This window comes from Cervus elaphus, chromosome 29 (assembly GCF_910594005.1).
Source record: "Cervus elaphus chromosome 29, mCerEla1.1, whole genome shotgun sequence".
Taxonomy (NCBI): Eukaryota; Metazoa; Chordata; class Mammalia; order Artiodactyla; family Cervidae; genus Cervus; species Cervus elaphus.
Window position 1 is genome coordinate 7,621,805 of NC_057843.1, and position 288,358 is coordinate 7,910,162.

The window sequence follows — 288,358 nt, forward strand, 5'->3', positions numbered from 1 at the left end:
ATCCAAGAGCAATAACTGTGTTGAAAATCTTAATCTATTCCATTTGTTTTTTTTCCTGATGTTTTAATTCTTTTGTTCTAAGCATATCTTTTCTTAGTTGATTTTTGTATCTGTTTTCATGGAAGCTTTTATTTTCTCACTGGATATTCTCACACTTAGACTCTTTCATCATTTATTTGTTCTGCTTTTTCTGATTTTGGATATTATATCCAAACAGATATATGGAACAAATCTCTCACAGGGAAAAAAAAACCTTTGCAGTCACTGTAATAGCATGACAAGAAAGTCCAAGGTGATCAAAAATAAACCAAAAGATTGAATCCTAAAAACTTAAGGTATAAAGTAAAGTAACCAGGAACTAAGTAATAAGAAGCCTTAATTAATGGCAAATAATTGGATTTACTATTCTGGACTTAATGGTCAAGAGGAAAAATAAACTAAGTATTTATGTTTATGACTATATACTTCTAGATCTCTAAAAACAAACAAAAAAAACACCCATATTTAGAATAATTACCTTTTAGCATTTAAATTCTCATATTTTCAAACAAGATAATTTTGCTTTCTTACTATATTATACTTGTTGTTGTGTACTAAGTCATGTCCTACTCTTTGAGACCCCATGGACTACAGCCCACAGGTTCATCTGTCCCTGGGATTTCCCAGGCAGGAATACTGGAGTGGGTTGCCATCTCCTTCTCCAGGTTATCTTCCCGACCCCCAAGGATCAAACCTCCATCTCCTCCTGCATTGCAGGCAGATTCTTTACCATTGAGCCACCAGGGAAGACCTTTCTTACATTAATGCTCAATTTTAAAAAGTTAAATAACAAGAAAACTCATCCTCCGAGCATAAAGATTGACTGCAACTTAACTATGTCATGTATATAGAGTACGTGCTTAGTAATTTATGAAATAATTTTAATACATGACAAACCTATGTCACTGCCTTAGAATGGTCATACCAAGCAGCAGTGGATATATTTACACCATGGTCAAAGTATAGTACATCCTCAAGATTCAATAAATATGTTTTTAAAAAACTGAATGTAAAAAAAAAAAAAACTGAATGTATTACAGTCTTGTAATTTGACTAATAATGCAGATATGACTCAATCCCAAAGAATATGACTGCACTATGTCCAGATCACCACTGGTAAGACATGTGAGATCCACAATAGTTTAGATTGTACTCATCAACTAGAAGCCTCTGTTCAATAAGGAAAGCAAAAACAAAACATAATTTTCAAAAATATGAGAAGGTTAAGAGTCACTGTTATCAGAGATCTTACCTTTTGAACACAGTATACCCATATTGAATGCATTTCTGAGATGTGTGTTCAGTTGAGTCAAATTTTGAGTTGCTATTTTTAAAGTCTTGTTAACAGAATTGACTGACCTTTTTAACCCAAACAGTTGAGCCGTGTTTGCTTGTAGATGGCATTTTTACCAGCTATTCTTGGACTGAAAAGCGCTCTGCACTCTGTGGTCTCAGCAATTCTGTTTATTGTATTTCTAAATACTATAATAAAAAATAAACAAGTACTGTTCTATTTATACAATGAACTATTATTTTGCCATAAAAAGAAGTAAAATATTGATTCATTCCACAACATGGATGAATCTTGAAAGCAGTGCTTAGTAAAAAACTCGGACACCAAAGGTCAGGTATTGTTAAGATTTAGTTTACACAAAATGTTCAGAATATGCAAATCCACAGAGCTAGATCACTGGTTGCCAGTTGGTAAGGGAATGGTAGGAGGAAATGGGGGAATCACTGATAGCAGGTATGGTTTGTTTTTTAAGGCAATGAAATGTTCCGGAATTAGATAATGATGGTAGTTACATAACTATGAATATACTAAAAACCACTGAGTTGTACAATTTAATCTGTGGTATGGGAAAGATACTTCAATTAAATTTTTTAAAAACTAGCTAGAGCTTTAAGCCTTTACCTTTTGACTATTAAGCACTGATTCACTCAAAGTGTATTTTTAACCTGTTTTGCAATTTGTCCTTAAAATATGTTTTTCTTAAAGGTAAACATGTGAGGTGGTGGCTCTATTAACTCGATTGTGAACCTCCTTTTACAATGCATATGTGTATCAGATCATCTTGTCGTAGGCTTTTTATACTTCAGTAAAGCTGGTGGGGAGGAGAATCTGTTGAGACAAAAGAAAGACTTAGAAAACTGCAGCTGGAGCAGAGAGGGCTTGGAAAATATAAGTAAATGAACAGTAAGTAGCCTGGTGAAAAGTAATATGAAGGAAATAGAAAGATTATTTAGGGATTTCTTCTATGCTTCTAAAATGCCATCTTAATTATGAGAGTGTAGACCACTTTTATGTTCTCATATTAAAACTTCTCTACTCAGGGACTTCCCTGGTGGTCCAGTGCTTAAGAAACCGTCTTGCAATGCAGGGGACATGGGATTGATTTCTAATTGGGCAACTAAGATCCCACTGCTACGACTAAGGCTGAGCTGCCACAAAGATCCCACTGCTACGACTAAGGCCTGATGCAGCCAAACAAATAAATATTTAAAAAAAAAAAACTTCCCTGCTCAAATCAGAAACATCCAGGGCACACTAATAAAGCAACAATAACAACAACAAAAAGAATGTAGTTTTCTTGTGTTGATCATAGAACTAAAGTGGTATGAATTGGAAACCCTGTGGTCAGGCTGTAACTGATGTAATCTGAGGAAAAGTTCAAACTAAGGGGCACCCCAAGAATGATAGTGGTGGTAGTTTTGAGTGATCAGGACCTGTTTCAATAAGTGCTATGAAAGATGTAATGTATGGTGAAGAAAATAGAAGGATTCTATTGAAGTGACCATGGTGGGAGTTTTAGTGGACAAATGTGTGCCGGAGTTAGACTTGGTTTGTGTACCACATCTATGGAAACACAGCTCCAAATTCTACAGTTAACTCTGTTTGAAGGATCTTCATATGTATGAGACTGGATTGGCAAAGGTACATGCAATCCCTGACATCTGATGTTACTTCCACAAGTTTTTACCTAGTTCCATTTTATTTTCGTGACACAACTCGTGAATAACAGGATAAGTCCTCCTAAATGAATGTTTTACTTCTCTTAAAACTGGTGATGGAATGATTTATAAACTTTTCCTTTACCCTTTCAGTTGTTGCCTCTCACCAGTGACACTGTTCATCATTTAAAATACTTTTGGGTTCCACCCCCTTTCCTAAAAGAAACCTTAATGTTTTCTTGTCTTACTTTCTATGACTTCCCTGGTAGCTCTGCTGGTAAAGGCAGGAGACCCTGGTTCAATTCCTGGGTTGGCAAGACCCACTGGAATAGGTATAGGCTACCCACTCCAGTATTCTCGGGCTTCCCTGGTGGCTCAGCTGGTAAAGAATCTGCCCGCAATGTGGGAGATCTGATTTCAATCCCTGGGTTGGGAAGATTTCCTGGAGAAGGGAATGGCTACCCACCCCAGTGTTCTGGCCTGGAGAATTCCATGGACTGTATAGTTAGTCTATGGGGTCACAAAGACTTGGACATTACTGAGTGACTTTCACTTTCACTTACTTTTATATTGGTGTATAGTTGCTTTACAGTGCTTTACACTATGGAAAATGGTATGGAGGTTCCTTAAAAAGCTAAAAATAGAACTACTTTATTTATTTATTTATTTTTTAAATAGAACTACTTTATAACCCAGCAATGCCACTACTAGACATATACCCAGAGAGAGACACATGCTTCACGTGTTCATTGCAGCACTTTTTACAATAGCTGGGACATGGAAGCAACTTAAATGTCCGCGGACTTTATTTAGTAATTTATGAATTTGTCTTGGATAGGACAAGTGAACATTTTGCTATATAGTGGGTTCCTTTCTGGAGAACTCCAAATGACTGTTATTCTTACAGTCTCCTTAAACTTTTCTTACACACAGATTGTATTTTCTAACATTCCTATCACTATACTAGATGACTCTCTTATATTGACCACAGCTAATGGAACAAGAAGTGGTTACCTAAGCCAACCTAGGCCAATGTAATAAAGTGGATAACAGATTAAGACCTAACAGAGATGCAAAGTTCTGCCCACTAGAAGCAGACTATATTGAAATGTGATGATCCAAACCAGTTAAATTCTTGCTTTTGTGGAGTTTAACTAGGGGACCTAGTCAAAACTAAGAGGAAAAAAATCTAGTATAGTCAAAGTCATAGTTTTTCCAGTAGTCATGTATGAATGTTAGGGAAGAGCTGATACTTTCAAACTGTGGTGCTAGAGAAGACTCTTGAGAGTTCCTTGGACAGCAAGGAGATCAAACCAGTCAATCCTAAAGGAAATCAACCCTGAATATTCATTGGAAGGACTGATGCTGAAGTTGAAGCTCCAATACTTTGGCCACCTGATGCAAAGGACTGACTCACTGGAAAAGACTCTGATACTTGGAAAGATTGAAGGCAGGAGGAGAGGGGTGCAGCAAAGGAGGAGCCAGTTGGATGGCAACACCAAATCAATGGACATGAGTTTGAGTAAACTTTGGGAGATAGTGAAGGACAAGAAAGCCTGGCTTACTGTAGTCCATGGGTCAAAAGGAGTTGGACATGACTGAGTGACTGAAGAGCAGCAATGACTGAGGGGCTTAGTAATCGGTAATGCCAACTAGGAGACCAGATGAGAGGTGAGTAGTTGATAATGGGAACAGAAACTAACAGTGTAGAGACATGACAAGTCTGAAGCAGCTACTATACATGGAGAAAAAGCTAGGGGAGAATAACTCAGCCATTATTCATGAAAGCAGTTGAAATAAATTAGGAGTATGTTTGAAAGCCAGAGCCTTGGAATAGTGAGCCACTGAGAGCAGGAAGCAATGAGGAAGTTGTGAGGGTGTGACCAGGTGGTGACATTTGCCAGTGTTCCAGTGTGTGTTTTGGATGGCTTCTCAAGGTCTGGGAATACTGATTTAGCAGTGCCTTATTCATTTTTCATTCCACAGATACTTATCAATTGCTTCTGTGCCAAGTGTATATTCATGAACAGGCGAGTTCTTATCCCCGTGGATTTGTATTCCAGCAGCATTGGATTATTTTTATAATTTTCTCCATATCTTTATAATAAAACTGTGTCACCTGAATTAATACAAATGTGCCTTTTCTCCTTTCAGTCTGAAGGAATCTAAAAACATGTTATCACAGAGGGAACTCTGCTCAATATTATGTGGCTGCCTGGATGGGAGGGGAATTTGGGAAAGAATGGATATGTGCATACATTTGGCTGAGTTCCTGTGCTATTCACTTGAAAATATCACAACATTGTTAGTTGGCTATACTCCAATATAAAAAAAAAGTTAAAAAAACAAAGCATTATAGTTGTCAATGTACTTCGATTATACAGGTTAGCCCTATTCCTGCAGATAACTGACAGTTTAAAATCACAAATTACTTGCAAAATATAAAAACAATGTGAAAGTAAACTCTAAAATTATAGCAGATAGGAAGGAAAATAAAAATAAATTTTAAAATGTTGTTTGTGTTTCATTTTCATAAGCATTATTTTAAGGGGTTTTTCACAAATAATAATGCGTTAAGTTTTCATGATAATTCTATTAAATATCTAAGTTTTACAGAAGAGGAAATAAATGGGAAAGCAAGGTTTAAAATTTTCATCTAAGATAGATGGTGCTGGTAGTTCCACGGACAACGACTAAATGGTGCAGCTAAGTTTTTAATCAGATAGTTAGGCTCCAGTATTCATGTCTTAGCCACTTTTTCTGCTACCTTTTGAAACATCTGTGGTAGAATATCCTTTGTGTCTAAGTAACTACAGCTATATGAATATGATCCTTCTCAAAGAATACTCACCTTGTATCTCATTAATTTTCTTTTTCTGGAGCACAGGGTTTCTATTCAGTCTTTAATGTACGTATCTTCACAAGTATCTCTACCTAAGGGATTATAAATACTATGGGAGGATGAAGTGATAGTACTGTTAGTAATGTTGGTCACCAATTATATCAGAAGGTAATAATTTTTCTTCCTTGAAATCTTCCCAGAACCATCAATCACTATAGAAGCACACATTATCACACATAGTAACATCATGGTGAATCACAGTAATTCTCAGAGGGATGTGTGTATTAATTTCCTTTATTCATCAGAAGCGCTGAGTCACAGGGATGAATGGACATATCACAGCTAGCCTCCAGATACTACGGTAATTCCTAGGAAAGATGACTTTTTTGTTATATAACACATTGAGAAAGTTTTTCATGTGATTCTCACCTTTGCTGCATAGTAAATCGCTACTGGCTCAGATACAATTATGTTTTTGCATCTCCTTTAGATTCTTTTGTTCTGTGAAACTTTGCAAAATGGTTGAAAATATGCAAATGATTGAAATCCAACTCAATACCAGTTGACCGCATGCTGTCTCTTCAACTTACAACAGTGCTGACACAGAACACAGAGGATTATGTTCACAGTAAATTACTTACATACATGTTTTGAATATCATCAGTCTTCTCATTTTTCTTTCAATTTATTGAATTTTGATGGAATTCACCAAGATCCCCAAAGTTACCACAGATGTTTTTGATATAGACTGAGGAGTCCCTTAGAGTAACGTTTGTTGAAACTTAAAGGTGAACACATCCCATTGAAATTCACTAATGAAAAATGATTAAAATGTTTAAAATGCTGCAGGTGGCTTTCAGATTTATTCCCTGAGGTATGAACTTGTTTCCAAGGAAACCTCTTGCAAATGGTAGTAAATGTCTCACTGAGTTGCTTTTTCACCTGTTCCCCTGGTTTGTGTATGTCCCAAGCCCATTCTGCAGAGTGCTGCTGACAGTTTCTATCCTGTTATATTTATGAGTAAATTATAGCCCCCCAAAGAACTAAGCACAACTGTCTGGGAGAAAATTCTCCTGGTTTTATTTTCTGTGAGAAAACAGCAAATAGAGGATCACACTGATTAGAAATAGTTTCAATGATTGAAAAAATCTGGATAGAGTCAGAAGGAATTTAGAATAAACCAAACAGAGACACAAATTCAGCAACTGTAGTGGTAACAATATACAAATTAAATCATACTGAATAATCTGGATAGTGGCAAATGATTGTTGATAATTTGGGAACAGTGTGATTAACAGACTAGGTATGAATTAAAGTTCACCTTATAATAATATTATTTGGGGAGGGCAAATAGAAAACTTAAATTTTAAGTGTTTTTATATTACATTGTTTCCTATAAAAAATGCATTATTACATTTAGTGGGTCAGATTCTCTTCTACTCTCAACTTTCCAAGCTCAAGGTATGTATGGGACCATAAATTCTGAATGTGAGAGACTTCTAGAGCACTAAAATGCCTTCTTTTATGAACTACGGAAACATAATTTAACTCCAACTAATAAGAGGGACATAAGCATAAAGCATAAATGCTTTTCCACTAGTCATTTATAGACATGAGAGTTGGACCATAAAGAAGGCTGAATGCCAAAGAATTGATGCTTTCAAACTGTGGTGCTGGAGAAGACTCATGAGAGTCCCTTGGACTGTAAGGAGATCAAACTAGTTAATCTTAAAGGAAACCAACCCTGAATATTCACTGGAAGGACTGATGTGAAGCTGAAGCTCCAGTACTTTGGCCACCTGATGTGATGAGCTGACCCATTGGAAAAGACCCCGATGCTGGAAAAGGTTGAAGGCAAAAGGGGAAAGGGGAGCGGTAGAGGATGAGATGGTTAGATAGCATCACCAACTGAATGGTCATAAATCTGAGCAAACTTTGGGAGATAGTGGAGAACAGAGAACCTGGGATGCTGCAGTCCATGGGGTCACAAAGAGTCAGACATGACTCAGCGACTGAACAACAGCAACAACAAGCATAAAGCAAGTTCACATGCCATAGACTGGATTGGTGCTCATGTCTATTCTGAATATTTATATTTAATTTTTAAAGGGAATTATTAGGGAAGCCAGGTTAGGGGCATGCTGACAGCTCATTATATGCCTCAATTTCTACAGTAGCCAACATTTGGTACTTTGCTATAGTTCATTAATTTATTTATAAAGCAACTATATATTGGTTGATTACTTACTAGATAAGTACTTGATGTTAAGGTTACAAAAACAGAGTGAAGTAAGTTAGAAAGAGAAAAACAAATAACATATGTTAACACATATAAGTGGACTTTAGAAAAATAGTCCAGATGAACCTAGTTCTAGGGCAGGAATAGAGACGCAGACATACAAAATAAACATGTGGACCTGGGAGTGGAAAAAGGATGATGGGATGAATTGGGAGACTAGGATTGACATAAATATAATGCAATGTAGAGAGCTAGTGGGAACCTGCTGTAAAGCACATTTGGCTCAGTGCTCTGTGATGACCTGGAGAGGTGGGATGGGGGGATGGGACAGAGGATTAAGGGGGGATATATGTTTGCATATAACTGATTCACTTTATTGTACAACAGAAACTAACACAACTTATAAAGTAATCATACTCCAATAAAAAACAGACTCTACTCTTAAGAATGCAGTTCTAATGGGGATATTAGAAGATCTATAGTCATGTGGTATTAGAGATATGAATTAGGGAGAATGTGTGTTTGTTCTGTTGATCCTGATCTTCATTTCTAGACTTTTAACTCCATCAATAGATTGTAAAAAATATTAGTCTTGTGTATAAGGAAAAGCTTGCTCATGGTTTCATGTGTGGAGTGACACTAAGGTTAAAGAAAGGTGCAGAGAGACACATCTAATACTAGGTAGTAGGCTGTGATTTTTAGCATCTATAACAAAGGCCAATCCACAGAGTTTTAACCTCAAGTACTCTTTTTTCACACCTCTTTTGTTGTTGTTGTTTTTTGTTCTTTTCATTAGCAGTGACTAGAGAAAATTAATCTGGCTCAGAGGCAACTGAACTGCTTCTTGACCACTCCCAAGGTTTAGGTAACTTTTACATGGGTTGATGATCTCATTTAGTGTGGTATGTATAAAGCAGGAAGCCTGAACCTCATTAATCTCCCCTAGATTCATTCTAAAACCTGGTGAAGACATAGGCAGGTATAAATTTTGAAGAAGCAGATAACATATTTATCTTGAAATGTTTCAGTGAAACTCAATCTGGCTTTATTGTGATGGCTTCTAACTTGCCAGAAGAAGTCATGTGAAAAATATTATATTCATCGAAATTTCTTGTGATTTATTTCAACCATGACTATGGCTTGATTTATGTGCTTGTTTTTCAGGTTTTGAAAATGGTAGCTAAGCAATAATATCTTAAGGAAATTTTCTTAGCAAATGTACAGAAAGTAAGAGTAAACTCACAGTTTCAGCTTTTATGCTGACCATCAAACAAGCAATAAAAATGTCATAGATTTATTGAAGAATAATGCATACTTAAAGAAAGACATAAGGGTGAGTAATAAAAAGCACAGAAGTTCCTAGTTTAACTTTCAAACATTCAGTTCAGCTCAGTCAGTCAGTCGTGTCCAACTCTGTGACCCCATGAATCACAGCACACCAGGCCTCCCTGTCCATCACCAACTCCTGGAGTCTACCCCAACCCACGTCCATCGAGTCAGTGATGCCATCCAGCCACCTCATCCTCTGTCGTCCCCTTCTCCTCCTGCCCCCAATCCCTCCCAGCATCAGGGTCTTTTCCAAAAAGAGTCAACTCTTTGCATGAGGTGGGCAAAGTATTGGAGTTTCAGCTTCAGCATCAGTCCTTCCAATGAATACCCAGGACTGACCTCCTTTAGGATGGACTGGTTGGATCTCCTGCAGTCCAAGGGACTCTCAAGAGTCTTCTCCAACACCACAGTTCAAAAGCATCAATTCTTCAGCACTCAGCTTTCTTCACCGTCCAACTCTCACATTCTCTCATAACTCTCACAACTCTCACTCTGTCATACATGACTACTGGAAAAACCATAGCCTTGACTAGACGGACCTTGGTTGGCAAAGTAATGCCTCTGCTTTTAAATATGCTATCTAGGTTGGTCATAACTTTCCTTCCAAGGAGTAAGTGTCTTTTAATTTCATGGCTGCAATCACCATCTGCAGTGATTTTTGGAGCCCCCCAAAATAAAGTCTGACACAGTTTCCACTGTTTCCCCATCTATTTCCCATGAAGTGATGGGACCAGATGCCATGATCTTAGTTTTCTGAACGTTGAGCTTTAAGCCAACTTTTTCACTCTCCTCCTTCACTTTCATCAAGGGGCTTTTTAGTTCCTCTTCACTTTCTGCCATAAGGGTGGTGTCGTCTGCATATCTGAGATTATTGATATTTCTCCCAGCAATCTTGATTCCAGCTTGTGCTTCTTCCAGCCCAGCGTTTCCCATGATGTACCCTGTATATAAGTTAAATAAGCAGGGTGACAATATACAGCCTTGATGTACTCCTTTTCCTATTTGGAACCAGTCTGTTGTTCCATGTCCAGTTTGAACTGTTTCTTCCTGACCTGCATACAGACTTCTCAAGAGACAGGTCAGATGGTCTGGTAGTCCCATCTCTTTCAGAATTTTCCAGTTTATTGTGATCCACACAGTCAAAGGCTTTGGCATAGTCAGTAAAGCAGAAATAGGTGTTTTTCTGGAACTCTCTTGCTTTTTCGATGATCCAGCGGATGTTGGCAATTTGATCTCTGGTTCCTCTGCCTTTTCTAAAACCAGCTTGAACATCTAGAAGTTCATGGTTCACATATTGCTGAAGCCTGGCTTGGAGAATTTTGAGCATTGCTTTACTAGCGTGTGAGATGAGTGCAATTGTGCGGTAGTTTGAGCATTCTTTGGGATTGCCTTTCTTTGGGATTGGAATGAAAACTGACCTTTTCCAGTCCTGTGGCCACTGCTGAGTTTTCCAAATTTGCTGGCATATTGAGTGCAGCACTTTCACAGCATCATCTTTCAGGATTTGAAATAGCTTAACTGGAATTCCATCACCTCCACTAGCTTTGTTCATAGTGATGCTTTCTAAGGCCCACTTGACTTCACATTCCAGGACAATCCAAATAATTTCATGTTTGTTTTCTTCTTCTGATGCATGTTTCTACTTATTGCAGTTTCAGCAGGTTTAGCATGGTGTTTCAAGGCTGCTGTCAATTCCTATGTTTTTAAATTATTTTGAAATTGGAGTAAGTCATCTATAATTTTTTTCTTAAATTAAAAATTTACCATGTACAAAAATTGACTTGCAATGTATTTATTTTTACTTGGGATGTCATAGAGCAGAGATGAATAAAGAGATCTTATCTAAATGCTTTTCAAACCCAGGGATTTTTGCATGAGATGAACATTTTTAATGTCTAATTAAAATAGTCTCCTTTTTATAATTAAATTGAAACTGAAATTACAAATGAAATGTATCCATATATTAAAAGCTAGAGAGAAAAAGTAAAAGGAAACATGTAAATTAACAAGTTTTTGTAGCTTAAGGAATATGATTAGGACACCGTTGCTATTTTGAAAGTATAGATTTTAAATCCTGCATTGAAACAGACAAATAATATGACTCATGATTGAACTAAAACTAGGTCATCTTGAAAATGTATTTTAATTTTCCATAGATCACCTCTCTTAAATATTTGATATGTGGGCCTATGACTTCTACAGTATGAGTGGCCAGGTCACTCAGTCAAAGAAATTAAACCAATCTTGTCAATATTTTAAGATGGAGTTGCTTCCTATGCTGGGATAGTATAGAGACAGAGTAACGGCTTTTGTCTTCTTTCCTTTTTTTTGTCTCTACATGTACCATCTCCTGGTGTTGCATGAGGCTTCCATGATGGCTCAGTGGTAAAGAATTGCCTGCCAGTGCAGGAGACCCAGGAGCATGGGTTCAATCCTTGGGTTGGGAAGATCCTCTGGAGGAGAGCATTGAAACCCACTCCAGTATTCTTGCCTGGGAAATTCCATGGACAGAGGAGCCTGGGGTTGCAGAGTCGGACATGTCTGAGCAGCCGAGCACACATTTCCAGCTGTCTGGCCTCCAGTGTGGAAGAGTGAGTGGACATGAAACAAAGCACACAGAAGTGAAACCTGAAAGTTGCAATGTAGATGATGGTGAGACCCCTGCATATGTTTTCTTGTCTTTAGATCTAATATATATCCTCAGTGGTGCTGACTCTGTATTTATACTTCTTATATTAGCTCAGGAGCAACTAAGCATGTTGCTCAGGAGCAACAACTTGCTCCCAGCAAGAATCCCTGATAAAACTGGAATGGAGTTGAAAAATAAAATGGGTACCATGGCAGTTTTCTCTCTGTGACACTGGAATTTCTCTTTAGTATCTGATACTCACTTTAACTTTATATTTCTTTCATGATATAGGTGTCTCAGACTCTGTAGTGAAATTGTCACTCCAGAAAGATATTAATATTTATCTTAGAACTTCTGACCACAGCAAACCAGGGCCTTCTTATCTCCACGTGAAGATCAAGAACAAGGACTAACTGAGAGGATAGCTCTGGTTTCTGTAGTTACTGGGATCCGAAGCATGGAGCAAAATCGCCTCTATTTTTAGGCTCCATTTCATAACTTGTAACATAATTAAATTATATTGAATTGAATAGGTTATCCCTCAAAACTCTGCTTAATAAAGCTGTTAAAGAGCAGGATTATACTGATTTGTATAATTTATTTTCAGTCTATATAAATACACTATATAAATGCAAGAATATTGCCCTAAATACTCAATGAAATGGCATTTAAAATTCCCAAACCAATGGGAGGGAGCCATCTTGTGGTTTAGACCCAGAGCAGCTTACATTTGTAAGAGGAAAGCATGTATATTCTTTGAAAATATAATAAATAACAAATATATATGTATAATATCATTATACATAATAAAATAATAAATACATTATGAACATAATCTAAAGTCTTCATTTACAGGAAATTTCAAGAAAATTCTGGGTATGAGTAATTATTCTTTAAACGATTCTGGGAACTTATTTGAAACCAAGGGTACATAGGGCCTAGCACAAGATGGTTGTGATTTATTTTCTTATTTAGCAAAGACATTTCTGTATGTACTGAGTTAGTAGTTGTATTTTCTTATTTAGCAAAGACATTTCTGTATGTACTGAGTTAGTAGTTGTAATGCTTACTGAAGATGCCAAAGGTGTTTTGGCCATCTCACTTAGGAAATAATGCAGAATAATGATATTAAAACAGACAATTGTATGTTACCTTTATATTCTGTAATTACTTTTCTGAGTCATAAAAATCAAGCACATTGATCAGTTAGAGAGTTAGTTATGCTGATAAGGCATGTGAACTTGTCATATTTTGTTGCTTAAGAATACAATGTATAATACATATTAAAAGGCATGCATGTTTATCATAAATAATACCAATGTAATGTAAAAGTTAATAAAAAGATGTTAATAATATTAAATACTATCACATTAATATTACTTCTTAAATTTCCCTTTTAGAAACTAAATTATAATGCCTGTCAGGTGAATAAATCATATGAATATATTTCCCCTAGATGTGTTTCTTTAAATAAATAAAATAACATTTTCTATATATCCCAATATTTTCACTAGTCAACTTTTCAGACAGTATGAAAAAGACGTTTTTAACATAACCAATTTAGCATCAGCAAATAGGTTCTGATTTTTCAGACTCAACGTATATTACAAAGACTATGTTATTTCCAGTTATTTCTCATGCTTCCTCTTTTTCATTCAACATGGAAAAAATGGAGTCAATAATATGAATTGGGAAAGTATTTTATTAAATGCAACACATTAAATTCCTTAATTTTAGAAAAGGTCTTGTATAGAGATTAATTATTGCTCATAAACAGTACTAACATGAATTGTGCATGAAATAAGCTTCTGATCCATGACGCATGGTTCCTGCAAATGTTTTCTTTCTTGCTTTGCTCCTGAATGTGGAAGCAGCTTTCCTGTTCACCGCCGCTTGGGGTTTCTACTGCCTAAATCAGGAGGGACTCAGGAAGGTTTGTTGATGATGATAGGAACAAAGAAGGATAGTATTACTCAGAGATAATATTACCAACAAGTAGACTTCTGGTATTTATTAAATATGAAGTAGCAGATTAAAACATTATTTCTTTCAAGGGATGCAATAATCCATTGTCAACCTCCTAGCAGCAAACTTCCTAGTAACTAAAAAAAAAAACAAAACTATACTGTTGGATTTTCTACTCTGTTTCAAATAATTTGGAAATTGAATAAATTCCCATGGGGTCTTATTTACATTTTATTCCATATTTTTTGACTAGTCACTTAGTAAATGCAAGGTTGCACTCACAAGAATAATCTTTCATAGAATAAGTATTTCAAGCTAGGTCATTCTGTACAAAATTAGTTTTTTGGAGAAAAGTAACTATTTCAAAAAAGACCCTATAAATCTATAAATACGATTGCTTCTGTAACTATTTAAAAGATTCTAATTTGTTTATTTACTCTGAAGAAAATGAACCTGACATTATTATCTCAGAAGACTGAGTGATTGTTTTTTGGATGGCTTAAACAGAGACCCATTTGGAAGACCAGGAGCCATGAGGCTAGACAGGCAGATGTGTCATTAGATTTCTAATTAGTATACCTTGTTTGGAGAATAAGTCTTTAGGCCGCTAATGCCTCTTGTCACATCTGGGACCATGAGTGAGAACAACCCCAAGTTCCCAGTGTCCTGAGTGGGCTTTTCAGAGCAGCACATCACTGGGGTAAAGACTACTTCCTGAGAAAACTTGATAAGACAACACACAGGGTCAAATATAAGGAAACAATATAAGATAGCTACATATTTTCAGTGTACCATGGTTCAGTTAATAATAGTCTCATTCCAATTTAATTTTTCCATGAACAGGTAATTAGCGATGGAAACTGTACAAAGTTAGAAACAAGAAATACATATATAAAGGGAAAATAAGTTTATCAGGAAAGAAATTGTCAGCAAGAGTAAACTGGAATAAAATACCAAGAAAAAACAAACAATTCAGTGGTACTGAAAATAGAAAATATGAGAATAATGAAAATATTTTAAACCATGAAAATACACATTTCTTTTTTTAAGTTATAGTTTATCAATAAGTTGTGCATGTGATGCTTATTCATATACATTTTGGTTAAACATCTTTTACCATGGATATCTCTAGCACTTAATACTTTGAGATGACCTTGCTTGAGTCTATGACAGCATTTCAGCCAAGAGTTTCCACTGACACTGTGGTATGAACCGTTCAACTGCAACTCAAGAAGTTAGTAAAGGCCAGGTCATTAAGGAAAACACAATGCCAACCTAGCCAGCAATTTCCAGCCCATCAATTTTCCTGAATCTTGGGCATTCCATAAATACAAAACTACATTTAAATTATAAGTACTTTGAAAATGAGAGACCAATTATCACAGATCATATTGCAATAATTTCTTAATTTCTGACACATTAATTTTTCTTATTTCTTTGCCAACTATTGTATTATCAGTAAACTCTAGCCTCACTGTATAGAGGAAAACACCACATGGAAATTCTAAAAATAGAAAAGACCAACATTCTATTCTGAAATGGTCTCTATGGGCAAATTAAATAGAAGTGGTTTATTCAACAAAGAGATTTGAAGGAAAAGACTTTCAAACAAACAAAACTTATTAAAAAATAATGTGAAATAATTTTTCTAAATAGTCATATGTCTTCTCTCATTCTAAGTTGAAAAGTTCCATTCACCAGCCTCTTTCCTGTACTTTTTCTGTAATGATATACATATATTAAGTCTTCTCTGAATGGTGTATTACCAAGTTTGTAATCTCTGTATAATAACTTCCATCAGAAATGCAGAAAACATGACCCTTTCATAAAACTTAAAAAAATGCGACAGAAGAGTTATTCATATTCTTGAAAAGAGTTAATTTTTATTGTTTCTGATCAAATTATCTAGTTACATGATAAATATTATATACTGTACATGAGTTAATGACTCTGATTTGAGAATTTGTAACTTTCAGAACTGAACTAAAGATCATACAAAGAGGAACAAGTTGATAAAACAATGCATACAATTTTAAATATATTTTCAGCATAGTTTCCTGAAAAATATGATATCATCTGGACAGGAAAGTAGACAGACATCAGACTCAGGAAGATGTGTTTTAAATCTACAGAAAAAAAATAACACCATAGAATAGCCGTACTTTTTCTGGTAGTCTTTTAAACATCTTGGCTCATGAATAATAAATCACTGTATATAATATTATAATAGTACATTGAAAATATATGGCACATTTTCTTTTCATTTTGTTTTCCACAGCAGCTTATATAATATTCATAGACAGGCAGTCTAGTTCTATTTTTCCCAAGTATCATAATCTTATCATACATTAAAATACAAATTTAAGGAAAAGCCATTGCATAATTCATAGAGATGAAAGTGAAGGAGTGCAAAATTATTCAAGCATGTTCAATACAGTCTCACTCTGAACCTTTCCTGAACTTTGACACACAGGTTCTTACTCTTCATTTACATTACAAGCCAGACTGAATAATGAATATGTAGTGGGTTTGCCTGAAGACACCTTGGTTAAAACCATCCCAGAAAAAAAAAAAGCAACAATTAAAACAACTTCATTCATTACATTTTTATTATATTAATAGCTTTGCTCTGAAAATTTTATGTTTGACTGATAAAGTGAAAGTGTTAGTCACTGAATCATGTCTGACTCTTTGAGACCCCGTGAACTGCAGCCCACCAGGCTCCTCTGTCCATGGGATTCTCCAGGGAAGAATACAGGAGTATGGGACTTCCTTGGTGGTCTGGTAGTTAAGACTCCCAATGCAGGGAACCCAGGTTTGATTCCTGGTCAGGGAACTAGATCCTACATGCCACAACTAAGACCTGGTGCAACCAAATTTTAAAAAAGAAAAGAGTACTGGACTGGGCAGCCATTCCCTTCTCCAAGGGATCTTTCTGATCCCAGGGATCAAATCCCAGTCTCCTACATTATAGTCAGATTCTTTACATCTGAGCCACTAGGGAAGCCCCATTAGGGTGTTTTGTTTTTTTTTAACAGCTTCATATCATGAAATACATTGTTAAACACTTAATTGAAAATTATTGCCACATTATAGGAAGACATTTAAAGATACTACAAATGATTTACATAGAATTTTATCAATTTCTACTCATTGACAAAGACAATTTTATATTTCATTGTTTTATGCACCTGAAACATCTCATTGTTGAACACAAAGTGTATCAATAATTTACTGAAATTAGAATAAAGCTAGTGATAGGAGATTAAAAAGGAATATTGATGAAGCCCCCACACAGGAAGTAGATATGAAAAAACACATGATGCACTGTCCTTAAGGGGATGGGGGAGACTTACTTAGTTGGAATATATTAAGTAAAAGTCATCTCTTGATAAACTTTTTTTTTTTTAAATCACTTAAAGCTGTGTCACAGCGGAAGAGGCTGCATTCAGAATAATGAACTCTCGGTTGCTCTAAGAGTTTCAGGAGAATGTGGGTAATTCAGGAGCATTCTGGTACATTTTGTACCCGGATTGTACCACAGATGGTGATGATTCTGACACTGGAAGCAAAGCTGAACTGAAACAACTCAAAGGTTTATCTTTAATTTTTAAATATAAAGACGTAAATGAGAAATAATTACAATGAATACGAAGAAAGAAAAATTATAAAACATTCAGTGATAAATTGAGTATTATTAGAAGAATAAGTTTGTGTATGTTCATGTCAATTGTTTTCACTTGTGGAACTCTTGTCAATAACCCAGAGTTCCATACTTACTTGGAACATACCAAATTCAGCCCTCAGAACTATGTCAGGTATCTAGAAGGTGCTACAGGAATGTTTGTTAAACCAATGATTGAATTATATAATCTCATGTTGAACACCAGTGTGTATACGTGTTCAAAAATGTGTGTAAGGGATATTAACGTACAGCCAGGAATCAAAATCATTATTTTTTAAAATAATACTCTACCACTATCAAAACCCTTTTAATGTGTTTTATATGTAGTACTAGTTATTACTGATTGTCTTTCGGAAGAATTGTTTGACAAATATTTAGTCATTCTTCAAACACAGTCCAAGCAGTGTTTTATAATTCTATCACTAATAGTTGGAGAAAAATTTGACTCACATAGCTTTGTTCTTATGTTTTTGAGCCAAAATATTCTGGTTTCATAAATAAGAGATGGCCAAGTCAAAAGACTGCACTGCTTGTATTTCCCACCAGAAATCACTGATATTGCAAAACACATCACAGAATTAAGAACATCTTCCTAGAAAAGCTGACTTTTTTTTGCATTTCCAGTTTGAAGACATTTATCCCACGAACAACAGCAATGATAAGTGTGTGTGCACACATGCACATGTGTGTTTGGGGGAAGGGAAGCAAAGAGATGAAGGCAACATAAAAATGGTAGAAGAAAGAATGAGTAAGAGTATCCTAGCAACTGGCTCAGGATTCTGTTCTTTAGGCTGATTTCTGGTAGAAGCTTCTCCAGATATTTCCCTGCCTGAGTTATTTTCAAATCCTCAGGGGCTATATTTTACACATGGACTCTAGGCATCCTTGTTATCAAAGAATACGTGCTTCACTTTTTAAGTATTTAGAACAACAACTGTTTCCTTATGGAAGTTGAGTATATTTTTAAAGAGGAATGGTGGCTGGGATAAAAGTTTAATTTTAAAGTTATTAAATTAACACAGTTCCTTCCTACTGTGTCCTACTTGCTTATTCACAGAGAGTTTATATAGCAATAAGAATAAAACAAACAAAAAAATAAAGAATAAAACGAGATTGCTATATTTTATCACTCTTTGTTGGGCCTTCCCTTGTAGCTCAGATGGTAAAGACTCTGCCTTCAATGCAGGAGACCCAGGTTCAATCCCTGGGTTAGGAAGATCCCCTGAAGAACGGAATGGCTACCCACTCCAGTATTTCTGTCTGGAGGATCCCGTGGACAGAGGAGCCTGGCAGGCTACAGTCCATGGGGTCTCAAAGAGTCAGACACAACTTAGTAACTAACACTTTCACTTCACTTTTCATCACTGTTTGTAATACTTGAACCAGAAAATAAAAACCAATGCATCTGCTGAGGAAGACAGATCAGTTATTATGGGTGTTTTATTTGTATTCAATCAAGGGGGAACCTGTGTGTTCATATGCACTGTAGTTTCTAAAATATTTAATTGAAAAGCAGCCCACTGTCTTCTAGACACAAACTTAAATTCTTATCATTTTTTAGCATCCCTCATTAAGAGATGAGTTGGTGAACTTGAAGGTCTAAAATAAGTCATGGAAACTGAGATGGTGACTGTTTGCTTAGTTAAAGGTTGTTATTCACTGATCACTGGGATGGAGAAGATTGTTTCTGCACTGCTATGAATGGTCCCAAGAAGAGGATACAATAAGGAATTATGTAGGCATTGTGGAGAAGAAGATTTGGTTGCCATTATACTCAAAATTGCAGTCTTTTTTGGAATTCTAATCCTCATGGTCTTACCTTTCGACTGCTCGTTGTTCAGACAGGCTCAGCTAAGGAAAGTGGTCTTGTCAAAAATTTTGGAAAAACTGCACCAGAAAATCCTTTAGTTTTGCTTGAGCAAATTAGTTCAGGATACAGTCTTAAGAAATATTGAAATTTGTCACTTTAAAAAGTTGTGCAGTTTTTGCAACCCAATTCTTCTCTGAAATGCACATGACAGTGGCAATTCTGTATAGTCTGCCAGAGCTGGTGATGGTGCTAAAAGTTCCAATATGTCTATAATTGCGTGTAACTCAGTCCAAAAGCCAAGGATAGGCAATATAATGATCTAGTTTAAAAATTGAATACCCAAATGAACAAGCAAAATATCATTATCATAATTGTTCTTGATAAGTAAATATAACTCAAAAGACAAATTTGCAATTATAAAGGTGCAGAAACTATTCTTTGAGTCACTGAAACAATTTCCAACTAATCCCCTAAATGAACTAACATAAATATTAATGCATAGGCCCTAGTTTCATTGACGATATTTGCCTTGGATAGACTGTTAAAATTAAAATGCCTTGAGGTGGAACCCATACTTATTCTTTTCATGTGTTTCAGTCAAGTTCTTTACCTTGCAGTCTTTGCCTTGTCAGCATTAATGAGTATGGACAGACAGACTATATAAGTCAGTGCTGTGTCCTTAGGGTGTTTCGCTTTTCTTTACTAGGTCAGCATCAACTAGATGAGAAATACAGATGGTATATGCTCATAAATTTTGAGAACTTCTCTTGTTATCTATGTTTCAAGGTCTGTGAAATCTATTTAGAGTTGGAGACAGGACCTCAAAGATTACTAATGATTCATTGGTCTAAGAACTGTGGCTTATATGCCTTCTGAGTTTCATTCTGAGAGAGCTCTAACTGGTTGTTAGAGGACACCTGTGAATGTCAGTGTTGCCCACTTCCTATTTATTTAATATTGAAACATTTTCTATGTTTAGTATTGGCAAGTCCCATCTTTCCTTGAGTACTTATCATGGAATGTGTGCTTTATAGATGAAAGAACAATTTAGCTGCCAATATAACTCAGTCTTCCAAAGTGAAGCAGGTTGAGGTATATCATGTTAAGAATAGAAAACTGTATTTTTAAAAACAGGGTGAAAGACATTCAGAAAAGGGAATGTATAGTACGGAGGATACACTTATTTTTCTCTTAAAATCATAATTATATAAGTTGCACGGAGTGCTAAAACAGTTAACAACTTTCTCTCTTCCATCAAACATGCAGCCTTATTTTCTCACTGTTTTGCCCTAAAATTTCCATTATCTTCCATAAGATCCTGGGAATTTATAAGCACAATGAATGTACCCATATTTTAGGGATATACAGATTGAAAGCATCTGTAATTTAAAATTAAAGTAAAAGTTGTTAGAATGAATATACCTATAGAATAGGAATTGACTATAGGATCAGTAGTCAGTACAGCCCCTTAAATTCAGCTAATGAGGGAGGCATAGGCTCTCCAGGTGAGTAAGTGTTCTGGAGAAACATCCAGAAAGTATGGAGACATTTTAGAAACCCTTGGCTTTCTGCTTCTACAGCAACTTTCTGGAATCTGTTTTAAATAGTAAAGAAAGTTCTAGGTCCTCACTATACTTAAACTCCAATTCTAATAGCTGGGAAAGAAAAAGATGTTACATGGTATATGCTAAGGTATCAATACAGGGTTTCCTAAAATTCACATGCAACCACAGATTTCAGTGGTTGAGATACAAAATTAGAAAAAAAGTGAAGCAAATTGCATGTAGAAAAATAACAAACTTTCTAATGTGACCATTTCAAAATGCTTCAGAATATCCATATTGGAATTTCAACCTATGTGTGAGTACTCAGGGCATATGCACACATTTTAATTTACACATCATTAATAGATTTGCAATTGGTTTAATTTGAAATATCAGGGTTTGACACAGGGTCATTTAGGCAAATACTGCCTTAGGATACTAATTACAATAAAGTTTCACCATTTTAAAGGGTATCTAGGAGTTCATTTTAAAAGGTATCTTCGGGAGTTGGTGATGGACAGGGAAGCCTGGTGTGCTGCTGCAGTCCATGGGGTCACAAAGAGTCGGACACAACTGAGCGACTGAACTGATCTGAATTGAGGAGTTCATTAAAGGGGACAGGTTCCTTTAAACTTTTTGGATTCAGATATATTTGTGATGTCACTATTGCCATATGAGTGAAACATCAGAGTATTTTATTTTATTTTTTTGGCTGTACCATGCGGCATGTGGGATCTTAGTTACCCTATCAGGGATTAAACCTGTGCCCCCTCCATTGGAAGCACAGAGTCTTAATCACTAGACTGCCAGGGAACTCCATTTTAAATTTAAAAAATAATTTTTTCAGAGTATTTTCTTTGCATATATATAAGTATATATATACCTAAGTAAAATTTAATACTTTTGAGATAGAGAGATTTCTACCATATCAACGCCCTTGCTGAAAAAGTTGTTTCATGGCTAGTATTTTTGTATACTAGTGGCTAGTATATGTATTGGAAACATTCCAAGTTTCAAGCTTAAAAAAAGAGACACTTTTAATATTCTCAAATGTAAAAACAAGTGATGTTCATAAATTTCTTTAGGGACGTAGGTTCATTGCCTATGTCTATGTATGTCTAAGCAAACATTGTATGTTTGCTTTGGCAGAATTCATTTAATTTAAGCAATGATGAAGAACTTTAAAAATAAGATGTATGAAGTATAGAAAAATGTATTCAAGTATTTCAGAGATATGTTGAGACAACACATAGCTTATCATCGATTTAAACCCACTAGCTTATCCTCAGAGAACACAAACAACATATCAAGCTTTAATCTACCTTTAGTACAAGAATATATTTCCATGATTTTGGTTCATAAACACTCAATGAAGAAGGACATGTTTAACTTCGAGATGCAGAGTCCTCAAAATAAAGTACCTAGTAGTATCTTCTGCTGTGGCATTTTCATTTAATGGCAACCCTTTTCCCCCCCTAATTATATTTTAAATTACCTACAAAGTAAGAAAATTTGGTGTTTTAGTAGCAAAAATTGCCAAATATACATTATTTTTAAATTTGCTTTTTTAAAAGTACAATTAGGTAGACCAAAGTTCAATAACATTGAAACATTTTAGCTTTAAATGGAAGCTCTTGCTTTTAGTTTAATAACAGTTAAAGATCAGAAAATAGTACCATCTTGTTCAGAAGTGCCTTATTTATCCCTCTTAAATCTGATTTAGTTGTTTTCTTCATGATTAAACCTTTCTCTGTCAGTAATTTGGCTTGAGTTTCCATCTAGAGAATCTGACCAGTAATTAAACATTTTTAAAAAGGATTATAGAGCTTTTTAAAAATACAACACTGATGCAAAAAATAGCAAAAAATAGCAAAACTGTAATCAGAGTCTGGTTCAACTTAACCCCAAAACTCTATCATGTATTTGCACCTAATTACACTGCACGAAATGAGTTAATGCCCCATTGTAGTTGAAATAATTCCATGGGGTTGCTGATAAGTTTTAAGTAAAATTTTTATTTAGAATTATTCACAACTAGTGGATGTCTTATATATTGAAATTATTAATTCATAAATACAAAACAATCAATTCTCATGTATAGAAGTGACTTATTTATATAATTTAGAATTAAAATCTTCCTTCCTTATGTTTAGGGCTATGAGTTGGAACCCATATAACTTTGATGGAAAGTCTGTTCTTATTTTAAAAAATCTTCCTAAATCTATTTTGGTTTTCATTAAATTCATTTTTACCAAAATGTAAATACTATAATCCTACTGAATTTTAAAGCCTCATTCTAAACTAAAATATAAAAGTCTTACTGAACTTTGTTCAACTACATCAAAACAATAAACATAATTACTTACAGATGATTAACCAACTATTAAAAATCTAACAAAACAAAGATGCTGGCTTGAATTTTTTCAGTGCTTGGCAACAAAGAAAAATACATAGCTATAACACTTTTTAAAAACAATAATGTTTTTAGTATATCTACATTCATTCACAGATATATAAAGTTAAGAAAAGTAGATTTTATGTATAATATGATTGCTTAGGCCATTAAAAACATTTCCAAAGAGGGAAATTTGATATTTTAAACAATTAAATTTAGTATATAAACAATAAAAGTTTTTTACTTTAATCTTTTGATTTTAATTTTCTATTACTTAAGTTGGTTCTATAACATTTGTATGTACAATTTTCTGTTGTTATTGAGTGAATTTGTCACTTAACTATCTGATTATTTTTGTTTTGTAACTATAAGAAAATATTTTAAAGCCTCAAGCTACATTTTTAAAATCTTCAACATTTCCTGTTTTTCCTTTTTAAAAGTTTTCTGTGCAAATTTAACTTTTGTGATATTTAATACTGAATTGAAAAATCAAAGAATTTTAAAGCAGTTTTCACATGTACTATTATGTGACATCATATTATATAGAAACACATTTACAATAATATGTCCACTTGTAAAATTTACTATGAAAGAACAGATAATCTTAATGAAATAGAATCCCAATAATACACATATTTTGTATTCATTAAAAGAATCATAACTGCCTCATGACTTTGCATAGCAAGTCATAATCATACCTTTCCATACGTCACTTGAGCACAATGGTCATCATTTGTAAACCACACACACACACACACACACACATACACACACAGAAACACCCTTAGGCAAAAAGCCTTCCCTCTGAGTTACCACACTTGATTGAGTTTGCACACTTGCACACTCCCCGAGACTTAATCTTGCTGCTGATGAATATCCTCATGCCTAAGAATTTTATAGATAACCCAGTAGAAAATATTAAAAATCAAAAAGGCTAATGGGAAGCCGGCTCGGGAGATGGTGTCAATCTTCTTGGCCCGGTCGATAAAGACCTTCCTCATCTCATCTGGGCTCTTCGGCATTACTTGGACAGGATGGTTGGGGCCCTTTGGGGTCACACCTTCTTTGCTTTGCAGACACGGCCCCATTCCATAAGCTGTGAAGCTGAACCGGCTTTCCCTTATCTCATCATCCTGTCATAAGAAAAACAGAAGCACTGAAGTCATAGAATAAGGCAAGGCATGTATAACAAGTGCTTCAGAACCATAACTGAGGCTTTATCATGATGAATGATAACATTATTATAATGAAAAGATAAAGCATATCAAGGTGAGTTGACTTTTGTTCCCAGTCAAGTTTTAATGATTTATCCTGCTGTATCATATACATGAGTCCATTCAATAAAACTCTCAAGTGTTATGTTTTAATGGAAAAACTAAATATTCTGGTATTCTCTACATATTGCCAGACCATCTAAATAAACTGGGCAAGAAAAAATTCTATTTGGCTAATAAGTTATCCAACATCTGTTGGGTCATCAAAAAAGCAAGAGAGTTTCAGAAAAACATCTACTTCTGCATTATTGACTATGCCAAAGCCTTTGACTGTGTGAATCACAATAAACTGTGGAAAATTCTTCAAGATACGGGAATACCAGACCACCTGACCTGCCTCTTCAGAAATCTGTATGCAGGTCAAGAAGCAACAGTTAGGACTGGACATGGAACAACAGACTGGTTCCAAATTGGGAAAGGGGTATGTCAAGGCTGGATATTGTCACCCTGCTTATTTAACTTACATGCAGAGTACATCATGAAAAATGCTGGGCTGGATGAAGCACAAGCTGGAATCAAGATTACTGGGAGAAATATCAATAACCTCAGATATGCAAATGACAACTCTCTTATGGCAGAAAGTGAAGAAGAACTAAAGAGCCTCTTGATGAAAGTGAAAGAGGAGAGTGAAAAAGCTGGCTTAATACTCAACATTCAGAAAACTAAGATCATGGCATACAGTCCCATCACTTCATGGCAAATAGATTGGGAAACAGTGGAAACAGTGGCTGACTTTATTTTTTGGGGCTCCAAAATCACTGCAGATGGTGACTGCAGCCAGGAAATTAAAAGATGCTTGCTGCTTGGAAGAAAAGTTATGACCAACCTAGACAGCAAATTGAAAAGCAGAGACATTACTTTGCCATCAAAGGTCCATCTGGTCAAAGCTATGGCTTTTCCAGTAGTCAAGTATGGATGTGAGAGTTGGACTATAAAGAAAGCTGAGCACTGAAGAATTGATACTTTTGAACTGTGGTGTTGGAGAAGACTTGAGAGTCCCTTGGACTGCAAGGAGATCCAACCAGTCCATCCTAAAGGAAATCGGTCCTGAATATTCATTGGAAGGACTGATGCTGAAGCTGAAACTCCAATGCTTTGGCCACCTGATGCGAAGAACTGACTCATTTGAAAAGACCCTGATGCTGGGAAAGATTGAAGGTGGGAGAAGGGGATGACAGAGGATGAGATGGCTGGATGGCATCACCGACTCAATGGACATGAGTTTGAATATGCTCTGGGAGTTGTTGATGGACAGAAAAGCCTAGCGTGCTACAGTCCATGGGATCGCAAAGAGTCGGACACGACTGAGCAACTGAACTGAATGGAAGATGTATAAGTAACTGACTTTTGAGTAAATAAGTCTGAAATGAAAGCTGATGACCCAAAGTACACGTAACTGTTGTAATCTTACAAAAAAAACTGGAAATTGATTTCTTAGCAATCTTTAAAAAGGATGTTCATTTATACTGCCAATAGTTTTCACTTCTGTGGGATTGTTAAGGCTAAATAACTGTTTTCTTTGATTTTTCTCTATCTTTATGGAGAAATAATTGACACAGAACTGTATGAACTTAAGGTGTACTGCATGATGGTTTCCTTGAAAACAATGGCCTTAAGGTAACAGGAATGAGGAGTTTGTGCCCTGTGCGGTGGCTCCTGCCCTGGGGGAGCTATGTGGTGGCCTGAAGAGCCGGGGGCCAAGAAGGCGCTTGAGTGGCTGCCTCCCCACCCCCAAGATGCAGATGCTGCGTCTGGTGTATTATCTGCCTTGTCTGCTCCTAGAGGACTGAATAAACACAATATCAGGTTGAAGTCTGTTGCGTCTGGAGGGTCTGACTGACAGTTTGAACCCAAAACCTCAGCAGTGGTGATGGAAGGTGACTTGGCTTTCAGACCCTTTCAGTGTCAATGTGGCCCAAGTTTCTGGGAGGGAGTTCTGGTGAGAACTTGACCCTGATCCTCCCTGAGTTTGAGATAGCAAACCCTGCAGGGAAAATACTGGGGATAAATTGTACTATTGGGAGACGGATGACACAGCTGTATGCCCTGTTGAATTAGCAGGAGGGTGATCATCGAGATAAAACCAGTGGGAAACTAGGTTGTAAAACAGGGGAAAGTGGTTCAAGATATAACTGAGAATTGATAATCCCTGTGCAACGGGCTTCCCAGGGGGCTCCAGTGGTAAACAACCTGACTGCAATGCAGGAGACATAAGAGATGTGGGTTCCATCCCTGGGTCTGGAAAATTCCCTGGAGGAGGGCATGGCAATCCACTCTAGTATTCTTGCCTGGGAAATCCCACGGACAGAGGAGCCTGGCAGGCTACAATCCATGGGAGTCTCAAAGAGTCAGACATCACTTAGTGACTAAACAAAAATTAATAATAATAATAGAAGGAAAATAAATTAGATTCCTCAAGCCTTATCCTCTTACCTACACTCTGGTAGACACGGTGATTCAGGGAGCGCCCTAGGCCTGGCTTCCCAGGAGGCTGTCCTTTGGGCAAGGAAGAAGGGGATGTATGATTTGTGGAGGAGTTTACCCCAGCAGCTGACATACTGGGTTTCACTGATGGGAAAAAAAAAAAAAAAAATCTGGGCCATTCAGAAGAAAGAGCTTGGCTAGAGAAGAATCTATCTGTCAGCTCTCTTGAGGTGACTTTTAAAACTCAGACTGAAAAGAGCAAAAATGGACAGGATTCCTATGAAAGGTTTCCTGGCAGGTTGTCGCCAGTCGGGAGGAAGGAAATGGTTTCAAGTTACTGCAGCTGCTTCCCTTAAGGAACCCTGTTCAATCTGCTGTTTTCATCTCAGAAATTAATCCAGTGATGCCAATGGGAATGCAAACCAAAGGGGCTGACAGGGTGGCTGAATTGACTCCATCTGCAAAGACAGAAAGAAGTCTGAAGGCCAAGTTCTCCTTGCCCAGTTCTGAGTGGGGTCCCAGACTGTGCCATGGTTAACACTGAATAGCCATGGGTGGTAAAAACAGCTCTTTGGGACTGTGGAAGCCAGTGTACCATGTGCAATCAGACTGTTGGAAAATGAGAAGATGATATTAAGAATAATATTAAGAAGCTGATGGGGCACAGTGATGCTGGGTTCATAGGCATCACGGTCATAGTAGAATGACCATGATGACATGCAGATAGGAAAATAAGGGACTAAGATATATCTAGTGGGCTTCCCTTGTAGCTCATGGACAGAGGAGCCTGGCAGCCTACAGTCCATGGGGTTGCAGGAGTCGGACACGACTTAACAACTAAACCACCACCAAGATATATCCCTGATGGCTCAGTTGGTAAAGAATCCATCTGCAATGCAGGAGATCCTGGTTTGGTTCCTGGGTTGGGAAGCTCCTCTGGAGAAAGGGAAAGGCTATCCACTCCAGTATTCTGGCCTAGAGAATTCCAAGGACTGTATAGTCCATGGGGTTGCAAATAGTCGGACACGAGTGAGCAACTTTCACTTTCACTTTCAAGATACATCCAGTAGGTGGCATCAGCCAACGACTAAATGTATTAATATAATTGGAAAGGATGTGACCATGAATGAAGGGCCTGGCCATTTTCTGTCTTGAGCCTAATCTTGGGCTATGGTTCCTTATGCCTGCTGCATGCAGTCATGTCCAGCTCTTTGACGGCTGAACACTTGAGTTCACTAAGGAAATCCCCCCAACAGCCTCTACCAGATGGACATGGCAAAAACTGTTTAGGAGTTTCATTATAGGAACTCCCGGGTAGAAACTAGATAGAGTCCCCATCTAGTTGCTGGCTCAGAAGGAAACTATGTGCCAAGGCAGATGTCTTAGACTGGCTTTTGACATAGTCATGGTGGTGTCTGAACCATGCGGCAATGGATATAACATGTCCCTCTGTTGCCCACTGAAGCCATTGATGTGGTCAGAGCTTGTCCAGAATATTAACAAGATTAAAAAAAAAATTGCTCGAAAATTGCCTTTGGATTCACTCTCCCGAGGACAAGCGCTAACACAAAGCTGACAGATGGAATGCCACTAGGGTCTTTGCCCAGAGCTCTTAGAGAAGTCAACTGACTATAGAAGAAATAGGGCTTCCCTGGTGGCTCAGACAGTAAAGAATCTGCCTGCAATGTGGGAGATCTGGGTTCGATTGCTGGATTGGGAAGATCCCCTGGAGAAGGGAATAGCTACCCACTCCAGTATTCTTGCCAGAAGAACTCCATGGACAGAGGAGTCTCACAGGCTACAGTCCATGGAGTCACAAAGAGTTGGACAAAACTGAGTGACTTTGAGAGAGAGAGTCCATATTGGGCTTTGTTTACACTATAACAAAAGCCACAGCTGAAAATACTATTTATGGCTTGAAACAGGCACTTTTATATCAGTCTGGGCCCCTGGAATAGATCTCTTTGGATAAAGGAACACATTTACAAATGATCAGTGTATAAAATGGCCCAAGAGCACAACATAGTAAGGGTATATCAAATTCCATCAGCTCACAGAGCAGTGTTTTAAACAGAAATTAAAACATTATTACTATAAGACTCAGATCATAAACAATAGAAGCTATATTGAAACAACTTCAATAAAGACTTTAAAAATAACCCACACAAAAAATAAAAATCTGAAAAAAAAAAAAAAAGAAAGAAAGAAACACCATTATCACTAAAGACAGGATGGTCAGGACATGACCAGTTGGCTGGTTGGTTCACTGGACTAGTACGCAGACCACGCGGTTACGGTAAGAAGCAAGTGTCTTTAGAAAGGTTTCTGGTTTCTGGTAGTGGACGTGTGTGTTTGGCAGCGGGGCATGGGGGGGATAGGAAGGCTATTACTTAACTCAGTCCCACCTCACAGGTTTCCCTTTTCTATCCTTTTGTATCACCTGATGTCGTGGTTTTGGGTCTACAGCTGTATTTCCCAGTTGAAGGGCTCATTTCTACGCATCATACTATATGTATTTATTTAGACTAGAAAGCCATTCATGCTCCCTGTGGAAGCGGGATCTAAAAGTCCTGTGTGCTTGAGTAGCTGGAAGGCCTCCCACTTAGATGAAGACACTTTATCTGCTGTCTCTCTTGCTTCTTATCCTACTGAATAGCTGAGCAAATGACATATGAGATCAAAGCTTATTTCTGTCTTGAAAGTACAAATGCCTCCTCAAACCTGTAATCACAGCTATGGAGCTACACTGACAAAGCCACTTTACTTTGAATATTGATTTTAATAGAAAGTGACACTTTTGAAAAATTGAAACTTTAACATCATCATGCAGCATTGGCCTAGCATGAAACCTGGCCACAACTTGTAAAATGACCATATTCTATGTGCATGCAATAATGACAGTCCAGGCCAGGACAAGATTTCTCACACTGAGGTCCATGCAACAGCTGTCTCAGAATCATTTGGAGGCATGGCTGAGATCCAGTTTTCTGGATCTCAATTGCACAGATTTTCACTCATTAACATTTAGGTTGTCCCTGTAATCTGCATTTCCAAGCTCTCCGGGTGATCATAATGCTCAAATGTGTAGAAACAAAAATTCCCAAAAGACACAATGCAGCTATCCTAGTTAGCTGGAATTCATGGTGATGTAACATTTTTTGAATTCCTCTAACACTTTCTAATTTAAATTTTAAGTGGTAGTTTATGAAAACATACTCTGTAATGACATTTGGGCTAGTACTGAGGTATTATTTTATTTTTTAACAATTCCTGTTTTTAAGTAAGGCTGTGTCTAGGAGAGGCTGTATGTGAGCCTATTTATGTGAACTGTATCTTTATTCATTTTTAAATTTATGATGGACCAAAGAATATTTTAGGAATAGAATTTTGACAATTACATTTTATAATGTGATTTGGTGCTATATCGTTTTCAAAAGCATCTGGGATATGATTTCACTAACAAATATATCATCAGTGGCTTTTCTGTTAATTTTGGAGGTGAAGAAATAGAAATCTTCCATTTCAGTAAAAATATTTCCCTTGTTAAAACCTGTCATTCAAAACCTGCCACCTGGGGGGCTTCCCAGGTGGCACAGTGGTAAAGAACCTGCCTGCCAATGCAAGAGACGCAGGTTTGATCCCTGGAGCAAGAAGATCCCCTGGAGTAGAAATGGCAAACCCATTCCAGTGTTCCTGCTTGGAAAAGTCCATGGACAGAGGAGCCTGGTGGACTACAGTTGATGAGGCCGCAGAAACTCAGACATGACTGAGTGACTAAGCACATAACTAAAAAGTATATCAAGTTATTTTATGACAACTAATTTTTTTGCTTTGTAAAACTCAGGCAAAAGATTATCCTGTGCTTATGTATGTTTACAAGTGCAGTGATATTCTTTATTCCAATTAGCACTCAAATATTTTTTTGAGATAATTCAATTTTCTGGAGCTACCTTCAGCTTGGCTTTCTAATAGAGTGAAGGCCACAAAAGCAAGGTTTAGACAAACATCTAAAACTTTTGACTCACTATAGGTTAGCCAATGTTTAAAGTTCATGATATTAAGCCCCTTTACAACTCAAAATATAGACAATAATAAAGATTAAATAGAATGAATTCAAAATGAACTAAAGAACATGGCTGATTCAAGAAGTAAAATTGAAGAAACAGCTTAGTTTACCCACAAGTCAATCGTCTCAATATGCTTCAAGCAAGTTAGAAGGATAGGCAATAAAAAATATAAAAAGTCATTTTGTTGGTGCATAATTCTTTCTGCAGGAGGACCTGTTTTCACTAAATATGGAAATGAGAAAAATGTTTCAATAATTAAGCAACAATACCATTCTGTGAAACATTCTCAGTGCTTTTCCACTTTATTTAGAGAATTATGCCAAAGATTGACTCATGTAACATGCATATTATAACTAGAATTATTACAGAAAGAAAATTCATGGGCAGATATAGTTATTCAATTGAATTTCTTCATCTTTATCATCAAACATAATATACTATCATGTATATGAGAAAAGAATTAATTTCCTATCCTCTTCTTAGTTCTAAAATAGCAACAAAAGAATCTTATCTGTTTGCTGGCATGGTGAAAGCATGAAGATTGCTAGTGAGTAGTTACAAATTATTAATCATATAACCCAGACTGAATGATGATTAATTATAACAATTGCTGTGAGATACAACAGCATTAAATATGTTACTTTCATCCTGATGTTTTCCCCCTAGTGAATACCTTTGAGATGTTGTTTATACAATGAAGAGGTTAAGTAAATTATCCTAAAGGTTGTTTTGTTTAAATAACTTTCTGTAACTTTTAATTGTCAAATAGGAAAATGACAGAAGGAGGAAAAGTAAATGGATATTAATTCCCATTTATATGATTTCAAAGTATGTAGATTTTTTTTAACGTTTTTAAATTTTTTTGAAAATTGCTAATTAACAAAACAATGGCTTGTTTTTGTTGAGAGAAATAAGCATCACTTAGAAAATTCTAAGGCTAGGTGAGGTATGTGAATGAATTAAAAGTTGTTCTCTAAAATATGTATCAGCCTAAAACAAAAATCCTGTTTATTAAACATCACCCACCCAAATATGGAAGGCTTAAAAGAATACAACTATGTATGATGTTAAAAATACTTTAGACTTACAAGTCAATTGTCAATATAAAATTCTTTGAAATTTAGCTCCCAGGAGAACCTTGCATTTATTATAGATGACATATGAATTAGCTGGGCTTCCCAGGTGGCTCAGACAGTAAAGAATTAGCCTGCAATGCAGGAGACCCAGGTTCAGTCCCTGACTTGGGAAGATACCCTGGAGAAGGGGATGGCTACCCACTCCATTATTCTTGCATGAAGAATCCCATGGATAGAGGAACCTGGTGGGCTACAGTCCATGGGATCACAAAGAGTCAGATACGACTGAGCGACTAACACTTCCACTTTCATGAAGTAGTTATAAATTAGCCAAATTTATGTTTGGTGTATTGAATTTAGATTCAGAAATGGTTTGGAGATTATTGAATTGTAAAATGTAAGCTTAAAAGGATGAATATTTTAGGTGAAACTTTATGAAAATATATATACATACATAGGGGAATTGAAAATTGAAATAATATTTTTTAAAAATCTGCATATCTGTTTCTAACTTAATGTTCTAGATTCTTTCAGTGCCAACTTATCACCATAGTGTGACATAAGATAATATTTTACAGTAGATAGCATATATAAAAAGCAGTGTGCCTATTTTATTTAACTGTGTGATGGAAGTCACTATACAGCATGTAAACTTAAGTAGAGACTATATTACTATATTGAATATTATTTTCCTAAACAGATATTTCAGAGAGGATAGAGATTAAGAAATAGTTGTATTTAACATACACTTGGAATACATGTTGCAGGAAATAATCAAATTTTTATAATTTTTCTTTTACATAAGAAGAAATTTCTAACCCCTGTACATCAGTCATTCAAGTAGAATTTAGTTTGAAGTTGTTGAGAAACTACTTTTTTTCAAGTATATATCAAATACTTACCTATTGAAAGAATATCTTCTATTTTAGAATATAGCATAAACTGACCTCCAATGGAAACTTTATAAAATAATTCCATGTATACAGGTACTACATTGCTTCCAACCATGAAGCCTCATCCATTCAACCAAAAGAGTATATATATATATTTATAATTGGGCTTCCCTGGTGGCTCACTGGTTAAGAATCTTCCTGCAATGCAAGAGACCCAGGTTCAATCCCTGAGTCAGGAAGATTCCCTGCAGAAGGGAATGGCAATCCACTCTGGTATGCTTGACTGGAAAATTCCATGGACAGAGGAGCTTGGTGGGCTACAGTCCATGGGGTCATAAAGAATCGGACACAACAGAGCGACTAACGCTTTCTTCACATTTTTCATATTTATATCTGTCCTAAATTTATATTTATTTTCACATTTATATTCTAGACCTCACAAAGGGTATTAACACAAGGCAGAAAAATCAATTATTTGTTATTCTTAATAGTTACCTTGAGTTACTTTTTAAAGTAATACAGGACATAAATACATACATAAATAAGTTTTTGTACAGATAATCAAAATACAGTCAATTATTTTAAAAAGGAAACAAGCAAAAATATACACTTGGCAATTAGTTTTTCAATCTAGAATTTGTGGTCCATTCTTATTTCATTTGCATACACAAGTAACAATATACAAGAATAAGCAGGAAGATATACTAGAACACCACGTGAATGTATTTTTGCTCAGCAAACTTGCATTATTACATTGCAAAGCAAAAGCTGTATGAAATGCATTAAAGCAATCCCATAACATCCATATTTCTCAACAAATTACATATGTTCAGAAATATTTCTGCATCTGTTTAAACCGTCCAGGACTAAAGTAATGATATCATACATGGGAAGAGCAGCTTCTAACCAAAACACTTCTGTATCATGCATACACCCACACACACAGCACTGGGGATAAGCATTTATGGCAGGGTGCGGTGGTGTGTGATTGGCACACAGCAGGCTAAAACAGTGTGGGGTGGGGAAATTTGGATACAAGTGGGAACGTGTATTCTTTCACAGTATACAAAAAGGATCCCTTGTACCTTTACAGGGGAAAAGGTAAGGTGTAAAAGATCGCATGCAGTGCCTAGGCCAAATGCTAAACCAAGTTAAAACTTTCCCCAGAATAATATGTTTATCAGTGTAAGGCCCTTTGTTATGTGAAGTTTTCTATAATGGGGCAATTTTATTTACTGCTTCTTCTGCCGAATTAAAATACTATGAAAAACATGCAAATCAGTACTCATAAAAGGAAAGGGTATTCAGTTAATTTTTAGACTTATCTTGATTATATTAATTTAATAATTTAGATTGCTCAGACTGTCACTAAGCAAAGTAGATACTTTTGGTTTTTTTTTTAATGATGAATTCATTTGGCCCAGAGGGCTATAGGTTGAGAAAAATTGTTTTCAAAAAGTGAAAATGATCAACCTTAATTATCATCAACCTGAATGATAATTAGAATGTTATAAAAATAAATGTGATGCATATATTTCTAATCAAATGTATTTTCATTTATTGTATTTGTAAAATGTATTTGCATTTTCTTAAATAATATAGTTAGTAAACCATATTGTTTCTTTTTTAAAAAATAAGTATTTATTGAATGCTAGCAAAGGAAATCTGTATTTTCATCAGAGTTATTTTCGTACTGTTTTGTCATGCAATATCTAATTGAATATATATTTCATACTAACACTCCTTATATACTGTTTAGTTACTGAAAATTTAAATGTATACCTCTCCCAAAGAGGCAACTATGCATCATTATGAAAATTCAAAGCAATGAATTTTTTTAAAAAATTAGTTAGGATAATTGCATAAAACTAATTGGATCATGTGAATTTTCCCCCCAGGGATGAAAATTGAAGTAGGTAGTTACAGTGGGAACAACTATGAAATTTTAGTAGAAAATAAAAATAATAGAGGGAGTATTATAATATAGGAATATAATTAATAACGACTTTAAAATAATCTTTGATCTAGATACTTGTTATGAAATTAAGACCACTTCACTATTCATCCAACAGTATGTCTGTTGTGTATTCACCTAGTTATGTCTATTCTTAACTGAGATTTGTGGTAAAAATCATCAGGAGAGGTATTTTTTAATATACTTTATTCCAGAAATTTTAATTTAGTAGACTGGACTGTTTGAATATGATTTCCCAAGCTAAATTCTTGGCTTTGAGTATATTTAAAATGTAATCAGAGTCATATATTATGGATCTCCAAGTCAAATTACTAATATGCTCTACTGTAGATTACATTTCTAAACACTTAGCCATTCTAATTGGAGGTGTGTCCTTGTGATCTATTTTTAATCAAACATTTTTAAGGATGCTGAAGTCAAAACCAAAATCACTCATTTACTCTAAAGAATCTCAACATATCTTAACATTAAAAATAGTTTCTAAAGATACATAAGCTGGAGAAAGCATTTTATTTTTAGGTCTATTTTCTGGCAAGAGGAGCTGTTTTTAGAACTTATTTGTACAAATAAACGTCCCATCTATTTTGCAACTATTTTTGTCAAAGTGTATGATTATTTTCTCTACAGACAATATTATAAGATACATGTGATATTTCTGTTTAATATATATTTAAAAATTATTTTGACCAAACAAACAGCTCAGTTCATAGAATGAAAGATAACATTTCAAATTATTTTTACTGAGTGAAGAGAGACAAAGGGAATTGTTAGAAGAAGAGAATACCCTTAGCTGAAGGGGATTGGTGGTAGATCAGCTTTAAGTGTGCAGGGGTCTGTGTTTCCCCACCCAACACTGCCTGAGTGCAGAGGATGCTGTCTGCTTTTTTTTTAAACTGATGACCGCATTCTTCTACTTAGAGTTAAGAAAACGAATTTACCGTGTCTGAGAAACGGTAAAACTTCTCCAATGCAAAAGCTTCTGTCTGTGGGAAGGTAAAGTGGACCAACAGGGATTGAGAAACCAGAGAATCAAGTCATAGATGGTTAAAATATAATTGCACAATTGGCTTTCATTGCACAGATCATCTAAACAAACATATGTATCAATTAATAGTTTCTCACATACACAAGCTATCCAGCCCCAGAGTATGAACTAAAAAAAAAAAAAAAAATTTTTCTTTACTGCACTATTTCTTAATTACAGTATATGTTCGCTGAGTATTTTAAATGGTGATTAGAAATATAATCAGATGTTACTATTTTTGCACTTCGACCCTTTTCTAGAGTGCCAGTCACTAGAAAAATTAATCTTGCTGTCTTTCTGTGAGCTAAATAATAAAGGGTGTCAAATATCTTTATCCCAATACACTTATAGGTGGTAAAACTGAATAAAGAGTTGCTGTGGTATGGATTTTTTTTAAGGAAGATCCAGAAATGAGTGTCTAAATTTGTAGAGCATTATGTTATCCATTGGCTGCTCTGACTGCCGGATATGTGGTGGGTGCAGAAAAGGTCTGAGCTCTCATCTCCCCTTGGAACACCACCTGTGTACACCCCTCATTTCTGGTGTTGGCAGCACGTGGCTGATACATCCTACATTGAAGGAAGGAGAAGAAAGGTAGAAAAATGTAGAATGTGAAAAAGTGAATCAAAATGAGAGGGGGAGATAAGTGATGCTTTATTGATTCATGATGTTGGAAGGAAAAATTGTCTTGATCAGTCATTCAGGAGGGAAAAAAATGACCACACCTTCACTCCTGGGATACAGAATGCTCTGTCTTATCACCATGTTTCAGCCTGTGCCAGGTATCATGAGAGAGAAGAGCAAATGAGAAGTAAGGGAGGTTAGAAAGAAGGGGAGGGGAGAGACGCGGAGGCAGGTGAGAAAAGTGTAAGGACACCAGCAGACCAGGAGAGGTTGGGGCAGGAGATAAAGTTAATCTCTCCACGAAAATATATGTTAATATATAAATGATGTGCTTTAATGTTTATAAAAAATTGGTCAAATACAAGCTCTGGCATTGTTTTTCTGTCAGTCGTCTTACCCAGAGTATTGTAATGCTGAAATTTCTCCCATGCTACAGTGAATTGGGATGTTTACCAGAGCAGGTGATGATTCTGAGGAGTCAATTAGATACTACTGAATAAATTATTGCTTCTGATGTTTAAATTGAGTAGACTCAGCACTGAGAGATCATGGCTTAGGGTTTTTTAAAACATTTTATAAATATATAAATTACAGTCAGTCCTTCAGGAACCATAAAAAATTCTTTAAAAATTAAATTCTTAAAAATGAATGCAATATATAAACCAGACTATTCATTTTAAGATTTGAGAACGTTTCGACTTAAATATCTCAGTATATTGGATTCTGGTCACAGTTTCCCCTGTAATATATGACTTTGACATTTCTCTGTAGCTTGAGTCTATTTGCTTTTTTAAAATGTCAGCTGGCACATTCACATTAAACATAAACTCAAAGATAGGTTGGCTGATAGAAACTCTTTCAGAAAAGGAAAAGGGTTGATTGAAATTATGTGCATATAAAGAGAGATGACCTTATAAGTCTTATTAGAGGGGAACAACCTCATCCTGTACATCCAAATCCAATTAGAAGATTACTTCTACAGATTCCTGTGGTCTCCCAAGGATGTTCCTGATTTATCAGGTGACAGCAAGGCAAAAATACACCTTACTGTGTTTCCAATGGGGATCCAGAAGAAATGTCTCAAAAACCAAAAATATGTATAAAAAAGAGACCACATAGCTTTATGTGAACATCAGAGTATTATAAAATAAATCGATAATGTTTGATTAAAACATTCAAGGAATTAGTTCAAGAAAAGAAAAAATTAATAGCAATAGTTGATGACTTGTGTCAAGTAAAGTCATCAGAAACATTACAGCGTTACAAATAAGAAATGATAGATTTTATTAGTTGAAGCAAAAAATGATATTATTCCAGGACAGATATTAGAAAGAAGTTGATAAAGCTCTCGTGTCACCAGATCTGCTCTGTAAAGTATTGTAAAGCAGCTAGATGTTACTATTTTCTCCCTGAAGCAATTTTTGACAACATAAGTTTCAGTTGGACAAAATCAAAGGACAGTCCTCTCTTTGAGTTCCTGTCTCCATTTTCTTTCTGTACATTCCCATTAAACATAACAAATTCACTTTCCAGGGAGAATTGTATGCCAAGGAACTTCATGCATTTAATCACTTACCTTACTCCTTCTCTTTCGTCGAAATCTCAGAAGTTCTTTGTGTTGTCTTGATACAAAATTTACCGCTGCATATTCCAGAAGTGCTGAAAACACAAAAAGGAGGCACACTGCCATCCAGATATCAATAGCTTTGACATATGAGACCTAACCAGGAAAGAGAGAGTGAGAAAATTGACTTGTTACTTCCACGGAGAACAAAAATGGATGTCTGTTCCTAAATTATATCATTTATACATTAGAAATCTTTTACTTAAAATTTTTGCAAGTTTTATGTATTAGTCATACATTAAAATGTGTATTCCTTGCTAACAAATTTTTTTTCAAATGAAGCACTAGACCAAATGTATGATGAAAGAAAATAAGATGAAATATAATTTTATCTTCAGGGTAAGATAGTATCATACTTGAAAAGTGTGCAGTAACATTGAAAGATACTTGCAGAGTAGCAGAATACTTGAAAAGGTCTGAAGTAATATTGAGATATAGAAAATACTGTTGAACTTGTAGCTCCATGCGGGGAGCCGGCCTGACCGCTCAGGCCCCTTCTCGGCCCTGAGAGAGATCAAAAGGTCCCTCTCTGTCCCGCCACCCCTGATTTGTTAAAGTGCAAATTGGCCTTTCTCACCTCCCTCAAGGAAATCGCTGCAGCCACCATTTGCCTATTTTCCTGACTCTGATAAGATTATCGGGCTCCTGTGAATGGCTTATGTCTAGGTAGTCTTTACCTGATTATAAGACACTGGTGCCATGCCCTGCTGGAGTTAAGATAAAACTCCTAAAACTAGTATCTGCAGTTCTGCACGTATACAAGTCTTTGATCTAAAATTTGGTGAATCCTGTTAGTATATATATGTATGTTACGCCTCAATAAAGTCGTCGGAATCAGTCACAAGCTGACTCCATCCCTCTCAACCCCATCTTTCTTAGTCTTTTATTTCTCAGGTGCACTGGTGATTGCGTCCTTGACCTGTTCATTTAGCCGGCAGGCCCGGCAGCTCCATATTTTCTTAATTAAAATTTATTTTTTACTTTGAAATAATTTTAACCTTACAGACATGTTGGTGGAACAGTAAAAAGAACTCCCAAGTTCAACAGTTGTTAATGTTTACTTACATTTCTCTCCCTCCCCTTAATCTCGATCTCATGTTTTTCTCCCTGAATTATTTGACTATTATATGCAGACGTGATGCCCTGATACTTAGGTATTTTTCTAAAAGAAAAGGACACTCTCCTATACACACTCAGTTGACTGACCCTTCAGGGCTCAGGATAAATTTTGCCAAAATCTGATTCTGAATCCTATGACATCTGTGCTTACCCGAACACACTGCACTGTAATTGCTTATTTCTTGTTTTCTTTTTGTTTAGAGTGTGAACTCTTTGAGGACAGATGGCATTCATTTTGTTCACCATCACAGCAGTGTGTGTGTTTATTTGCTGACTGAATGAGCAGATAAATGAAGGTGCAAAATGTTAAAACACTAGGGAGGAGGGAGCCATAGATGATGATTCATGTGGAAATTCACTATCTCGAGTGATGCTCTGTTAATATCTTGAACTGAATTGATTTTCTTTTAAAAAGAAGTGTCAACTTACACCACTTCCAGTGGTGTCAACTTACATGTGAGACGTGCCGACATGGGGGCCCTCTGCATCTCCTCCTGTATCTTAAGTGTGATTTCTGCTGATCAGAAAGAACTCTACCAAGCAGAGAGATGTATGCCCTCAATTTATTCCATGGTTGTGCTAAGTGCCCATATGTTTGTAAAGCATAGATTTAAATCTCATGAGTTCTGCAATTGTGTCAGAAATTTCTGGCTGCCTTCAAATACATACGGTCCCAGAAGATGTAATACAGTTTTCACAGGCACCATCTCAAGCTACACCATTCCTTGGAAAAAGTGTGTGTGCATTTTTTTTCAACAACCTGGATCTATAATGACATGAACCAAGAGATCAAATAAGAAATATGGTTTTCAAATGAACCTGACAACTGTTTTCCTTTGACAATAGAACTATGCAAACATCATCTATGCAGCCCACATTCTGCTTCTTGTGATCAATACTTGATTGTTGAGACTGAAAAGTCAACTCTCCTCATCCTCTCCTCTGACTCCCACCAACTTCAATTCTCTCTCTTCTCCATCCTCACTGACCCTCCAAGGACAGCAAGCACAAGCCCTGAAAGGTTTGGGACTCTAGCACTAGTAACTTTAAAATAACACAGCAGTGGGACTTCACTGGTGGTTAAGTGGTTAAGATTCTGTGTTTCCAATGCAGGGGGCATGGGTTTGATCCTTGGTCAGGGAACTGAGATCCTATATGCCATAAACTGTGGCCAAGAAACAAAAAATAAATAAATAAATAATTTAAATAATTCTACCTGTTTAAAAAATAAATAAAACAGCAGTTTCCTCACCAACACATTGACAACATATTCATGACACACGACACTCATCCCCTGTGATTCTGGTACCACCTTGTTTCCACCCACTCCTGCCCCTGTCCTTTGTAGCAGCCTCATTCTAATCCAGCCAATCCCCCGGACCACCTTTCCATGGTCCCATCGTTCACCATGCTATTGGAAACGTGATCTTATTTTAGGTAACAGTCTCTCCTTGGTGTTATTCCTTGGGTACAGGGGCATGAGAAAATGAAGCCTAAATGTCTGCTGACTAGACACACTGGCCGGGAAGACCGTTGTCTTGGAAACCAATCCAAAGCCACGTGTGGAAGACCGCTTCCTTCCTGAAGCGCGCTCTTCCCTGGCTCCTTGACCTGCATTCTTCGGGTTTCCTCCCTCCACCCAATCCCACTCGGCTCTGTAGGCCTCTCCTCTTCTTCCTGAGATCCTCAGTGACACGGCCTGGGCCCCTTATGTTCTCACACTGAAACTTGTCACTTTCAGCCCTTAACTATTACTTTGGATCCAATTCCTCCTTTGCACTCAAAGCCCCCAGCCTCCCGTTTCCTGACGAAACCTCCCCCTAGCCTGTTTCTTACATGACAGTAGCTTTTGGATGTCTCACGCTCCTCAGTCTTCATTTGACTGAGAAAGAAGCTAGGAATCTCTACTGGACTCAACCAGCAAACACACATAACTGCCTCTTCCTCCTCATTAAAGGCTAGATTCTATTCATCTCCAAATCTCACATAAAAAAAACCAAGTCTGGGAATCCTACCTTTTTGCTCTTTCTGAAATTTATCATTTTCTGTCCTTTCTTACTGACATTGTATTGTGTATTGATCTCAACCACCATAATCTGTTTCTCAGTTTCTCTTAGGGCTGAAGTTACAAAGATAGTAAGACAGACAAGGTCTATCTTTTTTAAAATTGGGGTATAATTGCTTTACAATTAGTTATTTTCTGCTGTATATAACAAAGTGAATCAGCTACATGTATACATACATGTATTCTCTCCATCTGGGACCTCCCTCTTACCCCTCATCCCCCTCTAAGTCATCACAGAGCACTGAACTGAGTTCCCTGTGCTATTGGAACCAGCATTCAAGAGGGGGGAAATAGACAGCAAAAATAATCACATAAATAAAGATAATTTAAGAGAACTTCAATAATGAAACCCCTGTAGGGTCATGGGAAAGGGACAGTGTGCAGGGGGCTGTTAGGTGGGTACAGTCCCTGAAGGCCTCTCTGAGGGTGTGATACAACGACCATCTCAGGCCACTTTCTTACTTGCCCATCATTCTTCGTGTTTCTTCTAGTTCTTGGCAAAGAGATCAATGGACAAGCTCCATCCTGCCTCAGCAGCTTTGAACTCCCTGTTACTTCTGTCTGAAACACTCCTTCCTTTATGGAACCCCTGTTAAATCCTTCAGACTTTAGCTTAAAAGCCATGATTTCAGGGAAACCTTCTCCAAATGCTCAGATCAGTACAGCCCTTCTCACCTTCTTACCTCCACTTTCCTCCTAGAACCCATCTCTCAGATGACTCATTGCAGTTGTAATGATATTTATCGGTGGGTAGTTCTTACAAGGTGACTTCCGGAGAGCATCATTTAAATGCCCCCCACCCTGCAGCTAATTACTCTGTTCCACAACCCCTAAGGGCCATTTTCCTAAAACTTTGGGTGGAAGAATGCAAAAATGAGTATGTCCCTGAGGATTTCAAGGTGAAATATCTATACTGATATTTTAGCAAACTATGTGTTGACAGCAAACACTAAATAATTAATCTTATTATTGACCTTGCCCCACTGTATCATCATTATCCATTTACATATCTTTCTCCTTTTAGGCTAATGTGAGTTGAGGCAAGGGCCAGGTCTTATCCACCTTTTTGTTTCAAGGACCTAACACACTGCCAGTTATATGATGGGCTCTCAGATAATATTCAATTGATTGAACCATGTGGAGTGACTTGCAACCACTGGCCATTTATTATAAGAGAAATAATTATAATAACTAGCAAGCCAGGAATGTTCTTAGGAGTGTCTGTAGAACTACTGAGTGTTCTTAGTAACTGTCCGAAAGTAACACTTTTAATTCGCACAACTATTCCTCTTTTAAAGGTGAGGAGACTGAGACACGTGAAATAACTTGTCATTATATACACTCAGTTCAGTTCAGTTAAGTAGCTCAGTCCTGTCTGACTCTTTGTGACCCCATGGACTGCAGCATGACAGGCTTCCCTGTCCATCATCAGCTCCCAGAGCTTGCTCAAACTCATGTCCATCGAGTCAGTGATGCCATCCAACCATCTAATCCTCTGTCATCCCTTTACACTACCCTGTGTAAAATAGATAGCTAGTGGGAAGCTGTTGTGTAACACAGGAGCTCAGCTCAGTGTCCTGTGATGATCTGGAGGGGTGGGGTGGGTGGAAGGTTCCAGAGGGAGGGAGTATATATGTAAGTATAGCTGATTGACGCTGTTGTACAGCAGAAATTAACACAATATTGTAAAGCAATTACAGTCCAATAAAAAAAAAAATAACATCACATAGCTATTGCTATACACTGAATATGGCCCTTCAAAAATCCTGATGTTGACATATACCTCTAAGGTGATGGTAATAGGAGGTGGAATCTTTGGGGAGTGGTCAGGTCATGAGGGTAGAGCCCTCATGAATGGGATTAGTCCTCCTATAAAAAGGACCCCAGAGAGTGTTATGCCTTTTCCGTCATTAAAGAACACAGCCTGTAGATTGCCATCTATGAACTAGGAAGTGGGCTCTCACCAGACACTGAATCTGCCAGCACCTTGATCTTGAACTTCCCAGGCTCTAGTTTCTATTGTCTATAAACCACCTCATCTATGATATTCTTATAGAAACCTGGACAAACTTAGGATGCTACCAAGTTGCAAAGCTAGGATTTGAATACTGGTCATCTGGCTAAAAAAATCTGTAACTCAACTACTCTTCTACATCACCTGGTTATTAGGCTCCGTCTTTTTAAGCTACCACCATAACTTAACAACTGTGAGCACACTAAGTAGAAATAATTATCTGTATCTTAATATTCCAGGCTCTTCAAATTTTACATGATAGTTAAGGGTGAAGTCATTACATAGCATGAACATTGGAGGGTTCTGTATGTTTGCTGATCCTAAAATCTGACAATCAACTTCTTAGTAGACAATGTAGAAAAGGAGTTGTGAGAATGTAATTACCACATTAGAAACCAGATATTTGCTCTGCAGAAGCAAAACTCTATCAGGGAAACATTTTATCCTTTGAAATACAATCAGAGTCCCCTCAACAATATTCTCACATTAATTATAGTGAAGTGTTTTTATGAGACAGTTGCCTACTTGCCATGTGATAATCTGGGAAGAGATAAGCTTGATAAATTATCATTTGAATGTGCAGAGCTGGGTTTGCACATTTGAATGTGCAAAGCCTTATCTTTTTCACTTTAAAAAATAAGTTTTATAATGTGAGGAAGGAATATAAGCATCATTGATTCTACAGACTTCTTAGATCATGTGATTTTTTTTTTCCAGATAAATTTTCTGTTTATTTTAACCTGAATGAACTTATTGGCCAACCCAATACTTTGCAATGTTATCATTAGAAAACAGAGAAAATCTGCTTCTGGAGTCCTGAAAAGATGCATATCGGATTTTATCATTATTACTTATCCTGGTTATAAAGATTGGAATCCAGTCCCCTTGACTCTGGGAAGCATTCGTGTTCAGGAAACTTGCCTAAGCATGAATTTCTTTATATCTACTTCTAACGATACAAGGAAGTGGGCATAGGAGGATTCTAGCTATGATTTGATAAGAATAACAAACAACCCCAAATCTCACTGGCTTGAAACAACAAAGGTCAATCCATGTCCATGCAGAGCTGAATGGTGACTCTGAACAAGTGTCGTCACACCGTGACCTCAGCTCCTAGTGTGGTCACTCTCTGGAACACTGGTGGTGACCACAGCAGAGGAAAACTAGGGCACAGGTGGTCTCACATTTGGTAATAAATACTCCAGGCTAGAAGAGGCACAGATCACTGTGCTCAAAACTCATTGTTTATTTGTTTGTGCCTGTATGCTCAGTCATGTCAGGTTCTTTGTGACCCTATCAGCTGCAGGCTACCAAGCTCCTCTGTCTATGGGATTCTCAAGGCAAGAATACTAGAGTGGGTTACCATTTCCTCCTCCAGGGGATCTTCCAGACCCAGGGATGGAACTGAGTCTCCTGCCTTAGCATTAGCCAGAACTATTTACAGTCAACACGACAAGAACAGATCTGTGAGGTGCAACCTCATCCTGTGTCTCGAAGGGAGACAAAGCTCACAGGTGGCAGAGTGAGTGGAGGTGGGGAAGGGTCTACTCTGTGCGTATGAAAAAAAAAGAAAAAACAAGAATGCTGACAAGCCCAGGATTGAAGACAAGTGTGGACTGTGATCTGATCACTGTGATATCTTGAAGGGAGAACTAGAGCAGCTTTCAGTTCTGTTCAGTTCAGTCTCTCAGTCATGTCCAACTCTGCAACCTCATGGACTGCAGCACGCCAGGCCTCCCTATCCATCACAAACTCCTGGAGTTTACTCAAACTCAAGCCCATTGAGTCGGTGATGCCACCCAACCATCTCATCCTCTGTCTGTCCCCTTCTCCTCCCACCTTCAGTCTTTCCCAGCATCAGGGTCTTTTCAAATGGGTCAGCTCTTCACATCAGGTGGCCAAAGTATTAGAGTTTCAGCTTCAACACCAGTCCTTCCAATGAATATTCAGGACTGATTTCCTTTAGGATGGACTCGTTGGATGTCCTTGCAGTCCAAGGGACTCTCAAGAGTCTTCTCCAATACCACAGTTCAAAAGCATCAATTCTTTGGTGCTCAGCTTTCTTTATAGTCCAACTCTCACACTCATACATGACTACTGGAAAAACCATAGCCTTGACTAGACAGACCTTTGTTGGTAAGGTAATGTCTCTGCTTTTTAATATGCTGTCTAGGCTGGTCACCACTGCAGTGATTTTGGAGCCCCCAAAAATAAAGTCTGCCACTGTTTCCACTGTTTCTCCATCTATTTGCCATGTAGCAATGGAACTGGATGCCATGATCTTAGTTTTCTGAACGTTGATTTTAAGTCAAATTTTTCACTCTCCTCTTTCACTTTCATCAAGAGGCTCTTTAGTTCTTCACTTTCTACCATAAGGGTGGTGTCATCTGCATATCTGAGGTTATTGATATTTCTCCCAGCAATCTTGATTACAGCTTGTGCTTCATCCAGTCCAGCATTTCTCATGATGTACTCTGCATATACGTTAAATAAGCAGGGTGACAATATACAGCCTTGATGTATTCCTTTTCCTATTTGGAACCAGTCTGTTGTTCCATGTTCAGTTCTAACTGTTGCTTCCTGACCTGCATACAGATTTCTCAAGAAGCTGGTCAGGTGGTCTGGTATTCCCATCTCTTTCAGCATTTTCCACAGTTTATTGTGATACACACAGTCAAAGGCTTTGGCATAGTCAATATAGCAGAAATAGATGCTTTTCTGGAACTCTCATGCTTTTTCAATGATCCAGCAGATATTGGCAAGTTGATCTCTGGTTCCTCTGCCTTTTCTAAATCCAGCTTGAACATCTGTAAGTTCATGGTTCACGTATTGTTGAAGCCTAGCTTGGAGAATTTTGAGCATTACTTTACTAGCGTGTGAGATGAGTGCAATTGTGCGGTAGTTTGAGCATTCTTTGGGATTGCCTTTCTTTGGGATTCGACTGAAAACTGACCTTTTCCAGTCCTGTGGCCACTGTTGAGTTTTCCAAATTTACTGGCATATTGAGTGCAGCACTTTCACAGCATCATCTTTTAGGATTTGAGATAGCTCAACTGGAATTCCATCACCTCCACTAGCTTTCTTTGTAGTGGTGTTTCCTAAGGCCCATTTGACTTCACAATCTAGGATGTCTGACTCCTGGTGATCACTGGTGAATGATCACACCATTGTGATTATCTGGGTCCTTAAGATCTTTCTTGTACAGTTCTTCTGTGTATTCGTGCCACCTCTTCTTAATATCTTCTGCTTCTGTTAGGTCTATACCATTTCTGTCCTTTATTGTGCCCATCTTTGCATGAAATGTTCCCTTGGTATCTCTTTTTCTTGAAGAGATCTCTAGTCTTCCCATTCTATTGTCTTCCTCTATTTCTTTGCATTGATCGCTGAGGAAGGCTTTCTTACCTCTCCTTGCTATTCTTTGGAACTCTGCATTAAAATGGGTATATCTTTCCTTTTCTCCTTTGCTTTTTGCTTCTCTTCTTTTCACAGCTATTTGTAAGGCCTCCTCAGACAGCCTTTTTTTTTTTTTTTTTTTTTTTTGCATTTCTTTTTCTTGGGGATGGTCTTGCTCCCTGTCTCCTGTACAATGTCATGAACCTCCGTCCATGGTTATCAGGCACTCTATCAGATCTAGTCCCTTAAATCTATTTCTCACTTCTACTGTATAGTCATTAGGGATTTGATTTAGGTCATACCTGAATGATCTAGTGGTTTTCTCTACTTTCTTCACTTTAAGTCTGAATTTGCCAATAAGGAGTTCATGATCTGAGCCACAGTCAGCTCACAGAGCAGCTTTGTTAAAGGGCAAAACTCACTGCTTTAGAGAGAGCAGCTGTTGAGTAATGAGAGGATGACAGAGGGGGAAAAAAAAACAAACAGTACTGATCTTTAACTCCACATTTGTTCAAACCATGTCAGGACAGAGTTCAGTAAAATTAGTCATAAGCGGGTTACAAAAGAGTCCAGGTAGTCCTCTGAAGCGTTGATTTACTCTAGCAGAGGTAATAGATTACTTAGATTATAAAGACAGGCAGGCTGCCAGGCAAATTCAGGCATAGGAATGGTGTGCTTGTACCACACAGAGTCTCAAAAAAAAAGAAAAAGACTGTGCCTCCAAGTATGGACCACACCTCACCAGTTAATACTCATCCTTGTCCCTTACTTGTTCCACCAGACCCAACTGTTCATTTATGTGTGCATACACCCTCCAAAGTCATCTGGTTGTGTTCCTCTTTGATTCAGAGGAAGAGATGGCTTGCAAGTATATCATGCAATTTTTCATAAATCAATTTAATGTAAGGCAAGTTTTTGGTGAGATAATTAAGTAGCAACAATTTATATTATATTCCTTTACAAGATCATTGACTGAGCTAAACTATACGAATGGCACCGTCTGGTGTAGTTGAGAGGCTTCTTGTCAAGATCCATAACTTTATCTTACCATGCATAGAAATGATCAAATGGATTGCCTTAGGACAAATGCTGTCCTGAACTACAGCTGGTAGATGATAATGCATGAATAGGTAAATATTGATTAGACTATAAGCCAGACTACCTAATTATAGCAAATTATACTTACTAATTTATGTTATAACCCAGACTATTATTATCAAGAATTTCTAGAAATAGAAATTTATAGTGCACTTATAAGAAGCACAGCTTTGAAGGATAAGAAATTGATTAAACCAGAAAGTGGTTTGAATCTCCAAATCCAATGCAAACCAACACTCAGGCACTCTACAAGGTTAATATCCCAGGACAGTGAACATTTTCTCAAGTCTTCTCTCAGTCCAAATTTGCTTTTTATTTAAGAAAGAGGTATAACAAAACATCACAGTATATTGCTTTTGATTAGTTAAAACAGTTCTTTCAATAGGGTGATTTATTCTCCATTGGATGATGATCAATCCTGGTAAATTCTCCCAGTTCCTCTAACTTGTCAAACTGATGAGTAATTCTGGCTGTGGAATGGGCAAGTGGCTCAAAGGTTTTTTTCTGAGTTATGCTGAAAAATTTCCTGCTTGTGTCATGGCTTTTTTCCTAGGGGGGTTTGTTTCGGATCACATTGGTATTTATTTATCTTTGGATCTGTAAAAACCAAACTGTAGTACACTTAGTCCCTCATTTCTCCCAGTGTAAAAGCTGTATAAGAATTTTAAATATTGTAACGTTTATAGGAAAAAATATATTAGTTTCAAAATTATTTTGAGTTTCATTTAAGACTAAAAGCCAGAGAGATGAAAAAAATAACCTTTTTTTTTAAGTGTTAAAGTAAAATGAAGCAAACTGAAAAAGAAAATGAACTGTCTGCAGAACTGTATTCTTGGAATTCTAGGTGGTGAATCACACAGATTTTGTGAACTCTGATGTTTGTCATCCTGGAGGGCAATTCACAACTGCAGAATCCTACACATTACGTTCATACTAATTACGATCCTCATAAACTTAGTAAATGAATGATGCTTTGCATAGAGTCTTTATTTGCCATGTAAAGGCTTTTACTTTAAGAAATGAAATGTATCAGAGAATCATAATGGCAGAACTGCATTATATCCTAAGTCATGAACTTGACAAATCTTTCCAATCACCAGATGAGAAAAACACAATTAAAAAGGGTAAGGTATTTTGAAAGGTCACTCCGCTGCCCCTGACTTTTGCTTCAATTATGGGAGCTTTACTGCCATCTTTTCTATAGGACAGGATTCTTAAGACTAGCAAAAAATCTAAATGTTGCTAGAAATGCTACTTAGGTGCACGTTGTTACTGACATTTGTTAACATTTTTTTGTGTGTGACCTGCTTAAGGAAAGTTGAATTATATTTGAAACTTCTCTCCCCTGTGCATTCTTGCACTGGAAGTTTTGTATTTCTAGAACATCATCTTTATTATACCTATATACCTTTCCAATCCCTTTTCCCAGCACCTCAAGATCTGACATTTTCATATTTAACTTCAACCAGAAATCAGGAAGACAGATAAAACTTGTAAGCTATGTCCAACACTGATTTGGGGACCAAATTCTTTATTCCCTTGGCAAAGGGGGAGTTTTACATCAGATTTTATCTGTCGGCGGGGAGAGGGGGTCATGGTATGACTGTAGGATTTATGTGAATACAGTAAAGGGAGCTTAAGACATTAAATAGATTAAAATTGGCTCCAAGTTGCATAAACAGCTTTTGTTTGTAAATTTAGTTTGATGTTAAAGCTCCTGTATTATGTCATTTCAAAAATTTTTAAACTTTGTGATTTGATCATATATTTTCTCCAAATTGTGCCATCAGATTTAAGATCTTATGTCATGGCTCTGTCTCTATGGCATCCACAGAGGACCTGCTTGATAATTGTTAAATTCAGCTTAATGAGACCCAGTAAGCCTATTAACTGTAGGCACTAAGATCAAATATAGAACCAGAGACAACTATCAATTTCTATTCTTACTATGGGATCTACATATGTTTAGGAATTACTTATTTACTGAAGACAGAAAAAACAGTAATAAAATTGAATAATATTCATATGTAGTATACCTTTTGCTTTTAAAAGAAAGGGCAGGAGTAAATAATTTTTTAAATTTTTGCACCTTTTTTCTTTCTCTTTTTCCTACAGGAATAAGACAGGGAAAAAACTATTAACATACTCAATGAAAACACTTTTAAATTAAATATATTACTCACATCAAATACTGTATTATAAAGTTAAATATACTTAATAACTATTGTGTCATGTTTAATGAATTAAAAATGAGCCCACTTGTATCATGTTTGTATTGAATTTGATTGAAGTAAATTTTGTTAACTATACTTTGAATAGATACTAGAATCTTTATTCAAAAGTTTTTTTTCTTTAATGTGGACCATTTTTAAAGTTTTTATTGAACGTGTCACAATACTGCTTCTTTTATATTTTGGTTGTTTGGCCCCAAAGCATGTGGGATCTTAACTCTCCCACCAGGGACAGAGTTCACACCCCCTTCATTAGAAGGTAAAATCTTAACCACTGGACCTTCAGGGAAGACCCAATATTAGAATCTTATATTCAAATAGTGAGGAACAAAACATTATTGACAGTAATAGTTATCAATAGGAAAACTTGATTACTATACAATCCCTCTCCCCATTTAATTACTGCTGATATTTACAATGTACTCTCCTTTAAAACTGCAGGGCAGTTTTTATTATTTTTTTTAGAAGAATGAGAACTAATTAGAAATGGCAATAGTGAATACGAATACTTCATTTTCCTTCCCATCCCCTGTCTTTTCAGTGTAATGCCAATAGGCCTCCACGTGCCCACATAATCATGGTATCCAATTATAAATATCTCAGTTAGATTTATATTATCTAGTCATTGTAATCAATTCTATAGTTGATGATTTCAAGAAGAATAAAAGTTACTATGAAAGCTATTGTGATGTTTTCTAAGAACCATTGTTTTTATTATACTGCAAGGTAGATACATGCAATATTTAATACCTTTTTCATTAATTTGGTGATTCTCAGGGGCGCATATGATTCTTCATAAATAAAAAGTAATTCAACTGAGTTTTACATTCTTTTTAGAGGGACAAAAAATGGCATATTCTTGCTTTTTAAGTTAACCACTAAGCAAAGTTTAAAAATTCACATTGTCTTTAAATATCTGCATGATATTTACTCTATAGACCTGTATCACATTCTGAGGATAAAATATGTAAAGGATAGACCATCCTCTCAAAAAGCTACTCCTGGTGGGTTTCACAGACAGACCGAATAAAGGAAGATACTGCTGTATACACAGACTTTCCTGGAGTTTCCTAAAGCAGTTCTTTCTAGAATCATAGTTTATAAATTAAAATTATATTTTGTCCCTCTTATTATTTTCTTTATTCCTACCCATCTCAATACTGAATAAAAAATATATTGAATAATTCCCTCAGTGTCAAGATCTTAACAACATATTAGTATAAATCAAATATATACTCAAAATAGTTTAATGACTAACACTACTCTCTCTTTCACCTGGGTTAAAATCTAATTCTCCCAAGGAGTATTGCTTTTCCACATCTAAAGAAAAAAATTCACAAAATGCTGGGAATCTCAAAGAGTTTATGAGAAGGGTTTTGAGGTAAGTGGGTCTAGGCTGTAACTAGGCTGTATAACCTTTTCTTGTGCGTGGGGGAGACAGAGTCCTAGAGGAAGAAAGGAGGGAAGACACTTTGAATATACAGTATATACACTAAAATATACTTTGAATATACTTCCTCTTCTTTCTGGACTTTCATTTGCTCTTAAAAGAATCATCTCTGGTCTGCTTCCCTATCAATCTGTAGTTCACTCCTTGAAGCCTTAGGCCTGGATGTCCCTGGTCAGAACTTTGGAAGTTCTGACTTTTTGACAATTCAATGTGGCTATCATACGCATCTCAAAGTTAACATGCTTAGCCATAGAACTAATACCTCTCTGACCTTCCTCATGAGTAAATATTACCACTACATGCCATTACCCAGCTGAAGGCCACTTTTGACTCCTGATTTTCCCTTAATCCTCAAAATTCATTTCAGAAGCAAATCCTGTCTCTTTCATCTGCAAATATATTTTCTCTAAAAAAAAAAAAGAAAAAAATCTACATCTTCCTAACTCCACCTGTGATGCTTCATCTCTGCAGCTACCAACCTAGACAGATCATCCTCGGCTCTGAAGTATCATTTTCATGGTAGCACCTTTGCTTCCATTTTTACCTCTTCTATCTGATCTTCACATAGAAATGGGAGTGATCACTCCTCTCAATAAAATCCCTCCAAAATCCATCCAAAATAAGCTTTATGCTTACCAAGTTTTATAAAACCCTCCATGACCTGACTCTGTGATCACCACCATTTTTCCTCACTCATTCTACTCCAAATAAACAATGTTAGGAAGTATTCCTAAAGTTTTCTAACTTTGAAAAATTTGCTGGCAGTAGGATGCATTGGCACCCTCTTCTCACCTAGTGCAGGCACTGCGGAAATGCCAGATTGCTCCAAGCTCCAAGAAATGAATCACAGGCGTATTCTTGCTTTGGGCTATTATACTCCTGACTTACGACACTGTTGAGGCCAGTGCAACAGGAAATTTCAGAGAGGAGTCTCAGGTCTATAGTTCACGAGGTGCTGGCTCAAGTACATTCTCAGAGATTTTCTACTTTGAGTTTTATTTGACGTATTTCCAAGTTCTTTCTTATCTACAGGAGATGTACTGGCACAGAGCCTGACAAAACACTTAGCGATGATCATAAATTAGTGATTTATCATTTCTTCCTCCCATGTCTGATAATCCCCTATTGTTTTCCTGAATTCAAATTTGTTTTCCTCCTTCCTAGATTTCATTAGTAGGAGAATGGTGGATGTTCCCATGGCAAGATTTTCAGGCATCTGAGGGTTCTTTTGTGAGGGTGAGCATAGCAGATCTTAAGGTGCATGGTTTCAGACTTCTATTCCTAAATCCAGTGTGAGCCCTTGCCCTTTGCCTCTCCAAATCACAATATCAGGAGTGCATTTTCTTTCAAGAGACATTCTACCCTTTTGAATGATCTCATTCAATAGGAAAATTTTTGTTTATTCTCAGACTTCAGCATATACCATCCTGAATTCTAATGTACATAACTGCTGCACATAACCTGTACCCTAAATATCACAAAGGCTAAGATAATTATTAACTCAAGATTTCTGTTTGCTAATCAGTTCTTTTTTATGGGTCAAAAATAAATCTGCTATCATACTTCCAGTGTCTCTATGATCTGAGAGATAGACTTTGTATACATCTTTGTATGTAATGTCATGGGGTCGCAAAAAGTCGGACATGACTGAGCAACTGAACTGAACTGAACTCAACTGATGTATGTAATGTAATTGACTTCATACTTGAAAATTTATTCCTTCCCTGAGATCCTGATGAAATTAATGCCTTTTAAAAAATTTCTTGAGAAAAAGAATGAAGTCATCTCAGACCTTTCTTCCTTAAAAAAAAAAAAACAAAACTCTTGTCTCCATTCTGTTTCTTTTAAATTTATTGCTTTCTTTATTTCTGCTTCATCCACCCACCCCTTCATGCTCTCCTAATTCTACCTTAATCTCTTTATCCAGATGTGTTTGTGCTATGCCTCATAGAATCTGTAGTTTCCTTAAACAGATCATTAAGTACCCCCACTTTCTGGATGACAACTTATGGAATGAATGAGCTTTCATTTCTGTTGAGCTCAGTGAGGAAAATCAATGAGTAAACTGGTAACTTCATTTACAAATCGACTATGGAACTTCAACTATTACTCAGAGCCCTTGAGACATTTATATGTGTATAAATAAGCACCTAATCTTATAAGAAAGCGGAACGCCGAAAAATTGATGCTTTTGAACTGTGGTGTTGGAGAAGACTCTTGAGAGTCCCTTGGACTGCAAGGAGATCCAACCAGTCCATCCTAAAGGAGATCAGTCCTGGGTGTTCATTGGAAGGACTCATGCTGAAGCTGAAACTCCAATACTTTGGCCACCTCCTGCGAAGAACTGACTCATTGGAAAACACCCTGATGCTGGGAGGGATTGGGGGCAAGAGAAGGGGACAACAGAGAATGAGATGGCTGGATGGCATCACCGACTCGATGGACATGAGTTTGTGTGAACTCCGGGTGTTGGTGATGGACAGGGAGGCCTGGCGTGCTGCGATTCATGGGGTCGCAAAGAGTCGGAAATGACTGAGCAACTGAACTGAACTGAATCTTATAAACAGATTTATAGTTTTCATTTAGAGAATATTTTATAAAACACTAGTTGATATGGATCGTTTTGAAAATACAATTATATGTTAATAAAAGTAAACCTTATTTTGAAAGACAATTATATGCTAATAAAAGTAGACCTTATTTTGAAAGACAACCATTCAATCTTAGCAAGGCAGAGTGAGCTTTGCTATTGATTAATTCTTTCAATAGTAAGTAAAATTTTTAATAAAATATTATGCCATCAACTTTTATTTATTTATATATTTAACTGAATAAATTAGTCAGAGGTGCAATCCATAGTAAGGGATGAAGGAAGCCATGACAACAGACTTATCATTTACTCAGCATGGTGGGAAGACAGCGTCAAATACACAAGAAGAGTTACTATGATTTTATTACATTCATTTACATCACTGTCATGAAAATAAAGTGGGGCTTGCTGGAGGCCAGACAGGATTACTTAATTTAGATAGTAGAAATTTCTTTCTTAGGAACCATTTAGGAAAAGAAAATAATTTTCTGTTGCTATGCTGCTAAATGGATAAAAAGGACTTCTATGTTTTATTTCACCACATCTTTAAAAAAAACAGTACTGGGTCTTTTACAAACCTCATACAGGAATAGTTTTAATTCTGGCAGCTCAGCACAGACTGAAATATTATGTAAGTATTAGAAAAGTTTTTCTTTTTATTGACCTATGGCTGCTGAAAAGCCAAAGCAAACACACGTACAAAAAAGTAAACACTAAAAAAAAAAAAAGTAAACACTGTATTTGGCCCAGGGTGTAAGGTACTGGCATTTTCATACAGTACTTGTGAGAGTATAATTGCTATAAATTTTTCTCGAGGGAAATTTGGCAATACAGATCAATGCATACAGCTATCAATGCAACAATTCCAGTTCTAAGAATTAATACTAAAAAAATAATACAAAATGCATGTAGAGTTATATATCCGTGTATATATATGTATGTACATACTTGCACATATATATTCATGTATATAACAATCATTATACAAATGTTCATTATTGTATTAGTCCTAATAGTGCATAGATTATCATGACACATCTATATAATGGAGTCATATACTGCCCTTTAATTACTCTACAGATTTAACTTACATGCAAGTTTGATAAACTTCTACATATTTAAAAATCTATAGACAATAAATTCTATAGAGCATAAGAGTATTATTGATGCTTAAATAATTGGTGGTCATAACAAACTATGGATAAGAGATATCATTGGTAGAATTTTTTCCTTCACCTATGTCTCTGTTTTATGTTTTTTCTGCCTCGATTATATATTACTTTAAAAACTGGCGATGAATACAGATCTTCCTCAGTTTATGATGGGGTTACATCCAGATAAACCCACTGTAGGTTGAAAATAACCTTAAGTTGAAAAACCATTCAATACACCTAACCTATGAATATCATAGCCTAAGCCAGCCTACCTGAAACATGATCAGAACACTTAGTGGGCAAAATGATCTAACCCAAAGCCTGTGTGTTCAGATGCTCAGTCGTGTCTGCCTCTTTGCGGCCCCATGGACTGCAACCCACCAGGCTCCTCTGTCCTTGGGATTCTCCAGGCAAGAATACTGAAATGAGTTGCCATTTCCTCCTACATGGGATCTTCCCAACATTTTATAATAAAGTATTGACTATTTCATGTAATTTATTGAATACTGTATGTCAGGAAAAAATAGAATGGCTGTCTGGGTACAGAAGGGTTGTGAGTGTATCCACTGTTTACCTTCCCTGATCACATGACTGATGGATGCTGTAGAAGCCACTACCCAGCATCCTGAGAGCAGATACCATGCATCACTGGCCCAGGAAAAGATCAAAATTCAAAGCTGGAGGTATGGTTTCTGCTGAATGCTTGTCACTGTCACACCGTACAAAAGTCCAAAAACTTTAAGTCGAACTGTCATAAATCAGAGACCAATTGTAAATACCCTGAAAAGGATCTGGCAAAAATAATGATACATATACAAATGAGTGCACGTATGTGTGTCTGCCGTTTCAGGGCACTCACCTTTGGTAAGGAAGCCCGTGATCCTGAACTCTGTGTGGTCATGGTCAGCACAGTGGTTATTCCCAAGGCTACCCGGGCTGGGGCAGCATCCATGTTGATCCAGAAGGAAACCCAGGAGAGAATGACAATCAGGAGGCTTGGAATGTACATCTGGATCAGGTAGTAGCCCATTTGTCGTTCAAGATGGAATCGCACTTCTATACATGTAAACTTTCCTAATTGGTTGCAAAATAAATGCAGCAATTGGTAAAAAAACATGGCTTCACTATTGCATCAAAGGTCACAATGCTGCTTTCATAACAATTTTGCCCTAAACATTATAATGTTATAATGAAATGGGATCCTAAGCCATATATGCAAATTGGTTTCTAAAAAATATTTTTTTTATTTGTATGTTGGCATCTAGAAGCAATGTAATAGAAAAGTGTGCTATTTCAGGAAATAATATATAAAATTATTATTTCACATTTTATTAGCACTTCATAGTTGTCCAGGTACTAAAAGGTCTATTATTTCATGTGATTCAAGTCTGCTTTTGTACGTTCTTTTAAACACTGTACCTTGAGGTTCTAGCCAGGATAATTAGGCAAAAAAATAAAAGGCATTTAGATTGAAAAGTAAGTAGCAAAACTATCTCTGTAAGCAGAAGCCATTAACTTTGTATTTAGAAAATCCTAAAAAACTCATTAAAAATCTATTTGAGCTGAAAAGTCCAGCAAGGTTACAAGATACACTACCAGTATAGAAAAAGCAATTATGTTTCTGTATGCTAGCAATGAACAATCCAAAAATTAAATTGAGAAAATAATTCCATCTGTATAAGAACCAAATAAAATATTTAGAAATAAAGTTAACAAAAAGTACAAAACATACAATAAAAAAAATAACAAAAGTTGAATAAAATTAAAGAAGATCATAAAAAAAGGTCACTGTGTAGCCATTAATCAGAAAAGTTTTATGGTTAAAATTGTGATATTTCCCATCTTGATTTACAAATTTATTGCAATTTCTATTAAAATCCCACCTGGTTTTATGTAGAAATTGACAGGTTGATCTTAAAATTAGTATGAAAATCGATTCATATCAATGTATGACAAAACCCACTGAAATGTTGTGAAGTAATTAGCCTCCAACTAATAAAAAAATTAAAAAAAAAAAAAAAAAAGAAAATGCAAGAGACCTACGATAGCCAAAATAGCCTTGAGGGGAAAAAACAAATTTGGTGAACTCACACTTTGTAATTTCAAGACATGCTGCAAATTTACAATAATCACAAAGTGTGGTACTGTTATAAGTAAAGATATACAGATCAATGGAATAGAACTGAAAGTCAAGAACTGATCATTTATGGTCAATTGATTTTTTAAAAAGGACTAAGACTATTCAGTAGGGAAAGAATGATCTCTTTAATAAATGGTACAGGGCTTCACTGGTGGCTCAATGGATAAAAATCCACCTGCCAATGAAGGAGACAGGGGTTCAATCCCCAATCCTATGTTTATGACATAGGGAAAGTTAAAAAGTACATTTTACTGCTCACATAGAAATTAAAGGAACTTTTTTGAAAAGAGCATTATTATTTTAACTATAGGTGTTTAAAAAAGAGAAATTATTTAAATATAACTGAATTCCAAGCATTTCTTTTGTTTCATACAAACCAATTATATAGCAACACGCAATGAGTCAAAACTTCTGTAAATTTTAAAGATGTCCATTCTCTGCTCAATGACTATAAAAAACATTCAGCTATAAATTGCTGAAATAATTAGCCTAGCATCTGGATAGCCTATAACTACAAGTCATAAGTGTAATAAAGAACACTCAACCCCTACCTGTGTTGTAATGTTTAGTGCAGTATCGTAAATCTTTCTCTTCTTTCAACAGAAACTGGGGTAAAGTGAGTCCTTCTGCCACTTGTACAGGTGCCTCATCTTGCCATTCAAATATGAGATCATTCATTGTGTACCCAACTAGGCAAAAGATAATAAAAATATTTAGAATGTAACAAGGCATTCAAAGGTGAGAAATTTTAACAAATCACTTGTAGATTTCCCATAGAATGAGAAGACCAAATAGTGTCATTTTAACTCTATTGATTGAGCTACGCATTGCACAATTTCAGGCTACTGGAGTCTACTCATATGAAATGTTTATCAAATAACATAAGGAAATGTAGTAAGCTAACTGGGACCTTCCCTGGTGGCTCAGAGGTTAAAGCGTCTGCCTAATGCGGGAGACCCCAGTTCGATCCCTGGGTTGGGAAGAACCCCTGGAGAAGGAAATGGTAACCCACTCCAGAATTCTTGCCTGGAGAATCCCATGGACAGAGGAGCCTGGTAGGCTACAGTCCATGGGGTCGCAAAGAGTCAGACACGACTGAGCAAATAAAGCAAAAAAGCAATAAGTATAGCATATACATCCTTTCCCTAGGATAGGCAGATACTGCATTGACTCAATGATTCATTTTGGCTCCAATCCATTAGGCCTCCCTCACCTTTTCTCAAAGTATTCAGGACCTTTTCAAACAAAGCTGAAATTGTCACTGGTTACGAAATAACATGAACTATAACATCCAGGGAGGGAATCCAGTGCTGATCCCTTTCTTGGTTTAATCATTAACTGCTTTCGCTTATCGCATCTGCTTCTATGTCCCGAGTCCCAAAGTGGACAAAGGGGTATTTTAGATAGAAATGTTTGATATCCAGTGTAAAAAAAAATCCACAAGTTTGTGGAGGGACAAACTCCACAAACTTTTGTGCATACAATGAGTCAATTAAGAACAGAATTAAATAATGTATTTTGCAGTAAGCCAGCATGGTTTAGTAAATTAAAATGATGTCCTCTGTCTATAGAAAGAAAAGAAAATGAAAGTGAAGTCACTCAGTTGTGTCCAACTTGTTGGGATCCCATAGGCTGTAGCCCACCAGGCTCCTCTGTCCATGGAATTTTCCAGGCAAGAGTACTGGAGTGGGTTGCCATTTCCTTCTCCAAGGGATCTTCCCAAACCAGGGATCAAAGGGATCAAACCCAGGTCTCCTGCAGTACAGGCAGATTCTTTGGCAACTGAGCCATCAGGGAAGCCCTCTGTCTATGGTAGTGGTATCCAAGAAAAGCAGAATTTTATCTTTTTCTTCCCTGTGAGTGAGCTGTGGAAATGTACACTTGAAGACTGTTGCAGAGAAGGAGTCAACGTGAAATGTAACCTGTGGGGGAAGATGATTGCCAACATTCACAACAGCCCTGGAGGTAGGGCCAAAGAAGAAGCACAGTTTGGCCTCTGAACTAAGTCAGTTAGTTCAGTTCAGTTGCTCAGTCATGTCCAACTCTGCAACCCCATGAACTGGAGCATGCCAGGCTTCCTTTTCCATCACCAACTCCCGAAGCTTGCTCAAACTCATGTCCATTGGTCAGTGATGCCATCCAACCATCTCATCCTCTGTCATCCCCTCATCCTCCTGCCTTCAGTCTTTCTCGGCATCAGGGTCTTTTCCAGTGAATAAGTTCTTCCCATTATCTGGCCAAAGTATTGGAGCTTCAGCATCAGTCCTTCCAAAGAATATTCATGGCTGATTTCCTTTAGGATTGACTGGTTTGATCTTGCAGTGCAAGGGACTCTCATGAGTCCTCTCCAACACCACAGTTCAAAAGCATCAGTGCTTCAGTGCTTCAGTGTTCAGCTTTCTTTATAGTCCAATTCTCACATCCATACCTGACTACTGAAAATATCATAGCCTTGACTAGACGGACCTTTGTTGGCAAAGTAATGTCTCTGCTTTTTAATACGCTGTCTAGGTTGGTCATAGCTTTTCTTCCAGGGAGTAAGTGTCTTTTAATTTCATGGCTGCAATCACCATCTGCAGTGATTTTGGAGCCCAAAAAATTCCCCAAGCCAGGCTTCAAAAGTACGTGAAATGTGAACTTTCAGATGTTCAAGTTGATTTAGAAAAGGCAGAGGAACTATGACTTGACTTTTCTTGACTATGAGGGCTACTCCATTTCTTCTAAGGGATTCTTGCCATAGTAGTAGATATTATGGTCATCTGAGTTAAATTTGCCCATTCCAGTCCATTTTAGTTCTCTGATTCCTAAAATGTTGATATTCACTCTTGCCATCTCCTGTTTGGCCACTTCCAATTTACCTTGATTCATGGAGCTAACATTCCAGGTTCCTATGCAGTATTGCTCTTTACAGCATCAGACTTTACTTCCATCACCAGTCATGTCAACAACCGGGTGTTGTTTTTGCTTTGGCTCTGTCTCTTCATTCTTTCTGGAGTTATTTCTCCACGCCTCCAGTAGCATATTGGGCACCTACCGACCTGGGAGTTCATCTTTCAGTGTCATATCTTTTTGCATTTTCATACTCTTCATGGGGTTTTCAAGGCAAGAATATTGCAGTGGTTTGCCATTTCTTTCTCGAACTAAGTCAAGGGGTCAGAAAAAGGAAACAAAAGCTCTAGGTGAATGAAAACAGCAAATACGAGAAACTCCCAAACAAATTCTGTGCCAGATAATGTTGTAGACAGGAGGCTGTGTGTGTGATAATAGTAGAAATACCTGGTGATGCACAGATTAGACTGAACAGAGTGATGTGTCTGGAAGGGAACTGATCACCCCCCCTCCTCCCACAACACCTGGAATGGGACATCCCTGAAACAGCTGAATTGCATCCAGCCATGGTGGTGGCAACTGAAGCCTGACACCTACCCCACCCACCTGACCCGTGTGCACACCTCACATCATCCACTCCACTGGATATGGGGAAGGTGGTACCAAGGGCATCCATGGTGAGAGAGTCTGCATAGACTGTCTGGGATCCTACTATCAAAGTTTTAGCAGCCGCAGCTGCCATGTGATAGCTTATTATAGAGCAAGCGTGATTTGGTAGAGGTTGTCAAGTCCTCCAGATTGAGGGGGACATGCATGAATTCTGGTTCCCGAACACATATGAGAACCTGCAGGACTGTCTTCCAGATGATTGGACTTAGCACAGCAAAGACTCGCTTACACTGGGATATATTTCATTGAACCCTGCAATGAATGATTTGATGGATAATAATAGAAGGCTTTCAGTTTTATTTGTAAGTCTTTTGATATAGCCATTGTAAATATCATTTCACCTAGGGAGAAAATAGATGCACATTTCTCAAGGACCAAGAGTTAGCAAAACATGCCTTGATTCTTACCTATTTCTAGGTAAACAGGTACCTTATTCTTTCACACATGCAATCCCTAAAGACAAAATATGTGAGACATTTCCCAACTTAGATGAATGGAGAAATGAACTGAAACTCGGTTTTGTTTTTTACATTCTAAATTTTTCTTAGAGTCTTCTGTGAAAAGAAGGTAGCTCTCTGAAATTCCTTCAAAGACAAGCTTTAGTTAGTCTCTGATGCAGTTTATAGGCAGCATACATAACTTGCTCTTATAATAATCATCCACACTAGGTAACTTAAGGCTTGGGTATATCCTAACCATGGCACTTTCCAGGTGGCACAGTGGTAAGGAATCCACCTGTCAATAAAGGAGACACAAGAGACTTGGATTCGATCCTTGGGTCGGGAAGATACCCTGGAGAAGGAAATGGCAACCTGCTCCAGTATTCTTGCCTGGGAAATTCCATGGACAGAGAAGCCTGATGGGCTCTAGTCCATGGGGTCGCAGAGTCAGACAGGACTGAGCATGCACACACTCTCCACATATCCTAATCAGAGTATGCTATTTCCTTAAACTATTTAAGTTTGAAGTCAGAAGAAAAATAGTGAGATGGCAAGTTTGGGGGGGTAATACTTTTATTAAGTAATTTACTGGGTGTTCAAGGAAAATAAATGAATGGTAATTTTGCCTCAATAAGCCTTCAAACATAACTTTAAAAAGATCAATACTTCTCCACACAGTGCACAGTGTCTTAGCATCCTTATGTTTTTGACTGGCAGAACTTTATACAATTCTGGGAATTGCCAAGGTGAACAGACTAGCTAATGAGTTCAAGGCTGTGAGTTGAATTGCCTTGTATCATAATGAGTTTCACAAGAAGGAATATTTTATTGAGGGAACAAAGACATTAACCCTACATTCAGCCAACAATCTCATAGGGGATTTGCAAGGAAGCATGTAAACAAATGACTCAGTGAAACCAAACACTTGTTTCTTCAAGTATTTATTGGGCACTGACAATATGTAAAAGCATCCTACTGGGGATGTCGAGCATTATTACCAGGTACAAAGTAAGTGTCATGGTAAATGTGCTATGTGCATTCAGAAGAGGGATCTATAATAGCCACTTAAACCTCATTTGAGTTGGACCTTGAAGAAAGGCAAGCCCTGTATATAAAGAATATGAGAGAAAGTGAGACACTCATGCAAAGGAAATAGTATGATTGGTTGAAAGAAATCACAAACTTTCAAGGTTTATAATAGGAATAGCAATAGAGCCAGTTTGCATGAAGAAGCATATGGAATGAAAAGATGAATTAATGTAAGATCATATAAAATTTCATCTCAAGGTTGAAAAGTTTGATTTTTTAAAAAATTCCCTGTGGGTAATGGCAACCAATTGGAATCTTTTTGAGCAGGGCAGTGACGTGACAAAAACTGTGCTTTAGAAATATTACTCTAGTAGAATCTTTTCATGGGATATACAAGATCCAAACTGCTTTCATACTCGTAAGACATTATCTGCCTTTTTCATTGTGTTGATATTTGCCCAGGTGATTAAAAAAAAAAAAAAAAAAACCAATAAGCAAAACTTCTAGTGTTTGGGCTTCCCTTGTGGCTCAGAGGTTAAAGCATCGGCCTCCAATGCGGGAGACCTGGGTTCGATCCCTGGGTCGGGAAGATCCCCTGGAGAAGGAAATGGTAACCCACTCCAGTATTCTTGCCTGAAGAATCCCATGGATGGAGGAGCCTGGTAGGCTACAATCCATGGGGTCGCAAAGAGTCAGACACGACTGACTTCACTTTCACTTTTCTAGTGTTTAGCATAGTTAAAAACAGTGGCACCAAACTGTGCTAGTGGTTATTGTATTCTTTACAGCCACATCTTGCATTATAAACATTACCACTTTTATTTAAGAATGCCCTAAATCCTAGATAAAAACAGTAACAATCAGAATCTCATTAAATTTTGACCCCTATGTCCATGTCCTTTTAATATTCTGTGTATCAAAATGGAAAGTATGGATAAAACACTTCAGCTGCACACGGTAAACACAATGGTTGTTTCAAGGAAAAGCACTGGTGTGACTGATTTGCAAGCAAGTCGACTGGTTTTGCTTGAAATCCTATTTTTACTTGAAAAAACAAATGACTGGCAAACTGTGGTTATTAACCTAGAGGATGGGGGGTGGGGAGGGAGGCGGGAAGGAGGCTCAACAGGGAGGGGACGTAGGTGTACCTACTGCTGATTCATGTTGATGTTTGGCAGAAACCAACACAATATTGTAAAGCAATTATCCTTCAGTTAAAAATCAATAAATTTAATTACTAAAAGCTGTGGTTATTACACTTAGGAATATGACCAAACATTTTCTTGAAAGTAAAGGAAGTGAGTGAAACTCTCATGTTGAGGGAAACAGACAGTATTTGTTGTCAATGGTAGATTTTGAGCTTTTTATTCAACATTAGACTTTTGGTAAAATTTTTTTTCCATCCCCTAAAAATTTTTTTTTGATGAGCTCAATGGTGATATTAACAAATGTGACTTTTCAATATTGTATAATGTCATGTGTTAATGTTTGGAATATCTGAATAACTCATTAAGCCATTGTTTTCCAAATGATCAAGGCATAATTTTAAAAATCATGCATATGGTAATGTTACTCTTTCCATACGTCTGTAAAATAGACAGCCAACGGGAATTTGCTGTATGCCTCAGGAAACTCAAACAGGGACTCTGTATCAACCTAGAGGCGTGGGGTGGGGAGGGAGATGGGAGGCAGGTTAAAAAGGGAGGCACATGTATACCTATGGCTGATTCATGATGAGCTTTGACAGAAAACAACAAAATTCTGTAAAGCAATTATCCTTCAATAAAAAATAAAAGATAAATAAAATCATGCATAGATAAGAGATCCATTTAATATCAAAGACAGACAAACAGATTTTAATTTACAAGAGTCTGAACAGTTCATTGCAAGTGTATAGCAAAATGATTCATACCACTTTGAAAAATATATATGTATTTTTTCAGATAAACTGCTGAATTTTACTGTACACTTGAAACTAATGTAATGTTGTAAATCAACTACACTTCAACAAAAAGAATTCATTGCAGTGGTTTCCAATTTCACATTGCAACCAATCTTTAAGAAACCACCACCTCTAGAGACTAAAAGACTTTCCCCCATATTACAGAATTTCCTTCTTTTTAGAGGTTGAGCAGTCCCCACTGTTATGTACGTACTACCTTTTCTTTATCCATTCGTCTGTCAACGGATAAGAAAGTTGTCTCCACATCTTGACTACTGTCAACTGTGCTGCAATGAACACAACAGTGCTAGTATTTTTTCAAGATCCTGATTTTAACGTTTACAGTAGATGTCCAGAAGTGAGATTACTGGATCATATGATAGTCATTTTTCATTGTTGCAACCCATGGATGAAGCTTGAAGATATTGTGTCAAGTGAAATAAGCGAGTCAAAGAAAGGCAGATAGGGCATGATTTCACATATATGCAGTATCTTAAATTATCATATTCATAGAATCAAAGAATGGAATGGTGATTACCAGGGGACGAGGAATGGAGAAATGAGAAAAATCAACAAGCATAAAGTTTTAGTCAAACAAGATGAATAAGCTCTAGACAACTGCTATACGGCATTGTACTTACAGTCAACAATAATGTATTGTACATTTAAAGAATCTGTTAAGAAGGGAGATCTCATGCAAAGTGTTCTAAACACAATATAATACATTTTAAAAGGTATATTTGCATTCTTGAGAAGGTAAAGAAAAAACTCTCATTCTTCCTCAATGTTTCTTCAGGAAGTCAGAGGTGATACTTTAGTAGGCCATTTTGTCAAAATGGGGGGAAAATATAGAGATAAGGGAAAATAAGAAGTTATAGAACTTTTCACAGTTTCAAGTCTAAGTCACTGACACACAGTTATGCCTCAGTTCTTCACTGACATAGAATGTGAGTAGAGTAAGCTTCTCTGACCATCTTATAAAATACTTTTCTTCAGTAAGTCTTTCCTGCTTATTTTTTCTGTGAACTTCTCTCTACCTGACATCGTGTCTGACCCTTTGCGACCCCATGGACTCCATGGAATTCTCTAGGCTAGAATACTGGCTAGAATTCTCTAGGCTAGAATTCCCTTCTCCAGGGTATCCTCCCAACCCTGGGATCCAACCCAGGTCTCCCGCATTGCAGGTGGACTCTTTACCAACTGAGCTATCAGGGAAGCTCTGAAATGGTAGATAGTCACCAACTTTTTATTTTGTTTGTTTTCTATCTAGCTTCCTAGAATTTAAACTTTATAGAAGCAGAGATTATTCTGTTTTAATCACTGGCATGTTTTTCCAGTACCTAAAATAGTATGTAGCATGTACCAGGAACTTGAATATAGCACTGATATATATACACTACCATGTGTAGAAAGCAGAGGAGTTCAGCGAGGTTCTTGGTGATGACCTAGCGGGGGTGGGATGGGGAGGTAGGGGGGAGAAAGGCTCAAGAGGGAGGGGATATACATAAATATATTTATGTATATACATATGGCTGACTCACATTGTTGTAAAGCAGAAATCAACACAACACTGTAAAGCAATTATTCTCCAACTAAAAATTTAAAATAATAGAAAATGGTTAATTACTGTTACAGAAGGGCTTCCCTGGTGGTTCAATAGTAAAGAATCTGTCTGCCAATGCAGGAGATGCCAGGTCGATCCCTGGGTCAGGAAGAGCTCCTGGAGAAGGAAACGGCAACCCACTCCAGTGTTCTTGCCTGGGAAATCCTCTAGACAGAGGAGCCTGGTGGGCTGCAGTCCATGGGGTAGCAAAGGGTCAGATACAACTTGGCGACTAAGCAACAACAACTGTTATAGAAACAGAAAGACTGATCAAAGGAAACAAAGATAAAGTTTAGAAAGATATCTAAGCATGTATAAACATTGAAAATTTCTGCCAATTGCATGCAGCACTGTAAGAGGTAGGCTATGTTGCATCAAGAGCAACATAGCCATGTGAATGTCTATGGGTTAGGGTAAGACATAGGTGTAATCTTGAGAGATTCAGAAAAAGCTTCTGGAGCCTGAACGTCTTGAGTGGTACCTCTGGGGCTAGTCAAGAGTGGGCAATGCCAGAAAAATGCCCAATGTTCAGCGTTTGGTGGTGGTATTGATACCCATAAGGAGAAACAGCAGCATGGCAGTAATAGTCTGATAGATTTTGGTTCCAAGACTCCCATAGACCCAAGTCATGAAAGCTATCAAATCATGAAAAGATATGGAGGAAACTTAAATGCTTGTTACTAAGTGGAAGAAGTCAATCAATCTGAAAAGTTTACATGCTATATAATCCCAACTCCATGACATTCTAGAAAGGGTAAAACTATGGAGGCAGTGAAAAGCTCAGTGGTAACCAGGGGCCTGGGGCAAGGAAGGAGTGAATAGGCTGAACAAAGAGGATATTTAGGGCAATGAAACTATTCTGTGTGTGTGTGTGCACCCTCAGTCAGTCACGTCCGATTCTTTGCAACCCCATGGACTATAACATGCCAGGCTCCTCTGTCCTTGGAATTTTCCAGGCAAGAATATTGGAGTGGGTTGCCATTTCCTATTCTATACAATACTATAATGGAATATAAGTCATTATATACTTGTCAAAACTCAGAGAATACACACCATCAAGAGTGTACCCTGGTGTAGGTCCATGGATTGTAATCAGTGTATCTCTCCGGTGTGGGGTGTTGATACTGGCAGAAGATGTATTTATGTGTGCGGTCAGAGATGTATACAAGAAATTGTTAATTTTTGTTCAATTTTGTCATGAAACTAAAACTGCTTTTAAAAAGTTTGTTTTTAAAAGAAGTTGTAGTTGTTAAATTGTACATTTTTATATGAACACCAAGTGACTGAACTATAATTCTGTGTGTGTGACAAAGCTGATGTTGAACCAAAACAAGGCATTTTATTTCAAGGCATAACATGTTGTTCTATTTACTGTTTGTCATCAGCTCAATTTTTTTTAAAATTTGAACATTTGAAGAATTACTTTATAAATCAGCTTATATATTCTGCAATGGTATTAAACTTTCAGTAAATAGGTTCTCCAAATTTTTGTTGCTTTTATTCAAAATCAAAAATGTTTAGTCAAATTATTTTACAAATGCGGCACTAAAATTTTAGATTCTGAAGCTTTTTAGCAAACGGGAGTTATAAATATGATGTTTATAAACAGTAACACATTGAGATTAATCCCTACAACAGAGAGAAACACTGAGGTCTCAAATGTTGTGCAATATTTATTTTTTATTTATGTAATAAATCTATTTTGGAACATCTTATGTGAAGATTATATTGATGGACTGTTTGTTTTTAAGTGGATAATTTATATTGAAATTCAGAAGGCATATTTTCCAGAAAGTAAATTAGGTGGAAAATTTGTAGATTCCTAAATAAAAGTGACTAATTTGACTGAGCTTTGTCCTATAAAAATTTTTTTGATAAAAGTTACTTATTGAAGAGAAAGGCAATATCTGTAAAAATATATGGGTTGAACTAGTTGGCTATTAATATTTCAATACAAAGAAATTAAGTTCTGAAATTATCAAATACTTTAGCCATCTCAACTATATAGAGATTATTTTCTCAATAAGACTGTATAGTCTATACAGTAGGGTCCACCAATGGCATCAACAGTTACAAATTTAGTACAAAAATTGCAGCTTTAAAGATGGCTCCAAATTACTTTGATTTGCTTTTATATACTTTATATCTTTAGGAAGGATTATATTTTATACATTATAACTATAGTCATCCACTAATATAAAAAAACATCAGTTAATAGATATTACAAAGATACAGTAATTTAAATACTTGTATTGCCCTTCATTTATCCTCATAAGCATCCCCATTTTGATGATAAATTATAGGGTCACCCTGATGATAAGGAGAAAGAGAGAGACGGAGCTGGATTTAATCCAGCTTGAAATCTCCTGTTCTTAACGAACAGCTGGAATTTTAAAAACTAAAGGAAGAAAATGCTCACATTTGGCAGATGCTGTCAGTCTTTGTCCAGAAGAGATGTTACTTCAGTAAACTTTATTGACCTGATATATTTGACTGCCATGTCAAAATGTATTTAACTAAAACGTTGTAATTCATAATGTGTGCATTTCATTTGAATAATTTTACCATAAAGCAGACTGTTATATGTGGTTTTAAGTTCTTAGGCTTGTTAAATTATTTTCACTAAAATTCCCTGGTATAAATAACCTATAATGATTATCCTGGGCTTCCCAGGTGGCATTAGTGGTATAGAATCCACTTGCCATTGCAGGAGTCTTAAGAGATGCATGTTTGATCCCTGAGTTGGGAAGATCCCCTGGAGGAGGGCATGGCAACCCACTCCAGTTATTCTTGCCTGGAGAAGCCCATGGACAAAGGAGCCTGGCAGGTTATAGTCTATAAAGTCACAAAGAATCAGACACTACTGAAGCGACTTAACATGCACAAATATTATTCTACTAGTATTTTGGTTACATTTGTCTTTGAAGACCTAAAATACTTTATCATAGATCATCCGTGTAAGCTTTCTCTCTTTCTCTCTTAGGATAATGTTGGAAATGAAATTCCTGACTCCAAGTCGGTCTTCTCAAATGACAATCACTCTGATAACTTTGTTCACATTTTTCGAAACTTCACAAAATTATCACACATTGAATGTACCATGTTTTAAAGTTCTTATGAGAAATCTCAACTAAAGTCAGAAAAGGACCTAATTTTGATCCCATTTTAATGAGGAAAAGGTATATAATTGGTTCTGCCCTGGGAGAGGTATGGGAGGGCTCTGCCTGTCTACCTCTTTGGAAAAACACTTTGTGTCTGCCTATCAGAGTGTTGGAGATTCAGATCTGCTCAAATTTATAAATTGATTCGTTTATTTCATAGACCCAAACAATTCAAACAGACTCTGTGAGCCAACATCAGTTTTGCAACACCTTAAGTCTATGTAAATGGAGAAGGAAATGGTAACCCACTTCAGCATTCTTGCCTGGAGAATCCCAGGGGCAGAGGAGCCTGGTGGGCTGCCATCTATGGGGTCACACAGAGTTGGACACAACTGAGCAACTTGGCAGCAGCAAAGGTTGTATAAGGTTTGAGTAAAGAACAGGAAGGCGCTATAAACCTTTGATTGGACCAAAGTTTTCCTGATGCCTGATATGTCAGTATAACTAATCATTCACAAGAACCAAAAGCTAGGTTAACCTTAGAGAAGGAAGTCTTACATGATATTAGCAAGAGAACCCATTTCAGAATCTTAGTTCCAGAAGCATTTGAAGAGTATCATTACAAAATAACAGAAATTTTAACACGGCTGGAATAAAATTTAAAAATTTTAGTTCAACTTCTCTTCAAGATGAAATATTATAAAATGTCTCTCACTACAATACCTTCATTGACGTACACAAGACAATATAATTAGCATTATGGTAATAAATGGATGTCAAATGTTGAAATTCACGTTTAATACATAGAACAACAAAAATGAAATATAGAATTATTATTTTACAATTTTCCATATAAACAAACTACATTTTTCCTCTCAGGTCTCTTGGAATTTATATATTTTTTTCTATTCTTAATCTTTTTAATTATTTTTAGAACTTTAAGCATTGCCAAATGCGGCAAAAGATAGCTGATGTTTTATATACAATAAATGCCTATATGTGAAAAAAATTTCTATCTAAAATGAAATGAATCTGGAGGATATAAAATGGAGAATCTCAGGCATGTACCCTCAGAAAGGAACTTAAGAACTGAGAGACTGATTTTCTGCAAAAGTCTGATTTACAGAGATGGAGACTTACCTCCTGACCAATAAACATCCACCAAGAATGTCTCCCCACCCTCAAGACAATGAACTTCCTGCTTGGACTCTGACTGGACTTGTCCCTCTTTGCACTCCTTGCCCATAAATGGCATTCCAAGAACAAAACCCTCTATGGACGTCTTGGAACTTGCTACAGCATGGATTTCTCGAATTGCATTTCCTCTGCTATTCCCAGTAAACTCAATTTCTGGTCATTTGAGCTTGCTTTTGTTTATTTCTTTAGTTAGGTCAACATCTATAACATCAAATATACCTAAGATGAAAGTGACATCTGTGCAGAGAAGTATCTGAATAACAGGAAGTGAATGACTTTATTCTTTTTATCCTCAAATAAATTATGCCGCAAAATCAGCACTGACTCATAAAAGGTAGATTTATAGGAACCATAAATACAGTTGTGAGAACTTGCAATAATAAAATTTCAACTAAACTAGTATGTTTACAAATGGGATGGACTTTTGATGGACTCATCATACCAAAAGGTGTTGAGGGCTTTACTACTTAAAGTTGCATGTGTCTTAAATCGCTCATCACAAATGAACCAGAAGTTTAAAGCTTTACTCAGTTGGCAATATCTTTATATTATTTGAGATAATTAATATTTGTTATTTAACAAAATTTTTTGTTAAATTATTCAATTTTATTGTAATTCATGCTACCAGAGTATTTTTGTGCTCTAAGTCACTAGCTGCTAGCTGAATGCTAGGTAAACATGAAAAACTAATTTTAAGAATTGAGGATTTTTGCATCCAGAGGATTATATCGTGGCTATTTGCTAGTGGAGATGAGAGAAACAGTGATCATTACAGGCTGAGAAGGAAGGTTTAATCACCAATGAGAATGTCAGCTACTTCCAGAGCAATTTTTAGCAGACTGATGCAGCCTGTGAGTGTCCCGAAGTCTCCGGTGGAGGTGTGGATTGACAGTGGACTGCTGCAGGGTGGGGAGCGCTGAATACAACAATGCATGCACAAGTCCTTATGAATGAGGTCGCCATCATCTTTATTACCCCTAACACAGTTTGATCTCAGGTCAAACAACAGGGAGGGAACACAACCCTGCCCATCAACAGAAAATTGGATTACAGTTTTACTGAGCATGGCCCTGCCCATCAAAACAAGACCCAGTTTCCCCCACAGTCAGTCTCTCCCATTAAGAAGCTTCCATAAGCCTCTTATCCTTATCCATAAGAGGGCAGTCAGAATGAAAACCACAATCACAGAATAATAATTAAACTAATCACAAGGAATACAGCATTGTCTAATTCAATGAAGCTATGAGTCACGCTGTGTAGGGCCACCCAAGATGGACGGGTCGTGGTGGAGAGTTCTGACAAAAAGTGGTCCACTGGAGAAGGGAATGGTAAACCACTTCAGTATTCTTGCCTTGAGAACCCCATAAAGAGTATAAAAAGGCAAAAAGGTATGACACTGAAAGATGAACTCCCTAAAGTCGGTAGGTGCCCGATATGCTACTGGAGAAGAGTGGAGAAATAACTTCCAAAAGAATGAAGAGGCTGAGCCAAAGCAAAAACAGCGCCCAAATGTGGAAGTGACTGGTGATGGAAGGGAAGTAAAGTCCAATGCTGTAAAGAAAAATATTGAACAGGAACCTGGAAAGTTAGGTTCATGAATCAAGGTAAACTGGAAGTGGTCAAATAGGAGATGCCAAGAGTGAACATAGACATTTTAGGAATCAGTGAGCTAAAATGAACTGGAATGGGCGAATTTAATTCAGATGACTATTATATACACTACAGTGAGCAAGAATCCTTTCAAAGAAATGGATTAGCACTCATAGTCAACAAAAAAGTCCAAAATGCAGTACTTGGGTGAAATCTAAAAAATAACAGAATAATCTCTGTTCGTTTCCAAGGAAAACCATTCAGTATCACAGTAAACCAAGTCCATGTCACAACCACTAATGCCAAAGAAGCTGAAGTATGAAGACCTACAAGACCTCCCAGAACTAACACCAAAAAAAAAAAAAAAAGATATCCTTTTCATCATAGGGGACTAGAATGCAAAAGTAGGAAGTCAAGAGATAACAGGCAAGTTTGAGCTTGGAGTACAAAATGAAGACAAAAGCTAACAGAATTTTGTCCGGAGAATGCACTGGTCACAGCAAACATCTTCTTCCAACAACACAAGAGACGACTCTACACATGAACATCACCAGATGGTCATAATAGAAATCAGATTGATTGTATTCTTTGAGCCAAAGATGGAGAAGCTCTATAGAGTCAGCAAAAACAAGGCTGGGAGCTGACTGTGGCTCAGATCATGAACTCTTTTTTTTTTTTTTTTTTGAACTCTTTATTGCAAAAATCAGACTTAAATTAAAGAAAGTAGGGGAAACCACTAGCCCATTCAGGTATGACCTAAATCAAACCCCTTTTGATCATACAGTGGAAGTGACAAATAGATTCAAGGGATTAGATCTGATAGACAGAGTGCCTGAAGAACTATGGATAGAGGTTTGTGACATTGTAGAGGAGGCAGTGATCAAGAATATCTCTAAGAAAAAGAAATGCAAAAAGGCAAAATGGTTGTCTGAGGAGACCTTACAAACAGCTGAGGAAAGAAGAGAAGCTAAAGGCAAAGGATAAAAGGAAAGGTATACCCATCTGAATACAGAGTTCCAAAGAATACCAGGGAGAAATAAGAAAGCCTTCCTCAGTGATCAGTGCAAAGAAATAGAGGAAAACAACAGAATGGGAAAGACTAGAGATCTCTTCAAGAAAATTAGAGATACCAAGAGAACAGTTCATGCAAAGACGGGCACAATAAAGGACAGAAATGGTATGGACCTAACAGAAGCAGAGATGCTTAAGAAGAGGTGACAAGAATACACAGAAGATCCGTACAAAAAAGATCTTCATGACCCAGATAACCACAATGGTGTGATCACTCACCTAGAGCCAGACATCCCAGAATGCAAAGTCCAGTGGGCCTTAGGAAGCATCACTATGAACAAAGCTAGTGAAGGTGATGGAATTCCAGTTGAGCTATTTCAAATCCTCAAAGATGATGCTGTGAAAGTATTGCATCAAAATGCCAGCAAATTTGGAAAACTTAGCAGTGGCCACAGGACTGGAAATGGTCAGTTTTTATTCCAATCCCAAAGAAAGGCAATGGCAAAGAATGTTCAAGCTACTGCACAACTGCACTTATCTCAAATGCTAGCCAAGTAATGCTCAAAATTCTCCACGACAGGCTTCAAGAGCACATTAACCAAGAACTTCCAAATGCTCAAGCTGGATTTAGAAAAGGCAGAGGAATCAGAGCTCAAATGGCCAACATTCATTGGATCATAGAAAAAGCAAGAGAGTTCCAGAAAAACATCTACTTCTGCCTTATTGCCCTGGGTCGGGAAGATTCCCTGGAGAAGGAAATGGCAACCCACTCCAGTATTCTTGCCTGGAGAATCCCATGGACAGAGGAGCCTGGTAGGCTACAGTCCATGGGGTCGCAAAGAGTCGGACACGACTGAGCGACTTCACTTTCACTTTCTGCCTTATTGATTATGCCAAAGCCTTTAACTGTGTGGATCACTATAAACTGTGGAAAATTCTTAAAGAGATAGGAATACCAGGCCACCTGACCTGCCTCCTGAGAAATCTGTATGCAGGTCAAGAAGCAACAGTTAGAACTGGACATGAAATTATGGACTGGGTCCAAAGTGGTAAGGTTTAGGTTTAGTCACTAAGTCGTGTCCTACTCTTGTGACCCCGTGTAGCCTGCCAGGCTCCTCTGTCTATGGGATTCTCCAGGCAAGAATACTGGAGTGGGTTGCCATTTCCTTCTCCAGGGTATCTTCCCAACCCAGGAATTGAACCTAGGTCTCCTGCATTGCAGGCAGATTTTCCAAATTGGTAAAGGAGTACGTTAAGACTGTGTATTGTCACCCTGCTTATTTAAATTATATGCAGAGTACATCATGTGAAATGCCAGGCAAGATTAAGCACAATTGAAATCAAGTTTGCAGGGAGAAATATCAATAACCTCAGATACACAGATGACACCACCCTTATGGCAGAAAGCAAAGAAGAACTAAAGAGCCTCTTGATGAAAGTGAAAGAAGAGAGTAGAAAAAGCTGGCTTAAAACTCAACTTTCAAAAAACTAAGATCATAGCATCTTGTCCCATCATTTTATGGCAAATAGATGGGGAAACAATGGAAACACTGACAGACTTTATTTTCTTGGGCTGCAAAATCACTGCAGATGGTGACTGCAGCCATGAAATGAAAAGATTCTTGCTCCTTGGAAGAAAAGCCATGACCAACCTAGACAGCATATTAAAAAGCAGAGACATTACTTTGCCAACAAAGGTCCATCTATGCAAAGCTATGGTATTTTCAGTAGTCAGGTATGGATGTGAGATTTGGAGCATAAAGAAAGATTTGATGCTTTTGAACTCGGTGTTGGAAAAGACTCATGAGAGTCCCTTGCACTGCATGGAGATCAAAACATTGATAAAGGAAATCAGTCCTGAACATTCATTGGAAGGACTGATGCTGAAGCTGAAGCTCTAATACTTTGGCCACCTGATGCAAAGAACCGATTCACTGGAAAAGACCCCGATGCTGGGAAAGATTGAAGACAGGAGGAGAAGTGGATGACAAAGGATGAGATAGTTGGATGGCATCACCAACTCGATGGACATGAGTCTGAGCAAGCTCCAGGAGGTGGTGATGGACAGGGAAGCCTGGGGTGCTACAGCCCATGGGCTGACAGCACAGAGTCAGACACAACTGAGTGATTGAACTTGTGTCCAGACTACTCACATCAGTTCCAAAAGAGTAATTTTGGAAAACTTTATGAAACTGCTGTTAACTTAGGGGAAAAAACTCACTATTCCTAGACAAAGCTCTGACTTCTACTGATGGCATGTGTGGCTTCAGTCGTGTCTGACTCTGTGTGACCCCATGGACTGCAGCCCACCAGGCTCCTCCTTCCATGGGATTCTCCAGGCAAGAATACTGGAGTAAGTTGTCATGCCCTCTTCCAGGGGATCTTCCTGGCCCAGGGATCAAACCTGCACCTCTTATCTCTCCTGCACTGGCAGGCTGGTTCATTACCAGGTGTTGTATTAGCACCACCTAGGAAGCCCCTATTGATGGCATATTTGTATCATATTAATATATAAAGAGCATACTGCAGAAATTGCTCACATTTATGAACTCATTATAATGATTGTATTTATTATTTTAAGTCAAAAGTTCTCCAGCAGACCTAAGGACTGGCAATGATATGAGTCCTTACTCCTAACAAGTGCTAACAATTTGATAGTGGGTTTGGCTTTTTATTTTTTTCATTTTGTTCTGTTTTATAAATTTGCATATGGACTCTCTTTCCACTCTTATGCAGAAAGCAAAGAAATCAACAAATTTCTAGGGACTGGCTACCACAGGTAGGATATTTTGTGAAAAAGACATAAGCTTACTTGGGACTTAAGAGATTCCAGAAATTTGATTAAGCATTCTATAAATGCCTTAGAGACTTTAAAATCTTCTGGAAAGTGAACAGGATATGTACAACATGACACAAGCAATCTATGGCCATAGCTGCCCCAGAGGGAAAAGTGAATTTATCAGCCACGGGCATTGTCATCACCAATGGTCCTGAGTTTTGACCTCAGTATTGCATTATAAATGCTTCTAAAGACCGTCTCATCAGTGTATTCATGTAAACTCTTTAATCACATTCTTGTGTTCCATTAAAAAAAAAATATTTTCTCCAAACTTTCATTACATATTTTTATCTTTCTTTCATATTTTCATTTTTTTGTGTTTTAGTTTGGCTTGTTTTCCTCTTGATTTTCATTATAGATAATTCAAGTTATAATTTTTTTTCATTGTTCATTTTTTTTTCTCAATTCCTTTTTGTAGATACACCATGATTTTTAGATGTGATGTTTTTAGTGTTACATGTCAGATTTATGGTCTTGCATATTTGAAAAATGTATGGGATCCTAGAGTTGAGGGAACCTTTGTTGTCATCTAATGCAGTTCATTTATCTTACAAAAGAGAAAACTGAATATCAGGAAAAATAATAGATCTACATAGTTTACATAATTTCTTAATGAAAGACGAAGGTACAATGAATTTTCCTGAATTTGTTCTCTTATATAGGTAGTGGCAATGCATCGCACAGTTTAAGGAGTTATTGAGATTGAACATAGGACAACCTCTGGAGAAGGGATTACTCAAGTTTTAAAAAAGCATACTCTGGAAAGATCATTTGGAGTAGGTGGCAAATAGGAGGGCTGGAGGAACTGGGGTTACTTGGGGAATTAATTGAGCAAGAAAGAAAACTGTGACAACTCTGAGCTATAAATAGAAAATGGTAGGATCCCAGAAAAATGACATAACACTTTAAATTGAAGGTGATTTTGAGTACTCTTTTTCTTTTTAATTGATGGATAATTGCTTTGCAATATTGTGTTGGTTTCTGCCATACATCACCATGCACCAGCCATAAGTATACATATGTCCCTTCCCTCTTGAACCTCCCTCCCATCCCATTCCATCCCTCTAGGTTGACCTTGAGTATTCTAAAAGGATTACTGAAACTCCTACCCATTGGGATGGCTACTAAAAAAATGCAGATAGTGTCGGCAGGGATAGGAGTAATTAGAACACTTGTGCACTGCTGGTGAAAACAGAAAATGGTGCAGCTATCATGGGAAATGGGATGACAGTTCCTCAAAAAATTAAAAATAGTGTTAGCTTATGATTCAGAAATTCCACTTCTGGATATATAGCCAAAAGAATTAAAAGCAGGGTCTTGAAGAGAGATCTGTACTCCCATTTCATAGCAGCACTATTCACAGTGGCTAAAAGGTGGAAGCAATCCAAGTATCCATCAACAAATGAATGAATTTCAAGTATATCACGTGCAAAATGTGGCACACGATGGAATATTACTCACGCTTGAAAATGAAGGAAACTCTCATACATTCCACAACATGGATGGACCATGAGGGTATTATGTTAACTCACAACAAGACAAATAATGTACAATTCACATATATGAAGTATCTAGAGTAATCAAACCCATGGAAACATGCCGGGAGCCAGCACACGAGATCCCACCCATGACAAGGTCGTGAGGAGGAGACCTGACAAGCAAGGCAGATCAGGACTTCAGGGATTTCGAAAAGCTGCCCCAGCGCTCACCTTAAAGATGATCTCTGTCTTTCTGATGCTTGCTATATTAGACTACTCCCTAATTTCTGTGACACAGGTAGAAGGCCTTCCCCGATCTCTTTCCAAACAGAATCAACTTAGAACTTTAATTAATATGTCCGCCGGACGGTGGTATCCTATAAGATTATCCAGGATGAAAGGAGTGTTTCAACTTAGACCCCTTTGCTGGCATTCTAGCCTGCTTGGCAAAAGCGTACTAGTGCACATGACTGCTCACAACACCTTAATCATAAACAGCATAAAGAACCTGATCACATAAAGGCCCTAATAGGCACAGAGCCCTTCGGGGGTGAGGAAGCCCTACTAAAGAACATAAAATATTACTCTAAAAGCGGTTATAGTTAAAGATTTAGAAAAATAAGAGTTTAGAATTGTTAATTTTAACCAGGAATGCTAAACAGGGGCTGCCTCAGGGGAGCTGCAGAGTCTTTGTGTGGTAAACCTTTTAGATAAATTTAACAGATAACTTCTGCAAAAGGACTGACCTTTGTGTTCATTAAAGAATAGATTACGGAAAACAGCTTTGCATTCACCTAGGTCATAAAATGTCAATAGGCCCCAAGGCCAGAAGATAATGTACAAGACCCTCATAAACAAAGAAGCATGCAGAAAACACCCTGGTTTCGTGAAGAACAAGCTGATGTAATGTTTAACTATCTTCCCCTTAGAAATGTACTAATTTAGGGTATAAAAGCCACGGTAAAAAATAAAGCATTGCCAGACTCTGCCAGACCCTGCTGCACCCCCTGTCTGGTCTCTCTCTCTCTCTCTCTCTCCCTCGCAGACTTGGCCCTATCAAGGCTGGTCTCACGTCTCTCTCTCACCAACGCCGTTCATCCTGAGGGTATCCCCTGGATCCTGCCGAGGCTGGATCCTGGCAGAAACAGAAAATATAACGGTGATTTCCAGGGGCTGCAAGGAGGAGGAAATATTGAGTTGTTTCAGGGGTACAAAGTTTGTCTCACAAGATGAGAAAATTCTGGAGACTGGTTGTACAGCAATGCGATATTGCTATACAATACTGAGCTTTACATTTGAAAATGGTTAAGATGGTGAATTTTAAGTATGTATGTGTACATGCCTGCCTAGGCACTCAGTCATGTCTGACTCTTTGCAACCCACTGAACTATAGCCCGCCAGATTTCTCTGTCCATGGGATTTCCTAGGCAAGAATACTGGAATGGGCTGCCATTTATTCCTCCAGGGGATCTTATCCACGCAGGGATTGAACCCACATCTCCCATGTCTCCTGCATTGGCAGGCAGGTTCTTTACCACTGAGCCATCTTGGAAGCCCTTACGTATGTGTATTTTACCAAATTAAAAGTTAAAAAGAAAAACTCCTGAAAGTCTGAGGCAGAAGAAGAATGAGAACAGCATAGCTTACAGAAGACCTTAGTGGTATCATGGCATGAGTTAAAAGTAGAGCATGGGTAAAATGATGAGTTAGCCTCAAGGCATTCACTGTGTGTAGAGGGGGCACTTATTCCACAGAGCTAATTGATAATCTCTTTAAAGAGTTCACAGCAAGGAGGGGAGGGTGGGATAAATTGGGAGAAAAAGATTGACATATATACACTACCAGAGTACATCAAGGCTGTATATTGTCACCCTGCTTATGTAACTTATATGCAGAGTACATCATACGATACCGGGCTGGAATCAAGATTGCCAGGAGAAATATCAACAACCTCAGATATGCAGATGATACTACCCTCAAGGCAGAAAGCAAAGCAGAACTAAAGAGCCTCTTGATAAAAGTGAAAGAGGAGAGTGAAAAGCCTGGCTTAAAACTCTCAAAAAGCTAAGATCATGGCATCCAGTCCCATCACTTCAGGCAAATAGATGGGGAAAAAGTGAAAACAGTGACAGACGGGGAGGAGCTAAGATGGCAGAGGAATAGGAAGGGGAGACCACTTTCTCCCCTACAAATTCATTGAAAGAACAGTTGAACTCTAGGCAAACTCCACAAAACAACTTCTGATCACTAGCAGAGGACATCAGACGCCCAGAAAAGCAGCCCATTGTCTTTGAAAGGAGGTAGGACAAAATATAAAAGAAAGCAGTGACAGATTTTATCTTGGGAGGCTCCAAACTCACTGCGGACGGTGACTGCAGCCAGGAAATTAAAAGATGCTTGCTACTTGGAAGGAAAGCTATGACAAACCTAGACAGAGTATTAAAAAAGGAGAAACTTAACTTTGCCAACAAAGACCCATCTAGTCAAAGCTATGGTTTTTCCAGTAGTCATATATGGATGTGAGAGTTGGACTATAAAGAAGACTGAGCGCCGAAGAATTGATGCTTTCAACTTGTGGTGTTGGAGAAGACTCTTGACAGTCCCTTGGACAGCAAAAAGATCAAGCCAGTCAATCCCAAAGGAAATCAGCCCTGAATATTCATTGGAAGGACTGATGCTGAAGCTGAAGCTCCAATACTTTGGCCACCTGATGCGAAGAACTAATTCATTTGAAAAGACTCTGAAGCTGGAAAGATTGAGGGCAGAGGGAGAAGGGGACGACAGAGGATGAGATGGTTGGATGGCATCACCGACTCAATGGACATGAGTTTGAGCAAGCTCTGGGAGATGATGATGGACAGGGAGGCCTGGTGTGCTGCAGTCCACGGGGTCGCAAAGAGTCAGACACGACTGAAGGACTGAACAACAACAATGCATAACATAGATTGCTGGTGGGAAGCTGCCGTAAAGCAGAGAGAGCTCAGCTTAGTTCTCTGTGATGACCTAGATGGGTGGGACAGGGACGGGTAGGGGGAGGTTCAAGAGGGAGGGAATATATGTACACATATGGTTGATTCACTTCATTGTACAGCAGAAACTAACACAGTATTGTAAAGCAATTATATTCCAATAAAATAAAGAATCCATGGTTTAAATATAATCACAGTGGGCCACCTTAACTGCTCTAGGTAAGACATGCACACATGATTATCTGTGGTTAGGAGAAAGAAAAAAGAACATTATCTTAATTTTCATCATAATTTCTGGGAATAAAAGAGACAATTTTTAGGAGCTTGGATGTAGTGGCAGGGTTGGAACTCATAGATATTATTAAGGAAATATAATAGGTATTATCAAGGAAATATAGTAATAGTTATTATTAAGGAAATATAAAAATATAATTGGATAGAGGGTGACTTGTGAGAAAAGGTGGTCAGAAGTGGCCTGAAGAACTGCTAAGCTATTATGAGATTAAAGCTGAGAATATATTCAAGTTTATTAACAGGTAGCCTGTGCATTAAAGATAAAGGATCTTAATACCAAACTCACAAAATTCTGGAGAGGTTAAAATTTAGCCTGTAAGCAGGTAAGTTAGGAAGCCATCCATGGTCAGTAGATGCCAATAGCGTCATAAAGGAAAAGCCATGCTTATTATCATCATATCATGATCTTATGACCAAGTGTGCTGGAATTCTAAGGTAAATGTAGATATTGAATGAATTCTTAGGTTACCCTTATGAACAAGGATTTCAAAATACTGTTAAGGATAATATGCATAAGTGATTTATAACTGATTTAAAGAACAATTGTTAATTTTTTTCTTTTGAGTAGTACTCCATCTAGAAGAATACCTCTAGGGCATTGTTGAAGAATTTTCTCAGACGGGCCCTTTTCGGATTGTATAATGGTATGTTGCTCAATTCTCTAGACTATTAACCAGAAAAGATACAGATCATCAGGTAAGGATTATGGGCTGAATCTAACATAATGATGCTTAACTGGGGCAAAGGCAAACTTGTTATTAGTCAAAAAAAGTCACCCAATTGGGTAGACATGAAACAAGATAACGTAGAACTTACTTGTGGTATCTACAGTAGCTGATGTAGATGTGGTCTGGGTCAAGAGTGTTTTGCAGCTCCCTGTGATCTTAAATCTTAGACTGCATGTCACAAAATGATTGGCATTGTCAGCCAAGGTGGAACAGGGGTGGGGGGATGTGCATTGGTGGGTGGGGAGGAGTACATCTTGGTTTGCATGCATGCTAAGAGGCTTCAGTCATGTCCAACTCTTTACAACCCTGTGGACTGTAACCTTCCAGGCTCCTCTGTCCTCAGGATCCTCCAGGGCCATCTTCCTAACCCCAGGATCGAACCAACATCTCTTACATCTTTTGCATTGGCAAGTGTGTTCTTTACCACTAGAACCACTTGAGAAACCCACAACTTGGTTTAGGCCAATTATAATACAAGGGAAGACATTCAGGGGAGGAGAAATAGGCAGAAGAAGGAACTATAAGCCTTTTCATCTGAGAAAGTAAGTAAAATTACTGGGTATATTTAACTGTAGAGCTAAATTATGTATACCATAATCACACATTATAAATATTTTGAAATTGTCAGATAGAGTTCAAAGTGACTGAATGAATGCTGCTTGATATAAGTTTGTGGGCTATTAATTCACAGGAATTTGCTTTGTCTACTTCTTAATTGTGTGACTTTGGGAAAGTCTCTTAAGCTTTGTAAGCAAAGATTATCACTCAGATTACCTGATAATTAGCAAAAATTCAAATTACAAATATATGGACAAATTAGGAGAGTTAAATAGAATATGTTAAATAAATGTGTTAAATAGAATGGAATATTTAATGTTTAAGTGGGAACTGATTTTCCAAGTAGCTAGTTAGTTCATTAGTGAATACTTTTGTCTTGAGATAACTTGCTTTCTAACCACCATTGTAACTACAGAGGCTTAAGTAATAACTACTCAGAAAATAAGAACAATTTGTATCTCTAACTAGCCAGGCAAAAAGCATAATATTATTTTGAATAATATTCACACCTTTTTTAAATTATGAAAAAGCTTGAATAACAATAGAAGTTATTAGGGAATAATTGTAACCTTTTTCAAAATTAGTCTTAACATAAATTCCAGATTAACCAATCTGAATCTTATCAGACATGGTTTAGAAATGAATCTGAAAAATTAAATAGCAAAGACCTCCCATCTATTTTAGATATATCTATTTGAAAACCTCATTAAAGCATATTTCAAAAGCTTCTTAAAATTTCAGTCAGTAATTTTTATTCATTTTAACTCTTATAAGTAACTTTTACTGTAATTTTAGGGATTTAGACTGTTCTTTGCAGAAAGAATTCTTTCATCAATGAATTATTTCCTCATATTTTCTTTTCCAACTTGAATAATTAAAATTTCTTTAACTTTCTCTGGTGATGTTTTCCTCTTTTGTTACCTACATTCCTCTTTAGATGTGAAACACATAATTATACTGTTTATTGAATATAGTGATAGTTTATGTATCCTATGTCATACTGTCGCCAACTACAAATTGGCACTCGCCATAGGCACTTGCTATTTACCTCTGAAAGAAAGTATTAGTCACGCAGTCGTGTCTGACTCTTTGTGACTCCATGGACTGTAGCCTGCTAGGCTCTTCTGCCCATGGAATTCTCCAGGCAAGAAGACTGGAGTGGGTTGCCATTCCCTTCTCCAGCGGATCTTTCAAACCCAGGGATTGAACCCATATCTCCTGCACCTCCGCATTGGCAGGTGGATTCTCTGCCACTGAGCCACCTGGGAAGCCCTCTACAAAGATTAAATCACGTGCTGCTGCAGCTGCTGATTTTCAACACCCACTGAAAGGAGTTCAGGGTGGAGAATAGAAATGAGGCATTCTGTGCTCAGGGAAAAACTGGCAGAACAGGGCTTCAGACAGATACTTTCAGGAGCCAATTTTATGAGCCCAGTTCTCTTATTTCCTCATAACTAGAAAAGCACTACAATCCTTCATGGAGATGACTGCTTCTTGTGACTAACAGAAACCTATAAAAATTATGTGTTTGATTGCATGTATTCCCTCTTCACCAAAATCACATATGTACCCATTCTTCCCCTGCCCCTTTGGCTCTTTGGAACAGCTTCTCAGAGCTATCTGGTATGATGTATCCTGGGCTAAGTCCTCATTTTGTCCCAAATAAGATTTAACTCACAACTCTCATGTTGTACATTTTTTAAAGTCAACACTGTCTTTTAATGATCAAGAAAGCTTTATTATGACTCAAAGAAAGTACTATCCAATATTCTTTCAAGATTAAACATATCCTCTATTTCTTTTTTTAACTAGGGAAAAAAACTGCCCATTTAGAAAGTTTCTTTATGGCATAAATGAAAGCTGAAAATTAATTTTTTTTTTCCTTACCCCTATTTCTGCACATTGATTTGCACTGTAAATTCCTTAAGGGTGTAGTATAAATTATAAAATAGCTATGTTTCCTTCCCTCATAGATTAGCTATTTATGAAGGAAACAAGTAAGATGCTTTTATAAGTAAAACAGTAATATCAATAAAAATTTATTTTTTTTAAAGATAGCCCTATGTTTTACTTCATATCTGTGTCATCATAGCTCAGTCGTGTCCGACTCTTCGTGACCCCATGGACTGTAGCTTACAAGGCTCCTCCGCCCATGGGATTTTCCAGGCAAGAGTACTGGAGTGGGTTGCCATTTCCTTCTCCAGGGGATCTTCCTGACCGCTGGATTGAACCCGGGTTTCCTGCATTGCAGGCAGACGTTTTACCCTCTAAGCCACCAGGGAAGCCCCTTACTTCATACAGTCAACTGTATGTTTTGTTTTGTTTTTTTTTAGTTGACTTACTTCATACAGTCAACTAAAAAAAATGAATCATGTATTGAATCCTGAACTTCAGTAAACTAAATTAGTACATCTAATTCTCAGAAGCAAAGTTAGCGATCACTTTAATATTTATTTCATCTTCACTAGAAATGCCACTCAGTTTTATATATTGCCAGCAAAAATTGGGGTGCAAGTTATAGATTGTTTTAAAAATTAAATAAAACACTTAACAAAAAGCTTCATTGTAGAATGCTCTCTGTAGTGTATATTATTTAATATTTTATTAGGTTTCTACTGATGTAAATTTTGGAAAATGCAAATTGTCAAGGTAATTGGCCTGTATTTTCTGGCTGGACTTGGAGAGTGAAAAAATGACTACTACCAAGAAAGAAAAATAAGCTAACACAATTTCTTTTCACCCCAAAGCAAGCATTCACTGTATTTTTTTTCAGAATTCTCTTCTGAGGTTGAATGAAGGATATTCAAGACCAGAAGAAATGGTATATTAAAATTTGGGATAAATAAAAGTAGTTGGCTAAACCTCTGTTGAGATTTGAGGAATAAGTAGACTACGGCAGTGGTCTCCAACCTTTTTGGCACCAGGGACCATTTCTGTGGAGGACAATATTTCCACAGACCAGGGGAAGGAGGAGATGGTTTGGGAATGATTCGAGTTTGTTACATTCGTTGTGTACTTCATTTCTATTATTATTACATCAGTTTTGCCTCAGATCATCAGGCATTAGATCCTGGAGGATGGGGACCCCTGGACTATGCGACAGGCCTTTAGATTTCATAAAGGAAAGATCTGAACTTGGGCCATATAAATGGACAACATTCTTCCTTTATTTCAGTGGAATTCTCAGTGATAGGATTTAGCATTTCAGGTTAATCTAAGGGTAAAGTTTCCATTTTTCCTTTTGATACTCTCCATGGGGTTCCCGCAGCAAGAATGCTGGAGTGGTTTCCCATTCCCTCCTCTTCACCGTACAGTTGCGCTCATTGCACATGCTAACAAAGTTATACTCAAAATCTTTCAAACTAGGCTTCAGCAGTACATGAACCTAGAGCTTCCAGATGTATAAGCTGAGCTGAGAAAAGGCAGAGGAGCCACAGATCAAATTTCCAACATTCATTGGATCATAGAAAAAAGGAAAGAATACAAGAAAAACATCTTCTTCTGCTTTATTGACTATGCTAAAGCCTTCGACTGTATGGATTAAAAAAAAAAAAAAAAAACTGGAAAATTCTTAAAGAGATGGGAATACCAGACCACTTTACCTATTTCCTGAGAAACCTGTATGCATATCAAGGAGCAACATTTAGAACCTTAAATGGAACAACTGACTGGTTCAAAATTGTGAAAAGAGGACAACAAGGATGTATACTGTCGTTTTGTTTATTTAACTTATATGCAGAGTATATCATGCGAAATGCCGGGCTGGATGAATCACAAGTTAGAATCAAGATTGCGAGGAGTAACATCAACAACCTCAGATATGCAGATGATACCACTCTAATGGCAGAAAGCAAAGAGGAACTAAAGAGCCTCTAGATGAGAATGAAAGAGGAGAGTGGAAAAGCTGGCTTAAATCTCAACATTTTAAAAACTAAGATCATGGCATCTGCTCCCATCACTTCATGCCAAATAGAAGGAGAAAAAAGTAGAAGCAATGACAGATTTTATTTTCTTGGGCTCCAATGTCACTGTGGATGATGACTGCAACTATGAACTTAGAAGACACTTGCTCCTTGGAAGGAAAGCAATGACCAACCTAGAGAGTGTACTAAAAAGCAGAGACATCACTTTTCGAACAAAGGTCCATATAGTCAAGCTATGGTTTTTTCAGTGGTTGTGTATAGATGTGAGAGCTGAAAGAAGAATTCATGCTTTCAAATTGTGGTGCTGGAGAAGACTCTTGAGAATCCCTTAGATTGCAAGGTTATCAAACCAGTAAACCCTGAATATTCATTGGAAGGACACTGAAGCTCCAATACTTTGGCCACCTGATGCAAAGAGCCAACTCACTGAAAAAGACCCTGATGCTGGGAAAGACTGAGGGCAGGAGGAGAAGGGGGTGGAAGAGGATGAGATGGTTAGATAGCATCACTGACTCAATGGACATGAACTTGAGCAAACCCTGGGAGATTGTAAAAGACAGGGAAGCCTGGCATGCTTCAGTCCATGGGGTAGCAAAGAGTTGGACACGACTGAGCAACTGCACAACAACCACCTCTAAATGTAGATCTTTCTTAAGAGCTGATTCTTCTTTGTGGGTGTGCTTGCGTCTCTATACTCTCTCCTTTAGAAATTTCATCTTGTTGAACTACTCTGTAGATGGCTCATAACAGTACATCTTCATAACACAGTGAGCTCAGCTCCGTGTTTGTGATGAACTGGAGGGGTAGGATGGGGCATGGGAGGGAGGCTCCAGAGGGGGGGGATGTGTGTGTACTTACAGCTGATTCACCTTGTTTCACAGCAGAGATCAACACAACATTGTAATGTAATTTTCCTTCACTTAAAAATAAATTACAAAAAACAGTACCTCTTCATTTCTAACTCCTTCCTTTGGCTTTTTATGTACATTTCCCAAATCACAAATATATTAAAACTGGATTTATCAATATTCCTTTTAACATTTACTTCTCATTCTGTTTTTTTCTCTGTCAGTATTTCCAAAATGATTCTACTTATCTAAGCTCTTTGTCTCTGACTAAGTGGGCACTCAGAGACTTTGCATCCACTTTGTATTGAAGTGAATGAAGAGCAGTGGAATATGCACCCCCAAAATATGCCACTTCGGCAGAAGAATTATTTTAAAGGCACCTGAAAAACAGCAGGTGTGAGAAGAGCATTCTAATCTCTCATTTTCTTTCCGAAAACAGTAGAGTAAAATCTTCCATGTGAAAGATGTATTCCTTGTACTAGGAGAAAAAGAAACACTCTTCAACAGGGGAACAAAGCCAAGAGAATTCTGTACAGACCTTGTTAAAATAATTCTCACCTTCCTTTCGCTTCCTCACATAGCATTACTTTTCCACAGCTGCTTCTCGCTTTTCTTTGTTCAACCTGATATAAAAGCATTTAGGCTTTGCCACTTCCTTGACTATTCATTTCCCTCTGTAAAACTTATATTAAATAAATTTGTATCCTTTTCTTCTGTTCATGTTTTATTTCTATTTAATTTTCAGGCCAAGGCTGAGGAGTCTAAGAAGGTAAAGATAACATTTTGCCTCCTCTATAGCATCAATCTCTATTGTATCTACCTTCCACACTGCTCCTCTCTGCTCCTACTTTTATTCTTTTTATTGGAGTATTATAGAACCTTCTTAAATAACTTGATTCATCTGTATGAGAGAATTTTCAAGAGCATAATATTAACCAACTCCTGTTCTTGCTCCTAAATCTTCCACAGCTCCTCACTATTGGATAATATTTAGTATTCTTGAATTAATAATTTGGGAACCAGTCTGTCTTAGACTATTTTTCAAATAATTTTTTTTCCTCCACACTCTCCCATGTACCTAATTTTGCAACAAAGATACCTGTCCTCAGAATGCCTTCAAGGTTGAGTTAGAAATCAACAATGCTAGGAATTGCAATGCTAGGAAAAGCAATCCTGTATTGCTTCCCACTCCCAACTCCAACCTCCCATTTTTATTGCTAAATAGATCTCCCAATTAAAACTAAATTTTTATTTTCCTTTCATTTAATTTAGTAATTTATCCATGGATGTGACTAATATTTAAGTTAATAAAATGTAAATATTAATTGAGTAAATTAATATAATCACATTAATTAACTTATATTAATTAAATTAATCCACTTACTTATATAATGTATTTAAATTTAACAAGAAGATATTATATTATCTTCTAAATTTTATTATCAGAGAAATAGATATTTGCACTTCCTTACTTTAAGAGAAAACCAGGGTGCAGGGTTGGCAGCAAGTCCCCCTACGAAGTAGGTATGCCCTCTAGTGGCAGATTCACCACATTACAGGCCAGGACTCATGCCACCCAATTCTGAAGTTCCGGCTGCAATTTTCTTCTAAAAGAATATGTCAAACAGGCATTTTTTTCTGAGTATGACGGAGTATTTAAAAAAATTACATAATGTCATCTTTGTGTATGGCATTAAAAACTGAAAACCAACCAACTTTGGGGTAATAAACAGATAAGTTTAAAGAAATAAAAGGACCTAAAGTTTTCATGTGTTAATATTTTGGACAGAAAGAAGGACCTTTCTGAGGGAAATCTGACAGAAAGAAGGAGATTTTTGACAGAAAGGAGGTCTTTTCTGGGAAAGAAACTTGACAGAAAGAAGGCGTAGTTGGTACTTATCACCTCGATAAATTGGGGTAAAAATACTCAAAGTAACGATTTACACAGGTGGAAACATGACAATAAAAACAGTTCTGCTGTGTGTATGAGAAATAACACATAACAAGATTTGTATTTCAGCACGCGCTCAATTTTTAAAAAAGTACCATATTTTTCAAAGTTAGCATCCATTTTACCATTGATGCATATAAAGAGAATAGATATTTTTTAATCTTCAAAAATGGTAGTTCTAGTTTCAAATTTACTTTAAATACCAGTATAGAGTGTATAGAGTGTATGTAAGACAGATACCAATCCATAACAGGTGCAAAATAACATGTCTTTTCAGTAAATGTCAGAAAAAAACTAAAAAACAAATAATACATACCATCCGTTTTTATAAATCTACTAATTTTTTACATGCTTTTTCTAGAATTTTTTGGGGGGAAAAGGAGAATTCAGATAGAAAGGAGATTTCTGACAGAAAGTCCTTTCTGGGAAAGAAACCCGACAGAAAGAAGGCGATTTCTGACAGAAAGAACGTCTTTTTCTAGGAGAGAAACCTTACAGAAAGAGGGGGATTTCTGACAGATGACAGAAAGAAGGACGTGTCTGAGGGAAACCTGATGGAAAGAAGATTCCAGAGAGAAACAAGGTTTTTTCTGGGAGATAAACCTGACAGAAAGAAGACAATTTCTGACAAAAAGGACATTTCTGAGGGAAATATGATGGAAAGAAGGAGAATTCTGACAGAAAGAATGTGTTTTGGGGGAAGCTAATACTTACAGAAAGATGGAGATTTCTGACAGAAAGAAGGCCCTTTTTTGGGGGAAAGAAATCTGACAGAAAGAAGGACGTTTCTGAGGGAAATGTGATGGAAAGAAGGAGATTTCTGACAGAAAGTTCTTTCCTGGGAGAGAAACCTGACAGAAAGAAGGCAATTCCTGACAGAAAGAAGGGTGTTTCTAAGGAAACCTGATGGAAAGATGATTTCTGACAGAAAGGGTGTTTCTGAGGGAAACCTAACAGAAAGGAGGTATCTGACAGAAAGAAGGTCTTTTCTCGGAGAGAAACTTGACAGAAAGAAGACAATTTCTGACCAAAAAAAAAAAAGAATTCTGAGGGAATCCTGACACAAAGAAGGGGATTTCTAACAGAAAGAAGGTCTTTACTCAGAGAGAAACCTGACAGAAAGAACGCACTTTCTGACAAAAGAGAAGGACGATTCTGAGGGAATCCTGACACAGAGAAGGGTATTTCTGACAGAAAGAAGGTCTTTTCTGGGAGAGAAACCTGACAGAAAGAAGGCAATATCTGACAGAAAAAAAAAAAAAAAAAAAAGGATGTTTCTGAGGGAAAGCTGATGGAAATATGGAGATTTCTGACAGAAAGAAGGTTTTTTTCTGGGAGAGAAACCTGACAGAAAGAAGGTAATTTCTGACATAATAGAAAAAAAGGGAAGTTTCTGAGGGAATCTGACACAAAGGAGGGTATTTCTAACAGAAAGAAGGTCTTTTCTGGGATATAAACCTAGCAGAAAGAAGGCACTTTCTGACAGAAGGATGTTTCTGAGGGAAACCTGATGGAAAGATGGAGATTTCTGACAGAAAGAAGGGTGTTTCTGAGGAAAACCTAAGAGAAAGAAGGAGATATCGGGCAGAAAGAAGGTCTATTCTGGGAGAGAAATGTGACAGAAAGAAGGCAAATTCTGACAGGAAAAAAAAGGACGATTCTGAGGGAAACCTGACACAAAGAAGGGGATTTCTGACAGAAAGAAGGTCTTGTCTGGGAAAGAAACCTGACAGAAAGGAGATTTCCGACAGTAAGAAGGATGTTTCTGAGGGAAACCTAACAGAAAGAAGGTGATATCAGACAGAAAGAAGGTCTATTCTGGGAGAGAAATGTGACAGAAAGAAGGCAATTTCTGACAGAAAAAAAAAGGATGATTCTGAGGGGGAAACCTGACAGAAAGAAGGGGACTTCTGACAGAAAGAAGAACGTTTCTGAGGGAAGCCTGATGAAAAGGAGTTTTGTGACAGAAAGGTCTTTTCTGGGAGAGAATCCTGACAGAAATAAGGCAATTTCTGACAGAAAGAAAGACGTTTTTGAGCGAAACCAAACACAAAGAAGATTTCTGACAGAATATGTTTTGGGGAGAGAAACCCGACAGAAAGAAGGATGTTTCTGAGGTAAACCTGATGGAAAGAAGGAGTTTTCTGACAGAAAGGTCTTTCCTGGGAGAGAAACCTGACAGAAAGAAGGAAATTTCAGACAAAAAGAAGGATATTTCTGAGGGAAACCTAATGGAAAGATGGAGATTTCTGACAGAAATAAGGGTGTTTCTGAGGGAAACCTAACAGAAAGAAGGAGATATCAAAAAGAAAGAAGGTCTTTTCTGGGAGACAAATAGGGACAGAAAGAAGGCAATTTCTGACAGGAAAAAAAAGGATGATTCTGAGGGAAACCTGACACAAATAAGGGGATTTCTGACAGAAAGACGGTCTTTTCTGGGAGAGAAACTTGACAGAAAGAATTTCTGACAGAAAGAAGGATGTTTCTGAGGGAAAACTGACAGAAAGAAGGAGATTTCTGATAGAAAGAATGTGTTTTTTGAGGGGAGAAACCTGACAGAAAGAAGTGGACTTCTGACAGAAAGAAGAATGTTTCTGAGGGAAACATAATGAAAAGAAGTTTTCTGACAGAAAGGTCTTTGGGAGAGAATCCTGACAGAAGGAAGGCGATTCTGACAGAAAGAATAGTTCTGAGGGATACTGACAGAAAGAAGTTTTCTTCCAGAAAGAAGATTTTTCCTGTGAGAGAAACCTGACAGAAAGAAGCTGATTTCTGACTGAGAGAGGGACTTCTCTGAGGAAAGCTGACTGAAAGAAGGAGATTTCTGACAAAAGGAGGGACTTTTCTGATTGAAGTGAAAGTTGCTCAGTCGTGTCCAACTCTTTGCAACCCCATGGACTATATATACAGTCCGTGGAATTCTCCAGGCCAGAATACTAGAGTGGGTAGCCTTTCCCTTCTCCAGGGGATCTTCCCAACCCAGGTCTCCCACATTGCAGGCAGATTCTTTACCAGCTGAGTCACAAGGGAAGCCTAAGAATACTGGAGTGGGTAGCCTATCCTTTCTCTGGCAGATCTTCCTGACCCAGGAATCGATCCGGGGTCTCCTGCATTGCAGGAGGATTTTTACCAACTGAATATCAGGGAAACCCTTTCTGATAGAACCCTGATAGAAAGAAGATATCTATAAAAGTTATTTTATAGAAACCTGACAGAAAGAAGGTCTCTTCTAGGGGAACCTGAGAGAGAGAAGATTTCTGACAGAAAGAAGGACTTTTCTTCGAGGGAAATCTGACAGAATGAAAGATTTCTGAGAGAAAGTAGGACTTTTCTAAGTAAATGCTGAGTGAGGTTTGTAGGAGGCAATTCTGAGTGAAGGAATTTTATACTTATTTCAGAGAGAGGTTTGGTGAAAGGAATCCTGCTTATAGGTGAGTATAGAGGAATTTTTACACCTTTAAATTGAATTTTGAGAAAATAAGATTTGAGATATTATTGTGAAGAATGAGATTTCATGTAATTATGAGAGAAAGACTGACAGTCAGGGAAATCTGAGAGATAGAAGGAGATTCCAAGGGAATTCTGAGAGTAAGTAGAGTCTGAGGGAATTCTAAGAGAAAGAAGAGAGTCTGCGGAATTCTGAGAGAAGAGTCAGAGGTAATTTTTAGAAGAATGATAACAGGAATTACTTTGAGAAGTTTGGTTAAAGGGTATCTGAGTGAGGGAGGGTTTGATTTCATTATCCATGAGAAAGAGTATAAGGGAATTCTGAGAGAAGGAGGGTGAGATGGTATTCTGAGAATGATATTCAGAGAGTAATCTGAGAGTATCTATATCTATTATATTTTTTTAAATATTCAGGAAAACATATGTTATTCTTACTTACAACTTTCCAGTTGCATTATACATGTTTGTACATCCATCGGAAAATTCTTGAGATCCATTGGACAGGAGAGTGTTAATGTCAACCTGAAAGAATTCGAAGTAATCATTTTACAAAGAAATTTATAATGTCATATTAATAGTCTATTGTTCAGGATACAATGGAAAACAATGCTGTTTTGGTTGTGGCTAACATCTACTCAAGAAAATTTGCTCCAGCTTGTATATATTATTTAGTGTGAAATAACTGTATCCTTTAAATAAATCTGGTTTTGGAGGGAAGAAAAGCTGTATATATAAACATCTAATCACAGTTATTTTTTTGTATATTTATGCTTTCCTTTAGATAGTGATGGAGATATCTAAGAGCAGTCTCTATTTCCAGAAAAGACCCTTTTAAAAAAGATACTTGAGAGTAAGCTTTACAAAATTAATACCAAAGGCCAAAAGACACAGTTCCCCCAAATCATAGAGACAATATGGTTGAGGCAAGTATTGGTTGACCAAAAAGTTCATTTGGGTTTTTCCACAAGATGTTACAGAAAAGCTCAGATGAACTTTTTGGCCAACCCAATAGATCCAAGGTCTGGAATCTGGATGTGAAAAGTCTGGGTGCCAGAAAGTAATTTCATGTGACATCTTTTACTGTCTTTTTAACTACACTGAAGATCTTCTCAGTGAACATCCAGCGGAAAAAACTCTGGATCTAGAGGACTCCAAAATTCTCAGTACTAGGGCTTCCCTGTTGTGGAATTACAGCATTTCACCATATTGTATTAGGTCCACAAAATAGCCCTCTCAAACATGTGTGACATATTCTGTGTTCACCAAACAAACTTTTGATGTAACTTCACACAAAGTGAGACGACATGATGGTGAACCCTACTTTTCCTCATTTCAGAATGTATTATAATGTTGACTTTCCAGGTAATTCACTACTTGAATGTTTTGTTTTTTTTCCTTTAAAGAGTACATGACTTCAGGGATTACCTATCTTCATGGATTTCCAAGAATTTGTAGTTTCTGGATATGAGAAAAAGAAACCCAGATCCAAATAAATCCAAATTTATTCAAATGAAGTTCTTTTCTAAGAACTCTCTAGCCAGCCCCTTTTATTGAAAGCTTTCCCACTGAAATGCAGTGTATTAGTAGATATCCTAGACTGAGTCATTCATCTAAACTCTGTGACCAAAGACTTAATGGTCTCCAATTATGTCATTTCACTCTATTTCAGTTTTCATATCTCCAAAAGGAAGGTAATAATAATACCTATTCTGGAGACAGGTTGTGAGCAATTAGTTAATCTGTGAAATGCTCAGTCAAGTGCTTGACACCTAGTAAACAATCAATGTTAGTTATTAAGGATTATTAGCACATTCTCACTACCCCAGACTTCCCCATTTCCTCCTCCCCCAAATTATACAGTATGAACACAAAGATGACAGAATTAAATCACTTATTTAAAAAAATTAAGTTTTAGCAAAAACTAGCCATCAGCTCTACTAAATGCAACCACATTCCCTGAAGTAGCATTTTTATGTAGGCCATAGACATAAAGCTATAATGATGTACATCTGACAGTGAATACTCTTGGTGGGGTCCCAGTGATGTCATTTGAGAGGCATAAGCTGACAGAGGTGAAGCTGCTGAATTTTTAAAAGTCCCAGGGGGTCATCTGACAATTCATTCAAGTTAGAGTCCATAGCACACTAAAAGAATCCACGGAATTGATTCTTCAAAAGCAAGTTTTCTCCTAACTCAGCTAGGTTAAGTGATCCTGCAAGTGTCTTATTGTCCATCTGCAAAATTCTCTCTTCAAAAGGTAATTGTAAAATCTGCTGGGCACAATGCTCTCTGTCTTGTGAAAAGGGTTATTAGAAGTATATGTACAAGTACAATTTGAATGTACACTCATTAATTTCCCAAACATCCAAGACTCTCTAGCCAGTCAGTTTCAAATATTGGCTTAGAGAATTAATTCTGTGACCTTTTGTATGGAAGTAAATAGCATTCTTAGAATCTTTTCCAGGCTCTCACCATGCATGTGATGTCAAATTCATATCTTCGCTATTTTTCTGGTGTAAAAAAAAAAAAATAGACATTGCATAATTCTTAAAAAAAAAAAAAGATACTTGGAAGGAATTATTTGGCAAGGAAAAACACTGTTTGTAGAATTTCTGTCATAAATCATACCCTGAATAAAAATCTATTTGTTGACTTTCTTTTTGTTTAAGGTATAATACAATAACTTCTTTAACAGCACAGGGATGAAAAAATGTGTCACCTTGGTGAGTGTGATCCTGCATTTCTTTATTAAAACATATAAATTAAAGATTTGTCCTGACCACATCAAAAGAAAACTAAATCAAGATGTAACTAATCACATTCTCTACTGTTTAGGAAATATTGTGTAAGAGAGGACATGGAGTTCTCTTTTATGAAACAAGACACACAAACAGGATGTGTGTTTCTTTCATTTTCCCTTAAAACATCTTGGCTTAGTTAAGCAGCAATGTCCAAAAAAAAAAAAAAAAAAAAGATGATGACTATAATCTATTCTAAACAATTCACCTCATTAAAATCAAGGTATTACCAATTTTTAAACAAGCATTGCTTGTTTGCCCAGAATATGTGGTCCCAACCATTAACTGAAGTATTTCGTAAAAAGGCTTTTTGACTCCACTTTAGGCTTTATTTGCAAATGATAAGTATTTTATTAGCTTTTAATATTTCTAAACATACTGTTATAAGGACAATTGCCTCAACTATCAGCATTGAAATATTATCTGTAATATCATACTAGGTAATACTTTTTGCTTACTATGTGACAGGCACTATTTTAAATACTTCATATATGCCTTAATTTGTTTATTTCTTAATATGAATTTATAACACAGCTAAGTGATGTTACCTTTACTTAGAGATGAGGAGATTAAGACTTAACTCACCTGATATGTAAAGCAGAAATTGATAGAGCTGAATCAATAGCTCTGAGAGTCTAGCTGTAGATTCTATGCCCTTAACCTTTAAGTCTACTGCCTTTCAAGGGCATTAGAATGCTTTTCATGAAAATGAGTTCTTTAATTAATATGACTTTGAAAATGTGCATTTCTGTAACATAAAAAATGATGATTTTCATACACTATGAGTTTTTAAAGTAAATGACATATGTGGTTTGTTCAAAAAGAAACTTAGTCATTAAACTTTAGAAAATAGAAGAAATCTGCCCATGGATTTTACATATTTACTTGGGTTCATCATGAATAATTCTATAAAGAGTAACTAAGTAAATAACTCTCAGGAGATCATATTGTTGGAGCACCAGAAGGAAGATTGGAACTAGTGTTCTAGTTGGAGTCTTGTTGCCCTCTGATTATAGAGATGATCATAGCTTATTAACTCATCACCTGTGCAATCTCAGTCTTGTTAATGGTCCCTTTAAGAAGCTAATATAAGCTATGGGCCTCTTCAAAAGACTGTACATAACCAAACACATGCAAAATATTCTTACAACATATATTTTATGGCATTGTAAACCAATTTCCCTTGAATAAACAGCATCTTAAAAAGCATCAACAAAGAATGAAATTAGAACACTTCCTAACACCATACACAAAGATAAATTAAAGTAAACAAGTGGGACCTAATTACATTTAAAAACTTTTGCACAGCAAAGAAAACTATAAACAAGGTGAAAAGATAATCCTCAGAATGGGAGAAAATAATAGCAAATGAAACAACTGACAGAGGATTAATTTCCAAAATATACAAGCAGTTTATACAACTCAATACCAGAACAACAAACAACCCAATAAAAAGTGGGGAAAAGACCTACACAGACATTTCTCCAAAGAAGACATACAGATGGCTAACAAACACATGAAAAGATGCTCAACATTGCTCATTGTTAGAGAAATGCAGATCAAAACTACAATGAGGTATGCATCACCTCATACCAGTCAGAATGGCCCTCATCAAAAAGTCTACAAACAATAAATCCTGGAGAGGGTGTGGAGAAAAGGGAATACTCTTGCACTGTTGGTGGAAATGTAAACTGATACAGCCACTATGGAAGACGGTGTGGAGATCCCCTAAAAATCTAGGAATAAAACCACCATATGACCCAGCAATCCCACTCCTAGGCATATACCCTGTGGAAATCAAAATTGAAAAAGACACATGTACCCTAGTGTTCACCCCAGCATTATTTACAATAGCTAGGACATGGGAACAACCTAAATGTCTATTGACAGATGAATGTATAAAGAAGTTGTGGTATATATACACAAAGGAATATTACTCAGCCATTAAAAGGAATGCATTTGAGTCAGTTCTAATGAAGTAGATAAACCTAGAGCCTATTATACAAAGTGAAGTAAGTCAGAAAGAGAAAGATAAATATCATATATTAATGCATATATATGGAATCTAGAAAGATGGTACCGATGAATTTATTTGCAAGGCAGCAATGGAGAAACAGACACAGAGAACAGACTTACAGACATGGGGAGAGGGGAGAAGAGGGTGAGATGTATGGAGAGAGTAACATGGAAACTTAAATTATCATATGTGAAATAGATAGCCAATGGGAATTTTCTGTATGTCTCAGGGATCTCAAACAGGGGCTCTGTATCAACCTAGAAGGGTGGGATGGGGAGGGAGGTGGGAGGGAGGATCAAGAGGGAGGGGATGTATGTATATCTATGGTTGATTCATGTTGATGTTTGACAGAAAACAACAAAATTCTGTAAAGCAATTATCTTTCAATTAAACATAAATTTTTAGAAAATTTTTAAAAAGCATCAATTGAAATATTTGCTTTTTTATTTAAAAATTAATGACTAATTTCAAAAAAGTATATATTGTATAAGTAATCTTTAATTATTTTCACAACCAAATTTCAAAGAAAGAGTGATAATAATAAGTATTGTTGCTCAGTCACTAAGTCCTGTTATGGACTGCAGCACGCCAGGCTTCCCTGTACTTCACTGTCTCTTGGAGTTTGCTCAAACTCATGTCCATCGAGTTGCTGATGCCATCTAACTATCTCATCTTCTGCCACACCCTTCTCCTCTTGCACTCAATCTTTCCCAGCATCAGGGTCTTTTCCAGTGAGTCAGCTCTTCACATCAGGTGGCCAAAGTATTGGAGCTTCAGCTTCAGCATCAGAACTTCCAATGAATATTCAGGGTTGATTTCCTTTAGGACGGGCTGGTTTGATCTCTTGCTGTCCCAGGGACTCTCAAGAGTCTTCTCCAGCATCACAATTTGAAAGTATCAATTCTTCAGCCCTCAGCCTTCTTTGGCCCTCACTCTCACACCCATACATGACTCCTGGAAAAACCATAGCTTTGAGTATATGGAACTGTGATCACAGTCAGCTTAAGTAAAAGTTGAAATTATGTTACTATCTTTGACAAGTTGCTGTGCATGGTATTTTTGAGGTAAAGTTTCTTCCTGGAATTTGATGGTTAATACAATCATGCTTCTGCAGTATAAACAGTACAGTTGAATGTCTTAGTGTGCATTTGCAGGGCTTCCCTGGTGGCTCAGAGGTAAAAGTGTCTTCCCGCAATGCGGGAGACCTGGGTTCGATCCCTGGGTCGGGAAGATGGAGAAGGAAATAGCAACCCACTCCAGTATTCTTGCCTGGAGAATCCCATGGATGGAGGAGCCTGGTGGGCCACAGTCCACGGGGTTGCAAAGAGTCAGACACGACTGAGCGAGTTCACTCACTTTCACTTAAAGGAAGCAGTAGATAGTACTGAACTGCCAATAATGTGCTTTCATTAATTTGTGATGAGGATTTGCCATTCTCATTTCACAAGTGATAAAACCAAGGCTTAGACTGACAATTTGCAAAAGTCCACAAATTTGCTCATTTATGGATTCTGGAAAAGACCAGAATTTAAACTTCTGGGGGTTTTGTTTTCTCTTCAGAAAGATAAAAATAAAAGCTTTAGTGCTAATTGTATGCCTGGCACTATCTAGGTCATTTATGTAGTTGATTGCAAGCTCAAGGTATTCAGTATTTTCACCATTATGCATGTAAGAAAAATGAGCCTTTCACAGGTAAAGAGACCTGTCCCAAACCACAGCCAGTAAGTAAATTTACCTCCTGTTGTGTCTGTTGAGAATGGAAGACCCTGACGATACTTTTCTCCTGAACCATTTTATTTCTCAGGGTTGTTCGTGTAGCTGCTAATTCTGAGAGATGAGATCACATTCCCGTGGACAAAGAGAAGGCTTGCTTGCAGCTTGCTATGAAAGCAGTGGATCCCCAGTCTCAGGGTTCCACAATTGTGTGGCAGATCCCTGGATGTGTTGTGTCCATCTGTGTCTGCTGTATTGTTCCCACAAGACCTGAGGACAATGAGGAAGTTGGGCAAATGTGCCGAGGCGCCTGCTGCTTGGCAGTGAGTAATTCATTCCTCTGTCTCTGATCCCAGAGACCTGTGTCTGCAGTCAGCACCCATGAAGTACATAATAAGCTAACCTTGTAAGTAGAATAAAGTCAAATCCCAAACTTGACAATCCAAAATCATGTGTCTTGTCCGAACACCTTCGCTTGAAAAGCATTCCACTCCAAGAGGGAGGGAATATGTGTTTACATACAGCTGATTCACTTTGTTGTGCAGCAGAAACTAACACAATGTCATAAAGCAATTATATTCCATTTTTTTTTTAAATTTGACATAAATGCAGAATTCTTCTCTTGCAAGTAAATGAATAAAAATCATGTTAAAAAAGAACAGAAAAATTATCAACATAATTAAAAATTATAATAAAAGTTGTTAATATAGTTTACTTAAAATTTATCAATGTAATTCACGGATGTCATTTAGAAGCTTGACAATTACATAAAACATGTGGAAAAGAGCTTTGCCCCACCCATCCCTACCCCCAATTCAGTTCTAGCTCCTCAGAGGCAGCCTTCTTTGGAAATCTGTTTGGGATTTACATTCTGTATCTAAATTGCTAGCACATTATGCTGGATTTGTAAAATGTGTGAAGTTTCTTATTAATTTGCTACAAAGGAAAATAAGAATTTACTTCCCTTATACTACACTCTATGTACTTAACATTTCAGCAGAATTCAAAATTTAATTATGTAAAAATTAATGGTGAAATTAATATTCAGTGTTTACATGTTGTGAATATGCAATTAATGTTCATAGTTAAGTTTAGTTGTTTGCCATAATTACAGCTCTTAGATGGTGCTTGTTTACGCCAGTGTTAATAACTGTCTTACTTTAATGATCACTTCAGTTTCTATTCCCTACTATTACTTCAAACTCAACAAACTCCTTATCAGAACCAAGGCCTTCTCAATGATTAAACAGAGCAGACAGTGGATCTCTTCCTTATTTTTCATGGAGGTCTCTATTTCTTTTCAAGTCAGATATTGAACCTTCGTATTGATACTCTGCATTTCATATCCTTTCTTTCCTATTTCCTATTTCTCAGTATCTTGATTCAGCTTTTTGGCAGATTTCTCCATTTCATCTTTCAAATATTCCACTAATGTTTTTCCTACTTTGGTTTACTATCTGTACTTTCCTATGCTCTGAATGACTTCATTTCTCCTTTCCTGAAAGTCTCCTATTTAATTTCTGCCCAGAGATTTCTTTTCATGGTCTCTTCTGCTTCTTGCATTTTCTCTTGAGTAATTTTTTTTCTCTTTATTTCTTTAATTTTCTTCTTTTTGCTCTTTATTTCTTCTGCATGTTTATTCTGACCTCTGCTTCTTTTTTTATTACTGTTATTATTATAGGATGTCCTCCAATGTCTGTTTATATTTAAGAATGAGGTAATAAAAACTAGTTGGAATTCAATGAGCAGAAGATGATTCATTGAGTAATGGCACGACTCATTCATCATGGGATGGCTGCTCAGACTTTTCACTGGTGATTCCCCAGTTGTCTGTAGATCTTTCCTCTTAGACATTCTGCAGAGGACAGGTGTGCAAACCTCCCAGTACTCATTTCCTTGCTGTGATGCTTCGTGACAGACCAGTTGTGCCTGTAGTCCCTACTCCAGAAGTTCGTGGAACACCCTTGTTGGAGTTTTCTGTCCTTCTGCTTTCTGCCCAGATCAGAAGGCATAAAAGCAGATCCTAGTCTGGGAAACATGGGCAAGAAAGTGAGGATAAAGGGCTCACTGTTGTTCCTGTAAAGTTTACATCAAATTTTTTTTTTAATTTTTAAAGATTTTTTGATGTGGACCATTTTTAAAGTCTTTTATTGAGTTTGTTACAATATTGCTTCTATCATTTATGCTCTGGTTTTTTGGCTGAGAGGCATGTGGGATCTTAGCTCCCCAACCAGGGATTGAACCCACACCCCCTGCACCGGAAGGTGAATGTTTAACCACTAGACCGCCAGGGAAGTCACTCAACTCTTTGTTTTTTTAATCTCCTTTCTAGCCCCCTCTTTCTGATGTCTTAGCTGTCTTAAATTTCTAAAAATTTGAGGATATTATTTTCTTCCTTTTAGGTTCCCCCATTTTGTCTTAGGTTTTGGCTATCTCTGTGAAGTCAGTTTTCACAAGTGCATTCATTTTCAAGCTTCCTAAAATATCTCGTCATCACTCATCTGTCACTCTTATTTCCCATTCTTTTCATCTTCCTGTGTGTTAATGTCATTTCATTCCTTACTCAGTTTATTTCTTTGTTTTAGTGGCTTTAAGGAGGAAGTACAGACAAACAGTAAGTTCAATAGGTCAGGTTTGCCAGGACATTCTTCTTTCTTTGAGCAAGCAAGAAAGCAGATTGCTCACGAAACATCACAGGTGCTCCATTTGTAAATCGAATAAGATTTTTTTTCCCAAGCACAACTTTTGTTAACAAAGAAACTGCTTGCCATTTGAAATTTCAAAGTCCTGTGAAATTTCCAAAAACAACTGAAAAAAACATGAATTTAGTCTTTGATCATGTGAGCCAGGATAGAGCAAACAAAAACTAGATGCCAAGAGACATCGTTTGTTTCATCTGAACTCATACTGAAAGAAGAAAGATGCAATTCTGAATTATTCTATAACTTTTCTCAAAATATTAGAAGAAATGTGGGCAATTTATAATGGATGGCACCATTTTCCAAGTCCATTAAGACTTGATATAAACAACTAAATAGCCATAATCATCAGGATACAATAAAACACACACACTGTTATTTCAACAAATCTAGATATTATAATTTTGCAAAATGATTTTCCAAGCTACTTGGTGATATATTCTTGCAATTTGTGACACCCAAAATCTCTGAAATGAAACAGCACCTTAAAATTAAAAACAAATTATATCTTCCACAAAGTTTGTTTTCAGAAAAAGAAGTAAATTTGATTTGTGTATGCCTGTTATGGATCCCCTGATAGCCATCACAAAGTCACATCACAGAGGAATCAAGACCATGACTTCAGGTTAAAAGCCTCTGTCACTTAAAATATAGGTATTTAATTCATAAGTAAAATATAACTCTTACTAAAAAGTTCAAATAATATAAACTTACATATAGGGAAATTTATAGCTCACCTTTAATTCTACTTAAATTCTCTGGTTCTTTTCCATAATTGATTATTTTTAACAAATTGTGAGCATCCTTCTGAACTTCTTGTATGGAATTAGATATATGTGAATTTTTTCATATTTTATTTTATTTTTTCAGTTAAGAGAACAATGTCTATTTGTTTTTTATAACTGGAGTATAATTGCTCTACAGTGTTGTGTTGGTTCCTGCTGCACAACGTGAATCAGCCATATGTATACATATCTCCCTTCCCTCTTGAGCCTCCACCCCATACCCCCACCCCCCCTTCTCGGTCACCACAGTGCATGGAGCTGAGCTCCCTGTGCTATACGGCAGCTTCCCACTAGCTACTTACTTTATACATGTATATAGTAAGTGTACATATGTCAACACTGCTCTCCCAGTTTGTCCAGCTCCCCCCAGATATAGGTATGTTTTTACATACACTGTTATGCTTAAATATATAGAATGTTTTAAACAAAACTAAGCATGAAACATTTCTAACCTTAAGGATATTTTGAAGGCATTTTCTTATGAATACATTTAGGTCTAGATCCTGAAGAGTATTTCATGATTTGGGGCTGTAGTTTTGTTCTGCCTTGTTCTCATTAGTGAATATACAGGGTCTTTTGTTGCTATATCAGTGGTGTAGTGTGTATCTTTGTAAATGTGTCTTGTTGTACACATGAACACATAAATAAAATAAATTCCTAGAAGCAGAATTGTTGGGTTGAAGGATAAATGTATTTTACATTTTTATATAACCCAACAAATCATTTTCTGAAAGTTAATATCAAGTCACCTGCCTACAAAAGGGTATTAGCACTAAATATTACATCTTATTAATTTCTGCCAATGTAATTATAAAAAGTTCTCTTATTTCTTATTTGGCATTTTTTCTTACACCAATGTTATAATTCCTGATTTAACTGTCAAGCATAATTTAGAAAATTAAAGAAGAGAAGAAAAGTCTATTATATTTGCTCATATTTCTGATGACAGTTTCCTTTCTTCTTTCTTGATGCTTCAGTGTTTCTTCTCTTGTTGGTTCCTTTCTGTTTAGAAAACTTCCTTTAGCTGTACTTTGAGGGGAAGTCTGCCCACCTATCTGGTGCTAAGTCGCTTCAGTCATGTCGTGTCCCACTCTCTTTGCAACGCTATGGACTGTGGCACATCAGGCTCCTCTGTCCATGGGTTTCTCCAGGCCAGAATTCTGGAGTGGGTTGAAGTGCCTGCCTCCCAGGGATCTTCCCAACCCAGAGATCAAACTACCCTCTCTTACTTCTCTGGCATTGGCAGACAGGTTCTTGACCACTAGTGCCATGAGGGGGAGAAGGCAATGGCAATCCACTCAGCCTGGTGGGCTGAGGTCTATGGGGTCACACAGAGTTGGACACGACTGACATGACTTAGCAGCAGCAGCAGCGCCATGAGGTCTATTTGTGACAAATTCTCTTAATTTTCCTTTATCCAAGAATGTCTCAATTTCCCCTTCATTCCTAAAGGATATTTTCACCAGGTGAAAGTGAAAGCGTTAGTCACTCAGTCATGTCCGACTCTGTGACACCAGGCTCCTCTGTCCATGGAATTCTCCAGGCAAGAATATTGGAGTGGGCTGCCATTTCCTTCTCCAGGGGATCTTCCCGACGCCAGGATAGAACCCAGCTCTCCCACACTGCAGACAGACTCTTTACTGGCTGAGTCGCCAGGGAAGCCCTTCACCAGGTACAAAGGTCCATATAATCAAATTTATGAATTTTCCAGTAGCTATGTATGGGTGTGAGACTTGGAGCATGGCGAAGACTGAGCACTGAAAAGCTGATGCCTTTGAACTGTGGTGCTGAAGAAGACTCTTAGAGTCCCTTGGACAGCAAGGAGATCCAACCAATCAATCCTAAAGGGACTCAACCCTGAATATTCACTGGAAGGACCGATGATGAAGCTGAAGTTCCAATACTTTGACAACCTGATTCGAGGAGCTGGCTCACTGGAAAAGACCCTGGTGAAAGGAAAGACTGAGGGCAGGAGAAGAGGGTGGCAGAGGATGAGATGGTCGGATGGCATCATCAACTCAATGGGCAGGAGTTTGAGCAAACTCCAGGAGAAAAGGAAGCCTAGTGTGCTGCTACAGTCCATGGGGTCGTCAAGAGTCAGACACAACTAAGCGACTGAACAAGATTCCAGGGATACCAGTTCCTTTCTTTCAGCACTTGAAAAATGCATGTCTTCTTTTTGGTTTCTATGATTTCTGATCAGAAATTAGTTATCATTTCAATTGTTTTTCCCCTGCATGTAAGGTTTTGTTGCTCTCAATATTATCTGTATTTTTATTTAGTTTTCAGAAGTTTGTGTGTGATGTGATTTGGGATTTAGGCAGTATCTTGAATTTGTAGATCTATGCCTTTTGCAAAATATATACATTTCAGCCATTAATTCCTTTAATATTTTTTGTAGCTCTATACCTTTTTCTCTGTCTCCATCTGAGACTCCAATGACACAAATGTTAGATCATTTGTTATACTGCCACAGGTGCCTGAGGTGTCCTCCACTGGCCCCCAATCTATCATTTCTCTGTTGTTTAGAATGTGTGATTTTATTATTCTTAGAGTTCACTGGTTCTTTCCTCTTTTCACATGGAATAAAAAAATATGAAAATCATATATATTGGGATAAGGAATTAGCATGATTTACAAAACAACTTTGTATAAAAATGTTTTCAAAATCACTAAGGTAGTAAGATTAAATTTTCATTCCTGTTATTTCTATTTTTATATTATTTCATGGAAAAAATAACAACTATACCTGATATTGGGCAGATGAACTCAAAAGCAAATATACCTATTCCTGGTGAAAAGAAAAGTTAAAAACTAGAAAATAGAGAGGTAAAAATCTAAGGATTTAACTTTCAAGCTATAGATACAATGCCTAGTTTACCTTGATACTTTTAAAATATGTTACTGGTGATACACATATTTTTGAAGCAATTACCTATTGCTATAGAGTATATTGTCTCTTCGAAGAAATATGATATGAATTCTGATCCTAACCTTCTCTTCTTTTTCAAAAAAATTAAGTGACTAAAAATAATTATGGAAAATCAAGATAAATTAAGAGAAAATTAAGATAAATTAAGAAAATTGAGATAAATTAAGATAAAATTAAAATAAATAAGACAGTCATTTTAGTTTAGACTTTTTTCAGATGGAGCACAATTCTTCAAGTAGATTAGTGTAAGTACCTATTTACTGAATTTATACCTATTTGATATTAGGTATAAATAGCAAAGCTGAATTTGAATGAGTTCCGAAGTTCAACTGTCAAGAAATGTTACTATTAGTGTTTATATTTTGATATTATTGCTATGTTTTGGTATTAGCTTTGAAAGGCTACATGGTCTTCTGAGAAATGTATAGTAAATAACTAAAATGTAAATTAGATCTTTTTCTAAAGATTGACCACAGAAGTTCAAGGACATCTTTAAAAACTACATACACCTGATAAATAATTTATGGGAAATGGATCCCAGAGAAGCAAACCTAAATATTACCTCATGTATAAATATTTAAAGGAAGTATGCATACAGAAAAATGTAATCACAACATATGATTCAAACTACATTCAATTTACCTTTAAACCACCCACCAATTTGCCTGATGTAAGAACCTAGGCCATTTATTTTAAAAAGTGGATTTCCAAGAATTACTCATATAGTTCCTGGATCTGGAACTTGGTGTCTTAATGTTAATTAAATATATTTGGGAAATGGTATATCATAGGAACTTAAGTGGGACAATGAAAGCACTTACTCAAACATTCAAAACACTCCCTAAAAGCTAAAAAACAAACAAACCACTACTGTGTTTCACTTAAATGCTCACCTTATTGAATAAAGAACATTCCCATTCTTGAAAATTCTTAACAACTTGTTGTCTGTAGTCACTTCATGAAAGTTGGCTCCCTTTTCATTGGCAAAGAACAAATCAGGTTTCCAAATGGAATCCAACATGGAAGGATCTAGGTCCAAGGAGTCATCAGGGTATTCACTATATGCAAGACGCGGGTCATTCCATTTCTGACGAAGAAAAATATTCACTCTGTAATCCTGTGACAGAAGAAAGAAAGAGGGGCAAAGGCTTGTTTTTAAAAGCTTAGAATTGTATGTGTTAGTCTTTTGGCTTCTCTGAATTATAGCACAAACTGCTGACATCCATGTGAGATTTCCATACCCCTCAATCCTCAGTCGTTACCACCAAGAGCCTCTACTTCTGAGGCTTTGCCAATGTTTCTACATGCCTCCAAAGAAAAGGTCACAGAAGACCACACTTTTATCATGCTTATATTTTGCTGTGCCATTCAAATTTTACTCTCTTGAATAAAATACTGAATTGCTATTGGACACTCAGAATAAAATATTTTAGAATCACTTCTTTTTGTAGGTATCCATTAGCATCCAGAATGCATTTAGTAAAATTTTATTGAAAGCTGCTTATTTTGTGAAAATAAACATATGCACTTTTTACAATAAAGCCCCATTTTCTCATATTTAATATATCACAAAGGTTCTATGAAACTGGTGAAGTGGTAAAAATAAAAGGTGGTTTTGGAATAATAAAGGAAAGCTATTGCCAGTAATCCTTTAAGATTTGGCTTATGAGATTTCCCAATTAGATCTTTCATAGTTATTAATGAAAGAAAAGTCAAAGATTCCAATCAAATTCTTGCTTACAGTTTCCAGACTAAGGTTCAGTTCAGTTCAGTCACTCACTCGTGTCTAACTCTTTGCGACCCCATGAACCGCAGCACCCCAGGCCTCCCTGTCTATCACCAACTCCCAGAGTTTACTCAAACTCATGTCCATCGAGTCAGTGATGCCATCCAACCATCTTATCCTCTGTCATCCCCTTCTCCTGCCCTCAATCTTTCCCAGCATCAAGGTCTTTTCAAATGAGCCAGTTCTTCACATCAGGTAGCCAAAGTATTGGAGTTTCAGCTTCAACATCAGTCCTTCCAATGAACACCCAGGACTGATCTCCTTTAGGATGGACTGGTTGGATCTCCTTGCAGTCCAAGGGACTCTCAAGAGTCTCCTCCAATACCACAGTTCAAAAGCTTCAATTCTTCAGCACTCAGCTTTCTTTATAGTCCAACTCTCACACCCATACATGACCACTGGGAAAACCATAGCCTTGACTAAGGTATAGAGTGACAAAGATCGACAACCATGTGTTTGTGTTATATTCGTACACAGTATGTAAGTACTATCTGTGACTAAAAAATTTTGAAATGAGCAAATAAACACGCAGACTTAGTACAAGCATAAGTAAAATGAGCATTTTTAAGAAAGCTTAATTTCCATGGAAAATAGCTAAGGCTGGAGATATTCAGAGAAACTGAATATCTGTTTTCATCTATTTTATCATTCTTTAAACACCAAATTACCAGTCAACAGAATTGAGTAACCAAATAATCAGAAAAAATGCTTCCATAATATTAGACCCAAAGATTGGTTATCTTGCAATGAGGTCAAATTCAGAGTTTGAAGTGAATGTTACAAATATATATGTTCCCTTGATCATTATTTTTGCACTGGGACTCTTATATTCTAACTGGAACTGAGGTTACACACCAGATAGTACTTTTCTGCTTTCCAGTTGCCCCATGTATCTTCTAAAGTGACAACAGAGCAGAGATCACTTCAACTTTCTACCACAAAACTCATATTGATGTGGAAATCTCACAAGCCACAAGGATAGGTCATCCTACCCTAACATAGGGCTCAGAAGTATAGTTTCATGGCTGGTGGTCAGTTCCCATATCCCTCACTGTCCTGTAATCTGTGCCTCCACCCTAACTGCCACCAAATGCATCAGTGATGGGACTAGAGTCAGTTTGCCTCTGCCTGACCTCTAGGGAAAGACTAAAACAAGACAAGTTATGATGATATCTGCCAGGAAAAATAACTGATTATTCCTTTAAGACTGATTCTTAAGACTTTTTTTAAAAAGCTGCCGTATTTTTGTATTGTAACTAATTTATTGATGGAGTACTCTGCAATGCTGAGAACTTTCAAGCTGCAGCGTATGTGATAAGGTGGCCCTAGTGGTAAAGAACCCACCTGCCAATGCAGGAGACTTAAGAAACACAGGTTTAGTCCCTGGGTTGAGAAGATTCCCCTAGAGAAGGGCATGGCAACCCACTTTAGTATTCTTGCCTGGAGAATCCCATGGACAGAGGAGCCTGGAGGACTCCACGGGGTCGCAAAGAATCAGACATGACTGAAGCAACTTAGCCTGCCCATATGTGATAAAATTTGGTTGACTCTCCTCATCTTTAAGTGATTGATTTAGTGATAAATTTGATACATACAATAGCAGATTCTTCCAGAAACACTTTTTGCTCCAAGAATGAGCTGGGAAAAAAGACATCAAGTAGCCTTCAGTTTATTTGTAACTCACACAAGGAAAACATCAGCTGTCATCTGTCACCACAGCCAAATGTTTTCCTATATCCAGTGTGCTCCTTCTGTGAATAACCAGAACTATCTTTGTTTACTAACATGTCTAGGCCTATGGTTTAGAGCCAGAGTCCAAAGCATAACTGAAAAATGACTATTTCCTGAAAACCCAGAAACTTAGGTTTTAACAGTCCACACAGTTTAGGTTTTGACCTGCCTGCAAATGAACGTTGTGATGGGAAGCTTCCCTATCAAACAATCAACTTCAGCTTTTTGAAAATAAACTTTTAAGCCCAACTCCTCAAGCCAATGTATCCCATCTATGCTCAGCAACCTATTATATTAATTATTTTTGAATTCTGAAAGGAAGTGAAAGTGTAGTCTCTCAGTCATGTCTAACTCTTTGCAACCCCGTGAACTGTAGCCTGCCAGCTCCTCTTGTCCATGGAATTCTCCAGGCAGGAATACTGGAGTGGATTGTGATTCCCTTCTCCAGAGGATCTTCCCAACCCAGGGGCTGAACCCAAGTCTCCCACATTGCAGGTAGATTCTTTATTGTCTGAGCCACCAGAGGATCCCTTTTGAATCCTGATCATATGTGAAAATGTGCAAAGAAAAGGGTATAAAACAACATATTCAAATAATACCACTCTAAAAGAAGAGTAACTCAACTTGTTATCCATGTAACTCAACTTGAAATAAATTGTTTGTAACAAAAGATCATAGATCAAGGAAGGAAACAGCTTTGCAAAACAGAGACCAATAAATGTGTATGCAGCCTATAGAGGAAAAAAAAAATGTTAAATGGACTTACTAAAGTCAGTTGAAAAATTCAGTCATTTCTTGGATATACTTAAAGACTAAGTGTCTTTGTTTGTTTTGGGTGGTTTTCTGTTTTATTTATTTATTTTTATTAACAATTTTGTGTTAGTTTCAGGTGTGTTTTATTAATAGGATTTTCCCTGTTCTCCTGGCTCTGCTTCTATAAGGGAGAAAATGTAGAAAGGTCATATGTGAGTTTTAAAAAAATGAGACAATACATCATAGCAAAATCAATATTTTTATCTCACATTTCTAAAATCTACCCATTTATTAAATTTATTCCTAAGTCTTATAAGGCAGCTGAATTGACATTTACATGCCTGGAATCATATTTTAGGACAGAGACATTAATGATTCTTTTCCCCTAGAAATGTCTTTTGTAGTAATATATATATACTTGCAAACCCTTCAGAAGTTAATTTTATTTTTTCATCATTTTGCATGTTATATAATTAATAAGTTGTTTCTAAATGTTATACCAGTGTATTAATCTTACACAACAGTGATAGAAGCATAATCATTATTTCATAAATATATAAAGACTAATTTTGACATTTTGGAGTTCAAGTTTATTATTATTATTAGAATAGAGTGTATCATGTTATTCTAACTACTTTAAATTAATTGTGCACGAAAACATTCTGTTGATCAAGTAAAATTATATACCACATTTGGATTTGAAAGTAAGCATTCATTAAAATGTACTTTAAATTCCCTATGTATGTCACATAGTAAATAATTACAGAACCACACTACACTTTCTCTCCTAGTATTTGAAATTTTACATTACGAGATACAAGTAAATAGTAATTCTATTAGGTTAATATTATAATGATTAATACACTAGGCTCAGAAGTAAATCTTCTTGGTATCAAATGTCAGCTCTCCCAGCAAATAGCTTTCTTTTTCTAAATTAATTTTTATTGGAGTATGATTGCTTTACAGTGTTGTTAGTTTCTACTGCACAGCAAAGAGAATCAGCTATAAATACACATGTATCCCCTCTTTTTTCTATTTCCTTCCCATATCAGTCACAACAAAGCACTGAGTTCCCTGAGCTACACTGTAGGTTCTCATTAATTACCTATTTTATACATAGCAGTGTATATATGTCAATCCCAGTCTCCCAATTCATGCCACCCACCTCTTCCCCCCTTGGTGTCCATATGTTTATTCTCTACATCTGTGTCTCTATTTCTGTTTTGCAAATAAGATCATCTATACCATTTTTCTATATTCCACATATATGTGATATTTGTTTCATATAAAATATTTGTTTTTACTTTCTGACTTACTTCACTCTCTGTAACAGTCTCAAGGTCCAGCCATGTCTCTACAAATGATAATGTAGTACATATATACAATGGAATATTACTCAGCCATACAAAGGAATGAAATGTAGTGAATAGCTTTCTATTCTCTCTGGACCTTGTTCGATCAGCGGTGAGACAGGGATGATTATAACACCACTTCCCCTGATAGGGCTCTTGTGAGCACTGGATTGATCTACGTCACGTACTTGGAACCACACTCACTAAATGTTCGACTCTCAAAATTAACAGCCATAGTAAATAGAAATTTTCTTGTATTTTCTGTCTAAATTAGTTTTGAAGTACTAGTGGCACTTTTATTTGAATTTGGGGTAACTGAATTTGCCATGGAAGAGAACATGGGATGGATAACTGTAATGCTGAAATCTGGTGAATAAAAATATCTTTGAAAATTTGCAAGACTATTATGATAAATATCATTAACTTTTGTATTTCAACATTTCTGTATTTTTATATTTTCTGTGTTTATTCTATTGACCTTCCTCCCCCATTTATATATAAACATACATACATATACATATATTAAATTTGTGTTGAGTATATAAGGCTCTTTTCCGTCACAGTAAGTACAGTTCACATTTCACTTTGTGCTAATGTTACACTAGGTGCTCCATGGATTACTTCTACTATCATCAGAGAAAATCTATAAAGTAAGTGTTATTAGGTGTACTTAACTTCACAGGTCTGGAGAACAGAACAAAGACACATTAAGTAACTTCAGCAGAATTACAGACCTATCAATAGCAGAGTGGTAATTCAGGCCCAGAAGTTGTGTTTCCAGAGTTTTAACAATGTACTTACTGACTGTGTGATCCACAGCCATTCATGATTCCCCTGTATGCAAACCAAACATTTTATAAACAAATACAGATTCTGGTCTATGGGGTTAATGGTGGGGATTTTTTGGTAAGGAATTTGGGGATTTACTGATCAACATGCTCTCTGATGGTAAATTACAAGCACTAAATCTAAGTGTGCCCAGACTAAATAATAGTTGCCACGTTGTCATTTCTCTATAAAAGGTACCCTGGTGGGAGAACAAATTCAGTAGAAAACATAACACTATGTATTAGATCAGCTAAAATGACATATAGAATATTATTTTCATCTTTTGTCTTATAGGGATGTATATGATTGCTAGCAACTAACTGAAATGACCAATTAGGAAAAAAAAAAATAGTAGAGAGAAATAATAGCCTAATGTTAACAAAGCAAGTTAAGTGCTTCTCTTTCCCGTGATCCATAATTCAGTTCATTTTTAAATTCCCTGGTGCTTCAGGAAATTTCTAACCCAGCAACTAAGCCTGCCCCCCACCCTTCCCTGCCTTCCTTCTCTATTCCTGTCTCTGTGTCTCTGTCTCCTCCTTCATCTTTCTCCTCCTGTCCCTCACTCATACATGCACATGGCACACCCAACCTTACTACCTCTTTAGGACCTGCTGCTGTTTCTGTTTAATTGTTGTGTGCAGGTGTTTTTACATTGTATTGTTACAGATCAAAAAAAAAAAAAAAAGATGTCAACAATGCTAGCACTGTTGATAACTTGATACCTTTGCCTTCTTTCTTTTCTTTTTCCCACACACTGTCACACAGTTGAAATTCTATCCTAGCTGCACTTTTGCATCTTTCCTTTCACTTAATGTATTTTAGCATTTCCTGGTATTCTTCTTATTCATCATTCCAGTGGCTATATGATGCACTTTTTAACACAAATACTTTTTCATATGATTGAATAGGATCTAGTGCATATGGAATTATGCAATCTGTGAAAAAACTTAAGTGCTCATTTATTTTCAATAGCCAAAGAAATTTTTTCTTTATGTCTCAATAAATCTGAGCAAGAATTAGTATTATAAAATACTTAACAAAGAATCTGTGGAGCATATTATCAGAAGATAATATTTCTGAGAGGAAAGCATTTAAGTGAGAAATTAATATCAAAATTAGAAATTAATGTCAAAGACACTTAAAAACTCCATGTATTTGGAAATTAAATGTTCACTTTTAAATGATGGGTTTATCTAAGAGGCCATAACAAGGAAAATTAGAAAATATTTGTAACAATAAAAATGAAAAAATAATTTATCAGAATTTGTTGCATGAAGCTGAAACTGCCCAATGCAACTAAATATAGCATGGAATCTTGAATAAGGTGTGAAAACAAATAATGGACACTAGCATAAAATTTTGTGAAATTTGAATAAAATCTGTACTTTAGTTAATAACACTGTATCACATATTAATTTACTGGGCTTTTTAAAAACAACATAGTATTTATATTCAGAATTGGATTGGAAGCTTCAAGTCTTATTCAAAAATTTTTTAAATAAAAAAATTACTTTTTGGAAACAAAAAGGTTTTTAAAAAGCTAAAATAATAAGCTTTCTACACTTTTAGCAGTAATATTAAATGCCAGAGTAAATGGAACTATATCAAAGTTTTCAGTGAATATAAATTGGAAATCTAGCATTCTGTTCATACTTGTGGTTGTAGTTTTGGTTTAGTTGCTAAGTTGTATCTGACGCTTGCAGCTCCACAGACTGTAGCCCACCAGGCTCCTCTGTCCATGGGATTCTCCAGCAAGAATACTGGAGTGGACTGCCATTTCCTTCTCCACTGTTCATACTTAGTCTAACTTTATTGAAGCTTTCAATAGCTAAGTCAAAGATCTCTCTTGGTAAATGTCATTTTGCACTTAAAAATATATGGGTTATTCTCAAATATCTTTTGATATTGATTTTTAACATAATTCCACAGAAATAAGAGAACAGACTCTGTATGATTGTAATACCTTTAGACCATGAAATTTTTGCACCTTGTTTTATGTCCCTGGATATGTTCCAGTGTCTCCTGGTATATAATCAATGGGAACTTGAATAGAATTTGTATCCTGCTGTTGTGTGAAAACTGTATAAATCTTAATCATGTTGAAAAAAAGAAGATATTTCTAAAACAAGACTTTGAAAATGGTATTGTAAAAATAATCATTACAAAATAGAACAAGAAACACCAAAGAGGCTATTTTTTTCTGGATCACTTGAATATTTCCCAATTGACTGTAAAACTTAGCTCTAAAATTGGGTTTATAGTGGCAATTATCACTGCCCTTCTTCTTTATAATTTGATTTAATGAGATTGGCTTGACAAATTATACATTCACATACTAAATTTTGAAAAGGATGTTTTTTCCCAGGTTAAAGAGCTCAGTTGATATCCCTATTTTTAAAGTTATTGATGATGTTATCAAAGATGTTGTTAAGAAGTGGTACTTAGCTTGATTAAACTATTGGAAATATATTTTATATTCATGTAATTTTTAACTTGGTAAAAATTTTGCCCCAGCATATAATTATTCAGTTACTTTCTGCAAAAAGTAAGATGTGAATATTTAACAGTACATACATGTATTTGAGCATGTGTATGTTGAAAGCTGAGATGGAATATATTTATTTTCTGTATGTTGAAAAGTTGAGATAGAATATAAAAAGATCTTAATGACCCAGATAACCACAATGGTGTGATCACTCACCTACAGCCAGACATCAAAGACTCTGAAGTCAAGTGGGCCTTAGGAAGCATCACTACAAACAAAGCTAGTGAAGGTGATGGAATTCCAGTTGAGCTATTTCAAATCCCCAAAGATAATGCTGTGAAAGTGTTGTACTCAATATGCCAGCAAATTTGGAAAACTCAGCAGTGGTCACAGGACTGGAAAAGCTCAGTTTTCATTCCAATCCCAAAGAAAGGCAATGCTAAAGAATGCTCAAGCATTGCACAATTGCACTCAGCTCACACACTAGCAAAGTAATGCTCAAAATTCTCCAAGCCAGGCTTCAACAGTAAGTGGACTGAGAAGTTCCAGATGTTCAAGCTGGATTTAGAAAAGGCAGAAGAACCAGAGCCTAAATGGCCAACATCCACTGGATCACAGAAAGAGCAAGACAGTTCTAGAAAAACATCTATTTCTGCTTTATTAACTACAACAAAGCCTTTGATTGTGTGCATCACAACAAACTGTGCAAAATTCTTAAAGAGATGGGAATACCAGAACACCTTTTCTGCCTCCTGAGAAATCTGTATGCAGGTCAAGAAGCAGCAGTCAGAACTGGACATGGAACAACGAACTGGTTCCAAATTGGTAAAGAATTACATCAAGGCTGAACATTGTCACCCTGCTTATTTAACTTATATTCAGAGTACATCATGAGAAATGCCAGGCTGGATGAAGCAAAAGCTGGAATCAAGATTGCTGGGAGAAATATAAATAACCTTAGATACACAGATGACACCATCCTTATGGCAGAAAGTGAAGAAGAACTAAAGAGCCTATTGAAGTGAAAGAGAAGAATGAAAAAGCTGACTTAAAACTCAACATTCAAAAAACTAAGATCAAGGCATCTGGTCCCATCATTTTATGGCAAATAGATGGGGAAACAATGGAAACAGTGACAGACTTTAATTTCTTGGGCTCCAAAATCACTGCAGATGGTGACGGCAGCCATGAAATTAAAAGACACTTGCTCCTTAGAAGAAAAGCTATGATGAACCTAGACAGCATATTAAAAAGCAGAGACATTACTTTGCTGACAAAGTTTCATCTAGTCAAAGCTGTGGTTTTTCCAGTATCCATGTATGGATGTGAGAGTTAGACCATAAAGAAAGCTGAGTTCCGAAGAACTGATGCTTTTGAACTGTGGTGTTGTAGAACACTTTTGAGAGTCCCTTCGACTGCAAGGAGATACAACCAGTCCATCCTAAAGGAAATCAGTGCTGATTATTTGTTGGAAGCACTGAGGGTGAAGCTGAAGCTCCAATTCTTTGGCCACCTGTTGGGTACAGATGACTCATTGGAAAAGACCCTGATGCTGGGAAAGATTGAGGCAGGAGGAGAAGGGGATGACAGAGGATGAGATGGTTGGATGGCATCACTGACTCACTGAATATGAGTTTGAGCAAGCTCCAGGAGTTGGGTGATGGACAGGGAAGCCTGGCATACTGCAGTCCATGGGGTCACAAAGAGTGGGACACGATGGAGCGACTACTGAACTGATGTTGAAAAGTTGACGTAGAATATATTATCTTAGCCAAAAACTCAACAGAATTTATTCAAGTTAAAAGTATTAAAAGATCAAAGTTATTTAGTGTTTTCCAATAAACATTTATTTATCCCACATTAAAAGACAGTAAATAGTTTCTTAGTTGAGGGGAACCAGGGAGTGACATGAATTTTAGGGAAAAATAAATATCCAAAAATCTCTGTGATGATGTTTGCACAACTGTGTGAATACTGAAAATCACTTAAGTCTATAGAATTTCAGCTAGATTAATTGTCTGGCATGTGTACAGTAAGCACTTATCACCTACACTGGAAAATACTTAGACTGGCAGCAGACTTCTCAACATTAATAATGAAACTCACAATACAATGGGTCAAATTACTCAAAGTACTAAGAGGAAATTATAGTTGACTTTGAATAGTGTACTCAGTAATATAATCTCAAAATTGAAGGTGAGTCAGTACAGAAAAATACACAGTTTAATCTTGAACATTTACAAAATGAACTTCTAATTGATTTACTTTAAAAAGACAGTACAAAACCCACAGAATTCTGTTCTGAAATGCAAAAAGAAATGATGAATGCGAACTGATCCAAGTGGATATAAATTTGACTAGTCTTTGAATTTATGGGGTTCAAATGAACTGAAAAATTGAAAAGATATTATCATATACTAAGACTAAAATCATATGTAGAGATACCTCTAAAATATGTTAAACTCTTTCATGCAGAACATTTCATAATTTCTTTACAATGTAAATATTTAAATGGAGAGAGATGCCATGATTAAACAAAAAAGATTAAATATTATGAAGTGAGCAATTCTTTCTAAATTAGTTGTTGGATCCAGTGCAACTTTTATCAAAGTCCACCAAGTTTTTTGAGGAAATTGACAAGAAAATCTTATAAATTGTATGATTATAGATTATAAGACCCAGGAATAGCTAAGACATGCTTATAAATAAAGAACAAATGTAGAGAGATTTCATGTAATAGATGCTTAAAATGACTAAAATGCTGTAAGAGATTATGATACTGGTGCAAAGATAAACTGACTAATAGGACTAAAGGAAGAGCCTGAAAACAGTCCTTATTTGACAAAAAAAAAAAAAGTTTTTAGGTGAGAGCTGGGTGCTTAATAAATGATTCTGCCTATGGCAAAATGGTCACATTCTATGTCTACATGATACCACCCAAGAAATCAAGTTTGGGTAGATTAAAAGTTCAAGCAGAATAGTAAAACTGAAAAAATAGAAGAAAATATAGCAGAATATTCTATGGCCTTGACGTGAGGTAGATTTTTTAATAAATTCTATGATGTCAAAATTAAGAAATTCTATTCACCAACAGGCTATTTAAGGATAATGAAAAAACAGACCACAATGGAAAAAGATATTTGCCACAGTGGTAGAACTTACGATTGGCCATTGCCAAAATATAAAAAGTCTCACACCAATGTATGAGAAAAAGACAAACAACTGAGCAGACTACAGTAAAAAAAAAGAAATGCTTCACTGGACAGAGATCACAAATGTCCAATAAATATGTGAAAAAACGTTCAAACTCATTTGTAAATAAAGACGTGCTAATTAAGATATTGAGATACCATTTTTTTCCCATTTATTTTTATTAGTTGGAGGTTAGTTACTTTACAATATTGTAGTGGTTTTTGCCATACATTGACATGAATCGCCATGGATTTACATGTGTTCCCCATCCCGATCCCCCCTCCCCCCTCCCTCTCCATCCCATCCTTCTGGGTCTTCCCAGTGCACCAGCCCTGAGCACTTGTCTCATGCATCCAACCTGGGCTGGTGATCTGTTTCACCCTTGATAGTATACTTGTTTCAATGCTATTCTCTCAGAACATCCCACCCTCACCTTCTCCCACAGAGTCCAAAAGTCTGTTCTGTGCATCTGCGTCTCTTTTTCTGCTTTGCATATAGGGTTATTGTTACCATCTTTCTAAATTCCATATTTATGTGCTAGTATACTATATTGGTCTTTATCTTTCTGGCTTACTTCACTCTGTATAATGGGCTCCAGTTTCATCCATCTCATTAGAACTGACTCAAATGAATTCTTTTTAATGGCTGAGTAATATTCCATAGTGTATATGTACCACAGCTTCTTTATCCATTCATCTGTTGATGGGCATCTAGGTTGCTTCCATGTCCTGGTTATTATAAACAGTGCTGCCATGAACATTGGGGTACACATGTCTCTTTCAGATCTGGTTTCCTTGGTGTGTATGCCTATTCCTATACACTAACAATGAGAAAACAGAAAGAGAAATTAAGGAAACAATACCATTCACCGCTGCAACAAAAAGAATAAAATACTTAAGAGTATATCTACCTAAAGAAACAAAAGACCTATACATAGAAAACTATAAAACACTGATGAAAGATATCAAAGAGGACACAAATAGATGGAGAAATATACCGTGTTCATGGATTGGAAAAATCAATATTGTGAAAATGAGTATACTACCCAAAGCAATCTATAGATTCAATGCAATCCCTATCAAGCTACCAATGGTATTCTTCACAGAACTAGAACAAATAATTTCACAATTTGTATGGAAATACAAAAAACCTTGAATAGCCAAAGCAAACTTGAGAAAGAAGAATGGAACTGGAGGAATCAACTTGCCTGAATTCAGGCTCTATTACAAAGCCACAGACATCAAGACTGTATGGTACTGGCACAAAGACAGAAATATAGATCAATGGAACAGAATAGAAAGCCCAGAGATAAATCCACATGCCTACGGACACCTTATCTTTGACAAAGGAGGCAAGGATATACAATGGAAAAAAGACAACCTCTTTAACAAGTGGTGCTGGGAAAACTGGTCAACCACTTGTAAAAGAATGAAACTAGAACACTTTCTAACACCATATACAAAAATAAACTCAAAATGGATTAAAGATCTAAATGTAACACCAGAAACTATAAAACTCCTAGAGGAGAACATAGGCAAAACACTCTCCGACATAAATCACAGCAGGATCCTCTATAACCCCCCTCCCAGAATATTGGAAATAAAAGCAAAAATAAACAAATGGGACTTAATTAAACTTAAAAGCTTTTGCACAACAAAGGAAACTATAAGCAAGGTGAAAAGACAGCCTTCAGAGTGGGAGAAAATAATAGCAAATGAAGAAACAGACAAAGGATTAATCTCAAAAATATACAAGCAACTCCTGCAGCTCAATTCCAGAAAAATAAATGACGCAATCAAAAACTGGGCCAAAGATCTAAACAGACATTTCTCCAAAGAAGACATACAGATGGCTAACACACACATGAAAAGATGCTCAACATCACTCATTATCAGAGAAATGCAAATCAAAACCTCAATGAGGTACCATTACACGCCAGTCAGGATGGCTGCTATCCAAAAGTCTACAAGCAATAAATGCTGGAGAGGGTGTGGAGAAAAGGGAACCCTCTTACACTGTTGGTGGGAATGCAAACTAGTACAGCCACTATGAAGAACAGTGTGGAGATTCCTTAAAAAACTGGAAATTGAGATACCATTTTAACCTACTCGATTGTTAAAAATAAGAGGTTTGATGACACAGATTTTGGCAAAAACATAGAGCCAAATGATAGCTTATATACTGCAGCTGAAAGTAGAAAAAGTGGGGAAAATTGACACAGCAATTTTTTAATTGCAAAAACTGTATTGTAAATTTGATCTGTGAAATTCAAGATACCAAAATTTTAGTTCTAAGTATAAATCTTAAGAAATCCTTCCACTTGCACACTAGGTGATATTAACAAAATATTTATAGCAGCACTGTTAGTGATAGTGAAAAACAAAACAAAAACTGGAACCAATCCAAGTATTCATTGGCAGAAAAATGTATAATATATCATAAATGTCAAAAAAATCAGATACAATATAACAGTGAATATGAATTAATACTACTATTTGCAATGAGGCTAAATTTTAGAAATGTCAAATTTAGTAAAAATAAATAAATAAAAAATATGTTATAGCACCACTTTTGTAAAATTAAAAACCAAGCAATGTGTCTCTCTCTCATCTACCAACCTACATACCTACCAATCTATCTATCTATCTGTATCTCTTTCCATCTCTCTAATAAAATTTTGAGGGCAAAACAATTATAAACACAAAATGGTTGACAATGGTAACCTAGGGAGACCTTAGGAGAATGGGATTAGGGAAGGGTTATATAGGTATGTTTCATATTGGTAATGTTTCAGTTTTGAAATTTGGTGGTGATAGAACAGTGTGTTATTAAATTATACACTGTCACATACATGATTTATGTAACTACTTACCAAAATATTAATATATGAATATGAAATTAATCACCGTAAATGCCCATTGGAACTACCATGTTAATTCAGGGTAATACCCTACACATTGTAGTGTGTTTCCATTTACATATTTTCAGTTCCGTTCAATTGCTCAGTCATGTCCAATTCTTTGCTACCCCATGGACTGCAGCATGCCAGGCTTGCCTTTCCATCAGCAACTCCTGGAGCTTGCTCAAACTCATGTCCATCAGGTTGGTGATGTCATCCAACCATCTCATCCTCTGTCATCCACTTCTCCTCCTGCCTTCAAATTTCCCAGCATTAGGGTCTTTTCTAATGAGTTAGTTCACATGAGGTGGCCAAAGTATTAGAGTTTAAGCTTCAGCATCAGTCCTTCCAATGAATATTCAAGACTGATATCCGTTAGGATTGACTGGTTTGATCTCCTTGCAGTCCAAGGGATTTTAAAGAGTGATCTCCAACACCACATTTCAAAAGCATCAATTCTTTGGCACTCAGCATTCTTTATAGTCCAACTCTCACATTCACACATGACTACTGGGAAAACCATAACTTTGACTAAATGGACTTTTGTCGGCAAAGTAATGTCTCTGCTTTTAATATGTTGTCTAGGTTCATCCATAGCTTTTCTTCCAAGGAGCAAGCATTTTTTAATTTCATGACTGCAGTCACCATCTGCAGTGATTTTGGAGCCCAAGAAAACAAAGTCTGTCACTTTTTTCATTGTTTCCCCATCTATTTGCCATGAAGTGATGGAACTGGATGCCATATTTTCATTTTTTGAATCTTGAATTTTAAGCCATCATTTTCACTCTCCCCTTTCACACTCATTAAGAGGCTCTTTGGTTCTTCTTCACTTTCTGCCATAAGGGTGGTGTCATCTGTGTATCTCAGGTTATTGATATTTCTCCCAGCAATCTTGATTCCAATCTGTGCTTCATCCAGCCCAGCATTTTGCATGATGTACTCTGCATAGAAGTTAAATAAGTAGGGTGATAATATTCAGCCTTGACATAATTCTTTAGCAATTTGGAACCAATCTGTTGTTCCATGTCCAGTTCCAACTGCTGCTTCTTGACCTACTACAGGTTTCTCAAGAGACAGGTAAGGTGATCTGGTATTCCCATCTCTTTAAGAATTTTGACCAGTTTGTTGTGATGCACACAAACAAAGGCTTTGCCATAGTCAATAAAGAAGAAGTAGATGTTTTTCTAGAACTCTCATGCTTTTTCTATGGTCCAGTGGATGTTGGCCATTTGATCTCTGGTTCCTCTGCCTTTTCTAAATCCAGTTTGAACATCTGGAATTTCTCAGTTCACATACTGTTGAAGCCTGGCTTGGAGAATTTTGAGCATTACTTTGCTAGTGTGTGAGCTGAGTGCAATTGTGCAGTAGTTTGGACATTCTTTGGCATCTTCTTTCTTTGGGATTGGAATGAAAACCGAGCTTTTCCAATCCTGTGACCACTGCTGTTTTCCAATTTTGCTGGCATATTGAGTGCAGCACTTTCACAGCATCATCTTTCAGGATTTGAAATAGCTCAACTGGAATTCCATCACCTTCACTAGTTTTGTTCATAGTGATGCTTCCTAAAGCCCACTTGACTTCACAGTCTATGATGTCTGGCTGTAGGTGAGTGATCACACCATCATGGTTGTCTGGGTCATGAAGATCATTATTGTATAGTTTTTGTGTGTATTCTTGCCATCTCTTCTTAATATCTTCTTCTTCTCTTAGGCCCATACCATTTCTGTCCTTTATTGTGCCCATCTTTGCATGAAATGTTCCCTTGGTATCTCTAAGTTTCTTGAAGAGATCTCTAGTCTTTCCCCTTCTATTGTTTACCTCTATTTCTTTGTGTTGATCACTGAGGAAGGCTTTCTTATCTCTCCTTGCTACTCTTTAGAACTCTGCATTCAGATGGATATAGCTTACCCTTTCTCCTTTGCCTTTAGCTTCTCTTCTTTTCTCAACTATTTGTAAAACATCCTCAGACAACCATTTTGCCTTTTTGCATTTCTTTTTCTTGGGGATGTTCTTGATCACTGCCTCCTGTACAATGTCACGAACCTCTGTCCATAGTTATTCAGGCACTCTGTCTATCAGATCAAATTCCTTGAAACTATTTGTCACTTCCACTATCATCATAAGGGGTTTGACTTGGGTCATACCTGAATGGTCTAGTGGTTTCCCCTGCTTTCTTTAAGTCTGAATTTTGCAATGAGGAGTTCATGATCTGAGCCACAGTCAGCTTCCAGTCTTGTTTTTGCTGACTGTATAGAGCTTCAACATCTTTGACTGCAAAGAATATAATCAATTGACCATCTGGTGATGTCCATGTGTACAGTCTTCTCTTGTGTTGTTGGAAGGTGTTTACTACTCAGGGATCGAACCCAGATCTTCCTCATTGCAGGTTGATTCTTTACCAGCTGAGCCACAAGGGAAACCCTTTATATACTTAATGTGATATATTTTATGATTTATAACATTTTTTATTAACATCTTTCTATGCACATCTTATATTATTTTGTAGGTAGAGTGGTGGCCCAAAGACATTTGAATTTCAATCCTCAGGACCTGTGAAGGTGTTAACTTTATTTGGCAAAAGAGATTTTGCACATGTGACTAAGAACCTAGAGAGTTATCCAAGGTGGGCTCAATGTAATCACAAGAATCCATAGAAGTGAAAAAGAGGCAGAGTCAGTGTCAGAGTGACCTAGTGTGGGAATGGGTTGGTTTACGATGAGGGAATGGGACCATGAGCCAAAGAATGTAGGCAGCCTCCAGAAGTTATAGAAGGCAAGGGGGTGAATTCACTCCTAGAGCCTCCAAATCAAAGCCCTTCAGAAGCCTTGATTTCAGCCCAGTAAAATCCATTTTGGACTTCTGACCTCCAGAATCATAAGAAAATACATCTTTGTTGTTTTAAGCCACTAAGTATGTGGCAGTTTATTACAGCAGCATTAAGAGACAGATATGTGTGTGTGTGTGTGTGTGTGTGTGTGTGTGTGTGTGTCCCTTAAAATCCCATACATTCTCATCCTCACTTTTTGAAGACAGTTCTAGAACAAGTTTTTTTGTTTTTTCGGGGTTTTTTGTTAGTCATTCAAGAAAGTAGGACATGTAAGGCAAAAAAAAAATCACTGGATTTATAGACAAGTGAAAGAAATAATTTAGAATGCTTTCTGTTTATAAAAGCCCTAATCAGAGGCCCTAATTTCAAATAATCAGAAAATAGCTTTTCTTTCTAAAAGAAACAAGGATAAAGTGCAAACTCCCTAACAAATGTTTCTCTGGTTTAGTGTTATAAGATTTTCTAATTCAGTACAGCCAACATAGGTTACCATGCTTCACAAAGTTGAAACTCAATAGGCAATAGTGGAATAATTGCTCCTAACATAAGCCCTTGTTGCTTGTACCATCTGCTCTAGGAACCTCACCACAAGGGGGATGGTCATTTGGGGCCACTGATTCTGAAATAATGGCCCATTGGGAAAATGTTTTTCCATTCTCACTTGCTACACCAACAGGGAAGAAAGCAGTTTCATAAGAATTCATTTGAGGCTCAGAAAGGTTATTTCTAATCTCCCCTTGACTTCTTCATTATCCATATGTTTAGTTATACTCTAAAAAAGGGAAGAATTACTTAAAATTATAATTTTTAAGAAAATCTAACTATATACAAACCTGGAAACATAAAGTTAAGGGATTGATATTCTTTGCAAAGCAGAAATAGAGACACAGATATGCAGAACAAATATGTGGATACCAAAGGAGAAAAGGGGGAATGAGAAGAATTGTGAGATTGGGATGGACAAATATATACTGTTGATACTATAATAAAATAGATAACTAATGAGAACTTACTTTATAGCACAGGGCACTCTACTCAGTGCTCTGTGGTATCCCGAATGGGAAGGAAATCCAAAAGTTCAGTGCACTTCAGTCGCTCAGTTGTGTCTGACTCTTTGCAATCCCATGAATTGCAGCATGCCAGGCCTCCCTGTCCATCACCAACTCCCAGAGTTCACCCAAACTCATGTCCATCGAGTCGGTGATGCCATCCAGCCATCTCATCCTCTGTCATCCCCTTCTCCTCCTGCCCCCAATCCTTCCCAGCATCAGGGTCTTTTCCAATGAGTCAACTCTTCACATGAGGGGGCCAAAGTATTGGAACTTCAGCTACAGCATCAGTCCTTCCAATTAACACCCAGGACTGATCTCCTTTAGGATGGACTGGTTGGATCTTCCTGCAGTCCAAGGGACTCTCAAGAGTCTTCTCCAACACCATAGTTCAAAAGCATCAATTTTTCAGCGCTCAACTTTTTTCACAGTCCAACTTTCACATCCATACATGACCACTGGAAAAACCATAGCCTTGACCAGATGGACCTTTGTTGGCAAAGTAATGTCTCTGCTTTTTAATATGCTATCTAGATTGGTCATACCTTTCCTTCCAAGGAGTAAGCGTCTTTTAATTTCATGGCTGCAGTCACCATCTGCAGTGATTTTGGAGCCCAAAAAAATAAAGTCTGACACTGTTTCCACTGTTTCCCCATCTATTTCCCATGAAGTGATGGGACCAGATGCCATGATCTTATGGGAGGGGAATATATGTATACATGTAGCTGATTCACTTTGCTGTACAGCAGAAAACAACACAACATTGTAAAGCAACTTATACTCCAAAATAATTAATTTTTTTAAAAAAAGACTGCACACAGTTAGTACTTCCAATAGTTGCTTCCTTTCAATGAAAACTAGTAATTAATGTTGTTCTTTGGTTGTAACGTCACAAAGGAATCTTTGCCTTTATAGCTCCACAAGGCTCCGTTTATCCAGCAATGCACTTCTGTCCCCAGGGTTCTCTTGCCTCCTTATTCTACCCACTGGTATCTGTAAACTGCATGCCCAACGCTCAGCCTTCCCACAAACTGTGCCAGACAGTCAAGCAGAATGCTTTCTCTCCTTCACACCAAGTCATACCAACAAATCTACAGATGGCAGAAAATGGCATCATCTCCTGCCTTATATTTCTGCCAAAATCAGCCCCTAAAATGTTTGTTCACTCCACTTTATACTATACCAAGTAGGAAGAGGAAGTTTATATGTTTCTGCTGGTTGAAGTCACACAGACATAGAAATGTTGTCACTACCATTTCCATTCATGACCCAAAATTTCTATCAAAATTTATACCAACATAGAATGTGCTCATTTGTTTTTTGTATTTCTACTTAATGTTAATCACAAAATTGCCATGTTAAAATTAACCCAACCCTTTACATATATCGCTTCTTAATTTTCAGTTTGTATATTGAATGACATGTTGGCAGTGACTTATTATAATTTATCTTCAGGTCTTCCATTAAGTAATTGTTTCACTACTGGAAATATGACTTGGATTACAAAAAAATCAGAGTTGGGTCTTCCCTGGTGGTCCAATGGTTAGGACTTCATGCTTCCACTGCAGGGGGCCTGGGTTCCATCCCTGGTTGGGGAACAAAGTTCGTGCAAGACTCATGATGCAGTCAAAAAACAAACAAACAAAAAGATCAAATTCTCCTGGAAAATGAACTATCATTTGGTCTTCAGAACATCCTATTGTCACTTTAGAGCTCCTCAAATCAAACAAGAAATTCTAAGGACCCTCTAACAGGAAGAATACTTTTCCAAGGATAGCTGAGGGACACTTAGTCTAAAAGATGGGTAACAGAACCACAGAATAATAATTTTTGGAAGATCTTCCATGTTTCCTTGAACATCTAATGTAAGCTGTATTATATTTTATGTGTCTTTTTCTTGAAAAAGACATCAATGACATGTAGTACATTCACAATATAGTGTAACCATCACTCTATCTAGTTCCAGAAAACTTAGTGTCCACTAAGGGGTCACTTGTCATCTTCCCTCCCTCCAAGTGACCACTAACCTGTTTTCTGTGTCTACAGCTCTGCCTACTCTGAAGACTTCATACTAATGGAATTACACAATATATGGTCTTTTGCGTCTGGTTTCTTTCACTTGGCATAATATTCCCATGGTTTATTATATGGGTGTTTTAAAGTGTGTTTAAAAATACATAGAGATCATCTGTTTAATTTACAGAAAACTGAAGAATCTCATTGAGATATTTGCAAGGTGATATAATTTTAAAGATATAAATGTTTTTGGAAATGAATGCCATATATATAGATAGATATATATCTATATGTATATAGATATATACATATATGTGTGTATATATATATCTCCACAATCAACATAAAAGATGAAAACAGTAACTATGTAAACTGAATGATTACTAACTTTCAGGCTTGAAACCAGATGCCTTAAATAAAATTTATAATTGAAAATAAATACTTATTATAATCTGCCTTGCATACAAGTCTTCAGGAATATATTTAATCTTGGAAATGACTAACAGCCTCACCTTGCATTTCAAGTATTTTTCCTGATAGCAGAGTCTGATGTTGTCAGAGCATTACCTAGTCACTTCCCAACAATCAGGTCTTATTTTACCACTACCTGAAATTGGGGACTAATATTATAAAACAGACTAACAAAGGAAGGAAGATTTATACTGAACCTATATAGCATTAAACACTACCAAAGTAAATAAATTATGCAAATCCTTTCTTTACATTAAGGTATTCCTACTTTAAGTACCAGAAATGGTATGGACCTAACAGAAGCAGAAGACATTAAGAAGAGGTGGCAAGAATACACAGAAGAACTGTACAAAAAAGATCTTTACGACCCAGATAATCACAATGGTGTGATCACTCACCTAGAATCAAACATCCTGGAATGTGAAGTCAAGTGGGCCTTAGAAAGCATCACTATGAACAAAGCTAGTGGATGTGATGGAATTCCAGTTGAGCTATTTCAAATCCTCAAAGATGATGCTGTGAAAATGCTGCACTCAATATGCCAGCAAATTTGGAAAACTCAGCAGTGGCCACAGGACTGGAAAAGCTCAGTTTTCATTTCAATCCCAAAGAAAGGCAATGCCAAGAATGTCCAAACTACCACACAATTGCACTCATCTCACATGCTAGTAAAGTAATGCTCAAAATTCTCCAAGCCAGGCTTCAGCAATACATGAACCGAAAACTTCCAGATGTTCAAGCTGGTTTTAGAAAAGGCAGAGGAACCAGAGATCAAATTGCCAACAGCCACTGGATCATCGAAAAAGCAAGAGAGTTCCAGAAAAACATCTATTTCTGCTTTATTGACTCCCAATAGTACTCAATAGGCTACTTTGAAGACCAAAGCCTTCGACTGTGTGGATCACAATAAACAGTGGAAAATTCTGAAGGAGATGGGAATACCAGACCACCTGACCTGCCTCTTGAGAAACCTGTATGCAGGTCAGGAAGCAACAGTTAGAACTGGACATAGGACAACAGACTGGTTCCAAATAGGAAAAGGAGTATGTCAAGGCTGTGTATTGTCACCCTGCTTCTTTAACTTATATGCAGAGTACATCATGAGAAACGCTGGGCTGGAAGAAGCACAAGCTGGAATCAAGATTGCTGGGAGAAATATCAATAACCTCAGATATGCAGATTACACCACCCTTATTGCAGAAAGCAAAGAAGAACTGAAGAGTCTCTTGATGAAAGTGAAAGAGGAGAGTGAAAAAGTTGGCCTAAAGCTTAACATTCAGAAAACTAAGATCATGGCATACAGTCCCATCACTTCATGGGACAATGATGGGGAAACAGTAGGAACTGTGTCAGACTTTATTTTTTGGGGCTCCAAAATCACTGCAGATGGTGACTGCAGCCATGAAATTAAAAGACGCTTACTCCTTGGAAGGAAAGTTATGACCAATCTAGATAGCATATTAAAAAGCAGAGACACTAATTTGCCAACAAAGGTCCATCTGGTCAAGGCTATGGTTTTTCCAGTGGTCATGTATGGATGTGAAAGTTGGACTGTGAAGAAAGCTGAGCACCGAAAAATTGATGCTTTTGAACTATGGTGTTGAAGAAGACTCTTGAGAGTCCATTGGGCTGCAAGGAGATCCAACCAGTCCATCCTGAAGGAGAATAGTTCTGGGTATTCATTGGAAGGACTGATGCTGTAGCTGAAACTCCAATACTTTGGCCCCCTCATGCGAAGAGTTGACTCATTGGAAAAGACCCTGACACTGGGAGGGATTGGAGGCAGGAGGAGAAGAGGAAGACAGAGGATGAGATGGCTGGATGGCATCACCGACTCGATGGGCATGAGTTTGAGTAAACTCCGGGAGTTTGTGATGGACGGGGAGGCCTGGCATGCTGCAATTCATGGGGTTGCAAAGAGTCAGACATGACTGAGCAACTGAACTGAACTGAACTTTAAGTATATTTAGATTTTTAGTTATACACCAGCACAATTTTTACATTTATTATTTTGCAGTAATGTTCACATTTCCCTTCATAATTTTAATGAAATTTGAACACAGCTTGGATTGGGAAAAAACATGCTTTGATACATAAAAATAAATATATCTTATTGACAAAGGAATTTTGTGTTTTTACACTTGTCCTCAGTAGAAAAAATTGGTCATGCAAACAAATTATTCCAATAAATAGTTTAAGTAATTTTAAATTGTTCTTAACACTTTATATTTTAATGAATATATAAATTTTCAGTGGTTTTTCTGAAAAACCTCCTATGACTTTGGAGAATCTTTAATTCATGAGGGCTTATATTGTATATTATTTACTTTGAAATGGTAGATGTTGATTATTAAAAGAAAAAATTTCACTTTGGAGAAGTTTTAGTGAGACATATATTAAATGTTCAAGACAAAATTAAATTGTATTTAGAACAATGTTTTCCTTCTGAGCAATCCAGATAATTCTCCACTAGCTGTTTGATGATTTGGAGATTGGCCAAGAAGCTGTGTGGAGGCTATTAATTGCACTTTAAAGCTGTAGAGGAATTAGCTTCTTTTAGAAATGATTACAATTACAGCCTTATTTAGGACAGTTCTTAAGAGTAACAGATGAAGTGTTTGCTTCTTCTGTATCAAATGAAACATTTCCTTAAAAAAAATCCACAAGTTACTATTAAGGCAATATTACCTAAATATTATAACACATATGCAACCCACAAAAATCAGAAAGAAAATGTAGTCAATCAGTAGGTATTTTGCTTCTTGGGCAAAAAACATTAAATATTTCAATATTTCTATATTTACTGATATTTAGGATGATGCTTATATCTTTAAAAGTATTCAGGTGTAGAGTAACATCACAGGCAAAATATAAATTGCCAAGTTTCCATGTGTTTTCACTTTGACAAAATATTTGGCAAGTTGTAGGTTGGCTCTTCTATTTGAATTTGTAAGCTCACGGACTCACATTCTTTATTAAATGCAAATTCTGGAGTGGGTTTAGCACAATTTGGATGTGAGAACTTCTAGGAATACTTATCTATGATTATTTAATTTCCACATCTAGTTTTTTCCTGGCTCATTTTTTAATCTCCTGGTGTATTATTTTCCCTTTGAATTAGCTTGCTACTGAATCTTGAATGCTTTCATAACAGGAAAATTATTTTTACTGGTGAGTATGCATGGAGTAAATTGTCTTCACTGATGCCATTTTATAGGACAAGAACAAATGCTGAGATCTCCCTCAATTTCATTCAGGCCTTCAGCCCTCACTGCATGAGTCTTAGTCTACTGCTTACTACAGACAATGCCAGCTCAAAGCCAGGGTGGCGGCCCTCTTCTGTGGTGGCTGATTACTTTCTCTGCTGGTCCACCCACCAGCACCATCCCACTGTGACTTCTGTCGAAATCATGTGAAAAAGGCCCAGAAAAACTGCCCCAAACTCTGACCTACAAAATTATGAAATTATTGTTTTTGTAAGCCACCACGTTTTGGGAGAGTTTGCCATGCAGCAGTACATGAAATGGAGTTTGTTATTGTTCAGTTGCTAAGTCATGTCCAACTTTTTGCAACCCCATGAACTGCAGCATACCATGCTCCTCTATCCTCCATTATCTCCCAGAGTTTGCTCAAGTTCACGTCTGTTGAGTCGGTGATGCCATCCAACCATCTCATCCTCTGTCATCCCCTTCTCCCCATGCCCTCAATATTTCCCAGCATCAGGGTCTTTTTCATTGAGTCGGATCCTCACATTAGTTAGCCAAAGTATTGGAGCTTCAGCATCAGCATCAGTCCTTCCAGCGAATATTCAGTATTGATTGCCTTTAGGATTGAGTGGGTTGATTTCCTTTAGGATTGAGTGGGTTGATTTCCTTTAGGATTGAGTGGGTTGATTTCCTTTAGGATTGAGTGGTTTGATCTTCTTCAGTTGGGTAACTAGAAATGGGTCCTCCAGTGAGAAAACTGTAAAACACATGCAATTGACTTAGAAACCAGGTAGCAGGCAGAAGTTTCAAGGGTTTTAGAGACTTACGCAAGGGCTGAAAGTATGAGGAGGAAATTGTTATTAAAGGAAGAAAAAAAAAACCTTTATTTTGTAGCAGCAGAATGTTTGGTAATGCTGTCATCTCAGTATGTGGGAAACAGAAAATGCAACTAATGAACTGTTGCGTTGTTTTTAAAGGAAAAATAGGAAGAAAATATTTTAAAATCTTAAGAAACAATTTTATTAGGAAGCTGAGAAGCCAAAATTGAGTCAATGGTTCAATGTCTGCATTCATATTGACCAGAAGCATATCTAAATAATTTGAGGTTAAGGCAAATCATTCAGTGTTTTTAATATATATGCGATATATTGAGAAATATGATTTGAAAAGTAAGAGCAGTGAAGCTTGCTTTGACTGTTGACGTGGTCAGAATGGATTAAGTTTTATAACATAATCCTCAATAGCTGTAGTACTAAAAATTGTCAAGGGCAAACAATTTAGCCCTAGTAAGCAATAAGAAATCAAAGCCCCAGAAAAGAAAGAGGATTACAAAATATATTGCCTTTTGAATCTAATAGCCACTGGGCTTTTTACAGGGCAAGATCCTGCTTCAACTGATGCAGAAATTTAAGAAGGTAAAATACCCCTCTCATATTTGAAATGTTTGACTTTTCCTCTCTGTTTCAAGAGTAAAAAAAAAAGTTAGGCAGGAATTCGGACTTGAAATGTAAGCCGTTTGCAAGTTGTAAAGTCACCATGATCACAGCAGACAAATGACAGTTCTTAGAGCCGTTTGATCAGCTTTCCCAGAAGGTCATGAATTCCTAGAGGAGAATTTCTGTGAATACACCCTCTTATTAAGACACCAAGTCCTTATGAAACCCAATCCCCATTCGAAGGAACACAGTTGATGGGAAAGAACAATGGCACAGAGGAGAGATGGCAGATGCCTAGAGGTCCACGCTGAGGCCTCTTCTGTTTACCTGCATTTTTCTCATTTCACAGCAGCAAGAAAGAACAACCTGTTGGATTGTACAAACTTCCATATACATTGTAGAATAAAAACATTCCCTTAGGAAATCCAGAAATAAAGTAAACAAATAAATCCAGAAATAAATTCATTCTGATTTTAGACTTGCTGATTTACATAAATATTAGAGAGTTACCTATACACTTATGATCCACCCTCCCCTAAGGTTATTATCTTCTGACAATAGTATAGTGTTTGAAACCAGAAAATTAACACTGACACCATACTGTGCTGTGTTGTGCTAAGTCACTTCAGTAGTGTCCAATTTTTTTGCGACCCTATGGACTGTAGCCGGCCAGGCTCCTCTGTCCATGGGATCCTCCAGGCAAGAACACTAGAGTGGGTTGCCATGACTTCCTCCAGGGGATCTTCCCAACTCAGGGATGGAACCTGCGTCTCTTATGGCTCCTGCACTGGCAGGCTGGGGCCACTAGTGCCACCTGGGAAGCCCCTTGATACCATACTATCAAACTTTCTTTTAAATTTCAAGAATTTTCCCCTCTAATGTCTTTCTTTTCCCTGGCCTAGGATCCAATGCAAGATCCCACAATGCATTCAGCTATCCACAAGCTCCAGTCTGTGAGAGACCCTCAGTCTTTTCTTGGCTTTCATATCCTTGGCACTTTTGAAGAATACTGGCCAGTGGTTTTACAGAATGTCCCTCAATTTTAGTTTGTCTGATACTGTCTCACAATTGGGTTGATATTGTTCATTTGTAACAGGAATATCCACTGAAAGAATATTGTTTTCTTCCAAGTGCATGCCATCAGGGACAGTCAATGTTGCCACACCTCATCGTTTGTAATGTTAAGCTGGATTACTTAGGTAAGTGGTGTCTTCCAGGGTTATTCCCAGTAATGCTACAGTGAAGTTTATTTGTTACTGTGTGCATTACATCGGGGGTCTGCCCATCTCAAATCCTGGCTGATTTCAATTATTTGTCTGTTTTTGCTGAGGTAAAACATTTACTGTGAATAAACCTGGCAAGTAAAACAGTGTCTTATCTTCTATAGCTTCATGGGTGAGGGTTGCATGACTAAAAAATAGATGCAAAGGATGAACCTGTGGGATACTAAACCAAAAAGAACATACGATTCACTTCTTTGCAGAGTGACATATGTTAATGTTAGGGCCTTGACTGAGAAGGTGTGAAGCTTCAAGCATTTGAATGGGTTAGGAGGATTTAGAAACCTCCAAGTATGCTGAGCAACAAAACTCTACTGCTCCTGTGTTTGCAAAAACTTCTTCTGGCCAGAGTGATGAGGGGTATGCCTGTTCTCACTGGACTCTATCTCTACCATCCAACACTCCCCGCTTGACCTTATAATTAAGATTAGATCTTAGAAAGCAGTCAGCAAGTCAGTTACAACCAATTCCAGGAGAAGTTTTACACCCCAAGGCACTGCTAGATGCTCCTAATTTATATATGCATAAATATTTATACATGGAATGGATTCTGAGAGTACTAGACCACGGCGTGTGAAATGAAATTTTAGAACTGGTTAAATTTATTGATTTGGGTGCACTTACTGAGATTCTGGATTTAGTGTGTTAGAGCTCAGGGAGTTAGGAGTGGTTCCAGTTGCTTGCTGAGTTGGTTAACTAAAAGCTAGAACCAGCAGGGACATGTGCAGAATGAGGCTGGTATGCTATACATTTGTTAGTCAATCATCAAAGATCTCTAAAGACTTAAGAATTGGGATGTAGCCAGCTCTGTACTCTTGGAAAATACACAGAACAGGGTCTTTTCCCCACATTTTAGAAAGTTTATTTTGCGTGTGTGTGTGTGTTGGTTTCTGCCAAATAGAAGTCAGCATAAATCAGCCATTTGTATACATATGTCCTCTCATTGTTGAATCTCCCTCCCACCTCCTTCAGAACAGTTCAGTTCAGTTTAGTTCAGTCGCTCAGTCATGTCCAACTCTTTGAGACTCCATGGACTGCAGCACACCAGGCTTCCCTGTCCATCACCAACTCCTGGAGCTTGCTCAAACTCATGTCCATCAAGTTGGTGATGCCATCTAACCATCTCATTCTCTGTCGTCCCCTTCTCCTCCTGCCTTTAATCTTTCCCAGAATCAGGATCTTTTCTAATGAGTCAGTTCTTCACATCAGGTGGCCAAAGTATTTGAGCTTCAGCTTCAGAACGGGATCTTTTTAAAAAGCACTGGGATGGGTGTGCTCTGAAAGTTATTGCCATCATAAGATATGGCCACTGAAAAGGCTCCTAGAGTTTAGTGGTGAGATAGTTGCCAGGGTGACAAGTATCACTTAGCATTACTTATTATACTTAACCCCAGAGACAAAGCAGACTTAGTTCCCATAACTGGAGCACAGTTGGAGTTCCTATTCAGAACAGGTGAATCACAGTGGTCTTTGATGGTAGATGGTTGATCACAGGGACAATAACCTTGAGCTATATGGGTAACTCATTAAGGGATATCCAACTTGCCATGAATAATCAAAAGAACTTGAAGGCTGAAAAATAGAGAATTTATTCAAGTTATTGAGACACACAAACGTCATTTAATTAGAAGACGTGAGTGAATTCAGAGTCAAGCTCCCTTGGAGAAGGACCTTTAGTACATCACAAATGCATGCTGTGTTTCTTCTATAGAACTCAGAAGCAATATATTATGAATATATGCTGAGAAACAGGAACTACAAGGATCAATGCTTCTGAAAATGTTGGACCACAGTTCTTAGTTAATTCCAGTGCCTGGACATACAAAATACTACTATGTAAGCTGGTCAGAGTAACAAGTTATGGGAGACAAAGATAGTCATTAAATTTTGATGAGAGCTTATCTCACATTGGTTTCAATGATTCTGTGAATTTATTTTATGTTTTTTTTTCTAAATGAATGGCTATAGAGTTTATGTATATAAAACCCCACCAACTGCAGAATCCTGACATAATCTCTTTGACCTATGAAGTAAGAATTATTAAGATGGGAAGATGCACATGGAATCTTCTGAAGCTGTTTTCTTCTCAGTATAGCTAAGGAAGAGCAGCATGGAATTCCTGAGGGAGCCAAAGAAATGAGTGACTCCTTCAAAAGTCTGTATCATGGTGCAGCAGTGATTCCCCTCACATCTCCATCTAACTTTCCTTTAAGACTATGGAGAAAAGACTTGAATCTTGATAAATGACAACAGACAATCTTAATTTCATTCAGCTATTACTTCCATGATAGCTGTTGTTCTATATTTAATTTCTTTATCAGAGCAAATTATTTTACATTCACTGGCACCTGCTTTATGATTGATGAATTGATGATATACTTTTTCTACATCCTAAAGCAGAGAACATCAGAACCATCAACTTGCATCCAGTAGAGATAGCTTTGCTGCTTTGTAAAAACAGAATAGATCCAATCCGGCAACCTTGTGCCATAACTAAGTCTATGAGAACATTGATCATCCAACTTCACAAGACACCCTACTGGTCTGCTATATTGAAGATACCATGCTGATAGAATAGGTGAGTAGAAAAGAGCAGATGCCTTGGGAAGAGCCAGAGAATGGAAGATAGGCCCCAGGAGACTTCAGCAATGTTTTAGGGCATAGAGGGATTAGAGTATGACTGGATAACTCTAAAAATCAAGGACATGTAATATTATTCAGCCATAAAAAGGAACAATACTGGGTCATTTGTAGAGATGTGGATTAACCTAGAGACTGTCATATAGAGTGAAGTAAGTCACTTCACTTAGTAAGTGAAGTAAGAGAAAAACAAATATCATATATTAACAGATATATGTGGAATCTAAAAAAAAATGGTATACATGATCTTAATTGCAAAACAGAAATAGAGACACAGAGGAAGAGAACAAATTCAAGAACACCAAGCAGGGAGAGATGGTGGGGTTGATTGGGAGATTGACTGACATATATATATATATATATATATAATTGATACTATGTATACACCCTCCAGTGTTCTTGCCTTGAGAATCCCAGGGGTGGGGGAGCCTGGTGGGCTGCCGTCTATGGGGTCGCACAGAGTCGGACACGACTGAAGCGACTTAGCAGCAGCAGCAGCAGCATGTATACAACAGATCACTAATGAGAACCTACTGCATAGCTCAGGGAACTCTACTCAACACTCTATGATGACCTAAATGGGAAAGAAAACCAAAAAAGAAAGCATATATGTATATGCATAGCTGGTTCACTTTGCTGTTCAGTAGAAACTAACATAACATTGTAAACCAACTATATCCCAGTAAAATTTAATTTTTTTAAAAATTAAATAAAAAACTTGTCTTTTACAAGTTGTTTCCTTCCCATGAAGAATGAGAAGCAATACTGATTGATTGCGCTGTTTTTTAAATTAATTTTTACTGGAGTATAATTGCTTTACAATGTTCCTGGGCTTTTTTTTGTTTAATTAATTTTTACTGGAGTAGAGTTGTGGTATGACCTGCCTGGGTCCTTTTGAGTTATGGCAGCAACACAAACCACACTGTGTATGATGTTTTGCCCATTCATTAAGTAACCATGAGACTGCCAACTCTGGTGATCTAGTGATGATCAAGTAATCTAGTGATCTAGTGATGATCTGAGTGATGATCAACCTGGAGCTGCCTCTACCAATCCTTCCAACACTTTTATAAGAATTTTCATCTTTGCACTGTATCCATTTCAACCTAAAATAACTACAGTATGCTTTGTTTTTATGCAAGTTGATGTTGAAAGGAGACAAAAAGAGATTTGAAATTAACATCAAAGGTTGAGATGTCTGAATCTGTTCAAACTTTCAAGTAGATTTCATTTTTGACCAAGTCCCGGGTATCCATAGAGGTGGGTGATGGAAGTGAGAAAGATGCTTACAGAAGATGAGGTCTGGGGGATGGAGATGTTGGATGCTGCACCCACTTAGAACTAAGGCTGACCTGGAGACAGAGGACAGCTGCCAAAATCTTAGATGAATGGAGGGACCAGAGCCCTGGTGTGTAACAAGCCTACACAGGGAAGGAGTGTGAATGGTCAAATATAGTAGTTTCAAAGTCAAATTGAAGAGGAAGTCTGGAAGTGAAACAATGTCACTGCCTAACACCATTAAAGGGATGGAGGCAAGTGCAGTGGATAGAGAAGGAGATAAGAGCTCAGTAGGCTAAAGTTGGTGGGGGGGGGGGGGGGCGGCGCGGATTCTTCACTAATTCCAAGGGGAAAAAATGAATGGAAAGAAGAGTCCTAGTTGGGCTGGAAGACTTAAGAAACAAGCACTCACAAATGTCTTCCCTACCCTAAGGTGAAAAACAAGACTTTATTATCATCTACAGAAAAACTGAATGGGTTGGACAGATGATGGCTACCCAGGACTGATTTGTTAATATCTGCATTTTATCTTCTTAATGTTGATATATGTTGTAAGATCAATTTTGTTCATTAAACCTCTTAATATAAATGCCATGAAGAGGAACACCATTGTTGTGAACCATTCTTGGACTCGGATCATTTCCATGTCTTGTTAGGCAGCCAACAAAAGTGCTTAATTGATCTTGTGACAGTAAATTCTATAGAATTATAGACATTCATTTTATAGAATGTCCTCCACTAGGGAGGACTATGTGCAAGTAATAGTCACTTTCTATTGCATATTTGTCTACAGTAAGGCAGAGAGAGCAGAGTTAAATTAAGTGGCATGTGTCTTTGATACTAAATTTACCCCTATAGTTGTCTTCATTTTTCCCAACCCAAATATTTCAAAACAAAATACAATTAATCTTTCAATCTACTCCGCCAGAGTAAAAGGAAACTATTAATATAAGAACACATGTTCAAAGGAAGGAGATAAATTACAGAATTATGTGCCAACAACTCCCTGCTCTGAATAGTTTATTTCTGTTTTCTTGCATTAGTTTCTCTTTGGCACTTCCCCCCACAGAATTGAAAATATGCTTTCAAACTTTGTGTTTGTTTTAACAATATTGTGGCACAACTGGACAATTGTATTCTTTTTGATATTCTTTATAAGAAAAATTTACCTGGGTGAATAGGATATGTAGACTGTCTTTTTTGGGGATACAGTAATTATAAGGATGGTTTGTAGATGACTACACTAGGCAGAGATTTATTCCTCTTTCTATGGGGTCACCAGGATGTGTAACCTTCATGATACCTATCTTTCTGCAACCTCCCCCATAAACATGGCCTATTTCTGATTCATGCTTATAAATGAGAGTTCAGAACACATTCATGCTGCCAGTCACTGGTTACTCATGCTTGAAATTAAAAATCTTTCAGACCAATGCCACTGCTGTATCTGTTGAGGCTTTACCCATTTCTCAAAGTAAGAAAAATAAGGCAGTGAAGATAAGATATTAACAGATACATTGTGAAAAAGATAGCAGGATGCTTTCAGGTTATTCTTAAAGTAAGTTAAATAGCATTTATCTAATTATATGTTATATTCACATTATTAACTTTGAGATTTAATTAGACAGAACTAGTCACTGAACACTTTATGGCACTCATTAAATAACTTCTTTTACAATAACTGAATTGTTTGGCAAAAAAATTAGAGGACCCTTGACTCATTTGGGGAAAGGTTACAAAAAAACAGGAAAAAATGGACTTTTCAAATTATACACACTTCATTCCTAGTATCAAAGAAAACATTACTGTGAAACCTAGTTGATACCTGAAATAATTGCATCCTGATATCTTTTATTTTGAAACATTACTCTTCAATTACCATAAGCACTATATGGTAGCTTTTATTTCTTATCATAGAGAACTTCTCACACTGTATTTTAGCATTCTTACTGAATTTATCTATCAATACAGCTAAAAACATCCATTTTGAGGAAAGATTATAAAATTCCATGGGAACATGTGAATTAAAAAGTCAAGTTCATTTGGGCAGTAAGAGCCAGCATTATGTACAATAGTTACTTAGCTCCTGTTTTAGAAACTTTAGCACCAATTTAAGATGGTGACCAGGACTCAGACTGTAAAAACAGATCATACTGAAAAACAGTAAAAAAAAAAATAAAATAAAATAAAAATTATCCACTTGTGTTAAGTACACAATAGCAAAGTTCTCTTTTTAGAAACAATACTTCTGGTTAGCCTATATATGTATATACAAGCTATACACACACACATAAATATATGGGGCTTCACTGGTGGCTCAGATGGTAAAGAATCAGCCTACTAAGTGGGAGACCTGGATTCGATCCCTGGTCAGGAAGATCCCCTGGAGAAGGGAATGCTATCCATTTCAGTATTCTTGCCTGTAAAACCCCACTGACAGAGGAACCTGAAGGGCATAGTTCATGGGATCGCAAAGAGTCAGACACGACGGAATGACTAACATACACACACACACACACAAATATATATCCATTTATATGTGTACATATATATATTCAACAAAATATATCTAAGAGCTACTTTGTGCTAAGATTAATCTAGTTATTAATGATATAATGATTAATTTATCAGAGTGGACTGTGCTCCATGTAGCCTATAATCAACAACAAAAATTTTAATGCCCATAGATTTAAACAAAATATTAAAAAGGAAAAGATGAATAAAACTTAAAAGTAAATTGGATAAAATATAGGATGTCAATGAAGTCAATTTGATAATCAGAAGAAGGAATTAAATAACTTTCTAACAGAGACAAAGTAGCATTTAAGCAATCATCATTGTAGTGTGTGAATAAATATTCTTTGTGTAAGTGGTTGAGTTATTTGTACTGAAGGAATCTAAAATGGATTGATATGAAATTACACCTTATTTGGGACTCATGAATTCCTTGTAACGTATTTACTAATGATAATTTTTAAAGACAGGAAATATGCAGCACAGAAATAAAAAGAGAGACTCTGATGGAGAGAATGAGGTTTCACAGAAGGAACAAATGGAGGAATAAAATTTGAGTAGTATTATTCTTAGAAGATTAACATTAATCATAGATTCAGAAAGTAGTGAAAAGGCCTTAAATTCAGTTCAGTTGCTCAGTTGTGTCCAATTCTTTATGACCCCATGAACTGCAGCACGCCAGGCCTCCCAGTCCATCACCAACTCCGGAGTCCATCAAAACCCATGTCCGTCGAGTCGGTGATGCCATCCAACCATATCATCTTCTGTTGTCCTCTTCTCCTCCTGCCCTCAATCTTTCCCAGCATCAGGGTCTTTTCAAATGAGTCAGCTCTTCACATGAGGTGGCCAAAGTATTGGAGTTTCAGCTTCAGCATCAGTCCTTCCAATGAATACTCAGGACTGATTTCCTTTAGGATGGACTGGTTGGATACCTTGCTGTCCAAGGGACTCTCAAGAGTCTTCTCCAACACTACAGTTCAAAAGCATCAATTCTTAGGTTCTCAGCTTTCTTTATAGTCCAACTTTCACATCCATACATGACTGCTAGAAAAACCATAGCCTTGACTAGACAGACCTTTGTTGACAAAATAATGTCTATGCTTTTTAATATGCTGTCTAGGTTGGTCATAACTTCCCTTTCAAGGAGTAAGCGTCTTCTAATTTCATGGCCGCAATCACCATCTGCAGTGATTTTTGGAGCCCAAAATAATAAAGTCAGCCACTATTTCCACTGTTTCCCCATCTAGTGATGGGACTGTGTGCCATGATCTTAATTTTCTGAATGGTGAACTTTAAGCCAACTTTTTCACTCTCCTCTTTCACTTTCATCAAAAGGCTCTTTAGTTCTTTTTCACTTTCTGCCATAAGGGTGGTGTCATCTGCATATCTGAGGTTATTGATATTTCTCCCAGCAATCTTGATTTCCAGCTTGTGCTTCTTCCAGCCCAACGTTTCTCATGATGTACTCTGCATATAAGTTAAATAAGCAGGGTGACAATATACAACCTTGACATACTCCTTTCCCCATTTGGAACTAGTCTGTTGTTCCATATCCAGTTCTAACTGTTGTTTCCTGACCTGCATACAGGTTTCTCAAGATGCAGGTCAGGTGGTCTGTTATTCCCATCTCTTTCAGATTTTCCAGTTTATTGTGATCCACACAGTCAAAGGCTTTTGCATAGTAAATAAAGCAGAAATAGATGTTATTCTGGGACTCTCTTGCTTTTTTGATGATCAAACAGACGTTGGCAATTTGATCTCTGGTTCCTCTGCCTTTTCTAAAACCAGCTTGAACATCTGGAAGTTCATGGTTCACGTATTGCTAAAGCCTGGCTTGGAGAATTTTGAGCATTACATTGCTAGTGTGTGAGATGAGTGCAATTGTGCTGTAGTTTGAACATTCTTTGGCATTACCTTTCTTTGGGATTGGAATGAAAATTGGCCTTTTCCAGTCCTGTGGCCACTGCTGAGTTTTCCAAATTTGCTGGCATATTAAGTGCAGCACTTTCACAGCATCATCTTTTAGAATTTGAAATAACTCAATTGGAATTCCATCGCCTCCACTAGCTTTGTTCATAGTGATGCTTCCTAAGGCCCACCTGACTTCATATTTCGGGATGTCCGGCTCTAAGTTAGTGTGAGTGATCATACCTTCATGATTATCTGGGTCATGAAGATCTTTTTTATACAGTTCTTCCATGTATCCTTGCCACCTCTTCTTAATATTTTCTGCTTCTGTTAGGTCCATACCATTTCTGTCCTTTATTGAGCCCATCTTTGCATGAAATGTTCCCTTATTATCTCTAATTTTCTTGAAGAGATCTCTAGTCTTTCACATTCTATTGTTTTCCTCTATTTCTTAGCATTGATTGCTAAGAAAGGCTTTCTTGTCGCTCCTTGCTATTCTTTGGAACTCTGCATTCAAATGGGTATATCTTTCCTTTTCTCCTTTGCTTTTCACTTCTCTTCTTTTCACAGCTGTTTGTAAGCCCTCCTCAGACAACCATTTTGCTTTTTTGCCTTTCTTTTCCATGGGCATGGTCTTGATCCCTGTCTCCTGTACAATGTCATGAACCTCTGTCCATAGTTCATCAGGCACTCTGTCTATCAGATCTAGTCCCTTAAATCTATTTCTCACTTCCCCTGTAATAGTCATAAGGGATTTGATTTAGGTCATACCTGAATGGTCTAACGGTTTTCCCCACTTTCTTCTATTTATGTCTGAATTTGGCAATAAGAAGTTCATGATCTGAGCCACAGTCCACTTCCAGTTTTGTTTTTGCTGACTGTATAGAGCTTCTCTATCTTTGGATGCAAAGGATATAATCAATCTGATTTCAGTGTTGACCATCTGGTGATATCCATGTGTAGAGTCTTCTCCTGTGTTGTTGGAAGAGGGTGTTTTCTATGACCAGTGTGTTCTCTTGGCAGAACTCTGTTAGCCTTTGCCCTGCTTCATTCTGTACTCCAAGGCAAAATTTGCCTGTTACTCCAGGTGTTTCTTGACTTCCTACTTTTGTGTTCCAGTCCCCTACAATGAAAAGGACATCTTTTTTGAATGTTAGTTCTAAAAGGTCTTGTAGGTCTTCATAGAACTGTTGAACTTCAGCTTCTTCAGCATTACTGGTTGGGGCATAGGCTTGGATTACCGTGATAGTGAATGGTTTGCCTTGAAAACGAACAGAGATCATTCTGTCGTTTTTGAGACTGCATCCAAGTACTGCATTTCGGACTCTTTTGTTGACCATGATGGCTACTCCATTTCTTCTAAGGGATTCCTGCCCACACTAGTAGATATAATGGTCATCTGAGTTAAATTCACCCATTCCAGTCCATCTTAGTTCGCTGACTCCTAGAATGTCAATGTTCACTCTTGCCATCTCCTGTTTGACCACTTCCAATTTGCCTTGATTCATGGACCTAACAATCCAGGTTCCTATGCAATATTGCTCTTTATAACATCGAGTCTTGCTTCTATCACCAGTCCCACCCACAACTGAGTGATGTTTTTGCTTTGGCTCCATCCCTTCATTCTTTCTGGAGTTATTTCTCAACTGATCTCCAGTAGCATATTGGGCACGTACTGACCTGGGGAATTCATCTTTCAATGTCCTATCTTTTTGCCTTTTCATACAGTTCATGGGGTTCTCAAGCCAAGAATACTGAAGTGGTTTGCCATTCCCTTCTGCAGTGGACCACATTCTGTCAGACCTCTCCACCATGACCTGTCCATCTTGGGTGGCCCCACATGGCATGGCTTAATTTCACTGAGTTAGACAAGGCTGTGATCTGTGTGATCAGATTGGCTAGTTGTCAATACAATAGAAAAAATAAATAGTCCAATATTTGTTCAAAGAATGAAATCTGTCATTTAAAATCTTTCAACAAATAAAATGACTAACTCAGAAAGCATTATTGTTAAATTTTACCAAATACTTCTAGAAGAAATAACACTGGTTTTACACAAACTATTTCACAGAGTAGAAGAAGGAATACTTCCTAACTGTCTGAAACATAGCATAATATTTTTACCACACTGTGCTCTTGGCACTGTAGAAAAAAGAAATTCATAGTTCAATATCTTAAACCTGGTATTAGAAAATTAAATCAAGTAAACTACAAAAGGATAATCGTGATCAAGTAGGATTTAACCAAGGAATACAAGATGATTTACTCTTCGAAAATCAATTAATTTATTTGTATATAGTCCATAATATTAACAGAATAAAAGAGAGAAGGCAATCATTTAAAAATGAATGTTGAGATACTACTGAAGAAAATTCAGTGCCTCTTCACAGTTAAAGAAAAAAACCTCAGCATCCAATTAATGGGAAAAAACTTCCTCAGTGTGATAAAGATCATTTAGGAGAAACCTAAAATTAATACTATTCTTCATTGTGAAATATTGTATGCTAACTAACTGGTATCAAAAAAAAGACAAGGTGGCTAATCTTCATCCATTTTTTTAGCATCATACATAAATTGTGAATTAGTACAGTAAGATAAGAGGAAAAATGGAGAGGAGATGAGTAGGAAAGGAGAAGGATAGAAAAAGTATGCGAAATTTAAAGCATAAAAATTGGAAGGGAAGATGTGCAAATAAAAGGTGAGTTTGGGAGGTATTAAATATCGAGTCTAATTTAACATATAAAATAAAAACAATATGACATTGATAAGCATAGACACATTGATCATTGGCACAGAACTGAGAACTTCGAAACAGACTCATTCAACTTAGGAACATATATGACAGATGTATAGTTACGGATTATTGGAAAGAATTACTCAATTGTGAAGTAAATGAAAATTAATGCTTCCTGCACATCATACACACACATAGAACTGCACAAAATTCCAGGTGAATTCAAACCTAGATAGGAAAAGCAAAGCATTTTTAGGAGAAAATATAAGAAGATATCTTTGTGAACTTAGGTGAGAGAAGAATTTGTTAAGATAAAGAAACACAAGCCAGTAAGTAAAACAAGGTTACATTTTGTAAACAAAAATTAAAATTATTTATACATCCAAAGACATCATAAACACATTGAAAAGAGCAGAATTGGTATTTGTATGCATGCAACTGACAAAGTATTCTTTCACCTTTGAAATAATGCATGTACGTGTGTGGGTGGGCTGGAGGTTACATTTGTGTGTATACAATAAAAGCAAATCAATATAAATTGGGAAACAATGCATAGAGGCATTTTGCACAAAGAACACCAAAGTGACTCCAAAACACTCAAGAAAAATGCATAATCTCACTCTTAATCAAGGAAGTATATGATAAGAAACAAGTAAATCACAAGTGGGTAAATACTAGCTGTGGGAAACATAAAACAAGAAATCTCATAAATCTGCTAGTAGGTATTTCAGACTGGCCAATTTGGAAAGCAGTGTCTGAACCAAGTGATTTTATGCCTGAGAATATCAACTTGGGCCAAATTATTCCAATTCCGGGTATATACTGTGTAGAAGAGGGCTTTCCAGGTGGCTCAGTGGTAAAGAATCTGCCTGCCAATGCAGGAGACACAGGTTCAACCCCTGGGTGGGGAAGATCCCCTGGAGAAGGAAATGGCAACCCACTCCAGTATTCTCACCTGGGAAATCCTGTGGACAGAGGAGCCTGGCGGGCTACAGTCCATGGGGTCACGAAGAGTCGGACACAACCAAGTGACTGAGTGCACACACACTCACACACACCACTCACACATACCCTACAGAATAGCCTACGTATGTATATTGGGAGATAACGCGCAATAATTTTCAAGGCACAGTTTTTTATAGAAGCAAAACATTACAAACAACCGAAAAGTCCAACAAATGTAGAACAGATAACTACATTATGGAATATTTGCTCAAATGAAAGTGAAAGATAAGCCTAAAAACAAGGCTTATCTCAAGAAATATACATTTGAACCAAAAAAATCAAGTTATATGTGAGTACTACAGTATGACAATCCTATTGACATTTTCAGTCATGCAGAATGAATTTTAATATTAAATTCAGGAACAAAGCTTTCTTTGGGAAGGTAGAGAAATGCGTTTTGGGCAAGAGTTCATAGTCAATTTCAATTTGTATTTGTAATGTTTAGTTTCTTAAGATGGTGACAGTTGCATAAGCATTATGTTATTATTAATAGCTCTGCAAAAAGTGCATAACTTTATTTGATAAAAATATACTTAGAAAAAAAGACAGTGCAGGAGTTTTAAAGATTCCATTAAGAACATGTAAATGACACTATCAATTTTTTATGCCATATTAGCTTAGATTTCTCTGGGGAATCTAATGATCCAGTGATTTGAAGTAACACCTACATCTGCAGGATTACTATTGCAACTAAAATGTGAACCTATAATTTGTGTGGAAAATGGAAAAAGCATACAGTCCAACCATTCTGTGAGATCACAGCAGACCCTCAGACACTCTCACCCATCCCACCATACATCTCCGTAGACAGGCATCTGAAAAAGCATTATACCAAACATCTCACCTTTTTTGTTTTTATTTTGTGAAATTAATTTATTCTATGGGCTCTGGTGAAAAGCCACAGTTCACTGAGTAAATATTGACTTAAGGCACACAGCAGAGCAATTCTCTCTCCAACATATGTGTGGCAAGATGGAGAGCCATCTGTTTGCTGAAGGCAGGAGGTTATGCCAATACATCTACTTTGAAATACTATGCTATATACACACCCAAACTGCTGCAGAGGTATATATGAGGCTTTTTTTTTTAAAAAAAAAGCCCAACTTACAAACGCTGTCATCCTGGCATATAATCCTTATGCACAACTCACCACAGATTTACAGGAGTATGCTTACCAAGAAGCACTTAATGCAGAGATGTTAAGCTTCACCTCATCATAACAATAAAAACAATTACTGTAAATACAGAATAAATTATTATTTGGGGAACTGAAAAAAAAAACAATTATGAGCTCCTCTTGCCACCCCATTTAAAAATCAGGATAAATGCACCTCTCTCATCAAGGCCATGCTGTAAAACAGAAGGGTGACTCATGATAGCAAACAAGTTATATTTTTAATTTAATCTTTTTAAGAACTGTGGTTTCTGACAATTGTTAAATCATTACCTGCCAAAGAAGAAAATGAATTTGGTAGAATAGAGGCTGAACAAATCCTTAGAGAATCTCATTACACATAATGACATCTGACTCTGAAAAAAGTGAAAGTTCCTCAGTCGTGTCCGACTCTGTGACCCATGGACTATACAGTCTATGGAATTCTCCAAGCCAGAATACTGGAGTGGGTAGCCTTTCCCTCCTCCAGGGATCTTCACAATCCAGGGATCGAACCCAGGTCTCCCGTATTACAGAGGATTCTTTACCAGCTGAGCCACCAGGGCTCTAACATAAGAGAAATAAGGAACTTCAGTATTTCCACTACATACATAGAAAAATTTCAATGATTTTATCTCAAGAATAATAAAATTGTACTCAAGTGAGAATGACTGGTAATGTATTATTTAGACTAATCAACATCGGGAAAGGATGAGTTTCATAGTTAAAAGAAGTTTGAACTCATGCTATTGGGAAGAAATGCACATAAATATTAAGAAAAACAAAGTTGGTGCAAGAAGTAAATGCAAAATAAGTTAAAGATTTGAATTAACTTAATTTTCAAAAAAATGGCTAAATAAGCAGAATATCAGCTAGAGAAATTTTCTCAAAAATCAAATCATTACCTCAAATGGACTAATGTTTATTCTTAAATGGGGAGAGATACAATAGGTTAGAGACTAGATCAGTAGAGGGAGCGTTATCTAGTTGGTTGGTAAAAACACTGAGCATGGTTAAGGCCTTTGTTAAGCAAAGACAAGATTGGGAAAATTATTTAGCTTTATTTTAGATATGAATTCTCAGATGCAAAGATATCTGTTAACAATTATAGGTCATTTGAAATTCCGTCCTCTCAATGTAACACATTGTCTTAGTTGAATTCAGTTATTTATTGTAAGAACAAAAGAAAAGTATATTTGTATAAAAAATGTGAATGTTAAAAAAAAAAAGTGAATGTTGAGTAAATGTATGAACGACTTTGTAAAAATAAGTTAACTTAATATTATGGCAAGTAAAACAATGGAATAAAGTTTAGTTGCAAATCAGTGATGTTGTAAATGATGCATATAATACATCAAAGTAATTAAGTGTAGCAAAATATTTTAAGATTTTAAAGTAAAAGATATAACAACAAGTTCTAATTTCTCTCTATGCCTGTATAGACAGACACCATATTTCAGATACTATATTTAAAACCATTAATTTTAAAAAAAACTGAATCTGATTACGTGGATAAAAATAATGTCACATATTTAGGGGTCTTGGAGACTAAAAGGAAAGATACTAAGGTGGACTTAGTTAATTTTATAATATTTTACCTCTAGGGTGTTTCATTAGTATTCACTGATGCTGCTCGTAACTGGAGAAGAAGATGATAGATGCTAAAAATGATTTGAAAGTGATATGTTATGATAGAGGATGAAAGAATGGACAGGATTTCTACATTGGAGAAGGGAAATAAAACTGAGTGTCCCTGAGAAGGTGTATCTGTAATACTTTTCAAGCTTTGGGTATAGTAGTATTCTGCAAAGAAATCTGTTTAAAATTATTAAGGGTAAGAAGTTTAGTAGGTACAGTCATCCTATGAAGTTTGTGTTATAACCACTTGGTGGTAGACTGATGAATAATGTCACAAAAAGCAGAGACCTTCAGGAACATGACAGTTTTTGAGGTTTTAATGAGGAAATCTGGCCATGTTCTCTCTTTTTTCCAAATCCCTTACTCCATCCCACAAAAACAAATCAGGCTAGAAACCTTTCCAACTATTGCTGTTGAAACTGTTTCACTGAAGTGATCTTGCAAAAGAGAAAGTATAAACATATGTCCAGGCTTTCAGGATGACACAGTGTTGTATAATAGCAATTAAAATGAGAAAGTTGCCAGGGCTAGAAGTATAATTTGGGAAGTCTAGTTAGAAAAAAATTCAGTAGAGTTTCCTTTATCTATGAATATGATTTGAATGGGGTATGGACAAATACAGGATTATAAATCAGGGCCATATATTCAACAAGAATCCATAATAGGTCAACTTCTGAAACGGGATTATAGTGACTTCTGGATCAAACTTGCACCAGAACCACAGTATTCTTATACAAGCAAATAATATAATTTTCTCTGTGTTTACACATATGTATATACCTAAGTGTTAACTTACATAGTCCAATGAGGAAAATTCTATGCAATTTCCCCAAAATGAGTTCAGTTCTTTTCCAGTGATACTTTTATTGTAATTACACTGTATTGAGTTTTAATAGAACCACAGAGATGCTGGTAAATGACTAAACGTATACATGAGCAAAACAGCATTTTAAAAAGTGGTGCCTGAATAAAATCTCTTCCTGTTGAGAAAGATCTTCTATGTACACATATATACACACATGTGCACACACACAACTCCACACAGCTCCCCATAAAATAATTTACATATTAGATTATTTTTCCTTAGAAAATTTGCTTCAAGTTATTCTGATACATGTAAAATAAGAATAATTCTTTTAATAATGGTTTTAGCTAATAAATCTAAGTTCTTCATATCATATTTTAGCTAAAAGCAACTCCGAAAATTAATTTGGATTACATTTGCTAAATTTAGGAATGAAGTATAACTCTAGGTAATTTAAGAAGCACAATACATAGTTTCAATTTTAAAAAATGTCCCTGATAATCTTAACAGATATTCAGTGATTCATGAGTCTATCTCTGCATTTTTATTTTCCCTAAAATGCACAATGAAAATATAGGACAAAGAAAAGATACAACATGATCTTTAGAGAAAGTTATAAAATCCAAAGCAGAATAAGTTGGGCTTGGAATGATAATTTGTTGGGCTTTAACAACTTGATTAAGTTCTCAATCACGCAGTAATGAAGTCTCAGTTCAGTGAGTTTAGTTAAATTAAAGCACACACCACAATTTGCAAAATATTTACGATATTTAAGCAGATACCACATTTATTTGGAAAAGTAATCAAAATATTTAAAATAACATTATAAGCACACTTAAGCATACAGAATAATTAAACATGACATTAATTACTCCTATGCTTATTTCTGCTTATTAAAGAACATTGCAAATGAATAATTCATATGGTAAAATTTTAGTGTTTTTTTTTAATTTTAGTTTTAATGTGAGATCTAATAGTTACTGAAATGGGAGAGATCAATTGTGTTTTCACTTACTTTTATTCACTAATATACCATCTCTAAATGAAACATATTATCTGCCTTGATTGTAATTTAATTATACAATCAATTTTATCTTTTAAAATCTCATTATATGAATTTTAGCTTTACATTACATAAGATTAGCAGGAAAAAAATGACATGAACATGATTATAAATTACTCCAATGTGCAATTCATTATAAAGTCAACAGGCCTACCTACCATGGTTGTCTCAGCAATAGAACCAAAGCTGTTTATGAATATGTTGCATGTGACGTTAACTGCAGGGCCTGAAAGAGAGATTAAAACAGAAGGGCTCATTGGATGCTTATCTAAAATATTTTCAAATAATTCCATGCATCTTATATGTCATTTTAAAAAAAGAATTCAAAGCATTTCATTATCTGGCTAAAAACTTTGTTATTAGGCTTGATATTATATAAGCCTTGTTATTAGGCTTGATAGCTATATAAATAAAAAACACTGAAATACTGTGTGATAGGCATTAAAATAATTCAGTTCATCTTGTCTCAGCAAGTCAGATAAAATCACAAAAACTGATACCTAATGCTAATTCTTTTGTTAGTTCACTTTCACATGAACATAGTTGAGTTCTCAATCAGCTGTGAGAGCTGGACTGTAAAGAAGGCAGAGCGCCGAAGAACTGATGCCTTCAAACTGTGGTACTGGAGAAGACTCCTGAGAGTCTCTTGGACAGCAAGGAGATCAAACCAGTCAATCTTAAGGGAAATTCACCCTGAATGCTAGTTGGAAGGACTGATGCTGAAGTTGAAACTCCAGTAGTTTATTCATTTGATATGAACAGCTGACTCACTGGAAAAGGCCCTGATGCTCGGAAAGATTAAGGGCAGAAGAAGAAGAGGGTGTCAGAGGATGAGATGGCTGGACGGCATCCCTGATGCAATGGACACGAACTTGGGCAAACTTTGTGAGATGGTGAGGGACAAAGAGGCCTGGCATGCTGCAGTTCATGGATTTACAAAGAATCAGACATGACTGGACGATACAACAACAATGTGGGACCTAGTTCCCTGACTAGGTATCAAACCTGGGCCCCCTGTAGTGAGAACATGCAGTCTTAGCCACTGGACCACCAGGAAAGTCCCCAGTTTTACATTATTATGACAAAGTAAATGGTATGCCAACTAACCGTATAATACACTATGATCACTGTTTCTTTTCTGCAAAACATGTTCCTGAAGTGGATAATTGTTTTATATATTTCATATAGTTTCTTCCATATGTGTCATCAGATTATCCACAAGTTCTGAAATGTCTAAACTTCTATATCAGACTCATCAGATATTCTGTTAACTCTCTCTTCCTTCAGGCTTACTCCATTCTAGATTTATTGTCCTGAAGCATAACAGTCATTCTTGCTCTCCCATCATCCTCTTATAGGAGATAATGGAAACTGAGAGACTCCATTTTAGGGGGCTCCAAAATCACTGCAAATGGTGACTGTAGTCAGGAAATTAAAAAACGATTGCTCCTTGGAAGAAAAGCTATGACCAACCTAGACAACATATTAAAAAGCAGGCAAAGGTCTTCTTTTATTTTGCTGACAAAGGTCCATCTAGTCACAGCTATGGTTTTTCCAGTAGTCTTGTATGGATGTGAGAGTTGGACTATAAAGAAATCTGAGTGCTGAAGAATTGATGTTTTTGAACTGCAGTGTTGGAGAAGACTCTTGAGAGTCCCTTGGACTGCAAGGAGATCAAATCAGTCCATCCTAAAGGAAATCAGTCCTGAATATTCTTTGGAAGGACTCATGTTGAAGCTGAAACTCCAATACTTTGGCCACCTGATACAAAGAACTGACTGGGAGAGATACTGGGAAAGATTGAGGGCAGGAGGAGAAGGGGATGACAGAGGATGAGATGGTGAGATGGCTCAATGGACATGAGTTTGAGCAAGCTCCGGGAGTTGATAACGGACAGGGAAGCCTAGTGTGCTGCAGTCGATGGGGTCGCAAAGAGTCAGACATGACTGAGGGACTGAACTGACTAAAGAGAAGAAAAAGCACAGATATTTTATTCTATGGTTAATTTATCCCATCATAAGAGAAATATGAAGTCACAATTAATGGTTAGAAGATACATATATATAGTTATATATGTATATATGCATTTTACTTAATGTAAGTGGTGGTGAACTCTAAAATAAATACAGTTACAGTTAGTCACTCAGTCTGAGCTCTTTGCAACCCCATGGACTGCAGCACGCCAGGCCTCCCTGTTCATCACTAACTTCTGGAGCTTGCTCAAACTCATGTCCATTGAGTCAGTGATGCCATCCAACCATCTCATCCTCTGTTGTCCCCTTCTCCTCCCACCTTCAATCCTTCCCAGCATCAGGGTCTTTTCAAATGAGTCAGCTCTTCACATCAGGTGGCCAAAGTATTGGAGTTTCAGCTTCAGCATCAGTCCTTCCAATGAATATTCGGGACTGATTTTCTTTAAGACGGACTGGTTGGATCTCCTTGCAGTCCAAGGGACTCTTAAGAGTCCTCCAACACAGTTCAAAAGCATCAATTCTTCAGTGCTCAGATTTCTTTATAGTCCAACTCTCACATCCATACATGACTACTGGAAAAACCATAGCCTTGACTAGATGGACTTTTTGGCAAAGTAATGTCTCTGCTTTATGCACAGGCTGACTGAAATCTTGAAAAACTAAAAACCAATCTTTGATACTTTCTAAGTGTTAGTTGTTCAGTTGTGTCTGACTCTGCAACCCCGTGGATTGTAGCCTTCCAGGTTCCTCTGTCTATGGGAGTCTCCAAGCAAGAATACTGGAGTGGGTTGCCATTTCCTTCTCCAGGGGATCTTCCTGACCCAGGGATCAAATCTGCATTTCCTGCATTGAAGGCAGATTCTTTACCCTCTGAGCCACCAAGGAAGCTAAGTTATTCTCTTTTTCTCTTGAGAACTCTAAAACTCTGCTATTTTCCTTTGCTGGTGACAGCAATGTGAATCTGGGGGATATGCTTTTGCTTAAGATAAATTCTGTTGTGCTTTATTGACTCAAATCCATTGGAAGAGGGAAAACGCAAATGTTTTAGTATTGGGTTAATTCACCTTCCAATAAAATGCGACTTCAGGTACATCTATGTTGGGGAAACATGGCCCCAAATGTAACTGCTGCTACAGAACTGTCAGCTCAATCTGAGTGCAATCTCTTTGGCTGAAATTGGAATAAATAAAACAGTGGGAAGATGATTTTCTTATTTTAACTTAGCAAGGAACAGGCACTTTATTTATTTATTTGGTCTCATCCTCTAAATTAATTATTATGTATAAAATTGTGGGTAAAATTGGTGAAAAGCTGGATTAAAGTTGAAAATTCAGTGTAGGCTTTGGTAACCTGAAGTTGATAAAGTCTGTTCTGATGCATTCCTTGGGACCAGGCGCTGTTCGGTACGACCTAATGACTCCAGAAAAATTCTGCAAGGAACAGTATTAAGCACTGTGCTGGAAGGAGGGCTCCTGGGGTGCACTTGTTTTCTCTCTAAAATAGCACGTTTCCACAGAAGAGCCATGGTCACTTGTAGGACAAGTGGCTACTGAGGACCGCCCCTAACGGTTGGGAGCATGATGACTCACATCGAATGAACAAGACTCTAGGTCTTGCTTCTGCAACATGCCTCCCACCAGATGCAATATAATCTTCCTAACAACAGAAAGGCAACCTGGCTTCAAAAGCTCAGTTTGATGTGTAGTAAAGTAAATCCCAGTGCTTTCATGTCTAAGCTTTATTGTCCAATCCAGCAGTTATCAGACGTGTTCCTCGCCTGGTTATTGGTACAAACAAAAGAGCAGATCTGGTTTCTATTTTACTGCTTATCTGTTATGTGTTCTCTTCTTCAGCAGAAAGAAAGGTAAAGGGATTCAGACACCAAATCTTTTTTTTTTTCCATTTATTTTTATTGGTTGGCGGCTAATTACTTTACAATATTGTAGTGGTTTTTGCCATACCTTGACATGAATCAGCCATGGATTTACATGTATTCCCCATCCCAATCCCCCCTCCCACCTCCCTCTCCACCCGATTCCTCTGGGTCTTCCCAGTGCACCAGCCCCGAGCACTTGTCTCATGCATCCAACCTGGGCTGGTGATCTGTTTCACCCTAGACAATATACATGTTTCGATGCTGTTCTCTTGAAACATCCCACCCTTGCCTTCTCCCACAGAGTCCAAAAGTTCGTTCTGTACATCTGTGTCTCTTTTTCTGTTTTGCATATAGGGTTATTGTTACCATCTTTCTAAATTCCATATATATGCGTTAGTATACTGTACTGGTCTTTATCTTTCTGGCTTACTTCACTCTGTATAATGGGCTCCAGTTTCATCCATCTCATTAGAACTGATTCAAATGAATTCTTTTTAATGGCTGAGTAATATTCCATGGTGTATATGTACCACAGCTTCCTTATCCATTCATCTGCTGATGGGCATCTAGGTTGCTTCCATGTCCTGGCTATTATAAACAGTGCTGCGATGAACATTGGGGTGCACGCAGACACCAAATCTTAATTTCAAAAATAGAGCATTCATTAGAAAGATATACATATATATATATATATATCCACATGATATGTATATATGCATATATCTGAAATACATATCCATAATAGAATTAATTTTTTTATTTATTTATTTTCTTTTTTTTTTTTTGAATCAGTTCTAATGAGATGGATGAAACTGGAGCCCATTATACAGAGTGAAGTAAGCCAGAAAGATAAAGAACATTACAGCATACTAACACATATATATGGAATTTAGAAAGATGGTAATGATAACCCTATATGCAAAACAGAAAAAGAGACACAGAAGTACAGAACAGACTTTTGTTTTTTGTTTTTTCTGTTTTTTTTTTTTTTGTAAACAGTCATTTATTTGGATTCATAGTTTTACAAAGGGAGTTCTCTCCCACCTTGTAGTAGAAGAATGATACAGTCACGTTTAGTTCATTATAAGTCAGCCCTTTTCAGGGAGATGTTTAAACATATATAACCTTAAAATGCTGTAAATTTACCACAAAAATAAAATAACAAAAGTACCTAATCATTCTACTTCTCTGTCTATCCTCCCTGCCCCTGTATGCCTGGGTCTGGGAGAATTGCCTAACATCACTCAAAAAAGTGTCAAGAATAATGGTGACAAGCTTAGGTTGAGTGGGTAAGATTACAGCCAAAGATTAGAAAAACACACATCCATAAGCAGCAGCTTCCAAATCAGAAGCATCTGTAAGGGCAAAGAGGTGCCTCTGTGCAGGCTGCATAGCAAGCTCTAGTGGAGGGATGAGTACCTGCCCTGCCCCTTCAGTGCTCACCACAACTCATGCAGGGAATTCACCAGCCACCTCATCCTCAGGGCAAGACATGAAGCCAATCACACTATCTCAACAAGTGGTACCACCTGCTTTACTGACACAAAGAAAATGCTCAATAACTACAGCCTCATCCCACTCCTCCCTCCTACCAAAGATCATTCTCCTGAATGACTTTTCTAAAACAAAGATCTTACATTCCCCTACTCAAACATACTCACCCCCTGCAGATGCTTTCTTACATGTCATTTCTAGGTACTTTTAGAAACAAACCCCCAAACCCTCACAAAGACATTTAGGCTTGGTGCCTGATAACTTGATTACCTTCAGAGTCCTGGGTAAAGAGCGAATCAGGCTGCAGATTGAACTGGGTGGTCCTGTCCTGGCACTGAGCCCAAGGGCTATTAGGGACCTGCCCATAGCCCTGATTTTGGTCATTGGTTACATCTCGGAAAGGAGCTCTAGAGTTGTGGGCAATGACCCGCTGGCCCTGAGAATCCTCAGTGAAAAGCTGACTCCAGGAGTCCTTGTCATTCCTTTCACTGTCCCAGGAAAACTCAGGAATAGGACAAGGGCTTTGTTTCACTGCCTTTGTGTTTGCTTCACTCCGGGAATCCTTGTATGTTTGAAGGACAGGGGCCTGCCTGTTTCTTTTGGCAGACACATCTTCCAAGTTACTCTTATCCAAGAGCTGATGGCCCTTGTGCCCAGTTTTACTGTGTCTCTCCACACTCTGATAATTATTTTTCTTAGATCCATGAAGCCATTCCCTTTCACAGGAAGAATCCTCTCCCTCCTTTTGGTCCAGCAAGCAAGAACTCTCCAGGTCCTGGGTGAAGGTGCTGGCCAGTGAGGCCTTACTCTCTCCAGCACAGATTGAGGTATCAGGCCGGAACAAAGACAGCACAGTCAAGCATGGGGTTTCTATTCCATGGTGGCAAGAAGCCTTGAGAGACTGAGGAGAAAGTCCAGCTTCCTGGATGTCTGCAGGGGTTGAAGTGACTAAAGGGGGTGCCATGAAGTCATCCGCCAGGCCCTGGGTCAGATGTTCCAACTGGGTTGCGTCTTCCTTAGACTCTTTGTTGGTCTGAATTTCTGAATGAGATGAAACACTCCTCTGGTCAGCACCATTTATTTGTCTTTCCTGCGCTTTCCGCCTCTTCAGCGCCACGGCGTCCAGCCACACGCCGCAGGCCTCCTCCTCCTCCTTCTCCGGGCCTCTGCGCCTCATGGCCGCTGAGAAGACCAAGCCAACAGGATACCCGCTGGAAGCTCGAGCCACTTCACGCAACCGCCATCAGAGACTCGGCAGACGTTCGAATCTCCCCGCCAACGCTGGGGGCGGAGCTACGCCACGACCTCCCCGGTGCAGGCACCGCCCTCAGCGTCAGCTCCGCCCCGGCCCAAGCCCAGAACAGACTTTAGAACTCTGTGGGAGAAGGTGAGGGTGGGATGTTTCGAAAGAACAGCATGTACATTATCTATAGTGAAATAGATCACCAGCCCAGGTGGGATGCATGAGACAGGTGCTCGGGCCTGGTGCACTGGGAAGACCCAGAGGAATCGGGTGGAGAGGGAGGTGGGAGGGGGGATCGGGATGGGGAATACATGTAACTCCATGGCTGATTCATGTCAATGTATGACAAAACCCACTGAAATGTTGTGAAGTAATTAGCCTCCAACTAATTAAAAGAAAACATAATAGAATTAATTTTTTTAATTTTAAAAATATATTATGAAGCAATGTGAAAAAATGTCTATTGTTTCCAAAGATAGTCTTGGGCTAGATCATAGAATTCCTACAAAGTAAAATCACAGTATTTTGTAATTTACTTCATGAACATGATGGAGTCATTACAAGATTCTTTATCATGAGAATGAAGTAAACCAATACAACATGGTGAATGGTTGAATGGATAGCAAAAGCTTAGAGACAGAAAAAAACAGATTTATTGTAACTGTTCAGATGGGAAATAGAATGGCCCTGACCAAGGACAGTGACGGTGGAGATAGGTTACCAGGAACAAGATAGATACACTACCATAATATTTATAAAGCAGTATATTCTGCATGTTAAGCTTCTGGTCCATGTCAGATCAGGGCAGGTCATGGAGAAGTCTTTTTACCTTCATTATTAATATATATTGGAAGGACTGATGCTGAAACTGAAACTCCAGTCCTTTGGCCATCTGATGCTATGAACTGACTCATTGGAAAAGACCCTAATTCTGGGAAAGATTGAAGGCAGGAGGAGAAGGGAAAAACAGAGGATGAGATGGTTTGATGGCGTCACCAACTAGATGGACATGAGTTTGCACAAGCTCCGGGAGTTGATGAAGGACGGAGAAGCCTGGTGTGCCCCAGTCCATGGGGTCACAAAGAGTTGGACACAACTGAGCAATTGAACTGAACTGACCTGATTATATATACAGTATTAAAAAGTTGTGTAGAAAATGATGCTCAGAGAAGACTGTAGATCTTCTATTGCCATTACAGAGATCACCTGTTTAGCAGTCGTTTGGTCAATGTGCTACTTCTGTGCCAAAGCAAAAGCTATTACATCCATCTGATATACCTCTATGTTTAGCAACAGAACAAATAACTGCTATAGGATCTATATGGCAAGTTGTGCTTTAAAATTGTTCACTGCATTAGCCATCATTGGCCTGAAAAGCAAATTACAGTAGCTGCAGACGTTTTCAGCAGCATTTTTTCTTTTAGATGTTTCTTAAATAGAATGTGGCTTTTAAGTTCAGAGGTGGACCAAGGCAAAATGGCAAAGTACAATGCAAAGCCTTGGCAGTTACCTTATTGTCATTCATGTTGGGGAAGAATTGTTCACCAGGCAGATACAGAGTAAACAAATAGACAAAAAAACAATACAAGTGTTCATGAAAATGACTCTAAACATTTTTAATGTAATGTTGCATTAAAGCCTCACCCTTATTAAAGGTACAAGAATGCAATCGAAAGATTAAACTTTTTAAAAATCTGTTTAGATTTTGTTTTTATGTTTAGCTTTGTTTTTATTATATATATATGTATATATATATATAGTAGCCATGTCATGAGGAAAGATACTTTATTTTGATTGACAAAAGCATATTTGATGACTTTAAATCCATATTTTCAATTATGTTTCAGATACTAGAAAAAAGGTTTGAAAAGGATGGCCTAAAAATAGGGTCCAGTTTATCCTTCCCTTTACCTTTCCTTCCTGAAAAACGTAGCCGAAAGCCATTCACTTGGGCAGTGTACAATAGGCTTCAAGCTGGGGATGGCTGCAGGAGTGTGGTCAACTAGAGCAGGGTGAGAAGGATTTCACAGCACCAGCACCGGGTGTTGAAGCCTGAGTGAGGCAGCCAGGTGTGGGATTTTAGAACCAGAGAAGGGTGAGGAGCATGTCCACATGGGGGCATCCTGGCAAGGGGAGTGACAGTCTGATCAGGAGTCAGGCAGGAGAGGGAGTCGCAACAGACAAAGGAGATTCATTAAGTATTGATCAAACATGTAATTATATTAAAGATAATGGGAGCCAAGACTTCCCAGGTGGTCCGGCGGCTAATGCTCCATGCTCCCAATGTAGGGGGCCCAGGTTTAATCCCTGGTCAGGGAACTAGGTCTCACAAACCACAACTAAGAGTCCACATGCCGCAACCAAGATCCAGTGCATTCAAATAAAGAAAGAAAGAAAATAATGGGAGCCTTACTGTCAAATGAAGGAGTTAAAACATGGAAATTCAGAAACTAGAATAAATGTAGGGTAGTATAGCTATCAGGGACAACTCATGGTTTTCAAAAGATAGAGATATAAATACATAGATGTAAATTAATATGTATGTATATGAATACTTACATGTATATGTGTATATATAGAGACACATTCTATCAGGAATCCACTTAGCCAGTTAATAAAAATTAACATCATCAGTCATGGTAAAAATTTACAAGGTCCACAATCTAAGAAGGTGCAATTAGAACATAGCATCATTTCTGTGATACTCCTATCAAGATGCATTATCTAAACTGAATCATGAGGAAACACTGGACTATTGCAAATTGAGAAACATTCTGTTAAATAAAGGAATAATATTTTCTAAATGCCAAGATCATGACAAAGGAAGGAGGGTCTGTTCTGCCTAAAGAAGACAATGAGAAATGATCCATGAAACATAAGACGTGATTCTAAACTGGATTCTTTTGCTATGAAGCCATTATTTAGATAACTGATAAAATCTGAATGGGAGCTCTAAATTAGATGGTGGCAATATATCCCCTAGAGAAGGAAATGGCAAGCCACTCCAGTATCCTTACCTGGGAAATCCCATGGATAGAGGAGCCTGGCGGGCTACAGTCCAAGGGGTCTCAAAGAGTCAGACACGACTGAGCACAACATATCCATGCTAATTTGCTTGTTTCGGTGATGAGACTGCGGCTATCTAAGATAATATTCTTATCTGTATGATACATCCAACTATTGGGGCATCAGGTCAACAACTTACTTTCAAGTGGTTTGGGGAAAAAATAGTCTGTGCTAAGCTGTACTTGAAAATCTTCTGTTAGTCTGAGATTGTTTTAAAACAAAAAAGAGAAATAACCACTACAGAGAGAATATATTAAAGAATAATCAAACAAAATCTAAAAACTTATGGTGCAGAGTTTAAATCTGTGACTCAGGTGTTTGTCTACAATTTTAGAAAGATTTATTATTAGGAATTTTTCTTGTTAAAATGACCTTGCATGATATAAAAATGCAAATAGAAAATACAGCTTTTTTTAAAAAAACTTAATTTTATTCAAGAAAAGTAGTGTCTGGATGGATAGGAATAATTAAAATGGATAAACAGATTCTAAAACTTTCCCTGAAAAAAAAATGGGCAGAAATGAGTATTGGGTACATATACCACTCTGGGGATAGAATGTGTTATAGCAGAATAGACTATATGAAAACTGGATTTATGAAATGGGGTAAAAGGATTAATAGAGAGGGATATCACAGATGAAAAGACAGCAAACACAAAGACATAGTGAAGGCAAACAATGTTATTCCTGGATAAAGGGAATGGTCGCTGGAAACAATAAAAAACTTAACACAAATGTGGTAAATGTACAGGAGGAATACACAAACAGGTGACTGCTGGCAGTCCTTTCTGCCTGGGTCCAAATTAGATTTAAGGTTATAAAGACCAACTGAGGACCTAAACAATAGAGTCAAAGAGAAGAAATAAAATCTAGAAAAAGCTAGCAAAATAGTCTGGTGAAATAATATTTTATTGCCTATGGATGTACTTTTATTTGCTGTTTGATTGCTTTTTATCTGTTAAACTGGCTTCTAGTTTCAAATGACTCCTGGAAGCTTCTATTTCAAGACGGAAGATTGAGCATGGTTGTCTTACTTTCCGAGGACATAAAAATGATATTAGTGAATAAAACTGAGACTAGACATATCACACCAAAGAGAATGACAGGAAAGTCAGAATTGGTTTAATGATATAAAATATAGAAGGCAGAAGAAAATAGTTGATACATGAAACAGAGAAAAGCCTAAATAAGTGATGATTAGTACAACATGAAGAAGGAAGCTAACGTGCTAAGAGGCACAAAATTCAGTCACCATTAACAGGAAAGGAGGTGGGGCATTAGATGGATAGCAGAGGCCATGGATACCTGTTCCAAAATGCTCCCTGCTGCCATCCATTGTCCCCTAGAGTAGGGCTGGCCTGTGGTTTCCATGGGTTTGAAGGATGCACTTTTCTTTTCTTTTTGCAGACATAATTTATGAAGGTGATTCGAAATAATATGAGTCTGTAAGCAATGCTAACTTTTTAAGTGTTTTCTTTTTCCAGCTTTATTGAGATAAAATTGACATACAACATTGTATAAGCTTAAAATGCATTAATACGATGTGTTGATTTAGTACACTTATATACTGCAATAAGATTATGACTTTAGCATTAGCTAGCACCTCCATCATGTCACGTACTTACTATTTCATTTTGTGGTAAGAACATTTAAGATCTACTCTATTAGCAAATAGTAAAGATGAACTTGGGCTTCCCTTGTGGCTCAGTTGGTAAAGAATCTGCCTGCAGTGTGGGAGATCTGGGTTCGATTCCTGGGTTGGAAAGATCCCCTGGAGAAGGGAAAGGCTACCCACTCCAGTATTCTGGCCTGGAGAATTCCATGGACTGTATAGTCCATGGGGTCGCAAAGAGTCAGACACAGCTAAGCGACTTTCACTTCACTTCATGTCATAGATGAACTTATTTGCAAAACAGAAAACATATGGACACCAAGGGGGATTGTGGAGGTGAGATGAACTGGGAGATTGGGACTGACTTATATACACTACTGATACTATGCATAAAATAGATAATTAATGAGAACCTAATGTATAGTAGAGGGAACTCTACTCGGCATTCTGTGGTATACTACAGGGAAGGAAATCCAGCTGATATTCTTACACAGACAGCTGATTTACTTTGCTGTACAGTAGAAACTAACACACCATTGTAAAGCAACTATACTTCAAAAAAAATTTATTAATAAATTAAAATGTACTTCAGAAAAAAATTTTAAGTATATAATACAGAACTATTAACTATAACCTCAAGGTTATGCATTAGATTCCCAGAATTTATTCAACTTCTGTTTGCAAAAAATAAATAAATAAATAAAAATGATTGGGAAAAAAAGAGTTCCTGACAGTACCTCAAAACTAAAGTCATCTCTATTCTGGCATTTGGAGAACCCCAGACCAAAGCCTAGCAACTCAGCCCTCACCTAAAGCAAAGCTGTGCCCAGGGCAGAACCATCTCTGTCACATGTCCTTTTCCCAAGAAAGATAGCACAAAACCACCTCCTTCCACACACACAGAGCAGATAGAACATGTATCAGCACCCAGTCTAATGGACTTGGTCCCTCCCAAACTACAGAGCATTTCTATTACATGCAAGAAAACTAACAACTGAAAGATAGTGAACAAGATGAATAAATATTGCTCCTGCAGGAAGAAAAATCATTGGCCCCAAAAAAGTCAAACAGACGAGGTGGAATGCAAGAATGGAGGCATCCAATTAGCAGTCTAGTTAGTGCAAAGAACTGGTCATAACACCTTCTTTGTAAGGGGCCTAAAAAGCCATCAGAGATTAAACAGATGCTCACTGCAAATTACCAATTTTCCTTCTGGAGTGTTTGCCTCTAAGAAGTAGAATTGTGCCGAAGAACTGTTGAAGCTGTTCATCACTAATATTTTTGGACAATTTAGTTTTTACCAAGTTCAGGTACATGATATTTACTACTGTCATAAAACAACAAACAGATAAACATATAAAGTAGCACGTGCCTAGCAACCTGGAGCACCAGCTTTCTGCAGTTTGTGTGGCTTCTGCCTGATAAATTGTGCCTCTTCCATTCCATTCTATTTCCTAAATAGAAAGTTCTAAAGGAAACATTTCAAATTCCAGGAAAGAAGTACTAGCATCTACCTATTATTTTTTTTTTCAAATTGGAAATAACTGCTTCTATAAACATCACTTCTTCTGCCTAAGACCAAATTTTTTAAATGATTTGTACAAAATTCTGATTTCTTTTGAATGATTAACTAATTTAGTGAGATATGGAGCTTTATTTGCCAATTCTTTTTTAGCAGACTCCAAGATTATTTCTAAACCCAATTATAGTTATTAAACACATTCTTTATAATAGTTCAAAATCATTATATTTAATAGGACTAAAACATAACAGATTTCATACTCCAATTATGGTAAAGGCACAGAGTCTTTCTTAGAGAAACCTGATTCTCAGAAAGGTTTAAGATAAATTATGACTATTCTGGAGGGGAAGAGAATAGTTGATTAACGCGTGGAAGGGAAAAAAATAATAATCTCAGTAAGTTAGACATCTAAGTGTTTTAATGTCTTTAAACATTTATTTTTATAAATAGCTAACATTTATATTTAATTATTTACTAAGATAATTTTCAATGGAAGAGACCATTCTATCTGTGCTCAGGACCAATTTAAAGTAAATTAAGAGAATTATTTATTTCTACTTTTGTATAATGCATTTTAATAATATTTAAAATATTTAATCTCAAGCAAATCAAATTTTTTAAAATGTACTATATTTTAGAGAAATTACACAAAATCATACAAATAAGTATCACAATTTTGTTTAAAGAAAAATGTCTACATCTACAGTTTTTATAAGTTAGTAGTATATAAAAGAGAAAATACAAAGTTATGTTTTAATGAAGTCACCTTAAATATTTTTTAAGAATTGTCCTCCACATTGGAGAACAATTCCGCAACATAGATTCTACTTTAATGCAAATGTACTTGTGAAAACAACCACAAATTTGAAACCAGTATTCCAGAAATAAATTTTATAATAATGTATTTGAGACTGAAATAATTAAGATTATTGTTGGCAAAGTAATGTCTCTGCTTTTTAAAATGCTGTCTAGGTTGGTCATAACTTTCCTTCCAATGAACAAGCGTCTTTTAATTTCATGGCTGCAATCACCATCAGCAGTGATTTTGGAGCCCAAAAAAATAAAGTCAGCCACTGTTTCCACTCTTTCCCCGTCTATTTGCCATGAAGTGATGGGACTGGATGATATGATCTTAGTTTTCTGAGTGTTGAACTTTAAGCCAACTTTTTCACTCTCCTCTTTCACTTTCTTTTTTTTTCTTTTTGACATTTTATTTTATTTTTTTTCATTTATTTTTATTAGTTAGAGGCTAATTACTTTACAATATTGTAGCGGGTTTTGCCATACATTGACATGAATCAGCCATGGATTTACATGTGTTCCCCATCCCGATCCCCCCTCCCACCCCACCCCCCATCTGATCCCTCTGGGTCTCCCCATTGCACCAGCCACAAGCACTTGTCTCATGCATCCAACCTGGGCTGGTGATCTTTTTCACCCTTGATAGTGTACTTGTTTCAATGCTATTCTCTCAGAACTTCCCACCCTCGCCTTCTCCCACAGAGTCCAAAATTCTGTTCTGTACATCTGTGTCTCTTTTTCTGTTTTGCATATAGGGTTATCATTACCATCTTTTTAAATTCCATATATATGCGTTAGTATACTGTACTGGTCTTTATCTTTCTGGCTTACTTCACTCTGTATAATGGGCTCCAGTTTCATCCATCTCATTAGAACTGACTCAAATGAATTCTTTTTAATGGCTGAGTAATATTCCATGGTGTAAATGTACCACAGATTCCTTATCCATTCATCTGCTGATGGGCATCTAGGTTGCTTCCATGTCCTGGCTATTATAAACAGTGCTGCGATGAACATTGGGGTGCACGTGTCTCTTTCAGATCTGGTTTCCTCAGTGTGTATGCCCAGGAGTGGGATTGCTGGGTCATATGGCAGTTCTATTTCCAGTTTTTTAAGAAATCTCCACACTGTTCTCCATAGCGGCTGTACTAGTTTGCATTCCCACCAACAGTGTAAGAGGGTTCCCTTTTCTCCACACCCTCTCCAGCATTTATTGCTTGTAGACTTTTGGATAGCAGCCATCCTGACTGGAGTGTAATGGTACCTCGTTGTGGTTTTGATTTGCATTTCTCTGATAATGAGTGATGTTGAGCATCTTTTCATGTGTTTGTTAGCCATCTGTATGTCGTCTTTGGAGAAATGTCTGTTTAGTTCTTTGGCCCATTTTTTGATTGAGTCATTTATTTTTCTGGAATTGAGCTGCAGGAGTTGCTTGTATATTTTTGAGATTAATCCTTTGTCTGTTGCTTTGCTTGCTATTACTTTCTCCCATTCTGAGGGCTGTCTTTTCACCTTGCTTATTGTTAAATGTTAATAATTTAAAAGATGAAAGTGCTATCACATTATTACAACTTAAACTTCATTGACTGTTAATTAGATTGAATATTCTTATTTAATTTTTGCAAATTGTCTGAGAATGTCTCTACCAAGATTTTTTTGTTTTCTTCTTTCAAAATTTATAAATTACTGAGAGGTCAAACACACCACAAGTTTTTCCCAAGAATTTTGTATTTTAAAAACATTTTTCTATTGTCTAATCATCTATCTAGGCATTTTCTAAGAGTTTCCTTTTGTCACCTTTCTCTTTTAAAAAAAAAAATTATTTTGTATGGGGGTATAGTGGATTAACAATGTGACAGTTTCACGTGAACAGCGAAGGGACTTAGCCATACATACAGTCAACACATGTGTTCATTCTCCCACAAACTCTCTAAGGGTTTTTTTAACTAATGTCACTGTGACCATCACTTTATAATGTATAAAAAATCAAATCATGAAGCTGTACACTTAAAACCAACGTAATGTTGTACGATCCAAAGAAGGCAAATTATGATAGCTATTAACACGAGAATATATTTCTTCTTTGATCAACATGGTGCTTGGAGGATTATTGGAAATAAGTATTAGAATTTGGGGGAGAATCAATTTGGAAATTTATCTTGCTTAATTATATATATTGTAGTAAGCAGAACAATTACCTTTAAAATTGGGTCTGATTCTGGCATCATACCCCGACGTCCTTCCCATTAATTTATCTAAAAAGTCAGAAGGTGACATTGGGGCACTTCGAGACCTTGCACTGTCTGTTTCCTTTGTTGCAACCAAACTGCAAGTGAGGAAAGAAAGAAAAAGATTTTTACCAAAAAGTCTTCCTAACAGTTGTTACCTTAAAATGTAATATTAAAATGCTAAGCACAAAGTACCTTTGAAATCAAACCCAAAAAAAGGTTTATATACTGTAGAGTTAATATTATCATGACAGGTATTTATAGATTTACAGTCAGAATTCACACGTTTTCACATGTATTTAGCAGTGACAATATTTGTGTTAAGTCTGGAAACAAAGCTACTCCAAAGTATTAGGCTTTCAAAATTTGTATTTATCCAAACTTTATTTCTGATTGCAATTTTTAGCTAAAATTACCCTGTGTGATTCAAGAATAAGAAAATGTGAATGTTCAGCTGTGAAATATAGCTCCTATAGCTTTTATAGAGGAAAAACACACCACCTTTTTTTCTTAACAGCAATAAAACTTCTGCCCTAAATATTAAACAATAATGTTCTTTTCATCAACCAGAATGAGTGCTTCCTATATTAGTAACATATTCAGTTACATTTATTATGCTTTCACTGTGTGTCTCTCTTCTACAGTACATTTTGTTCAGATCTAAAATGTGTGCGTGGAGATTGAGAAATTACCATAAATGTGGTTCTGTGTACTTGGCTATTATCCAATGAGAAGCTGTGTCCGGGAAAGGTAGAGGGTTATTGTAATTTTTTTTCATTCAGACATGTTCCTTAGAAGCCAACAAGTGACTACACCCCCACTCAGCTCCTCATTTACCTCGGCTAGTCCCCAGAAGGTCTGGGCCTGCTTGCTAGTGTCAAATGAATCTTTTTATCTACAGAGCTTTGCTCAAGAAAGTGAAGTAGACTTTCTGAGGACACATGTGTTTGATATATATATATATATATATTATATATATATATAATTATAATAATAAAAATAAATATATATATATTTGACCTGATGTTACTTCCTAGAGATTGTCAGTAATCGCATCCTCAGCTCTGTCACTCAGAGCGTTATCAAACTCTGAACCTTTGTGGTCACTCTCAGAAGTATCAAGTTATTAAATTCCTCCTGCCAGAATTTCCAACAAGTAGTGAAAATGGGCTTAGAGCCATAACCATTAAATTACCTACTACACTCATATATTCAGTAATTAATAAGCATAACTGTAAAATCTAATATCAATGATAATGTGAGAAAAACATTTATGAAAGTATGGTATCACAGCTAACAGCATCTATTAACTCTTGTCCTGTTCTAGAGGATGTATCTAGTTCTGGACAGTCTAAGTCACTTATCTTCCCAATAACTCGAATTCTGTCTCTCTTGCTTTCTCTCTAAACAGAAGCTTCTTCTCTCCCTATTCTGTTGCCTCCATGTTACTTTGTAATCCTTTATCTCTGATCATTACTGGTCAGTTGAACCGCTTGCCATGGTGATCTCTGGAAAGTTTATTCTAAAGTCACAATAATCATCATAAAAAAAAAAACAACCTACTCTCTTCTCAATAACTCTAGAACTTTCCCCTACCATCTGGCTTTAAGAAACTTTTGCCTGTCCTTCAGCATTTGCTCATTTTCCATAGTCCAAGAACAGTGAGCAGAAAAGGGCATTGTTGGGGTTCTCCTGGCTACATACTGCTGCTTCTAAACTACCCTGGGTTTCCTTTGCAAAACCCTTCCTTTCAGTTGTTAGAAAATAAAATTCTACATTTTTTACCAACAAATAAACCAACTTACCTGGATCTCAATACTCTGCCCATCAACTTTTAAAAAATAATAGACGACTGCATACCCTGAACTGGCAAGCACTCACATTTTGAATTTGTGGAGAAGGTTATCATAGGTTATCTGGGTCAGCTCTGTATGCAGTGACATATAGTCCTAGAAGAGAGATGCAGTGGAATATTTGATTGTGAGTAGAAGAGGAAAGGCGGTGTGGCCACAGAGGCAGAGATTAGAGGGGTGTGCCCATAGCCAAGGAATGCCAGTGATCAACAGAGACTGGAAGAGGAAGGAACATATTCTCCCACAGTGCCTCTGAGGGAGGGCGGTCCTATTCACATCTTGTCTGGAGCCCAGTGAACTCATTTCAGACATCTGGACTCCAGAACTGTGAGAAAATAAATTTTTGTTGTTTTAAGCCACCCAATTTGTAGTAACTTGTTACAGCAGTCATAGGAATCTAATAGAAGCCTTCTGGTGAATTTTTTTACTCCACTTTTCAACTGAAGAATTACTCTTCTCTTCTTCCTGCAATTTATTTTCTTTATTATTTGTTTAATTGGAGGATAATTACAATAGTGTGATGGTTTCTGCTATACATCACCATGAATCAACCAGAGGTACACACATGTCCCCCAAATCCTGAACCTCCCTTCCACCTCCCTCCTCCCCCCTCCACCCCTCCAGGCTATCCCAGAGCATGGGCTTTAGGTGCCCTGCTTCATGCATCAAACTTGCACTGGTCATCTATTTTACATATGGCAATGTATATGTTTCAATGTTATTCTCTCAAATCATCCCACACTCTCCTTCTCCCAGAGTCCAAAAGTCTGTTCTTTACATCTGTGTCTTTCTGTAATTTCCATCTCTCTGTTGGTATTTTGTGTTTGGTGAGATACTATTGTCATGACTTTCTTTCTAGTTCTTTGGGCATGGTATCCTTTAGTTCTTTGAACATATTTAAAACAGCTGATTTTATGTCTTTGGCTAGTGACCTTTCTGAACTAATTCAGTAAAATCTACATTCTTTATCATATATGACTATGGGAATATCTGTTTAGTTGACTTAGAGACCAACTAATAATTAGACAGTGATTTTTTTTTTAAACTCCTAGGGCTAGTAAGTCTCCCAGTATTTTCTGGGGGCCCTAAGTTCATGGGCCTATTCTTCAACATTGACTCATGCAGTTGATGAATCTGCTGTAGCCTTACCTTCCTATTTGCGTAAAAGATCCAAAGACACCAGAGGGAGCTCAGCGTCATGTTGGTATTCGTTTGCTAGGGCTCTCTTAACAAAGTACCACTGACTGATGGTTTAAACAACAGAAATTAATTTTCTCACAGTTCTGGGAGCTAGGAATCCAAGATCAAGGTGTTGGCAGGGTTAGTTTCCTTCGAGAGCCTCCCTCCCTTGCTTCTAGGTGGCCGTCTTCTCTCTGTGTCTTCACATGGTCCTTCCTCTCTTGCATCTGTGTTCTAATCTCTTCCCAGAGGGACACCAGTCACGTTAGGTTGGAGTCTACCAATGTGACCTCATTACATCTTAATTATCAACAAATAAAGTCACATTCTGAGACCCTGGGAGTGAGAACTTCAACATGTAAATTTTGAAAACATGCAGTTCAGCCCACTATACTGGATCTCATGACCACAGATATATGTGTGGACTTGTAGATGCCCAGGAATATGTGGGGCTTTTCAAAACCCCTATGGATATTTATCCTTCCACTGCTTTTTCTTTCAAGCTTCTTGGTTAGTCTGTTGTTTGCATTCACTGTTCTCTACTGCCTCAGGTACCCGTGAAGTTAAGAAATACACAAACGTCTTCAGGAAAAAGCAAACGGAGTCTCCCAGAAAACCTCCAGAAACGTAAAATCAGGGCAATTTTCCAAGAATATGATTTTAAAGAAATTCGAATTCCATCCTGTCCCCTCTGTAGCTGCCAGGCTGCTGTTTTTACTGTGACTGTGTGCTATTGGCTTACAACGCTACCAAGGAGCTCAGAAAAGAGGAAGGGAATAGGGCAAATTACAAGCCAGAAATCCCATTGTTCTTACCAAGGTTCAGATGTTTTCCTTGATTAAACTACTTCATGGATTACTGAAAGTCTCTGATTAATTACCAGAGTTCTGAAAACGCTGATTGTCACTTTTTTCGACAGTTTTCTCATTGCTTTCACGGAGGAAGGAGTTTACAGAAGTTGGTATTCTATTAATTTTGCTATCACTGTTCTGACAGTGTCTTCCCAGATTCCTTTTTGTATTTGTTTTATTGTATTTATGATTTAAAGAACCACACTGCTCACAGCTCCATCCATCTTTCTCTGCTTGGTAATTATGTTTACTCCCATGGTAACAGCTAATTCCCATAATACTATTTTATAGAACTCTTTAAAAATATTTTCTTGTAAGTAATGTAAAGATTCGCTTTTAAAAGAAAAGACACAGAGTTTACCTTTTGGGTTGCCCTGTAATGAATAGTCAACAATTTTAATTAACTAACTACCAGTAAATTTTCAGATATATTAAGTATCATATAGCACAATAAAGAAACAAAACCATGAAGGGCAACACATGTAATTAAGATTCATACTGCATGCCTACAATTTTAGCAAAATAGAAGCAATTTGATTTCTTTAGGCAGATAAATGCTAAATTTTAATGATAATTGCTTGCATTCATACAGTACCTAACTTCCAAAAACGTCTGTCTTTTCCTAATACCTTTTATTAACCTACTTATAAAATAATTTTTTTCAAATGTTACATCTAACATTAATCTTAAAATAGAATAAGAGGCTGGGAAGAAGATGGAAGAGGAGTAAGATGGGAAGATCACAAGCCTCCCCCCAAATACATCAAAAACTCATCAAGATACAGAACAACTCCTACAAAGCAACTTTTGGGCGACAGCAGAAGACCCCAGGCCTCCAGGGGGACAGGCTAAGCTCCCTGAAGTGAGAACACAGACACAAGTCACCCCCAACAAGAAATCAACACAAACCACCCAACCAACATTTCCCTCCAAGGGCAAAAATCGAAAGGAAGATGTAATACGACCCTAAAGCCTGGGAAAAGGAGACCCCAAATGGAGCAAGTTAGAAAAAAAAGACGAAAAAACAGAGAAATACAGCACAAATGAAAAAGCAAGGTAGAAACTCACAAGACCAAATAAACGAAGAGGAAATAAGTAATCTCCCTGAAAGAGAATTCAGAATAATGATAGTAAAGATGCTCCAAAGACTTGAAATAGAATGGAGAAAATGCAAGAAGCATTTAACACAGTTAATACAATCACCAAGGACATAGAAGAAATAAAGAATAAGCAAACAGAGATGAACAACACAATTACTTATATTAAAAATACTCTAGAAGGAACCAATAGCAGAATAACTGAGGAAGAGGAATGGATAAGTGAGCTGGAGGATAGAATGGTGGAAATTACTGCTGAAGAGCAGAATAAAGGGAAAGGAATGAAAAGAATTGAAGAAAGCCTCAGAGACCTTTGGGACAATATTAAATGCACCAACATGCAAGCTATAAGGGTCCCAGAGGAAGAAGATAAAAAGAAAGGCACTGAAAAAATTTTTGAAGAAATGATAGTTGAAAACTTCCCCAACATAGGAAAGGAAAGAGTCAATCAAATCCAAGACATGCAGAGAGTTCCCTACAGGTTAAACCCAAGGAGAAACACATTGAGAGACATATTAATCTAGCTAACAGAGACTAAGCACAAAGAAAGAATATTAAAAGCAGCAAGCGAAAAGCAACAAGTAACATACAAAGGAAAACCCATATGATTAACAGCAGATCTTTCAGCAGAAACTCTATAGGCCAGAAGGGAATGGCAGGATATATTTAAAGTACTGAAAGAGAAAAACCTACAACCACGATTACTATGCCCAGCAAAGATCTCATTCAAAATTAACAGAGAAATCAAAAGCTTTACAGACAAGCATAAGTTAAGGGAATTCAGCATGACCAAACCAGCCTTGCAACAAATACTAAAGGGACTTACATAGCCAGTAAACACAAGAGAAAAGAAAGACCTACAAAAACAAACCCAAAACAATCAATAAAATGTCAGTAGGAACATACGTATCAAAATAATTACCATAAATGGAAACAGATTAAATGCACCAACCAAAAGATACAGACTGACTGAACGGATACAAAAACAAGACCCATATATATGCTGCCTACAGGAGACCCACTTCAGACCTAGAGACACATACAGACTGAAAGTAAAAGGATGGGAAAAGATATTCCATCCAAATGGAAACCAAAAGAAAGCTGGAGTGGTAATCCTTATTTTCAGACAAAATAGACTTTAAAATAAAGAATATCCTAACAGACAAAGAAAGACACTACATAATGATCAAGGGATCAATCCAAGAAGAAGACATAACAATTGCAAACATCTATGCACCCAACATAGATGCATAGACCTATGGAGCACCTCAATACATAAAGCAAACACTAACAGGCATAAGAGGAGAAACTGACAGCAACACAATAATAGTAGAAGACTTTAACACCCTAGTTTCATCAATGGACAAATCACCAAAACAGAGAATCAATAAGGAAACACAAACCTTAAATGAAACATTAGACCAAATGAACCTAACTGATATCTTCAGGACTTTCCATCCAAATGCAGAAGAATACACTTTCTACTCAAGTGCACATGGAACATTCTCCAGGATAGACCACATCTTGGGCCACAAGTCAAGCCTCAGTAAATTTAAGAAAATTAAAGTTGTATCAAGTATCTTCTCAGACCACAATGCTATGAGACTAGATACCAACTACAGGGAAAAAATGGCAAAAAACACAAACTCATGGAGATTAAACAATACATTACTAAATAACAAAGAGGTTACTGAAGAAATAAAAAGAAATCAAAAGATTCCTAGAAACAAATGACAATGAAAACACAGTGACCCAAAACCTATGAGACTCAGCAAAAGCAGTTCTAAGAGGGAGGTTTATAGTGATACAATCATACCTCAAGAAGCAAGAAAAGCATCAAACAGACAGCCTAATGCTACATCTAAAGCAGCTGGAAAAAGAAGAACTAAAACCCCCAAAGTCAGCATAAGGAAGGAGATCATAAAAATCAGAGCAGAAATAACTGAAAGAAATGATGGAAACAATAGCAAAGATTAATAAAACTAAAAGTTGGTTCTTTGAAAAGATAGACAAAATTGACAAACCACTAGCCAGATTCATCAAGAAAAAAAGGGAGAAAAATTGAATCAATAAAATTATAAATAAAAAAGGAGAAGTTACAACAGACAACACAGAAATACAAAGGATTGTAAGAGAATATTATGAGCAACCATATGCTAATAAAATGGACAACCTAGAGGAAGTGAACAGATACTTACAAAAGATCAGCCTCCCAAGACTGAACCAGGAAGAAGTAGAAATTATGAACAATTCAGTTACAAACACTGAAATTAAAACAATGATCAAAAATCTCCCCCAAAACAAAAGCCCAGGGCCAGATGGCTTCACGGAGGAATTCTATCAAACATTTAGAGAAGAACTAATGCCTAGTTTTCTGAAACTCTTCCAAAAAATTTGCAGAGGAAGGAACACTTCCAAACTCATTCTGCAAGGCCACAATCACTCTGATACCAAAACCAGGAAAAAACAACACAAAAGAAGAAAATGACAAGTCAATATCATGATGAACACAGATGCAAAAATCCTCAACAAAATATAGCTAACAGAATCCAACAACACATTAAAAAGCTCATACACCATGATCAAGTCAGCTTTATTCCAGGATGCAAGGATTCTTCAATATACACAAATTAATCAATGTGATAACACCACACCAACAAATTGAAAGATAAAAACCATATAATCATTTCAATAGATGCAGAAAAAGCCTTTGACAAAATCCAGCATGCATTTATGATAAAAAATGCTTCAAAAAATGTGCATAGAAGGAAACTACCTCAACATAGTAAAGGCCGTATATGAAAAGCCCACAGCAAACATTATTCTCAATGGTGAAAAACTAAAAGCTTTCCCTCTAAGATCAGGAACAAGGCAAAAGTGTTCACTCTCACCACTATTATTCAACATAGTTTTGGAAGTCCTAGCTATGGCAATTAGAGAAGAAAAAGAAATAAAAGGAACCCAGATTGGAAAAGAAGTAAAACTCTCACTGTTTACAAATGACATGATACTATACATAGAAAACCCAAAAGAAACTATCAGAAAATTACTAGAGCTAATCAGCAAATTCAGCAAAGTCACAGGATACAAAGTCAATACACAGAAATCATTTGCATTCCTACATACTAACAATGAAAAATCGGAAAGAGAAATTAAGGAATCAACACCATTCAGCATTGCAATAAAAAAAAATAAAATATCTAGGAATAAACCTACCTAAGGAAATAAAAGACCTGTATATGGAAAACTATAAGACACTGATGAAAAAAATCAAAGACGATATCAACAGATGAAGAGACAGTCCAATTCCTGGATAGGAAGAATCAATATTGTGAAAATGACTATACCACCAAATGCAATATACAGATTCAATGTGATCCCTGTCAAATTACCAATGGCCACAGAACTAGAACAAAAAAATTTACAATTCATATGGAAACACAAAAGACCCCAAATAGCCAAAGTAGTCTTGAGAAAGAAGAATGGAGCTGGAGGAATAGACCTTCCTGAATTCAGACTATACTATAAAGCTACAGTCATCAAGACAGTGTGGTACTGGCACAAAAACAGAAATATAGACCAATGGAAAAGATAGAGAACCCAGAGATAAACCCACGTACCTATGGGTAACTTATTTTTGACAAAGGAGGCAAGAATATACAATGTGGCAAAGAAAGCCTCTACAATAAGTGGTGCTGGGAAAACTGGACAGCTACACGCAAAAGAATGAAATTAGATCACTACCTAATGCCATACGTAAAGATAAACTCAAAATGGATTAAAGACCTAAATGTAAAACCAGAAACTATTAAACTCTTAGAGGAGAACATAGGCAGAATATTCGATGACATAAATCAAAGCAAGATCTTCTATGACTCACCTCCTAGAGTAATGGAAATAAAAACAAAAGTAAACAAGTGGGACCTAATTAAACTCAAAAACTTTTGCACAGAAAAGGAAACTACAAGCAAGGTGAAAAGACAACCCTCAGAATGGGAGAAAATAATAGCCAATGAAACAACTGACAAAGGATTAATTTCCAAAATATACAAGCAGCTTATACAACTCAGTATCAGACAAGCAAACAACCCAATCAAAAAGTGGGAAAGGGACCTGAAGACACATTTCTCCAAAGAAGACATACAGATGGCTAACAGACACATGAAAAGATGCTCAACATCAGTCATTATCTGAGAAATGCAAATCAAAACTACAATGAGATACAACTTCACACCAGTCAGAATGGTCATCATCAAAAAGTCTACAAACAATAAATGCCAGAGAGGGTATGGAGAAAAGATAACATTCATATATTGTTGGTGGGAATGTAAACTGATACAACCACTATGGAAGATGGTATGGAGACTCCTTAAAAAACTAGGAATAAAACTACCATAAGACCCAGCAATCGCACTCCTAGGCACATACCCTGAGGAAATCAAAACTGAAAAAGACACATGTACCCCGATGTTCACTGCAGCACTGTTTACAATACCTAACACATGGAAGCAACCTAGAAGTCCATCGACAGATGAATGGATAAAGAAGCTGTGGTACATATATAATGGAATACTACTTAGCCATAAAAAGAAATGCATTTGAATCTGTTCTAATGAGGTGGATGAAACTAGAGCCCATTATACAGAGTGAAGTAAGCCAGAAAGAAAAATATAAATACCATATACTGACATATATATGGAATCTGAAGAGATGGCACTGATGAATTTAATTTCAGGGCAGCAATAGAGAAACAGACATAGAGAACAGACCTATGGACAAGGTGGGAGTAGAGGAGGGAGAAGGGGGATATATGGAGAGAGTAACACAGAAATTTACAATACCACGTGCAAAACAGATGGCCAATGGGAATTCCCTGTATGACTCAGGGGACTCAAACAGGGGCTCTGTGACAGGCTGAAGGGTGGGGTGGGGAGGGAGATGGGAGGAAGACGGGAGGGAGGGGACATGGGTGTACCTATGGCTGATTCTTGTTGATGTATGACAGAAAACCACAAAATTCTGTAAAACAATTATCCTTCAATTTAAAAACATTTTTAAGGGTTAAAATAGAATAAGAACATTAAAAAAAAACTTTTCCTCTCCTATCAAGCAATCATTTATTCATTGTAATGGGTTATTATAAAAGTTTCATATTTGGACTAATGTGCAGAATAAGACAGTGAATATTTCCCAGTAGTTAGAGATGCCACTGTATATTCTTTTTCTCTAATTATTACCCCACATTCAAGCTAGTGGTCAGTACTAACACGCTGGAGACATGTTATGTTGTAGCTTGTATGGTGTGTCATCACATTACTTAAGAACCCCAGGAATTCTGCACCCCTAGGGGAAGATAACAGGATTACACAATCAACATATAAGATTTTCTGTGATTAATGTATGATTCCACTAACGGTTATTTCTGCACTTGACTTTTAACATAAAGAAATAGAGAGTAGCAACAGTATGCTGTGTTCTACCTGCTTCCTCTCTGTATGTATCTGAATAGAAGCAAGATGACTCACCACCATCTTACCGGATAGTTACTGAGCCTCTTCCACAGAACACATACACACACATTATACCTGCACTGTCCCAAATTCCTGGTGGAATGTCTTAAACTCTATTACCAAGAACTATCTCAAATTATTTGAATAATTAAGTAATAAAACCAAACTTATTATTTTTGAATAAGATGAAATTATTTTAATAACTGAATAATAAAACCAAGAATATAATTGTTTGAATAAAATGAAATTATTTGAATAATTAAATAATGAAATCAAGAGTACTATTGTTTGAGCAAGATGAAATAGTTCTTGATTCTTTTAAGGTTAATAAATTATTGTGTTAATCTTTTAATATTAATTTAAATTAATTTTAATTTTAATCTTTTACTTCTAAAGATTCACAGTTTTGACTCAAAAGGAATTATCAGCAAAATTACATTGGTTATTTGGCTTAAAAGCATTTCTACTCAGGCTATCCCTCCACTTATGAAAGTGATGGAGGCTGTGCATATGGGCAGGCTTCCAATCACCTACTATTCTTGCTATGGTATATTTTTTCTAGATCTTTCTTCCAATTACAGTAATATCTGAAACAACACTGTAGACTGTAGTAGACTGTCTTCAAAGAACTGTAATCATTTAAGAAAGCTGATGGTAATAAATACATGCATACATAGTGTGACACTCCACATGACCAATCTGGAATCTTATTTTAATTTTTAAATAGTCAACATCATCTCTAAATACATACTCAAAACTATGTTTCTTAAGTTATTAAAACTCAGGGTAGAGGGAGCTACCATATGATCCAGCAATCCCACTATTGGGCATATATTTGAAAGGATACATGCACCCTAATATTGATTGCAGTGCTGTTAACAATTGCCAAGACATCAAAGCAACCTAAATGTCCATCAACAGAGAAACGGATAAAGAAGATGTGGTACATATATACAAAGGAATACAACTCAGCCATTAAAAATAATGAAATAATGCCATTTGCAGCAACATGGATGGACCTGGAGATTACAATATTAAGTGAAGTAAGTCAGACAGAGAAAGACAAATATTATATGACATTACTTATATGTATTATATTAAATAATGATACAAATGAGTTTATTTACAAAACAAAAACAGACTCACACAGGTAGAAAAAAATCTTATGGTTACCAAGGGGAAAGGGATGAGGGAGGGATAAATCAGGAGCTTGGGATAAACATCATCCTACATAAAGAAGACAGATAACCAACAAAGACCTACTGTATAGCACAGGGAACTCTACTCAATATTCTGTAATAACCTAAAGGGAAAGAATATATATATATATATGCATAACTGAATCACTGTGTTGTACACCTGAAACTAACATAGCATTGTAAAGCAACTATGAAAACTGAAAGTGAAAGTCGTTCAATAGTGTCCGACTCTGTGTGACCCCGTGAACTATAGTCCGTGGACTTCTCCAGGCCAGAATACTGGAGTGGTTAGCCTTTCCCTTCCCCAAGGGATCTTCCCAACCCAAGACCTGGACTGAACCCAGGTCTTCCGCATTGCAGGTGTATTCTTTACCAGCTGAGCCACAAGGGAAGCCCAAAATAATCCAATATAAAATAAAAATTTTTTTAAAAGACATAAACTCAGGGTAAGGGGAGGCAATAAGAAGAAATCTAAGATGCATTTAGAATGAATTTTGGATAGGAAACTTTTTTCTTTGGTCTAAACCTCATACTTTCAACACAACTGTCGTATTTACAGCAAGTTACTAAGTTGTTAGCAAATCACTCATGATCAATACTTTTGAAGGAAGCACCTTTGGATATTTTAGGAGTCTTTTGTTTATGAAAAATCTCTGCACTGATCTGCCTGCCTCCCACACTTGGATTGTCATTTCTATGCTGTACCAAATACTAAATTTACTATTAGCTTTCTCAGAAAGTCTATGTGGGCTCATACACATTCACATCATGAACACTTTTTTCACTTAAGAATCTTATATATTCTTATTTTTATAATGATATGCCACTTGAAAGTTCAGAGACTTCAATTTCTGAAAGACTGACAGAAACTTATTTTCTTAAGCATTAAAATCAAATATCAAAATTCATCAAAAAGATAAGTCTCTTTCCCTTCCCTTGTACTCCCTCCCTTCCCCTTTGACGAAACAAGAAAGTAAAATATACCCAAGTTTGGAAAACAGAAATAACCACTAAATAATAGATGCTTTAAAGATGAATATAGTTGCCTGCTAAAATGCACCTTAAAATTGAGAGAAAATATGAAAGCTGTAGCTAGGAAACATAATGTGGGTTTGAGACAAGTCTTGGCACCTGGGGGCACAAATCTTTGTGTATCTCTTTTCCTGAGTTGGTTTGCCCAGAAGAAAAAGTGACCTGTGGGGAATAAATCAGTGCTCAGACTCCCGAGTAGAGAAGTTTCAGGGTATATGGGAGAAAAACAGTTGGACATGTATTCTCTAGCTTTAGAAACCAGTCCCATGGGGTTACAATTCTTAGTGGGGGCAAAAAAAAAATCACATCATTAGTTGCAAGTTTCTGAGTTGTCAGAACAAGCAGTTGACACTTCAAGCCTCAGTTTGAAAAATAAAACCCAGAATGGGAGAGATGAGCCAGTTCTTCCCAGTTCTTTATGGTTTTAGTCTCTTTACAGGAGAACTAAAGAGAAACTGAGACATCTGAGAACACCTGCAGTTTTGAGCATTTTGCACTAAAGCATCATTCCTTCCTAAAGAGAAAGGACTGTTTGCTGTGATGACACAGGAAGTTTGGAAAATCTGGAAAACTTAGCAGTGGTCACAGGACTGGAAAAGGTCAGTTTTCATTCCAAAGAAAGGCAATGCCAAAGAATGCTCAACTACCACACAATTACACTTATCTCACCCACTAGGCAAAGTAATGCTCAAAATTCTCCAAGCCAGCCTTCAACAGTTCATGAACCATGAACTTCCAGATATTCAAGCTGGATTTAGAAAAGGCAGAGGAACCAGAGATCAAATTGCCAACATCTGTTGCATCATTGAAAAAGCGAGAGTTCCAGAAAAACATCTATTTCTGCTTTATTGACTATGCCAAAGACTTTGACTGTGTAGATCACAACAAACTGTGGAAAATTCTTCAAGAGATGGCAATACCAGACCACCTGACCTGCCTCCTGTGAAACCTGTATGCAGGTCAAGAAGCAACAGTTAGAAAAGGACATGGAATGACAGACTGGTTCCAAATCGGAAAAGGAGTACATCAAGGCTGTACACTGTCACCCTGCTTATTTAACTTATATGCAGAGTACATCATGAGAAATGCTGGACTGGATGAAGCACAAGCTGGAATCAAGATTGCCAGCAGAACTATCAATAACCTCAGATATGCAGATGACATCACCCTCATGGCAAAAGGCAAAGAACTAAAGAGCCTCTTGACAAAAGTGAAAGAGGAAAGTGAAAAAGTTGGCTTAAAACAACATTCAGAAAACTAAGATCATGGCATCTGGTCCCATCACTTTATGGCAAATAGATGGGGAAACAATGGAAACACTGACAGACTTCATTTTGTCGGGCTCCAAAATCACGCAGATGGTGACTACAGCCATGAAATTAAAAGACACTTGCTCCTTATAAGAAAAGTTATGACCAACATAGACAGCATATTAAAAAACAGAGACATTGCTTTGCCAACAAGCGTCCATCTAGTCAAAGCTATGGTTTTTCTAGTAGTCGTGTATGGATGTGAGAGTTGGACTATAAAGATAACTGAGCATTGAAGAATTGATACTTTTGAACTGTGGTGTTGGAGAAGACTCTTGAGAATCCCTTGGACAGCAAGGAGATCCAACCAGTCCATCCTAAAGGAAATCAGCCCTGAATATTCATTGGAAGGACTGATGCTGAAGCCAAAACTCCAATACTTTGGCCACCTGATGCAAAGAACCGACCCATTGGAAAAGACCCTAATGCTGAGCAAGATTGAAGGCAAGAGGAGAAGGGGACAACAGAGGATGAGACAGTTGAATGACATCAACGACTCAATAGATATGAGTTTGAGTAAGCTCCGGGAGTTGGTGATGGACAGAGAAGCCTGGCGTGCTACAGTCCATCGGGTCACAAAGAGTTGGATACAACTGAGCGACTGAACTGAACTGACTGGACTGATTCTAGAACATCTTTGGAGATTCAGAGATATAAATAAAAATTAACAGAATACTGGGATCTTAATTCTTACCATTGTGAGCAATGTGCCAGTGAAATATAATTATCATTTTAAAGTGATCTTGTTCACCAGCCCAGGTTGGATGCACGAGACAAGTGCTCGGGCCTGGTGCACTGGGAAGACCCAGAGGGATCGGGTGGAGAGGGAGGTGGGAGGGGGGATCGGGATGGGGAATACATGTAAATCCATGGCTGATTCATGTCAATGTATGACAAAAACCACTACAATATTGTAAAGTAATTAGCCTCCAACTAATAAAAATAAATGGGGAAAAAAAAAAGAGTCAAGGACTCTTAAAGCCAAATTTAAATAAATAAATAAATAAAGTGATCTTGTTTCCCCCTGCAGTTTGGTGAGGCCTGGGATATTTTAATTAACCTAACAGTACAAATGGAGTTGCTTCCTGATCTCTCAAGCACAAGATTCATATAAATATGGTATCATTTTTTTCTCATAACGACTTTTCTAGCTAGATATTATTACTTGTGTATTACAGATGAAGAAACTACAGGGTGTTTTCTCCCCAGGCCAATCAGACATTGAATTTATAAGCCAATATTTTAAGTCAAATTAAACTTTCCACTGAAAACACTAGACTAGGTTCAAAAGAAAACAAAACAAAACCATGCATGAGAGAGCTAAAAACACAGTGAAAAAAAATCATGTGGCTAAGATCTAAGACAGGTTTCCCTGGTGGGTGACTTAGCAGTAAAGAATCTGCCTGCCAATGCAGGAGACATAGGAGGTGGGGTTCGATCCCTGGGTGGGGAGGATCCCCTGGAGGGGGCCATGGCAGCCCACTCCAGTATTGTTGCCTGGAGCATCCCATGGACATAGGAGCCTGGTGGGCTACAGTGCAGAGAGTCGGAAATGACTGAAGCAACTCAGCACAACATAGCACAAGATCTAAGACAAAGTAAACTCACAGAAGTAAACCAGGTCCTTTAGGGATGGCAGCAAACTTCAGAGTACCAGCTGAGTGGTTAACAATCTGTGTACACATGTTGAAAGCTTTATGGATTTTAGGGACATAAAAAGGAGTGAATACCTATGAGTTGGTTTGAAAGCACAAAGAATTACAACTGTTGAATAAGAATGAATCAAAAATACAGAGGTCTTAGCAGGAAGCTAAGCATCCCTTGAAATCCTCACTGTTTCTGAAACTGGAATAAAATAGTCACAGATTGCCAGCAGCCTAGCTCTCTAACTAAAGCAAACATAAAGCAAACTCTTACTATTCTCACACAAGCTTGTTTCTCTTCCATTCTTCCCAAACTTTGCTAATGGCAACTCCATCTTTACATTTTTCAGGAGGAAAATCTTTGATAACTCAACTGTTCTTGGATTCCACATATCATATTCATATCCATCCAGTTTGTCCTACTTTCTAATTTTATCAGTAATCCAACCACATCTCTATCTTCAGCTCCTTTGGTACAACCTACCAGTCTGTTTACTCAAATTTTTTGACACTCTTCTCTTCAAGGGTGGAACTTAATCTTCCTCTTCTTGAATGATCCCTATGCAAAGTAACTGCTTGATGATGCAAATCCTGTAGTTTAATTGTAAAATGTGTTGCTATTTCCACTCAGCTCTCTTTTGGATTATTCACTCTTCCTCAGCCACTCAAGTAGCTACATAGAAGAAAATCAGTAGGATTCACCAACCCACCAGTTATCAGACTGAGACACCTTGAAATCAGATTCTCTACTCTAGTCAAGCCTTCATGTAGCTGCAACCAAGGCTGACATCTTGACAGTAGCCTAATGAAAGATTCTTACCTAGAACATCTATTAATACTTAAGCTGTTCTTGAATTTCTGACCCATGGACTAATTATTCATTTTTCTTTCAACCCACTACATTTCAGGATAATGCGTTATACAGCATTAGTTAAGTGACATCAACTCTTAGCTTTCTGGCTTGAGCACCAAATAGATGGAAACATCATTCACCAATATAGGACAGTGTGTAAATGGAGACCAGCTTTGAAAGTATGACAGTGGGTTCAATTTTGGACCTGTTGAATTAAAGTATGGTTTTAAAACATCTAAGAGAAATTTACCCAGTATAATAGGTTATCTCCATTGAAAAACAAAAATATTTTTGATGATTTTTTACTGGATGCTTTCTTTGAAAAGTTTTAATAAGCATGCTGGCATCTAAGGGCCCTCACACTTGCCACTTCTTCTGCTAGGACAGTTTCATCTAGAATCCACCATATTGCTCCTTCATCACCTTCAAGTCTTCACTCAAAAGGTCTCCTTGAAATTGTCTTCTCTTCTGCATATATACACTACTATATGGGCTTCCCTGATGGGTCAGTGGGTAAAGAATCTGCCTGCAATGCAGGAGACTTGCAGAAGACCCAGGTTCAATCCCTGAGTCAGGAAGATACCTTAGAGTAGGAAACGGCAACCCATTCCAGTGTTCTTGCCTAGGAAAATCCCACAGACAGAGGAGCCTGGCAGGCTACAGTCCATGGGGTTACAAAGAGTCAGACATGACTGAGTAACTAAGCATACACATATAAAAAACAAACAACTAATAAAAACCTACTGTATAGCACAAGGAATTCTACTCAATACACTGTCATGGGTCATATTTAAAAAGAATGCATATGTACATGTATATGTACAACTGATTCACTCTGTTGTACACCTAAAACTAACCCAACATTGTAAATCAACTACACTCCAATAAAAATTCATTTAAAAAAAGAAAAAGTCTTCCCTTCTCACATACTCTCTCTTCCCTTCTCACATATTCTCTCTTCCCTTTCTGTTTCTGCTTTACTTTTCTCCATAAAATATATCATGAGCTAAAATTACTGTTTATTCCCTCTTAATTTGATGTTTTCCTCTATTAGAAGATAACATCATAAGAGCAGGGATTTTTGCTTACTTACTACTGTATCCCCAAATCCTGGAGCATTGATTGGCAAATAGGAGATATTATATAATTTTTTTTGGAATATGAATAAATAGTACTTGAACTATGTCATAAGATGGATAAACTATATATATATATATAAAATCAAGATTTGGAACTCAGTAAGCTTTCAATAAATCATATAATGTGTTATTATTTTCACAGACATTAGGTCTTCAAGAGAGCAGTTCAAGTAAGGATATGTTTTCCCAATGATGCTATCTGATAAAGTCAGTGATTCAGCTCTTTCAACTTTACTGTAGCTCCAAAGAGCAATAAAAGCACCCTTTATTTGATTTAGAATATTGCTGTCTCTTTGGGAAGTAGAGCACATAGAGCCTTTGTCCAGATGCTACTTTATATATTCTTTCAAAAAAAAATATCTTCCTTGAAAAGATCAGGAGCAAGCTACAGCAAAAACTTCTAAAGATTATAGTTCATGCTCTTATTCCCTTTAAATACTCTTGGTAAATCATTTTTTTTAACCTGAGAACAAAGTTGTGAAGTGGGCATTTACAATAATTAGGTTTAAAATTATAAACTTAAATCTTTAGTTTTATACACATATATAATTACACTAATCACTGTAGGCATAAGTGTTTCAGTAAAAGTACACTGAATTTCCCAAATAACAACAAAAGCAAGTTTTTAGGAATCTAAGAATATATCAACAACAAAATTTCAAAAATTTTATAGAAGAGTAAAATGAGCAGGTTGCCAAGATAAGACAAAGAGGATTTGAAAAAAAAAAAAAAGAAGAGGATTTGTTCTTCTATATTTTATTTAATATGTATCATATAAATATATGTATGTAAACAGACAATAAAGGAACACATAAGTAATCAAGATGATTAGAGATTGCTGTAAGTTCTCAGGTGAAAATATCCAGGATGACAAAACAAAATAAATGAGAGCAGCCATGCTGGATGGCATGGTTGATGAAGACTTTCTAAGAGACTGAAATGTGAGCTGAGTGGGAGCAAAGGCAAGGATGTCTCTGGCAGAGGTAACAGGTTCAGACCACCAGTGCAGCAATAACCAACCACATATTATTGGCAAAAATAACAAATTTGATCTATTTCATAGCATGAATATAAACTACTTTCAGATGGTTAAAGCTCTAAGTATGTAAATAATGAAATGTATGTTTTTAAATAGTTTAAGAGCAAGTGTGTGTATTTATTCCCTCTTTCTTGTAATATTTTTAAAAATAACACCAAATATACCAAAAGAGGTATAAACGTTAATTAAAAGACAACAGGAATGAGATGTCAGCAAATAAGAGATTCCTACAAGTTCTACAAGATGAGAAAAGAAGAACAAATAGAGAGACAGATGGAGAGACAGAGGTGAGGGAGAATTTTCAGAAATAGATAAAAACATATATTTTCAAAGTGAATGAGCCCACTGAGTCCAAATAGAGAATTATGGTAGACCTATTATTGAAAAATTGCCAAACATTAAGATTTAAGAGAAGATCCCAAAGGAATTTGAAAGAAAAAGGAAAACACAAAAGAATGGCAAATGGGCATTTGTATATGCTACCAGACAACAAGAAAAAGCCAGCAAAGTTCTTGCTGGCTTGTTCTTTCATTCCATATATCCAATCGAGTATTACAGCCAATCTATGAATCAAAGGAGAAGTTGTTAAGCAGCCACAAATTCAAGGAATGGAACAGTATACCTGCATAAACATTCTCTTGAGAAAATCATGGAGAATATACTGTAGTGAAATGAGGAAGTAAACTAAGAAATAGAACCCTGGAAGTAGTTGATACAACTTAGAAAGTAGCTGTGGGATTTCTTCAGATGAGTTCTCTGTGAAAAACATCAGAAAACAATCTGATTTTTATTGAAAGAAAGAAATTTAGGAAGGTCGTTTTGCTATCAGGCTCACAGGGGCATGAAGTTTAGAATATGTGCCTAGAATTAAGAGTGTGAGGGAAAAGACAGTGAGTCTTTGAAGAAGCATTTCTTATAACTAAAGGCAAAGGAAACAAAACATAAAACAGTAATAATAGAAGAATACTGTTCAGATTATGGAAAAGGCCTTCAGAATAAGTAAAACACATTTAAAACTGATTGTTCTTAGGAAGGACAATTAAGTGCAATGAAGATGGGATGGAGATGGGCTATGAACAATGTTTCAGCTTTCTGTCCCATTTGATTTTTAATCCATATGCAAATTATACTTTGAAAAAAAAGATTAGGGGAGGAGCCAAGATGGCGGAGGAGTAGGACGGGGAGACCACTTTCTCTCCTACAAATTCATCAAAAGAATAACCGAATGCAGAGCAAACTTCACAAAACAACTTCTGATCGCTAGCTGAGGTCATCAGGCGCCCAGAAAAGCAGACCATTGTCTTCGAAAGGAGGTAGGACAAAATATAAAAGATAAAAAGTGAGACAAAAGAGCTAAGGACGGAGACCCGTCCCGGGAAGGGAGTCTTAGGCGGCCTTGCTTGGGCTAGGGTCCGGGCCTGAGTGCCCTGAGGACAATCGGGGGGAGCTTCTGTGAGGTGCCAACTTGAACTGTGGGAGACCAAAGGAGAGAGAGAAAATTGACCGGCCGGAACACACTGCCGGCCGTTCGCAGAACAAAGGGACGGGGAAAGTCCCGAGAAGAGCTCGCAGGCTGCGGACCGGCCCAGCCCCGCCGGAGGCAGGAGGCAGGGGGGAGGGGAAGGTCGCGGCGAGACACAGGGCGCAGGCACCCGACCGGCGCGGGCGGGGACTGGGGCTGGGGACGCGGAGGGCGGAAGGCGCGCGCACCCGCCTGGCGCCAGCGGAAACTGAGTCTGGGTCCGCGGAAGGGAGTGAGTGTGCCACACCTGGGGATAGCGCGCCCACCAAGCCCCTGGCTGCCTGGACCGCTCTGACGGGGAAGGCACAGAGAGCAGGCGCAGCTTTTCCTTCCGCGCTTTTGTGGAACACCCGAGGGCTGGAACCTCGCGCAGCGCGGGGCGCGCTCCATATAGAACAGCCGGGAGCCTGAGCAGCGCAGACGGAGAAAGCAGCGTCAGCCCCTTCCGGCAGCGCCAGCCCCGCCCCGCAGCGCCAGCCCCTCCCCGCAGCGTCAGCCCCGCCCCCGCAGGGCCAGCCCCTCCCCGCAGCGTCAGCCCCGCCCCCGCAGGGCCAGCCCCTCCCCGCAGCGTCAGCCCCGCCCCGCAGCGCCAGCCCCGCCCCGCAGCGTCAGCCCCTCCCAGCAGCGCAACGGAACTAGCTACCTGAATAAGAGTCCGCCTCCGGCCGCCTGTGTCAGGGCGGAAATGAGCCTCTGAAGAGACCGGCAAACAGAAGCCAAATAAACAAAGGGAACCGCTTCAGAAGGGACTGGTGCAACAGATTAAAATCCCTGAAGAAAACACCGACTTCACCGGAAGGGCCCTGTAGATATCGAGAAGTGCAAGCTGGAACGAGGAGCTATCTGAAACTGAGCCGAACCCACACTGACCGCAACAGCTCCAGAGAAATTCCTAGACATATTTTTACTTTTTTTTTTTTATTTTTCTGTTTTTTCTAAGTAAGGAAAAAAAAAAAAATTTTTTTTCTTTTTATATTTTTCTTTTTTATTTTATCTCTTTTATTTTCCTTTAAAATTCCCTATTACTCCCCCATTACTCCTTAACTTTCATTTTCATAGATTTTTACGATTTTTTTAATTAGGGGAAAAAAAAAATTTTTTTTTTCTTTCTTTTTTTTTTTTTTTCTTTTTCTTTTTTTTTTCTTCTCCTTTTTCTTCTTTTTTTTTTTTTCTTTCCTTTTTCTCTTCTATTTTCTATTTTTTCTTTTTCTCTTATTTCTTTTAAAGTCCTCTAGTACTCCTCTACTACTCTTCATTTTCATCTTCACTACACTATAACCTTACAAAAAAAAAAAAAAGAGAAGCCCTATCTTAAAACCGAAGATTATTCCCTCCCAATCTTGACTCTCTGTTTTCTACCTCAGAACACCTCTATTTCCTCTTTTCCCCTTCTCTTCCCCATCCAATTCTGTGAATCCTTGTAGGTGTCTGAGATACGAGAACACTCTGGGAACAGACGCTGCGTAGATCTGTCTCTCTCCTCTTGAGTCCCCCTTTTTCTCCTCCTACTCATCTCTATCTCCCTCCTCCCTTTTCTCCTGTTCATGTAACTCTGTGAACCTCTCTGGGTGTCCCTAACGGGGGAGAATCTTTTCGCCATTAACCTAGAAGTTTAATTATCAGAGCTGTATAGTTGGAGAAGTCCTGAGACTACAGGAAGAATAAAACTGAAATCCAGAGGCAGGAAACTTAAGCCCAAAACCTGAGAACACCAGAAAACTCCTGACTACATGGAACTTTAAGTAATAAGTGACCGTCCAAAAGCCTCCATACCTACACTGAAACCAACCACCACCCAAGAGCCAATAAGTTTTAGAGCAAGACATACCACGCAAATTCTCCAGCAACACAGGAACATAGCCCTGAATGTCAACATACAGGCTACCCAAGGTCACACCTAACACATAGACCCAACTCAAAACTCATTACTGGGCACTCCATTGCTCTCCAAAGAGAAGAAATCAAGTTCCACGCACCAGTACACTGACGCAAGCTTCCCTAACCAGGAAACCTTGACAAGCCAAACGTCCAACCCCACCCACTGGGTAAATCCTCCACAATAAAAAGGAACCACAGACCTCCAGAATACAGAAAGTCCACTCCAGACACAGCAATCTAAACAAGATGAAAAGGCAAAGAAATACCCAACAGGTAAAGGAACAAGAAAAATGCCCACCAAGTCAAACAAAAGAGGAGGAGATAGGGAATCTACCTGAAAAAGAATTTAGAATAATGATAATAAAAATGATCCAAAATCTTGAAAACAAAATGGAGTTACAGATAAATAGCTTGGAAACAAAGATTGAAAAGATACAAGAATTGTTTAATAAAGACCTAGAAGAAATAAAAAAGAGTCAATTAAAAATGAATAATGCAATGAATGAGATCAAAAACACTTTGGAGGGAACCAAGAGTAGAATAACGGAGGCAGAAGATAGGATAAGTGAGATAGAAGATAAAATGGTGGAAATAAATGAAGCAGAGAGGAAAAAAGAAAAAAGGATCAAAAGAAATGAGGACAACCTCAGGGACCTCTGGGACAATGTGAAACGCCCCAACATTCGAATCATAGGAGTTCCAGAAGAAGAAGACAAAAAGAAAGGCCATGAGAAAATACTCGAGGAGATAATAGCTGAAAACTTCCCTAAAATGGGGAAGGAAATAGCCACCCAAGTCCAAGAAACCCAGAGAGTTCCAAACAGGATAAACCCAAGGCGAAACACCCCAAGACACATATTAATCAAACTAACAAAGATCAAACACAAAGAACAAATATTAAAAGCAGCAAGGGAAAAACAACAAATAACACACAAAGGGATTCCCATAAGGATAACAGCTGATCTATCAATAGAAACCCTCCAGGCCAGAAGGGAATGGCAGGACGTCCTGAAAGTAATGAAAGAGAATAACCTACAACCTAGATTACTGTATCCAGCAAGGATCTCATTCAGATATGAAGGAGAACTCAAAAGCTTTACAGATAAGCAAAAGCTGAGAGAATTCAGCACTACCAAACCAGCTCTTCAACAAATGCTAAAGGATCTTCTCTAGACAGGAAATGCAGAAAGGTTGTATAAACGTGAACCCAAAACAACAAAGTAAATGGCAACGGGACCACACCTATCAATAATTACCTTAAATGTAAATGGGTTGAATGCCCCAACCAAAAGACAAAGATTGGCTGAATGGATACAAAAACAAGACCCCCATATATGCTGTCTACAAGAGACCCACCTCAAAACAAGAGACACATACAGACTGAAAGTGAAGGGCTGGAAAAAAATATTTCATGCAAACGGAGACCAAAAGAAAGCAGGAGTCGCAATACTCATATCAGATAAAATAGACTTTCAAATAAAAGCTGTGAAAAGAGACAAAGAAGGACACTACATAATGATCAAAGGATCAATCCAAGAAGAAGATATAACAATTATAAATATATATGCACCCAACATAGGAGCACCGCAATATGTACGGCAAACACTAACGAGTATGAAAGAGGAAATTAATAGCAACACAATAATAGTGGGAGACTTTAATACCCCACTCACAACTATGGATAGATCAACTACACAGAAAATTAACAAGGAAACACAAAATTTAAATGACACAATGGACCAGCTAGACCTAATTGATATCTATAGGACATTTCACCCCAAAACAATCAACTTCACCTTTTTCTCAAGTGCACACAGAACCTTCTCCAGAATAGATCACATCCTGGGCCATAAATCTGGTCTTGGAAAATTCAAAAAAATTGAAATCATTCCAGTCATCTTTTCTGACCACAGTGCAGTAAGATTAGATCTCAATTACAGGAAAAAAATTGTTAAAAATTCAAACACATGGAGGCTAAATAACACACTTCTGAATAACCAACAAATCATAGAAGAAATCAAAAAAGAAATCAAAATATGTATAGAAATGAATGAAAATGAAAACACAACAACCCAAAACCTATGGGACACTGTAAAAGCAGTGCTAAGGGGAAAGTTCATAGCATTACAGGCTTACATCAAGAAACAAGAAAAAAGCCAAATAAATAACCTAACTCTACACCTAAAGCAATTAGAGAAGGAAGAAATGAAGAACCCCAGGGTTAGCAGAAGGAAAGAAATCTTAAAAATCAGGGCAGAAATAAATGCAAAAGAAACTAAAGAGACCATAGCAAAAATCAACAAAGCTAAAAGCTGGTTTTTTGAAAAAATAAACAAAATTGACAAACCATTAGCAAGACTCATTAAGAAGCAAAGAGAGAAGAACCAAATTAACAAAATTAGAAATGAAAATGGAGAGATCACAACAGACAACACTGAAATACAAAGGATCATAAGAGACTACTACCAGCAGCTCTATGCCAATAGAATGGACAACTTGGATGAAATGGACAAATTCTTAGAAAAGTATAACTTTCCAAAACTGAACCAGGAAGAAATAGAAGATCTTAACAGACCCATCACAGGCAAGGAAATCGAAAGTGTAATCAAAAATCTTCCAGCAAACAAAAGCCCAGGACCAGATGGCTTCACAGCTGAATTCTACCAAAAATTTAGAGAAGAGCTAACACCTACCTTACTCAAACTCTTCCAGAAAATTGCAGAAGAAGGTAAACTTCCAAACTCATTCTATGAGGCCACCATCACCCTAATTCCAAAACCAGACAAAGATGCCACAAAAAAAGAAAACTACAGGCCAATATCACTGATGAACATAGATGCAAAAATCCTTAACAAAATTCTAGCAAACAGAATCCAACAACATATTAAAAAAATCATACACCACGACCAAGTGGGCTTTATCCCGGGAATGCAAGGATTCTTCAATATCCGCAAATCAATCAACGTAATACACCACATTAACAAATTGAAAGATAAAAACCATATGATTATCTCAATAGATGCAGAGAAAGCCTTTGACAAAATTCAACACTCATTTATGATTAAAACTCTCCAAAAAGCAGGAATAGAAGGAACATACCTCAACATTATAAAAGCCATATATGACAAACCCACAGCAAGCATCACCCTCAATGGTGAAAAATTGAAAGCATTCCCCCTGAAATCAGGAACAAGACAAGGGTGCCCACTGTCACCACTACTGTTCAACATAGTGTTGGAAGTTTTGGCCACAGCAATCAGAGCAGAAAAAGAAGTAAAAGGAATCCAGATAGGAAAAGAAGAAGTGAAACTCTCACTGTTTGCAGATGACATGATCCTCTACATAGAAAACCCTAAAGACTCTACCAGAAAATTACTAGAGCTAATCAGTGAATATAGTAAAGTTGCAGGATATAAAATTAACACACAGAAATCCCTTGCATTCCTATATACTAACAATGAAAACACAGAAAGAGAAATTAAGGAAACAATACCATTCACCATTGCAACAAAAAGAATAAAATACTTAGGAGTATATCTACCTAAAGAAACAAAAGACCTATACATAGAAAACTATAAAACACTGATGAAAGAAATCAAAGAGGACACAAACAGATGGAGAAACATACCGTGTTCATGGATTGGAAGAATCAATATTGTCAAAATGGCTATTCTACCCAAAGCAATCTATAGATTCAATGCAATCCCTATCAAGCTACCAACGGTATTTTTCACAGAACTAGACCAAAGAATTTCACAATTTGTATGGAAATACAAAAAACCTCGAATAGCCAAAGTAATCTTGAGAAAGAAGAATGGAACTGGAGGAATCAACCTGCCTGACTTCAGACTCTACTACAAAGCCACAGTCATCAAGACAGTATGGTACTGGCACAAAGACAGAAATATAGATCAATGGAACAGAATAGAAAGCCCAGAGATAAATCCACGAACCTATGGACACCTTATCTTTGACAAAGGAGGCAAGGATATACAATGGAAAAAAGACAACCTCTTTAACAAGTGGTGCTGGGAAAACTGGTCAACCACTTGTAAAAGAATGAAACTAGAACACTTTCTAACACCATACACAAAAATAAACTCAAAATGGATTAAAGATCTAAATGTAAGACCAGAAACTATAAAACTCCTAGAGGAGAACATAGGCAAAACACTCTCTGACATAAATCACAGCAAGATCCTCTATGACCCACCTCCCAGAATATTGGAAATAAAAGCAAAACTAAACAAATGGGATCTAATGAAACTTAAAAGCTTTTGCACTACAAAGGAAACTATAAGTAAGGTGAAAAGACAGCCCTCAGATTGGGAGAAAATAATAGCAAATGAAGAAACAGACAAAGGATTAATCTCAAAAATATACAAGCAACTCCTGAAGCTCAATTCCAGAAAAATAAATGACCCAATCAAAAAATGGGCCAAAGAACTAAACAGACATTTCTCCAAAGAAGACATACAGATGGCTAACAAACACATGAAAAGGTGCTCAACATCACTCATTATTAGAGAAATGCAAATCAAAACCACAATGAGGTACCATTACACGCCAGTCAGGATGGCTGCTATCCAAAAGACTACAAGCAATAAATGCTGGAGAGGGTGTGGAGAAAAGGGAACCCTCTTACACTGTTGGTGGGAATGCAAACTAGTACAGCCACTATGGAAAACAGTGTGGAGATTCCTTAAAAAACTGGAAATAGAACTGCCATATGACCCAGCAATCCCACTTTTGGGCATACACACTGAGGAAACCAGATCTGAAAGAGACACGTGCACCCCAATGTTCATTGCAGCACTGTTTATAATAGCCAGGACATGGAAGCAACCTAGATGCCCATCAGCAGATGAATGGATAAGGAAGCTGTGGTACATATACACCATGGAATATTACTCAGCTGTCAAAAAGAATTCATTTGAATCAGTCCTAATGAGATGGATGAAACTGGAGCCCATTATACAGAGTGAAGTAAGCCAGAAAGATAAAGAACATTACAGCATACTAACACATATATATGGAATTTAGAAAGATGGTAATGATAACCCTATATGCAAAACAGAAAAAGAGACACAGAAATACAGAACAGACTTTTGAACTCTGTGGGAGAATGTGAGGGTGGGATGTTTCAAAAGAACAGCATGTATACTATCTATGGTGAAACAGATCACCAGCCCAGGTGGGATGCATGAGACAAGTGCTCGGGCCTGGTGCACTGGGAAGACCCAGAGGAGTCGGGTGAAGAGGGAGGTGGGAGGGGGGATCGGGATGGGGAATAAGTGTAAATCTATGGCTGATTCATATCAATGTATGACAAAACCCACTGAAATGTTGTGAAGTAATTAGCCTCCAACTAATAAAAAAATTAAAAAAAATAAAAAAAAAAAAAAAAAGAAAAAAAGATTATAGTAAAGGATTTTAAAAATACAAGAATTTATTTATAACTTGTCATGGACAAGGCAAGATAAAAAAGGAAGGCTGATGCATTTAGTACCTACACTTACTCTTTGTCTTTGTTAGATGCTGAAAAATGTACAATATGCCTAGCATTGTTTGGAGGCTTTGAATTCAGCAAAAACCAAAACAAACCAAAATCCTTTATTTCCATGAGTTTATATTTCAGCAGACTGGGACACAATTAACAAAACCTATTACAAAGTAGTAAATTCTTTGCTATTTTGAAAGGAAGGAAAATTTAGAGCAAAGCAAAAGATAAACAGAAGTGACAGGACTTGGGGGACCTGTGAACACTTTACATAGAGTTGTTAGGGTAAGCTTCACTGAGGAAGGGTCACTTTATCCAGGTGTTGAAGGAGGTCACAGAGGTGGCCACCTGAAGCAAAGTATCTATTCCAGGTAGAGAGAGCAACCAGTGCAAAGGTCTAAGCCAGGGACACACTTGATGTATTCACAGAACCAAAAGGGACCAGAATCAAGTTAGAAGGGGGGGATAATAGAGAGAAATCAGATCAGAGGATTAAATGGAACAACAAACCACTTGTGAACATATGAGTCTTTATAAGCAAATTGCTTTTACTCTGAGTGAAATGGAAGTTGTTAAAGCAATGTGTAGGCACCTGGAATGGCTTGCCTTTCATTTGTGAAGAATCACCATGACTGATCTATTAAATCAGACTAGAGTGGGGCCCAGATGTTTGGCAGAGATCAGTTAGATCATAGCCAGAGTTCAGGTGATGGTGGCTCAGACAGAGTTGTCATATTGGAGGTGATGGAAATTGGTCATATTTTGATGTATTTTGAAGCTTGAGGTAAGATGATTTTCTAAGAGATTAAAGAGAGTAGTCAAGGAGAAGTTCATATTTTTGGCCTACACAACTGAAGAAATTTGATGAACTGAAATGGGGGAAACGGTGAGTGAAGCAAGTTTACAGCAAGACTTCAGAGACTGATTTTGTACGTGTGCAGTTTGAGATGTCCATATGACATCCTAGATATTGAGTATGCAGTTAGTTGATTGGGTCCAAAGACTGGGAAAGGACATCTTTTTTTTTATTGTTTGGAAAGTGCTATAGACAAATATTTGATATTTGAAGCCTTGTGACTAGAGGAGGTGACCAAAGAAGTAAGTACAAATGGAAAGAGAAGAGATGGGGAAGGAGAGAAGAAAACAGCAAAGCTGTTTAAATGCAGTCTATACAATACATTGAAAGGCAGCATAAACAGTCATTGTAAGAGGGAACTTTATGGTCTGTATTTAAATTACTGACACATCTTCCTTATGACCCACCACTATCTGATGTACCATTGTTGGCATCAATAAAAATTTAAGATCACCTAGATAGCTATCAATGTGTTTTTTCTTAAATCTCTAATGTAATCCTACTTTAGATTTGTACAGCAGTAAGCAAAATAATGTTCAAGCTGGTTTTAGAAAAGGCAGAGAAACCAGAGATCAAATTGCCAACATCTGCTGGATCATTTGAAAAGTAAGAGAGTTCCAGAACAACATCTATTTCTGCTTTATTGACTATGCCAAAGCCTTTGACTGTATGGATCACAATAAACTGTGGAAAATTCTGAAGGAGATGGGAATACAAGACCACCTGACCTGCCTCTTGAGAAACCTATATGCAGGTCAGGAAGCAACAGTTAGAACTAGACATGGAACAGCAGACTGGTTCCAAATAGGAAAAGGAGTACGTCAAGCCTGTATATTGTCACCCTGCTTCTTTAACTTATATGCAGAATACATCATGAGAAACGCTGGGCTGGAAGAAGCACAAGCTGGAATCAAGATTGCTGGGAGAAATATCAATAACCTCAGATATGCAGATGACACCACCCTTATGGCATAAAGTGAAGAGGAACTAAAGAGCCTCTTGATGAAAGTGAAAGAGGAGAGTAAAAAAGTTGGCTTAAAGCTCAACATTCAGAAAACTAAGATCATGGCATCCGGTCCCATCACTTCATGGCAAATAGATGGAAAAACAGTGGAAACAGTGGCTGACTAATTTTTTGGGCTCCAAAATCACTGCAGATGGTGATTGCAGCCATGAAATTAAAAGACGCTTACTCCTTGGAAGGAAAGTTATGACCAACGTAGACAGCATATTAAAAAGCAGAGACATTACTTTGCCAACAAAGGTCCATCTAGTCAAGGCTATGGTTTTTCCAGTAGTCATGTATGGATGTGAGAGTTGGACGGTGAAGAAAGCTGAGCGCCGAAGAATTGATGCTTTTGAACTATGGTGTTGAAGAAGACTCTTGAGAGTCCCTTGGACTGCAAGGAGATCCTACCAGTCCATCCTGAAGGAGATCAGTCCTGGGTGTTCATTGGAAGGACTGATGCTGAAGCTGAAACTCCAATACTTTGGCCACCTCATGCGAAGAGTTGACTCATTGTAAAAGACCCTGATGCTGGGAGGGATTGTGGGCAGGAGGAGAAGGGGACGACAGAGGATGAGATGGCTGGATGGCATCACCGACTCAATGGACATGAGTTTGAGTAAACTCCAGGAGTTGGTAATGGACAGGGAGACCTGGCGTGCTGCAATTCATGGGGTTGCAAAGAGTCAGACACGACTGAGTGACTGAACTGAACTGAAGCAAAATAAGGCTATTGTACATTTTCTGAAGTATTAAGTGTTTAAAGAAATATCGTTGAGTGAAACAAATAGCAAGTACAAAACGATAGTTATTATTAAATATAACTCTTGAGATCCAAGAGACTTCAAATTAGCATCCTCTCCTCCACTCCTCAAAATACCAAACTCAAGAAATTTTTTTCAAAAAGATAAAAAAAAATTGGGATCAAACTGATGTTACAAAGATGACTTGGGGGAAATTATCTATCTGAAGACACACTGGCTTCCTAATGTTGAATTGAAAATGATACCTCCGTGCCCCGCCTCATTCAAAGCCCCACATAAAAAGGACAAAGACAGGCCCCAGGCTACACTTGCCCAGATTTTCCTTCCAAACTCCTCAAATAGAAGACTAAGTTTTCTCTTCTAGGGTAGAATAAATAAGAGGATGGTAAAAGGTCAAAACAAATTCTTGATGGGACCTCTCACCCCCCGAAAGAAAACACATGAAGTGGGCAAACTGTATACTTCCTCTAATTAAAATTTTTTTCTTTAAAAAATGTAAAAATCACTCTGTGTTTCTTTATGTGCACATACATTTATATAAATATATGGAATATGATCTTGGAAAAAAAGCACACCAAATCATTTCAGTCATTCATCTAAGGAAAGGATTAAGAGCAGTGGTGAAGAAGGTGGGGGAGGGTGTTGATCTACCTGAAATATTTGAAGTTTCATACCAAAAACACAATCATGTATTACTTAAGTAAAATGGGTTCACATAAACCCCTGGAAACTGATTTTAACTAAGTGTCTATAATGATTAAATTCATAATTATAAATACAGATGCGTGGGTTTTGAGCATCAATTGCTAGCTACAGCAGTTGCATACTTTAGCATTTCAAAAAAACACTAATTACATTCTAAAGTCCAATGGCAAAGTTCACTGGAAAATATGTTAGCAATATCACCTTTTCTTTGTCAAATCAGTGAAATACCACTTGATTTCTTTAAGCCAATCATGAATTTCAAAAATAATGTTGACCCTCTCTTGCTTCTGGGAATGGGTATTCTTTCTTTTCACTCTGACTTATCCTAAAAAAACTTCCTCCTTTAGCCTGATTCTAAACCCTAATCTCTACAAATGATCTTCTGAAACTCTCTTATTTAAATTGTGTCCACTCACCACACACACACAAACACACACACACCAGGAGGCATAAATTACTTCACCACCTCTAAATATTATTTTTTGCAACTGAAAAATGACCAGGGATTTTTATCTGACTCTGGAGTACAGTGTACTCTTGGACAATAAAGCCAATAAAAACACTGAGTCATCAACAAAATCAAAATTAGAAAGGTAAAATCTTCTTGGAAGAACAGACTTAATTTTCTTTCAGTCAGGAAACACTCAGGGCACCCTAGGAGTTTCAGTGGTAATCCTTCAAAACCCAGAATGTGCCCCAATCACATGTTTGTCTTAAAGAATTTTATTAGTTCTTTTGCTTAAATGCCAGGTCCTCCACATTGCCTTTATTAGCTTAACTGAGTGGGAACTGGTCTCTTCTACACTGGATTCTTACAGGCCATCTGTTCTTATCAATCACCCGTTTCCATTGTGGACACCTAACACTTTCATGCCATGATCTCCTCTGCTAGCTGGAAACTTTGGGTAATGAAGCAGAGACTGGATCCCATCACTCATCATCTCACTGGAACTAAATCAACAAATAGCACTAATATATAACTTCACTGGCTTCCCTGGAGGCTCAGTGGTAAAGAATCTGCCTGCCAATGCAGAAGACGCAGGTTACATCCCTGGGTCAGGAAGATCCCGTGGAGAAGGAAATGGTAACAACTCCAGTATTCTGGCCTGGGAAATCCCATGGACACAGGAGCCTGACGGGCTGCAGTCCATGAGGTCATGAAACAGTTGATACAACTTAGCAATTAAACAACAACAGCTCAATTTGATAAAGTGTGAGTATTCTGAAATTCAATCCAAGAGTATATTGTTTCTTCTATTCCAAATATACCTCAACCAGTTTAACTTGTCCAAACATCACTGCGTGTGGTTTTTTGTTTTTTTATTTTTTATTAACAGATTTTTTTTCCATTTATTTTTGTTAGTTGGAGGCTAATTACTTTACAATATTGTAGTGGTTTTTGCCATACATTGACATGAATCAGCCATGGATTTACATGTGTTCCCCATCCTGAAGTGTGTGGTTTCGGAACTAGTGATGATTAAGAAGTAATTACATCAAACCAATGTGCAGGGAATGTTAAGAACTGTATTTCTCTTCTGAATCTTATTTGACAAAACACTTCTTAGACCTTTAAAATGTGCATAAAACTTGTTTTATAAACATTCTGTAAATTTCATTTTAGTCTATGTCGACTGTACCCAAAATTTCATAAAAATACCGTAAAAATAAGGGGGTAAAAGCACTGTAATCCCACCAGCCAGAAGTGAGTGATACAGAAATCATCCTTTTACTTGAGATATTTAACTGAGTTATACTTACAAAAGAAGTGATACAGCAGAAATAGTACTGCTTGACTTTGAACTGATCGTGCTTACATCAATGAACGCTTACTAATAAAATGTGTTTTTATAAATCCCCAAATCAACCAGATTGAGGGCATAAAAGAATGATATTTTAAAGCACCAATCTCTGGGTCTCTGAATCTGAAAAGATGTACACACAGAATATTAAAACAGAGCCATACTCAGGTGTCTTCCATAATAATATTGAACCAACAGAGCACTGACTTATTCAGGTTATGGTAGCTTTTCCCTTTTGTGTGACGACAAATGTTTATGTTAATGTCACCTTTCAGTGGAATGTGTTCTGACTTAAGCATATCTGAGTTACTGGACACTTTTTTTTCTGTGGTGACGGAAGCCCTACATTTACCTGATTGTTACGTCCCTTTAAGGATAGAGAAATGATGCAGAATGAAGGGAATCAACAATAAAGCAAAAAGGAGTTTATCATTGGAAGTGGTAAGGAAAGGTAAACATAGTAGTGAGTATGTTGTTCAATTCCCTCTAGTGAAAATGAGACTATATATCAAGGTTTTATTGGATTATATTTTTTTCAAAATTAAGAGAGGGTGTACACCCATGGCTGATTCATGTCAATGTATGGCAAAAACTACTACAATATTGTAAAGTAATTAGCCTCCAATTAAAATAAATTAATTAATTTTAAAAATTAAGAGAGGGAAGATCTTAGCAAGATACAATCAGTGATTGTACCTTAAATCAGTTGGTTACCTTAAATCAATTAGTTATATCAATTAGTTAAAGCTAATATTCAGCTAATACTCAACCCTCATCTCCAGTCTTTCTTCCCCTTTACATCAATCATTTTGGGCAAGACATTTACAGTTTCCTGGGAAACAAAAAGATTATAAAAGCTTCCGGATTATAGACATTATTTCCTCTTCCTATAAGAATATATGTTTTCCTTTAATCAAGCATAACAAAATCCCCAGAGATAATGCCTCATAGGAAAAGACTACCTATTCTCAAGATGCAAAAGAAAAGGGTCAGAGATGTGAGTGTACACACCTACACTGTGTGCATGTATAGATCTCTGAGAAGAGCAGAAAGTTTGAAAGTGGGTCTCATTCTTAGATTTTTTTTTTATGAAACTGTTAATTAAAACTTTTACTGTGATTTTAACTGAATGAGTCATATTTCACCTTTTAAAGAAGGGTATGATCTTTTCTTTTCTACCGTAGGAGAACATAAATCACTGTACTTCTTTGGAAAAATAAGCAGTTCATTTGAATTAGGTGATGTGGTTTCTATCTCTGTCTTTGCCACCTAAATGAGTGAGGCCTGAATAAAGATCATGTCCTAAGTGGGTAATGCATATATATGGAATCTAGGATGGTACTGACGACGAATCTGCTCACAGAGCAGCAATGGAGATGCAGACATAGAGAACAGACTTATGGAGAGGGTGAGATGAATGAAGAGTAGCATGGAAGCATATAAACTAGTATATGTAAACAGACAGCCAATGGGAATTAGCTATATGACTCAGGGAACTCACACTGGGGTTCTGTAATAACCTAGAGGGATGGGAATGGGTGGGAGCTTGGAGGGAGACTCAAGAGGGAGGGGACATATGTATACCTATAGTTAATGCATGTTGATGTCTGACAGAAATCAAACCAATATTGTAAGCTCATCATCAATCAATTAAAAAAATAAAGATCGCATCCTAGAATTCATTCCGCTCTTCTGCAGGGTGAAGGGGGCTTCTGCTGTAGCAGGCTGGACCAACCCTTCTAGGAGAGCTGGGAGCACAGCCTGCCTTGTAGCAGAAGTAACATGGACTTGGCTCTATTCTATGTTTTGTAACTGCTAAATCAGCCTAAACCTGTCTGCTCTGTTGTTCATCTTTATCCCAGACTAATGACCTTGTCTCCCACTTCAAAGAGATAACTGAGTGCTCAGCTGCTGAATTACAAAATCTCAGTTCCCATCTCTACTCCTGTCACATTCTGCATCTAGTCCCAGAGAAAGACTTACACGCTTCTGGCTCAAAAGCTACCCTTCAACTACTGCTCCGAAAACTCTTTCTTTTCATCTCAGCAGTGACATTGCCTCTCCTCTTCTGAACCTTCTTGTGTCTTTCTAAGCATTTCCTGATCTACTGACTTCTTTCTCCAAGATGTAAGCAAGCTCAAATTCCCTTTCACTGTAAACACAAAATTAAACAAACAAATCAGGAACTATCAATCTCACTGTGTCCACTGTTACTTTCCCTTGTTATAGCCTCTTGGGATATAAGGATTACACTATTGATACTATGTATAAAAGAAGTAACTAATGAGAACATACTGTGTAATACAGGAACTCTACTTAATGTACTGCAGTGACCTGAATGGGGAGGAAGTCCAAAAGGGAAGAGCTATGTGTGTACACATGGCGGATGCATTTTGCTGTACAGTAGAAATTAACACAACAATGTAAAGTCACTCTACTCCAATAAAAATTAATTTTTAAAAAGGGGATCTTTTTGCCTATCTTTTTCTTTAACTCACCATTCATATTATAATAACATATTTGCACATGTGCTTTTGTACATAGAGTGCTCCTGAAAAGGTGGCTAATAATCTGCTACACTTCTTTTTGTTTTTATGGCATTTGATATTGTATTACTGATTATTCTTTTATTTCCAAACAGATTCTAGGGTGAAAAATTTTCTTCTTCTTACATATAAAGCACAGATCTATCTCTATGTATTTGTATCTATATACCACACATGAGTAAATATATAATACACAGTGATATTATAATTTCATGCAGTCAATTAGAAAGTCTAAAAATATCTCTCAAAAAGCTCTTTAGGAGTCAATGATGGGAAAAAAAGCTTGAGAAATAATGCATTATACAATAGAAATTTCAATTTCTCTTGGTGATAAGGAGAAGTAAATCCATTATTTTTCCACTAGGTGCTGACAATTTTCATCTGTTTTACAACTTCTTCTCAGAGCAGGTAATGTCTTACAAGGCATCTTATTTGATTTTATATCCTTTATGGTGTCTAAAGCACAAGATTCCCTTCTCATTCCAAGTAAATAACACAGATTTAAATAAAATTCAAATCTAAAATTATAGATAAAGAGAGGCGACAGATGCGTCATCTCAGTATTTGTTGTTTGTGGAGCTCTACTCCACGCATGATATTGAATTAAATATTACGGCAGTAAAACAAGACCAAAAACAATCCAATCCTCATGGGACTAACAATTAAGAGTGAGAGACAAGACCTGCATGAAAACCTAAAACATACACGTGAAGGTGATGTGCGCATGCACACACACACACCCACAATGGTTTATTATAGAGAGTTGAGATTCTGTTGCTCCAAGCACATTGCACTCTTCCTGGAAGGTAATAATTGCTGAATAGATGTTTATAATGTTACAAAGAGATTCTAGAGCTACAGGCACTCTAGACCTGGAGCATATAAGCTTCACACAAGGAGCAACCACATGGAAAAGGCTATCGATTCAAAACATGCCTCAAATAGAAAACACACTCTCCATGAGTCATTTTCAGTAAAGAGGCAAGCATTAAAAAAAGAAGAAGAAAAAATACACAAACAAATATTGGCAGGAAGGGGAAACCACAGGTGGCAAGAGAAAGTTTCCTATGGCCAGGAGAAAATAAAATAACATTTTGTTTTTTATTTATTATTAAAATGGCTTGATAAATATTTTCCTTTTCAGGTAAAGAGGACCTTATTGTTGGAAATTTAAATGTTCACAGGATAACTACCTGTTGTAGATATTTTTGAGAGATTTTCAAATTTAGGTAGGATATTGGATGAACTAGTTGTCTCTGATGTTAGCCCAACCATCCTATATTGGCAATGTTTGTAAAATAGGATCAGAAGTATCTCAGAGTTTATCATTCCTAATTGGTTATTTTTGTCTGTATGCAAATTTTGCATGAACTCCTAGGAATTCTTCATCATTCGCATTGGAACTTATTCCATGCAATAAACTATTTCAGAGGATGTTGATAGCATTTCCATTTTATGATATTCTTAATTGTACCACTGAGGTTATTGCCTCTGTGTATTAAGTTGTCTGAGAGGTAACTGGTAATACTTCCTTCTAAAAGCATCTCTAGTATGGAGATTCTGAATTTCAGGAATGCTTTATAGTGAGGCTGCTTATTAACTATTTTACTTTGTTTCCTCCTCTGCCAGCATCTAAGGATTTCAAACTTTATTTCCTAAAGTGTGTGTGGCTGCCTTGCAGTTGTTAGAACAGCTTTTCTGTGGCTGAACAGCTCATTCTATTCACACACTTTCTGCTTGTTACCAAACAGTTGGTCCTGTCTTAGAATGCCTGCCTTCACTCCAGAACCAGTTATCTGAAGGTGACTCACTTGTTTCTCTACTTGATGTATTTTCCTAAGCAAAACAAAACTATAGCTTTCTTTTAGTGGAGAGAGACAAGCCATCCATGTTTCAACATGGACACTTGCATGCACAGGAGTTCATTTTCAATAAGTACAGTTAATCCGAGTATAAGGATAAGACAAGAGTTTTGGAGAAGAGTTTAAGAGACAGGTTTGCTGGGAAAATCAAAGAGGCTCCATGTTATATGCTTAATGAAGTAAAGAAAAGTTAAAGATGCATCTTCACCAAAATAATTCCTTTAAAAATCCCCTCAGGAAACTTAAGTGGGTAAAATATACCATCCATGATTGTGGACTAGTTTATGAGATTAGTTGAAATTAGAGCATTGATTCCCTGGTGGCTCAGACAGTGAAGAATCTGCCTGCAGTGTAGGAGACCTGGGTTCGATCCCTGGGTCAGGAAAACCTCCTGCAGAAGGGAACGGCTACCACTCCAGTATTCTTGCCTGGAGAATCTTCCCTGGAGAGAGGACCCTGGAGGGCTACAGTACATGGGGTCACAAAGAGTTGGATATGACTGAGTAAATAACATACCTACAGAGCATTTGAAGGCTCTATAGAAAAGTGATAGATATATGCTATTGATAAAAGCAAGTCCTTGAGATTGACAGCATAAAATTATGATAAATCTGTTACTTTGTCACTTGTTTATGACCAGTTCCACCACCACAGTTTAGCTCAGAACTCTCTCTGAGTACTTCTCTATGCCTGCTCTAAATGTTCTGCCTTCATTTCAGATAAATATTGTTTCTGTTTTTTTTTTTTTCTCTTCTGCACACAGTGTGATCACCTCTGTAACAGTTTAACTGTTCAATCTACAGTTCAAGCAGGGTCTCTACATTCTCAGCTGACAGCAAGATACAACAAATCTACTGCTAGCATCTCAGACTCAAAACACCCCAAACCAAATTCACTGGCATCCTTTCTTCCAACAATCCAAATCCTCTACCTGACAGCCTTTTTTTCGAGAGATCATATTTTGATGATAAATTCAAACATGATCTCCAAATTCTAAAACAAGCAGACTGTCATTATCTTCTAGTAGTCTTGTCATTGTTGTCTGTCTACATATTATAGTTTTTACTATTCCTGATGGTTATGAGCAATCTTCTGATTAATTGTAATTTTGAGGTAAATGCTACCTCTGAGAGAGAAGGATTTGTAGAGCTTTTTTGAGCCAAGTTACAAGACCATTCCTATAATGATAACTATTCAGTTATAATTAAATTATTTGCTTCTAAACTTTATCCATATTCCATTATGAAAGGAAGCTGCAACTCCTCCACCTTTCAGCAGGTTTATTATTGTAGTCAGCTCTATAGTTGTTGCTTGCTGCTGCTGCTAAGTCGCTTCAGTCGTGTCTGACTCTGTGCGACCCCATAGATGGCAGCCCACTAGGCTCCTCTGTCCATGGGATTCTCCAGCAAGGAGTGGGTTGCCATTTCCTTCTCCAATGCATGAAAGTGAAAAGTGAAAGTGAAGTTGCTCTGTCGTGCCAGACTCTTAGTGACCCCATGGACTGCAGCCTACCAGGCTCTGTCCACGGGATTTTCCAGGCAAGAGTACTGGAGTGGGCTGCCATCGCCTTCTCTGATAGTTGTTGCTAGCAGATATGAAATTAAACAATGAACTGGAGATATTTCAACTGAATTTGGCCATCACCATTCCCTCAGCATTCTATAGGATTGTATCATAGGAATGATTTTACATTCCTATACATTTCCTAATGATAGGAAATGAAATAGAAAATAGAATATTTTCTTTATATCTCACTTCTGCCCATTGAAAAAGCATCTTATAAGATCCAGTGCAAGTACTAATTCTCTGGAGAACTTCCCTGTTTCACAATCCCTAAAACATTGCCACTTCTGTTGTTGTTTTGTCACTTGGACATTTGTATTTTCTTTCCTTCTAGGCTCTAAGTTTCACTATGAAAAAGGTGATAATTTCTCAATCACCCATGGCCAAAACTGTACCTAGCACAAACATGTGTGCACAGAATATGGTGAAAAATCTTGCTGAATTGCTTAACATTACACATTAAACACATACTTGGTGATTGACTGGCCTCAGTATATCAAGGGATCAAGGAAGAGAAAAATTATATACAGGAGAAAATATTTTTATTTCCTGTTTCCTGAATCGGCAGGGCAAACTGCTTGAGGCATTGACTGAAGAACTGGGCCATGAGCCTTCTATACTTAGGAAAATGTAATAGTATTTATAGAAACAAAGGAAAGAAGCATATATTATGTTTACTGTATAGAATCCTGCTACAGTACCTACATACAAGAAATTATCATAATAGAAGAATAAATAATAGTACTTTGTTCCTTAAAGTACATTTTTCTTCAAAGTCTTACATAAGAAAATAGACCCAACATTAAAAAGAATTTTCCCCATCTTCCAAAACATACCAAAAGGAAAAAAACAAGACATTCTAGGCCAAAATGTTTTTCCTAGACTTTGAAGTCAATCAAGAAAACATTTTATTTGTGATTATCATAAACCCTGAAATTCATACATTCAGTTTTTGACACAATGTACCATACTTTATCCAAATAGCAAGTCTATGTTGCTATCAAACTATCAAGATGAAAAACAAAATTGCATGTTGTGAAAATAATTAATTTAGATAGAATACTTTTGGCACTTTTCTTGCTTTTGGAAATTGCTCTGCAAGCTCTTCATAATCATCACTTATTTACATTTCAAAGAAAGCTGAACACTGGTGTTTTGTTCTTTATTTCACTAGGATGAGAACTAGAATCCAAAAGCCAAAGAAAATTTTTTTTCAAAAACAGCAATATCTGAGCAAAGGGTGAAAATTTAAAAAACGTCACTACTAGGAAATTTAGATTTCTTATGTCTGTTTCCGACTTGTATTTATTAAAAGAATTATCTTCTTTAATAAGTCCCTTTTAAACACTATGTTTCTAATAACCTGGTGTATTCTGATAATGAATACTCCTAATTGTACTATAGTAGTAAATATTTTTGTTCTGCTGTTTGCTTTAATAAAACTAATTTACTAAAATGTATAAATTATGCCAAAGTAAAAACTTCAATCGCATCTGTGGGTTTGCAATAATAGTCTAAGAAAGTGCTATAAATGTTTATAATAATACTTCACTGATAAAAATTTTTTACTAGTAATAGCAATAAGAAGTTTCATATATTACTAACAGAAATGTAACTAGGTACAACTATGTCAGAAAACTTGCAGTATCTACTAAAGCTAGACATACTCATATCCATCCAATATTACAGCAATTCTTTGCCCAGTGAAACTCTTGGACCCAACTCACATGGTCCCCAAAATGCACGTATTCACAGGTATTCACCAAAAAAGGCAAGCTCAAGGAGGGTCATAGCAGCACTAACCAAAAACTTTTTTTAAATACCCAAATATTCCTCAGTAGGACAAGGGATAAATTGTTATGTCTTCATATAATGGAATATGCTGGGCTGGGCTTAGTAAGTCCGTCGTGTCCGACTCTTTGCAGCCCCATGGACTGTAGCCCACCAGGATCCCGTGAGGATTCTTCAGGCAAGAATACTGGAGTGGGTTGCCATGCCCTCCTCCAGGGGATCTTCCTCATCCAGGATTGCACCCAGGTCTCCTGCATTGCAGACAGATTTTTTAAAGCTATTTGAGCCACCAGGGAAGACCAAGAATACTGGGGTGGGTAGCCTATTTCTTCTCCAGGGGATCTTCCCTACCCAGGAATTGAACCAGAGTCTCCTGCATTGCAAGCAGATTCTTCACCAGTTGAGCTACCAGGGAACCCCCCACATAATGGAATACCATATAGAGCTGAAAATAAGTTATTGCTACATGCTACAACATAGCTAAAACACATACAATTCATAAAATAAAGCAGACCCAAATAAGTATTTACAGAAAGTTCAAGAGCAGGAAAAAATGTTATTGTTGCATAAGTCAGGATAGAGATTATCTTCAGGCAAAGTAATGCTTAGGAAGGGATATGGTGGTAAGAGGGAGCAGGGTGAATGCTTCTATAATACTGAGAATTCTGCTTGTTGATCCAGGGTCTCCTTACATGAGGGCATTACGTTTGTGCCACTTTACATGGAATGTGGCTATTTTTGTACTTTTCTGTGTGTATTTATAATCTCAGTTAAAAAAAATTTAAACTAAACATAAAAAAACACTTCTACTAGTATGCCATTTAATTATAACTATCTATGGTTTCTGGTTGTTGTTCTTACTTCCAAATTTCCCTGGAAATAGTATTTTTAAATTAAAAAGATATATTTGTGAACTTAAAACAATACTTGTTTGAATTTATCTTTCCTTTACATGTTTTCCTTTTTTGCTCAATACCTCACAAATAGGCTCACTGAGCAAAGAGTTTCTGTAAAGAAACTGTATTTTATAAGATATTTCCAGTAGAGGGAGCTTCATTTTCAAAAGGAAATTTCTATAGGAAATTTTCCTTCAAGGACCATCACTGAAAAATTAAAATATTTGATTTTTTTATGTATGATTTAAAATTCTTCAGAGTGATGAGCTACTTTTATCTAAGAGAAAAAAGAGAAAATTTTTATTTGATTTGTGAAAGAAAAAGAAAATGATGAAGAATATATGTATTGCACAAATTTCTATACTGAATATATCTTTTTTGAGTGATTACATTTCTGAACTATTCATAAGAAGGATTTTAAACTAAATTATTTAATATTAATTAACATGAATTCTTTCTAAGAATATATTATAGCAAATACCATGGTGATTTTCTATTATACAAATTTGACCTCATCAATCAAAATATTTTAGTTATCAACATTAAAGTTCCTAAATCTAAGTATCAACTAAGCTCTTCTGATTTCTTTGAGAAGATAAGTATGAATATTATCATCTAAGATACTAACAGATAATTATAATAAAATAATCAACTTATGACATGAATTTTGCACTTTTCCATAAAATTTACATAAATGTAAAAGCTCTACATTCTTTGCTTTTATCACTACATATGAAATTTGTACCAGTTGTAAAGTTACAAAAATTTACTATGTTAAAATATTTTTCACTGAAAACATTCTGATTTACAATGGTTCAACCCTTTACTTCAGGAAAAATCAGTAATTTCAGAAATATAGTAGCCTTCACAATTAGTTCCTGGTTACTAAAGGTAGTTTTTATGAGTTATGCTATATTTTTCAAGGTGCCTAAAGATGAAAAATTGACATAGCAACTCAGAGAGAATAATTACATACATCAAATAGAAATCATTATACACATAACTTAATACTCAAATTTTTTATTTCAATCTTTTTGAAAAGCTTGTGAACCATACAATGGAAATTTTAAGGTAATTATAATAGTAAATTAAAGTTTGCATTGGCTTATATATTGTTTCATTGAGAATGGGGTTAAATTAACTGATCTTGTGCTTAGCATGTCTTCTCTTTTAATTAAAAAGAAAAACGAGGAAAAAGAGCCTACCAAATGTGACTGGAGATGATAAGAAAACAGCACGTCATAGAACAATTTTACTGTTCCAGAGGCTTCTTATTACTTTCTACAAAATGATTTTTCTTGGCATAGAACATACCTAATGATTTATTTATCACTTTGCCTCCATGAACTAAGTTCCTTAGAAAACAGTACTTTCAAGGCCTTTATTATTTTATTCACTTAAAATTAACCTCTGGATAGATAAATAATATTCAGAATTTCTCTGATCACTAAATGCTTATGTTCTAGATATTTTTTGTCTTCTAAAATGTAAGTAATGTCCCACTTCTAATTACTAAATGTTTTTTAACTTTCAAAACAAGGGTAACACCCAGAATTTATAATTCACTTAGGAAAAAAGAAACTATAAATGCAATTTGAGAAGGAAAATCCTAAGCTTTGGAAATATTTTTTTTCCTAGGGTAACCTCAGTTGCAAATAACAGATGATGCCAGTTAATAAAATACATTAATTAGTGAAAATAAAGCAAAGTTACATATTTTAGAGGTCTCAAGAGACAAACTGCTAGATAGAAAACAGATTGTTAGATAGAAAACAATACTATTTAAGGGACACTTTCAACAAGTCAACCTCGAGTTGCATTCTTGGTTACATCAATGACAAGCGGTTGTAAGGCTTGAATGAGTTCTCCAACTGTTAAATACAAGTGGACTCACCTGAGTAGCAGTGCTGCTTCCCAGAAGTAAAATCCCGAAACTAAAGTCCGAAAGTGTCTCACGTAGGCCATGATACGGAGGGATATATTCACGACTCTGCAATGAGTCTTATCCAAGGCATGGGGAAGCCGTGAATGAGCCGGGAATGAGAGTGTGCTGCCTGACTCCGTGTCGTGTTGGCAGAGACCAACGACTGGAAAGCTTCAGCACCTGAGACAGCTCCCCGCGGTCCAAGGAGACCCTCTCTTTCAAACTCTTGAAATTCCCTTTCGACACCTTCTCTGAGCATTGAGCTGCGGCGAGATTCACGGGATTACAAACGTGCAGGTGATTTATACAGTGACCGCGGAATAACGGATGAAATGAGATGTCTGAGGTGCCTAGGTTCTGGGCAGCAGTTCACTGGAGCTCTAGCGGCAAAGGGAGAAGGCTAGTCCTTTCCTGACTCAGACTCACGACTGGAGGAGAAAAAACAGCAACTGCGGGAACAGGAATGCGTCTGCACCTGCTCCAAGCGCCGCCCGCTGGAATCCCACTTTCCACCTTTGGGTAAATCCCGAGCCACTAGCGCGGCAAAGGGAAGCGGGGGCGGGGCCAAATGACACCGCCTTGCCAACCAATCACAACTGCACAGCGGGGCAGAGTGACGGGCCACTCACGACGGAAGGCGGTGCTTAGCTAGCCGGACTTCAAAAAAAGCATTGAGTAACTGGTGCAGAGCCTAAAGCGCGACTGGAGGGAATTGGGGGAGGGAATCCTCAGCGCTGAGAACTGGGGGAGTCAGCAGCCTCTATGGATTAGGTAGCAGAATCGCACTTAGAGGGACCCTCCATTGTTGCCTTCCGGCAGAAGGCACACTTTAGTAATAAAAGGTCTTTTCGGAAGTGACCCTGTCTCTTTAACCTTACATCAAAATGCAAGAGTCAGCAGTGAACCCAGACCCTTGGAAAGGGCTAAGGAAGAGCAGAGAACGTGGTGCGGAGTCAGTTGCTTCTAGAATCATCTCACAACCCTGGCCAGCTTCTGGCAGAGAAGCGTTGCTGACTTGTCAGTTGAGTTTCATTCGCTCACAATAAGGGTCCAAAAAAGGTGAAGGTGGGAAATCTAAAGAGATGGCTACTAGTGGGGAACAACGCTACACACCATTTTTCTTACGCATTTTCCATGTCTAAACATTAAGGTCTAGTGAGAGGGACAACTAGATCATATGGTACATCTTTCTTGTGTCATCTTTCTCCTCCCTCTCCCCTCCATGACTGTTTATATAGGAACTTGGATTGGAAGACTGGAAGGGAAAGAATGTGTGTGTGTGTGTGCAAGTGTGTACGTGTGTGCAAGCGTGCACATGTTTCTATGTTTGTTCATGCATCTCAAAATGATAGGATTTTTAATAATTAAAACATGCTGTTAGAACCTTACAGTGGCTTTTATTTACTACAAACTAGGGTCGAAATATTCACCCCTTGAATCTTAGCTTTTTCCCAAAACCCCCTCAGGTATTTATTCTGAAAGCCTTACTTTAATCTCTTATCTTTCTCAATGACTAAACTATACTCCAAAAATGTTTTCTTCTTTCTCACAAACCTTTTCTTCTCAATTAAATCCAACAACAATGGACATATCAATTATCCCATAGTTCTCTATTTAACTGGAAAACTATGTCACCACCTTTTAACCCTCTCAAATGAGGGCACCATGAAAAGAAGTCTTTACTCTTTAGTGGACAAGCTTATTTATATTCAGTATAAGTAAATTTTGGATTTATTTCTATATGTTATTACTAAACCTGTCTCTGTTCACATTTGGTTTTCTGAAAAAAAATCTCAAAACTTCCAGAAGCTTCTTAGGGAATATCATTGATTCGCCCTATGGATGTTTCCATCTTGAGAAGTTTCAAATAATTTTTTTCAACCCAGTTTTTCAGTGAATCTTTTGAAAGTTAAGTGCAAATGCTGTTTAGTTGGTCATTTTTGAATAGCAGTAATCATTTCAAAAACCAGAACCAAAAAAACAAAACTTACTGTCTTTCAAGAGGATGTGGGTTCCTTGCTTCATCACTATCTTTGGAAAAGTAATATATCTTTTAAAATATCTTTACTTAATATGCCTTTGAAAATAAATTGAGGGAATTGAATTAAAGAACCTTTGAGATTCATTCCCTGGCCCAAAATAGCAAACAAATGTTTAAGTGAACAAATTAATGAATAATATTTACAGTTCTGTTTACATTAATCTAGACAGTTATGTTACACGATAGTTTAAAGGCAGGATAGTTTGCTATTTCATCTCATCATTAACATGAAAACACTGGAATGCTATACTTTATCAAATTTATATGTAGTAAATCAGCTTATTGGATATAATGTCATATAAGAGGGTGGCTAGAATCCCATATTACTTGTTTTTCATATCATCATGATTACTTCCTTCAAATTACTTATAACAACCTACTGTTTCCCTCATTTATTTGTTTGGCTTTTGCACCAGAGTGAAGTAATGGCTGTTATTTAGCATAGCAAGTAGCATATAGTTGATAAGCAATATTTGTTAAATGTATCCATGATCATACTAGAAACATGATACTTTTAATTAGTAAGCAAATAAGCTTGTTACAGTGCATTGGTTAGTAGATTAACTTTGATTAAATAATTAGAAATGAATCAAAGTGGGTTGTAGTGCCTTGCTTAACATTTGATGATTAATTTACCAGTTATTTAGCAATTCCACTTATTGCCTATGGATTTTTATATTGTTTGTTCTTTATTTCTATGAAGTCAAAATAAATTTTATACAACTGCATATGTGATAGCCATTCTTGTAACTTTTACTCTTTTGAGACTAATAGTCCCGATTTTATGGGTAGGTGAAAGAGTATGTTTATGAGGGAAAAGAAAAAGCATTTCATGACCGATGAGTAACTGACCAGCCCATTCATGTAAAATTAAGCTGGATTCTGATATGGCCAAGTCTCTACTCTTCTTCTTCAAGTCTATATTATTTCCTTTTTGCACTAATAGATTTTATTTCACATTGGACAGACATGGGACTTTTTGAACTAAATGAGATATTAATCATCATATTTAATATCTTCCTTTTACAGCAAGTAATTATAGCCCAAAGTGATGGTTATGAACCTTTGTACTCAGCAAGTTGACAGTATCAAACTTGAATTTGGTGCTTCTAGCCCATTGTCCACTATTTTGCATACAATCACAGAGCTATCTTTAATGTTGTATTTTCACTACTGTGTCAAGATATAAGCATATTACCTAAACTACAGAAAAGTAGATCGATTTAGATGTAAAGGCAAAGCTTTTTTCATATGTTCATTTGTTACTACCAATGAGCTAAAACATACATAATATTTTGTACATATTGCTAAAATGACCTATTTAATGAAAACTTTATTTATTTTTTGAATAAATAATAAATAATTTTTCAATGTAGTATGGGGTTAAAAGCATTTACTGAGAGTTTATCAGATTCAGTAGCATTAGGTCTTTCTAGCCGTCTCATCAAAAGCTTGTGTATGAGTGAAATGTCAGATTTTAAACTTATAAAAAGCAATGCCACTTTTAGAATAATTAGAACAGTCATTTTTTTGAATTAACACTCTCTGGGAAGATTTAAAAAGTCTTAATTTAAAAAGTCAATCAGAAAATCACTTGTTTAATACAAATTAGGTAAAGGAAAATTAATCTTAAGTGGTGATAGATATCACCTCCAAGTATGTGTGTCTAGTGAATTTATCTTTGCATAGAGATCTACCTCCTGAACAGACTAATTGTGACTAGCTAGCTGATCAAATGACCCATTTTTTTCTGAAATAGTGATAGAAATATCCAATGATTTATACCCATTTTTTTTGAACAGTCCACAAGTTTCTTTCACATAGATCTCAGCAACAGTCTCCAAATAGCTTCTCTGGTTTGATCTCTTAGTTCCCTTGATTAACCCTCCATTGTAAATATTAAGGGATTTTTGTTTGCACTTTGTTAGTTTTACTAAATCAAATGATGCTCCTTTCTATTCCTAAAACACTGCAATGCCTTTCCATTACAACAGATTGAAATCCACATTCCTCTTCACAGCTGGTTCTAAAAGACACAATCTCCTCAGCCTCACTGTTCACTGGTGCCCCTTTCCCCCATGCACTAGTCACATGAGCCATTTCTTATCACACCATTTCTCCACTTAAAACTTCTTCCTTTGGACTTTCTATGTCCAGTCTCTTTCTAGCCATTAACTCATGGTTGAAATATCTCTCTTTCTCTCTCCTTTCAATAAAATTTCCCCCATTCACTTTTATATCAGGATTTGTTTCCTTCACAGATCAAATCATAATTTGTCTTTGTTTACTTCTGAAAGATGGAGAACTTGTATCTTTATGCCTGGCACATGTCTGGCAGATATTAAATGATCAAGAAATATTTGTTGAGTGTATAAACAAAGGCAGACACTTTCTCTGCTCCTTAGTTCTTTCTTTTCTAGATGTCATTCCTACTAATCTCTTTTAACCTATTCTTTTTCCATAAAATTGTTTAGATTTCACTGCCAGACATACTCTTTGGCCATGTAAAAGTAACCTTTGAGTTTATATGTGTGTCCCTGGTTCACTCTGAGAGTGACTTATTTATGAATAAGACAATACATCCCACTGTATTATGATATTTACTTTTTTAACTCTCATACTGTCATCTTTTCTCCAAATTATAGTGATATTTGCCGTAATCCCCTCAGCTCACTTCAGTCACTCAGTCGTGTCTGACTCTTTGCGACCCCGTGAATCAGAGCATGCCAGGTCTCCCTGTCCATCACCAACACCCAGAGTCTACCCAAACCCATGTCCATCAATCGGTGATGCCGTCCAGTCATTTCATCCTCTGTCATCCCCTTCTGCTCCTGCCCTCAATCCTTCCCAGGATTAGGGTCTTTTCCAATGAGTCAACTCTTCGCATGAGGTGACCAAAGTATTGGAGTTTCAGCTTCAACATCAGTCCTTCCAATGAACACCCAGGACTATTCTCCTTTAGGATGGACTGGTTGGATTTTCCCACAGTCCAAGGGATTCTCAAGAGTCTTCTCCAACACCACAGTTCAAAAGCATCAATTCTTCAGTGCTCAGCTTCCTTTATAGTCCAACTCTCACATCCATACATGACTACTGGAAAAACCATAGCCTTACTAGATGGACCTTAGTTGGCAAAGTAATGTCTCTACTTTTAAATATACTATCCAGGTGGTCATAACTTTCCTTCCAGGGAGTAAGCGTCTTTTAATTTCCTAGCTGCAATCACTATCTCCAGTGATTTTGGAGCCCAAAAAATAAAGTCTGACATGGTTTAAACTGTTTTCCCATCTATTTCCCATGAAGGGATGGGACCAGATGCCATGATCTTAGTTTTCTGAATGTTGAGGTTTAAGCCAACTTTTTCACTCTCCTCTTTCACTTTCTTCAAGAGGCTTTTTAGTTGCTCTTCACTTTCAGCCATAAGGGTGGTATCATCTGAGTATCTGGGGTTATTGCTATTTCTCCCAGCAATCTTGATTCCAGCTTGTGCTTCTTCCAGCCCAGCATGTCTCATGATGTACTCTACATACAAGTTAAATAAGCAGGGTGACAATATGCAGCCTTGACGTACTCCTTTTCCTATTTGGAACCAGTCTGTTGGTCCATGTCCAGTTCGAACTCTTGCTTCCTGACCTGCACAGGTTTCTCAAGATGCAAGTCAGGTGGTCTGGTATTCCCATCTCTTTAAGAATTCTCACCAGTTTATTGTGATCCACACAATCAAAGGCTTTGGCTTAGTCAATAAAGCAGAAATAGATGTTTTCTGGACTCTCTTGCTTTTTCGATGATCCAGCGGATGTTGACAATTTGATCTCTGGTTCCTCTGCCTTTTCTAAAATCAGCTTGAACATCTAGAAGTTCATGGTTCACATATTGCTGAAGCCTGGGTCGGAGAATTTTGAGCATTACTTTACTAACATGTGAGATGAGTGCAATTGTGTGGTAGTTTGAGCATTCTTTCGCATTGGCTTTCTTTGGGATTGGAATGAAAGCTGATCTTTTCCAGTCCTGTGGCCACTGCTGAGTTTTCCAAATTTGCTGGCATATTGAGTGCAGCACTTTCACAGCATCATCTTTCAGGATTTGAAATAGCTCAACTGGAATTCCATCACCTTCACTAGCTTTGTTCTTAGTGATGCTTTCTAAGGCCCACTTGACTTCACATTCCAAGATATCTGGCTCTAGGTGAGTGATCACACCATCGTGATTATCTGGGTTGTGAGGATCTTTTTTGTACAGTTCTGTGTATTCTTGCCACCTCTTCTTAATATCTTCTGCTTCTGTTAGGTCCATACCATATCTGTTCTTTATCGAGCCCATCTTTGCATGAAATGTTCCCTTGGTATCTCTAATTTTCTTGAAGAGATCTCTAGTCTTTCCCATTCTGTTTTTCTCCTCTATTTCTTTGCATTGATCGCTGAAGAAGGCTGTTTATCTCTCCCTGCTATTCTTTGGAACTCTGCATTCAGATAGGAATATCTTTCCTTTTCTCCTTTGCTTTTCACTTATCTTCTTTTCACAGCTATTTGTAAGGCCTCCTCAGGCAGCCATTTCGCTTTTTTGCATTTCTTTTCCATGGGGATGGTCTTAATCCCTGTATCATGTACAATGTCATGAACCTCTGTCCATAGTTTATCAGGCACTCTGTCTATCAGATCTAGTCCCTTAAATCTATTTCTCACTTCCACTGTATAATCATTATGGGTTTGATTTAGGTCATACCTGAATGGTCTAGTGGTTTTCCCCACTTTCTTCAATTTAAGTCTCAATGTGGCACTAAGGCGTTCATGATCTGAGCCACAGTCAGCTCCCAGTCTTGCTTTTGCTGACTGTATAGAGCTTCTCCATCTTTGGCTGCAAAGAATATAATCAATCTGATTTCAGTGTTGACCATCTGGTGATGTCCATGTGTAGTCTTCTCTTGTGTTGTTGGAAGAGGGTGTTTGCTATGACCAGTGCGTTCTTTTGGCAAAACTCTATTAGCCTTTGCCCTGCTTCATTCTGTGCTCCAAGGACAAATTTGCCTGTTACTCCAGGTGTCACAGGTGTAACACCTCCAAGTTCTTGACTTCCTACTTTTGCATTCCTGTCCCCTATAATGAAAAGGACATCTTTTTTGGGTGCTAGTTCTAGAAGATCTTGTAGGTCTTCATGGAACCATTCAGCTTCAGCTTTTTCAGTGTTACTAGTTGGGGCATAGGCTTGGATTACCGTGACATTGAATGGTTTGCCTTGGAAACAAACAGAGATCATTCTGTCGTTTTTGAGATTGCATCCAAGTCCTGCATTTTGGACTCTTGTTGACTATGATAGCTACTCCATTTCTTCTAAGGGATTCCTGACCACAGTAGTAGATATAATGGTCATCTGAGTCAAATTCACCCATTCCAGTTCATCTTGGTTCACTGATTCCTAGAATGTCAATGTTCACTCTTGCCATCTTCTGTTTGACCACTTCCAATTTGCCTTGCTTCATGGACCTAATATTCCAGGTTCCTATGCAATATTGCTCTTTATAGCATCGGACCTTGCTTCTATCACCAGTCACATCCACAACTTGGTGTTGTTTTTGCTTTGGCTCCATCCCTTCATTCTTTCTGGAGTTATTTCTCCACTGATCTCCAGTAGCATATTGGGCACCTACCGACCTGGGGAGTTCATCTTGCAGTGTCCTATCTTTTTGCCTTTTCATACTGTTCATGGGGTTCTCAAGGCAAGAACACTGAAGTGATTTGCCATTCCCTTCTCCAATCAACTGCCTTTTGTCAGAACTCTCCATCATGACATGTCCATCTTCGTTGGCCCCACATGGCATGGCTTAGTTTCACTGAGTTAGACAAGGCTGTGCTCTGTGTGATCAGATTGGCTAGTTGTCTGTGATTGTGGTTTCAGCCCTCCGATGCCCTCTCTCAGCACCTACTGTCTTACTTGGGTTTCTCTTACCTTGGACATGGGGTATGTCTTCATGGCTGCTCCAGCAAAGCACAGCATGCTCATGACCTTGAACATGGGGTATCTCATCTCAGCCACCGCTCCTGACCTTGGATGTGGGGGAGTTCCTCTCAGTCACCACTCCAGACCTTGGACATGGGGTAGCTCCTCTCAGCCGCTCTTGAGCTGCTCCTCCTGCCTAAATCAAATCCCTTATGATTATCCAGTAGAAGTGAGAAATATATTTAAGGGACTAGATCTGATAGACAGAGTGCCTGATGAACTACGGCCAGAGGTTTGTGACATTGTACAAGAGACAGGGATCAAGACCATCCCCATGGAAAAGAAATGCAAAAAAGCAAAATGGCTGTCTGAGGAGGCCTTACAAATAGCTGTGAAAAGAAGATAAGTGAAAAGCAAAGGAGAAAAGGTAAGATATACCCAATTGAATGCAGAGTTCCAAAGAACAGCAAGGAGAGATAAAAAAGCCTTCTTCAGCGATCAATGCAAAGAAATAGAGGAAAACAATAGAATGGGAAAGACTAGAGATCTCTTCAAGAAAATTAGAGATACCAAGGGAACATTTCATGCAAAGATGGGCTCAATAAAGAACAGATATGGTATGGACCTAACAGAAGCAGAAGATATTAAGAAGAGGTGGCAAGAATACACAGAAGAACTGTACAAAAAAGATCTTCATGACCCAGATAATCACGATGGTGTGATCACTCACCTAAAGCCAGATATCCTGAAATATGAAGTCAAGTGGGCATTAGGAAGCATCACTAAGAACAAAGCTAGTGAAGGTGATGGAATTCCAGTTGAGCTATTTCAAATCCTGAAAGATGATGCTGTGAAAGTGCTGCACTCAATATGCCAGCAAATTTGGAAAACTCAGCAGTGGCCACAGGACTGGAAAAGATCAGCTTTCATTCCAATCCCAAAGAAAGCCAATGCGAAAGAATGCTCAAACTACCACACAATTGCACTCATCTCACATGTTAGTAAAGTAATGCTCAAAATTCTCCGACCCAGGCTTCAGCAATATGTGAACCATGAACTTCTAGATGTTCAAGCTGATTTTAGAAAAGGCAGAGGAACCAGAGATCAAATTGTCAACATCCGTTGGATCATCGAAAAAGCAAGAGTTCCAGAAAAACATCTATTTCTGCTTTATTGACTAAGCCAAAGCCTTTGATTGTGTGGATCACAATAAACTGGTGAGAATTCTTAAAGAGATGGGAATACCAGACCACCTGACTTGCATCTTGAGAAACCTGTATGCAGGTCAGGAAGCAACAGTTAGAACTGAACATGGAATGACAGACTGGTTCCAAATTGGGAAAGGAGTAAGTCAAGGCTCTATATTGTCACCCTGCTTATATAATTTATATGCAGAGTTCATCATGAGAAATGCTGGGCTGGAAGAAGCACAAGCTGGAATCAAGATTGCTGGAAAAAATATCAAAACCTCAGATACTCAGATGACACCATCCTTATGGCTGAAAGTAAAGAAGAACTAAAGAGCCTCTTGAAGAAAGTGAAAGAGGAGAGTGAAAAAGTTGGCTTAAACCTCAACATTCAGAAAACTAAGATCATGGCATCCAGTCCCACATGGCAAATAGATGGGGAAACAGTGGCTGACTTTATTTTTTGGAGCTCCAAAATCACTGCAGATTGCAGCCATGAAATTAAAAGACAGTTACTCCTTGGAAGGAAAGTTATGACCAACCTAGATAGCATATTAAAAAGCAGAGACATTACTTTGTCAACAAAGGTCCATCTAGTAAAACTATGGTTTTTCCAGTAGTCATGTATTGATGTGAGAGTTGGACTATAAAGAAAGCTGAAAAAAAAAAAAAAGAAAGCTGAGCACTGAAGAATTGATGCTTTTGAACTATAGTGTTGGAGAAGACTCTTGAGAGTCCCTTGGACTGCAGGGAGATCCAACCAGTCCATTCTAAAGGAGATCAGTCCTGGGTGTTCATTGGAAGGACTGATGCTGAAGCTAAAACTCCAATACTTTGGCCACCTGATGCGAAGAGCTGACTCATTTGAGAAGACCCTGATGCTGGGAAAGATTGAAGGCAGGAGGAGAAGTGGACAACAGAGGATGAGATGGTTGGATGGCATCACTGACTCAATGGACATGAGTTTGAGTAAACTCTGGCAGTTGGTGATGGACAGGGAGGCCTGGTGTGCTGCGGTTCATGAGGTCACAAAGAACTGGACACGACTGAGAGACTGAACTGAACTGAATTGACTTGATATTTCATTCTTTCTCTGAATGTTTGGTTTCAAGTAAACACAACTTGTAAAAGTACTTCCAAATTATTTCCCTAAGCAGTTTCTTCACAAATACAAGGTTTATAATACACACAATTTTAGGAGCTTTCTGTGATACATATGTGAATAGGAGAACTACAATTCCACATTGTGTGTAAGATATACATGAATATTCATAATAGTTCATAGAATGTAAGTATTGAAGGAAGCAAAGAGAAATGCTATGGGAGTTCAAAAGCATTATTTCAAAATAGAAAGCTTGAGATTAGAAAATGTGGATAGAGTGGGGAATATTTAACAAAGCTTTGAAACCAGTTCACTGTTCATTTTTAGAATTTGAATATATGAAAAGTATACTGGAAAACTTTGTAGAAGGGTGAAAAAACTTCAAATCATAGAAGCAGAAAAAATTGGGGTTAATAGTATTTGAGTAATAATATCTGTGCAGTTTACTATTGGATGTTGTTATTTATAGTTGCCAAGTTGTGTCCAACTCTTTGCGACCCCATGGGCAGTGGCCCGCCAGGCTTCTCCGTCCGTGGAATTTTCCAGGCAAGAATCCTGGAGTGGTTTGCCATTTCCTTCTTCAGAGGATCTTCCTGACCCAGGGATCTAATCCACATCTCCTGCATTGGCAAGCAAATTCTCTATCACGGAGCCACGTGGGAAGCCCTACTGTATTGGATACTTTATGTCTTATTTCTGCTCTCAAGATTCTAAGGTATACATAATCCTATTCATGTTTTAATCATGTGTTCCCATGAATTTAAGAAGCTTTTCCAATATCACATTATTATTATTTTAAGGCAGAAATTACATTCAGATTTTATCTGACTTCTCAACAATTTATATTATTGGTAGGGAAAAAAGTGATGACTGAAGGAAAATAGCAGGAAACGGGTTTCAGGCATATCATAGAGGACATAGATACTGCATCAAATAATTAACAAAATTAAAAGTTACTGCTAAGTAAATGTGGTTGTAATGTCAGGAGATACCTTCATCAGTTATTAGTGTGTGTGTATGTGCTGTCACTTCTGTTGTGTCCTACTCTTTGTGACCCTGTGGACTATAGCCCACCAGGTTCCTCTGTCCATGGGATCCTCCAGGCATGAACAGTGGCGTGGGTTGCCATGCCCTCTTCCACCACTTACTAATACATCCACCAATGAAACCTCCATTTCATATCCACACTCCTGCGGAGGTTTCCTTATCATGTAGATTTTTTTCATCATAGGCCTCTTATATAAATATAAGAAAAATAAAAGAGCTTTAAAATAGACAAAACGCCAAATGACACAACCTTGACTGCTCTTTTCATTTTTCACCTGAGGTGAATTTTGACTCTGATACTCATTCTCAGTATTATATATGTGTCTTATATACTAAATGAATTATGGCTGTCAGCTACAGATTGGAGTATTTTACAATATGTTATTTCTAAATAAAGTAACAACACTACTTTCAGAAAAATTCAATAGAATATTTTCTCTAAAACTCTGACTTAATTAATTTGAAAAGGAAGAATACTCGTATATAGTGATACATTTCTAAGCTATAAAAAACTAAAAATTTTAGCAGTCCCTTCAGTTCAGTTCAGTTCATTTCAGTTGCTCAGTTATGTCTGACTCTTTGCAACCCCGTGGACTGCAGCACGCCAGACTTCCCTGTCCATCACGAACTCCCAGAGCTTTCTCTGACTTGTGTCCATCAAGTTGGTGATGCCATCCAACCATCTCATCCTCTGTCATTCCCTTCTGCTCCTGCCTTCAACCTTTCCCAATATCAGGGTCTTTTCCAATGAGTCAGTTCTTCGCATCAGGTGAACAAAGTATTGGGGTTTCAGCTTCAGCATCAGTCCTTCCAGTGAATATTCAGGACTGATTTCCTTTAGGATTGACTGATTTGATCTCCCTGCAATCCAAGGGATTCTTAAGAGTCTTCTCCAACACCACAGTTCAAAAAGCATCCGTTCTTCAGCACTCAGCCTTCTTTTTGATCCAGCTCTCACATCCATATGTGACTACTGGAAAATCATAGCTTTGACTAGATGAAACTTTGTTGGCAAAGTAATGTCTCTACTTTTTCATATGCTGTCTAAGTTGGTCATAGCTTTTCTTCCAAGGAGCAAGCATCTTTTAACTTCATGGCTGCAGGCACCATCTGCAGTGATTTTGGAACCTATCACCTTTTTATAAATGCTCACTTATTTTTCAACTGGTAATACATAGTATGTACATGAAATTTTAGGCTTTCTTATAATAATGATTTTATGGTTCTCACGATCCCCCTCAGGTCCTTTGGACTAGAGCCATTTCATTATTCTATCTATCTCCAGAATTTTGTGAAACTTGCCCTCCTTAATGGCATCTGAGGCCATCACCAATCTAGAGATTAATTAATATCTTCAGTAGAGTATCAGGGACAGACAACTGACTTAAACATGGCCATTGTGGGCTGAACTATATCACCTGAAAAGAGGTATAATTGAATTTCTAACCTTCAGAGCCTCAAAATGTGACCTTAATTGGAGATAGGGTCTTTATAGAGATGATCAAGTCACAACAAATCATAATTTAGGGTTCTAATCCAATATGACTGATGTCCTTTTAGAAAGGAGAAATCTGGATGCAGAGATTAGACGTATTTAGAAGGAAGATGATATAAAGAGACACAGGGAGAAGATGACCATCTAACAATTCAAGGAGAGAAGCCTGGAACCAATCCTTCTCTGCCAGCCCTCAGAAAGAACCAATTCTGCTAACACCTTGATGCTGACATCCTACCCTCCAGAACTGTAAGACTATAAATTTCAGTTGTTTAAGCCACCCCATTTGTATCACATTTTATGTGATTTTATGCCCTACCAAACTAATAATATGACTCCTTAAAGCTTTTCTCCAAATTCTTGACTACTTCTCTTTTCCAAGTCAAATTGCTGTTGAAATTGACTTATATGGGGGAACAGGTGAGGGTTTAATCTTGGAGGAGATCTTGATGGAGAGAACTGGTACAGAGTCTTTCTTCCTTTGTTTCTACAAAGGAAGGGATTTGTTGCTGTTGTTGTTGTTGTTGCTGTTGTTGTTGCTGTTGTTGTTGTTGCTGTTGTTGTTGCTGTTGTTGTTGCTGTTGCTGTTGTTGCTGTTGCTGTTGCTGTTGCTGCTGTTGCTGTTGCTGTTGTTGTTGTTGCTGTTGTTGTTGTTGCTGTTGTTGTTGCTGTTGTTGCTGTTGTCGTTGTTGCTGTTGTCGTTGCTGTTGTTGTTGTTGCTGTTGTTGCTGCTGTTGTTGTTGTTGCTGCTGTTGTTGTTGCTGCTGTAGCTCAGTCACTCAGTCGTGTCCTACTGTCTGTGACCCCATGGATTGCAGCACATCAGGCTTGGGGTAGAGTAAAGTTAACCACAATCTTGGAAAATCCAGAGATTCTCAGAGGAAATTTTGACATTGCTGGAAATTTGTCCAGTAAGTGTGACCTTGAGGACCAGGAAGGAGCCCGACTAGGTCCTCTGCTCCTGAAGTTGAGAGTATGCTTATAGATCTGGGAACAGGAAAGCTTCATCCCCCTATTGCTCCTCAGCAGGGGACCTGCAGCCCTTCTGTGCCACACAACTAGCTCAGTTTTGTAAAGCTCGCCAGACTGTCTCCACTTGTTTACTTCCACCAGATCTGAGGGCTAATATAGAAAACACAAACTATCTAAGATGTTCTAACAGCCAGAGAAAGGAAGATCCAGTCATGACAAACACGTTTCATGCCAACAAAGTAGAGCTGCTACAAGAGACAGAAAGCCACTTGAACAAACAAATAACAAAACACTTAAGGAAACTCAAGTGTATCTCAATCACAAACTCTTTCTGGAACTAAAATCACATGACTTTCCAACTAAATACTTCAGTAGGTAAACTGATAGAACTATACCTAAACTGGAACCCATTTATAGATATGAAAGATCTAGTAAAGAAATGTTTCAAACACAGACAAATAATGTAAACAGGTATAAATTATTATGGAAAAAAACTAAGCAGTTCTTCATTTTGAGGCTCCTATATCCGCGGAATTCTCCAGGAAAGAATACTGGAGTGGGTGGCCATTCCCTTCTCCAGGCAATCTTCCTGGCCCAGGGATCAAATCCAGGTCCCCTGATGCAGGCAAATTTTTTACCATCTGAGCTACCAGGGAAACCCAAACTTAAAAGGAAGAAAAAGGACTTCCATAAGAAAAAAAAAAATGACAGAGTTTAAGAAAGTAACAAATATATGAAGGAAATTCCTACTGAGTTGAATAAAGAATAAAATTATCACCAAATTATCAGATTGATGAATCTAAGTTTGAGGCAGGTTTCTAAAGAAAATAAAGTTAGGTATACTCTGCTATAATTAATAAGTTTCAGTTCAGTCGTTCAGTCATGTCTGACTCTTTGTGACCCCCATGGACTGCAGCACGCAAGCCTTCCCTGTCACATCACCAACTCCCGGAGCTTGCTCAAACTCATGCCCATTGAGTTGGTGATGCCATCCAACCATCTCATCCTCTGTCATCCACTTCTCCTCCTGCCTTCAATCTTTCCCAGTATCAGGGTCTTTTCCAATGAGTCAGTTCTTCACATCAGGTGGCCAAAGGATTGGAGGTTCAGCTTCAGCTTCAGTCCTTCCAATGAATATTCAGGACTGATTTCCTTTAGGATGGACTGGTTGGATCTCCTTGCAGTCCAAGGGATTCTCAAGAGTTTCCTCCAACACCACAGTTCAAAAGCATTAATTCTTCAGTGCTCAGCTTTCCTTGTAGTTCAACCAACTCTCACATCCATACATGACTACTGGAAAAACCATAGCTTTGACTAGATGGAAATTTTTTGGCAAAGTAATGTCTCTGCTTTTTCATATGCTGTCTAAGTCGGTCATAGCTTTTCTTCCAAGCAACAAGTAACTTTTAATTTCACGACTGCAGTCACCATCTCCAGTGATTTTAGAACCCAAGAAAATAAAGACTGTTTCCATTGTTTCCCTATCTATTTGCCATGAAGTGATGGGACCAGATGTCATGATCTTAGTTTTTTGAATGTTGCATTTTAAGCCAGCTTTTTGACTCTCCTCTTTCACTTTCATCAAGAGGCTCTTTAGTTCTTCTTCACTTTCTGCCATAAGAGTGGTATCATCTGAGTATCTGAGGTTATTGATATTTCTCCCAGCAATCTTGATTCCAAGATTAAAAAGCTGAAAACCAAGAAATAAGTTTAAAATCAAGAAAAAAACACTATGAGCTTTCAGACAGATTCTAATGCAGAAACCTAGATAAACTATTAGAAAAAAAAAAAAGAACTCATTAATTTATCCAAGAAAGAAGTTCTTTATAACCAAGTGGAGTTTATAGGAAGAAGACAAGGGTCTTTCAGTATAAGGAAATGTGCCATTGTAATCAATTATCAGCAAATTTAAGAAGTAAAACATATCATTAATGGAGTTTGGCAAGATTTGATAAAATTTCTGAGTGTAACAAATAAAGCAGTATGCTTGTAAAATATTTGAATGCAATAAATATCACCAAGCATGCTGCAGAAAATATTATGCTAAAATTAAAACATTACACCATTTTAATGAAATTGGTAAATTAAACCAATTATAGAATTTATCATAAGTATTTCAAGTTTTTATTTACTTGCTTGTTTCTTCAGCTGAATTGCAAATTCCTTTAAGGATAATATTCAATATATATTTTTTGGTCTACATCACAGCTTTGAAACTTACTGATGTACCTGACACAGAATAGAGGCTAAACAAATATTTTAAATGAATGAATGAGCAAAATGTGTATTTTTATGAACAGTTATATAGCATCTTTTTGGTAATTTGGAATTTTTAGCTAGGGTGACTGATTTGCCTTCACTTAGTAGTAACAGAACTAATAAATGGTCTAAACATCAATTCAGCCTATTCTCATACCAAAGGATATTTTTCATACTAAACAGATTCTATTTAAACAGAAGTTCCTAAATTAGGTGCCCAAAACAAATGAAACGGAGCTTTGATGCCACAAAACCAAACAATTGTTTCACAGCTGCAGTTTCAGATCTATTGTCATGATAGTTAGTATTCTATTTGCATACAAAGAATTTTTATTAGTCTTTTTCTGGATATTTTTGAAATGTTAATTATCTAAAATACTTAATATGCATTTTCCCTTTCTTATGTCCTGGAGGAAATTTGTGAGAGGTGTAAATATTTTAAAAGGATTTATTTTTAACACCTTATAGATTTTTTATTGTGTTCTAGAAATATGATCTTTTTGTTTGTTTGTTTGTTTTCATTTTGGCCTTGCTGTGTGGCATCTGGAATCTTACCTACCCCACCAGGGATTGAACCCAAGGCCCCTGTGGTGGAAGCATGAAGTCTTAACTACTGGACCACCAGGGAAGTCCCCTAAAAATATGACTCAAGGTGAAACAGATATTTATTTGCTGAGACACTGGAATTTTAAGGAAACTTTAATATCAAAAGAAGATTTTTAGCAATGGATATTCAGGTCCCAGGACTGTCACTTTACCTCTGTGTTATCGTGGACAAAATCCTTTTGTTACTTATTATAAAATTAAAGTTACAATGTTTTATATATTTTCCTTTACGCTTCAGTTTCTCCAAATAATTCTGACTTCTTTAGAATTCTCTTGAAACATCCATACTTATTAACTGAAACATTTGTAAATCTATATTATTATTTGATTTTATCTACTTAAAAGGGCTTCCTTGCTGGCTCAAATGATAAAGAATCCATCTGCAGTGCAGGAGACCCAGGTTCAATCCCTGGATTGGGAGGGAGAAGGAAATTGCTACCCACTCCAGTATTTTTGCCTGGAGAATTCCATGGACAGAGGAGCCTAGTTATTAACTGAAACGTTTGTAAATCTTGTTACTATTTGATTTTATCTACTTAAAAATATTTTAAGGTTTAAAGGTATTTCTATTTTATTAATCTTTTAAAAAATAGCTTTATTGAAACATAATTTACTGTAAGTATACTTTACTGAAATACAATTCATATTTTACAAATTCATCCTTTAAAATTACACACCCTTTAAAATGCACATTCTTCTATGTGCATTTCAGTGGTTTATAAGTACATTTATGTAACTATGCAACCATTTCTACAATCCAATTTTAGAACATTTTAACCACCTAAAACAAAACAAAAATCCATACCTATTAATAGTCACTTCCCATTTTCCCCAGTCTTCTGCCCTTGGGAGCCACAAATCTACTTTCTGCCTCCATAAAATGGCCTATTCTGAACATTTCATATAAATGAAGTAATACAAGATGTGTGCTTTTGTGACTAATTTCTTTCATTACCATAATGTTTTTCAGATTTGTTGTATACAATACACTGACCCTGATATCTTAAATTAGTTTGATGTCTAGCAAATATAAGTACTAATGGTTCTCTTTTATTTAATAGACTTTGTATTTATTTAATAGACTTAATTTGTTTTTATTTAATAGACTTACTTTGTTTTTATTCAATAGACTTTGTTTGTATTTAATAGAGTTTATTTTTAACAGCTTTATGTTCACAGCAAAAATGAGCAGAAAGCACAGAGATTTTCCATTTACCTCCTGCCCATACAAGTGCATTGCCTCCCCATCATCAACATTCCCAAACTAGTATACTTGTTATAATTGATGAGCCCACATTAAGCATTACTGTCACCCAAAGTCCAAAGTTTACCTTAAAAGTTTTTTTTAAGATTTTTTGATGTGGATCATTTTTAAAGTCTTTATTGAATTTGTTACAATAATGCTCCCATTCTACGTTTTTGCTTTTTGGCTGCGAGCCATGTGCGAGCCATTAGCTACCTGACCAGGGATTGAACAGGTACCCTCTGCATTAGAAGGCATTACTCTTGGTGTACTATATTGTATGTACTTGGACAAATGTCTTAAGGACATGTATCCACTATTATAATATTATACAGAATAGCTTCACTGTCCTAAAAGTCAACTGTGCTCCACCTATTCATTCCTCCCTTCTTGTTTCCAAATCCTGACAACATTGACCTCTTGTTGTCTCTAGTTTTGCCTTTCCAGTATTTCACACGGGTAGAATCATGCAGTATGTAGCCTCTTCAGAATGGCTTCTTTTGCTTATTAATACATATTTAGGTTTCCTCCATGTCTTTTCATGGCTTAATAACATTTCTTTTTAGTAGCAAAAAATATTCCATCACCTTGATATACCATAGTTTATCTTTTCATTCACCTACTCTTTCAATTCCATTGATTTCTTCTCTAATTTTTATTATTGCATCTGTTTTGCTTACTTTGAATTGAATTTGCTCTGCTTTCACTAGTTTCCTAAAGTGGAATCTTTTAGACCTTTTTTTCTAATATATTCATTCAGTGCTCTAACTTTCCCTATAAACATCGCTTTTCCTGTGTTCCACAAATTCTGATAAATTGTGCTTTTACTTTCATTTAGTTCAAAATGGTTTTAATTCCTCCTGAGATTTCTTTTTGACCCATGGGCTATTTAGAAGTATGTTGTTTCATCTTCTTGTATCATGGGACTTTCTTATTATCTCTCTGTTATTGATTTCTATTTTAAATTCCACTGTGGTATGAGAAGAGATAGGGCTTCCCAGATAACTCAGTGGTAAAGAATCTGCTTGCCAATGCAGGAGACTCAGGTTTGATCCCTGGATTGGGAAGATCCCCTGGAGAAGGAAATGGTAACCTACTTCAGTATTCTTCCCTGGGAAATCCCATGAATAGAGGAATCTGGTAAGCTACATTCCATGGGGTCGTAAAGGAGTTGTACTTGACTTAAGGATGAAACAATGACAGTGAGAAGAGATATGTGATTTTTATTATTTTTAAGTTTGTTAAGAAGTGTCTTATGGCCCAGAATGTGGTCTGTCTTGAGGACTGCTTCAGATGAACTTGAAAAAAAATGTAGTATTTTGCTTAAGTTAAATGAAGTAGTCTATAGAATCCATTATATACAGTTGATTCATGGGGGTGTTAGTTCAATTATGTCCTTACTGACTTTCTCCCTGCTGAAACCATTTTCTGCTAGAGGTGTGCTGAACTCTCCAATTATGACAGTGAATTCAGTTGCAATAGTGGAACTAGTTGTACACAAAACTTTAGTAATGTTATGATGAGCTGGGGATACATTTCAGCTCTATGCTTAGTTCTCATTCTCAGTCTTTTAATGAGCCTGTAGATGGTGAACTTCACCAGTGCCTCTCAGTTTTTTTTTTTTTTTTCTTTTCTTTTCTTTTTTTTTTTTTTTTTTTTCTTTACAAGACGGCTAGAATGGTCTGGAGTTGGATATCTCTCCTCCCTCAGATCAATTAGGTTCTGATAAAACCCAAGCAGCTTAAGTTAGGCTATACTTAAGTAGTGTCTCCTGAGGACAGACCTTGTTAAGAAGTACAGAATGCTCTGGTGTATTTCAAAAAAGTTCCTTTCCCCATCACCCTGCTGAAAACATGGGAGGGTTTTTCTTTGATATTCACCCTGAGAACCTGGTAGAGTTCCAGGTTGTAAACTTCACAGAAGTGTGAGACCCTCCAATGACTCTGGGTCCTCTGGGGTTTTTCTGCCTCAGACTTTTCTACACAGAGTCTCCATCAATTCATCATTGAGCAAATTCAGGCTTCCCTTCCCTGGCCCTGGTTCCTGTGATGGTGTCTGCTAGTGGGTTTCTGCTCGAGCAAGTTGTAATCCTCTGTATTTGCCTATTAGTCTCTTCAATTTGATGGCACCGGCTTGCCCTGTGACTTCACTTTTCTCTTAAGAATTTAAGAAGAGCTGTTGATTTTTCAGTTTGCTCAACTTTTCACTTATTGTTGAGATGAAGTGACTGGCTGCACAAGAAACCTGAAGTTTCTTTTTTTTTTTTTTTTTCATTTATTTTTATTAGTTGGAGGCTAATTACTTTACAATATTGTAGTGGTTTTTGTCATACATTGACATGAATCAGCCATGCATTTACATGTGTTCCCCATCCCGATCCCCCCTCCCACCTCCCTCTCTACCCGATCCCTCTGGGTCTTCCCAGTGCACCAGGCCCGAGCACTTGTCTCATACATCCAACCTAGGCTGGTGATCTGTTTCACCCTAGATAATATACATGTTTCGATGCTGTTCTCTCGAAACATCCCACCCTCGCCTTCTCCCACAGAGTCCAAAATTCTGTTCTGTACATCTGTGTCTCTTTTTCTGTTTTGCATATGGGGTTATCGTTACCATCTTTCTAAATTCCATATATGTGTGTTAGTATACTGTAATGGTCTTTATCTTTCTGGCTTACTTCACTCTGTATAATGGGCTCCAGTTTCATCCATCTCATCAGAACTGATTTAAATGAATTCTTTTTAACGGCTGAGTAATATTCCATGGTGTATATGTACCACAGCTTCCTTATCCATTTGTCTGCTGGTGGACATCTAGGTTGCTTCCATGTCCTGGCTATTATAAACAGTGCTGCGATGAACACTGGGGTGCACGTGTCTCTTTCAGATCTGGTTTCCTCAGTGTGTATGCCCAGGAGTGGGATTGCTGGGTCATATGGCAGTTCTATTTCCAGTTTTTTAAGAAATCTCCACACTGTTCTCCATAGCGGCTGTACTAGTTTGCATTCCCACCAGTGTAAGAGGGTTCCCGTTTCTCCACATCCTCTCCAGCATTTATTGCTTGTAGACTTTTGGATAGCAGCCATCCTGACTGGCATGTAATGGTACCTCATTGTGGTTTTGATTTGCATTTCTCTGATAATGAGTGATGTTGAGCATCTTTTCATGTGTTTGTTAGCCATCTGTATGTCTTCTTTGGAGAAATGTCTGTTTAGTTCTTTGGCCCATTTTTTGATTGGGTCATTTATTTTTCTGGAATTGAGCTGCAGGAGTTGCTTGTATATTTTTGAGATTAATCCTTTGTCTGTTGCTTTGCTTGCTATTATTTTCTCCCAATCTGAGGGCTGAAGTTTCTTATAGTTTTAAAGTATTTTAAAAGCCTGACCTGATCTTAGGTTTTGGGGATTTCCATATTTTGGGGAATTTCTTGGCTTTTTAATTACTGCATATTTTAGCCTGTAGAGAAGACTTCACTTGAGACTAAATCATATTCACTGTAAGATGTAGGTATACTTAGGACATTTCAAGAAGGCAGTAGGGCCTACGTACATGTGTAAGTGAATACCAAGGAGGGGAAAAAACTTATTTTAAATTCAAGTCAAGTCATGGAGATTCAGTGATAGATCAGCTTCATTTCAGTTTTTCAGTATACTTAAATATACTTAGCTCTCTATTGCCTAAAGAATTTAAATTTATCATTGCCTCTAAATGGAATATTTACTCTCTGCCTTATTAATTCCTCTTGTCCTTCATGTCTCAGGGAAGGCTTTCCTGACTAGACTGTGTAAAGCAGACACTATACCTATAACTTTCTAACACATAAACAACTTTATTTACTTCACAGGTAATGATTATGTATGTATGTATGTATTCTCTGTCTCTCCTCCCCTAAGGTAAGGTCCAAGAGGTAAATATCCTCCTTGACTTTTCACCTGCATTTTCCTGTGTCCTAACATGCAAGGAAGACAATGGAAAAAAAGGGACAGACAGACTAGGACAGAGAGAAGGGAAATAGATGTTTTTCTATAATGTGGGACACAAAAATCTGAGAACTCAGATCTGAGACAACATTTATGCTGATTAGTGAAGATAAAGATGAAGGATGACAAATTTGGGAGTACTCCTGGGCTAGGCTGTGGTCATCAACACTATCAGTCATCAGTAGTTGGTGCAAAGGTCAGCACGAAGGCCAGCTCTCGGGGCCGCTGTGGGACTCTGTAGCAGTAGCAGGAGCAATTGTGTCTCCAGTGGGTATTGGTAGCACAGTTGACATTTGGGGAAGAGCAACAGCTGAGATACTCAGCAAAATAAGAAAGAGAAAAGTGCTAAAATGCATGCAGTAGCCATGGAGACGACTCATTTCTTGGAGCAGTGGGTATGACAATTCCAGGAACTTCTCAAGATTATCTAGGGGGAGACTGGATTTCCTGAAGAATAAATAAGAACACGCAGGGCCTGAGAAATTTTACTTTGCTTGCTTTTCATCTTTTCTAATTGTCAAATGACATCTAAGAAATAAAGGTTTCCTTCGGTAAGTAATTAATCTTATTTGTCCCTTCAAGAGAGAAATCGGGAAACCAAACAAACAAAAATCACCTATCTCTAAGGATTTTCTATACACAAGAGAATATAAAAATACAAAACACGTAATTGTTCTTTCTTTAGCCATATAAATTAGGGGGACATAGGTGTTTAGAGTAATTGCTTTTCTCTAGTGCCTTGAGCTCAAAGCCAAGTTCTCTCCAACTTAATGCAGGAAAAATTACATCAAATATTATTACTCCACTTTTCCAAATTTTCTCATATCCCAATCATGTTATGTAATTTTTCTTCCAGGAAAAAGCTGATAGAAACACTTTACTTGGGTGGCTTAGCTTTCCTGTAGCACAAAATGAAATTTCTAGCAACCCAATCTCGTGAGTATTGCTCTTTGCTGTCTCCATCCCTAAAAATGGAGCACTGGTGGTTACCTATGTTTTATATGTCAGCCTTTCATACTTGTGAAAATTATGTCAACTTGGTCACAGAGTTTCACAAATAAATGTTGAGTTGATCCACTTTGATCATTGCTCTTGAATTTTTTTTCCCATACTTTGTGTAACTTCTTGTGGTGAGTTGGTGAGTAATGTGAGTTGTCTTGTGTCTTACTCTAATCTATTTCATATAGAAGACATTGTTTCTTACGATGACTTTATAGTTAGACTAATCTACCATTTCTCTCTACAGATAATCATTTTAACAGTACTTGAATATCATGCATTACCTTTAAGGTCCAGGATCCTGAGTCATAATTTTTCATCCAAGTCTTACAACCTGCATATAGGTTGTATTGAAACTGCATGCTTTCTTGGAAAACCTACAGGCTAACAAAATCTTAAAACATTTTCAGGTAAAATGATATTTTGTGTTTATAAATGAACACTAAAGTCAAACTTATTGTTCAATCCTCACATTTATCCAAGAGTGAATTCAATTTAGAAATAGCTAAAGGGCATTTCTGAACTTAGAGATGAGATCTGATGGTCAAAAATAAAGGTGATGCCTTTTATTTTTCAATGATTTTCCAATGTTGCTCTGGGTAAAACAGGTGCATATTATAGTTGTTATTGGATTCTCTCCAATTTATGACATTATGTATTTTATATTCTTGTAAAAATGTCTAAAAGAATACAGTTTCTTATACAAAGAAAATAAGAATGATATTTATAAATCTATAAAGCAGGACTTATAAAGTAACATTTCTAAAAGATCTAATAAATCATATATATTTATATATATATAGTACATAATGAAGTTACTTTCTTTCCTTCCAACTATACCCACATTAAAACATGAATCTTTAGCTTTCTTTTATTTTTACTCAAAATCTTTAGTATAACATATTAATATATAATGGGCTTCCCAGGTGGTGCTAGTGGTAAAGAACCTGCCTGCCAATGCAGGCGATGCAAGAGACGCAGGTTTGATCCCTGGGTCAGGAAGATCACCTGGAACCGGGCTCAGCAACCCACTTCAGTATTCTTGCCTGGAGAATCCCATGGACAGAGCAGCCTGGTGGGCTACAGTCAACAGTGTTGGAAAGAGTCAGACACGACTGAAGTGACCTAGCACACGGGCACATTAATATATGTGTGTTAGTCGCTCAGTCATGTCTGACTCTTTGTGACCCCATGGACTGTAGCCCGCCAGGCACCTCTGCTCATGGGATTCTCCAGGCAAGAATACTGGAGTGGGTTGCCATTCCCTTCTCCAGGTGATCTTCCCAACCCAGGGATTGAACCTAGGTCTCCCACATTGTAGGCAGATTCTTTACCATCTGAGCCACCAGGGAAGCCAGCTAGGGTAAAATAAAAGGGTTCAATACTAAAGTAACTGAGCATTAACATATTAGAAATCATACAATGATAGTTCACTATCACAAAGGTCTAGTGGGGACATGGAGAAAATATTTCCAATTAAGTGACTGAAGCGATTTGTATTTTTTCTTCCTAAAAGTCTTTACCTGTCCTCTGGCATTTAAGAGGTGGATCTTCATAATTGTCTTGATTTATGGTCTAGTTCTTATAAAGTATAGCATCAGAAACCCGAAAAGTGATGCATAACATTTCTTTGTTAAGTGCCACGTTTCTTACTAGGTGAACTGAACTACATGCCTCCAGCATATGCCTAACACAGTTCCATCTCATTGCTGCACATCCTTAGCTGATTAGCATCTTTGGAAAAGCTGTAACAGTGCACAAAGGGAAGAAGCTCACTGCCACATGGTTGTCCAACTAAGAGTGCTTTGAATTTGCTTTCAACTTTTAGGGCAAATATAGTAGCATAATATTATGCCTCTGAGGACAAGACAGTATAAATAGCAAAAGAAATAAATGAATTATTGTTTATGAGAATAGCCACATCTTTTAGGACAACAGATATTGTCACAAAACAAATTTAAATAGTAACTATTTTAGCCTAAAGACTGTGATGTATTGTCATTTACAGTAACAACTGCTTCCTTATTAACAAACTGAAAGAAATGTTACCTTTTTTCCTTCTTCAATCAATAGAAAGTGATGGATCTGGAAAGAAATATATACCACAAACTGGAAATCATGACCTGTGTGCCTTGTTCCTAGAGCTGGAAGCTTGGACAAATCATATTTTCACAGCAGGAGTGCTGTCTGTCTGAGAGTCCTTGATTCATGTGGAGGTTTCAGTATACCCAATTCTCAAACTAGTTTGGGATAAATGTAGCCCCAAATGTGTTCACATAAGCTCTGGGCTTTAGTTACTGTAACTGAACTACACAGTAGGTGTCCTGCCTGTTTGATGGAGTTCTTGCCTGAACTCTTGATCTTGGCTCTCAGTGTCATGTCTTGTTAAAAGAACAACTTGATCACAACCTTCAAACCATCTTAATTTCTCAAACTACTTGAAATGCAGCCCCAACTTTTGCACTGCTCTGTTACAACAAGCTTGACTAAATGCTTCTAGACGTTTACCCTACCCCCGAGCCGTGTCTTTTTACAGAATTTTTTTCATGCTTTCAGAGAACATTTATTAATATGAAAAAATGTTCATGACAATTTGTTAAATAGAAAAATGGGAGTTACCAGAGTATATGTTTGGGCTAAGTGTTTCTATTACTCCCCCCACAACCAAAATTCATATGTTGAAGCTCTAGTACCCCTAGAGTGATGGTTTTGGAGGTGGGGCTTCAGGAGGTAATTAGGTTTAGACAATGTCATGAGAGACTTACAGAGATTAGCAGCCTTATAAGAAGAGGACTTGTAAGAAGAGGGCTTCCCTAGTGGTTCAGCTGGTGAAGAATCCACCAGCAATGCAGGAGACCTGGGTTCGACTCCTGGATTGGGAAGATCGCCTGGAGAAGGGAAAGGTTACCCGCTCCAGTATTCTGGCCTGGAGAATTCCATGAACTGTGTATTCCATGGGGTTGCAAAGAGTCGGACATGGCTGAGAAACTTTCACTTTGAAGAAGAGGAAAAAGGATCAGAACCACCACCTGATAACAGAGCCAGAAGGAAGCTGTGTGCTATCCCAGAAGGGGTCCTCACCATGGACTGAATTGCCAGCGCTGTGTGCTATCCAGGAAGGGTCTTCACCACGGACTGAATTGCCAGCACCTTGATTTTAGACTTCTCAGCCTTAAGAACTGTGAAAGACTAATGTCTCTTGTTAAACCAGGTCTTATTATTTTGTTACAGTGGCCTAGGCAGACTAACAGTGTCTGCACAGTGTTTTTCCATGTTCTTCTAGTATTTTTTGCCTGAATCTTATCCCATCTTCAGATGGGATACCTAAACTAGAAATGCACTTGATTCCTAGCTGTTTAATCCACTAAGGCTTTGTATACTGACTTTAAATTTTTTCTCTATGATGTTTTTAAAAACTCAGAAATTTGTATTTCTTAGGTTCCAAAGGTATATGAACCTAGTTAATGTAAAATTAACATGGTCCACTGACAAAACGTGGTCCACTAGAACTGGGAAGGGCAAACCACTTCAGTATTCTTGTCTTGAGAACCCCATGAACAGTATGAAAAGGCAATAAGATAGGACACTGTAAGATGAACTCCCCAGGTTGGTAGGTGCCCAATATGCTACTACAGAAGAGTGGAGAAATAACTCCAGAAAGAATAAAGAGATGGAGCAAAAGCAAAAACAACACCTAGTTGTGGATGTGACTGGTGATGGAAGTAAAGTTGATGCTGTAAAGAACAAAATTGCATAGGAACCTGGAATATTAGGTCCATGAAGCAAGGCAAATTGGAAGTGGTCAAACAGAAGATGGCAAGAGTGAACACTGACATTCTAGGAATCAGCGAACTAAGATGGACTGGAATGGGTGAATTTAACTCAGATGACCATTATATCTACTACTGTGGACAACAATCCCTTAGAAGAAGTGGAGTAGCCATCATAGTCAACAAGAGAGTCTGAAATGCAGTACTTGGATGCAAACTCAAAAAAGACAGAATGATCTCTGTTCATTTCCAAAACAAACCATTCTACATCACAGTAATCCAAGTCTATGCCCCAAACAGTAATGCTGAAGAAGCTGAAGCTGAACGGTTCCATGAAGGTCTACAAGACCTTCTAGAACTAACACCCCAAAAAGATGTCCTTTTCATCATAGGGGACTGGAATGCAAAAGTAGGAACTCAAGAGGTACCTGGAATAACAGGCAAGTTTGGGCTTGGAGTACAAAATGAAGCAGGGCAAAGGCTAACAGAGTTTTGCCAAGAGAACGCACTGGTCATAGCAAACACCCTCTTCCAACAACACAAGAAAAGACTCTACACATGGACATCACCAGATGGTCAACACTGAAATCAGATTGATTATATTCTTTGCAGTCAAAGATGGAGAAGCTCTATATAGTCAGCAAAAACAAGACCAGGAGCTGACTGTGACTCAGATCATGAACTTCTTATTGCCAAATTCAGACTTAAATTGAAGAAAGTAGGGAAAACCACTAGACCATTCAGGTATGACCTAAATCAAATCCCTAACGACTATACAGTAGAAGTGACAAATAGATTCAAGGGATTAGATCTGATAGACAGAGTGCCTGAATAACTATGGATGGAGATTCATGACATTTTACAGGAGGCAGTGATCAAGACCATCCCCAAGAAAAAGAAATGGAAAAAGGCAAAATGGTTGTCTAAAGAAAGCCTTACAAATAGATGAGAAAAGAAGAAAAACTAAGTGCAAAGGAGAAAAAGAAAGATATACCCATCAAGTTTCAAAGAATAGCAGAGTTTCAAAGAATAGCAAGAAGAGATAAGAATGATTTCCTCAGTGATCAATGCAAAGAAATACAGGAAAGCAACAGAATGTGAAAGACTAAAGATTTCTTCAAGAAAATTAGAGATACCAAGGGAACACTTCATGCAAAGATGAGCATAATAAAGGACAGATATGGTATGGACCTAACAGAAGCAGGGGATATTAAGAAGAGGTGGCAAGAATGCACAGAAGAACTATACAAAAAAGATCTTCATGACCCAGATAACCAAACAGTGTGATCACTCACCTAGAGCCAGACATCCTGGAATGTGAAGTCAAGTGGCCCTTGGGAAGCATCACTATGACCAAAGGTAGTTGAGGTGATGGAATTCCAGTTGAGCTATTTCAAATCCTGAAAGATGAAGCTGTGAAAGTGCTGCACTCAATATGCCAGCAACTATGGAAAACTCAGCAGTGGCCACAGGACTGGAAAAGTCAGTCTTCATTCCAATCCTAAAGAAGGGTAATGCCAAAGAATGCTCAAACTACTGCACAATTGCACTCATCTCACACACTAACAAAGTAATGCTCAAAATTCTCTAAGCCAGGCTTCAACAATACATGAACCATGAACTTCCAGATGTTCAAACTGGATTTAGAAAAGGCAGAGGAACTAGAGATCAAATTGCCAACATCCGCTGGATCATCAGAAAAGCAAGAGAGTTCCAGAAAAACATCAATTTCTGCTTTATTGACTATGCCAAAGCCTTTGACAGTGTGGATCACAACAAACTGTGAAAAATTCTTAAAGTGATGGGAATACCAGACCACGTTACCTGCTTCCTGAGAAATCTGTATGCAGGTCAGGAAGCAACAGTTAGAACTGGACATGGAACAACAAATTTCCCAAATTGGGAAAGGAGTTTTTCAAGGCTGTGTATTGTCACCTTGCTTATTTAACTTATATACATCATGTTAGCTTATATACATACATGTATATACATATATACATTTGTATATACATATATTTAATTTATATACATACACACAGAATGCATCATGAGCAATGCAAATACCAGGCTGAATGAAGCACAAGCTGGAATCAAGAATGCAGGGAAAAATATCAATAACCTCAGATATGCAGATGACACCACCCTTATGACAGAAAGTGAAGAGGAACTAAAGAGCCTCTTGATGAAAGTGAAAGACGAGAGTGAAAAAGTTGGCTTAAAGCTCAACATTCAAAGAACTAAGATCATGGCATTGGGTCCCATCACTTCATGGCAAATAGATGGGGAAACAATGGAAACAGTGACAGTCTTTATTTTCTTAGGCTCCAAAATCACTGGAGATGGTGACTGCAGCCGTGAAATTAAAAGACACTTCCTCCTTGGAAGAAAAGCTATGACTAACCTAGACAGCATATTAAAAAGCAGAGACACTACTTTGCCAACAAAGGTCCATCTAGTCAAAGCTATGGTTTTTCCAGTAGTCATGTATGGATGTGAGACTTGGGCTATAAAGAAAGCTCAGCGCTGAAGAATGAATGTTTTTGAACTGTGGTGTTGGTGAAGACTCTAGAGTCCCTTGGACAGCAAGGAGATCCAACCAGTTCATCTTAAAGGAAATCAGTCCTGAATATTCATTGGAAGGACTGATGTTGAAGCTGAAATTCCAATACTTTGGCCACCTGATGTGAAGAACTGACTCATTGGAAAAGACCCTGATCCTGGGAAAGATTGAGGGCAGGAGGAGAAGGTGCCAACAGAGGATAAGATGGATGGATGGCATCACTAACTCAATGGACATGAGTTTGAGCAAGCTCCGGGAGTTGGTGATGGATAGGAAACCCTGGTGTGTTGCAGTCCATGGAATCGCAGAGTCAGACACAACTGAGCAGCTGAACTGAACTGAATGTAAAATTAGGACATTTGCATTATGATGGGAAGCCTCATAACCTTAACACATACTCAATAAAACATTTTTTAAAAAGCAAACTTTAATTGTGTATGTACTAATTTCAGGTACTGAGGTAAAATTTCACATACTTTATCTCTCCTTAATTCTATCAAGAACTGATAAAAGAGTTGCCAATTTTATTTCTGTAACATAGAAGAAACTGACACTTAAGGATGTTAAAAACAAGATGACAGACCCAAAATGGAGTTACCTATGCTAAACCCTATGTCACCAACTTAAGACTTAACCTAACTACAGTTTCTCCTTGTAATGGAATCTTAAACCAGAAAATCAGGAATCACCTGATCAGCACTAGTTAATCTACCTGACAGGTCACCGCCAGCCTCCAAAGGAAAGTAAAATTGCAATAACCAGCCTGCTTTTTGCCTGTTATCTTCCTTGTTCCCACTCCATTCTGCCCGTGAACATCCTTCACTTTACAATGTTCCTTGGCACCCCTTTCTATCAGCCAGATTGGATTCTGCCCATTCATGAATCATTGAATAAATTTAAAATTTACTTTAAAATTTACTCAGTTGAATTCTGTTTTTAACAGAAAAATTATGTAACTTGTTTATGGCCAAACAGCAGAGAGCAGATATGACTCAGTCCTAATGCCTGTCTGACTCCAAAGGCCATATTCTTACCTACATTACACTGACTTTCGTGTATGGAATATTAATTAAATTTTACCCACCTCTGAGTGGAGGGGTAAGGAAGATGACCTGATTTCTTGCTGCTTTCAACAGGATATACTGCCTTGACTCTAAATATATTTAGAGTCATGAGAGGTTTAATTGATTTTTCTGTTTTAAAATAATATTCAATGTGTATGATAGTCTATAGCTAGTTAGGCAGGCTATTAGAACTATGCTGCTAATAAATTTTAATTTCAAGTGGATGTTTTGCTAACCTTGGCTAGCCATTCACAGACACATTTAACTGGTCTCAAGTAGCTCTGAGGATTAATGTGGGTCCATCACCAAAAAATAGAAAACAATTAGCAAAAGCTGGTGTCCTAGAATATGGTAGTAGTTCAAATAACTTCATGAATTAATTTTTATTTTATTTTAAACAATAGAGTTTTAATACTGTATAGCTAATGATTGTGTTTAGCATTATAAAGTGTCAAGATAAATCATAGCACCTCAATATAATCTACATATGATACATTGACACCATGAAATAGTATCAATAAATTGAGACTATAAAGATAAGAATATTTTCTTGATTTTGTAAATAATTTTTTGAACTAAAAATCTTAAAGCTAATTGGTTAGAAGTAGAATGTACCATTTCACCTGCCGAGAGCCTTGCAAGAATTTCTTCACTTTGGAAAGAATGGCTGATAAGAATCTAGAGTCATCTCAGGTGTTGTGTTCTTAGGATGAAGAGTTCCTCTTCCCCTGCCAGGAAGAGGAGACACCTTTACACATTTAAATTTTCTTTATAAAAATTAATTTATTTATACACAAAGAAAAGGTATGCTCTGTTTTTAGAGCTTTCCCTGTGTCCAGTGTTCCTCAATTGCCATCAACTCAAAATAATCGTTATGCAAAAGTAGTATGTTTTAGGGTTGCATATTCTGGTCCCCTTCCCTGGTTAACCGGCAGGTAGGGTAAAATCTCAAACTCTTCACTGTGGATGGTGACTCTCAAACTGCAAAATCACTGAAGATGGTTACTGTAGCCATGAAATTAAGATACTTGTTCCTTGGAAGAAAAGCTATGACCAACCTCTATAACATATTAAAAAGCAGAGACATTACTTTGCCAACAAAGGTCCATCTGGTCAAAGCTATGGTTTTTCCAGTAGTCATGTATGAATGTGAGAGTTGGACCATAAAGAAGGCTTGTGTTTTTGAACTGTGGTGTTGGAGAAGACTCTTGAGAGTCCCTTAGACTGCAAGGAGATCAAACCAGTCCATCCTAAAGGAAATCAGTCCTGAATATTCATTGGAAGGACTGATGTTGAAGCTGAAACTCCAATGCTTTGGCCACCTGATGTGATGAGCCAACTCATTAGAAAAGACCCTGATGCTGGGCAACATTGAAGGCAGGAGGAGAAGGGGACAACAGAGGACAAGATGGTTGGTTGGCATCACCAACTCAATAGACATGAGTTTGAGCAAGCTCCGGGAGATAGTGAAGGACAGGGAAGCCTGGCATGCTGCAGTCCATGGGGTCAGAAAGAGTTGAACACAACTGAACACAACAACTGCAACAACAAAGGTAAAATCTCAAACTCTTTCACAGTTCTTGATGATTCTGTCTATGAAAGAGAAAGGACAATGATCCCACACTCTGAGATCAGTGGCTTGATTTCCAGGAATTCATTACTGAGTGGTGTCACCCATGTACTGGACGGTAGGAGGATGAGGGGGCAGCAGTGCCCTGCCTGTTAAAGAAGTTAAAGAGGCTGAGTGATGAGAAATATGATTCAAACTGGTCAAATAGTGCCTTGGATATTTTCACTCTTACCTGGGCAAGTAGAGGAAGAGGTATTGTCAGGAAGATGGGGCGCTCTCCACAGTTCCACGGCTCCATACGAAAGATGATGCTGTTGTGGCTCCTGAGCCAAGGAACTCCTAAGCTGAAATAATGTTGGCAATGAGGATCTTGCTATATAATGTGGAAATCTACATGTAGTAAAAGCATTAGAAGTTCATTTGGTTGAGGGAGTTCCCTGGTGGCCCAGTGGCTAAGATTCCCCGCTCCCAGTACAGGGGGCCCAGGTTTGATTCCTGATGGGAAATAGATCCTACAAACCACAACTAAGAGTTCACATACCTCAACTACAAAATCCCACAGGCTGCAATTAAGACCCAGTGCAGACAGATAAATAAATATTTAAAGAGAAAAAAACTTCATTTGGTTGAGCCCTGAATGGCTGACAGTTGAACCTAAAAAAAAATGTGTCCTGCCAACCAATGTGAAGCTGTGATCTCCCTCTTCACCCACTGGACCCTCACTCCCATTCTATTCCAATTTCATTGGCTTTAAGGATAAAAAGAATTTGTGGTAGGGCCAAGGTCTCTCTGGTCCCAAGGAGGATCAAAGGCCATACACACTCTGAACTTTGGGATATGGAGGGTTTTAAACTTCTGTGACTCTATAGGATCAGGCACCCAAAGGGCCAACCTTCTCACTTTCATGGAAGTGAGAAGAGGTGCCCAGGGGTGCCCAGGAAAGAAGAAATGCCCAAATACAGTTAATACAATTTGGATAGGGTTCATAGGGGTCAGGGCTTCCCTGGTGGCGCAGATGGTAAAGAATCCTCCTGCAATGCGTGAGACCTGGGTTATGTCCTGGGTTAGGAAGATCCCCTGGAGAAGGGAAAGGCTACCCACTTCAGTATTCTGGCCTGGAGAATTCCATAGGCTGTGTAGTCCATGGGGTCGCAAAGAGTTGGACACGACTGAGCAACTTTCACTTTCACTTTCATAAGAGGCACAGTAAGTGAGGGAAGCTGATGTGACCTTGTGGGTGGGACCTATGAACCAATTTGATGTATTTTTTTTTTTTTTTTGGTTGCTTCTACATCTAATAGGAACTGGTATATTATATGTATGCACTTCCCATCCCAATATTGTCAAGGGATTCTCCCATGAGTTTTAGGAAAGTTGCTTCTAACTTTGGTACTGCACTCCTACCTTTTTTAATTTCAGTGGCTAATGAATTGAGATCAGAGGGCTTCCCAGGTGGCACCAGTGGTTAAAAAAATATGCTTGACAATTCAGGAGATGCAAGAAATGTGGTTTGATCCCTGGGTCGAGAAGATCCCCTGGAGTAGGAAGTGGCAACCCGCTCCAGTATTCTTGCCTGGAAAATTCCATGGACAGAGGAGCCTGGCAGGCTAAAGTCCATGGTGTCACAAAGAGTTGGACACAACTTAGCAATGGAGCACATACACACAAAGGGATTTAGGGTGGGCTTAGTACAATAGCTGGTGTCCTTGTAAGAAAAAGTACATTTGGACAGACACACAGGGAGGGGACACCATCTGAAGGTGTAAGACAGGGAACCTCCTTCATGATGATGGAGATTAAGAGTGGAGTGAACCGACAGGGACACCAAGTATTAATAGTAATATTAGGATGAGGCAATGAAGGATCTTTCTTGAGAGACTTCAGAGGAATGCAGCCCTGTTGGCACCTTGATTTCAGACTTCCAGCCTCCAGAGCTGTGAGGGAATAAATTCCTGTTGCTTTAAGCCACCTAGTTTGTGGTACTTTATGACAGTCCAAGGGAGCTAATATAAAGGCTTTATCCATGGGATTCTCCAGGCAAGAATACTGGAGTGTGTAAGTCTTTCCCTTCTCCAGGGTATCTTCCCGATTCAGGGATTGAATGGGGTCTCCTGCCCTGCAGGCAAATTCTTTATGTCTGAGCCACCAGGGAAGCCCTTCCCTAGGCTGAGCCCTGAGGAAACTCAGGCTGTGAGAATACCAGAGACTGGCCCCAAATAGCTGAGGTGTATATCAAAGGAATGATTTCAATGAGCCCAGACTCTTGTATCTTCCCATAAATATAAAAGCAATAAATTCCTTAACTTCAGATACCTGGCTTTCTTTAGTTAACAATCGTCTTTTGATGTTTAGACCACCTTCCCTTTGTTGCAAAGTGAAGTGAAGTGAAGTGAAGTCGCTCAGTATTGTCCGACTCTTTGCGACCCCAGGCCTACCAGGATCCTCAGTCCATGGGATTTTCCAGGCAACAATACTGGAGTGGGTTGCCATTTCCTTCTCCCTTTGTTGCAAACCTTCTATATAACCTGATTCCTCCTCCTCTCGCCTCCTCAGAGCAGTTCTCTCAGGGTTACTTGAGATGCAGCCTCAGGGGCTTGAAGTCCTAAAATTTCCCACTGAATAAAACTTAATGCTCTGGGAGACTTCCCTGACAGTCCAGTGGTTAAGACTCTGCACTTCCACTGCAGGGATCATGGGTTCAAGACCAAGTCAGGGAACTAAGATCTTGCATTCCATGAAAAGTAAATATTTTCCAGTGGTAAATGTGCCACCTGTTTCTTCTTCTGGTTATAGTAAAAATACAAGAAAGAGAAATTGAGGGTAAACTGTTAAACAAAAAGGATCCAGGACTTGAATTTGGACATCCTCAGGTGTTAAGATGGCAAAGAAAAAGCCAAAAATGTGACTTTTTAAACTTCTGCTGAAACTTCAGAAAAAAAGAAAGTATCCACTCACACACAAAAAATCCTTTGCAAAGATGAAGGGTGTGCCTCTTAGATTCTCTTAATCAAACCAGGGGCCTCCAGGAGGTTTAAGGGGCACTGACCCTTATCCATCTCAGCAGGAAGCTATAACAGAGAAGGCATTAATTTGGAAAGATCTGTAGAGATGGGTTTTATCAAATGGAGTTAACTCCATTGAAGTCCAGGGGAGCCCTACAAAGTTTTTGAAAAGCTTATTAAAAAAAAAAAAAGTGGGGGGCGGGGTGCGGTGAACACTGTTTATTGGACTGAAAGGGCAGACAGAGTGCAAGATGAAAGGAAGTTGTCAAATCTCCAAAATTCTGCTGGCAGAAGAACACTGATAAAATTATTCAGCTTTAAAAGAGTTGGGGAAAACGCTGAAACCACCCTCCTTGGACAGTCACCATAGTAACAACCACTTGAACAAGTTATCTTAAAAAGGAGGTCCTGGTAAGGAACACAGCACTAACATGTTACCAAAGAACTCAGGAAATCTCAAGAGAGGAGACTCCAACCCATATGTCCTACCACCTCCCAGGATTCCCCTCACTAGCATCCCCCTTGACTGAACCATGCAAGCGCCCTCAGGAAGGATGCTGAATCAGAGTGATTGGCCAGAGACAACCCAGAAACTAATCCCATCACCATAAAACCCAAGGCTGTGTTGCGAGCTACATGGCAGAGCAGTTCTCCTGGGTTCCCTTACCCTTCTGCTCTCCAACCAGGCACCCCTTCCCAATAAAGTCTTTTGCTTTGTTAGCACCTGTGTCTCCTCATATGATTATTTCTAGTGTTCGACAAGAGCCCACTCTCGGACCGTGGAAGGGGTCCCCCTTCCTGCAACAGAAGTGTGCTACCTTCCATGAAAAAGGAGAAAACCAAAGAGTGGAGCTGAATGACAGGTAGGGTTAACCCCAGGTTTTCAAAACTAATCAAGAGATGTGAAACATGTGACCAGCTATATTTCAGAGCTGCTGGACCAGTGACCCCTGTGAACCTCCTAGTGTCCCTCCTTTTTGGTTTTTTTGTTTGTTTATTTTTTGTCCCTCCTTTTTGACTATTGCAGGGCAGCAGAGTATGTCATCCCAAACCATGGAAGGTAGCACACTTCTGTTGCAGGAAGGGGGATCCCTTCCATGGTCCGAGAGTGGGCCTTCTTGGCATAAGGATTGTTTTGAGCTATTAAAAAAAAAAAAAAAAAAAAGCTGCAGACATAGGAGAAACTCTGAAAACAGAGAGGTTACCCTTTACTAAAGGAAATCTACATTTATTTTACATTAGAAAGGGGACCTGTACCTGCAAGGGGTCTCTGTGCCTGCCAAGTCGCTCAGTCATGTCCAACTCTTTGCGACCCCATGGACTGTAGCCCACCAGGTTCCTCAGTCCATGGGGATTCTCCAGGCAAGAATACTGAAGCTGGGTTGCCATGCCCTCCTTCAGGGGATCTTCCCAACCTAGGAATCTGGCATCTCTTATATCTCCTGCACTCGCCAGTGGGTTATTTTACCACTAGTGCCACCTGGGAAGGGACCTATTATCAAAGGTAACTTTTCACCTGAGAGACTTATCTGCAGGGCAGGGCAACCTCTGTTTACCAAACATTTTCTACACTCACCTTCCCTTGAATTGAATTTCTTCTCTCCTCAGTATCTTTCTTTTGTCTTTAGCTGAAGATGATATTTTGCTGGTCACTTGGACAATTACTCAGCTTTCCGGCATATCTCCCACGTATACACTGATGCCAAATTTTACTGCCTGCTGAAATTCCCTGGTGACCCAAGGGTTGGCCTTCCCTGGTGGCTCAGAGGGTAAATAATCTGCTTGCAATGTAGGAGACCTGAGTTCAATCCCAGGGTCAGGAAGATCTCCTGGAGAAGGGAATGGCAACCCACTCCAGAACTCTTGCCTGGAGAATCCCATGGACAGAGAAGCCTGCTGGCCTACTCACTAGTCCAGTGAGTCACAAAGATAAGACATGACTGAGGGACTTTCACTTTTTTCCACTTTCCAGGGTTTGGACTCTGAGCTTCCCCTGCAGGGGGCACAAGTAGAATCCATGGTCTGGAACAAAGATCCTTCAGGCCACGCAGCTGGCAAAGTTTTCATAACTGCTGGGCCTCCAAATCATCACCTGTGTGACTTAAACACAGTTTGATCATCGACCTCCTTGATATTCTATTGAAACAGCAGAAGACAGCTCAAAACCCTTTACCTGCTTTGGGGTAAGTGATAGACTGTCCACAGTTTCTGACTCAGGATTCTCGTGCCTTCTGTCTGCATTCATGAAGCTGTGGCAGTCCAACCTGTTGATCTGCAAGTAGCGAAAACTCTCAGACCTTTCACAGTTCTCAACAAGGTGATATATGTTACATCTGCACCAAGACAGAGGAGAAAGTTAAATGCATGGTCTGTCCTCTCACCCACTCTACCTTTTATTTATTTTTGGGGGGGCTTTTTTTTAACCAGATTGTACCAGGTTCAACAGTGGTCCCCAAAAGGTATGTCCAGGTTGTAATCCCCAGAACCGGCAAAGATGACCTTCTGTGGAAAAATGACCTTTGCACATGTAATTATGGATTCTGAGATGAGATTACCCTGGATTCAGGGTGGCCCCTTGTTTGTGCTCAGTCGTGTCTGACTCTTTGTGACCCCATAAACTGTAGCCCACCAGGCTCTTCTGTTCATAGAATTTTCCAGGCAAGAATACTGGAATGGGTTGCCATTTCCTACTTCACTCCCCTCCCACCTTCCTTTTTTACCTCTACCAGCCAGAAGCACACAATGAAAGAAATTGTTTCTCTGAATTGTTCGATGAAAGACAGTCCTTAGGTTAAGAGGGAAAACTGGCCATTCTGTTAGATAAGAGAGAAATAATTTTTTAGTATACTGACTGAAATGTTGATATTTATTTGTGATAGTGGTGGAAGATGTGCATTAATTTGACCAAAAAATGACAGATGAACAAATGTGAGTGGCTGGACAGTTCACACATGAGGATTCCTGGAAATATTTGTGAAAATCAACTACTGTTGAGCACAGAAAGAAGTCCATTTTAGTGGGCACCAGAAGGAGTTATTCTGTTTACTCATCTGCCAAGTTATACAAGCTGTCATTTCAGAGCCTAAAAGTCCCATAGAGTGAAGGGTGTTGGGGAGAGGAACCAAAAGAAAAGACAGGCTTGAAAACTATTTCTAAGTAAGAAGTATGGTGTGGTTCCTGATACCCTGAACTGGCTAGAAGCAAAAACTTTCCCCAGTTGTGCATTTATGCTAAGTCGCTTCAATTGTGCCTGATTCTGTGCAACGCTATGGACTATAGCCCACCAGGCTCCTCTGTCCATGGGATTCTCCAGGCAAGAATACTGGAGAGGGTTGCCATGCCCTCCTCCAGGGTATCTTCCCCACCCAGGAATAGAACCTAAGTCTCTTACATCACCTACATTGACAGATGGCTTCTTTACCATTAGCACCACCTGAGAAGCCCACCCAAGTTGTAGGGGATTTTCTTGTCAAAGAAACCAAATTCCGGCACAGAAAACCTTTAACATTTATAGCTAGAACTGCCGCCAGATCCCCAAACTTACCTAAGCAGAAAGCAGTCTGCCAAAACCTTACAGCCAGCATGGAGTGTATAACTCACATCCACTTTACCTGTGACTATCCAGGAAAACGAAGTAAGAAAAACCAGGCAGAATACAGTTGAGGTTCATAGAGGACAAAGTTCTCAGTTGCTAGGTCTCAGATGAGAACCAGGATCTAATCAAGTAACTTTTCCATCTCTGCCAGGGCAGGTCCTCATGGTGCCTTGCTACAGGACTGTGTTTTTAGTGTTCCCCACCCCAACCCCACCCCCATATCTACCCCTCTCTGAATGTTCAGGTATTTTTTATAATGGATATCTCGTCCCTGCTCTGTAACTGTATAATGGAGGGATGAAGGGACAAGGGCATATGATCATCTTTTATTTAATAGAGAATAGGACCATGACAATATACCTGACAGCAAGATACTGGATTCTGAGCTCAGAGCAGAGAACTTTAAGGCGTTGGGAACTGTCTGAACCAAAATTTAGAAGCAGTGTGTTCTTGAATCATCAAGTGGAAGAAAGCAAAGCCGCATGAACATACTAGTGAGAAATGTACTGCTGTTAGGCCACTAAAATTGGAGAATTATTTCTTATAGGACTGGTGCTACCCTAAGTTGATGGTTCTCAAACTTATACTCATTTTCAGTCCTTAGAAAGTTTTTATTTAAGACACTTTTTTCCTAATCATGGCCTCTACATTAAATCATAACACCATAGATATAATCTATACCTATTAATTTACAGTAAGTATCTGTGTTTCATAGAGTAAGATTCACCTCCTTCCTGACCCAAAACCAATTTTTGTCCCCTTGGGGGCACTGTTGCCCTGATTAAGAAGGATGCCCTACATGAGACTGAAATCTGTCTCATGCCCACCTCTCTCACCTCAAATTTCCCTCCTATCTCTGCATACTGATAATTTTTTTTAGCCTTCTTTCAATTCCTTGAATGTACCAAGCTCTTCTGAACCTTAAGACGTTTTTTCCTTACTTCCTTTTTTCCCCTTACTTCCTTTTTCTCCCATCCTCTAATTTTTCATATTTCTTAACATTTTGTCAGTGATACTTTTGCCCAGAAACCTGGTTTTAAAGTAGTTCTCATATTTCTCTTAGTACTCATGTTTTCTGTAAGACCACTTAAGACAGTTTATAATATTTGACTGTTTTGATCCTTAATGTCTGTTTTACAAACTACAAGGCACTCCATGTGTACTGAGAACGTAGTGTTGAAATAAGTTAAGTCCAAGATGGAGCTGCTGCTACTTGCTGTGCTGTGTCAGAAAACTGAAATTTAAATAAATTTAGTGTCCCTGTAAATGGTCCACTTGACCAGAAACGTAATATGTGTATCCAGGCAGCTGATTCTCGATTACCAATAAGCTGTAAAGATTTCCTGGTTCTAAATAAGGTTGGATATACAACCCCAGCCAACCAACTTAAATCAAATCCCCTTTCCTTATTCCCCAACTGACCTGCCAACTTTTAAGGAAACTCCTGACCTCCAAGCCCATCATGCCCTATTTCCAAATGGCTATTTCCAAAATTTTATAAAACTTACTCTTCCCAAATATTTGATGACAAATTTAAATCATAATGGAGTAATCACAGTTCAGGCACACAAAAATAGAGGATCTGGACTCAAACATGTCTCTGCACCACGAGAGCTTGAACTTTCTTTGAACTGTTCCGGGTCCAAGGATTTCGCGAACTGTATTCAGAACACCCGCCAGCTTCAACCTTGTGGTCTTAAGGTCTCCCTTGTAACTATGCAGCATTTTTGGATCCCAATCAATCCTTACTTAACAAGCATCCCAATTCTTGCCAGCTCCAATTATAATTCTTAATGAACAAGTCATGTAATTAAATATAACTTTGCAACTTTTTTGCCTTTATAAGCCTCCCCCATTTTGTAGTCCGAGGGAACACAATTCAAGTCCTAGAATCTGTTTCCCCACACGACAGTCCTAGATAAGCCCCAAATATTTTAATTTCTATCAGGTCTCTGTTTCTGAAATTTGGCTAACATGTCCATTGGGAAGTGCTCCACTATTTGTGAGACACTGTACTCATCCAATGGAGATGGGGATGGCACCCCACTCCAGTACTCTTGCCTGGAAAATCCATGGACGGAGGAGCCTGCTAGGCTGCAGTCCATCAGGTCGCTACGAGTCAGACATGACTGAGCAACTTCACTTTCACTTTTCACTTTCACACATTGGAGAAGGAAATGGCAACCCACTCCAGTGTTCTTGCCTTGAGAATCCCAGGGAAGGGGGAGCCTGGTGGGCTGCCGTTTCTGGGGTCGCACAGGGTCGGACACGACTGAAGCGACGCAGCAGCAGCAGTACTCATCAAATCCATGGATTGTTTTCCCTTGAATAAAGGATATCAAATTCACTATGAAACTGAGCAGAACATTATGGAGCCTTCCTAGGGCTTCTCAGGTGGCGCTAGTGGTAAAGAACCCACCTGAAATGCAGGACACATAAGAGACTCTGGTTCGATCACTGGGGGTTGGGAAGATCCCTTGGAGGAGGGCATGGCAATCCACTCCAGTAATCTTGCCTGGAGATCGCCATGGACGGAGGAGCCTGGCGGGCTACAGTCCATGGGGTTGCAAAGAAATGGACATGACTGAACAACTTAACACACATATACACTTAGGTATAAGCCCCTCTGTATCCTTCACTTCTTATTTGGTTTTCCCAGAGCTTCAAAGAGCAGACTCAAACACTAGATGATTATAAAAGTGGAAAAGGCAGAAACAAAGGAAAGCAGTCAAGCAAGAGACATAACAGAAGCTTAAACAATAGTCACATGACTCTTAGTTCCTCCTAAAGGGATATAGTAACAATGTGATGCAGATCTTTGAGTTGTTCTGTGAAACTAAGACCCTCACCTGGCTGGGGATGGTGACCACATGCAGATCACAAGCATGAAGATCTCAGACTGGTTGGAACCAGAAAGTCAATGATTAAAGTTCTCTAAACATCACCCTGTTACTTCACCACCAACCAATCAGAAGAATGTCCATGAGCTGAACACACATTCCGCAACTCTCACTCCAAATGTTGCCTTTAAAAACTCTTCCCTGAGTACGTACAACTGAATCACTTTGCTGTACATCCGACAACGTGTAATAAGACAATATTGTAAATCAACTATGTGCTCAGTCACTCAGTCACGTCCATCTCTGTGTGACTCCACGAACTGTAGTCCACCAGCCTCCTCTGTCCATAGGATTTCCCAGGCAAAACTACTGAAATGGATTGCCATTTCCTTCTCTGGAGGGTCTTCCTGACGCAGGAATCAGACTCAAGTCTCCTGTATTGGCAGGTGAATTCTCTACCACTAAGCCACCTAGGAAGCCCCAGCATGGGGAGCGAATCTGACTCGGGGCCCATTTTTATAATTCAATACAAATATAAATTGTATGGAGACACAGCCATATCATTTATGTATTGTCTGTGGCTGTGGCTGCACTACAACCATAGAGTGAAGTAATTCTGCTTAATAACAGGGTTGAATAGTTACACATCAACAGACTTTAGCAGTGGCATCAGACACCCAAGGGCCCTCAAAACCTAAAATGTTCACCATCTGACTGATCGCAGAAACAGTTCACTGACTCCTGTATAACGTCACTGAAGCTGCTCGATTACATGACCCAAGTGGTAGCAACTACAAACCAAGAGCAACCCCAAGCCAACAGCAAGGAAGAAAAGTGAACCTCGATCCTGCAACGAACTAAATTCTATCCACATTTGAATGGTTTGGATAAGGACCCCCTACATCCAGCTGAGAACCCAATCCTGGCAAACGCCTTATTGTCAGTCTGCAGAGATTCTGAGCAGAGAACACTAATTTATGGTAATTTGTGATGCAGAAATAGAAAACAATGAATGCATGTCACTCATTTAACAAGTGTTCATAATATTCTTGCCAATAAACTAAGCAAAGTGTTACAAAATTTTCTGCTTAATTTAACCAAAATGGGTCTGGCACTCTATGTACTGTAAAGAGAGAGAGGAAGTGTGTGTGTGATATTTTAATTACTTTTCTATTTATGAAAAATCTTTTTAAAGTAATATGATTGCTATAGTCTGAGTGTTCATGTCGCCATAAAATTCATACATTGAAATCCTAAACCTCAAAGATAATGTTGTTAGGAGGCGGAGCCAGTGGGAGGTGCTTAAGTTATTAGGGCATAGCTCTCTGGATGGGCTTTGCCCTAATGATAAAAGAGGCTGCAGAGAGGTCCCTAGCCCTTTACACCCTATGAAGACACAACCAAGAAGCATTCATGGTAAAACAGGCAGAAGAGTACTCACCAGAATATGACCATATTGACTCCCTGATCTTGGACTTCCAGCCTCCGGATCTGTAAGAAATAAATTTCTGTTGTTTACAAGCTTCCCAGTTTATGGTATTTTGGGATAGCTGCCCAAATAGACAAAGATGATGACCATAATCAGAACAATTGGGACATTTCTTTGTAGTGGTCTTTATGAGCATATGAAATACCTGGTTTTTACTTATATACATCTTCTTTTTATTCATATGTATCTAAAGTAATAATGTCTAAAGATCTATTTTATATTTTAATTGCTAGCATTTTTCTGTATAATGAGTGCATTTTTTTTACTATTATGCTTAACTATGAGTCAGAGATAAAAATATTTACTTGTTTCAAGGAAATTATTTTTCCTTCTCATTTGTTATAGACACAGTTAAAAGAAAACCTGGTATTATTTTATTTGTTCTAATTTGGGGAGCAAATATATATTTTGGGCTTCCCAGATGGCTCAGTCAGTAAAGAATCTGCCTGCAGTGCAGGAGACAAGAGTTCAATCCCTGGGTTGGGAAGAACCCCTAGACAAGGGAATGGCAACCCACTCCAGTATACTTGCCTGGAAAATCCCATGGACCGGGGAGCCTGGAATACCGTCCATAGGATCACAAAGAGTCAGACACAATAAAAGCAACCTAGCACACATGCACGCATATAATACTTTACTGACCTTAATTTAACCTTTTAATTTCTATTCTACACTCTATTTATATGCTTGGTTTTTTTTATTTTGTCTTTACATAAAAATTTACTTTTAGACTATCTTTCATCTTTAAAGATTCCTCTCACCAACAAGTAGTAGGAAAGAAACCCTTACTCCTTGGCTTCCCCCACCAAATCTCCTGTCTGGTTGATTGGAGTAATACTGAGTCAGGTGAGTTGCCAAGGTAACACAGCAAGTCAGTGGGAGAACCAGACTGTCTTAAACACAGTAAGTAGTGTGTTGCTACTTAAACACTGAAGTAGTGTCTTAAATACTACTTTTAAACTTACTCAGTGATGTTTTAAAAACTAGAAATGGCACAAATGACAGAGTAATGAACTTATCTATCCCTAAGAGTCAGTATGCTATATAAAATAAGTTGTGGGATGATGATACAAGACAGAGAAAAATTTTTTAAAAAAAGCAGAATTTTTAGTTTTCAGGTAATAATCAGATCAGATCATGTAAAATAACTGAAGTGTCCTGGAAACTCAGAAATATTAAATAGTGAGTATATAGAGTGTCTCTCATAACTTCTAATTCATTATCCTCTACATGCATTATAGGCAGAGTTTTCTTAGTTCATCAAGGATAATAAAGTAGGATAAAGCATCACTATGTTTGAAAGTACTTTGCTCACCATTTTTGAGAGTCTGGGGGTACTAGAGAGAGGGACTGTTTTTGGAAAGGAATTTTTGATCTCTATTATTTGGAGGTACCCAGGCAATCTGAAGCAGCAGCTCACCAGAAGCAAAGCAGTCCAATCAGTGATGTGCTTGGGAAGGCTCATCTCAGCTTGCAAGAGTGGACTATTACATTTTAGAAATACTGTGAACTTGTTAAGATTATGATATGTGTGTGTGTGTTTATATGAGTGTGTTGAAAATATATACATATGTATGTATAATAGGTGTATTATATATAGTTTATCTGTTCTATGTGTATATATATATAAAACATATGTGTATATATCATATATGTGTTAATGCATAGTGTATACATATGTATATATAAAACAAATAAGTTGTATTGAAAGCAAAGACAACAATTTGGGACAATATTCTTCCCTTTCTATAATACAGCTGGGCTTCCCTGGTGGCTCAGGGGGTAAAGAATCTGCCTGCAATGCAGGAGACCCAGGTTCGATCCCTGGCTCAGGAGGATCCCCTGGAGAAGGGAATGCCAACCCACTCCAGTATTCTTGCCTGGAAAATCCCATGGACAGAGGATCCTGGTGGACTATAGTCCATGGCGTTGCAAAGAGTTGGACACAACTGAGCAACTAACACTGCCCATAATACAACTCGGCAGAAGTACAGATATAAGGATAATATTTACATATATATATATATATATATATATATATATATATATGTATAAAACTTGTTTTACTGTGTCTCAGATAAGAATTCTCAGAGAAGGCAATGGCACCCTACTCCAGTACTCTTGCCTGGAAAATCCCATGGAAGGAGGAGCCTGGTAGGCTGCAGTCCATGGGGTCGCTAGGAGTCGGACATGACTGAGTGGCTTCACTTTCACTTTTCACTTTCATGCACTGGAGAAGGAAATGGCAACCCACTCCAGTGTTCTTGCCTGGAGAATCCCAGGGACGGGGGCGTCTGGTGGGCTGACGTCTATAGGGTCGCACAGGGTAGGACACAACTGAAGTGACTTAGTAGCAGGTAAGAATTCCAGTGGCTAAGCTTTTATAGATGCTATGGCAGCCAGTGTAGAATTCAACTGGAAGTGACTGAGAGAAAAGACATTCACAGTAGGAAATACATAATTCATGAAGGCACAGATGGGTTCGTAAACTTCAGAGACAATAAACAGCTTTGTTGACTTCAGTGTGAAAAGAAGAAAAATTGGGAAATAAGAGATGAAATTGTTTAAGAGTATATACTGGAGCATGTATTTTATGAAAGGCTTGACTATTTAGGGCATTTAAAGTATCCTCAAATGAGTAAAATGTAGCCTATTTCTCTATTCTCAGGTAGGTCCAAACTGGAAAATAGGAAGGGGTTTATGAAAGTTACGAAAGGGACCTCCCTGGTGGCCCAGTGGCTAAGACTACACACTTCAAATGCAGTGAGTGTGGGTTCGATCGCTGGTTGGGGAACTAAGATCCCACATGCTGTGTGGTATGGCAGAAGAAGAAGCAGCAGCAGCAGCTACCAAAAATACTTTCCAAGAAAAATGTAATATTCCCTTATTGTTTATTCGAGGTCCCTATCTCAGCTCTTTGTTTTTTCAATCAAATGATTCAAACCTATATAAGGTAAGTACATCATGGACGGTGGGAGTGGGGTTTGCAGGCTGCATGTGGCTCCCACATCATGCCCTGAGGGGCAGCACAGCAAACGATGGGAGGACATGGGCTCTAGAGCCTGTCTTCCTTGTGCCTAATGAAAAGTTAATTAAGCACCTGTGAGTATCCTGAAAGTGCAAGTGTTAATAGCTCAGTCACATGGACTCTGCAACCCCATGGACAGTAGCCCACCAGGCTCCTCTGTCCATGGAATTCTTCAGACAAGAATATCAGAGTGTGTAGTCATTTCCTTCTCCAGGGATTCTTCCCAACCCAGGGATTGAACCCAGGTTTCTTGCACTGCAGGCAGATTCTTTACAGTCTGAGCCACCTGCCTGGGGAAAATTTCTTAACCACTCATCCCTTACCTATCAAATGTGGATTATAGGATCTACCTCACAAGAGAATCAGTTCAGTTCAGTTCAGTTCAGTCACTCAGTTGTGTTGGACTCTGCAACCCCATAGACTGCAACACGCCAGGCTTCCTTGTCCATCACCAACTCCTGGAGTTTACTCAAACTCATGTCCATTGATTCAGTGATGCCATCCAACCATCTCATCCTCTGTCGTTCCCTTCTCCTCCCGCCTTCAATCTTTCCCAACATCAGGGTCTTTTCAAATGAGTCAGTTTTTCGCATCAGGTGGCCAAAGGATTGGAGTTTCGGCTTCAGCATCAATCCTTCCAAAAAATATTCAGGACTGATTTCCTTTAGGATGGACTTGTTGGATCTCCTTGCTGTCAAATGGACTCTCAAGAGTCTTCTCCATCACCACAGTTCAAAATCATCTGTTCTTCGGTGCTCAGCTTGCTTTATAGTCCAACTCTCACATCCATACATGACAACAGGAAAAACCATAGCTTTGGCTAGATGGACTTTTGTTAGCAAAGTAATGTCTCTGCTTTTTAATATGCTGTCTAGGTTGGTCATAACTTCCTAAGGCAAACCATTCAATATCATGGTAATCCAAGTCTATGCCACAACCAGTAATGCTGAAGAAGCTAAAGTTCAACGGCTCTATGAAGACCTACAAGACCTTTTCAAAATAGCACCCAAAAAAGATGTCCTTTTCATTATAGGTGACCGGAATGCAAAAGTAGGCAGTCAAGAAATATCTGGAGTAACAGGCAAATTCAGCCTTGGAGTACAGAATGAAGCAGGGCAAAGGCTAACAGAGTTTTGCCAAGAGAACGCACTGGTCATAGCAAACACCCTCTTCCAACAACACAAGAGAAGACTCTATACATGGACATCACCAGATGGTGAATGCAGAAATCAGATTGATTATATTCTTTGCAGCCAAAGATGGAGAAGCTCTATACAGTCAGCAAAAACAAGACTGGGAGCTGACTGCGGCTTTGATCATGAACTGCTTATTGCCAAATTCAGACTTACATTGAAGAAAGTAAGGAAAACCACTAGACCCAAACTAAGTGCCCTGTTAATTATTGAATGCTGCTTAAGGCACAATTTTGTTTCTGTGACTTATAGTGCTTCGGTTGATTTATTTTGATTAGTACTGTTGGGAAAATCTAGAGTTTATTTTGTAATATTCTCTTAAAAACTTGTATAACATTTTCTCATAAATTATAAGTGGAAAAAATATATTTGCTATGGATGGGAAATTTATTTAGAAGAATTACATAAGACTTTCAAAAACTTAATGAAAGTAAATGCTTTAGGTTAGTAATAATTGTACTGTACTTTTTTGACATGATAAAACTCAGCTTACTTATGTTTAAGGAACAATTCTTCCTTGAAAACTCTTATAAAATAGAAAGCATGGCTGTCCCATAGAACTCATTTGAATTAGACCTTGTAAATAATTTCTAATACTGAAGAAAATGATCAACTTTGAAATGTTCTACATTTCTCTGTCTATTTTATAAGCTTATCTTATAATTTGAAAGTTTTTCTTTGTTTATACATGAAAATTATTGTAAATGATGTAAATTATTACTCTTCAATACTATAAATTATTGAACTATAATTAATAAAGGTAATAAATTTAAACAGATAATAATGTGTCAATAAATACTACTCTTTTGTATTATAAATGTATAATTGTTTAATTTTTTCTTACAAAAACCTATAATTAACTTTTGTGATTTTATCTCGTAACTACAAACTAAAAACCCTTTCTATAATAACTACTATAGTTTTCATGCTAGCAAAGTTTTCATTAATTACTATGTTCCTGAAATACTTCTTGAGATCCTCTACTATAAGGACCAAAATATTTTTGTTATCTCAACATGAGTTCTTAACTTTAACTTATAATTTGAGGATTATAAATATTATATACACATACATGTATAATAAGTGCCAACATGTTGATTTAATCACAACCAATAGATCAGGCTGGTGCTATCAAGTCATATTTGGGTTTATTTCTCTGTATGCCCACTTACTGTCTAGGATCAAAGCCCTGTTCTCTGTTACCTAGGGGCTATAAGCTTTATTTTTCAGCTGTCTACATAGGAAAAAAGGGAAAGTTGCTACATTAGGTAATCTAAGGTCAGTATCCAGAAAGTTGTTCTTATAAAGCTTACACTTGAAGATAAAAAGGAAAAATAACTCATATAAGGTTGCCTTGCCTCTGGACACAACAGGCACTTTTTGATTGACAACGAAAGGTCTACAAGAATAGAATCCTGGCACCATATTTAATGGTACACATACTCAAGAATTGGGGCTCCCTGACAATAACCAGATTTTTCTACTTCTGAGGCAACTTGGGGCAGGTCAGAGACTTTTGTACTGTTATATGCAACCCCTCCTCTGATTTTTAATTCCATTCCCTTCTTCTCCACTTGAAGTCCTCTCTTCTGGATGCCCAAAAATGTTTTGAAAGTAAAAAAAGAAAAAATTCAGATATTAATTTTTTCTATAACAATCCTAATTTCTCCATAAAGTAGAAGCTGAGTTGACCTGTGAGAAATGACCTTGCTAAATACCAGACTCATGAATTAGCTGATGAAACTCAGTCGAGAAGGAGAGAGAGGAATGTTAAATTGGGTCACAGGAGTTAATTGTTGGAGCAGCTACAGAATAAATGATGCACCCCTCACTGTAAGTCTTGCCATTTTTGTGATGATCTTGGACATTAATGGTTTCTTTTTTCTGTTTTTGATGGATTTGAATGTTTGAGAAGAGGCTTTTGGGGGGAGTAGTATTTGTCAATATAACAACTGATCATTGGTGCATCAATTGCATTGTGACAATAAAAATGTGTTTTTATGGAGGCTTTTTACTCATTCTTCCTGTAGGATAGCCACTGGTGAATTTTTAACAAGAAAGAAATCCAGGATCTTTTATCTGGAATTTAAATGAGGAGTTGTTAAAATTTAGTTGGATAACACATCATAAGCAGTTAAATAAATTTAGTGTTACTCTGGGTCAAATATTATAACAAGGATAATACTTTATATAAACCCTATCTTTTAATATCATAACAGTATTAACTAAAATATTTGACCTCTTAAACAGTTTCCAGCTTCACAAAACAACATTGCACATAGTTTAATAATAAACATGATCACACACACAACACACTCTTTGACTTTTTAGATAAGCTTGTGGGCTAGTCAAGTTTGAGAAATAAGATGACAGAGTTTAGTTCCTCTGAGGACTTCTTACACTTCAAATTATTTAAGAAATGGGAAATATAACTTGCTTTGTTTAACCTTAGAATACCCATAAAAAAGACCCAGATAGATATGTTGAGACTGAGCTATAGACCTATAGATATTTATATATATATAAAAACATGTATATAAATAAAATCCACTGGTAGAATTAGTGGGAATACCTCTCAGTGTCTTGCCAAGTGTTTTGATCTGAAATGACACTTTCCCCTCTGATATTAACATGAATTATTAAGGTTAGGATTTTGGTTAAACTCTGGTTTTATAGTATCATTCATTTTAAAAGTTGATTTATAATATTATATGAACTTATGCTGTCATAAATAGAGCCATTGTTGACAAATTACCCACTGCAAAATATGGGATACAGAATTAAAGTATAAAATTATAATTTCTGGTTCTGTCTAAACAAATAAATTGCTTTTGAAATTAGTGTTATGAGTCATATAATTAATTTTTAAAAGTTAATTTTTTTTATTTTAAGCATTCTTTTCATAAAAATTGATTACACTAATCCTGCAAAGATGAAAATACGAACTTAGAACTCAGCATTATTTTCTCCTGCAAAGATGAAAATAGGAACTTAGAACTCAGCATTATTTTCTAATTTACTATCTGATTATAATCTCCAAACAGTTTCACACAGCTAGTGGTCAGCTGACTTTCCAGAGAAAATGGCTTTGTTTAAGACACAGTATTGGAAAATGCTTTAGATTCAACCCAAATAGAAGGAAAATTGCATAAAAACCAGTTGCTGCATTCTGATGTCTTCTCAGAGGTTTGGAGAAATAGGGTTTCTCCCTCCCTCACAATAGGAAAAAACCTTGAAGACGCAAATTAATAACTTCAATTAGATAATAAAAACTGCCATGGGAAAAAAATTGAAAATAAAAACAGGACTGTGAAAGCACGCAGCATCCACCAATCTGCTCACCTGAGACATATGATGCTGAGTAGTATATAAGCTGGTAGGAAGAATCAACCAGAGTTGAATCGCTCAAGTCTGAGAGTAGGTGAGCCTGAGAGAGACACAGACAAATTAAGTTTACACCCAGTTCAGTTCAATTCAGTTCAGTCGCTCAGTCGTGTCCGACTCTTCGCGACCCCATGAATCACAGCATGCCAGGCCTCCCTGTCCATCACCAACTCTTGGAGTCCACCCAAACCCATGTCCACCGAGTCAGTGATGCCATCCAGCCATCTCATTCTCTGCCATCCCCTTCTCCTCCTGCCCCCAATCCTTCCCAGCATCAGGGTCTTTTCCAATGAGTCAACTCTTCACATGAGGTAGCCAAAGTATTGGAGTTTCAGCTTCAACATCAGTCCTTCCAATGAACACCCACGACTGATCTCGTTTAGGATAGACTGGTTGGATCTCCTTGCAGTCCAAGGGACTCTCAAGAGTCTTCTCCAACACCACAGTTCAAAAGCATCAATTCTTCTGTGCTCAGCTTTCTTCACAGTCCAACTCTCACATCCGTACATGACGACTGGAAAAACCACAGCCTTGACTAGACAGACCTTTTGTTGGCAAAGTAATGTCTCTGCTTCTAATATGCTGTCTAGGTTGGTCATAACTTTCCTTCCAAGTTTACACCCAAGAACCCCACAAGTACTTGCAGGGAAAACTGGAAAAAATCCTAAAAAAGTTTCCCTCCAGGTGTTGTCTGGGTGTGAAATGGCAGAAACCAATATGCTAATACCAAATACCTAACATCCACCCGATCTCATCTTCCCTATCAGCCCTATGGAAATAAAGCCTTAATACACAAGGTCCTCAAACTCTGATGCCCAGGTACACAGATGGGAACACACTGTACTTAGGAGAAAAATGAGAAAAAAAAACCCTGTCCCCTGTGAAGGGTGAATGAATATCTAACACTAAGCTGGCATTCCCTCTGGAGGAGGGCCAGGATCACTTGTGAATCAGACCTCACATCTGGGTCCCACTGTTTACATTTACCTGCCTAAGACTGCAACTTGGGATGACTTCAGAGACTGTACCTTCCTGCCCAACCCCCAAATCCCAACATGCAACCACCATGCTCACAAGACTTGAGTAAAAATAAAAGTGGAATAAAAGTGAGGGAAAGTGAAGAGTAAAATGTGAAATTTCATAAAGAAAAAAGTAAAGCTAGAATTTGACAGTAAAGCTGTATTAAATCCTGCTTATCAAAGGCTGGAGAGTGTCCTTGAAAAATCTTTCTCATAGACTCTTCCTTAATTTCTCAATAGTATACATTTTTAATGGAAAGGATATTGGAAAAATAGTTGCACTGATTTTTTTAGCTAAGACACAAAAGAGAAAAAAAAAATAAAGTGGGGCAATTAATGAAGCTTCTCCAAGGGGGAATCAAGTGACCAATTTTCTTTTATTTCAAGGGTCAGTTTCTCTAAATACTAAAGAAAAACCTTGCAGATTTTGAATTGATGGGCTGTAAGACAGGGCTTCCCTATAGCTCAGACAGTAAAGAATCTGCCTACAGTGCAGGAGATCTGCGTTTGATCCCTGGGTCAGGAAGATCTCCTGGAGAAGGGAATGGCTACCCACTCCAGTATTCTTGCCTGGAGAATCCCATGGACAGAGGAGCTTAGAGGGCTACAGTCCATGGGGTCGCAAAGAGTCAGACATGACTGAGTAACTAACACATGACATGTCATATTTCCTGAAACTCTTATCAAACCTCTCACTGGGAACCAACAGCAATCAAGTGATAGGTACTTTCAATAGCCTTCAAACAGTTTGCCTGGCCAGGCTGTCACCCTCAGACCTTTCAGAGAGAAACATTCTTCTCTCCTTGTGACATCACACCCACTATCAAATGGGGTGGGGTAGGGGATTTACTCCAAAAAAGAAGCTCTCCTGATGGCATATTCCTGGACATTCCTGAGGACTCCTTGATCATTAGCAGGTCATAGATAATTTAAACATTGATTTACCTGTACTCTTAATAGAAGTTACATGTCTAAGGAATGATCATACTTCTGGGCATAAATAATGCTGATTTTCCAACATTATTTGAGCTGAACTCCCCAGACATCTCCCCAGGCTTGGAACATACCCTCTAAAACCAGAGCCAAAGGAAATACTGAAATCAGTAGCAAGATAAAAACCAAAGAAAGAAATGTCATTAACCTTGTATTACTCTTCGTAATAGTTCTATTTTCTAAGCTAAGAAAGAAAAGGAAAAAAAAATCCAAAGGGCAGGGATAATGATTTCTTCAAAATCTCAGGAGTAGAAATCTAGTAATCAATTCCTACATCCTAATAGTTCAATTCAGTTCAGTTCAGTCTCTCAGTTGTGTCCAACTCTTTGCTACCCCATGCACTGCAGCACGCCAGGCCTCCCTGTCCATCACCAACTCCCAGAGCTTACTCAAACTCATGTCCTTTGAGTCAGTGATGCCATCCAACCATCTCATCCTCTGTCGCTCCCTTCTCCTCACGCCTTCAATCTTTCCCTGGATCAGGGTCTTTTCCAATGAGTCAGTTCTTCACATCAGGTGGCCAAAGGATTGGAATTTCAGCTTCAACATCAGTCCTTCCAATGAATATTCAGGACTGATTTCCTTTAGGATGGATTGGTTGGATCTCCTTACTGTCTAAGGGACTCTCAAGAGTCTTCTCCAACACCACAATTCAAAAGCATCAATTCTTCAGTGCTCAGCTTGCTTTATAGTCCAACTCTCACATCCATACATGACTACTGGAAAAACCATAGCTTTCACTAGATGGACCTTTTGTTGGCAAAGTAATGTCTCTGCTTTTTAATATGCTGTCTACGTTGGTCATAACTTTCCTTCCAAGGGGTAAGCGTCTTTTAATTTCATGGCTGCAATCACAATCTGCAGTGATTTTGGAGCCCAAAATAATAAAGTCTGACACTGTTTCCACTGTTTCTCCATCTATTTGCCATGAAGGGATGGGACCAGATGCCATGATCTTAGTTTTCTGAATGTTGAGCTTTAAGCCAACTTTTTTACTCTCCTCTTTCACTTTCATCAAGAGGCTCTTTATTTCCTCTTCACTTTCTGCCATAGGGGTGGTTTCATCTGCATATCTGAGGTTATTGATATTTCTCCTGGCAATCTTGAATCCAGCTTATGCTTCATCCAGCCCAGTGTTTCTCATGAAATACTCTGCATATAAGTTAAAGAAGCAGGGTGACAATATACAGGCTTGACGTACTCCTTTTCCTATTTGGACCCAGTCTGTCGTTCCATGTCCAGTTCTAACTGTTGCTTCCTGACATGCATACAGTACAAAACCCAAATATTCTTTTATTTTGGTTCATAATTTACAGCTATAAATCTGTTTTCTGTTATTTGACATCTTTCTTATTCAGTCATTCCTTTGCTCTCTCTCAGGAAAATCAGTAAAGTCCTCAACCAAGACCTGAGTTACCCTCCCAGATTTTGTTTTTATCTTATATATTGACCATCTTTTTTGGACTCAAGTTCAGCTGAGCTCTAGAACTGACTCCATGTCTCTGCCTACTGTTTTATATCCAATAAGCTATACACTTTCTGAGGAGAAGCAAAATTTCATCAAAGTAAAGTATATTCCTTGGGGCATAATTTATATCAAGGAGGTGCATTTCTCATTCCTGAAAAATTGTAACAATTCAGAATTTTTCCAGGTTAGTAACTAAAAGATCATCAGATGACTCCTGGCTCTCATTGGCTATAGCAGGCAAAGGGTCCCCAAATGTATGAATTTTCTATTGCAACAGCAAATTAGCACACACTTAGGTGCTCAAAACAGCATACATTTATAATGTCACAATGCGCACGTGTCAGGAGTCCAGGCATGGCTTAAACGAGTGCTTTGCTCAGGGTCTTACCAGCTGAAATCAAGGTATCAGCCACATTGTAGTCCCATCTAGAGTTGAAAGGTCTCTTCCAAGCTCATTAGCTTTTTGTGGTTATAGCACTGATGTCCTCAGCTCTAGAGACTGGTGCTCTCCACTGGCGCCCTTCAACCTGGCTGTTTCTTTTTTCTTTGAGGACAGCAGGCAAGCTTCCTGCTTTTACAGCTTTCATCTGATTAAGTCAGTCCTACCCAAAATAATATCCCTTTTGAATCACTCAGTCAACTAACTAGGGATCTCAGTTACACCCATAAGATATTTTCACCTTTGCCATGTAACAAAATCTAATCACACAAGTGCTATTTATCATTTTCACAGGCCCTTATCTACACACAGGGGAGACGATTATACCAGGGTTACATCAGGAAATTTAGGGGGCTGTTTTAAGCATTCTTCCTACCACACTAATTTTCAGAAATTGCCAATACTGTATGACTTAACCACATCTTTGTTAACCAAATCTCTTACCTGGGAGTTTAAACATGAATAGGCATTTTGTGCTTTAAAAAATTCAATAACCTCTCACAAAGGGCCTTGTTGCTGTTGTTTAGTGGCTAAGTTGGGTCCAACCCTTTGCGACCCCATGGACTGTAGCCCACCAGGCTTCTCTGTCCGTGGAATTTTCCAGGCAAGAACACTGGAGTGGGTTCCTTCTCCAGGGGGTCTTCCCAACCCAGGGAATGAACCCACATCTACTACATTGGCAAGGAGATTCTTTACCACTGAGCCACCAGGGAAGCCCCACTATAGGCCTACCTTGTTACTAATCTCACTATCTATTCATACATGAGAGATCTGAACAAGCCCTCAGTGTTCTGACTCAACTTTATGGAATTATCACAGATCAGTGTCAGGTAACTGTTTTCCATTAGCCCAGTATCAAAGTTCTACTCAATTTAAAGCTGATTGCCACAGATGCCACATCGTAGAGGCTTCTGCTAACATAATTTCTTTTAGGGTTTGTCTTAAACTTCATGGTTTAAGTTGCTAAATTTTGCTGTCCTCCAAAACTATGCAATATTTACCAGTAGGAAGGCTATTTCCTATCAAGTCATATTACTTACTGTATTTCCATTCATCATTGTAATACTTTAAATTCTACTTTTCTTGCACAGAAGGAAAGCTCATTAGTCCCTAAGTGCTGGTTTTCAAATATCTGATAGATTTATCAAGACAATCCTAATAGCTGTATTAAAACATGCCTGGGAACCTAGATTTAATCTTGTTTGTAGATCATATCTTAATAATGGAACCAGAAAATATCAGGCAGGATACATTATAACAGATCTCAATTCACCACTAGAATATGATCCCTTTCCAGAAGCAAAATTTGCCCAGATGACAAAATTGGTTCTGATCCCCATAAGCTTCCTGGCTAAATGAAAAAAGTATGGTGTTTATACACACACTAATGGTAGAAACACTTTGGAAATAGTCTATTATTTCTAAAAGCTTTAGAATAGAGATGCTTAATCTAAGGAGGAACCCTAATTTAGAATGGTCAGCATATTAGGGACATTTTAATAGCTCTAATTTTTTTTTTTTAAGGAATTGGCTATTTTCAGGTTAGATGGCCATTCATAAAGAGATACTCAAGCCAAAGGAAATGACCTTGTTGATCATTATGCCAAACAGGCAATCACTATTAAGACCCCAAATCTCACAATACTAAAAGAGACCATGTCTTTGGAGAATATCAAAGAGAATTTTATGAAATATTATACAATGCCAGCCTTTAGTCCAGAGTAAGAAAAAACATTTATTACATGGAAATAACTCCTTCCACAGTTAGAGTGGCTGCTTATAGCCTCAGATAAAAATTTTGAAAATTTTTACATGATATTTATTACCCACACATCTAGGATAAATTGGTCACTGTACTCACTCAACATTAGTGAGGAGATATTTATTTCATTGACTTTTGTTAATAAGTGGTACACAAAATTTAAAATATTACTGGACAAACCCACAAAGGCATTTTGATCAAAAATCACTGGGTGCCCTCCAGCAACTGATAATGAGTTTGGAGTACAAAAGCCTACTGGCTATTATCCAAAACTGGACAGGGCTATGTTACCTTTTTACACTGATGTCTGCCTAAAGGGTGTAGGTGAGGCCATCACCTAGCACCCATTACCACCCATCAGTTTCCACTCTCAGCAGAAGAGTTAGTTAAATGAATTTTAGAGTGAGATCATCTGGACCTGGATTTTAGGACCAAAACCCTAATCACCTAAGGAGAATTCTGGATTTTTTTCCTCTGCTTCAGCTTCTTCATGTTTTACAAAACAATCAGAAATAGGGTGAATTCTACATGCTATGGTTCAGAGACTTGTCAAGGCCAACTAGAAAATGCCACCAACTCTTGGCCCAAAATGTCACTAATTTGGACAGGTAGTTAGTAGTTCAGAGCAAAATAACTTTAGATATGATATTGGCCTTTCAGAGTGAATCTATGTGATTTTACAAGAAAAATATTGTGCTTGGATCCCTAAAAATATCTCTGGCATTTTTAACATTACTAGAATAATCTGAATGAATGAAATCCAGCAATGAAGTACAGACAATTCCTGATTTATAGTGATTCGACTTAGGATTTTTCAACTTTCCAATAGTGAGAAAGCCATATGCGTTCAGTAGAAACTGTATTTGAATTTAGAGTTTTGATCTTTTAAGATATTTTGTCTGATCCTTTATTGTGATGCTGGGCAGTGGCAGCCACAGCTTCCTGTCAGCCACGCAATCACAAGAGTGTGTTTGTGTGTGTGGCACTCAGTTGTATCCTACTCTATGTGACCCCATGGACTATAGCCCACCAGGCTCCTCTGTCCATGGGGTTCTCCAGGCGAGAGTGCTAGAGTGGGTTGCCATGCCTTCTCTAACAGATCTTCCCAACCCAGGGATCAAACCTGGGTCTCCTGCATTACAGGCAAATTATTTACCATTTGAGGCACTAGGGAAGCCCCAGTCACAAGGGTATGTGTGTATATGTGAATGTTCTTAGTCACTCAGTTCTGTCCAACTCTTTGTGATCCTATGGACTATAGCCCGCCAAGCTCCTCTATCCATGGGGACTCTCCAGGCAAGAATGCTAGAGTGTGTTGCCATGCCCTCCTCCAGGGGATCTTCCCAACCCAGGGATCAAACCCAGGTCTCCAACATTACAGGCAGATTCTTTACCATCTGAGCCACCAGTTCAGTTCAGTTCAGTCGCTCAGTCGTGTCTGACTCTTTGCGACCCCATGAATTGCAGCACGCCAGGTCTCCGTGTCCATCACAAACTCCTGGAGCTTACTCAAACTCATGTCCATCGAGTCGGTGATGCCATCCAGCCATCTCATCCTCTGTCGTCCCCTTCTCCTCCTGCCTCCAATCCTTCCCAGCATCAGGGTCTTTTCCAATGAGTCAACTCTTCACATGAGGTGGCCAAAGTATTGGAGTTTCAGCTTCAACATCAGTCCTTCCAATGAACACCCAGGACTGATTTCCTTTAGGATGGACTGGTTGGATCTCCTTGCAGTCCAAGGGACTCTCAAGAGTCTTCTCCAACACCATAGTTCAAAAGCATCAATTTTTCGGTGCTCAGCTTTCTTCACAGTCCAAGTCTCACATCCATACATGACCACTGGAAAAACCATAGCCTTGACCAGACGGACCTTTGTTGGCAAAGTAATGTCTCTGCTTTTTAATATGCTGTCTACGTTGGTCATAACTTTCCTTCCAAGGAGTAAGCATCTTTTAATTTCATGGCTGCAGTCACCATCTGCAGTGATTTTGGAGCCCAAAATAATAAAGTCTGACACCGTTTCCACTGTCTCCCCATCTATTTCCCATGAGGTGATGGGACCAGATGCCATGATCTTAGTTTTCTGAATGTTAGGCTTTAAGCCAACTTTTTTACTCTCCTCTTTCACTTTCATCAAGAGGCTTTTTAGTTCCTCTTCACTTTCTGTCATAAGGGTGGTGTCATCTGCATATCTGAGGTTATTGATATTTCTTCCAGCAATCTTGATTCTAGCCTGTGCTTCTTTCAGCCCAGCATTTCTCATGATGTACTGCGCATATAAGTTAAAGAAGCAGGGTGACAATATACAGCCTTGACGTACTCCTTTTCCTATTTGGAACCAGTCTGTTGTTCCATGTCCAGTTCTAACTGTTGCTTCCTGACCTGCATACAGGTTTCTCAAGAGGCAGGTCAGGTAGTCTGGTATTCCCATCTCTTTAAGAATTCTCACCAGTTTATTGTGATCCACATAGTCAAAGGCTTTGGCATAGTCAGTAAAGCAGAAGTAGATGTTTCTCTGGAACTCTCTTGCTTTTTCAATGATCCAGCAGACATTGGCAATTTGATCTCTGGTTCCTCTGCCTTTTCTAAAACCAGCTTGAACACCTGGAAGCTCTCGGTTCACGTATTGCTGAAGCCTGGCTTGGAGAATTTTGAGCATTACCTTACTAGCGTGTGAGATGAGTGCAATTGTGTGGTAGTTTGAGCATTCTTTCACGTTGGCTTTCTTAGGGATTGGAATGAAAACTGACCTTTTCCAGTCCTGTGGCCACTGCTGAGTTTTCCAAATTTGCTGGCATATTGAGTGCAGCACTTGCACAGCATCATCTTTGAGGATTTGAAATAGCTCAACTGGAATTCCATCACATCCACTAGCTTTGTTCGTAGTGATGCTTTCTAAGGCCCACTTGACTTCACATTCCAGGATGTCTGGCTCTAGGTAAGTGATCACACCATTGTGATTATCTGGGTCATAAAGATCTTTTTTGTACAGTTCTTCTGTGTATGCTTGCCACCTCTTCTTAATATCTTCTGCTTCTGTTAGGTCCCTACCATTTCTGTCCTTTATTGAGCCCATGTTTGCATGAAATGTTCCCTTGGTATATCTAATTTTCTTAAAGAGAACTCTAGTCTTTCCCATTCTGTTGTTTCCCTCTATTTCTTTGCATTGATCACTGAGGAAGACTTTCTTATCTCTTCTGGCTATTCTTTGGAACTCTGCATTCAAATGGGAATGTCTTTTCTTTTCTCTTTTGATTTTCGCTTCTCTTCATTTCACAGCTATTTGTAAGGCCTCCTCAGACAACCATTTTGCCTTTTTGCATTTCTTTTCCATGGGGATGGTCTTGATCCCTGTCTCCTGTACAATGTCACGAACCTCCGTCCATAGTTCATCAGGCTCTGTCTGAGCCACCAGGAAAGTGCAATCACAAGGGGAAACACACCTAAGTCTACTTACCACCATTCTCGATCCATATGCCCATTCTGTTTTTCACTATCAGTGCAGAATTCAATAAATTACATGAAATATTCCACAAATAGGCACTGTGTTAGATGATTTTCCCTCACTGTAGTCTAATGTAAGTACTCTGAGCATGTTTAAGGCAGGCTGGGCTAAGCTGTGATGCTTAGTACATCAGGTGTATCAAATGCATTTTGACATGCATATTTTCAACTAATAATGAGTTTATAAGGACATAACCCCAGTGTAACTTGAGGAGGATCTTTCCTTTGAAGACTTATTAATATATATGAGAATGCTCTGGAAGGAAACCTATTATTTTTAACAGTGGGGGTAATTACAAAGAAATATACTGGCATTATTCAAAATAAAATTATTAAAATGAGGTTAAAATAAGACTAAAAATGGTGAAAAGCATTCATGATAATGAGATGTCATTTTCAAACATAGGATATTTGACTTTCATAATCCACTTTAAAGAGAAATCATTAATGGTCTTGAAAATTCACTTTTATATAGTGTTAACATTATTATACATGTAACTTTTAATACCTCTTTTTCATATTAATATATGTTACATGGTGCTCTTACACAAATCACTAAAAGATATAAACAGAGTGACATCAAAAGACAAAGTCATAAAAGTTATTATTTATTATACTAACTACATACGTGTCTCTGTGGCAGTAGCAATTGTGTTTTAGAAATTATTTATTAGAAACTAATGTAAACCATAGAGCAATCAAGACTCTCCCCAAGTGTTCCTCTGACTCATTCTCTAGCCTGAAATTGCCTAAACCCAGCACCTGATGCAAAGAGCTGACTCATTTGAAACGATCCTGATGCTGGGAAAGATTGAAGGTGGGAGGAGAAGGCGATGACAGAGGATGAGATGGTTGGATGGCATCACCTACTCAATGGACATGAGTTTGAGTAGGCTCCGAGAGTTGCTGATGGACAGGGAAGCCTGGCATGCTGCAGGCTGTGGGATTACAAAGAGTTGGAAACGAGTGAGCAACTGAACTGAACTGAGCACAAATTTTGTTATTGTCATACTCATATACTTTTCAATTTTATATTCTTGACATTTTTTATTATTAAGGCAGACTTTTAAAAATAATTTTATTTATTCATTTGTTTATGGCTGTGCTGGGTCTTCATTGCTGTGTGGGCTCATCTCTAGTTGCAGCAAGCAAGGGTTGCTCTCTAGTTGTGGTACACTGGCTTCTCATTGTGGTGGCTTCTCTTGTTATGAAGCATGTGTTCTAGGGTGTTCAGGCTTTAGTAGCTGGCAAGCGGGCTCAATGGTTGCAGTTCCCAGGCTCCAGAGCACAGGCTCAGTAGATGTGGCTCATGGGCTTAGTTGTTCCACAGTATGTGGGATCCTCTCAGATCAGGAATCAAACCCATGCTCTCTGCATTGGCAAGCAGATTCTTTACCACTGAGACACCAGGGAAGCCCCAAGGCAAATTTTTATTATTTTTAATTGAGATTTAGTCGACACAAAACACTAGTTTCAGGTATGCAAAGTAATGTTCTAACTCTAAAAAATAATCACTACAATAAATCTAATTAAAAGTGGTTGCCATACATAGTTGCAAATTTTTATTCCTGTGATTACATGTATTCATTCCAAATGCAAGCTAATTTGATTCTTGTAATAAACTCCTTTTGGGACATGCCATACTACCACTTTATAGATTTGATTGCTAATATTTTGTTCAGATTGAGGCTAGGTCTGATAATAATTAATAAATTTACTTCTGATATCTAATATCTTTGAAAAGTTTTGATATCAGAGTTAAGTTTGCCTCATAAAGCAAGTTGAGATATGGTCATTCTGTCCTCCTTGTGCAGAAGGAGTTTCACTGGTATTATTTCTTCCTGAAATGATTTTAGAACATAGCACTGACATCATCTGTGCCTGAAATTTTCTCAGAGCAGATTTATAAATTCAATTTCTTTGAAAGATTAATGGCAATTGATATTTACTATGTAATCTTAGATTACTTTTGCTAACTTGTATGTTTTCAAGGAAATTATTCAGTTCATGAAGTTATTCATAATATCCCCTTTATCCCTATAATGTCTGTAGGATCTGAAGTGATAGCACTTTTTTCTTTCTTGAAATTGGTAATGTATGCTTTCTCTTTTCTGATTATTCTCACTGGAGACATATCATTTTTATTCATTTTTTCAATGAAGAAAATTGTGCCTTGCTAATTTTCTGTTTCCTTGGTTTCTACTCTTTATTATATCTTTCCTTCTGCCTGCTTTAGATTTAATTTGCTCTTTTTCTTCCCTGATTGTCTTTCTTGTTATTAGAAAATTTCTAATGATAGCATTTTCTATTTTTCTAATAGCATATGTTTAATATTTCCTAATAAAAGCATTGCTTTAGCTATAAACTACATAATTTAGATGTTTTATTATTCATTACCATTCAGTTTGAAACAGTTTTTAAATTTTTCTTGAGATTTCTTTACCAACATATAGATGATATGGGAGTGTATGGCTCAGTTTACAAATGTTAAAGGCTTTTCTAGATATCTTAGTACTAACTCCAAATTTGATTCTGTTATGTTAGATAACATACTTTGAACTATTTCAATATTTTGAAATCTACTGAGTTTTGGTTTAACTGCTTATGGTATAATTTAGTGAATGCTCCATGCATACTTGAAGAGAATGTATGGCTTAGACAAATAGGGCACAGTGACCTAGCAATGGCAGATCAAGATGTTTTATAGGATCATTCACATCTTCAATAACTTTACTGTTTCTCTGACTGCCAATTTCTCAAATAAAGCATGCTTTCAAACCACACCAGAGTTAAGCTAGAAATAAATAACAAAATGGAACAAGAGCTGGAAAATTTCCAAATATTTAGAAATATAAAAATTTGCCAATAGTTCAAAAAGATGGATAAAAGACATCAGTTTGAGTATAACAAAATATATGCAGAATCTAAGTGTGAAAAATTATAAAATTCTGATTTGAAAAATCAAAGAATATCAATATAAACAGAGAAATATGTTTATGGATTGAAACACTAAATATTATTAAAGTATCAGTTCTTCTCAAATTGATCTATATATTCAACACAGTTACAATAAAAAACCCAGGAAACTATTTTATAGATAGTTATCAACAGGTTCTAAGTTTTAAGGAAAGGCCAAAGACTTAGAATAACCCATATAATTTTAAATAACAATAAAGTTGGAGGACTATTCTATCTGGTTCAGTATAAAGTTATAGTTAAAAAAGGAAAAAAAAACATGGCACTGGTGAAAGTGTGCACATTAATGAAACAAAATAGAGAGCCTAGAAACAAACCCACACAAATATAATCTCCTGATTTTTGTCTAGGTAATAAAAGCAAGTCAACAGAGAAAGATAATCTTTTGACAAATGATTGAATATTGAACAAAGACACAGTCTTATAACTTTCATAAATATTAACTCAAAATGGGTCCTAGACATAAATATAAATCATGCAAATGCAAAATTTCCAGAAGAAAACATAAAACAATGTCTGAATGCTTTGACAAAAATATTTTAGGTTTAACACCAGTAGTATGATTCATAAAAGAATAAAAATTATATACTGGATTTTATTAAATTAAAAATTCTGCTCTGTGGAAAACATTGTAAGGAAAATTTAAAAGGTGGTCATAGACTGGACAAATTATTTGCAAAGTATAAATATGATAGAGTATCTGATCCAAAATATAAAACAAATCACCTTTAAAACTCAACAATAATAATACCAACAACTCAACTTAGAAATGCGAAATAATATCTGAACAAACACGTTATCAAAGAAAATATGTAAATGGAAAATAAACACAGGAAGGAATCCTCAAAATCATTTATCATTAGGAAACTGCAAATTAAAACAACAATGAAATACTCCTACACATCTGTTAGAATGAGTAAGATCCAAAAAATGTACAATAAAAATTCCCGCTAAGGATGCAGCACATTCATTACTGGTAGAAGCACTATGGTACAAACACTTTAGAACATGGCTTGTAAGTTTCCTGCAGAGTTAAATATAGTTTTACCATAAAATCCAACAATCATACTCCTCAGTATTTATGCAAATGATTTGAAAACTTATGTTTTGTACAAAACTAAAACACTTTTTGATAATAAAAATGTTTATTATCAGCTTTATCCACAATCACCAAAAACCAAAAGAAATCAAATGACTTCCAATATGTGAATAAATAAACATGCTGATTTTATCAACACATTGGGATAACATTCAGTAATAAAAAGAAATGAACTATAAAGGAAATGGCAAACTGCTCCAGTAGTCTTGCCTGGGAAATCCCATGGACAGAGGACCCTGGAGGGCTACAGTCCATGGGGTCACAAAGAGTTGGACATGACTGAGCAAACACACAGACACAGGAAGCGACAACAACAACAAAAAACATGCATGAACTTTAAGTGCATACTGCTAAGTGAAAGAAAACAATCTGAAAAAGCTGCATAATATGATTTCAGTTACAAGACATTCTGGAAAATGCAATAAAAAGGCAATAAAAGAACTAGTGTGAGTTAGGAATTTAGGATAAGTTCATAATTCCCCATTCCTTAGATATGGGCTGCACAAAATGACATCTTTTCAGAGGACAATATGGAGAAATGGAAAAAAGAGTAACTTCACAGTAGAGAAATTGGACAACACTACCAAGCCAGAAAAGGCTGGGAAAGAATGAAGGCAAAAGGAGAAGGGGGCAGCAGAGGATGAGATGGTTAGATGGCATCACCTACTCAATGGGCATGAATTTGAGCAAATTCGGGAGACAGTGGAGGACAGAGGAGCCTGGTGTCCTACGGTTCATGGGGGTCTCAAACAGTCAGATATTACTTAGCGACTGAACAATGAGCAACAAAAACAACCAAGCCAGATGAGCAACATCAACAGTGAGATCAGTTGTTAGTAGGCACCCCTGATATGATGTGAAGAAATGGAAATTAACCTCTGTGACCTTCCTTACAAAAACTTATCATTTCAATCTAATCATTTTTAAAAAATCAGATAAGCCTTAATTGAGGGGTATTCTGCAAAACAACTGCCCAGAGCTCCCCAAAATGTCAGGGTCATCAAAAACAACAATGCCATAGCCAAAGGAACCCGAGACGACACAATGGCTTATTATAATGTGGTGGCCAGGATGGGGTCTCAGAAATAAAAACAGACATCAGGTAGAAAATAAGGAAATCTGAAATAAATGTGGGCTTTAATAATGTGTCAATACTGGTTTGTTAACTGTGAAAAGGGTAATATAATATATAATTATATTATATATTAATATATAATTATATAGAATATATATAATATAATAAAAATATAGAAAATTTAATATAAGATGTTACTTACGAGAAAAATGGGCATGAGCGTACATGGGAACTCTGTACTATATTTACAATTTTTCTGTAAATCTAAAACTGTTCTAAAAAGCAGTTTTGCTTTTTTTCTTTTGTGCAATTAAAATATCATGGCAATCTTGCTCCTTTCATATGTTCAAGTCTCCAAGGCTAAGAAATATATCATTGAATTAACTAAATGGATCTTCAGTTAAAAATAAGATGAAGGGAAATACCTCACAATGAGATGGGGGTGCGGGGGCGGAGGGGGCGGCGGGAGGCAGAACACTTTATGCAATTTTCCCTTTTAAAATTGTTCAACTCAAATGTTCACAGGAATATTTTGTTTTAAATCACTAAATCTGAAAGAGTTTTCACACCTCTTGTACTTACACCAATAAAAAGGAACCAGTGAAAGTATCCATTTCAAAGGAAAGCGGAAGTGGCTGTTCAGTTCATTATGCAAAATCTTGTGCTCCCAAAAAAGCAGAAAAGTGAACCAAACAGAAGATAAAATATTAGAGGAAAATTGATGACAAAAATTACTTTGAAAGGTTTAGAAAAAAGCTGAAAATTCTCAGTACATATTTTCTGTTTTCTTGCTGAAAAACAAATAGAATCAAAGTATTAAGGTGCAGATGTTTCTAAAGATATGGAATCACTCAATAGAAACACTGCTTCAAACAGAGACACTCTTTAATGAAAATCAACTTCCCTCCAAATCCATGTCAGAAAATTATTTCCTGTTTAGTATAAAAGAAAACATCTTTTGTAGATCATTAAACATAATGAACTGGAAACTTGTGAAAACATTGTTGGTTTTATTTAAAAATAATAAAACTATTATTTATCAAATATTTAACATGGTAGGCATTATCCAAAATATTTAACTTCAGTTAACTCATTTAACCACCAAAACCATCCCAGGAAGTATACATTTCATTTCTATTTTACAAAAAAGAAACCAACTCTGTGAGAATTTAATCAATACATCTAGTAAGCATAAGTGCTAGTGCTACAACCTAGCAACAATGATGCAGACTGATACCCACTTTGTGACCCTGCCTCCTAGTCATAGGTTCCTTAGCCTACAGAAGCTTTGCTTCAATCCAAAGAGGATATAAATTTGTAGATATATATGCACACACATAAATGTATAAAGCAAACATTAATAGACCTAAGGGGAGGAAAAAAGAGCAACACAAAAATAGTAGAGGACCCCAACGTCACACTTTTATCAACTGGTAGATCATCCAAGCCAAAAATCAAAAAGGAAACATTGGACTTAAATGACATATTGGACCAATAGGTCAATATCCATGCTTAAGATAAATGTCAAAATCCACAACAAAATATTGACAAACTGAATTTAGCAATACATTAAAAGGATCATAAGTCATGATCAAGTCAAATTTATTTCCAAGATGTAAGAGTGATTCAACAAACACAAATTAATTGGTATGTTTACACCACATTAACAAAATCAATGATAACTGATAACAAAATAATATAATTTGCCAATAATCATACGATCAACTTAATAGATGCAGAAAAATCCCTTGACAAAACTCAGCATCTATTCATGATAAAAATGCTCAACAAATTGGGTATATGGAGAACACTCTTCACAATAAAGGCACACTTCAACACAATATATCACAAGCCTATAGCTCTTCCCACACTCAAGGTTAAAAAGGTTAAAAAGTTGAAAGCTAAAAGTATTTTCACTAAGATTAGGAACAAGACAAGGATATCTAGCCTTTCCACCTTTATTCAACTTAGTGCCAGAAGTCTAAACCAGAGCAAATAAGCAAGAAAAGAAATGAGGCATCCAAATAAGAAAGGAAAAAAGAAAACTATCATATTTGCAGATAACATATTATATATAAAAAATCCTAAGTACGCCACCAAAAAACTGTTGGAACTAATAAATTTAGTAAATTTGCAGGATAGAAAATCAATACACAAAAATCTGTTGCATTTCTATATACTAACAATGAACTATCAAAACGAGAGAGTAAGAAAACAATCTCATTTTCCACTGCATTTACTAATGAATAAAGATACTATCTTTATATGCTTGTTTGCCATCTCTATATCTTCTTGGTGGAATGTCTGCTGAAACATTTTGAATATTTTTTAAACCTGGGGGGGGTTGTTTGTTTTTTACTGTTAAGTTTGAAGAGTTCTTTATATAAACCAGGTACAAATCCTTTAACAATTATTTGCAAATATTTTCTCCCAATCTGTGACATGTGTTTTCATTCTCTTAAGATATTCTAGAGCAAATGTTTTTACTTTCATTAAGTTCCAATTTATTTTATTTTGTTTTATTTTACAACCGAGCTTTCGTTATATCTAAAAACAATTTTCTAACAAACAACCCCAATCAAAAAATGGGCAGAAGATTTAAACAGACATTTCTCCTGAGAGGACATACAGATGGCCAATAGGCACATGAAAAGATGCTCATATCACTAATTATTAGAGAAATGCAAATCAAAACTATAATGAGCTACTACCGCACACCGGCCAGAATGGCCATCGTTTTAAAAGTCTACAAATAACAAATACTGGAGAGTGTAGAGAAAGGAGAACCCTCTGCACTGTTGGTGAGAATGTAAATTGGTGCAGCCACTATGGAAAACAGCATGGAGATTCCTCAAAAAGCTAAAAATTGGTTTGCCATGCGTACATGCTAAGTCGCTTCAGTCACGTACAGCTCTTTGTGACCCCACGGACTGTAGCCTGCCAGGCTCCTCTGTCCATGGGATGCTCCAGGCAAGAATATTGTGGTGGGTTGCCATGTCCTCCTCCAGGGGATCTTCCCGACCCAAGGATGGAACCTGCATCTCTTTATATCTCCTGCATTGGCAGGCAGGTTCTTTACCACTAGCGCTACCCAGGAAACCCAGAGCTGCCAAATGATCCGGCAATCCCACTTTGGGCATATATTCAGACAAAACTATAATTCAAAAAGATACATGCATTCCTATATTCATAGCAGCACAATTTACAATAGCCAAAACATAGAAAAAAACCTAGACATCATTCATTGACAGGTGGATGAAATAAAAAAGATGTGGTATCCTCACAGTTACATCCTATATGGTCTGAAGAAGAAGCAAGAGAACAAAACACATTGATTCATAAAACTAGTGGCCAGATTGGAGTTAGTGGGTTATGCCAAGCGATCTCTGCCTGAGCATGAAGAGAATAGCAACCACCAAAGGACAAACCACATTCACAAAACAGAGTCTTTGTTCCCTCCTCACTGTGCTTAGAAGTCATACAAGCCCCTTAGAAATGAGAGAAAGTTCCAGAGAAAAGAAAGGGGGCAAAATACTGAGTCCTCTGAGTATCAGTTCAAGCTGAGAGAAAATACTGAGAAGGCCTAGTGTAACCTGAGTTGCTGACAATTCTCTCTCTAACACAAGGAAGAAAAAACCCTGGAGATATTCGTTCAATTTCAGAAAATCAAGAAGATGCATGCAAGATGCATGCCTACCATACCATTCTTTAGGGTCATAAAATAATTATAAAGTTCATCATCCTGCATTTCTCTTTATTATGATAGTGCTATTGTGATATAATTTACATTAAGTTCAGCCTTTAAAGTGTAAGATACAGTGGTTTTGAGTATATTCACAGAGTTATACAGCCTTTACCACTATTTGTTGCTTTGTTGTTGTAGTTGTTTAGTCACTAAGTCATGTCTGACTCTTTGTGACCAATGACTGCAGCACACCAGGCTTCTCTGTTACTCACCATCTCCCAGAGTTGGCTCAAACTCAGGTCCATTGAATTGGTGATGGTATCCAACCACCTCATCCCCTGTCACCCCTTTCTCCTCCTGCCCTCAATCTTTCCCAGTGTCCGCATCTTTCTAACAAGTCTGCTCTTCACATGAGGTAGCCAAAGTATTGAAACTTCAGCTTTAGCCTCAATCCTTCTAATGAAGATCCAAGGTTGATTTCCTTTAGGATTGACTGGATTGATTTTGTTGTCCAAGGGACTCTCAAGAGTCTCCTCCAACACCACGATTCAAAAGCATCAATTCTTCAGTGCTCAAGTTTATTGTCCAGCTCTCACATCCATACCTGACTACTGGAAAAACCATAGCTTTGACTTAGATGGACCTTTATCACCAAAGTGTCGTCTCTTCTTTTTATTACACTGTCTAAGTTGGTCATAGCTTTTCTTCCAAGGAGCAAACGTGTTTTAGTTTTGTGGCTGCAGTCACCATCCACAGTGATTTTGGAGCCCAAGAAAATGAAATCTGCCACTGCTTCCACTTTTTCCCCATCTATTTGCCATGAAGTGATGGGACTAAATGCCATAATCTTAGTGTTTTGAATGTTGAATTTTAAGCCAGGCTTTTTACTCTCCTCTTTCACCTTCATCAAAAGGCTCTTTAGTTCCTCTTTGCTTTCTTCCATTAAAGTAGTATCATCTGCATATCTAAGGTTGCTGATAGTTCTCCTGGCAATATTGATTCCACCTTGTACTTCATCCAGCCCTGCATTTTGCATGATGTGCTCTGCATATAAATTAAATAAGCAGGATGATGATACTTGACCTACTCCTTTCCCAATTTTGAACCAGTCTGTTATTCCATGTCCAGTTCTAACTGTTGCTTCCTGACCTGCATACAGGTTTCTCAGGAGACAGGTAAGGTAGCCTGGTATTCCCATCTCTTTAAGAATTTTCCACAGTTTGCTGTGATCCACATAGTCAAAGGCTTTAGTGTAGTCAATGAAGCAGAAGTAGATTATTTTGGAATTCCCTTGGTTATTCCATGATCCAGCAGATGTTGGCAATTTGATCTCTGGTCATTCTGCCTTTTCTAAATCCAGCTTGTACATCTGGAAGTTCTTGGTGCCTATATTGTTGAAGTCTATCTTGAAGGATTTTGAGCATTGCCTTGCTAGTATGTGAAATGAGTGCAATTATACAGTGGTTTGAACATTCTTTGGCATTGCCCTTCTTTGGGATTGGAATGAAAACTGATCTTTTCCAGACCTGTGGCCACTGTTGAGTTTTCCAAATTTGCTGACATATTGAGTGCAGCACTTTCACAGCAACATCTTATAAGATTAGAAATAGCTCAGCTGGAATTCCATCACCTCCACTAGCTTTGTTGGTAGTAATGCTTCCTAAGGCCCACTTGACTTCACATTCCAGGAGGTCTGCCTCTAGGTAAATGACCACACCATCAAGGTTATCCAGGTCATTAAGACCTTCTTTCTACAGCTCTCTGTGTATTCTTGCCACCTCTTCTTAATCTCTTCTGCTTCTATAAGTTCTTGCTGTCCTTTACTGTGCCTATCTTTGCACGAGGTTTTCCCTTGGTATCTCTAATTTTCTTGACAAGATCACTAATCTTTCATACTATTGTTTTCCTCCATTCCTTTGTATTCTTCACTTAAGAAGGCTTTCTATCTCTTCTTGCTATTCTTTAGAACTCTGCATTCAGATGGGTATGTCTTTCCTTTTCTCCTTTGCCTTTAGCCTCTCTTCTTTTCTCAGCTATTTGTAAGGCCTTTATACAACCACTCCTTACACAACCACTTTGCCGCCTTGTGTTTTTTTCCCTTGAGGATGGTTTTAGTCACCACCTACAGTACAATGGTACAAACCTCCATCCATAGTTCTTCAGGCACTCTGTCTACCAGAACTAGTCCCTGAATCTATCCATCACCTCCACTGTACCTCCACTGTATAATCATAAGGGATTTGATTGAGGTCTTCTTATGTCTAAAGTAAATGTTTTTTCCACTGGACAGCATATAATTTTGAGTTTTATTTTTTTATACCCATTCAGTCACTCTCTGTCTTTTGATTGGAAAGTTTAATCCATCTATATTTACAGTTATTATTTGATAAGGAATGATTTAATGTTGTCATTTTATTCTTTGTTTTCTATTAATCTTTTTTGTTCTTTTATCTATCTTCCTCCCTTGTTGCCTTCGATGTCATATTTTGTTGATTTTTTGGTATTTTACATATAGTAATTCCTTTCTGGGTTTTTTTGTGTATGTGTGTAACTTCTATAACTATATTTTTTTGTGGTTAACTTGGGGCTTACATAAAATATCACTGTTAAAGTATACAATGTTTTTAAGTGCAATTGCATACAAAAACTCTACACTATAACTTCTCTTCAGCTCACATTTTATGTTATTGTTGTTACAACTTAGATATCAATTTTTACTGTATATTTTTTAGTTTTAGTTACTTATAGTTCTTTCGTCTTTTACTTTAAGTTGTTTCAGTTGTGTCCGACTCTTTGTGACCCTATGGATTGTAGTCTGCCAGGCTCCTCTGTCCACGGGATTCTCCAGGCAAGAATACTGGATTGGATTACCTTGCTCTCCTCCAGGGGATTGACTTTGATTCTAAAATTAAAAGTGTTCACCATAAGAACACCCATTGTATGAATATCCAACATATGAACACCATATGTTCATCCACCATAATTAAAGTAATAATGTATTCTAGTTTTGTTATAGATGAGTTTACATTTATGTGTTTTAATATGAAATATGTATGTATATTTCATACTTTTTTATACTATCATGTTTTTCTTTAGCAGTCTTTCAACTTGAAAAACTCCCCTTAGCACTGCTTGTAAGGCGATTGTAGCGGTGATAAACTCCTTCAGCTCTTGTTTGCTGTTTGGTGATGTCTTTGTATCCTCTTTATTTTTTTCAAAGACAGTTTTGCCAAGTATGGCATTCTTAGTTGATAGGTTTTTTTCTTTCAGCATTTTGACATCACCCCACTCCCTCTAGACTTGCAGGATTTCTGCTGAAGTATCTACCCACAGTTCTATGGTGGTTCTTTTGTATGTAACATGTTGTTTGCTTTTACCACTTTCAAATTTTCTTGTCTTTGACTTTGCACAGTTTTAATGAATCTTCATTCTGGATTTAACTGGTGTCACTGGGCCATATTCAAATCTGGAGGTGTGAAGAACAGAAGCCAATAGGCTATGTCTCCTATGTCATTTGGTGAAGGGGTGGGATATTTCAGGCTTTATGAATGATACTGCTATGTTTAATATAGGGTTCCATTCTCTGCCATAGTGTTGAGCTGAGGTTGGGTCAAATTGTTGGGATTTTGCTGCTGCCTCTGAAAGCAGATCTGTTACCTAGACGTTGAATGAGGGTTAGGTGGCCTGCCAGGGCTTTATATTGCCGGTGTAAGTGGACTGAACAGTCCACTAGTTCTCTGATTATGGAATGTGTTTTGAGTTGGCCTACAAATATCTGAAGTTGTCACTCTGGGTGAATCAGTCACGTGTGACTTGCTCAAGAGTAGATGCTGGAGCATCTTACTGGTTCTTGGTTGAGTTTTTTAATTCTCTGTCATTTTTCAAGAAGGAGAAAATTATTTTTGAGGCTTTTTTTCCTGCTTTTGTCTATGCTTAATGGTGATTCTGTATTAAAGACCTCTCTAGCACCTTATTTGGGATAAATATGAGCTATGGCACCCTGTTGCCATTCCTCAAGTCTGGAGACCTCTAGTCAGTCTGTCTTTTGCTTTTTAGCTTTCAGAGGTATTTTTTGTCTTCGATTTAATTATATCCAGAGTATTTAGTTGTATTTAGAGAAAATAAGCAGAAAAACGTGGGCCTATACCACTTTGTTCCAAAAGCAAATTGGTTACAGGTATTGAACAGTGTTCTACATTAAAATGTAATCAAGTGTAAATACCTTTTCAGTAAGAACTCCAAGGAACAATAAAAGTCAAGTTGACCATTATTTACTATATAAAGAATTTAGTTAGACTTTGTAGGAGATACTAACATTTATGAAAGACGTAGACAATACTCTTGAGTACTACTAATGTGACAAGTCTAATGAGGAGATTAATGTAAGAAAGATGAAAGAAAACTAAACATTTTCTTGTAGGAGGTAATGGTAGGTACCATAGAACAGATTTTAAAATAACAGGAAACTTTCGCAGAGTTATTGTGCTATTGTTGTTTTTAATATGTATCTTAGGTAATTGAGTAATTTATGGCTTGAGGCTGAAAAAAACAAGTATTACTACTTATATCAATTTAACATATATAAATTAGGATAATTCCAGCAATCCAGGACTTATGGTCGCCTTTTCCTTAAGATTATTTTTCTTTGAACTATTTATTGTGGAAATGTTTACACACATACATATATTTAGATAACAGTATAATGAATTCTTAATTGCCCATCATCCAAGTTTAATAACTATAAATCTATGGCCAATTTTCAGCCTTATATACTCCCCCAATGCCTCTCTGCCTTATAAATATTTAAAAACAAATTCTGTGCAGTTTCTAGTGTCATTCCTTGATCAAAACAGTAATCACTTTTATTGTATATGTTTCCTTTTCTCTCTTTGAGGCCCTTTTCTAACCATCCCCATCCATATGTTGTATTTTGTTTTACTTACAGTGCCGATGTTCTAATGGTTCCACTCTGGCAGAAGACAAAGACTTAATGATTAGTTCTGCACAATAAGCAGTTCAGAATAAGGAGCCAGACCAACTGTGACTCCCAGCCCTGCCTGCCTTCCTCTCTGAACCAATAATGGTAGCTTCATAATGACTGTGATCAAATCTCTGCTGTATATGAGGGTCATACCCCTGCTACACTGGCTTGGAGTGTTTCTGTTTTTTACAGGACACACTCGGGCTGAGAACCTTCAATATCACAGTCCCCCAGAAGTGGTAATTCCCTTGAAGATAACTGGCCCTGGCAGAGGCATGAAGCCTCCAGGTCGGCTGTCTTACAGCTTGCATTTAGGGGGTCAGAGACACGTTTTCCACATGAAGGTCAAGAAACATCTGCTGTCCAGACACCTCCCAGTGTTCACCTACTCAGAAGAGGGTGCTCTCCTGAAGGACCAACCTTTTGTCCAGAATGACTGCTACTATCATGGTTATGTGGAGGGGGACCCAGAATCCCTTGTTGCCCTCAGTACCTGTTTTGGTGGCTTTCGAGGATTATTACAGATAAATAATGTTGTTTATGAAATTAAGCCCATGATTTTTTCTACCAAATTTGAACACCTGGTGTATAAAATGGAGAGTGAAGAGACCCAGTTACCAACCATGAAATCTGGTTTTATGCAAGAGGAACCTGTAGAGCAATTTGAGTTTCAAGAGACTGGTAATTTTACTCTGAAACAAAGTAATTATGAAGGCTGGTGGATCCATTCATTCTTTATTGAAATGGCAGTGGTGGTGGACTATACTCTATATGATTATTTTAAAAAGAATGTCTCAAAGGTGAAAGAGGATTTATTTACTATTGTAAACATAGTGGATTCCATTTATCAGGTAATGGGTATGAAGGTGTTACTAATTGGTTTGGAGTTCTGGACTCAAAGAAACCTTGTTGAAATAGATGCTGTACAGAGAGCTCTGAGAGATTTTTGCGTCTGGAAGGCTAATAACATTGACGCTCGCATAGCACATGATACTACACATATTTTTATGCATAAGACATTAAGAGGACTAAGTGGTATAGGCTTTATCAGAGGAATGTGCAGACCACACTTCAGTTGCGCAGCCGTTACTTTTGCAAACAAAACCTTGGTCATTATTGGAATTGCAGTGGCTCATCATTTAGGTCATAATTTGGGAATGACTCACGATACTATATTGTGTGTGTGTTCAGCAGGTTACAATAGATGTATAATGCGTTATGACAACCCACCGATAGCCAAGTTTAGCAACTGTAGTTATTCTTTTTTTTGGGGATATGCTATAAAGAAGGCAAAATGTTTGCGGTACACTATATATACAAAGGACATATTTTCAAGGAAGCGCTGTGGAAATGGTGTTGTTGAAGAAGGAGAAGAGTGTGACTGTGGATCTTTACAGCAGTGTTTAAAAGACGCCTGTTGTCTGACAAACTGCAGTCTGAGTTTTGGGTCTGTTTGTGCTTTTGGGCTTTGTTGCAAGGACTGCAAGTTCTTACCATCAGGAGAAATGTGTAGAAAGGAGGTCAATGAATGTGATCTTCCAGAGTGGTGCAATGGATCATCCCACATGTGCCCAGATGATGTATATGTAGAGGATGGAATTCCCTGTAATGACATTTCCTACTGCTATGAAAAGAGATGTAATGATCGCAATGCACACTGTAGGCAGATTTTTGGCCAAACAGCAAAGAATGCAAACGACAGTTGCTACAGACAAATAAACACTCAAGGTGACCGTTTCGGTAATTGTGGAACCGAAGGCCCTACATATCTAAAATGCAATATGTCGGACATCTTCTGTGGAAGAATTCAGTGTGATAATGTGGCAGAAATTCCTCTTCTGACAGAGCATTCTACAATGCACGGAACTCGCTTTAACAGTGCCACCTGCTGGGGTACAGACTACCATTTTGGGATGGGCATACCTGACATTGGTGAAGTGAAGGATGGCACAGAGTGTGGCCCAGAGCATGTCTGCATCGGAAGGAAGTGTGTCCATATCTCTCGCTTGGATAGTAATTGTTCACCTACGTTCTGTAACATGAGGGGGATCTGCAACAATAAACATCACTGCCACTGCAACTATAAGTGGGACCCTCCCAACTGCGTAAAACGAGGCGATGGAGGCAGTGTTGACAGTGGCCCACCCCCTAAGAGAAAGAAAATACCCAAGATTTACGTGGCAATAGCATTATTTATTTCATTGTTAATTTTATTATGTTGTCTTCTGTTGCTTTGTATGAGGAAAAAGCCTAAGGAAAAAAAGAGAAAAAATCAGCCTCAAGAGGAAAATCCAAAGCAAAAAACTCCGAGTCAACATGGGAAATAAAAACAATTACTACCAAAAAAATGTATCTGAATAGATATGCATTAAAAACATAACTCCTATAATGTTTCTACTTATTCTTCTTTATTTTAAACAATTAGAAATTTTATTTTTCCTGAGATTTATTTCTTTATATTTTCTAGAAAAAGGCATGACACATGGGTGGTTTATCAGTTTTTACGTTACTGCTTTTCAGCTCCAAAGCTGCTTCCCATTTTGTATTCTGCATCATAGGAAGCACATTTCTGCAGTATCAGCCCTCAGATCTGTGGTAGGGTGAACGCCGGGAACTTGGAAATCTGGGTGATCTGTGTATGTCAATCTTATCTCAATAACAGATTTTACACTGGCAATTATACTTACTTTCAATGTCCTTTTTAAAAATTCAATCCAAAATAAAAGAAAAATAAAAACAAAATTCAATCCAGACCAACCTCACTGTGGGTCTAAAACAAGCCAGCAAAGCTGGCTAGGACTGATCCCCAGGTCTTTGATCTTTCTACCAATGTCTCAAATCCTTTGCACTAGCCTAGTAGTACTTGCAGGAAGAGCTTTGAGTCTCATTGTTGAGATCCATGGAGCCAGTCCTACAGTACTCTAGATTCAAGTATCCCATCCTCTTCTCTTTACTCTTCAGCTCCATGAATGAAATCACCATCTTTAATTTGTATTTATGGCTATTAACCAGTTACTAGCACAATGCCTCCCTTTACCTGCTCCTAAGTAGCTTTGATAGCTACTAATTTCTTATATTCAATTCTAACCCCCTAAAATCACTGAGTATTCTTCTCTGATTGAATTCTGTTATAGCACTCATCTTGGTACTCTTGAGAAACCTGTATGCAGGTCAGGAAGCAACAGTTAGAACTGGACATGGAACAACAGACTGGTTCCAAATAGGAAAAGGAGTACGTCAAGGCTGTATATTGTCACCCTGCTTATCTAACATATGCATCATGAGAAATGCTGGGCTGGAAGAAGCACAAGCTAGAATCAAGACTGCTGGGAGAAATATCAATAACCTCACATATACAGATGGCACCACCCTTATGGCAGAAAGTGAAGAGGAACTAAAGAGCCTCTTGATGAAGGTGAAAGAGGAGGGTGAAAAGGTTTGTTTAAAACTCAACATTCGGAAAACTAAGATCATGGCATCCGGTCCCGTCACTTCATGGCAAATAGATAAGGAAACAGTGGAAACAGTGGCTGATTTTATTTTTCTGGGCTCCAAAATCACTGCAGATGGTGACTGCAGCCATGAAATTAAAAGATGCTTACTCCTTGGAAGGAAAGTTATGACCAACCTAGACAGCATATTAAAAAGCAGAGACATTACTTTGCCAACAAAGGTCCATCTAGTCAAGGCTATGGTTTTTCCAGTGGCCATGTATGGATGTGAGAGTTGGACTATAAAGAAATCTGAGCGCAGAAGAATTGATGCTTTTGAATTGTGGTGTTGGAGAAGACTCTTGAGAGTCCCTTGGACTGCAAGGAGATCCAACCAGTCCATCCTAAAGGGGATCAGTCCTGGGTATTCATCGGAAGGACTGATGTTGAAGCTGAAACTCCAATACTTTGGCCACCTCATGTGAAGAGCTGACTCATTTGAAAAGACCCTGATGCTGGAAAAGATTGAGGGCAAGAGAAAGGGAAAACAGAGGATGAGATGGTTGGATGGCATCACCAACTCAATGGACATGGGTTTGGGTAGACTCCGGGAGTTGGTGATGGACAGGGAGGCCTGGAGTGCTGCGGTTCATGGGGTCACAAAGAGTCGGACACAACTAAGTGAATGAACTGAACTGAACTGAACTGAACTGAACTCATCTTGGTATAATGAAGAAAGTGGGACTGAAGAAAGATACATTTTTTTTGTTTGTTTGCTTGAGTTTTTCTTTACCACTGCCCTTAACTATTTTGGGGAAATTACTGAAATCTACTGCAAGTTTAAAACAAAATTTTTAAAATTACAGAATGGTAATTTTTGTCTGGTAACTGTTACCCGAAAATGTAACAGTTGTCTCTAAATTTCTGAGTTTCTTTGATTATAAAATGGTGTAAGATAGATACTTTCCATTTTAGGTAAGTCTCTGTAGACAAACAAGTTTTCTGAAAGTAACAGCTGTACAGTGCCAAGTACATATCTGAAAATGACATATATTTTGAAAAATCACAGAACTGTGGAGGAAATGAAGATTAGAAGATTTAAAAATTACAAGGAAGAGAAAACAATTTGAACTGTCAGTACTTTTTCCCCTGGAACATAAATGTTCCCTGTAACACGATGGTTTTGAATATCAATTAATGATCAAGTTTGGCCTACCCAGTTGTAATTCCTCTGTTGAAGAAAAAGAAACCTGAAAAATTCTTGGTGTGTAGAATACGCGAGATTGATAAATTAGGCACTTAAGGGCATCAAATTCAAAATCAGTTTTTTCCACACCACTTTTGCTGAGTTTAGATTCATTTGCTGGGCAATAGGTTGAAGTCTTTAAGGACAGAGTTATCTACAGTCTATTGTAGTTAGGGAGAAAAGACCTAGTGGAAGAGAGTTTGACTCAAGAACATGTAAGGTCTTCCCTTTAAAACATTTGGCTGATTTTGAAGGAGCTTGAAGTATAAGCTAGAGAATTTAGTTTTGAAGATTTGAGTATTAGAACATAGTCACCCATTGGTTTTGCAGTTGAGAAAATACAGGCTTATAGGTTCCCAGTAGAAAGTATAGTAAGGTATATATGTCTTTCCAAAACTACACTTATTTCTGACCAAAGTCACTTCTCTGTTGTATTAAAGTTATATGTCTTTCCAAAACTACACTTATTTCTGACCAAAGTCAATTCTCTGTTGTATTATCAGTCATTTAGCCTATCTTCCAAACAAAGAAAAGATATAAAATTTTCAAGTTGAAAACTTGAAACTCTGAACTCCTATGGCTCCTCATATATAGAACATGTGTGAAGTGAAGTGAAAGTCACTCAGTTGTGTCTGCCTCTTTGCAACACTATAGGCCATGGAATTCTCCAGGCAAGAATACTGGAGTGGGTTGCCATGCCCTCCTCCTAGCATACAACAAAGCATTATTACATATATAAAAGCAAGAAATTAAGGTCAATAATAAAGGGAAAACAACAACAAAGAGTGAAAAAAAAGATAGAAGCCAGCTAAAGGATGATCCAAAGAGTGGAAAAGGCAAAATGAACAAAAATACCTATGACTACTATTTCAGAGAAACGAAGAAAAATGAACAGAAGGAGGTAGATTCATTTCGCCAGAAAATTGGCATCTATGCAGACTTGTTACATACATATTCTAGAGCTTAAAAATAAAATATCTAAATTCAGAAAATCAGTGGACAGTTTGAATCATAGACTGCACTGTAAAATTACCTAAATTAGTTAACTATAAAAAATAAATCAGTGACTAACAACATAGAAAAAAGCATTAAAATGCAGAAATGATATGTGAAACATATCAATACATCTGAAAACATTAAAAAGGAGTATCATTTGAGGAAAAAGAATTGGAGCAATAAAAAACATATAATGAAGGAGAATTGCCCCAAAGTATGAAAACATATTAACCTACTGCTTTAAGAAAAACAATGAACTTGAAGCAAAACAAGCACATGGAAATATACACCTAACCATATCATAATAAAACTGTTGAGCAAGAGACACTGAGAAATCTTAAGAGCAGCCAGAGATAAAATAGCCATATCTTAAAAGAAATGACAATAAAATAGATGATTAACTTCAACAAAAATGACTGAGTGCAGAAGACACTGAAATAACACATTTACTCAGTAAATTGCAGTTGTGTGTGCTCTTGTGCTGTCATCCAGTCATGTCTGATCCTCTGTGACCCTATGGACTGTAGCCCACCAAGGTCCTCTGTCCATGAAGTTCTCCTGGCAAGAATACTGGAGTGGCTTGCCATTTCCTCCTCCACGGGATCTTCCCGACCCAGGGATTTAACCCGTGTCTCCTGTGTCTCCTACATTGGCAGGCAGATTCTTTACCACTGAGCCACCTGGGAAGCTACTAAACTAGAATTCTTTTGTTTGTGAATATACTGTTCAATAATGAAGAACAAAACTTTCCTTTGGAAAACAAATCATTGCCAGCAGGCTAGCACTCAAAGAAATACCACTTTTGGGTTTTTTGTTTTTCCAGTCAGAAGAAACATGATACCAGAAAGAAACTTCAATGTTCAGGTAGGTACAAATATATTCGTCACAAAAGTTGGGAGGTATGTAAATAGAGATAAAAGGTCTAAGCCTCTAGCAGTACTTGGAAGAGGTAACTTAATGATGTGGATTATACTATATGATGTTGCAGGTGCATGTTGCAAATCTAGGGTAATCATTCAAACAATAGGATTACACACTTAAGATCTGTGTAAAATGGATCACATTAACCAAGTAGAAATGGAGAAGGA

At 37.4% G+C, this 288,358-nt stretch overlaps 3 protein-coding genes across 4 annotated transcripts; 1 reads left to right on the forward strand and 2 right to left on the reverse strand.

Moving 5' to 3' along the window:
* Positions 1-24,048: 24,048 nt before the first annotated feature.
* Positions 24,049-208,645, reverse strand: GLRA3 (glycine receptor alpha 3). 2 transcript variants are annotated; one of them, XM_043891458.1, is made up of 10 exons: positions 208,208-208,645; positions 164,888-165,015; positions 149,262-149,329; positions 105,948-106,171; positions 92,550-92,632; positions 58,216-58,353; positions 56,384-56,598; positions 38,363-38,506; positions 36,077-36,121; positions 24,049-24,562 (listed from the first exon to the last, which is right to left on the reverse strand). In XM_043891458.1, the coding sequence occupies exons 1-10, from the start codon at positions 208,276-208,278 to the stop codon at positions 24,284-24,286; spliced, it is 1,395 nt and encodes a 464-aa protein (XP_043747393.1). In that variant the 5' UTR covers positions 208,279-208,645; the 3' UTR covers positions 24,049-24,283. The 2 variants fall into 2 exon arrangements, with proteins under 2 accessions (XP_043747393.1, XP_043747394.1); XM_043891459.1 differs by lacking the exon at positions 36,077-36,121 and having other exon boundaries at positions 208,208-208,278.
* On the reverse strand, positions 154,128-155,673 carry LOC122686279 (aurora kinase A and ninein-interacting protein-like). The gene has a single exon (XM_043891460.1). The coding sequence runs from the start codon at positions 155,621-155,623 to the stop codon at positions 154,688-154,690; it is 936 nt and encodes a 311-aa protein (XP_043747395.1). The 5' UTR covers positions 155,624-155,673; the 3' UTR covers positions 154,128-154,687.
* Positions 208,646-281,710: 73,065 nt separating the features above from the next.
* Positions 281,711-283,924, forward strand: LOC122685763 (disintegrin and metalloproteinase domain-containing protein 29-like). Its single transcript, XM_043890675.1, has one exon. It carries the CDS (start codon positions 281,711-281,713, stop codon positions 283,922-283,924), a length of 2,214 nt encoding a protein of 737 aa, XP_043746610.1.
* The last annotated feature ends 4,434 nt before the right edge of the window (positions 283,925-288,358 follow it).

Bases quoted from the DNA above. Each gene is read 5' to 3' on its own strand.
- GLRA3 (XM_043891458.1), bottom strand. From the start codon at position 208,278: ATGGCCTACGTGAGACACTTTCGGACTTTAGTTTCGGGATTTTACTTC. The intron at 56,599-58,215 runs GTAGGGGTTGAG...GCAACCAATTAG, and splicing joins CACTAAACATTACAACACAG to GAAAGTTTACATGTATAGAA. The intron at 38,507-56,383 runs GTGAGTGCCCTG...TTTCCTGGTTAG, and splicing joins CACGGGCTTCCTTACCAAAG to GTCTCATATGTCAAAGCTAT.
- LOC122685763 (XM_043890675.1), top strand. From the start codon at position 281,711: ATGACTGTGATCAAATCTCTGCTGTATATGAGGGTCATACCCCTGCTA.
- LOC122686279 (XM_043891460.1), bottom strand. From the start codon at position 155,623: ATGAGGCGCAGAGGCCCGGAGAAGGAGGAGGAGGAGGCCTGCGGCGTG.